The sequence below is a fragment of the Tursiops truncatus genome, chromosome 11 (assembly GCF_011762595.2).
Source record: "Tursiops truncatus isolate mTurTru1 chromosome 11, mTurTru1.mat.Y, whole genome shotgun sequence".
Taxonomy (NCBI): Eukaryota; Metazoa; Chordata; class Mammalia; order Artiodactyla; family Delphinidae; genus Tursiops; species Tursiops truncatus.
Window position 1 is genome coordinate 51678911 of NC_047044.1, and position 237678 is coordinate 51916588.

Sequence of the window (237678 nt, forward strand, 5' to 3'; positions counted from 1 at the left end):
GAAGGAGAAGAGAGAGAGAAAGGACCCGAGAAAATATTTGAAGAGATTATAGTCGAAAACTTCCCTAACATGGGAAAGGAAATAGCCATGCAAGTCCAAGAAGCACAGAGAGTCCCATACAAGATAAACCCAAGGAGAAACATGCTGAGACACACAGTAATCAAACTGGCAAAAATTGGGGCTTCCCTGGTGGTGCAGTGATTGAGAGTCCACCTGCTGAAGCACAGGACACAGGTTCGTGCCCCGGTCCAGGAGGATCCCACATGGGGTGGAGCGGCTGGGCCCGTGGGCCATGGCCGCTGGGCTTGTGCGTTTGGAGCCTGTGCTCCGCAGCGGTAGAGGCTGCAATGGTGAGAGAGCTGTGTACTGCAAAAAAAAAAAAAAAAACCTGGCAAAAATTAAAGACAAGCAGCTGAAAGCAGCAAGGGAAAAATGACAAATAACATACAAGGGAACTCCCATAAGGTTAACAGCTGATTTCTCAGCAGAAACTCTATGAGCCAGAAGGGAGTGGCACAATATATTTAAAGTGATGAAAGGGAAGAACCTACAACCAAGATTACTCTACCCAGCAAGGATCTCATTCAGATTCAATGGAGAAATCAAAAGCTTTACAGACAAGCAAAAGCTAAGAGAATCAGCACCACCAAACCAGCTCTACAACAAATGCTAAACGAACTTCTCTAAGTGGGAAACACAAGAGAAGAAAAGGACCTACAAAAACAAACCCAAAACAATTAGGAAAATGGTAATAGGAACATACATATCGATAATTACCTTAAACGTGAATGGATTAAATGCTCCAACCAAAAGACACAGGCTCGCTGAATGGATACAAAAACAAGACCTATATATATGCTGTCTACAAGAGACCCACTTCAGACCTAGGGACACATACAGACTGAAAGTGAGGGGATGGAAAAAAGATATTCCATGCAAATGGAAATCAAAAGAAAGCTGGAGTAGCAATACTCATATCAGATAAAATAGACTTTAAAATAAAGAATGTTACAAGAGACAAGGAAGGACACTACATAATGATCAAGGGATCAGTCCATGAAGAAGATATAACAATTATAAATATATATGCACGCAACATAGGAGTACCTCAATACATAAGGCAACTGCTAACAGCTATAAAAGAGGAAATCAACCGTAACACAATAATAGTGGGGGACTTTAACACCTCACTTACACCAATGGACAGATCATCCAGACAAAAAATTAATAAGAAAACACAAGCTTTAAATGACACAATGGACCAGATAGATTTAATTGATATTCATAGGACATTCCATCCAAAAACAGAAGATTACATTTTCTTCTCAAGTGCACATGGAACATTCTCCAGGATAGATCACATCTTGGGTCACAAATCAAGCCTCAGTATAATTATGAAAATTGAAATCATACCAAGCATCTTTTCTGACCACAATGCTATGGGAGTAGAAATCAATTACAGGGGAAAAAAATGTAAAAAACACAAACACATGGAGGCTAAACAATACATTACTAAATAACCAAGAGATCACTGAAGAAATCAAAGACGAAATCAAAAAATACCTAGAGACAAATGACAATGAAAACACGACAATCCAAAACCTATGCGACGCAGCAAAAGCAGTTCTAAGAGGGAAGTTTATAGCAATACAAGCCTACCTCAAGAAACAAGAAAAATCTCAAATGAACAATCTAACCTTACACCTAAAGGAACTAGAGAAAGAAGAATAAACAAAACTCAAAGTTAGTAGAAGGAAAGAAATCATAAAGATCAGAGCAGAAATAAATGAAATAGAAACAAAGAAAACAATAGCAAAGATCAATAAAACTAAAAGCTGGTACTTTGAGAAGATAAGCAAAATTGATAAACCACTGGCCAGACTCATCAAGAAAAAGAGGGAGAGGGCTCAAATCAATAAAATTAGAAATGAAGGGCTTCCCTGGTGGGGCAGTGGTTGAGAGTCCGCCTGCTGATGCAGGGGACACGGGTTCGTGCCCTGGTTCGGGAAGATCCCACATGACACGAAGCGGCTGGACCTGTGAGCCATGGTCACTGAGCCTGTGCGTCCAGAGTCTGTGCTCTGCAATGGGAGAGGCCACAACAGTGAGAGACCCGCATACCGCAAAAAAAAAAAAAAAAAAATTAGAAATGAAAAAGGAGAAGTTAAAATGGACACTGCAGAAATACAAAGCATCCTAAGAGACTACCAAATGCAAATTTATGCCAATAAAATGGACAACCTGGAAGAAATGGACAAATTCTTAGAAAGGTATAAACTTCCAAGATTGAACCAGGAAGAAATAGAAAATATGAACAGACCAATCACAAGTAATGAAATTGAAACTGTGATTAAAAATCTTCCAACAAACAAAAGTCCAGGACCAGATGGCTTCACAGGTGAATTCTATCAAACATTTAGAGAAGAGCTACCACCAATCCTTCTCAAACCCTTCCAAAATATTGCAGAGGAAGGAACACTCCCAAACTCATTCTATGAGGCCACCATCACCCTGATACCAAAACCAGACAAAGATACTACAAAAAAAGAAAATTACAGACCAATATCACTGATAAATATAGATGCAAAAATCCTCAAGAAAATACTACAAACAGAATCCAACAATACATTAAAGGGATCATACACAATGATCAAGTGGGATTTACCCCAGGGACAAGGATTCTTCAATATAGGCAAATCAATCAATGTGATACACCATATTAACAAAGTGAAGAATAAAAACCATATGATCATCTCAATAGATGCAGAGAAAGCTTTTGACAAAATTCAACACCCATTTATGATAAAAACTCTCCAGAAAGTGGGCATAGGGGGAACCTACCTCATCATAATAAAGGCCATGTATGACAAACCCACAGTAAACATCATTCTCAATGGTGAAAAACTGAAAGCATTTCCTCTAAGATCGGGAATAAGGCAAGGATGTCCACTCTTGCCACTATTATTCAACATGGTTTTGGAAGTCCTGGCCATGGCAATCAGAGAAGAAAAAGAAATAAAAGGAATACAAATTGGAAAAGAAGAAGTAAAACTATCACTGTTTGCAGATGACATGATACTATACATAGAGAATCCTAAAGATGCCACCAGGAAACTACTCAAGCTAATCAATGAATTTGGTAAAGTTGCAGTATACAAAATTAATGCACCGAAATCTCTTGCGTTCCTATACACTAAGAACAAAAGATCAGAAAGGGAAATTAAGGAAACAATCCCGTTCACCAGTGCAACAAAAAGAATAAAATACCTAGGAATAAACCTACCTAAGGAGGTAAAAGACCTGTACTCAGAAAACTATAAGACGCTGATGAAGGAAATCAAAGATGACACAAACAGATGGAGAGATATACCATGTTCTTGGATTGGAAGAATCAATACTGTGAAAATGACTACACTACCCAAAGTAATCTACAGATTCAGCGCAATCCCTATCAAATTACCAATGGCATTTTTTACAAAACTAGAAAAAAAATATTAAAATTTGTATAGAGGCACAAAAGACCCCGAATATCCAAAGCAGTCTTGAGGGAAAAAAAATGGAGGTGGAGGAGTCAGACTCCCTGACTTCAGACTATACTACAAAGCTACAGTCATCAAGACAATATGGTACTAGCACAAAAACAGAAATATAGATCAATGGAACAGGATAGAAAGCCCAGAGATAAACCCACGCACCTATGGTCAGCTAATCTATGACAAAGGAGGCAAGGATATACAGTGGAGAAAAGACAGTCTCTTCAATAAGTGGTGCTGGGAAAACTGGCCAGCTACATGTAAAAGAATGAAATTAGAACACTCCCTAACACCATACACAAAAATAAACTCAAAATGGATTAGAGATCTAAATGTAAGACTGGATACTATAAAACTCTTAGAGGAAACCATAGGAAGAACACTCTTTGACATAAATCACAGCAAGATCTTTTTTGATCCACCTCCTAGAGTAATGGAAATAAAAACAAAAATAAACAAATGGGACCTAATAAAACTTCAAAGCTTTTGCAAAGCAAAGGAAATCATAAACAAGATGAAAAGACAACCCTCAGAATGGGAGAAAATATTTGCAAACAAATCAATGGACAAAGGGTTAATCTCCAAAATATATAAACAGCTCATGCAGCTCAATACTAAAAAAACAAACAACCCAATCCAAAAATGGGCAGAAGACCTAAATAGACATTTCTCCAAAGAAGACATACAGATGGCCAAGAAGCACATGAAAAGCTGCTCAACATCACTAATTATTAGAGAAATGCAAATCAAAACTACAATGAGGTATCACCTCACACCAGTTAGAATGGGAATCATCAGAAAATCTACAAACAACAAATGCTGGAGAGGGTGTGGAGAAAAGGGAACCCTCTTGCACTGTTGGTAGGAATGTAAATTGATACAGCCACTATGGAGAACAGTATGGAGGTTCCTTAGAAAACTAAAAATAGAACTCCCATATGACCCCGCAATCCCACTACTGGGCATATACCCAGAGAAAACCATAATTCAAAAAGACACGTGCACCCCAATGTTCATTGCTGCACTATTTACAACAGCCAGGTCATGGAAGCAACTTAAATGCCCATCGACAGACGAATGGATAAAGAAGATGTGGTACATATATACAATGGAATATTACTCAGTCATAAAAGGGAACAAAATTGGGTAATTTGTAGAGACATGGATGGATCTAGAGACGGTCATACAGAGTGAAGTAAGTCAGAAAGAGAAAAAGAAATATCATATATTAACACATATATGTGGAACCCAGAAAAATGGTACAGATGAACCGGTTTACAGGGCAGAAATAGAGACACAGATGTAGAGAACAAACGTATGGACACCACGTGGGGAAAGCAGCGGGGGTAGATGAATTGGGCTATTGGGATTGACATGTATACACTGATGTGTATAAAATTGATGACTAATAAGAATCTGCTTATTAAAAAGTAAATAAAATAAAATTCAAAAAAAAGAAGTGCTGGCAGGAGTACAAATTCAAACAGGCTCTTTTGCAAGGCAATTTGTGAACGTGAACATATATCAAAAATGTTCAGACTGTACTAACACTTTGACCCAATAACACTGCTCCTAAGAACTTACCCTAAGGAAATAATCATGACATGAGGAAAGACTTATGAACAGGGGTCTTCACTGTAATGGTGAAAACTCGGAAGCAAATCAAATGTACAACAGTAGGAAGGCAGTTAATATGGTGCATGCATGTGATGCAATAACTGTGACATGATCAATAAATGATTTTGCAGAATAATATTCAATGGCATGAGAAATTGTTAAAGGAGACATTCAAATTATAAAGGAGAATATATGATATGATTCGGTGTTTAAAAATATATACATAGAAAAAGTAAGGATATATGTCAGTTCTCGATTTTAGGAATTTTATTTTTTTATTTGTGCTTTTCTGTGTTTTATACAGAGCTCATACAATTCTGTTGTAAGTGGAAATAAATTACTTACAATATTCATAATGGTGAGAGTAACTTAATGGTGAGAAGTGGCATAGTCCTCAACTAAAAGGCTGGTATGAATGATGGAAAGTCAAATTTGAGAGATGCCTAAAAGCTAGTCATGGGGTAAATTGTGTCCTCCCCAAATTCATTTATTGAAGACTTAACCCCCAGTAGTTCAGAATATGATCGTATTTGGAGATAGTGCCTTTAAAGAAGTAATTAAGATAAAATGAGGTCATATGGGTGGACTCTAATGCAGTATGACTGGTGTGCTTATAAGAAGAGGATATTAGGACACAGACTAAGGGGCAACCACGTGAGGACACAGTGAGCAGGCAGCCACCTGCAAGTCAAGAAGAGACGCCTCAAAAGAAACTAAACCTGCCAACACCTTGAACTTGGCCTTTTAGCCTCCAGAACTGGGAGACACTAAAGTTCTGCTGTGTAAGCCACCCAATCTGTGCTGTTTTGTTACGGCAGCCCTAGCAAACTAGGCTTGTCAGGATTTTGATACGGGGAGAGAGGACCCTAAGATGACTCCCAGGGGATGCCTTTCGGATGGTAAGGACACCAGTAGAAAAGATGAATGGGTGTGCTCTGGGCAGTCTGAGGTTCCGGTGCCAGTGGAATATGAGGGAAGATGTCCAGTAAGTAGCTGGGTATGTGAGTCTGCAGTTCAGGAAGGAGAGCTGAGATGGGGTTGGAGATGGGGAGTCATTTAGCTTATCAAGTTGTATGGGAAGATCTGGGTGTGACTGAGAGCTGCCTCAGAAGGAGAGTGGCCTACTGGAAAGAGTGCGGTTTGTTGGTCAGACCGTTTGGATTTGAACTCTGCCCCCACCTCTTACTAGCTGTGAGGCTTTGCACGAGTTACTAGGCCACTCTGAAGCTCAAGTTACCCTCTGTGAGCAGAGGGCATAATGGAGTCTCACCATGCTCCTGCCAGCCTTAAAATGATGTAACGTGTTAAGTCCTAGAATGTTCTAGAATAGGAGCTCACACAAAGTGGCAGCTATTCCTACTATAGTGAGAACTAGGATAAGGAAAGGTCACTGATATTGAAGGGATGCTTTGAAGAAGACTGAGAAGTAAAATATAGAGACGCAAGAGGAGAAAGGAGCAAGAGCATGGGGAAGGAAGTCGAGATAGGAGAAAGTTTCAAGAAAACAACTGCATCAGCCCTGGCACAGGGTATAGAAAAGCCAAGTAAGACAAGCGTGGAGCAAAGTGCAGGGATGCATCCCAATCCCTTATTCCATTGTTTTCCCTTCAAGGTTGTGCACCATCCTTTTTTTTTGAAAGCTCCACAGCTCTCCCTTATCTGAGAACTAGATTGACATAAATAATAACAATTATTTACATGTGTCTATGTGGTAATAAACCCAACACAGGCAAATCAAATTAGAGAGCCGTGTGCTAGTCAGCTATTCTATGAGCCATTCTAGGAGAAAATTCACTAATGACATTAGGAAACATTTTCCCTTTTGACGTAGTTTTGTTTCTCATTCATAATTAATTTTATTCTCTATCACTATAATGTCAGGCCTACTGCAGGCCCACTGTTTCCTTTTATGAAAAGCATACTTGAAAAAAGGGAAAGCAAAACCCAAGCATCAGGAAAGCTTTATCCACTTCTTGTAAATGGAGTTTTAATGGGATGGAAATACTCTTATGAGGAAGCACTGATTGACAAGCCTAGAAGGAACTTTGGTAGGCTATCTACCAAATTTCATCTATACTGAAAGACACTTTTTTTTTAACATGTAAACATCTGTGAAATGAGCATCTGTCTTACAATGAAAGGCATATCATAAAATTGACAGCATTCTCCTTTCTTAGTGGTTCATAAAACATCACGATTGATGGTGTCTTAGATATGATCAAACATGGCAAGACTTTGCCTGAGGACCAGGCAAGCTATTCTAGAAATACAACCGCTTATTGGTTTTGTAAGAACCTCTAGACAATAGTAATCAAACGGTCACGTGGCAGACACACAACCCCGGCAATGTTTTCCATAGCTTAGCACAAAGACTGGCATCTTGCTGCTCACGGCAAGAAACAGGACAGCTCATGGCTTAAAACCAGCTAGAGAATTCCCCTCTGGGTACACACACACACAGACACACAGACACACACACAGACACACACACACACACACTGTGAGCCACCTCCTGCTCTCCCTTAACCTTGCAGAGGTCTTTACTAGCCTCAGGATGGGTAATCTCTCAGTCACTGGCAAGAGAAAAGTGGGAGATACCCCTCTTTTACTTATTATTTAATTTCTGTTGAACCCTCATTTAGATTTTGTTGCTAATAAAGATCTACCAACTTTTGAAGCTATTGGAAACTCCTCTGATTATACAGGTGCCCCCCATCACCAGACATTTCCCACCATTCCCCATCTACACTGCAAGCCGGAATGCAATTTCTTTCGCTTCTCAAGAAAGACTTAGGAACTGAGGACTAATGCCTGGAGGTCCTTGAATCCTTTTAGGAAGAATCTGGCCAGCAAGACACATGTCTTTGATATTTATAACTGGTCAAAATAATGCTGGAGTTACTGTTCCATCTGGTATGGAAAATTAAACCTCCTGAACTGTCCTGTAACAGAAAGAAGCTGCAGGGGTTCGCTGTCACCACTCTTTGTTTAACTCATGCAACATTAAAGCACATTGGCCTACAAGAAATAAAGCTGGCTTATAAATGAACTCAGATGACAAGAACCCCACACAACAGGCCCCGCTGAAGCTATTATCCTCAGCCCTAAAGGCCAGCTGGGTCCTCCTGTAACATCAAAGGCACAAACAACTGAACCAATGTGGAGACAATCCTCCTGGCATCCTGCGTGCTGTCAGACTGTCAGAAGCAAGAGGAACCTACCGGGTATGTGGGTTTTCTTCACCTGAAAGTTGACTTTGCCCCAGAGCTTATAAATCGCAGTTCCCATCTCTGAGCCCCGGCTCCGTGTGCAGCACAGAGAGACAGCTGAGGGTGACAGGCTGAGCGGGCCAGCCCTCCCTGACCTGTGTGACTCAGAGCCCACCAGGAGGCCAAGCCTCCCTCCACGCCCTTTTTCAACCGGCCACCAGCGTGCTCAGCGGCTCTGCTCATCAGGGCTGTCAAACTTTCACAACCAGGTCCATAAATCAGGTTAGAAGAGGTCAAGGGAGCATCTCTCAGACGACAGTCTTGATCAGAGATGACTGTATTGCAGTTGTGAAGGCCTCCGGACACAGACGGTCTAGGCGAGCTGTGTGGCCTCTGGCCACTTATTTAACCTCTCTGTGCCTCCAGTTCTTCTTCTGTAAGATAGTTCCCATTGCACTGACTTGATAAGTATGAAAAGTGCTTGGAATGATGCCCAGCATCACAGTAGGTCTCTGCAGAGAGTTAGCCATTGCTATTATAATTGTTGATGAAGAAAGCCCTGTGCTTTTCCCGTTAAGAAAATTTGCATTTATGAGCAGGGCTGGTGATTGATTGGGTAATGGTTTCTAACTACTTCCAAGAATACTAGGAAACCCCACTTCATACAATAAATCCCAGTGTTTGGGGGATTCCCAGTGTTTGGGGGAAAGGAACCCCCTACAACAATAGTCAAGAATTAGGAGAAGTGAGGCTGCCTTCGTCAACCAGGTCCGTTAGTGGGACAGTTTTCTATTTGCACTGAAAATCCACGGTTCCTGAGAGCACGAATTGCTTCAGGGTCGTCCTTGCCACCCATGAGAAATCTTTCTAAGCATTCTCTTCCCAGTGGCCGCCTTTCTTGGGGTTAGAAATCCCGAGTAGCGCTTTTCTGTCCCTGGTCGCCCCCTGTTGTCGACTTTGAAGTATTTTTATCCCTTGGTTAAACTCTCAGGTCAGATCTCTGAGGAAGGTGGCCTTGCTTCAGTTTTCTGCCCCGAGGCAGAGAGGAGAGTTCATTTCACCAAAGCCGGATCGCATAGAGGGAGGTGGTCAGGATTTGGTACAAAACCCTCAGCAGCACAAAAATAGCCTTTCTTATTTCTCAGCTGGCTCTGTCATTTACCAGCGTGTGATCTGGGTTCTCAGTTTTCGCATCTGTAAAACGAAGGGGCGCGTCTAGGTGACCTCGGAGGTCTCTGTAAATTCTGATTTCCTCTGAGATTCTCGAATTGGAGTTTGCACAACCTAGGGAGGGAGGGATGCCGTGAAATTCACACAAAGCTACAGGCTAAATATGGTTTATTTTTCTGAAGCATCAACATTATATTAAAACAAATCTGGGAGTGTGATGAAGTGCAATTCAAAATTTCCAAGTTTTTTTCCAAGAAGAAAGTGAGATTTTTTAAATGTTCATCTTGGAAAAAATAGTGATGATGGTTGAACATTGTGAATGTAATGCCACTTAACTGTATATGTAAAAATGGTTAAAAGAGCAACTTTTCTGTATTATACATTTTACCACAATACAAAAATTTAAAAAGAGTATTTCTGCATCCAGAAACAAACCCACATATACTTGGTCAACTGATTTGCGACAAAGGTACAAAATTCAGTGGAGAAAGGATAATCTTTTTTTTTTTTTTGCGGTATGTGGGCCTCTCACTGTTGTGGCCTCTCCCGTTGTGGAGCACAGGCTCCGGACGCACAGGCTCAGCGGCCATGGCTCACGGGCCCAGCCGCTCTGTGGCACGTGGGATCTTCCCGGACCGGGGCATGAACCCGTGTCCCGTGCATCGGCAGGCGGACTCTCAACCACTGCGCCACCAGGGAAGCCCAGGATAATCTTTTTAATAAATGGTGCTGGGACAATTGGACATTCATACGCTTTTTTGCATATTTTAAAATAAACCTCAATTCATACCTCTCACCATATACAAGAGTTAATTCCAAATGGATCATAGATCTAAAACTGTGAAACCTAAAGCCACAAAATTTCTAGAAGAAAACATAGGAGGAAATCTTTATGACATCGGGTTAGCAACGATTTCCTAGATAAGACACCAAAAGCGTAATTAATAAAAGAAAAAATTGTAAGTAAGATTTCATCAGAATTAAGAGCCTCTTCTCTTCAAAAGACACTGTCAAGAGAATGAAAAGACACACCTCAGACTGAGAGTAAATATTTGCAAATCACATATCTGACAACAGGAAAATATAAAAAAATCTCAAAGCTTAATAACTAGAAAGTAAAAAGTCAATTTAAAAAATGGGCCGGGCTTCCCTGGTGGCGCAGTGGTTGAGAGTCCGCCTGCCGATGCAGGGGACACGGGTTCGTGCCCCGGTCCGGGAAGATCCCACATGCCGCGGAGCGGCTGGGCCCGTGAGCCATGGCCGCTGAGCCTGCGCGTCCGGAGCCTGTGATCCGCAACGGGAGAGGCCACAACAGTGAGAGGCCCGCGTACCGCAAAAAAAAAAAAAAAAAAAAAAGGGCCAAAGATTTGAACAGACTTCACCAAAAAAAGATATACAGATGGCAAATAAGTACATCAAAAGATGCTTGACATTATTAGTCATTAGAGAAATGCGAGTGAAATACAACCACAGTGCAATACTGCTGCACACCTTTTAGAACGGCTAAAATGAAAGAGTGACCATAGCACGTGCTGGGGAGGAGGAGTTACTGGAACGCTTTCTCACTCCCTGCTGATCGGATGTAAAGTGGTAGGACTATTTGGGAAGAATAGTTGGACAGTGTCTTAAAAAATTAACTATACAGCTACCATATGACCCAGCCATTCCATTCCTAAGTCTGCACCCAAGAGAAAGGGAAGACTTTGTCCATACACAGACTTGTCCACAAATATTCACAGCAGCTTTACTTTTTAGTAGCCCCGAACCAGAAACAACTCAAATGTCCATCAGCAGATGAATGATAAACAAATGATGGTACAATGAAATACCATTCAGCAGATTTAAAAAAAGGAACTATATTGATACACACAATACAGATGAATTTCAAAATAATTATACTGAAAGAAGCCAGACAAAAAGAGTACATGTTTGTAAGATTCCATTTACATAACTTTCCAGAAAATGCAAACTAATCTACAGCCACAGAAAGCAGATTAGGGGTTACATGGTGGAGGCAAGAGGGGTTAAAGGAAGGATTATAAAGGGGCACAGGGAAGTTTTGGGGAGTGATGGATGTGTTCATTATCTTGACTGTGGTGGCTCCCAAGGTTATGGGGTTAAGCTCTTCTTAGATGGGAGTAGCTTGGTAGAAGAGGGTACAGTATAGAGTCTCAGGTAGCAGGGCATATGCATAGTACTTGAGAGGAAACCTCTCACTAAGCTGGATTGCCGTAAGATATGAAGATCGAGTCCCTTGAGATTTATCTCTTCTCTTTGCTTGTCATAGCAATAATTTGGGAGAACACTCTGTTGGTTAGGCTTCCCTGTATTTTTGCAAACCAGTGATATTGCCTGTAAGTGCAAGCATATATTACATTCAGGTATGGCTGGATCTAGGAGCTCAAACCAGCTCATTGGCTCTTGATCTATCTCCATCTCTCTGCTCTCCTTCCCTCTGGGATGGCTTCATCTTCAGGAAGTTCTTCTCTCAGGGTGGTTAGATGACTGTCAGCAACTCCTGGCCTACATCTAGCAGAAAGAGTGATTCTTGATTTCTTAAGTTCTGTCAAAAGATCCAGGACTGACTCTGGCTGGATGGACTTACATGTCTATGTCTAGATGTTAGAAATTGCTGACTGGCCAGGCTTGAGTCATGTATCCACCCATGGATCAACTGCAAGTAGGGAATGAATGGTTTCTCAAAGAAAATCAGAGACCTACTGTACCTTCAACATGAACCCCTGCAAAGAACTACCAATTAGCCTAACATGGTGCTTAATTGTACTTCCTGAACACCTGACTTTGGGGAAGTAATTGCATTTTGTATTAAAGATACATAGAATTATGAACTCACTTGATTAGGAAGGACATTAAAGTTCTAATCCCTCAGTGTGGCAGGTTTTCTATGCCTTATTCCTTTTTTTTTTTTTTTGCGGTACGCGGGCCTCTCACTGTTGTGGCCTCTCCCATTGCGGAACACAGGCTCCGGATGCGCAGGCTCAGCGGCCATGGCTCACGGGCCCAGCTGCTCCGCAGCACACGGGATCTTCCTGGACCGGGGCATGAACCCATGTCCCCTGCATCGGCAGGTGGACTCTCAACCACTGCGCCACCAGGGAAGCCCCTGCCTTATTCCTTTTAAGCTCTGGCTTCAAAGCTAATTGTATTTCCTTGCATATGATCATTCAATCTCTAAAAACACACAGCTAAGTAAAAGAAAACCACCCCACTCCTGCTGTACTAAGCATTTTCTCTAGATGGTACTTAACTTTTCCAACAACCCTTACAGACAAGGAGGCTGATGTTCAGAAAGGTTAAGTAACTTACCTGAAGTCGAGCTTGTGAGGGGGGTTAGAACCTGCCCTCAGCTGTCCCTACACAGGTAGAGGCCTGTCTGCAGCATTACCAGGAGTCCCAGCTGAACAGAATCAGTCCCACAGCTTAGCTTCTCAGGGGGCTCAGTTCTCAGCCTCACCTGTCCTGTGTGCTGTTATCCAGCGCCCGCTTAGGGCCTGTTAGGGATGAAATGTCTTTCAATGTCTTCTTCTGCTTAAGGCTAAAGTGAGCGTTCCTTTGTAGTCAATTTAATGAATAAGGGTTCTTTCTGTGTACTAACATCAGAGGCACGAAGGAATGTTCTCTTTTCAATACATTTCAATGTGTCTTTTAAGAACACTCTAGAACCAGCAGATTGATGTGGAGGAAGGAGCACTGCCCTAGTTAGAAGGAGACCTGAATTCCTCTAGTTCTGGCTTTGCCCACAGCTCACTGTATGACCTTGGAAAATCCACTTAACCTGAGTCTCAGTTTCCTGAACTGAAGTTGAATTCAATCAGTGCTTCCTGCTGGCAGTAGACTTACCATGGTGGTAACTAAAATCAATGCTTTAAATTTTCCATGATTATGTACTAATTTTAATGTGTAAAAAAATATAATAGTACATCAAGTCAATTATTTTCCAGGTATTATTTCTTAGGATGACGCTAAGTAAAACAGGCGTGTTATTTAGTAGAAAATATTAAGTGAATTCTAGTAGAGGTCTATGCAAGTATGGCAAAAATTGCAACGATGGCCTGTGAATGACTGATGTTTGGAAAACCCTGGACTGGGAAATGAGAGCTACCATTTACTGAGCCAGGAACCTGGCACTTTATAAGCATTCGCTTATATAATTCTTAAAACAATCCTAAGCAATAAGTACAGTCATTATCACTCTATTTTATCAAAGAAGATGCTGGGGCAGAGAGAGGTGAAGTTTCTTTCTTACCAATATGTGGCCAAGCCAGGGTCTGACCTCAAGCCATGTTCTTGGTCCTTGTGCTCTGCTGGGGGTGGAGTGTGGAAGACGTACCGAGACACCCCGAGGGCAGGGGTGTGTAATTCAGCGGGTCTCGGACCAGGACAGCATGAGCATCACCTGGGGAGCTTGTTAAAGCTGCAGATTCATAGCTCCTCCTCCAGAAATCCTGGTCCTTAGGTTGGAGGGGTTCAGGAGGCAAAGTCTGAACGATCACCCCAGGAAGTTCTGAAGCAGGAGGACCTGTGCTCTCACGTTGAGAAGTGGCTGCAGTCCTCGGAATAATTAGAATAATGAGTAGCTGCTGGGAGATGAGCTCACTACAGACTTTTCTCCCTTGTTCACCTGGCTTGTTACTCACGCTTGCGGCTGTTTGCAGCCTATGGGGCAGAAGTAATGAGCTGAGTTCATGTCTCTTTCAACTGTTCCTTTTACACACATCACAGTGGCAGTGAGGAATTGATTGATCTTTATTTTCAAGTTGGTTCTGACAGCAGATCTCTATGTTCCTGATCACCCTACCAGGAAGGGAAGAAACTCCAGAGCAGAGAACAGTAGAAAAGTAGACTTTGAAAAAATTCAGTGCAGAGCGAAATCAATTCTGGGTCTGCAGAATCTCGCCCACACTCACCACTGCCACCTGCCAGCCCGTTTCCCCTTTCCACAGCTGAGGCTCATTATGATCACAAGTAGGCTGAGTTTTGGGGACTTAAAAAGGCTGAAAAAGAAGAAGTGGAAGGATGTGTATGTCTCTTCCAAAAAGGGCAATGAGGACAAGAGACGTCCGTGCCCCAGGAATGGCTTCGCTAGTCAGGCCTGCCAAAAAGTGAAAGAGAAAAAAGGAGGAAAAAGAAGAGGGGATGCTTTCAGAGCTTCTGAAAAGAAGGAAGTGACCTTCTGGTCATAGTCCCTTTCAGATGCACAATCGAGAAAATAGGTAAGAAATGTACACAAATAACTGCAATTCAAAGTACGAGATGGGAACAAGTGCCATGAGAGAAGTGCAAATATTTTGAAACAGGTGTGGAGCAAGTTTGATGAGCAGATGAATGAAAAGATTTTCAAAACTCTAAGACCTATACAAATGTCAAATCACTATGTTGTGCACCTGAAACTAATATAATGTTAGTGTCAATTATACCGTAGTTAAAAAAAAAAAAGAATTGTACTGAAAAAAAAAAAACTTCTAAGACCTGATGCCCAGCAATCGGACGAAGAGGATGAAGGTGGAACATGAGCTCTTCAGGTTGCCAGAGTTCCCCCATTTCCCATTTTTCTTACACTTGACCCCTTTCCTTTTTAAGTCACGCCTGGGTTCCTACAGGCATATGAGTTTGCATATCAGCACGATATGGATGCTGATGTAGTTATTGCAGGGGATGCGATGCAGGAAGTGTGTGGAGATGGGACTGGCCATGTGGGCTGGATTGACGTGGGCCTTGAATGCCATACAAAGGAGTCGGCACCATAAAAATTCAGTGGTTCTCAAATAAAGCGTTGGCGCCCTCTTCAGACCCTGAACCTTAACATCATGGAGCGCCATGTCAGGTGTTCTGGGGGTGAGTGGTGCAGGAGAAGGCGAGAAGCAGAACAACATCTCAGAAACAAAGCTGTAAGCACCAGGGAGCCCCAGAACAGTGTGTGACTCGGGAGTGATGGGAGCACACTTGTGCTTTAGAAACATCACTCTGGGGGAAGCTGGGAACATGAAGGAAGGTAGAATGACTGAAGCCAGAACAGCTAGCAAGTGACAACAGTAATCTGGTGGCACTGGGGACCTCCCTTCCACCACCAGCTTTCCAGTTCCTCCCTGAACTGGTCACCCGACCAGCTGAGGAACTGGGTTGTGGGCGTATCAGCCTGAGGCGAAGGCCACTTTGTTAAAAACATCTGTGCTTCTTGGAGTTTGTTTCTTCCATCCCCGAATTCAGGGTCTTTGGTCTTGGTCTATAAGCGACTCTGGATCATATGCAAATTTGGGAACTCCTGCTGAAGGCTGGCAAACTTGTGGGGCAAGGAGGGAGTTTTTTGGAACCAGAGGGTACATCTTTATCTACATGGCAGTACCTGAAGAAGGAAGCCCATTCTTTCAAGCAACTGAACAGAGAAGGAACTTCAGAGGAAAAACAGGGCAATGGTTTAAAAAATGCAGGCATCTTCCTTTTCTTCGGAATGAATCATCACTCTACCCCACATCCCCGTGCCTGACACCCTGGGTTTGGAGAATGTAGCTGGTCTAGAAGCAACACTATTCTGGATTCCCAGAGAGGCTCAGCAGCCCAAAGCCGTGGGAGGGGAATGGAAGTGAGGATATCCTTTCTCTCCTTTCTTCCCCAGGGAACCAGATTATCAGGATTAGTTCTGTAAATGTTTTGTTGCATCTTAACTCCTACTGGGACAGAGAAATTGCTATATCCCCAATGTCTTTAGCTGAAACCAAGTAGGTGGATGGCTGTGGAAATCACAGCCCAAGAGGATAGTTTTGGGGGTGAGAGTGTGGGAGACTTCCAGTCTCTTAATTTCTTGGGTTGGCACTCCTGGGACACAACTTTCACAGTCATTATCACGAATGAGTTGTCAATTCTCTTGGCCAATCATCCAAACCATGCGATGGTGTCCAATCCTACAAATGGTCTTAACAAAAGACTTGATTAGATGCTGTGTGTATGTGTGCATACAAGTTTACATTCTTTTGTGTGCCTGCTGGGCCAGGTGAGAGGGTGGGATGAGGGGTTAAAACATTTTAACCACATATTTCATCAAAAGCACTAAGCATGGGACTTCCCTGGTGGTGCAGTGGTTAAGAATCCGCCTGCCAATGCAGGGGACACGGGTTCGATCCCTGGTCTGGGAAGATCCCACATGCCGCGGAGCAACTAAGCCCGTGCGCCACAACTACTGAGCCTGTGCTCTAGAGCCCTCGAGCCACAACTACTGAGCCCGTGTGCCACAACTACTGAAGCCCGTGTGCCTAGAGCCCGTGCTCTGCAACAAGAGAAGCCACAGCAGGGAGAAGTCCATGCACCGCAACAGAGTGGCCCCTACTTGCCGCAACTAGAGAAAGCCCGCACACAGCAATGAAGACCCAACGCGGCCAAAAAATTAAATAAAATTAAAAATAAAATAAAATAAAATGTCATCAGCATAAAAAAAAAAAAAAGCACTGAGCACATCCTACCATGGGTCTATCACTGTGCTGGGGCCTTGGTGACTAAAAGAGGCTGAAGGCGGGTCCCTGCCAATTTCTCCCTATGTCCCCCAGCAGGAGCTGAGATGAAAATAATAGATTTGACATCTGGAGAACAGAAGCTGTGTTGCAATTTCTGTTTTTATTTTATATGCTCTCAAAAAAAGAGAAAGAAAGAAAGAATAGTTTTGAGCCTGGAGAAGATTCATCTTGTAACATAGGATTTTTGGTATTTTCAAAGGTGCTCTACTTTGACTGAACTTTCCAGATCTGTCTAGAAAACCATGTCACAGGAAACACGGTGCATTCCCAAAGGCATTTGTTTTCATGCCTCCTGGTGTTCCAAAAAAAGTTTGCTGTTTCTAAAGAACTTATAAGTATGAAATTAAAACTTTGAAGCTTCGGAAGTTGAGCTTTCCGTAATTTCACAGACCTCTCCTCTCTTCTGGAGATGAATCAACCCAGCAAATAGAAAGGGCTGTGCTCCCACTATTTGGGGGAAGAGACCCAGGAGGGCACACTCAGGCATAGATGAAACCAAAATGCACTCCCCCTGGGCTTCCCTGGTGGCGCAGTGGTTGAGAGTCCGCCTGCCGATGCAGGGGACACGGGTTCATGCCCCGGTCTGGGAAGATCCCACATCCCACATGCCGCAGAGCGGCTAGGCCCGTGAGCCATGGCCGCTGAGCCTGCGGGTGCAGAGCCTGTGCTCCGCAACGGGAGAGGCCACAACACTGAGAGGCCCGCGTACCGAAAAAAAAAAAAAAAGCAATGTATCAAAATGCACTTCCCCTGACTACGTCACTTTTCAGCTGTGTGACCTGGGCAAGTTATTAAGCCTCTTTGAAAATTCCCACTTGTTTAATTTTGCATTTGTTCCTGGGCTCATAGACATTTAAGGTCCATCTATTCTAAGACTTTAATGTAGACTCTCCAGAGACTACACCAACACCCCCAATTTCACTCAGTCCTTTTGGTTTCTCTTTTCTTTCCGTGTCCTCTTTTCAGTAATGGCCTCAATACTTTTTAGCTAGCAGGAATAGTAACAGCAATCCAGAGGCGTGAAACACTACATTCATATTTAACACACATATCTAGGCTCCCAGCTGGAGAACATACAACACTTTTTTTTTTTTTCCTTTAAAGGATCAAAAATTAGCAGCCTTCTTGAACACACCATTATGACTAGAAATAGAAGCTAACATCTAGTCAGTACTAGTGTGCCAGGTTTTGATCTAAATGTGTTATTCCTATCAACACACTTAATCCTCATCAATAATGCTGCAAAGGAGGTCCTGTTATTATCCTCATTTCACAAAGGGAATGAGGAACTTGACGGGGGTCACACACAGAAGGTGGTGGGGCTGGGATTATGAACCTAGGCAGTTTGGTTCCAACACTAGTGCTTTTTACCACAATGCTGCTTTGATCTTAAACCTCTTCAGTTAATCTATATGTAAACAAATTTCCTTGCAGGATAGTTTACGTAGAATAAAACGCACAGATTTTCAGCTGGATGAGTTTTGACACACACCCCCAGGTAGCCGCCGCCCCAATGAAAATATAACACATTTCCATCAACTCTCATGGTCCTTTGCAATCAGTCTCCCTGACCTCTTGTGAAGTAAACACTCATCTGATTCTTTTGCCCTAATAGCTAATATATTTTTGAAAATAATATGAGGGAGGTGGAAGAAAGGGCTTCAAATCATATACGCATGTACAGTCAATCTTGTGACTTCTTGGGCTTTCAAGCTTCTAGCTATAGAATAAAAGTAATGAGTTGGCAAGTACTTCCCAAATTATGTTCCCTCTAGATGGTATGTTTGGTGATAAAAGTATCTCCATCATACTATGGCATTTCTGTTATCTTTCATCATCCTCCTCCCTGGACCACATCTCCTCTTGAATATGTCCTTGGTGTCTAGCAGGGGTACTAATGAGACAAAGGCAATAAAAGTAAAGACGCTGAGGCCAAAATTAAATTCAAATAAGTTTGGAAACAATGGTTCAATAAAGTTAACCAGTTTTCTTTGCTGTGGGAATTTAAAGTGCTAATTTATGTTGGGTGTCCCAGAGAAGGAGATAAGCTATCAAACTCAGAATCTTTTATGATGTATACACCAAAGACCAGTGAACGTTCTGCCAACCATAGAATGTGCTGAACTGAAATCGATCCTGTGAAAATTTTGACTTACTAGTTTTTTTTTTTTTGGTTCTCATTAGCTATGGCTAATTAATCTTTTAAATAAAACCATAAAAACAGTAGAGAGTAAAAGGGAAAGTTCTCCATTTTTCCCTGTCCAAACTTCCAATCTCACATTCCAGAGTAACCAATATTTAGAAGTCTGATATAAATTTTATAGCTATGTTATATATGTGTGTGATATGTCTGAATGTACATCTACACACTTTTTTTTTGTGCACAAATGGCATTATACCTGCATTTTGCCCTGCAACCTGGTTCCCTCTTATCTTTCTGTGTCAATACAACAATACCTCCAGATCCATTTTCACTGTACCAGTTTTCTAGTATCTTTTAATATCTGGTAGGGTATTTTCTTTTTCATATCCTCTTGGATATTTGTCCATGTTCAATCTTCCAGATAAGATTCAGAATCATTTTATTTTACTCCTCCCCCATTTTTTTTTTAAAAACTTTGTCATCACAATAAGATTATAACTTAGTTCAGGGGAAATGTCTATAAATATTGAATCCTTTCATTGAGAGTAAGGGATACCTTTCCATTTACTCAAGTCATCTTTTATGTGTCTAAGTAAAACGTGTAAGTTTTCTTCTTGTAGGTCTTACATGTCTTGTTAGGTTTATTTTTTAGATATTTTGTCCCTTTATTGCCAATAGAAAATTTTTTCTTATTTTTCTCGGTTATTATTTTTATAAAGCAAAATTTAATTTTGGAATTATAGATTTGCAAATAGATTAAGATAAGATCACTTACTGTTTCTAAAATTATTTTCAATTAATTAACTCTCTTGAGTTTTCCTGATATAAATAAGCACATGGGGAGCAAATAATGACAATGGTGCTTTTTCCTTTCCAAAAATATTAGGTCACATTATGTTCTCTTGTTTTTTTTTATATTTTTTGCATTTTATGGTACATTTAAAACAATACTATTATAATAGTGATAGTGAAATCCTTGTCTTATTTCTGACTTTAATGGGAATATATCGTCATTGACGTTGAGAATTCGTTTGAGGGATGACCGTGTCAAGGAAATGTATTTCCACCTGTTTTTATTTTACTAAGATTAAAAAAATCAGGAATAGATGTGAATTTTATTGTATGGCTTTGCAGCATATACGGAAAAGATAACGGGCTTTTTCCATTTTTTTAACCTACTGATATGGTGAATTACATCAACAGTTTAATACTGAACCACATTTGCATTCTGGAATTAACACTGAAGATAATTTAGCTAACCTAAGTTATTACCAATGCATTTAGGTAGATTAGAAAAACATCGGTCTGAATAAATTTTAAAAATCTGAATTATTTCAATTTAATAAATTTCATTTACTTTTATACACATTTACATACAAAATTAGAATCAATTTTCTGATGGCCAGCTTTATGTAATAGGTAAGATTTCAGTCCCCTTTAATGAAATTGACAAGCATCATTTTTATAATATTTTTAATCCTAGTTAAAAATAATGTAAAAATAATATAATGAAGTAATACTTAGAAGAAGTTTGTTCTCTTAACCAGCTTAACATCCTTCCTTCCTACATTCTTCTCAAGTAATTTGTCTAGAAAACTTTCTTCACAGAACGTACCAAAGCAAATAACAGCCCAGCTCAGATACTGAGTCAGAAGAGTTTACAATGAATTGTGTTTTAATGTTTATACTTTTCAGTCCTTTTATTTCCTGATATTTCTGTTTTTCTAAACTAATTATACAATTAAGAGTTTTGCAAAACAGAAAAGAAAGAATTCTGGTCTCCCTGGAGTTTCTTAGTTAGGTTCATAGATAACTGCCCAGGACTTGTTTGGTCCTGGGAAGAGGCCAGATATCCCTAAAGAGAACAGAAGAATCAGAAGAGGGTAGGGAATTATCAAAGGAATAATGCAAGGAAATTTCCCAGAACCGAGAGACATTCATTTCCAGTTTGAAAGGGCGCAGTGGGTGCCTAGTTAAATAAAGAATTTTTTAAAGGCCTTCTCTAAAGCATTTCATTAGGGATTTTCTGAATACAAAATCTGAAATGCCTTTCACGAAGCCTTTTTACAGAAAGCTACTAGATGTTCTCCACTAAAGTGAGGGAGTAAACAAAGAGTGAAGAAGAAATAGGATATGAGAAGTGGGTGATCCAACTCAAGAAAGAGGTAAAGGGAATTCCCAGGATAAAGGCTCAGCCGGGTCTTGAATAAACAACCTGCCCACACTGGCACAAGAGTGCTCTGGGGTAGGGGGTGCTTTGGGGATGTGGAGGTGACAGGCTGTCTAAACTGTCTCATTATATGTAAAATTGTGTTGAAAGGCTGTTGAAAAACATGGGAAGAATTAGAGATAGGTACCAACAAAAAACAGAAAGCAAAAACCCAACCCAAGTAAATTAAAAAACAAAACCAAACCAAACAGCAATTACTAATGAGATAGTGCAAATTAGCTAGGACTGAGGAAGTTAAACTCTCTCCCTATTATTCATCAGTCTGGGAAGATAAACAGATAATGTTAATGTTTCTCCCATACTGCAGCTGTAACAGGTCATAAAGACCCCCAAGAAATCCCCCAAGCCATGCCTATGAAAAGCTTTGCTGATTGAAATATCAGGAAGAATGAAACATCACACTCTTGCTTAGAGAATCTAAGTCACTTTGACCCAGAAAGACAGCTTTGGTTTCTCATCTAGGTGCACAACTTCAGAGAAGGCTTTTCTGAACATGACATTCCACATTCACCTTAATTTTGTGGTTTCCCAGGAAACAGGAGCCTAGGTCCTCTCTGCAGTCCAGACCTGATGCTGATCCCTTTATACACAGTCTTGCTCTGCACTTACCAAAACACTGCTTGGTTCACATTTGTCCTGAAATCCACCCTTCCCTCCAGTTCTATACCACCTCTATCATTTCTTTGGTGAGACACTCATGATTGCTCTGGTGTGAGGTCTCCCTTGTTGTGGGATTTACAGGTTTGTCTCCAGGAGGCTAAGGCTGATCAATCTAGAACAACCTGGAGGTTTCTGAGATTTGCTAAGACCATTGCTGCTTCGACTGAGAATAACACGCACCCCTGAGACCCTGGCCGTCTTGTCTGCTGAAGGTCTCTCTTTCTCTGATGCATTGGTTTTTCACTGAATCTGCACTCTGATCAGTGTTAGGTTTGTCATTTGTCTCCCGAGATTTGAGGGTTCTAACCAGACCTTGTCATCTTCTGGTGAAACCTGGCTATTAATGCCCTCTTGTCTTCTGTCTGCTTGTCCAACGTCTTAAACATCGTGTGTCTCTGAGAATGTTCCTTAGCCTCATCTGTGTCTGAGAAATTTGCTTTGGGAGAGAGCTTCTCTTTACGCAGTCCACCTGCCAGGAGGCTACTGATTCTTGGGTCAGCAGTTGGGGCAGCTTCTTAAGGCTGAGGGCTGAGCCACGCAGAAGCAGTATCTTTACCTTTGACCAACAATCAGCCAGTTTCTCATGGGCTTATCTTTCAATAATATAACACAACCTCCTGATATAACTCCACTGAGGACAATTTGGAATTATGGGCCACTTTGAGGAAACTGGACATGAATCATTGTTCATTTGAGAGACTTTTTTTGTTAAATGAATTTATCTATCTATTTATGGCTGTGTTGGGTTTTCGTTGCTGTGTGCGGGCTTTTCTCTGGTTGTGGTGAGCGGGGGCTACTCTTCGTTGTGGTGTGCAGGCCTCTCATTGCGGTGGCCGCTCGTTGCAGAGCACGGGCTCTAGGCGCGTGGGCTTCAGTAGTTGTGGCTCGCGGGCTCTAGAGCACAGGCTCAGTAGTTGTGGCACACAGGCTTAGTTGCTCCGCGGCATGTTGGATCTTCCCGGGCCAGGACTTGAACCCGTGTCCCCTGCATTGGCAGGCAGATTCTTAACAACTGTGCCACCACGGAAGTCATGAGAGACGCTTTAGAACACAAGGGGGAGAGTGTTTCATCTGTCTAAAGGAGAGAAAACTTCACTGAATGTGGGAGACTCCCATTCTTTGCTTCCATTTCTCAGAGATGAACAAGTATTGACTTCTCTTTATTAGCGTGGCTTGATAATATTGTTAAGGGCCTGAGTTACTATTTAAACCATCTGTAAAAACTCTTCTTCTGTGTGTGTGCAAATATATTTTGTTCTGCATCTAAACTTTCTCCTCTCTCCTGGCAGAGGGAAGATAAGCAGCTTAATATTTGTGTCAAGCTTCTCCCTCTCGCATATAGTCAGAGAAGAGTTCGCTGTTAGAGTCCACCAAGCACAGACAGGCCTTAGCGATTCTGTGAAGTTGTCTAGTCCATTAGCCTGCCTGTTGCCCTATTGATAGAGAATACATTCTACTAGAAGGTTATACCCTACCCTCTATTCTCCCACCTCCAAGGGGGAGCGTCCTTATCAGGACTCCTCCTCTAACGAGCTATCCTTGAAAGAGCCCTGCAATATTGGGAACAAATGGGATGCTGTCTGGTGAGCAGCTGCCCCTTTTGTCTTCTTCTCCATGGGAGGGAGGTGGTTTTATGTGTATCCCAGTTGTGCTCACATCTGCCTTCTTATATGAAGCAACAGACTTTCACTGGGTCATCAAGTCTCATTGAGCTAACTGCTAAAATCTGGGGTAAAAAGGGGGCAAGAGGGAGAACCCACCTTCAGTGTAAAAAAGTCCCCCCTGGTATTTCCTCTCCCCCAGACACCCACCTAAAAATAGTTAGGTCTTCTAGATCTGATTTTCTGACCATCCTGAGGGAGAGTTTGGTTGTCTCATGAGACATGATGAAAAGGAATTAAAGAGAAAAAAAAATTTTTTTCCAGCCACGCTGTGCAGCTTGTGCGATCTTAGTTCACTGACCAGGGATTGAACCCACGCCCTTGTCAGCGAAAGCATGGAGTCCTTACCACTGGACCACCAGGGAATTCCCAAGAGAAAATATTTTAAAAAATTAATTAATAGAACAGGCTTTTGTCTCCAAAGAGGTGTCCGGGAAGCAATGTTCAATTGGAGATTTGTAATGATTTGGAAAATGGAATGAAGAGCTGGGCTGTGAAAGCGATTGCTTTGCCATCAAAATTAAATGACCAGGTTTCCTAATGGGAACACCAAAGTGCCCTGGAGAAAGTTACACATAAAACAAGGTCAATTTCGATGTGTGGGAGCCTAAAATTTAAGGCTCATCCCTACACACGGAGAGTCTAGATATTTAGTTTTAAAAAGAGCATGCATACATTTGGTATGTAAGTTCCTTAAACAGGATTTAACACAAGGTCTCAGATATAATGAAAATTAACAATGCCAGTCCCGTTCCTGCAGATGAATAACACGGTGACCTGCTATTCAACTTCAAGAAAACTCCCACCTCTCTGCTCTTGTCAGCAACCATGTAGCTGATTTTGTCTATATCGCTCCATCTTAGGTTCATGATATTCATGGAACTGGAAGGAAACTTTAAGATCAAGTCTAATCCATACATTTTACAGATGAGAAAGCTCAAGTCAGGGAGATTTAAGTTACTTGCTTAGAGTCACGCAGCTCTTGGTAGCAAAAGCAAGGCCTGACGCCAAAGGCCTGTGCTCTTGCCACTGGACTACCATACACTAGAGCTCTGGATTTTTTCATACACAGCTGCGGTTCTTCAATTCAATTAGAAATGGTTCCAGACCACCGAATGTGGATTTTCTCATACACCTCTCCCCATTTTTTCCCTTCAAGACCACAGATTAGTGACATGCTTAAAATATGTATTGAATTCAGATTTGTTGACTTTCTATATTTCTTCCTAATTCATGCCTTGGTGTAACTTACTGCTTTCTAAGGTGGAGATGGGGAGATAAGAGAAGAAATGAAGGGGAGTGAGCTAAGCTGTGTTAAATTACATGGTGATAGAGCTATTTGGGAGCCTTCACTTCATTAGTGGTGTTAAAGTATCAATCACTGGTCTTGTCTTGAGACCACTGAAGTTTTCAAGTGGGATTCATTGGGATAGAAGTACTTAGGGAACCCTTGGCACATTTTTGTGGGAACTTTAGATAACTGTAGGATACTGATGAATGACAGAAAGTTTAATTCCGAAGAGGTGACCAGATGTTGAGCTATCTTTTGTAGATGGCCGCAATCCATCAATCTACACAGAAGGTTGGAGCAAGGGTCTCCAGGGATTAGCAGATTTCTAAAAGTAAATTCATTCTTTTAGCTCATTCAACTCAAATCCAATACGGCTGTCCTCATAAATCAATTCAGTAAGACAAATAGTTACTAACTGCCCACTATACACAACACTGTATTAAATATTGGAGAAAGAATGATAGTTCTTGCTCTTGAGGAGCTATAATTCTGTAAGTCATGTATTTTAATAATCTCATTAGAATGGGGTATTCTAATTCTCATTAGAATATCTCAACAAAAGACTTTACTTCATCAGACGGTAAGTAAAAAGATTGTAGGAAACAGGCTCCAAACTAGTAAGAATACCAGCAAGCATTGCTTTGGAAAAATAAATGACCAGACTTTCTAGGTACAGATTATCCACCAATGAAGGCTATCTGTAAAATACAGTAGACCCCCTTATCAGGGAGCAGAGGGGAGATATGTTCCAAGAGCCCCAGTGGATGCCTGAAACCACAGATAGCATGGAACGCTATGTTTTTTCCTATATGTACACACATATGATAAAGTTTAATTTATAAATTAGACATAGTAAGAGGTTAACAATAACTAATAATAAAATAGAACAATTATACTGTAATCAAAATTATGTGAATGGGGTCTCTCTCAAAATATCTTACTGTACCAATTCTTTTTTTTTTTTTTTTTTGCGATACACAGGCCTCTCACTGTTGTGGCCTCTCCCGTTGCGGAGCACAGGCTCCGGACACGCAGGCTCAGCGGCCAGGGTTCACGGGCCCAGCCGCTCCGCAGCATGTGGGATCTTCCCGGACCAGGGCACGAACCCGTGTCCCCTGCATCGGCAGGTGGACTCCCAACCACTGTGCCACCAGGGAAGCCCCAGTGGCTTATCTTGTTGCAGAGCACAGGCTCTAGGCGCGTGGGCTTCAGTAGTTGCAGCACGCGGGCTTAGTTGCTCCGCGGCATGTGGGATCTTCCTGGACCAGGGATCGAACCTGTCTCCCCTGCATTGGCAGGCGGATTCTTAACCACTGCACCACCAGGGAAGCCCCTTACTGTACAAATTTAATACCTTTTTTATCTTAACTAAGCACTTATACACTGTGGCTGTAACTTTCGCAGTTTGAGGTGTGACAGCAAAACTAGCATAAATTTTTTTCCTTCTTCACAATTTCAGGGATAGATTTGTTCTTACTGTAGATCTTAGCAACCTCAGCATGTATTTTTTCTTATTGAGAACTTCCACTTTTCACTTAAAGGAAGCACTTTACAGCTTCTCTTTGGCATATTCGAATTGTTATCATCACTATTCTTGCACTTTGGGGCTGTTATTAAGTAAAGTAAGAGTGACTTGAACACAAACACTGTGATACTGTGATAGTTGATCTGATAACGCAGATGGCTACTGAGTGACTAACAGGTGGGATACACCTGACAAAGGAACGATTCACATCCCAGGTGGAAGGAGCGGGACACTGCAAGATTTCATCATGCTACTCAGAATGGCGCACAATTTAAAACTTATGGATTGTTGGTTTCTGGAATGTTCCATTTAATATTTTTTGACTGAGGTTGACTGCGGGTAACTGAAACCAGAGAAAGCGAAACTGAGGATATGGTGGTGTGTGGGGGGGAAACTACTGAGTTCAGTGAGGGTTTATATATTCACATCCTCTGATGTTTACAAACCACAGCACTGTGGAGTGGTAAAAATAGCACTGGACAAATAATCAGATGATTCAGGATAAAGTTCTAGTTCTTCCCATGTAATAGTGTTGGAAGTTAAGATATTTAACCTTTTGGGGGCAGTTTCTCATCTTTAAAATGAACGGATCAGAGAAGATGATTTTTCTAAGTTCCCTTGAAGCTCTAACATCCCAAATTATGCTATTCCATATATGAGGGATCACACACACACACACACACAACCCCTGAGGGAGTTTTAAACTATTAAGTTAGATAATACATATTTTGATAGTCAAAAAGAAATGAAAGAAAATATCAGTTTAAGGAAAAAGAGATGATTGAAATGTACTAGGCCCTACATTTTGTAGTTTTTAATCAGATACCTTCCTTGGTGAACACAGATCACAGTCATTTCTGTGTTAATTAAAGGAGGCTCTGGTGCTGAGTCATCTATCAAATCATCAGATTATGTTTGATTATCTATCAGACAAGGGATAAATGTTAAGCACTTATATAAGATGCAGAGCTACATGGGTATCAAAAAGCCATAACTATAATTTTAAGTCAGTTGCAAGATGAAACTTGTGAGGGAAGAGAAGGTGCTTACCTTGGTCCAAGGTGGCGTGTCCAGCCCTCCTCCCACGTGCAAAGTAGGAAGGTGAGAGCTGGGCTCTGCAGAAGGTGCATCAGGTACCTTCTTCCCTCAACCCCCTCTCCCCTGACCCTCTCACATTCCAGCCAGGCAGGAATGGACAGAAATGCAGAGCTTTACGCAGCAGCATATTTAAGGTGCTTTAAAATCTTACATTAATGCTTGACTAAGATATGCCGTAGAGACTGACCCAAAGAAATATGAGGTCCATTAACATTTTTAGTTTTCTAGGAAAAGGGGGGGGAATGCACTTGATTATTCTTTTCTTGTTTATTCTAAGGTATTTTAATTCCACAAGCAAACTGAGATTCATTGAAAATAAGAGCTATTTTTTAATTTGCTTTTTAAAGCTAAACATTCTCCATCTCTCTCTAGAAAACTTCTTCGAACCCAAATGCCTAAAAAGCATAAATTGGATTATAAAATGTTCACGGCTTTTAATGTCTCACCTTCAAATTGCTTTCTCTTAATTTTCTCTCAGATAACCATGTTAAATAACACGTTTTAAAGGCTTTAAGAGCTTTATTTCTTCCCCCCCTACTTGAGGGAGGCTCCATTTTAGTAACAAAAAAATGTATCTCAAATGAAGCATCAGCCTCAGATAACTTACCTCCACCTTGGCTCCAGAGCAACTTGGATTTCCGATTCTTCGAGCAGGCCAGTGACTTGGGGAACCAGTAAAAGAGCTGGGCTATTCTTCTGAATGTCTTGTTAAAGTCACTTCTTATGGCCATAGCTAGAACTGTTAAGTGTTCCAGAACAACACTTCACAGAGAGCACGGATGGGGAAAACACAGTAATACCCACATATGACACTTTAGCTGTGAACTCTCTTTCAGCCAATATGTCTGGGGACCACCTGTTAGCCCTAAATCCCCTTCCCCTGTCATTCCTTTGGTGTCCTTAGCCCTCATAACTAGAAACTGTATTAATAGATGTTCTTTCTAAAGAAAGAGTTTTAAGCTTCACAAACTCTAACCTAAGGCAACACTTGATAATTTTTAAGTACAGACCCCACCCCTGCCCCACCTCCTCTATAGAAATACAATTACTTTCACAGAGGAGCAAAGTAACCAGTATCCACTAACTCAGCACCCAACAGAACTGTCAATGGCAATTCGTAGGACTTGCTGGTGATTAACACGCTGCCTCCTAAAGCCAGAGCCTTGATTCCATTTGTTTTGTACATCTTTTACTGGAAAAATGATATGTATTTTAAACCTTGTCAGGAATCTATCCCAGAAAAAAAGAATTTGACTGATTCTTACAAGTCAAGAAATGTATAAAATATTATTTCCAGGATACTTTTTGGTTTTTGACCCTTTGAACACTTCTCCAGACCCTTCTTTAACTTTAGTGTGTGATTTCAGCAGACACCAGCATTTGGCTGCCTGCTCTGCCAGTGGGACTGGGGTTCCCATCATCACCCCTGGAACTACATCTAACAACTGGTCTTTGTGCATTCTGTTTATGTCAAAAGAAATAAACTTACTCAGAGACTAGTCCTTATAAGAGCCTGACGTGATAGTTGGACAGTGCTTTTTTATATGATACACTAAATTTCTGGGGCTGATTTATAGACACACATAAAAGGATATTATCATATTACCAGTTTCCGTTTCCAGGTCAGATGTTTTTGATTTCTGTTCCATTTTCATGAGTTCTTAGAAATATGCCTAGGAGTCTGCTTATAAATGACAAGTGGGGAGAAAGTTGAACTAAAACAATAGTGTAAGACTTTCTGACACTTTCATCTTCCTAAAAATAGGATGTGGGCTGGTGGATCCTGCCCAAAACAATAGGGTTAAGACTTCTTTATGTTTTCCTTTCAACAGTGTCTGTCCCAGCACTTCTCAGTTTTGAAAGTTTGAGTAACTATAAATTTTCTGCAGCACTTCCTCAAAGACAAAGCACAATGCGAAAAATGCCCTTCTGAGTGGACTGAAGTCAGAGATAAAAGCTCTGGTTGTGGCTGTGATTCTGAAGGGACAATAAAGTTTAGACATTTCAGTCAAGATTGTCAAGATTGCTTATTCCTACTGATAGTCCCTTTCTTAATTCCAAACAACAAACCTCTTATTTTTAGCACAGAACACCACAAAATGCAAACTTCATCGCTTAAAAAAATAACAGAAAAACAAACTAAAACACGTTCTGGATAACTTTTTTTTTTGGATAACTTATTGATGCAGGTATTATATTTTTAAGGAGATATTTTGAGGAAAAGATCTTTTTTTTTTAAATAGAGACTTCTTTGTTTTGTTTATGTATTTGGTTGCACCAGGTATTAGTTGTGGCAGGTGGCCTCCTTAGTTGTGGCTCACCGGCTCCTTAGTTGTGGCTCCAGGGGTCCTTAGTTGCGGCTTCATGGGTCCTTAGTTGCGGCTTGCCGGCTCCTTAGTTGTGGCATGCATGTGGGATCTAGTTCCCTGACCAGGGATCGAACCCAGGCCCCCTGCATTGGGAGCGTAGAGTCTTATGCACTGCGCCACCAGGGAAGTCCCTGAGGAAAAGATCTTTACATCTAAGAAGAGACACTCTGCTTCGACACAGTGCAACGAGGTCTATAAGCCACTTACACAGTATTTGTTAATTTCCAAAATAATCAAAATGGGACATTTAGAAGATGTGATGGGATTATTTTCCACATTTCTTCCCTAACCTCTAATTCCTTTTTTATTTACTCAAAGATATCCCTTTTTTTCACATAATTTACATTCACTTATTTCATTTTTGATTATTCCTTCTGCTGTTAGACCTATAATCTCTTTTTTACATTAAGAGTTAAATCCTACCTCACACCTGTCAGAATGGCTATCATCAAAAAGAACACAAATAACAAATGTTGGTGAGGATGCAGAGAAAAGGGAACCCTTGTACACTGTTGGTGGGAGTGCAAATTGATGCAGCCACTTTGGAAAACTAAAAACAGAACTAAAAGTGGAAGTACCATATGACCCAGCAACCCACTCCTGGGTATATATCCGAAAAAAACGAAAACACTAATTTGAAAAGATACATGCACCCCAATGCTCAGAGCAGCATTATTTACAATTGCCAAGATACAGAAGCAACCTAAGTGTCAACTGACAGATGAATGGATAAAGAAGATATGGTATGTGTGTGTGTGTATATATATATATATATAATGGAATAGTACTCGGCCATAAAAAAAAACCACAAAATTTTACCATTTGCAACAATGTGGATGGACTTAGAGGGTATCATGCTAACTGAAAGAAGTCAGACAGAGAAAGACAAATACAGTATGATATCACTTTTATGTGGAATCTAAAAAATACAACAAATTAGTAAATACAGTAAAAAAGAAACAGACTCACAGATAGAACAAACTAGTGATTACCAGTGGGGAAAGGGAAGCAGGGAGGGGCAAGATAGGGGTGGGGGATTAAGAGGTATAAACTACTATGTATCAAATAAGCTACAAGGATATACTGTATAACACAAGGAATATACAATATTTTATAACAACTGTAAATGGAGTATAACCTTTAAAAATTGTGAATCACTGTATCGTACACCTGTAACTTATATAATATTTTACATCAACTTTATATCAATTAAAAAAGAAGAGACAGTATCAAAAAAAAGAGTTAAATCCATTAACTCTTCTACTTGTTACATATAATATTTTTAATCCCTGTCTTTTGGAAATATATCCCAATATTGAAAAAAAAAGCTAGTAAACTAGAGATGCAACTTATTTTAAAGCTAATTTCACTTACATAGTAACTCTGAAAATTTGGTTAGCAGGCCAATGTCACCATGTATTTACTGACATAAGGTGTTTTGAATGAGGATGCATACTTCAGGGTAAAATATTGAAAGCAAGAGTGCTTGATTTACATGTTGCTGTAATGGGGAATAGAACAGTTAGTCTTAATTAATACTAGTGTGGAACAGAATTGTTCTTACCAGTATAACTTACACATATACAATCCCCACAGCAAGGGTCCGTTTACTGGTATTCTTTTCTAGAGGTGCTTAAATAAAAACGAAATCTGCAAATATATTAACTGATTACATAATTTAAGTAAAATTTTACCTAGTGTTCAGTGATATAAACATTTAAACTACACAATTAGACACTGATGTTAGATGGTCAAATAGAAAATTAAAATTAAAAGGGATTAAATACCCCCTTGCCCCATACCCTCTCAGACTAAACAGTTTTTGATAGGGGATAACTGTATTTATAAAAGTAACGTCATTGACCCATGCATTTATTTTTATAATGTATACATGTGACACTTAAAATTCCCTACTACAATGATGCATCAATTTGAGATTTCAAATGACATCCTAATCCGTTTTCAGTTTTGCAATGTTCATGACAGCCAAATTTATTTACTACTTAGGACATGATCTCTTTATGATATACAGGTTGTACATGATCATACTTCAGTCATCTAAGTCAGAAACCAAACTAAAACCAAATCCTTCTTGGGCAAAATAATTTCTCATTGAGCACAATCCTTTAGTCTAGAACTCTGTGTATATTTTTCAAAGAGAAGGCTCCTTCTGGATTTGTATAGCATACATTTATGAATTTACGAAAGAACTTCTACTAAACTTGGAATCAGTGGGTTTAGAAGAGTCACAAAATTGCCCCTCGTGTAATTTCTGAGGATAATTTACCATTACCACCCATTATTTTTCAAAAGATAACTTTTGTTTCTCAAACTGTTGTACACAGAAAAATACAAACTCTTTACATTACAACTGAGAAATTTATTGATACTTCTTCATAAAGTAGTAAGCAGAATTAAAGTAAAGAAAAAATATACAGCTTAAAACAGTTGAAATGATCCTAAAATTTTTATGACAATTATACATTTATGGCCAAAATAAAAATGAACAGTTTTTAATAAATCACTTTAAAAATTTTGCTCAATAATTTACCTGAAATTAAACAGATACAAGGATAACTAGGATAATGCCACTTTATCCTTCTCAAAAAAACTGTGATCCTAGTAAAACAGTGGTTCGGTTCTGCTCCCCACTCACAAAAGCTACCTCTCCATTCTATCACTTATAAACGTGTTAACAATCAGCCTTTACTGATTTGTAAGGATGCCAATTTTGGTTCCACTTAAAAATGTTTCCAGTAGGCAGTCAGAGATATATGACTTAGCTGGTCTTACTCAGAAGAGTCGAGGATCAGTAAGTATCTCAACGTATCGGTCATGGCTTTCTTCTCAGTGCTCACTGAGGTCAAATGTCCTCATATAATTATAAATGTTAAAAAGTAAAATTACATCTTAGCAGCCAAAAATTTATATATTTTTTATATATTTACAGTATTGTACATATTTACAAGACCACATCCAATAGTGAAATGTAAAAACAAGAGACCACCTACAGAGGCATTCATTTAATGCCCCAACATTATTTTCTTGTGCAAACTGAAACTTGCCTCAAACTTCTTATAAAGCTATAGACAGTCAACATTGCGAAGGCCACCATCCATGGTTAAAGAGCCAAACCTAAAACACAAAAGAAAAAAGGCGATCTCAAAAGATTCATTTATTTGGCCTCCAACATTTTAAAGAAGAATATCAAATACTTTTCAGAGGAATAAACTATTATTTTTAAAGAGTTAACCAACTATAATTTGCTCTATTTCTTACTGAAACACAGTGCCACTATCATAAATATGTGAAAAAATACAACTCAGTGGCTTGGGAAGACTTCTTAAGAGAAAATGGGGGAGTAATGTAATCTAGAAAGTGTTAGAAAGAGCTGGATAATTTCTTTTGGTGGGGTGGGATTTATAAGCAAAGATGTGGAGTTGGGAGTCAGGGACAGTAAGGAATGGAATCTTGCTAAAACAGAATGTTACTTGGAGGAACAGTATAAAATAAAGTTGGGTGATTAGGCTGGGGCCAGACTATTATATTCTTTCAATTCAAGTATGAATTTAGACTTGACTTTTTAGGTAATAGGAATTTAGAAATTTTTGAGCCAAGGGAGTGGTATGATTAGATCAGTATTTGGGAATATTACTTTGGCTGTAAAACCCATGACAGATGGGAAGAACTGGTTAGGGAAATAGGTAGTAGATTATTATCATGGCTCACAAGGTAGGGGGAAAGGAGATCTAAATGAGGTTGATGAGGGGGAACACAGAAACGTTTGAAGGAAGATTACCAAACTTGATGAAAGGGAGTAAATAAGAGTGAGTGTCTAAAATAATTTATGGGGACTTCCCTGGTGGCACAGTGGTTAAGAATCTGCCTGCCAACGCACGGGTTTGATCCTGGTCTGGGAAGATCCTACATGCTGCAGAGCAACTAAGCCCATGCGTCACAACTACTGAGCCTGTGCTCTAAAGTCTGCGAGCCACAACTATAGAGCCCGCATGCCTAGAGCCTGTGCTCTGCAACAGGAGAAGCCACGGCAATGAGAAGCCTGCACACCGCAATGAAGAGTAGCCCCCATTCGCTGCAACTAGAGACAGCCCATGCAGCAATGAAGACCCAACGCAGCCAAAAATAAATAAATAAATTCATTAAAAAAATAAATAATAAAATAATTTATGTTCATGGTAGGAGGAGAAAGGGGAAGAAGATGAGTAAATTACAGGGGAGACTGAGTTGGGAAGGATGATGTTAAGTGATTTTAGATACAAAAAAATCTGAAGTGATAGATATCCATATGGAGACAGAGCACAAGACCTGGCTAGTTCTGGCACAAATCCTTAAGTGGTCATTTAACATTTAAGTTATGATTCTGCCATGTCTGATTACCCATGTATTGTCAAGCCTGCAAATAAAACATGACTTATTGGACATGCTTTGGGAAGTGGGGATTTTATTCCACAAAACATGTGATTCAATATAAAATTTTGTTAAAACATATTTTAATAGTCTTTTCTACTTGCTAATCTTTAGCCTTTCAGAATAAATTTAGGATTTAGCTAAAGTTGTGAAGAAACTATAAACTGCATAAATTTATAAAAAGTTATAAAGAGTTAGATAATTACTATGTAGATGCTATAAACCAATAGGAAACCAATAGAAAACCAATAGGAAAAATACTTTAAAACCTAATAGGCAATTCACAGAAAAAAAATTGAATAAACCTATAAAAAGATGTTTGACATCACTATTAACCAAAGATATGCAAATTAAAACAAGATTAAAACAAGATGTTGGTTTCTACTAAACAAATTGGCAAACATCTAAAAAACTGGTAACATTCAGTGTTGACAATGGGACTGTAACAAGCCTTTTAGAGAACAAACTAACAACGCCTATCAAAATTCAAATGTGCAGGGTCTTCCGTGGTGGCAGAGTGGTTAAGAATCCGCCTGCCAATGCAGGGAACACAGGTTTGAGCCCTGGTCTGGGAAGATCCCACGTGCTGCGGAGCAACTAAGTCCATGCACCACAACTACTGAGACTGCATGCCACAACTACTGAGGCCCATGTGCCTAGAGCCTGTGCTCCAAAAGAGAAGCCATCACAATGAGAAGCCTGTGCACCGCAATGAAGAGTAGCCCCCACCCACTGAAACTAGAGAAAGCCCGCGAGCAGCAACAAAGATCCAATGCAGCCATAAATAAATAAATAAATTTATATATATATAAAAAAATTTCAAATGTGCATACCCTTTGACCCAACAACTCCACATCTAGAAACATCAAGAAGTCAACCTTTCAAATATTCTTACACAAGCACATGAAGGTATATATACAAGTATGTTCACTGAAGCATGTTTTGTAACTGAAAAATTAGAAACAACTTAAATGCCCAACAAATAGGGATGCACAAATTGATATGGCAGATCCATAAACTAGGATATCAGGCAGCTGCTGAAAATGAGAAAAATAGAGCTATATGTATGGATATGAAAAAGTACCCTTGATATACAGCCTTAAGTGAAAAAAGTGAGACTAAACTAGTATGAACAGAATGATTCCATTCTTATAAAACACACATGCACAACAAACTATTAATACTGATCACTTCTGTGGGAGTGGGGAGGTATGAGAAAGAGGAGGTGGGGTCTTTTATTTCAATTTTTACAATTATATATTGTTTAAACATTTTTTTACCAATTCATTAAATTCATTTAAAAAAATCGACAATACTATAGAAACACCTGATAACTTTCTGCATGTAGCTCAAATATCATGTGATTTCCTGACATTTAATCTTTCCAAGCCTTATGAACATGTTTGGTCGTTTATTTGAGAGAACAGGGCTAGTGGGGAGATAGGAGGCTGGGTTCCAGCTCCAGTTCATCTTTTCAGCTATGAACGTCAACACCTGTGGAACATGGACAAGGACTATCTGCTGTGCCCTGGAATGCAAGGCTGGAATGCACGCTTAGTGAGGCCATGCAGCATGAAAGTGCCCTGCAAGTGTACAAAACACCACATAAATGTGAAATCCTTGTGTTAATATCTTGCGGGTGAGAGGACCTGTGGAGAAGCACCTAAGGGCTGGAAAGAGAGGCTTCTATTCATGGGCCAAATAGGACTTAACTTCTCTGAGGAACCCAGACAAGGAAACAGCCACCAAAGTGGCTTTATTGGCTCTGTACATTTTCCAACTCTCTTTCTCCTTGATCTATTAGGACTCTGGAGATAAGCAGACACTCAGCTCCTCAAAGAACTCCATGAACAGATGGCGCTCACGTGCAAGGAGGGGTTCAGAGGGCTCTGAGTTACATAGCACTGATCAGAGTGCTGGCATCTCCTAAGCAACTCTGAATCCAGAATTGAAAATGATAATTCTTATGAGAAAATGTTTTGAAAAATGTGCAAAAGATTTTCGTTTTCACAGACTGATTCAAAGAATTCTATTAACCAGTGTTTCTATAAAATGGAATCAATCACAGTTGACTTGTCTTTATCAAAAGAACCCCAAACACATTAAAAGGCACCATGAAATTCACAAAACCTAAGGGTTCTGACTTAATATTCCTTTCCCACTGCTTAACCTATTGATACAGGAAGACAAACAGATACAAGTATAGATGTATGTTTATGTACTCAATTGCATATATAATTACAGGGCAGAATGATCTTTGTATTACTCACCTTTCTAAAATATGATTATTTTCAGCAAGTTCTTTAACTACCCCTTCCATTTCTTCCTTTAATTTCTTCATACTATATTCAAAATAAAGATAAAATACCTGTGCTCAAAAAAAGTATTCAAGTGTTTTACAGTTTATATTTATATATAGTATGTTTAGTTCTCTAGATTGATCTAAGTCATTAAATATTAGCAAATGTATTCATAACAAATATAAAACATTTCAAAATAAAAGAGCAAGATCACAAAATGAAATAAAAACAAATGGAAACACTACAGTTACCAAATAATAAATTTCTTACCCAAGAGTCATTTCTACTAATGTGTTAGAACATGGATAAATTGGGGTCATGGTATGTTTGATTCCACTGGAGGCTGCAAACATTTTCTGTGGCAAAGTTTCTTGTAACTAAAACATCAAAAACAAATAAACAAAAAACCATATCAATCACAGAACAGAATACTTACTACAGATCTTATATCAAATGTTACAGGTTTAGTAAGTCCTTTAAAGCTTTAAGTTTTAATTTCAAAACCATCAGTGATATAATACTTAAAACTTTTTAAGAAAAACTTTACTTATAGATGATTTTAAAAAATGGTCTATCAGATGTTTTTCACTGTAAAACATCTTAAAACTTGGCTCAAAATACATACCACAAGTGGGCAAGCAGAGCTGGATATAGGCATATTATACCCTATTTCTCTCTTCTCAATCATTATCAGATATAAACTTAGAAGAATTTTATTTTAATTTTTCCTAGTAGGAAAAAGCCTTTTTTTCTAGATAATTTTGAAGCTATACCTCATTAGTATAGTCTTGATACTTTGATACTTCTTCTTCAATATCAAAACACTGATTAGTTAGCGATAATAACTGTTTCCTAAGATGAAGCATCTTTCTGAAAACCAAAAAGAACCAATTAATAAGCAGTCTAATATTATTTTTACTTAAAATATATAATATACATTAAATTATATATTGTGCAGACAATCACTAATCACCCCCCAGAAAGTTTACTTACCTCATCCATTCTTCTGACTTATCCAAAAAAGCCTCGTACTTTTTAACACATTCATCTGTAAAGTGGGTCATAGCTTTTGTTGCATGATAATACAGTTTTTGCCTGTAATTTAGAAATAATCAGAGGCTTAAACCAATGTCACTGTTTCTATTTCCAATATTAAAGAATTTTCAAATATATGAAATTTATTTCCTGTAATGACCGTTGTGGGTTTAGAATATTTACGGTAAAAAGCCTAAGGTTTCTAAGACAGACATTATAGCAGTAAGAGGAGAAAAAGAAAGTTGATAGTGGAGAATGGTCAAAAACTATTTATCGAATGAGGTTAAGGTTAAGGAGGTGGTTAAGTCTGCCCTTGCCTATGTTCTCCATTATCTGTCCTTCTGCAATCAGAGCACAGGAGGCAGAAGAAGACTGCCCCCTTATTCTCCCGTCTCAGTAACCTCTCAACCAGGGGCCAGATGAGTGGGCCTCAAATATGTGCACATACAGTAACAATTCTGTAAAGCCAAGACTAAAATGTATTTTTTATTATGATTAATTCCAATGTTAAGAAGAAACATAACCAAAAATAATTATTAAACATAATCTGGACACTTACTTATCAAATTTGTGGATTTGTTCTTCATTATAAGCTAGTCCTAAAAATAAGAATATGTATTACTCTTGTAAATGTAGAATCATAAAATCACATGCAATTTTTTTTGAGATTATTACTTCATAAAGGCTAAGAGTTTAAAGCAGATGTCACAAACTTCTGACCCATGGGTAGATACTGCCCACAAATGCTTTTATTTGGTCTGTACAGTGCTAACGTTAAAAAAAAAATTAACTGCCAACATTTAAAAATCAGGATATTTCTAATAAAGTCTATTTCTAGCTTCTCTTGAGGCCTAGGAACACTGGAAAAACAATCAGGTGAATGTGACTAGTGGCTCTTCCCTTCACATGGGGGTGGGGGTCCTCCTCTCTAGTCCCCCTCAGTTTCCACGGGCCAATCTCATCCCTTTCCATTACGTGCATGTACTCTAGAGGTTTCAGAGCTCTGATCCCTGATTTGAAATACTCAAAAGGTTGGTTTTAAGGATAATTTTTAATACATTCAACCTCTTCCCTGACAGAACCAAGTCTCTGAAATAAATAACTTATGCAGACACCCTTACAAATATACCAAATTAATTCAACCAAATTACAACTAGTAGGGCTGACTCAGATTAACAAATGGAAAATTTTACTTACTACGTTCTGCTTTGTCTTTTTTGAACTGATAGTAAATCTCTGTAATGCAATTTAACAGGACTTGTAGCTTTTCTACACTATTTAAGAAAGAAAAATCCAAATAAATTAATTGAGTCAATGTGAAAAAGGACATTTAATAATAAGAGCAGAAACTGCCAATGCAGTTATAACCTACTGTCTATCTTTTGGATGAGTGCCTTCTTGATGGGTCCATGTATCTGCCAGCAATCCACCTGGAGATAATTTGCTTTCAATATCCTGAAGACTGGTTTCTATTGTTCCCTGAGAACTGGAAAGCTAAATAAAACCAATGTGTTCAGATCCAGATTACCAAAAATCAGAAATGATCATCACAACGCCAATGGAGCCTAAAGTTTGAATAACATTTCTTTTGTAGATTACTTCAGTTCAAAGTCAGAATAATTATTTTTATCTTTAAATGCAAGGACAGTTTCTTAGGTTATATTCCACCAAGAGTACAATATGATAATAAAACATGAATATTAATATATTTTATAGAGCTTCCCTGGTGGCACAGTGGTTAAGAATCTGCCTGCCAATGCAGGGGACATGGGTTCATGCCCTGGTCTGGGAAGATCCCACATGCTGTGGAGCAACTAAGCCCGTGCGCCACAACTACCAAGCCTGCGCGCTAGAGCCCACGAGCCATAACTACTGAGTCCGCATGCCACAACTACTGACGCACGCGCACCTAGAGCCTGGGATCTGCAACAAGAGAAGCCAATGCAATGAGAAGCCCGTGCACTGCAGTGAAGAGTGGCCCCCACTTGCCGCAACTAGAGAAAGCCCGCACACAGCAATGAAGACCCAACGCAGCCAAAAATAAATTAATAAAAAATCTTATATAAAATATATTTTATAAAACATTGCTTACATCTAATATTCTTTTTTAAAAAACATAGAAAATACCTTTTTTTTTTGCAGTACGCGGGCCTCTCACTGTTGTGGCCTCTCCCGTTGCGGAGCACAGGCTCCAGATGCGCAGGCTCAGTGGCCATGGCTCATGGGCCCAGCTCTCCGCGGCATGTGGGATCTTCCCGGACCGGGGCATGAACCTGTGTCCCCTGCATCGGCAGGCGGACTCTCAACCACTGCGCCACCAGGGAAGCCCTCAAATTAAGTTTTATGTGGTGGTTTATACTGCTACTAGCAACAAACAAGCGTGCCCTTTGCATTCTGCTCGTGTTAGCATTGGCATTATATATAATTCTTAAAGCCTTGCTAATTTGAAAGACAAAATGGTATCTTACTGTTATAATACGCAATTTTCTATTACTCTTGTGGTTGGACTTTTTTTTCCAAGAGTTTCACTTAGATCTATTCATTTTTAAATCATTTCTAAATGTTCTCTATTTACTGCAGATTTAATGTTTTCCTTATGCATTTGTATGAGCTATTTTCATATATATAAAAAAACCCTTTATCTCATTTTCTCAATCTATTTGTTTTTTAATATTATTTTTTTTAACATAAGACATCTTGGGAATTCCCTGGCGGTCCAGTGGTTAGGACTCCGCACTTTCACTGCCGAGGACCCAGGTTCAATCCCTGGCTGGGGAACTCAGATCCTACAAGCCGCGTGGTGTGGCCAAAAAGGAAAAAAAAAAAAAGAAAAAACCAAACCAAAAAACATATAGAGATCTTAAATTCTTTCTTTTTTTAATTTTTTTTTAAAATTTATTTTATTTATTTATTTTTGGCTGCATTGGATCTTCGTTGCTGCACGCGGGCTTTCTCTAGTTGCGGCGAGCGGGGGCTAATCTTCGTTGCAGTACGTGGACTTCTTATTGTGGTGGAGCACAGGCTCTAGGTGCACGGGCTTCAGTAGCTGTGGCATGCAGGCTCAGCAGTTGTGGCTGGCGGGCTCTAGAGCACAGGCTCAGTAGCTGTGTGCACGGGCTTAGCTGTTCCACAGCATGTGGGATCTTCTTGGACCAGGCCTCAAACCCGTGTCCCCTGCATTGGCAGGTGGATTCTTAACCACTGTGTCACCAAGGAAGCCCCTTAAATTCTTATATAGTCAAATACATATCTTGCTTTTCATGCTTTATGTCTTCTTTAACATTAATGTTAAGAATGTATTACCTTATATTTCTAAAATATGGAAAATATTTTATGGACAAAGTTATTTTTTACAGCATTACATAAAAGTGTGAGAAGTAGCAAGCAACCTGAAGGACCAACATTAAGGGGGTAATAAGTAAAACTATTAATAAATCAATTGGCTGCAATATCATGTCTATTTAAAAAGTAGTGTTCCTTAAGTTGGGAAAAGGCTGTTCTTTCTCTGGAGATCTTTAGGTACATCATGTTTCTAGGAAAGTTCGGATCTAATCTTGCCAGCAAAGGAACAGATTATGAGCTCACGATTGTCAAAATTTTGTAAATACTTACTCTCAACAGTTTGGTGTGTATGTCTGAAATTTCACCTAACTCTGCTGCTTCTAGGTTGATCTTCATCAACTTTTCATATCTGTATGAAAAACAAGTACAGAAAAATTAAATGAGCATAAAATTTTACATGAGCATAGATTTTAAAAGATGTTTTATAAATTATGAGTTTTTATTATCATAACTATTTAACAATAGAATATTGAATGCAAAGCGTATAAGCAACAGATCCCAAGAAAACTTGATGTCTCCGTAAAGAAGGAATTTTATATACTTCTGCTTATAAATTTGCAGATTAAGAGATAAACTATAAAAGACAACTTTATTTCAGTCTTATGTCAGGATAATAGTCGAAATACTAGATTTCGGAAATAATGGAGGTCAAGAGTATATACTAGTTTCACTTATTATATTTCCTGTGCAGTACAAATAGTATAGCCTAGGAACAAGGCAGTTTAAAATATCATTGTTTCAAAAAGGCATTCTCAGGGGTAAGATTAATAAGGAAGAGTAAACTAAAAGTAATCTCCAAATTCTAAAAATACTACCCAAATAGGGTTCTAGAATACCTCTTCCTACTTCCTTTGATCACAGGTTTTATATTTTCCTATGCAGAGTTGTCTGCTTTGCAAGGTAAAAAAAATGAGATGTTTCTATTTCAGATTCCTTTTCCTTTTCAAAGGGAAGGAGAAAATGCCACCAAAAAGATGGTACTCATTTCTTACTGAAATGACTGAGTATTTTTGCCCTTAGGAGGAAATGACTTAATCTAAGGTTGTCCCTTAATAGAAAGACTTGCAGAGCATGCTATATCATGCCAAGGATAACTAAACAAACTAAACAGAAATGGAAAATCATTGACATTTTAACCACTATTAGTAAGGAAGTAGTCTACTTACACTTTCACAGTCTTTTCAATGTTTCTGATGCAGAAATCTAATGTGATCACAACTTCCGTCTTTTTGTGAACAGTTTCATTATAATCATCTTTAACTAATTCTCTAAAAAATAATAATATTCCCATTAGTTTATCTAAAGAATTATTTGTTTTCTCTTGCCTTTCACTAATTACACTGCTGTACTACTTTCTGTTCAGACAAACTTCTTAACAGTCTTGAAACATTATGAAAGCCAATTCACTTTTTACTACTGAAAGCATCTCTGTAACGCTTTATACCTATCCAGGGTACAAAACCATTACCACTTATCAGGTTAACAGTTTAGAAATCTAAGGCATTAAAATTATATTAAGGAACAAAACTAATCTACAATTACACAAATAAGCTGAACAGCATTACATTTTATACCACTAGAATTAATTTTTAATGCTCAGAGTAGACTATTGTCTGATTTATTAAGCAGGATGACACAGTATATAATATAAATGAAGACCTTCTGATCTATATCAAGGGCCAACAAACTAAGGACTGATGCCTGTTTCTGCTAAGAAACGTATTTACATTTTTAAAGGTTGTAAAAACAAAATGAAAACAGAATTTGCAGTCCACAAAGTCTAAAATATTTACTAACTAAAAAAGTTTGCCAACAGTGGTCTACGTGAAAAACTATTTTCTCATGACTTATTGAACTAAAAGCTAATAAGTAAAAGAAACAAAAGCTTCATGGAGCAGCGACTGGAGTAGATAGCAGCAGCAAGAGAAAACAAGAGCTGTTAGCAACAATGCTATGAAAATAAATGGAGTCAACACTTAGGTTTTTCCAAAAACCATTTAGTAAAAACAAAAAGGCTTCTTAATGGAAAGAGAAAAGCATAGGCTTACAAACTGGATATGTGAACACATAAAAAAAAATTATAAGCATAACTTTATGGGTTTAACATAAAGGTGACAGGAAAAAAAAGAGCCTTATACTTTTTTCTTCTTAGAAACAGCAGCAGAAGAACAAGAATGATGAAATGCTTCATATCTGTTTTTTCGAGAACGGAAGGACAGGTGTGAGGTGGGTAAACGTAAACTGTCACAAGCATTAAAGCCTAAGGGCACTGTTGAGTCCATTATTATGTGTGTATAAAACTGAAACACTTCAAATGACGTTGTATAGAACTAGAGGCACGATTCTTAAGAGACTATTCATTCTCCATTTCTATCAGATGGAAAGATGACATATCATATATTCATCCACAAAACGTTTCTTAGGGCCACGGGGCCACGGCAGTGAAAGCGCCGAGTGCTAACCACTGGACAACCCGGGAAATCCTATATTTTTCTCATTTTTTTTTCTTAATTTTAAAATTCAGATACTATTTGTTCCTATCTGTCTCATAAGATTTTTGTAGGAATCAAATGAAAAAAAAAAAAAAACAGCTGCTAAATGTTTTGTAAACTGTGAAACAAATGTATTATAAAAAAATCATACACGTGACCCTACCTAGTCTGAAGAGGTAAAGCATCAATGATGGGATGATTACCAGGTATTTAATGAGGCCTATGCGAAGATCAATTTTCAAATTTCAATCCATTACTTACATCAACCATCGTATCCCCTTTCGCATTAATTCCTGATAAAGCAGCAAGGTACTGGCAATTCTACAGGCATAACACACAACTCCTGTTACTGCCTAATGAAGAAATACAAAGTGTCAATATTTGGTGCGAACTGTGGTACAGGGTAAGAAAAACTTTCACATAAAAATTTGCAAGCTTTTGTGTTTTTATCATTAAAAACACAGTAAGCTACTAATTTCTAAAAGCTAAGGACAGATATAACTGCAATAAAAATTTTAAATAAACATAATGATGGTAAAAATGCACTGTCTCAATGGAGAAAATTTTCCTATGAGTTCAAGAAAGGATACGAAGAAGAAAGAACACAAAAATTTGTCATGGGTAACAATCTAAATGAGTAATTTCCTAAATTACATAGGTGTATATAAAGATACACTTTTTATTGCTTCCACTATTAATAAGATAATTTTAATTCAGATGTTTATACAGTCATTTAATTAAATACGAACCTTAGCCATGCTGGCATCCCCATCTAAATCATAACGTGGATGTACTTTAGGGAGGGAAACTGAAATAATTAAAATCAGAAATAAAAAATTATGAATTATTTCATCCTTCATACATCAACCTCCAAATTAAACATTAACCTCTAAATTACCTCTAAATTAAATGTTAGTGGTAAAACTCTTTAATGTTCTTTTCCTGGTTAAAGAAAACCACTTGAACAAAATGCTCATTCCTTAACAAATTTCCTGCACTATTTCTAAGGAGTTTCATTTCTTTTTCTTAAATATATTCCAACATAACAAGCTCAATGCTTTCCTTTAAATCTAAATCAAATCCCAAGATCTAAACAGAAATATAAAAATCCAGGTAATTTTTTTTCACCACTAGAATTAATAATTTAAAAGATTCCAAAATGCAGATCTAATTTTTCTTAAACTTCAAAGCCTGGAAAAGTGTCCTATTCACCCTGGAAACAATAAATATTTGCTGAGATTTATGATACAAAAGGTTATTTTGAGTGTTAGTAAAATAGTAAAAGCAGAGAGCTACAATAAAACATATATGACAAACTATTTTTACCATTTTATAAACAAAATATTTAACGTCAAATTTTGTTGCACACAGGGTTTTAAATTTTACTACTACTCTAATTAACTTACAAAATTTTAATATTTATAAAAGTTCTACATTAATGTCATCATCAGTCGACTTTATGAAGATGACAATCATTTTTATAGTTTTTTTTTTCTTTTTTCTTTTGGCCGTGCCGCATGGCTTGTGGGATCTTAGTTCCCTGACCAGGGATTGAACCTGGGCCCTCAGCAGTGAGAGTGTGGAATCCTACCCACTGTACCGCCAGGGAATTCTCAGGGTTTTTTTTTTTTAAATGGCTAGTAAGAACAATAAGAAAAATCCCAACTTACTTTTTTCATATATCAATCCTATTGTACTCAGAGGTTCCCGGCTTACTACAAAGATGGGATTTTCATCAGCAGTTTTAGGGAAATGTTGTGCCAGTCTTCCAGGTTCTAGAACTAAACGTCGTCCTTCATATATAAGTTCTTGATTTGAAGAAATAATTTTGGTTTGTTTATACACCAGTTCATGAAATACAGTAGCACTGTGTGAGAAAAATCCAAAAGGACAACATAATTGGGATAAAAAAAGAGGTAAAAAAATTTTTTTTAACGAGGGCCACAACATCTATTTCTCAGTGATACTTCAGATCATGACCAGTCCACAGAAATGCTGCTCTGTTGATGTGGATACCATAAAGTCTATTAAATTGAAAATTCCACATAATCTGCCTATACAGCAATCAATTCTAAAGTATTTTTATGTTTGATACCTATATTGGATATGTGCAATACACAGGAGTTTTAATATTTAATAACAGGGAGCCAATATGGCAGAGAGTTTAAGGGCACAGACTCTGGAATCAGAACAGCTGGATTCAAATTCCAGTTCTTCCACTTACCACTTAATTGTTGTATTACCTTCAGTTACTTAACTCCTCTGTGCTGAGGTTCTTCATCTATAAAATGGGAATAACAGTCTCCACCTCACAGAATTGCTGTGAGGACTAAATGATTTAAATATATAAAGAACTGAGAACAATACTTACAATATGACTATGTAATGTTTGTTAAATGAATTAATAAAATCAGGCATTTTCAAAATGATGTTTTGGGGAAAAAGGTAGATTCTCCCTAAACAGATTCATGAAATCAAATAAACGTTCCAGCAGCAATGTTGTGATTCCAAACAAAAAAAAAGCCACTTTCAAAAAGCCTCTGCTGTGATTTTTGGCTCAGGCTTGGGTGGGCTTTTTATGTTCATGCACTCTTAAGATGAAATAGTGGCCAACACCTATGGTACATATCTATTCAGGCTATTAAGCACCAAAATAAAAATGAATAATATATTTTAACCAACGTTATATGAATATTATTTTATTCATTATATTTACATTATATTTAATGTTTATAATATTGTTAGATATAGATTAGACAAAAATGTCTAAAATATTATTCCATCTAATTGATTTTATTCCTTAATAAATTATCAGTGAAAGTCTCTTTTTGAGTTTTATGAGGCATCAAAACTGCTGAGTCTTGTCAAACAGCAATTAAGGCATATAGAAAGGGTGTAATGTTTTTTTCCCTTTCATTTTAAAAAACATTTTTTTTGAGATCTTTGTGGATTCATGTGCAGTTGAAAGAAATTATATGGAGAGACACTATATACCTTTTACTCAGTTTCCCCCAATGGTAACATCTTGCATAAGTATAGTACAATATTACAATCAGGATCTTGACACTGGTATAATCCACCTATTTTATTCAGATTTCCCTAGTTCCACATGTAAGGATGTGTATGATTTAGTTATGTAGTTTTATCACATAGGTAGATTTTTATCACATGGGTGTAATGTGTTTTTTTAAGATAAAACAAATGGTTATTTCCCTAGTACTCAATAAGGGCTTTATGCCACATATGCAAATAATAACTACACTAACTATCTTTAAGACTTACACTTTAATATTTTTTAAGTGACAAGACAATATTCTTAATAAAACATGGCCCATTTACTAGTAAATGCTATTTGTAGTTATGTGATTATGTAATTTAAGAGAAAGCACAGAAAGGAAAATAGTCCTGTAAAACTTGCAATGTAAGAACAAGCTAATTTACCTGTAAATTTTAGAAAATTAGAAAACTAATCCTTTTACTCCAAAGATAAGTGAAAAGGAATTTACTCAGCACTCAAACGTTTTCTAAGCAGAAAGTGGGCACCTCTGGTGAAGCTGGGACATCCTTTCTACTTCCTCTCCTGATTTATGAAGATACGTAATTATTATATAACAAGACATTACAGTACAGGAAAAAAATATAAAGAGGTACTTACGTATTATAGCTATGAATATAAATTTTATGAGCTGTCATTTGTTGTAGCGAAAAAACATGAATTATCATCCGGTGAAGTATATCACTTGTTTCTGCAAAAAACTGGTCAAAACCCCAACACTTTTCCTGATCTGCCTCAAGGATGTTTGCAAGAACAGGGGTAAGTAGAACTTGAAGACCCCTAAAATAGTATTGAAAAAAGTTACATGAAGAGTGAATGTGTTATATTCTGTCTAGGTACAAAATCATAATATTTACCAACAAATCAAAGGAACTATTATTAGATTAGATTAATTTAAAATTGTAAAAAATCTGCCAACTTTTCAGAAAGCCAGGTAACCTTGATTTAATATTGCCTGTCAATGAACCAGGGGTTACGGTATTTTTATGTTAGCTTTTACAGATTATTTTCTTTGATTCTCTCCTTCCCAAGTTTCCTCACTTTTCCAAACATATTCTAACATTGTATATACATGCTATCCAGGTGAGATAAGTTGATTGGAACCCTGTGGTCATGAGGATAAGATAATGGTTTAATTTCAGGGTCATTAATGTCCTTTTAATACGTCACTCCAATACGTAATTTTTTATGTTGAATTCATATGCCTTTTGTAGTACACTTCTTTAGAAAGAAAAATTACTATAATCATTTAGCAATCAATGAATGCCAATTCAACTAGGAATAATCTTTGACTAATAAACTTAAACATTAAAAAAAAAAGAGTGGAAGGACCTTTATTCTTTCTCATGCTTTCACTGAATTTTAAAATCTGCTTAAATAGACTCAATTATGGAATTTCAAGTAGTCTTAAAAATATATTCTTGACTACACGACAGACACTGGAATAATTCCGTGCCTGTTAACAGTTTTTAAGGTATGCAGTGGACATTAAAATTTTTGCCTAATAAGTATCTATTCTCCCTCATTTTGTAAGAGAATCCACACCTCTCTACTCTCTAACTCTACTCCCTGTGCATAGATGGGCATGACAGTCAGGTTTGGTGATTATGATTGGTCAGAAGTGGCCAGGTGGTAGCATGTAAGTTGTTAAATAAGAATCAACCCAGAACTCTTTGCTAAACTATCGAGAAAGAAAGTCTGTCTTTCCACTGAGCTTCCAAAGCTGTGAGAATGTGAATCTGGGAATGCCAGCAGCCATCTTGTGGCTGCCAGGAAAGAGCCTGGCTGAAAGTAAACAAATCAGAGAAAAGCAGAACTGAATGATTTGAAGAGACCAAGTCTTCATGACAGTCTGAATCTGAGGATTCCACTGGGCTCCGAGTTACATACACATGTGAACTTTGAATTATAATGTCTATCTATTTTTCACTTAAATCTTGTTTCACTTTAACGAACTGGGTTAGGTTTTTCTCATTGGCTATCCAGTCTTGACTAATTAATACATACAAGAAAGAGGATGGTTATCTTTTTTCTGTGGTTGTTACATTTTTGGTAGTTGATTTTATTGCTGATTGGTAGTACTTAAAGTCCTTACTATTAAAAAAAAAATCATATAATATACTTTCTGATACCTGAGCAATTTTTATCAAAAAATTTATAACTTGGTGTACTAAAGAATAATTAGATAAATAAGGCCTGTTACCCTCCTGAAATATGCAATATATAGTTCAGATTGTCAAATTATTGAGTCTGCGTGTCAGCAATATAGTTATTAAACAGCAGGTGCTCATTTCCTGACCCCTTTAAATGTTATCAGTTTTGCCTGAGATCTCCAAAATGAGTATTTTCCAAATCAAAATTTAACACAGATCACTATTATAATATTAAATTTCTGCTCTCCAATAAAGTGACCTTCTCTTGATAATTCTAGTTGCATGACACAATTTTATTTTGGAGACTTTTTTTTTTTTTAATTTATTTTATTTATTTTTGGCTGCACTGGGTCTTCTTTGCTGCGCACAGGCTTTCGCTAGTCATGGCAAGCCGGGGCTACTATTTGTTGCAGCTGTGTGGGCTTCTCATTGCAGTGGTTTTGCTTGTTGTGGAGCACGGGGTCTAGGCGTTTGGGCTTCAGTAGTTGTGACTCGTGGGCTCTAGAGCACAGGTTCAGTAGTTGAAGTGTACGGGCTTAGTTGTTCCGTGGCATGTGGGATCTTCCAGGACCAGGGATCGAAGTGTCCCCTACATTGGCAGGCAGATTCTTAACCACAGCGCCACCAGGGAAGCCCTGGAGACTTTTCTTTAAGTAACACAGAAAAATGAAACTGTCAGGGTAGTGGTTTTCAAAAATGATTTCAGCACTGGAACTACCAGTTTAAATGAGTTTTCACAGCAATATATAAAATAATAGGACATATTTTATTAGCTTGTGATATATATATAGTTTAAATAAATATTCTGAATAAATATATTTATTTACTTATATGTTGAAAGTAATACAAAGAGCACCCACAGATTATAAAAGGCATTAAGCCAGTAAATCATAACCTGTGTGTGTTCACTTGTGGATTATACAATTCCTACACTCAGGAAAAATAGAAGTTAATTCAGTAATTACAAATTCTAAATATTGATGAGTGTCTTGGTTTTATTTCTAGAGTAAAATCTAATAATTTACTCTCAAATTAACACAACTTTGTAAATCAAATATACTTCAAAAAAAAAAAAGATATAGCAACAGAAAAAAAATTTACCCTCTACTTTTAATTTCTTTTACCTTAAATCTCTCTTTGTGATAACAGGATTCATATATAATTTGAGTTCTGGCTGCCATAATAAGTAAGACCTATATGAACATTTGAAATGCTGGAAAAAGTAGTAGAAAACTGTTTTTCTTTCTTTTTTAAAAATTTAATTAATTAATCAATTAATTTATGGCTGCATTGGGTCTTTGTTGCTGTGTGCGGGCTTTCTCTAACTGCGGCTCGTGGGGGCTACTCTTCGTTGCAGTGCATGGGCTTCTCATTGCGGTGGCTTCTCTTGTTGTGGAGCATGGGCTGGCTCTAGGTGCGCGGGCTTCAGTAGTTGTGGTGCATGGGCTTAGTTGCTCCACAGCATGTGGGATCTTCCCAGACCAGGGCTCAAACCCGTGTCCCCTGCATTGGTAGGTGGATTCTTAACCACTGTGCCGCTAGGGAAGTCCCGAAAACTGTTATTTCTCACCTTTTGAACAATATGATTACTTTTTGAAAATGAGGAAAATATCAAACTTCTTGAGTGTTTGTTTTTTAGAACTCTAGTTATTCCTATCTGTGCCACTATTTGTGCTATGTCATTATGAAGGTCAGCACAAGAGATACCAAGGTCCTTAGCTGGATCCCCACATAGCACACAATTCCAAGACCAGTGATTAGCAATCTCAAAGATGTATGTACACTCTATGTCCTAAAAGAGATCTGGCAAAATTATTTACATAGACCCAAATCGATCTTTATATTGCCAAAGATGAAAATCACGAATCAAGGCATATGGTTTAATAATATCTACTGAAACATTAAACAAAACAAAACAAAACTACGCTTAAGTATTTGTGACTTTAGTCAACAAAGATTCCAAACACCAAAGTGCAGAAGAGAACTGGGTACACTATACTTACCGAGAAAGACTACAAGAAACGGGCATGTCTCCACTCCAGTCAATTGGTCCATTTTCTGCTTTCTGTACTCCAGATATTGCACCAGAAGGCTTTCCAGTAATTATTTTATACCTTGGGGGGAATAAAAGCAGATTAAAATAAGTAGTTTGTTACTGCATAGCCTATCAATGGGCTTTGCAAAAATATTTCCTCAGTTGCACCTACAATTATCTACTAGACGAAACTTTGTGATTGATGTTCACAGGATCCATAAAACAATCAAAATACTTTGAATCTGACTGACTGAAGTGGAATAGTGGCTGTACGATTACTTTACTTATGCCATAATTAATTTTCATTTGGGTTCTCACAGTGCCATAAAACAGCATCTTGATGTTCACAACAAAAATATTAATTTTTCCATCTGAAAAAATTGAGCAAACACAAAAAAAGTTATGTTACAGAATATCTCTAGACCATAAAAAAAGCATCTAATCCCTCTTACCCAGATTATCCAAAGGCACAGTCAACTGGACCATGAAATTACTGGAGAATGAACAATAGCTTTCTTTAAAAAAAAAAAGATAAAACTACACATAGCACAGTAACAGAAAATTTTTGCATATTGAAAACATATACACACATATAGGAATAGATGTGTGTACCAAAATTAAAAGTCAAAACTTAATCTGCTTCTCGAGGAAGGTGACAAAAATAAAGATGACTTAAAGAAAGAGATGGATGGGAAGCTAGAGAATACTAATAATGATAGAGGCAAGGCAGCCTTTCAGGTGTCAGCACTTTCCAAAACAAAACCATAAAGTAGGAGAGGAAAACAAGGTTCATGCCTTCCAGATGAAAATGTAAATCATAACACAGCAGAATCTTACATAAGTTTATAAATATTATTTCTGGCATAATTTTTTTGGTTTGTTTAATGTCTACATAAATGTGCTCTGAGCAAATTAATATATTCTTTAAAAGAGCAGAAGAAACCAGTACAACTGATTTGGACCGCTTGCTGCTTCTTCAGTAGAGGCAGCCAGGATTTCTGCCTTAAGAGATTTTTCAGAGAAGATGGAAATTAATGTGAAAAATAAGTTGCATTCATGTGAGAACCATTTGATTGTGGAGAAATAAGCAGAGATATGTGAGATTAATGCAAGAAAAGAGAAGTGAATAGAATGAATGACAATTCTTAATCAAGGTAACGCTTATAAATTCTTGAAAAAAACTTAACTAATTTTGTTAAGATCCATACAAATACATTTATTAACATGTAAATGAGATGCTGAGGGATCATCATGGCTATAATGTGAGATGAATACATCACTCAATAGTAAAGTAAAACAGTCATTATTACTTCTTTAAGCGCTTCTGAACAATCATTAGCATCAGTATTCATAAACAGTTGAGTTTCTGTGCAAATAAAGAAAAAAATTCTTCTAATGGTATTATCTGCCCACATGGTGGTCAGATAAAATCATCAGGTATTCCTAGTTGCTTATAAGTCATGTTTCCTTTATTAGGGAGCATCACACTTTTATTTAATCTATTTTTAGGGGAGCAAGACATGCTGATACTGTTTTAAAACACCTATGACAATAAAAACATGATTAATTGTTGGACACACTTTATGTTTAATGAGGAAAAACAGAAATTGACTCTTAGCCTTCATTAATGAGGAGATTTTATAAAAAGGACACTGCTGTAAAGCAGTCTCAAGATGATGCTATACCAAAATCATCAGTACAGTAATGGATAACTTCTTCCCATGAATTTGTACACTGTCCTTGCTGGAAAACATTTAGATACCCAGGTTTTAGCAAAAGTCATCGTTACCAGTTGAACTGGTTTACTTCCGCAAACAAAAGAGAAAATATGCTTCTACTAATTTTCTGAGATGAGATTAGATAAAAGATTGTATATTTACAGTTGTGATTATTACTTTATTATGTTTGCTTATAAAGGGCAGGGTCAAACATATATATAAAGTTCTGAGAGAAATGTTAAGATCTAAAAGAATGGTTGAACATGTTAGGCTGTCAAATGAGTTACTTCACTAAACCAAACAATCATAACCTCATAGTTTTATGTGTACATAGGTTGGCTGTTTCTCATAAGGCAAGGTCATTCACTAATTTCTTTTAACATAAAAAGTGTGGCCAATGTATGGATGAATTTTATAATAGATTTCACATCTAAAAATCCATCCCTCTTTTCTTCCATTATTTGGTTTACAGTAGTGACTCTGTACACAGTAATTATTTCCTAATAATTATGTCAGTACATAAACGTATAATGTACTAGTAAAATGCATTCAGGCTTTGGACTGAAACTGCAACACGAAAAAAATGTAATATTACATTAAACGTTATTTTTGAAATGGTTAAAGAAATCAGGTCAGTTCAGGGTAAGAACCGTATTTTTTTTTTTTTTTTTTTTTGCGGTATGCGGGCCCCTCACTGCTGCGTCCCCTCCCGCCGCGGAGCACAGGCTCCGGACGCGCAGGCCCAGTGGCCATGGCCCACGGGCCCAGCCGCTCCGCGGGCATGCGGGACCCCCAGGACCGGGGCACGAACCCACGCTCCCCGCATCGGCAGGTGGACTCCCAACCACTACGCCACCAGGGAAGCCCCTGTATTTCTTTTTGATCCAGTAATGGTTCTAGTACTCCACAGAAGTTCTATTTTTTTTTTTGGTTACATGGAGGAAAAAACCTGATAAGGACACAGAAAACTAAATATACAGTGCACTGAAATAAACTCCAGAAAGCAGTATATTTTTAATATGGATCAAAGACTGGATGCCATTTATGCTTTGTACATAAGATAGTTAAACATGGTATGAAACAGTATGCCTATATACACTCTGATAAGGCTGCATTCTTATTAAAAAACCAAATAGCTTAAAATATCAGAAATGATGGCTAGATCAATTTTCAGTAGCGTACCCCTCTAACATGATGAAACAAAATAAGATAGAGATACATTTAAAAAATTATTTCTAATTTTAGATGGAGAAACCACTTACATCACTTCCTTATTCCTACGCGGCCCTTCAAACGGTCTAAATGGCAGTGATCCAGTAGCTGCATGGTAAAATGTTACTCCAATGCTCCAAAGATCAACAGTCGCTCCATATTTCTTCTGATGATCTTTTCTCAGCACTGCTCTCTCATACATATCAGGATGCTTTAAAAAGAAAAGAAAAAGCTACTAACTTGTGTTCTATAATACATTACACAAAAATGGGTATTCAATGATGCCTGGAAATTCTATTATATTTTCCTAATTATTTCACTTTCCCAATCTGAAGAGGCTATTTCACATCTTGCCCGTTCTCCTCAAACCTCCAACACCGTCTCCTTCGACCCTCAATTTTCATGACCTCACTTCATAATTCAACGAGGAAATGGAAGAAATCAGAGATCAACTCTCCCTTATGTCTGTTACCAAATACCAACCTACCTGAATCTGTGTCCAGAGCTAAGCCTACTTTCCAGTTATAATGGAACTGCTCCTATCAAAGGCTAACTTTTCCATCTGTGTTGTGGGGCCCATCATATCATCTCACCAATTCTAGAAATCAATTCCTGTAACTACCACTTTTATTGTATGCATCAATTTCCCTTTGTATGGATCATTCCTTTCAGCGTACACACATGCTTTAATATCTCCCATTTAAAAAAAAAAACCGTAAATAGACCCTACATCCCCTTGTAGCTATCACCCAAATCTCTGCTTCCCTCCATAGCAAAACTCAAAATAGCTGTCCACACTTACAACTGCCTTATTTCCTCATCTCCCATTCAAGCCTATGGCATTAAATATTACCTATATCCTTTAACTCCCCAAACTATCTCTTGTCCTGGGCTCTGGATTCATATATCCTACTGTTTTCTTGAATGTCTAAAAGGTAGCTTAAATTTAAGGTATCCAAAATAGATCCTTGGTCTTCTGACTCAAACCTGTTTCCTTCTAATCTTTATCCTTTAAGTAAATGGTACCATCATCTACCCAGTCGCTCATACCCAAAACATATCAGGCAGCCTTGACTCCTCTCCCTCATCTCTCACACGCAATCCAGCTGAGCAAGTCATATAGGCTCTGAGATGAAAATTTAATTTTCTAGAATTAATTCGGAGGACTAGCCTGACTAGGTACACTGGGGGATACAGCAACTGAGACAAGTAGCTGGTCTGATGTTAAACACACATCCTTAAGCACAGAATACACTATGATACAGTTGTGGAGAACAGGTGGAACTTATAGGGCATGGCTTAGGAGCTTACAGATCCAGACAGAGACTGTGATGGACATTAAGCTCTGCAGAGGACAACCAGAGGTCATACATGCTTAGCCTCGTGACATTTGTCTTTATGTTAGTTATGCGCTGGAACTTAAAAGATTTTTCGAAGATAAAGCTACAAGAGTGTACTCTCGATCAAAGTAGAGTCATCTCCCAAATGATGCCAAACGAAAACAATGCCTTACGACATTGTGGTATTTGGCAGTGACCCAAGGGACTGGGAACCCATGCAGATAACAGTGATGGGAGGGTGTTTCTAAATGATGCAGTTTATGAATCTGACTCTCAAAGGGTCACAAGCCCTGGATTATTATTTTTTGGGGGGATGGGTGGGACTCTTTTGGGAAATACATTTTAATGAGAAATCAGAAGAGGTGATAAGCATGAGGAGCTTAAGTGAGTGTCCCAACATGCCTACCAGACACATGGGGGCTGAGTGGTCTTGCTGGTTCTGTGGCAGAGCACCTAAAGCAACTACTGGCCAAAGAAGCGCTGGCCAGACCTTTGACCCAGCAGCCAGTACTTAGTGTATCAAGGTGCTGTGAAGAGGCCAAGAGTACCTGGACATGCCTGATATCTTCTGGAACATGAGGCCGCCAACCTGGGAAGAGGAGATACAGCGATTCTAGAAGGAGACAAAGGGGGACCTCCTCAAACGGTGCAATAATACACTGCCTAATTGGTACAGCTGGAAGGCCTTCCCTGGGCAGTGACGGACTGATTGTGGCCTGACACATGCTGGTCTGACGTATCTGTGCCCAGTGGCACTGTCTCAAATGTGCTACTTGTACTTGTGTAGGGATCAGTATTACTGGGCCTGGGCGTCTGCATCTGAGATAGGAGCATAAGGACAAACCTACTGCAAGTTCTCAGATATTATTAAGATAGCCATCATATTAAAAATGGCAGAAGAAAAAATGCTGGTGTTTCCTTTGGTCTTTAACACACAAAAAGGAGAAGATTCAACATCTGGTCTGGGAATTCCAAAATGAGAAAAGTTTTCATTTAAATACATAAATATTTCTAGATTGCTGAGCTTCAGGCCATTATGTGTCTCATTTTATAAATGTGGTGTACTGTATTAGAAAACAGGGCTGGGCATAATCTGAAATAGGAAAAACAGATCCGAGTAAAATTTTAGCCAACAGAACAGCATGGACTTGGAGTAAATTTATTTAATAATTTAAATAATGTTTAAATGTTTCGTTCTTTCCATTTTAAAAGTCTGTTAGAGGCAAAAGCTAACCTGTGGTCCTAGGAGAGTATGTGAAAGACTGACAGTTGGTAATAGGGATCAACCTCATGAACGCTAGTACTGTACTGCGGTTTGGTTTTTTTGGTTATCACAGTAACTGGGAAGGGCTACTGGTATTTAGTGGGCAGAGACCAGAGATGAGAGACATCCTGTCAAATATGAAACAGTTCTGAAAAATAAGCTTCTGACATCCTGCATGACTTTTGAATATCTTGCCAGATATTTGTGCAGGAAAGAGGTTTATAATGATCTCAGTTTGTTTTATATATAAACAATGTATTTTTGTACATAAAGTAAACAACGTATTTTTGCAGCTACAGGAATGCAGTACATGTAAATCTACTTTGTTTAGTTAGAAACTTTATCAAGAATTATTCACTGCTTTGGAAAATCATGTCAGTGACAACACAACACCTGTGATATGTGACTCACCAATACAACATACAAGTTATCACTGCACGTGCACTGGAGGTGTTATTACATACAGGTGAAAGCGTCTGATTACTTACGTTTTCTGCCAGTGAAGGTGTTCCTAAACTTTTACATATTAACTATCTATGATTTTTATTATATTTTCCTTTATATTATTATTAAGATACTATGCTATTCTTTTAATTAGATATGCAGGTGATTATATTATCTAAGAATTTCTTTTTAAGATACTGAAAAGAACATTGTAAAACATTTATTATAAAAAGGGGGCGATCATACACGGTAGAAACCACTAGCCTGTATGCTCCGGCTGCCTTCTGCTTACTTCTCCAATTCCAACTCCTACCACCTGCCTCTTCACTCACTAAATTGCAGCTATTCTGTCATCCTCCCTGTTTCTCAAACATCCAAGGTCATTCTTATTTCTAGGCCTTTGCAGTTGCTTGTAATGCTTTTCCCCCAAATCTCTGCATGGCTTGCTTCTTTTTATCATTTAAGTGTCAGTTCACTTAGGACTGAAAGGAGGCTTCCCCCAGCTATCTTCCTCCTGCTAGTCACTATTTTATTACCTAATATTGTCTTTCCAACACTTTAATTATCTGAATTTATCTTATTTACTTGTCTGTTGTCCTCACTAGATTGTGGGTTCCATAAGAGCAGAAATCATGTACATTTGGTTCATCGCAGAAGTCCCAGTTCCTAGAACAGTGCCTGGTACCTAAATAACTGTTGGATGAATGTAATCCATTTTTAGGTATTCTTAATAAAGACTATCAAAATATAATAGATTAATTTGGGGAGATATATTGATAGAACAAGACATCTTAATTCATGCCAGACTTAGTATAATCTGAATAAAGCTATGGGGCCAGGTAGACTTTATTCATGTTATAAGATTACAATGGCAGAATCCAGTTGGGAAAAAAGTCACAGATTCTAAGACTTTTAAAACAAAACCCAGAGCCATGAGCAATTAGTGATAGCTGTATATTATAAACTTCCTGATTACAAGTTAAATATACTTATTTTTCAGTGTCTTTTCTTAAGTGTTTCAAATGTTTACTAACTTCACACAAACACATCTACATAATCTGTTTCAACCACAGAGCTTTTCTAGTTTTCTAGCATTTCAAATTAGATCTTTTAGAGGCATTCAATTTTATGTGTGTTTCTAACAACTATTCTTTTCGTCTTTCAATAACCAACCTCCCTGAAGAGAATCTTCTGCTTCAGAACTATAATGAAGTTTCCTCTACAGGGAAGAGTACTATAACAAGCTTGTAATGTATTAACTGCTCTGTTCCAAGTAAGGAAGCCTTTACTAGTTAGATGTTTCTGGAGTGTACAGACAGTTCTTTCTTTTAATATAGATGAATAACATTAGTAAAATTATTTAAGATTATTATAAAACTTGTAAGAATTTTTAACAGAAATAACCCCCGAGAAACCGATATTTAATACCTCATTACAAACCATATTCATTAGAATAGAAAATTTAATTTTTGCCATAAAAGTTGACATTTCATAGTGAACTGGTTGACCAATTATCCATATTTACAATATATCCAACTTCTTTAAATAAAATTATTAGTGATACATGACTTACCAAATATTCTTCTGTGCCATACAGAGAAACAAACTGCTCATCATCTTCTAATTCTCTAGCTGCACCAAAATCTGTGAGTTTGTACACAGACTGTCCGTCTTCCCCTATTACACGCATGATATTTCCTGGCTTAATATCACGGTGAACTATGCCATTTTCTCGGAGATGATTCATTCCACCCACTTCAACAATAAATATAAAACACAGGAAATCATAATGTAGGTATCTATGCATATGTATGTGTGCATCAGACTCACTAATTAACATTAATTCATTTTCACTCAGTGTAAGTTTTTACATAAGTTGGTCCAAAGTCATTTTAATCAAAGAAGTAACAGATTATACTTACATTTTGTACTCCATGTTTGAGTAATGAGGAGTTTTAGAATGATAAGGACCAATATGGTCTAAGGAAGAGTCCAATCTCTCTTAAACACTATCAAGAAAATGGAACACAACAGTCTTAAGCCTATGACCTCCAGAATTACTTTTGGTTATACACCTGTGGGCCATCTGCTTAAACTTAAGAATGAAGATTCCCAAGAAAGATAATCTTTCACCACAATTTTACATTTTTACCTTGGGAAAAAAATTCCACAAAAGAGTAAACTGGACTCAATACATAACATAGTAAAAAAAAAAAGTAATAGAAGAAGGCAAAGTGTCAGACTTGTTTCCACAAAAATATATTTCTCATATGCTTAGTGCTCTTCTAAAAATGCCATTTTCTTTTCTTTCTTTTTTTTTTTTTAAGGACAAAGGTGGCAAAACTGCTGAAATTAAGCTGTTTGGGCTAACTGACATGCAATGTCACAGAGTGATAGTCTGAAACATTTGTTTGACAGCTGACAGATGAATGTCCAAGTATGACATATAAAAATAAGTTTAGGGGTATCAACAATCAATTACTAAAGCTCAGAACTACCAGTATACTTAGGAAGGCATCAATCATCTATAACTTCTATTTGATTTACTAGGCTGTAGCATATATTGCTTCTTTTTCATTTTACCCTCACCTAAGTAGTCTCTACTGCTTCCAGTGTCAAGTTCAAGAATTCCCACTAACCTCATACTTTATCACTGGGCTTTTCCTATTCTTCGAATATTGATTCATTTCTTTCCAAGAAGATATTATTCCCTTTGGTTGCCATATATTTTTTAATAACAGCTTTGTTGAGATAAAATTTACATACCATAAAATTCATTTTTTAAAGTAGTTAAGAGTCACAGCGTGTACAACCGTCACCACCAATTTCAGAACACTTCCATTACGCCAAAAAGAACCCCACGTCTATTAGCAGTCACTCCTCGACTCCACCCTCCCCTCAAGGCCCTGACCATTACTCTGCTTTCTCTCTCTATGGATCTGCCTATTCCGGACATTTCACGTAAACGGAATCATACAAATATTGTGGCCTTTTGTGTCTGGCATTTTTCACTAAGCATTTTTCAGGTTATATCCATATTATAGCATGTATCACTACTTCACTCTTGTAATGAACAAATAATATTCCATTGTATGGACATACCACATTTTGTTTACCTATTCATCAGTTGATGGATACTGGGCTACTTCCTTTTTTTTTTTGGTTATTATAAATACTGGTACAAGTTTTTGTGTGGATTTTAAATTCTTTTAGATAAACACCTACTAGCGGAATTGCTAAGTCATATGGTAATTCTGTTTAACCTTTTGAGGAACTGTCAGACTGTTGTGCAAAGAGGCTGCACATTTTTACACCACCACCAACAGTATATGAGGGGTTCAATTTCTCCACAGCCTCGTCAACACTTGGTTCTGTTTTGTCTTCTTGATTTTAGCCATCCTAGTGGGTGTGTAGTGGCAGCTCTTAATTGTTTTGACTGGTATTTCTCTAACAACTAATGACCTTTCTATATACTTGCTGGCCATTTGTATATCTTGTTTGGAGAAATGTCTATCAAATCCTTTGCCCATTTTTAAATTGGGTTGTCTTTTTATTGTTTTGTTGGGATAAAAATTCCTCATCAGATGTACGGTTTGCAAATATTTTCTCTCATTTTATGGGTTGTCTTTTTACTTGATGTTGTCCTTTGAAACACAAAAGTTTTTAATGTTGATGAAACTTATCTTTTTTCTTTTTGTACTTGCGCTTTTGGTGTCATATCTAAGAAAGCACTCCATAAAGGTCTTTGGCTTTGAATGTAAGAAATTTATTTTTTAAAATTCTTATGTCATTAAGTTATATATACACACATATATAATCATATAAATAAACAAACATACCCACATCTCGCAAAACAATTAAAAATTCAGACTCTGGTAGTCCATAGGCATTACATGGTTCTTCTAAAACAGTGTATAAACTTCCACATGGACAAAATTCCATAATAAGTACTTTATGTCTCGTTGTTACCTGAAAAAAAAAAATCACTGATTGGGGCTCAATATAAAAAATAAATTTTTATTATATGCCAATACTTACCTGATTTCATTTAAAAGCTGGATTTACTACAATAATGAAGGCACTTTAAATTGCTTTTTACCTGGGGTTTGTTAAATATTTGTTGACTGTACAGATGAGAATTAACATCTTCTAAATTCATATTAAAATTGGATTTGTCAGGCTTCCCTGGTGGTGCAGTGGTTAAGAATCTGCCAATGCAGGGGACACGGGTTCGAGCCCTGGTCCGGGAAGATCCCACATGCCACAGAGCAACTAAGACCGTGCACCACAACTACTGAGACTGTGCTCTACAGCCCACAAGCCACAACTGCTGAGGCTGCATGCCGCAACTACTGAAGCCCATGCTCCTAGAGCCTGTGCTCTGCAACAAGAAAAGCCACCGCAATGAGAAGCCCACACACCGCAACAAAAGGTAGCCCCTGATCGCCGCAACTAGAGAAAGCCCGCACACAGCAACAAAGACCCAACGCAGCCAAAAATAAATAAATTTAAAAAAAAACAACTGGGTTTGTCTTTGAAGACAAACCACAGCAAGTCTAATTAGAAAATCACTGCTACAATGTTATAATGATTCTTTCAAAATTATGTTTAATTTCTAATTCATAACGTACATTTATTTAGGATATTAGTTCTTCTAACAAATCTCTTAAACTTGAAATTCTTCCTGTGACAAGCACTTTTACTTCAAAGAATGGAGTTCTAGACTTTTTTTTGGCCACGCCTTGCAGCCTGCGGGATCTTAGTTCCCCGACCAGAGATCGAACCCGTGCCCCCTACAGGGGAAGCGTGAAGCCCTAACCACTGGACTGCCAAGGAGTTCCCAGAGTTCTAGCCTTAAAAATAAATAGGTGGCAGAATAGTTGAGTCGTCCTCTTGCAGCAAAGTTCTAGTCTGCTCATATGAATCTGAGCTGCTGATTTGTTTTAAACCTTAATTTTAATGTACCACTGAATATAAGACACATCATCAATTTAATAACAGCTTTATAGAGAAAAAGAAGTATTACCAAATTACAATACACATTGATTCTAAGATACGTGCTCATTTCAGAAACTCAAAAATATGAATGAGACTTAAATCCAGTATTCATATCCAACTTTTAATTCTTCCTTCCTTTTATAATTCTTTCTACATATCCCCAATATATACCCATAAAATATTTTAAATTTCTCTACGATTGAGTAGTATAAAAGAAATGTTTAAAAAAACTGTTGTTTTGAAAAAATGAAATAATTGAATGCTGATGAATTGAAAATTTGAGAAATACCCATAATCCCAGCACCCAGAGATAATTATGTTAATATTTTGGTGTGTTTCCTTTCAGTCTTTTTTCTATGTATAAAATCTTATTACAGACACATTAACACTTTGTATACCGTACTGTATATATCAAGATCACACTGCAGGGCTTCCGTGGTGGTGCAGTGGTTGAGAATCTGCCTGCTAATGCAAGGGACACGGGTTCGAGCCCTGGTCTGGGAAGATCCCACATGCCGCGGAGCAACTGGGCCCGTGAGCCACAACTACTGAGCCTGCGCGTCTGGAGCCTATGCTCCACAACAAGAGAGGCCCCGATAGTGAGAGGCCTGCACACCGCGATGAAGAGTGGCCCCCGCTTGCCACAACTAGAGAAAGCCCTTGCACAGAAATGAAGACCCAACACAGCCCAAGATAAATAAATAAATAAATAAATAAATTTAAAAAATTAAAAAAAGAAAAAGATCACACTGCATATATATTTTTAATACTGATTTTCTCACAGAACATTATACACGAGCATGCTCCCAGGTGATTGAAATTTGTTAAATATCTCTCTTTATTACTGCTTAACCACTGTGTAGTAAAGAATTAATTTTAGCCAGAGAGGTCCGGTCATTGCCCTTGGCTACTGGGAGGTGATATGCTAGGCTTCTAGAATGTCCTATCTGCTAGAAGTGTCTCTGTCTGTGGGTTTTGGCCATGTGACAGTCTAACAATGTGATTTATGATGGGGATTTTGGACATGCACATCCGTTCCAACTTCCAGAGGAAATGGAGGCTAAAAGTATTATCAGAACCTATGGGAAGGGCTGACTACAGGTCAGCCATGCAGGCAGTATGTGATTGAGCCCCAATAAAAACTTTGCACACCAAAGGCTCAGGTGAGCTTCCAGGGTTGGCAATACTCTGTGCGTATTGCCGTGCATCAATGCCAAGAGGATAATGTATCCCTGAGGACAAGGAAGATTCATGTTTGGAACCCTCCTATATTCTGCCCTATGGCCCTATGGATCTCTTCCTTTGGCTAGTTCTGATTTATATCTTTTTGCTATACTAAAATATAAATTATAATGTAAGTACAGTTGACCCTTGAACAAAGCAGGGGTTGGGGCGCTGACCCTCTGCACAGTCGAAAATCTACGCATAACTTTACTGTATCTGTGGTTCCGTACCTACAGATTCAATCAACCTCGGATTGTGTAGTACTGTAGTACATATTTAGTGGAAAAAACGCACATTTTTAAGTGGACCCAGGCAGCTCAAACCTGTGCTGTTCAAGAATCAACTGTACAGTGCTTACCTGAGTTCCGTGAGTCATTCAACATTCTAGCAAATTATCAAATCTGAGGGCAGTCATGGGAAGCCCCGAATGGGCAGCCAGTTGGTCTTAAGGGAAGATAGCCCTGGTGACTCCTGAACCTGCAGCTCGTGTCTCAATGTGCAGTCTGGTGGGGACTTCTGTATCTACCTGCATGGTTTGCCAAACTCCTCTGCAGCTTGCATCAGAAGTTTCGAATAGACTTGGCAGTCTGGAGGGCTATGCTCTTAACCTCGAGTGTAGCTAACTCTGGGTGACTAGCCAAACATTCTAACTTATTTAACCATTCTTTATTATAAACAGGGCAGCAATGAACATTTTTGTGCATAAAATTATAATTTACACTTCTGATTACTTCCTAAGAAGTAATCACTAAAAATGAAATCACTGGGGCTTCCCTGGTGGCGCAGTGGTCGAGAGTCCGCCTGCTGATGCAGGGGACACGGGTTCGTGACCCGGTCCAGGAAGATCCCACATGCCGCGGAGCGGCTGGGCCCGTGAGCCATGGCCGCTGAGCCTGCGTGTTCTGAGCCTGTGCTCCGCAATGGGAGAGGCCACAACAGAGAGAGGCCCGCATACCACAAAAAAAAAAAAAAAAAGAAAGAAATCACTGGTATGAGGAGTATAAGCTGCCAAACTGTTTTTCAAAAGGTGTAATTTTATTGATTACCCACACTAACAGGATTTATATTTTTCTAATGACATTTTTATTTTCACTGTTCCCCACTAAAATCAATTCTGTCTTTTACAACTGGACTTCATATATCACTCTCTGGATTCCAAGGATTTTTATTTTTTATAAAGCCTTCTTTGAATTGTTTGACTTTCTCCTTGATCCTTATATAATTATGTCAATTTAACTTTAGCTTTTGTTTTCAGTAATAATACCAGTAACCATATTCTATATTCTTTTATTTCTTATATACTTTTTCTGATTCCATGAGACTTCATTTCCATTGTTATAGCTGCTCAAGAATCTTTGAGAATAAATATTTGGTGGTATGAGCCCTAATTTTCACCATTAAAAAGCCCACTGTTTATAAAACGATTTTTATATTAGATTATTTCTCCCGAATCATAATAACTACAATAAACATGACACCGTTAATTAAAGCTTGACTACTTACCTCCTCTTCAATAGCAAATAATTTGACAATATTTTTGTGATTGAGTTTTTTTAACACTTCAAATTCTCTCATTTGAACATCCACTGGACGAAGAAAGCTTATGTTATTAAATACTTTGATAGCAAATAAGTCACCAGTTTTCTAAGAAAAAGAGAGAAAGGTTTTATTTATTTATAATATTATAAAGAAGATACAAAAGGTACCATTAGCACTAGATACAGCAATTTATCTTTTTTATAGAACACCCTGAATATTTTTAAGCATTAGGTAATTTGTACTACGACTCCTGACCTTTTTATTTTAAGCTGAAATAAATCAATCAACTGTTCAGTATTTCTTTCAAATTGAATGCTTTGGAATGTAGAAAAGGCTATTTTTTTTCATTTTATAAAATAAAGCTTCCTCTCTCTCTATATATTTATATATATATAAATAAAGCTTCCCTTATTTATATATTTTATATCATAAAGCTTCCTTATGATACACGTGGCAAAGATAGTCATTTACATATCAGAAGAGCTCTAACAGTACCAAATGTGAATGTGTATTTTGAATAAGAAATAGAAAGTGAAACTCACAAGGGTTTCTCCAGGGCCTAACAATTTTAAACTAATCAAAGTAGGAAATGAAAGATTAAAAATTATATTCCACATATGCAATTTTTAGTAAGAATCTCAAAGTAAGGCAACTAACTTTAAGATTCCCTAGCTGGGGGCTTCCCTGGTGGCGCAGTGGTTGAGAGTCTGCCTGCCGATGCAGGGGACACGGGTTCATGCCCCGGTCCGGGAAGATCCCACATGCCGCAGAGCAGCTGGGCCCGTGAGCCATGGCCGCTGAGCCTGTGCGTCTGGAGCCTGTGCTCCGCAACGGGAGAGGCCACAACAGTGAGAGGCCCGCGTACCTCAAAAAAAAAGATTCCCTAGCTGGACAGAATGTGTATGTATGTGGGGGGGGGCGCTGGGATTTGAGAATAAGGTTAAAGCAGACCATCCTCATTGGACTGCACCACTGCTGCCTCGGGTAACCTTCTGCAACTTCACCTAGAGGACTAGGGCAGATTGTTGCTTAGCAGATCATTTCTAAAGGATCAAAGACACTTCCTTTCCTCTACCAAAGCTCCGGCAGCACCCCAACTCTCACTCTCTCATGGCATACTGAAGTAGATTAAACACAGAATTACAATGCAGCCATAGTTGGGAGGGAATCCTAGAGGTACAAAATACATGCTAAATTTCAGGTAAACATTACATTGTCATGGTCTTCATTTAATTAACCTTTCTTTGAGGCTCTCTTCCAGACCCTCCCACCTCTTTCCAGCCACTCAGGCCAGATTCTCTGAATTTAAGCTTACTTTTCCCACAATCCAAGGTTGAACTTGCCTGGAGTTAGTGGAGAGACTATTCGTTTCTCCTGTGAGCTCGGGTTCAAGCATGCCCTGCCTAAAGATGTTTCATGGGTCTCTGTCTTTTAGGACCTCTGTGCTCTTCCTGCTTTGAAGCCCTCTCTACAGCTTCTCACACAGATTCACCACCTACAGCCATCACCTCAGATTTCCATAATCTTCTTCTTAAAACCATTTAGCTGCATCACAGTCTCACTCTTCAAGATCCCTCTTTGGAGACCACCACCTGTGTTATGTGATCACTCCCCACTCTCTCCCCCGCTCCCCCCACACCAAATATCCATATATTCTTTCCAGAGGAGAAGACCCGTTGACTGTTTTCAGACAGTATGAAAATGGAACAACTTAACTAGAGCTCAACTACACTGTTTTCCCATTTGATCAGCCAGGGTAAGGACACTGCCAAATCTATACCACGCAACAGAGAGATTTTTCTTGAGGACAACTGTCTCAAACTTAGTCTGAAATCAGAAGAATCCTAACAGAGGAGCAAGCAGGGAAAAGAACACAATGTTGCAATGTACCCACTATGACCCAGGCCAGTATTTTCCCGCCTTTTGTAGTCTACATCATACCTGTGAGATCACTGGGATATGTGTGGGAATGTCCCATTGTCCCTCTATTCAACTGCACAGTCACCTATCGGTCACTGTCTCTAAGTCAAAGCATGATGAATAATATTTAGAGATGCACGTGTACATATATATACAACGTGCAGGTCAACATGTCCTTCCTACAGCTCTCTCCCCTTTAACTTCACCTCAGTTATCACACACATATACACCCGTCCAGACACAGTAGCAGCTCAAGGCAAATTAATGAAAAAGAGACAGATTAAGTAAGTAATATACTTTGAATAACAAATAGTAAACTTAGGGACCGGATCACTCTGAGCAGTAACATAAAAGGGTTTAGCTAATATAGTTAAAGATGCTTGAACAAACAGTTATTAAGGGCAAGCAGGATTTGGGGGGTATAGTCCTAAACCCTTGAAATTGATGTCACTGAGAACAAACATGGTTTCTCAAAACACATCCCAGGGAAGACTGCTAGGGACTGAATACTAAACTGGGTGTTAGCAATATTTTAAGTCAGTTCTTATGCCTCTCAAATCCTTATTTGAAGCTTTCAAACTATAGTGGATAAAGAACAGTTTTACTTCCTTTGAAGAAGAACTTCAGGACAGTAGTCTACTCTGTCCTCATTCATTCATTTATTCTTTCAGTCAACAAGCATTTACAGAGTGCCTGCTAAGTGTAGGCACTTACATGAAGGACACTGGATAGCTACGTAAGGAAAGAGGATCAGAAAATGTGAGATATTTACTAGTGCCAGGCACTTTATGCCTCCCTCAATTCCTATCACTACTGACTACCTGTCACTCCATAAGTTTCTAATTTACGTTCCTTCCAATACCACCTTGCTACTAAACCCAACACGCTTCGTGGGCAGGTACAGCACATTATCTGTAGCTCAAATCACTAGGTCCATCATAGTGTCTGACACATACCAAGTGATTACTAAAGTCTGTTAAGTTAACCAGGGTCACAGGAACACAGACGGTCAGGTGCGTCTCACTGCTAAACCCAGAGGTGCCACGCCACCCATTTTCTCTTCTTGGCACCGTGCACAAAACAAAAACAATTTCTAGGACAGGAATATCCAAGGCTGATCACTATGAATCTGACCAAGGACTGGAAGCTGCGGACAATGCTAGAATTGGAGGTGAAAAAAAGCTAAAAACTGTACGACACTACTTCCGATTCACTCTCTAAGAGCCAGCGGAAACAGCATGCATCTATGAATGTTCATCTCATTGCCACAGACAGAACTGACTGGTGGTCTCAAGGTTACAGAAAAATATAAGGAAACTCCTCCTTCCTAAAATGTTTAGAGCTCCTGTGCTGAATTCACAGTGCTGAAAAACTAGTGAATGATTATTTGCATTATAAAAGGATGTTTTTATTCCATTACTTTTCCAGCTTCCTTCCCAGAATAGAAACTTAAATGATCTTAAATCTCTTCATTTTAAATGACTTTAATTACCTTTTACTTCATCCTCCAATATAGAATCTGACACAAAGTCCTTTTGGTTCTTGAAATGCCTCTGGGATTAGCCCTTTTATTTTATTCTCACTTGCACTAACAAGTTCTGATTACCGGGATATATAGTCTTTTAAACCTGGGCTCCTTGATGATAACCTCACTTTACTCCAATCTACTTTGTATTTACTCTGGGGGCATGAAGCCTTACTACAGCACAGCAGAATCATCTGTGGGTTTCCCTCAAAAATACCCATCTGCTCCTCACCATGCCTCCCTCTATTACCTCCTAACCCAAATCACTGCTGCACTGAACTCGGTCAGTGAGATCACTCACTCACGTAGGAGGATTAGGTCGAGGAAAAAACCAAACGGCACAACACTAATCTTCCCCAGTTCCTTTTCTCAAACAACCTTCTGTTTTTCTCCATTCCCCAACACATGACCTCTGCCACCACTGGGTAGATATTACTGCCTCTGACACAAGCTATACCTTAAGCAACCACAAAAACAGATACTCTCTCTAGACAAATTAATCAAAACCACCAAGTCTCACTTTAGTACAAGTGTGCGTCTCAGAAAACTACATATATGGTGCTTTCACAGTATTCTCTGTACCAACCTTATGTCTTCCACGAAAGACATTTGCAGTAGCTCCTTGGCCTAAAATATCAGATAAAAGCCACAGATGATTAGAAGTGCTCTGCATCTCGGCGTGGTTAGGTGATCCTCTTGTTATACTAAGAGAAAAGAAAAAAAAATTGCATGTTTGTTTTCAGGGAATAATACATTTAAGAAACAAATGTTAGCTATTTTTACTCTCAAGAAAGATCACCTATTATTTATTACTAAATCAAAGTGCATAAACAGTCCAAAAAAATCTAACTTTCCAGCAATATTAAAGACTAAAATGCTGCATGAGCTCTGAAAAAACATCAACCAATAACATCTTATATATTCAATTTAATTCACTTATTCACAGGGCTGAAAAAACATCAACTTCCCTTCTAATTTTGTCTGTCAATGAGAGTGATATTGGCCATTTACCTCCTTAAAATGTTTTGAAAGATTAATCAATGATAAATCATATTATAAAGTGTTTTAAAATAAAGTAATAAGGTAAAATACAACAGAAATATAGAAAAAAATTACTTTGTTTCCTTCCAGGGCAGGGCAACACTAATGAAAACAACTGTTGCCATGGCCTAACACTTCTATAACTTAAAACTTCACCTACACAAAGCATGACAATCAGGAAGCAAAGGTGACCTTTCAGCAATAAATTTTGAAATTAACTTAAGGATAGTTTCTTCGACCTCCAAGTATATAAATATACACATACTGAATGTGTATTAGCAAGTGTTAAAAAATAAGCAAGGGGAGGCTCAGCATGTATGGGGGCAGGAGGTATATGGAAAACCTCTGCACCTTCTGCTCAATTTTGCTGTGAACTTGAAACTGCTCTAAAAAATAAAGTCTATTAAAAAAAAAAGCACCACCCCAGCCTTGTCCTTCAATATTGAAAAGCTGTAAAAGTATATTGTAAATATTTGAGCTCCATGTTGGAATAAAAATGAGGTATGCTAAATAGCATAAACACTTGTCCCACCATGCCACCTTAAACCTGATGTAATGTCAGGCTGAATCAAAACAGATCTTGCTCTCCCTTCATAGTAAGTTAGAATGGACTAGGTATTCAGTGATGAATTAACGACTGCCAATATTCCAAGTAGGGTTAAGTACACAAAGAATGGCCAGGGGTCCAAATTTCACCAATCTTTGATATACTCAGAGAGATGTATATAATTTTACCACCCATCTAATTCAGATAAGGGAATTTTACATACAGCAACTTATTGGAAATAAGCAATAAAAATACGATTCCTTTTTCAAAATATGAAATACACATTTGTCAGCTACTGAGATAATAATAAACTTCTCAAATATCTTTTCAATAATATTTTCAAATACTTCTCAATATGAAAAGCTTTGCTCATTAATGTAACTGTTGCTTGAGATAACTATAATTGGCAAATAATATCATTAAGTATCTATCTATACCTAGTGGGTAATATAAAACACATTTATCAGCTAAGATATCTGCTCTCTATATGCAGAAATTAAACTATGGTGTCACAATGATCTGGGAAATGTCTTTTGAAATTATCTTCCAATAACCCCACAATAACCGCATACTAAAACGTGACTCAGCACACCCAGAAGGTACTTGCTATATAAATCATTCCAAAATTTGGACACAATATAGGCAGGCACTCAACAAGTATGAGACTGGTAATCCTGCCTTAAGTCTACTTCCTTATGCTGTCCAAAATGAAAGTTACCATCTGTCCATAGATGAAAACAGGCTTGGTGACGCTGCATATGGACAAAGTTCCAGGATTTCCAAACCCTACCACTAAGTGAATCATTTATTAAACAGATATTATATTCAGCGTTCTTCAGGAAAAAAAGTCGGTCTTTGGTTATGCATTTGACAATTACTGGGTAGAACTTGTTCTGAGGCCACCTACTAAAAATGCCTGGGAAACGGATTGGAAATTACACTCATAAGCTACGTCCCAAAGGAAAGGTTTGGGCATTTGCATTATACGTGTGTACATTAAAAACGTCTTTGGCTTCTGGCTTCCGGCGAGTCAACCCCCGCTTCACTAAAACACGTCTCTTTTTAATCGTCTGAAAAAAAATCAAACGATTTAAACACTGCCAATAGCGTCCACGCTCGGAAAGAGGGGTAGAAAGCGGCCAGCCTAACTCCAAGGGAGAGGGACATCCGCCTGTCCCGGCGGCCAGGGCCCAACCCCGGTAACAGACACATCCTCTTTCTCGGTTGCCCAGAGCCACCAGACCAGGGAGGGTCCGAGTCAGACAGCCGGCCGTAGGACGAGGAGTCCAGACGCAGGGGACGGGCCCGCGCGACCATTCCGGCCGGCTTCGCACGCCCCGGACACCCGGGAGGCGGTGTCAGCCCAACCAGACTCGGGGAGGGCTCGGCCTGGGGTCCCGCTGTGCTCCTCCGGTTGCCCGCCCCGCCCCCGCCCTGACTCAGCATCCCAGTTTCCCACTGGGGGTGGGAGCGCTCCGTGAGGGCCGTGCCCGGCTCAGCAGCCCGTGCCCCACGCGCCTTCGGCCTCTCCGCCCCCGCCCGCCCTGCTTACCTCGCCCGGTCTCCGCCGCGCCACCGCCAGCGGGCTCCCGCGGCCTCCTTGTGCCTCAGGCCACTTCCGGCTTCGCGAGCACGGGCCGGGGGTCACGTGACCGACGGCCGGCGTGCGGGTGCGGATGCGCGTGCGCACTTCCGGCGCACCGATCTGGGCCTCGGCCTCTGCTGCCAAGGCTCCTCCCTCGCCCGGCTCTCCGAGGCTTCTGTGGCGAGGGGCCGAGAGGCTGTGGGGCGTTTGGACCTCGTCCACACCCTCTGCCTGTCCCCTCTTACTCTGAGGGTGAAGCCGGACAGCCCTGCCCAGTGAGCGCAAGGATTCAGATTCCAACTGCGAATCCCGCCCCGTCCCCGACAGCCAAAGGCGGAGTGAGGTGATAGTGGGACAGACGGTGGACGGGTGATTACAAACATGCAAATAATCACGGGTGTGCAGAATGCTGGACACATGAGGGGACATCGCTGGAGGATCATACTCTGCAGGGATAGATTCGTATGTATCTTAAAGACCACATTGGCTGCAGGGGAGCCAGATTATCGGCTGCGAGTAATTCGGACGTGAGATTCTTAATGTAAATAAGCTCATTTAATTCCCTCTTTTTATACGGTATTTTGGAAAATGGCAATACTGGAGAATCTAGGGACTAAAATCAGGTCCCCTGCAGTATTCGTGCCGCTAGGATTTCAAGCAGCTATTCCCGAGTGATCCTTGTTGCCCACTGACAGAACTGCAGCCTTTCTCAGCGTAACGAGAGGCGGAGAGGCCGAAGAGACCTCTGCAGATAAGGGCTAAATTTCTGAGTGAGGGAGGCGGAAGGAGGGAGTTCTTCCCAGATGAGAACTGTAGGAGCCAGCAGTGAAATAGGAAGCTATGGCAGAGTGGTTAAGAGCAGAGGCTTTTGAATGGAATAGACCTAGGGTTGCAGTCCCAGCTCTCCCTGCCAAATACTGACTTTAAGTCATTTTAAAAAAAAACTCTGTAAGCCTGTTTAATCACGTATCTTATATACAGTGGAGATAAGACCACTGTAATGCTTGTTACAAAGGAATTCATTAAACCTTTAAACAATGTTTAAGTGATGGAATCATTCTACTGTAACAACAATCTATTCACTGCTTACATTCCCACCAATTTTAGTTGTCCCCTATCTAATGCCAAGAAGAGAACCTGTCCAAGTTCCTTATAACTCACATTTCAAAGGTGAATGGGAGAAAATGTGATTAGCTGAAGGCCTTGATTCACATGTTTACCACATGAGTGAGGAACATTGAAATACATTTTCTTAAAGATCAAGCCATTTGTGAACCAATTAATATTAGTATTTAAGATTTAAATAAACTGTTAGGCACAGAACTATACCAGGCCTCATAAAACTCTTGTAGTTCCATAGTTAAGTCATACAAATCGCGCAGTCTTACTGCCTCAATGAGGCTGTTAACAGATGAGATTCACCCTTGAGACGATTATTTGGGTGTTTGCTTTTGGAGACTAAGAACAATACAGAAAAGGTAATTCATGGTGGAACAGTTTCCTAATTGCTATGGTACTCCCTAAGTAAAGTGCACTAGGCAACTTCAGGGAAGGAAGGTGGGAATTATTACACATGATTAGATAACATGAAGTTTTAATTTCTGTTACAGACTCTTAATTCCCACGTTTTGATTTCTCTTAGCTCTGAAAACTTGTTAATCTCCTGAAGGGCTTTAAAGAACCAGGGGAAAAGGAGGTGTTGCCTTTACATACACGGAATAAACAGTACAATAACAATAGCTATTATCAAGCCTTCATTTGCAGATGCTGTGGTAAGCTCTTTTCATGTTCAACTTACTGAATTCTTAGTTATGAGGTAGTTATCATTATTTCCCCCACTTTACAGATGGGGAAACTGGGGCAGGGAGAAGTTATTTAACCTGCTCAAGGTTCTGAAACCAATTACTGGCAGCACTGCTATTTGAACCTACTTAATCTGGATCCTGAGCCTGTCTAAGCTCTTAACTACTATGCTATGCAATTCAGTATACTTTGGACAATTAGTTCAAAGATCACTGCAATAGATGCAATGATCTCTCCCACTGTAAAAGAAACAATTAGCTCTCACTCATCTATTTTTAAAACCATTTTTATTTAAGTACAGTCATCCCTCAGTATCCACAGGGAACTGGTTCCAGGACCTCCACAGATACCAAAATCCTTGGATGCTCATTTCTTATGTAAAATAGCATAGTATTTGCATGTAATCCACGCACATCCTCCCATATACTTTAAATTATCTCTAGAATACTTACAATACCTAACACGACGTAAATGCTACGTAAATGGTTCCCAAGTGCAACAAATTCAAGTTTTGCTTTTTGGAGCTTTCTGGAAGTTTTTTTTCCCAAGTATTTTTGATCTAAGGTTGGTTGAAACTATGGATGTGGAACCTGCACCTACAGAGGGCTGACTGTATAATATACATTCCACTGATCTATTTTTATAATTAACTGTCAACTTAGTTTAGTACCTTTATTCTATGATGTAAGGAAAATATTTATAATCTCTTCTGGAATTAACACCAGGAAAAGATTTATGTGCAAAATTTTGAATACAATTTTAGGGAATTTAGAAGACCACTGAAGCCCATCCATGAAACCTCTAGGGACCACATGGGCCAAAGGTTAAAAAAAACCCTCAACCACCCTAAAACCTTACTTGGGCTTTTAAAATTTAAACTTAAATGATGGCTATAGTAAGTGTGCTGCTCAGTTTTGTCCACCGTTTCTTAATTTTCCAATACTACTACTGATATTATTTGTCTTCTTGGTTTCCTGCATAGTCATGAATAAAAATGGGGGAAGGCAGGGGAACTAAACGGGCAGCTACTACTTACAAGCATCATAAACACATAGGTATATTGTGCCCTAAGTAAATCTAGTAAGATGGAAAATATTAGATTTTTAATTCTATCAACATACTGACACAGGCTTTTTCTAGTTCACTTAAAAAAAGGATTCTGAATTATTTAATAGAACTAAGTCACATGTAATCTTTTAGGAGCATAATTAAATAAATCATCCATACACTTATATGTGCAATCCTTTAAATGGGAAATCAGGGAGAGATGAGAAAATAAGACTCCAGTATTTATAATAATTCCAAAGAAGACTCAGTAGATTTCACTACGTAAAATTTATTTCCTTTTTTTTTATAAAAAATGTATAACACCAGCACCTACTCTTCAATCAGTTAATTTATGAAACCATTCTCTTTTGTAGAATACACATTGGCATTGAAACGGTTTAAAGAAATGTAATGGCTATCTACAAAAAATTAGTTTTGATTTGTTGTATTTCCCCCATATTTGATGAGTCTGCACACATAAAAGAAAATTAAAATTTTCAAACATTTTATATTCAGCAATTAAAAAAAAAGTACACTGTTTTCCTGCTATGGTCTTTATAAAGGACTTAAATTTTCAAGTTAAAAAAAAAGGTACTAGGATAACTGCTGTATCTTATAACAGCATTTTTATATAGAACGATTTGAATTGGCATGCAAGCAACTTCTCTAGTTGTCACATACCAGTAATTTAGGGAAAATTACACCCATTTTACAGAAAAATCCCAATGCATATACTGCAATAAGCTCAAAGCAGTGTTAAAAAGACCAGTGTGAATGGCACACAACAACTGTTTCTTTATAAATTATTAACTGGAATTCCTGATCATGAAGTAGGCACAGGGAGATCCAGTCCTTAGGGCTTTGCTCTCTGGAAAAACACCTGTAAATAAAGTATTAGTACAATTAGTACTGATGTCAGAAGATTATCACCTTTACCTGAAGAATGGCTCCAGGTTACTGGGTGCTAGTCACTCTTTTGTAAAATACAATAGATTATGTAAAACATTTAATATATTCCATAAATCCACACATAATGCAAGTCAGGAACATTCTCTTCTGGACAACTTGATAAGGTCTAGAGATAACTTATGTTGCCATTTACTAGTGAAAATATGGTATCACCTCCAATGCTGTGAGATTCAAGCAGTCAGAGGAAAAGATGCTCTTGACACCTTTTTGCTGATTGGCACTACTGTCAAAGTTAATGCTAGGAAATTAAATTTTGAGGAAGAAACAAACAAGTCAAAGCTAAAGACAGCAGCTGCTATCTCTTAACTATTTATTTATTTGATTATGAAAAAATACTTCCAATTCAACACTTGAGACTATGAACGAGTAGGCTAGAGGCTGTGCTAGGCACTGGCTCAGTATTACTACGTTCCATAGTTGGGTACATGTTAAGTGAGTATTCGAAAGAATAAATAGCAGGCAGTAAGCTCATTATGGATAAGGACCACATTCGTCATTATATCGCTAACACCTAGTAGGTCAGACATTCACTTAACAATTATTAACTGTCTATTGACTAAGTGGAGAGAAAAGAATCATCAATATAGAGCAAAAAATAGCCCTACAAAGAGGCCATGCTTGAGATAAGCCTAGAAGAATGGGTAGAATTCATAAAGGCGAAGCATGCTAATAAGGCAGAATTCTTGAAGAACAGCAAGAATAGTAAAGACTGTTCCTGCAAGAGAAACCGGAAAGGTAGTCTGAGATCAGAATCTGAAAAAAAAACACACCTAAATGCCAAACTAAGAAATATGTACTTTTTAGTCAATAAGTTATGAAGATTATGAGGAAGAGGAAGGAATTTCAGAGGACTGTTCAATGTTTTCAAACAGATCAGCTTGGATAGAACAATGGAAGGGAAATCAGAGTGAGATAAGAAGCCTACACCAGAGTGGCAGCAGTAGAGACAGAAAGGAAGTTAGCAAGGAGGAAACAATCAGCAAGACCTAAGGATCAATCAGATAGGAACAGAGTAGGCACAAAAGAAGGAACTTCCTTTTTTCCAACTAGAAGAATAACGCTATCACTGAAGAGAAGCTGGGCTGGGGAGGAAGACTTTATAAATGCTGTTTGGATGAATATGTTTGGGGCACAAGCCTGCTACAGTGTACGCACATCTGCTATAACAGATACCTCTAACAGAGAGTTACAATGTTTTTAGTCCTTTAATCCAGTGTGATTGATCTCTTACTTAACAGAGGTTACCTCCACAGGCACTTTGCTTTTATGGGGAAATGGGAGAGGGGAGGGTTCTCAATGGCAGACAGTAACTCTATCTTCTCACAAACTCTTTTGTCAGTTTAAGCTGACAAACTTAGCACCAAAGTCAAAGGATAGCACATTTATTTATCAGCAAAGCCCCTTGACTTGAATGCCATGGGCAAAAGAACGAGGGAGCCATTAAGTTACCTGCCCCTAAGAAATTTAACACAGTGCTTTACCCTCAAATTTGCTGAATGAAGATAATAAATAAAAATAAAGAATAGTTCCTCATCCTGTCACACTGTAACTTTATTTCCAGACCATGAGCTCCTTGAGGGCAAGGAAAGTCACTCATTGGTATTTGCAGCAGTTAGCATAGTATGTGTTACATAAAAAGCAGTCATGGAGTACTGAATGACTGACTACCCAGGTGAAAGCAAGATACCTGCTTCATGGATTTAACTGTAAAAATGAATACCAAATACATATTTGGTACTTCTTGCCAACTTGGAGGTTGATTGGTTGGTTTGTTTTAATTTGGTGATTTTATGAATGTAAAAAGAGCCTTAATGGCCAAATCTGAGGATTCTACTTTTTGTCCATTTTGCAATTCAAAAGTTTCAAGATAGGATATAACCAAGTAATTCATACTTGTTTCTTTATTTTTAGCTCCTTCCTTTCAACTCAATAAAGGGCAGCTGTTCATAAACATTACTTGTTCTCCCAGTCCTCTAGTTCCTGTTTAATTACATCACAAAACTTAAAGGAAACTTACATTTTCATACCAACATGCTCAGGCACATACACATTCAGTGTGCTTATCTGACTTTCTATAATCTTTTGTAGGAGCTCAGTTGAAAGGGGCTTTACAGAAAACTCTGAAGTGTAACATCTATTAACCATGGATTCTTAGAAGCAGGTTTTAGAGCAAAGAGATCCCCAAATATGTAACTGTTGATCAAACTACAGTATGACACAGTATCCTGTAATATATATTCTCTCTTGGCTCTGAAACATCACCTAATTGTATGAAGATATATAAGTTTTTCCAAATACCTACCTTTAAGTAGTTTTTAAAAACTTTAGCATCAGGCTGCTGAAGCGCTTGGCAAAACTCCTGGGGGGGCCAGGAGGGGAGGAGAGAGAAAAGAATGAGTCTATTTGTATTAAATTCATCATAATTCAAAACCACAGTATTCTTTTTAAATTATGATTAAAAAAATAAAATCGACCATCTTAACCATTTTTATGTGTATAGTACCAGCAGTGTTAACTATAGACAACTGTCATGCAATAGATCTCTAGAATTTTTTCATCTTGCAAAACTGAAACTCTATACCTATTGAACAACTCCCCCTTTTCCCCTTTTTCCAGCCCCCATCCCCTGGCCACCACCATTCTGCTTTCTGTTTCTATGAGTGTGACCACTTTAGATACTTCATAATAAGTGGAATCATGCAGCATCTCTTTTTGTGACTGGCTTATTTCATTTAGCATAACATCCTCAAGGTTCATCCACGTTATAGCATATGACAGAATTTCCTTTTTTTTTTTTAAGACCCAATTGTATTCCATTGTATGTATATACCACATTTTACTCATCCATTCACCCATCAATGAGCATTTAGGCTGCTTCAAATCTCTAGGATTCATATTATAATTTATCAATTAATTAACCTGAACAGTTCCTCACCAAAAAGGTTATATGGCATTTTCAAATGTAATACTTGTCAGAGAGGCTGCTTTCACTTTTGAGAACATGGCCTCCTGGGCAAGATTGACTCTTGCCTCAGAAGGGTGGGTGGGACAAAAACCACATGGCTATGGCTGTTTTCATCTAGTAAGAGGGTAACTGAGCGGAGCCAGACTGAGAGAAAAAGAGAAAATTCTCTTCAATAAAATTGTGCAGGGACTTCCCTGGTGGTCCAGTGGCCAAGACTCCCTCCTCCCAATGCAGGGGGCCTGGGTTCGATCCCTGGTCAGGGAACTAGATTCCACATGCTGCAACTAAGAGTTTGCATGCTGCAACCAAAGATCCCACAGGCGGCAGCTAAAAGATCCTGCATGCCACAACTAAGACCTGGCACGGCCAAAAAAAAAAAAAAGGATTGTGCAAAAAGTGCTGTCAGAAGGCATATGAAAAAGGGAAAACTGGGAACCATTATCTTTTATAAGCAAATTATTAGATAGAAATATAATACACAGAAAGACAAATATCATATATTGCTTACATGTGGAGTCTGAAAAAGAGGGTACAAATGAACATATTTACAAAACAGAAACAGACTCCAAAAACAAACTTATGGTTACCAAAGGGGAAATGTGTATGTGTGTGGGAGGGATAAATTGGGAGATTGGGACTGACATATACACACTACTATATATAAAATAGATAACTCATAAGAACCTACTGTATAGCACAGGGAACTCTACTCAATACTTTATAATAGCCTATATGGGAAAAGAATCTAAAAAAGAGTGGATATACGTATATGTATAACTGATTCACTTTGCTGTACATCTGAAACTAACACAACACTGTAGTCAACTAAACTCCAATAAAAAGAAAAAAAGAAAAAATAATTTTGCTTCATTTAGCAATCTGGGAAACTACTGATATTATTCAAAATTGAATGGTATATTTCTATTTTTGAGGTGCACTAAGATCATATGAGTAATTAGTAATGTATTGTTTTCATAAAATACTAATTTACTTGTGTAACAAATGATAACTGAGAAAATTAATTTCAAGTTAAAGATATGTCATAAAATAAGAGATCATAAATTCACTAAAAATGAGTTTTATGATCACTCTTATGTGAGATCTGTTTCTACCTCATTAGAATTATGTGCTATTGGACAACAGGTCTGGATAACTATGCATCCAGAAAACAATCGAATGCCATCATAAAAATCACTCTGAAAGAGTGTAAAAATGTAAGATAGCTTTCCAGGCACTTACCTCAAAATACGGTTTCAGATTCACAAATTAAGCACTGGTGAGCTTGGCCTGTGTAAAATGAACTACCTGGCACAAACTTTCAGAGCAGAGGTTCGTGTGCCACAGCCCCCTCTGGCAGTCTGGGGGAGCCTGCTGGACTTCTTGCAGAATGTTTTAAAAAACATACTTGTGACACACGGGGTTACAAAGGAAGCTAATTCAATGAATTATGGTTATCAAATGTATTTGTGACATGTGGTAGAAGAATAAGACTTATTGATTTAGATAACAAGGTCTAGTGGCATATTCTAATAACTCAAAATTTCAAAAAGATGAATATAAATAATATTTCGAGATCTGTGGAACAACTAATGCGATATAAAAATATCTGTGATTTCTACGGGTGACAACATCACAGGCAATGCAAATACTACTGTGATTTGTCCCCTACACAATGGTAGGAAATTAAATTTCTGTTAAAGGTAGTGAAAATAAAAACAGTTTTTTTCTCATTCAATTTCATAGGCCCCCTGACATTTGGACTTTTGCTATCCTATACATAGTAAATCAAGGAGAATGTAGTTTGGCTTCCTTGAATCAAAATTTAGATTGAATTACATAGCTCTATTTCTTTAATTAAGAGGAAAATCCACTAGGACAGAGCTTACCTGAATTATCTCTGGAGCTACTTGCAAGGAAGGCAGGTATTCTTGTTGAAGATACTGAACACATTCTGGGCCCTGAAAATTAAATTGGAACAACATATGTATACTTTAAACACAAAATGGTATTGTGATTAAGAACACAGACTCGGGAGCCAGATTGCTTTGGTTTGAATCCTGGCTCTGGCAAATTTCTAGTAACCTGTGCAAGTTATGTAACCTCTCTGAGCCTCAGTTTCCCCACCTGAAAAATGGAGTTATTGTGAGGCTTGGATGAGTTAAGAAACGTAAAGCTGTTAGAATAGCACTTAGCACTGAGGACACGTTCACATTACTTAGTGCTAGTTACGCAGTGCTAAAGATTAAACAAATACTCTTCTAAATGCAGGAAGTCACAACGCCAAAGCCTGGTTCCATGCACTGAAAGGAGAAAGCAAAGAGAGGGGCTTCTGGTTCAATCTACCATTGGGTGGACTATAGGGTGTCTATGGGTGTGCAAGGGGAAGCCTGTGGGTAGTGCCAGGATAATGAACATCTTTAGAAACTAAAATACAAGCAAGAAAGAACAAAATGCTATGTCGGGAGATAACAGCAATAAAAGTACACCCCCTCTCCCTTCCAGTTCAATAAACTAGGAAACAGGAATTTAGTAGCCAGGTAAGGAAACCAATACCCAGAAAGATAGGGTGATTTGGCTAATTTGCTGTTAATTAAGTCTGTACTAAGTAAAAAGCAGGTCACCTGACTTCTAAAACCATTGCTCTTCATTGCCAACTGCTGGTACTGCTAGATGCTAAAACTCGAATAGTTTTGTGGGTTTTTAAGGGTAAACTTGGTAGAGGGAAGGGAGAATTCCACAAACTAACCCCTAAGCCCTACACCTTCTCAACAGCTACAAAGGAACTTAAGATACAATTTGAAAACGGTTTTCCTATAGCAATTTGTTTCTGAGACGGTGGCCTCGACCAAATGCAATAAATCCAATACTTAAAAAAAAAAAAAAGAAAGAAAAACAAAAAACCCAGCTAATTTCACTTTCAAACTTGAATCTGACTTAAAGGCTTTAATATGTTAATGACTCCAATCTAGTCCAAATGAAAGTAACAGTTATCAAAATGAAATCAATCCAACTCTCCTCAATGTACTTCCCCCTGCATTAATATCTCAACTTTTCCTTTAGTCTACTCTCCCTATACTTACTGCCCACTCACTGCTCATCATTGCATATAACCCCACTGTTACCACTTAAAAATGGAGTATACTTTTTTTTTTTAATGAGGAAAAGTAAACTTAAACCTCAAGAGGAAGTCAGTCAGGTAGATAAATGAGAAAACAGAACAAGGAAGCAAAACGTTTTCTAATATGTTCCATTTGATTCAATTCTCTGTGTATCTAAATAACAGCTCTAAGGACAAGATAAATACTTCTGCATTGTAAACATCATTCTTACTGTTTGTTATTCCTCATCCTCCTTGACTCTCTAGCATCCAACAATGTCAACTAGTCTCCTCTTTCATGACTCTCTTCCCTTAACTTTCATTCCTTTGGTTCTACTTCTAGCTTTCTCTTGACTCTTGCTTTAGCCAAAGTTCTTTCTATCCTGGTCTTAGAAAGTCTCATTCATTCCTACTACTTCATCTTAGCAAACTACAACCTGAGGACTCCAAAATCAGTATTTAGTTCTAACTGCTCTAGACCCGTATATCAAAGTGCCCTGTGAACATTTTTTCCACTTAGCTCTCCTAAATTCAACCCCACTGACTACTGACTTACCAACTTTTCACATGTAACACACACCTAGTTCCGTTTTGGTTTTTAGCTATTCTACCTCCATGCTTTAGCTAAACGGGATAACACTATTTTCTACCAAGTCTACCATGTGACATCTGATCTGTCTTCATACACCCACCGCATAACTTTGCCCAGAGTGCCAGCTCCTCCTGGTCAGCCCGATGAATGTACATTTGTTTCAAGGTCTATCAGAAAAACAGAAAAATACCCCCTCTTTTCAACGGCTGTCTTAGACTGCCCTCATAGGCAAAGCTGCTCATTCATCTTTAGTCCCACCATGTTACATTTAATACAAATGTATTAGTTTAATATACCTCTGTTAAAGTACTTACTTAATCCATCCAATTGAGTTTTTAGGTACTGGTCTCCCCTGATTCTAAGCTCCACAAATATTGGGGCACTTTTTATTCATCTTTATACAGGTCTCCTGCAGCCCCAAAACACATACCCCTCACCCTAGCACACAGAGAAAATGTTTGATTGAAAACCCTTCAAATCTCTTTTGGAATCAAAAATTCAAGTTCAAACAAAGAGGGGGCTATACAGAGACTCTGAACAAGACGTCATGCTTTTATTTTAGGCAACTGAGGGAAGACTCATTAGATGACTGCAACTATGTGGGAATGCTAGTCCTGTGTTGGCATCCTAGCTTTGCGAAGTTGGAGACAGAAATTTTTGTTTAAAAAAAAAAAAAAAGCTACCTGATTTTCAAATATTGGTAGTCAACTCATTATTATTTAAAATACTGTATAAAGCAAACAACACACCAGATAGATTCAGCCCAGAATCACTTATAATTTATACAAATGGTTAAACTGACAAGGACAGTACAACATTCTGAAGTAGTAAAGTGTTCTAACCAATCTGTAATACTAAGAAGTTGGACAAATCTGTGAAGAACCACGAGGTAGTGAAATCTAGATCGTGAAATTCTGATTAAAATTTTTCTCACTCTTTGTCAAACCAAACAAACATACATTTTAACCTTCCTGTTACCCCAAATATGAAAGACAATAAAGGATACTACTATTTTCATTCGACCCACCCCTCACATCCAAAAAAGTCAGAACTGAAGTTAACTTTTATAAAAGATATAGCTTTCAAGAACAAGACATACTCAAAACTACAACAAATAAGGGACTTCCCTGGTGGCGCAGTGGTTAAGAATCCGGCTGCCAATGCAGGGGACACGGGTTTGAGACCGGGTCTAGGAAGATCCCACATGCTGCAGAACAACAAAGCCCGTGTGCCACAACTACTGAAGCCCATGCGCCTAGAGCCTGTGCTCCACAACAAGAGAAGCCACCGCAATGAGAAGCCCACCAAAATAAATAAATAAATTAATTAATTAAGAAAAAAAAACTATAACAATAAGCATGTGAGCTGAAAACGAAGGGGCAGGGAGTACAAAGCTTACCCGTTTGAGATGAATTGTTTTCAGCGTCACTGCACACTCAGATAAAGCCTGTGAGAAACAAGTTTAAGAATTTTAATATAGTCAATTCTTGGTTACTGTTACAACTTTTCTTTTTATTTCCCTGGCCACTGCTCATTAACATTTACCTCCAAAGAAGGGATGGAATGATTTCCTGGGTGGCTCAGTGGTTAAGTATCCACCTGCCAATACAGGGGACATGGGTTCAATCCCTGGTCCAGAAGATCCCACATGCCACAGAGCAACTAAGCCTATATGCCACAACTACTGAGCCTGCGCTCTAGAGCCCGCAAGCTGCAACTACAGAGCCAGTGTGCCACAACTACTGAAGCTTGCACGCCTAGAGCCTGTGCTCTGCAATGAGAAGCCACCACAATAAGAAGCCCACCCACTGCAACAAAGAGTAGCCCCCACTCGCCCCAACTAGAAAAAGCCTGTGTGCAGCAACAAAGACCCAATGCAGCCAAAAATAAATTAAAAAAATAAAATAAATAAATTTACAAAAAAAAAAAGTGATGGAGAAAGGAAAGGTAACAGGCAGGCAGATGGAACAAATGGGTTAGATAGAAAATTTTAAAAATAGAAAAATACAAAAATGCTGTCTTAATGCAGTACATGATAATTAAGAAATCTAGCTTTTACTAGGTCCTGGGTAAGTGAGTAAAGGGCAACTGCTTGACATTAAGCATTCTGAAGATGAGATTTGGGGAAACTATCAAATGAGGAAGAGAAAGTTACTTTTTTTTTTTTTTTTTTTTTTTTTTTTTGCGGTACACGAGCCTCTCACTGCTGTGGCCTCTCCCGTTGCGGAGCACAGGCTCCGGACGCACAGGCCCAGCGACCACGGCTCACGAGCCCAGCCACTCCGCGGCATGTGGGATCTTCCCGGACCGGGGCACGAACCCGTGTCCTCTGCATTGGCAGGCGGACTCCCAACCACTACGCCACCGGGGAAGCCCGAAAGTTACTCTTAATAATTAGGAAAAAACCATTAAGCCAAGTTTTAGAATGAAAGTAGAGGCAGGAAACTAATAACTCAATCAAGCTTTAAAAAAATGTTTGTATCATGTACCCTTTCATGGTCCTAGAAAAAGAGTCTTGGCTGTTAAAAGTTGGAGGAGTTGGATTTTATACATTCAACTTTAACATCAAGATTTAGTTAAGAATCAAAAGGTCCAAAAGGTATCAATTTTTAAAAAATGAATTCTAATTTGAAATTTTTTTTGTTTTAAAAAGGCATTGAAATCTAATATAACCAACCTGGCATTAAAAAAGAAATTGTGAGTTAGAACACATGAGATGTACATAAAGTAAACAGAGACTCCTAGGTGCTTACCAATACTGTTTGTGCATCTGCCAGGTCAAAGGTTTGTTTTAAAGGTGCTAAGAAACATGCGGGAACAATGTGCTTATAAACAAAATCAGCAAATCCCACTGGTCCGTCTTTACCTCCTGTCAAGAGAATTCAGATTTTCATTTTGTATAAAAAGAAAGTCATTTAATTTATCACTGGTGAAAATCAACTCCCAGCTCCTGTCTATGTTAGGGCCAGGATCCCATTTCATCTCTCTTGTCTTAGGAAACAGGTTGGGGAATGAAGTTTTTTTTTTTTCTAAATCATCTTACCCCAGAGTTCTACCAACTTGGAAAGGATGATAAAACACGTTTTCTGGGCAATTGGATCTGGATATTCGACTGCTCCTTGAATAACAGTTACCAACACTCGTTCTACATTCTCTGCACCTGAAAAGAAAAAAAAACTGAGTTCAATCTCATAAAGAACTAGAAAGGCAACCTGAAGCTCTCACTTCATATATAGTAACATAACAAAAACAATTACAGAGTTGCTAAGATCCTCAGTTTTTATTAACGTGCCTCCTAAATTTTAAGCATAAAACATTGAAAAATTACTATTCTCTTATTATCTTGCCCTCTGGATTTCCATATAGCAAAATATTCTATGTTGATCTATATAGTCTCATTTATTTTAAATTTCAAAACAGCTAAGTGGCCAGTAAGATTTAATTGTCAGGTCAATTCTGGCAAGTAGCTATCACACTATTTATACTATGAAAGAACCAATTAATACAGCTTTAGGCACGCATGGATCATTCTCTGGGATAGACCACATACTAGAACACAAAACAAGCCTCAACAAATTTAAGAGGATAGAAATTATTTCAAGCATCTTTTCTGACCACAATGGCATGAAACTAGAAATCAACCACAGAAGAAAAACAAAAAAAACTCCAACTACATGCAGACTAAACAACATGCTACTAAAAAAAAGGAGGAAATCAAAAAATACCAAAATGCTAATGAAAACACAACCATATGAAAATCTATAGAATGCAGCAAAAGCAGTCATAGGAGGGAAGTTTATAGAGATTCAGGCCTTCCTCAAAAAACAACTTAACCTACCAGCTAAAAGAATTAGAAAAAGAACACGCAAAATCTGAAGTCAACAGAAGGAAGGAAATAAAGATCAGAGAGGAACTAAACAGAGATTTAAAAAAAAACAGAAAAAGTCAATAAAACCAAGAGCTGGGGGACTTCCCTGGTGGCACAGTGGTTAAGAAACCGCCTGCCAATGCAGGGGACATGGGTTCAATCCCTAGTCTAGGAAGATCCCACATACTGCAGAGCAACAAAGCCTGCGCACCACAACTACTGAGCCTGTGCTCTAGAGCCTGTGAGCCACAACTACTGAGCCCGTGGGCCACAACCACTGAAGCCTGTGTGCCCTAGAGCCTGTGTGCTGCAACTACTGAGCCCATGCACTCTAGGGCACACATGCTGCAACTACTGAAGCCCGTGTGCCTAGAGCCCGTGCTCCGCAAGAGAAGCCACTGCAATGAGAAGTTTGTGTACTACAACGAAGAGTAGCCCCCACTCACCACAACTAGAGAAAGCCTGTGCGCAGCAACAAAGCAGCCAAAAAAAAAGCGCTTTACTTAAATAAATGAACAAACAAGTAAGTAAATCATAGCAATATTTTCTTAGATCAGTCTCCCAAGGCAAAAGAAATAAAAGCAAAAATAAACAAATGGGACCTAGTCAAACTTATAAGCTTTTGCACCGCAAAGGAAACCATAAACGAAATGAAAAGACCACCTATGGACTGGAAGAAAATATTTGCAAGTGATGAGACCGACAAGGGCTTAATTTCCAAAATATACAAATAGCTCATACTACTCAATAACAACAACAAAAAAGCCAACCCTGTCAAAAAACGGGCAGAAAACCTAAACAGACATTTCTCCAAAGACAAACAGACATGCAAATTGAAAGATGCTCAACATTGCTAATTATTAGAGAAATGCAAATCAAAACTACGATGAGGTATCACCTCACACTGGTCAGAATGGCCCTCATCAAAAAGTATCCAAATAATAAATGCTGGAGAGGGTGTAGAGAAAAGGGAACCCTCTTGCACTGTTGGTGGCAATGTAGATTGGTGCACCCGCTATGAAGGACAGTTCCTTAAAAAACTGGCGGTTCCTTAAAAAAACTAAAAGTGGAGTTACCATATGATCCAGCAATCCCACTCCTGGGTATATACCCGGAAAACATGAAAACTCTAATTAGAAAAGATACATGCACACCAATGTTCACAGCAGCACTATTTACAACAGCCGAAACATGGAAGCAACCTAAATGTCCATCAGCAAATGAATGGATAAAGAAGACGTGGGGTATATATACAATGGAATATTACTCAGCTATAAAAAAGAATGAAATATTTCAATTTGCAGCAACTTGGATGGACCTAGAAATTATCATACTAAGTGAAGTAAGTCAGACAGAGAAAGACAAATATTGTATGATATCATTTATACGTGGAATCTAAAACATGACACAAGTGAACTTATTTATAAAACAGAAACAGACTCACAGACATAGAAAACAAACTTATGGTTTCAAAGGGGAAGGTAGGGAGGGATAAATTAGGAGTATGAGATTAACACATACACACTACTATATATAAAACAGATAAACAACAAGGATTTACTTATAACACAGGGAACTGTATTCAATATGCTGTAATAACCTATAACGGAAAAGAATCTGAAAAAGGATATGTATATACGTGTATAACTGAATCACTTCACTGTATACCTGAAACTAACACAACATTGTAAATCAACTTAAAAAAAAAAAAAGGAATACTGCTTTAGGAAAATGGGAACTGAATACAAGTTAATTTTAAGGTCCTCTATGTGCAAATGATTCCCACCCTGATGGTAATAAAATGTCATCTTTGGGGCCAACATATAACTACTTCAAAAGTTTAGTGTTTACTCCAACTAGCTCTTGCTCATATAGATATACAACCGTGACAAGTACTTAGACGATTTAGGCACTGCATGCATCCCCACCTTGATTTGCTATGACTTCGCTCATTCCACTGCCTGTGACTGTTTGCAGGAAAGCAAAGTAACTCCTGCGCAACATCTGCTTCTCTAAAGCAGCAGACTGGTCGTTTTCTTCTGCTGGTCGGAGCAAAACTTCAAAAATTGCATGAAGAAGAGGCATAAACATTTGTTGTAAAAATGGGGATACCTGTATCTGAAGAGATGAAGCAACTATTACTATTTCAGAAATAAGAAAATTAGTAATACGAAACTTAGAAAAAACGTGTTTTACATAAAGCCTTCTTCTAGAGATTCTAGTTAGGACACATATTTACATAATTTTGTTAGCAAATATCAATGTTAAGACAAAAATCTATAGAGCATAACAGTATTGAAAGCCTCAAGATCGTTAAGTTCAACCCATTTCCTGCAGTTCAAGATTCAGGTTCAAATAACATGGAGTCAGACATATTTCACAATCAAATATTGCCATGGATTATTTTCAAATTTAAATTCTCAATAAATGAATTCTACTGCTAAATTATAAATGAATTTATACGATTGACTCTCAGGCTTTACATGCCCTTGAGCAAATTGCTTGACTTCTGTGTCTCAGTCTCTTCATCCTTAAAACAACAATACTTAACTTCTAGGGTTGTTACAAAGATCAAATGAATGTATAAGAAAATGCTCTGAACAGATTCTGAACACAGAAAACACTATGTAAGTGTTAGTAATTTATATTAGCCAACTTATGCTTAGGTTACATTTCCTTGTACATAAAACTGACACTGAATTATTTTTAAACTACTTGGGCACCCAAATTACAGGGCTTAAAATTTATTCTTTAGGCATTTATTATTCAATGCTGTTTTATTTGCTTTTCTAAAATACCAGATTAATAGCTTTCTTCTGCTGCATAGAACAGAAAAGGTCTGTTCTTATTAAAACATCTTTTAAGCATTTCCTATGTGTCAGGCAGTGTTGCAGACATTGGGGATGATAAAAATACCTATGATCCATGCCCCCAAGAAACTCATAAAAAAAAAAAAAAAAGCAAGGGTCAAATGCTAAAATATACCTAAAGATGAATACATCTAATCTTGAAGTCAGGAGATCTTAAAGTCAGGAAATTCTCTGAGCTCTGAAGGTTTGTGGTACCTTAAATTTGGCTGTAATCTGGTTGATAAGAGGAATGAATTCCTGGAGGTCTTTTGCTTCACAATCTTTGAGCATGTGTTCTGAAGCAGATGGAATGAACGGAAGGACTTCTTCCTCCAGGCAAATAATCATGCGATGAAGGAACGTGCGAACCCCACTTCTGAGAATATCCTTTTGTAAGGGACAACTGAGGGCTGGCAAGAACGTCTGTAAACAGTCCAGATAAACTTCGGAACAGCCACACTGTTTCACAGTCTGCTTGTTGCTGAAAGCTTTGCTGGTTCGACTATATAAACAATTATCAGGTAACTAGTTTTAAGTTTATTCTTCAAATGTTTTATGGAGTAGTCAAAAACAACACACAACAAATTACAAAACTGACAAAACAAAGAAGCCATTTCTTTATTTTCCATGTCACAGCTACGTCTAGCTTTAGCTGATATGGTTATTTGTAAACTATTGCTTCCAGTTACCATTCCAGAAAGAGCTCAAGTTAAAATTAAATGAATGAATGAAATGTAATTAATACAATCTCTCAAATGTGAGTCCACCTAAATGTTTTACTAAAATCCTGCTGACAACTTATGAAGAAAAGAGAAAAAAAATCTATTTGTTATGAATAGGCTATACTACACAATCTGTAAACTACCAATTTATATTTAAAACAATCTTAGAATCAAGTTATTTATACAACATCTTTAACATAAGCTTTTGCACTGAAGTCTTCTGCAGAGCAATTTCTCTGTGTAGCTTCTAATTAGCAATCACTATAACTTTCATGCTGTTATTATTTGCCAATAAACAGAGAGAAAGGGCAGCTTGGGTGGTCTTCAGGACACAATGTAACAACTAAAAAGAAGCCTCAGCACCTTCTCTTTAAGGTTCCAAAACTGATCCCCTGATGTCATTGGTATATAAATACTTAGACTAACCTCCTTAAATAAGTAAGCAATTTATAACAAAGAAATCAGAGGAGTTAAGGATTTAGATAACTGTCAAGTCAGAAATGCAGAATGTTACATGACCTAATTCCTTCTTCAGTTAAATCTAATTCAATTAATTTAGAAAAGAAACAATTTAGACAATTCTCTGGACAATCTAGTTTTGGAAACATAGATATGCATGCCCAATTAGAAAAATCCAAGCAAATGATTCTGTGTATGTTGAAAAAATCACTTCACAAATTTAAATGCAATCACTCACCTGGCAAATCCAACAGCGTGGTTGAGACAGTCTGCAAGAGATGCCTGCCTTTCTTCGTCCTGCGCCAGCATCAATTTTTCTAACAGAATTTTAAACTTCTCCATGAGTGGAGTCAACAGATTCCTCATTAATGCCTGCTTCCGTTCTGCTGGGTACTCGCTATTAACAATCAGCACTCCAGCTGTCTCATAAATAAACAATTGATCATCGCTGCTCAACAAAGACTGGTAACCATTCTCCTAAAATGAAATTTAGTCTTATTGAAGTTTTTCTTTGTTCAGTTCCTCTCATTTAAATGAGAATAAGTACAAGAGGGACAGGAGATTTAATCTATCACATCAACTCATTATTAAAAAGAAGACTGAGTACTTATAAAATTTTTCCCAGGATCATATAATGGAAAACAAGTGGAATTAGAGGTCAAAAGATCATGGGTCTAATTCTACCCCTAACAAGACTTCATAAATGGTCATATAATGTAACTGTTAGTTTTCTAACTTGTTTTCTTTTGTAAAACCTATTTATTATTAGGAGGCTAACAATCAGGTATACAACGTGCTTTGAACGTTAGGAAAAAGGCCACACAAGTTAATACTTTCAAGAGTGTTTAAGAGTTAAATAACAATAAACACCACACAATAAACACACACATACACAACAGTTACTTTAGAACATCTGAAAATAAGACTGCAAGTGAAAAAAAAAGATCTCATTCAAGCATAAGCAAACATCTATATATTGATCCATTTTTATTAATGAGTTTGTTATTTTTTAATTAAATTATTTATTTTTATTTATTTATTTTTTTTGCGGTACATGGGCCTCTCACTGTTGTGGCCTCTCCCGTTGCGGAGCACAGGCTCCAGACGCGCAGGCTCAGCAGCCACGGCTCACGGGCCCAGCTGCTCCGAGGCCTGTGGGATCTTCCCAGACTGGGGCATGAACCCGTGTCCCCTGCATCGGCAGGCGGACTCTCAACCACTGCGCCACCAGGGAAGCCCGAGTTTGTTATTTTTCACATTTATGCAGTCTGAGAGGCCAGGAGGAGGGGGAAAATATCAGAGGCCCCTCTAGCTCTAACATTAAAGCTCCCTGTTCAGAAATTATTTAAAAGCCTTGTCTTAAAACAGATAAATTATGTGGCAGTCTTATTATTAAAAAAAAAGACCTCATCTTTTAAAAGAGAATGTCCCTATTTATTTATTTATTTATTTATTTTTGCATATGCAGGCCTCTCATTGTTGTGGCCTCTCCTGTTGTGGAGCACAGGCTCCGGACGCGCAGGGTCAGCAGCCATGGCTCATGGGCCCAGCCGCTCCACGGCACGTGGGATCCTCCCGGACCCGGGGCACGAACCTGTGTCCCCTGCATCAGCAGGTGGACTCTCAACCACCGCGCCACCAGGGAAGCCCCCTATTTATTTTTTATATAAATTTATTTATTTAGGCTGCACTGGGTCTTAGTTGTGGCACACAGGATCTTTTAGTTGTGGCATGCGGACTTGTAGTTGCAGCATGCATGCAGGATCTAGTTCCCCAACCAGGGATTGAACCTGGGCCCCCTGCAATGGGAGTGTGGAGTCTTACGTACTGGACCACAGGGGAAGTCCCATGAAGTATTTTAATATATATGTTTCTTTAATATGTAGGCAAAGATAATTTAACCATATAATGTACTAGTAACCTTTCAAGCAATGAAATTATATACCTTTGTACCCTGAATACTGGTATTTATTTTTTAAAAACCCAAAATATTATTTTATGTTTAACACTTTTCAAGTGGCAGCTCTAGTAATAACTTTCATCAAAATGAAAAAAAAATGTCAAGGTCAGTATTTTGCTTTACACAAAAACATGTATCAGTCAAAATGTGCTTACAAAGTATCTCAACTTAAATCTGTCTAGTGAAATAAACACCGAAATATACAGATCAACCAGCATTTAAATTTTACCCCAAGCCAGAAGTTTCACAGAAAAACTTCAGTCTACCAGTAGCAGTCACTGAGAATGGCTAATGTGATCATAGTACTAAACAAAGAGAATAATTTAGAAACCGAATTTTCCTTCTCCAAAAAACACTTCACTGGCATTTAACAGTACAGAGAGCAGACCATATCTCACGCTGCTAAATCTATCAGTCAAATTTTGATTCCTTTCTATTTCTATGTTTTGTTTACTGTATCTCAACAGAGTTTTGGTAAACAAAACTAACCCTTGCACACCCTCCATCCACACTTTAAAAAACAAAAACAAAACAAACAAAAAAAACACCCAAAGGCATTAACACTAAAGGCTAAAGGGATATGTAGCCTCAATATTGGGGAAAACTTATCACTCAGAAGGATAGATACTTACAGGTGGAGAAAGTTCTAATAAATCTTGTATTCTATTCAGAATATCCTCAATGAAAGGATTCATTTGTTTACTGAATAAAGGCAAAAAGGAAAACCACAATTACATAAATAACAGTGCTTGGCAAAGTGCGGAAATGCCAAATCCCTCTTTAAGGCAGAACTAAAAAAAAAAGTTCAGTGCTAAGGTAGTCACATGTGATCATTCAGACTAGCTATGATTTTTTTAAACTACGATTTTATAAGCCTAAGAATAAGTAGTTTTCATACCAAAAGCTGGTACTAGTAAAGAATAATACAATATAAAACAGATTAAGTTCAAAATGTATTTCCAAGGAGTATCATCTTTAGAATTTCACAGAAGCCATAGAGTTATCTACAGCAGTAAGACCGTTAAGTAACTAATGTCATTAGTGATGACAGGTGTTACATACAAAAATATTCAAACAAATCACTGTTTAATGATGAACAAAGTACCTGGCTAAAGAGAAGGAAAAGAAATCGTAACATCATGATACAAAAAGGAACACCAAAATTTTACAAAAGCCTTAGGACGAAAAGACCAAATCTACCACAGGCTCTTAGAAAATAATTTACATCTTACTTAACAATCTTAAAAACAAGAATTAAACATTATAGATGAAATTTTGTACTTACTTCAGAGATTTGACAAATCTAGAAAACAGGTAAGCAGTTCTGCTCCGTACTTTTGCACTAGAGTGCCGCAGACCCCTGTGATCTAAGAAAGCCATCTAAAGAAACAGAGACACTTTTACTATTTCTGTACTTATTTAAGGCTTTTATTGCTATTGTCATGACACATTTTTGTTCATACCAAATTCTACTTTTTAGCTCTAGAAGGGAAGAACTAGGTACATATAAAAAGTAAGCCTACACTACACACAAACAGGCCTTTGAGTATTTGTTTTAAATAACTGACTAGACACTCCATTTTAAAGGAATGGAGGAGGGGTTAGTGTCAGTGTGTTGAAGAGTTTTTGAGAGCTTCTGGCTCTGGAAAAAGTAATAAAAGAAAGATAGAATACTATCTGCTCATTAGCTGAAACACACGGAAAATAAAAGTTGAGAGTAAAGTGTATACTTACTAGTACACATGGAATGTGTTGAGGTTCAACTGTGAAAAACTTTTCATATCTAACAACAGTTTCGAAGAACTCCAATGTCACAGATGTGTGCTGGTAGGAACTAACTCCTGATGTTACCAACTGGAGCAGGAAAAAGTTAAGAAATCTATCCTTATTTACTGCAACATCAAAATGTCCCAGTATTAACATATATTAAGCTCTAACAATTAAGGAACTCACATTAGCTTATATGAAAACAGAAAATTATGTTCAAAATAAATTATCTTTAGTATACTTACAGTTCGCATCATATCCTGCAAAGCACTAGCTTTTGAAACATCACCTGAGAAGTGAGCACCATGAGATACTGGAAGAGCTTCTGCCAACATATACAGCAATCTTATTGCCACTTCAACTTCCATAAACCTTGTAGTCTGCCAATTCCTACCAAGGTATATAATATGTCGGTGAAATCTGAATATAAACTTTCTATACAACTAGTGATGCACGAGATAAAAAGACACCAACCGAAGCCTCTTGAATTATTAAACAGTCACAGCAATTGTTAATTTTGCCAGGCAACATAATTCATATCACAAAAGTATACAAAACTAATGAAATCCATTTTATTGACATTCCAAAGAGCAGTATTTCCCCCCAAGGATCAAGATAAATCAGAGGCAAGTGCATTGTTTCAGAGATACACGTAAGATCTTCATAAGTAACATAAATTAATAAGTCACGTGAATCACTTATGGTAGACCATCATCAGGGAGAAAAGGAAAGAGGTGACTTGTTAGAAACAGCGTAACAAACTTACTGCAGGGTAGAACTAAAAACTCTGCGAACAGAAGCCAGCAGTAACTCGGGTGAAACTTGAGCAAGCCTGTCCAACAATAACTTCAGTTGTTTTCTGTATTCTACAAACATGGCTTCGTCTTCACCCTATGATATTTTAAAAATTCCATTAAAAAACATAAAAGATCTTAAAACACATAAAATGGTGAGTTCTCACTAGTTTTTGTATTTACAAATTTAATACACTTTTATTTTTTCATTAATATTTATTTATGTAGGAAAATGTACTATGCTCAGTAGCCTTTCCCCTCCTGCTCACAAATAATTATTTCTGAACACAGCCCTAGACCATGAAAGCCTAGAGCCAGAAATAGCATAGGGAGGATGTTAAAAACAAAAGTCTAACAGGAAAGAGTTATTGAGGGACAATTAAGCAAAGGACAGATAATGCAAGGCTTTGGGGAAAAAACAAAAACAAGAGTCTAAGCCAGGATGGGTTCATGTAGGGCTCTGTGAGAACTCTGGCATCTTATTTATACTCCTTGTATCTCACTGTCCACTTTAAGAACTGCAATAATATCACATGATTTAAGATATTATATGTAATGAGCCTAGCACTTCATAAGTGCATGGTGTGTTGGTGATCATCACCATTGTTCTTTTACAGTTAGAAGTTTTTGAATGCCTGAAGTGGGTAACAGAACACGTTAGCACACAACTAGACAGTACACGCCATCACTGAGTTGCTAGAAAGCACCGATGACCCTTGTGATTGATGAGAAGCTGACTCACTGACAACCCTGGACAAGTCTTTAACCAGAATAAGTCCAGAGACGGTTAAGTACCTCATTCCTACTCTCCCACAGACAATTATGATCTGAGGTCCATCAACTGGGCTTCAACTGATCACTCTTACTAAATATAAAGTGAAATATGATCACCAATAATACTGTCAATATTTATGAAGTTCAATGCTACAAAGTGTTTTTAAAAGGGTCATTTTAAAGAGGGACAAAATACAAAAAAATGAAGGATTATGAAAGTTTCCATTAATTTCACCTAAGTAGAGGTCAATATAAACAAGACTAGGGACTTCCCTAGTGGTGCGGTGGTTAAGAATCCACCTGCCAATGCAGGGGACACGGGTTTAAGCCCTGGTCCGGGAAGATCCCACATGCCGTGGAGCAACTAAGCCCATGTGCCACAGCTACTGAGCCTGCGCTCTAGAGCTCGTGAACCACAAGTACTGAGCCTGTGTGCTGCAACTACTGAAGTCTGCATGCCTAGAGCCTGTGCTCCGCAACAAGAGAAGCCACTGCAACGAGAAGCCCATGCACTGCAAAGAAGAGTAGCCCCCACTTGCCACAACTAGAGAGAAAGCCCGTGAGCAGCAATGAAGACCCAATGCAGTCAAAAAACAAAAACAAAACCCCAAGACTAATTTTTTAAGATAATCAAAACTTGGAATATTAATTTGATGTAAGTAAACAAAATTAAAACTGATTTCTCCTCAATGCAAAATTCTTACCTCATTTTCAAAGTTATATTCTTCATCATAGGTTAATTTTTTCATAACGGCCAACATGATTGCCTAAAATTAAGAACAAAATACCTTTTGTCAGTCTCCTTTAATTTCATATAATTTGAAATTAAGCTACATTTCAAGGCAGACTGCAGACGTAGATTCTATTATTGGTTTAAAAGAAACAAAAAGAAGTCAATTACCTCTACATTAGCTTTTTGCTGATCAGAGAGCACTGTAAGCTGTTGAAAGAAAGCAATCATTTATTAGCTTTCCTAAAGTTATACTTGCTTATCAGAATATTTTTCTGATCAGTTAAGATCTTTTCAAACATGCACACAGCTTTTCTGGAGGACAGTTTGACAGTACATTTCTATATATGAAATGTACCTAACCTAAGATCTATCAATTTCACTTCTAGTAAGTAACTTGACATGTAGGCAAAGACATGTAGATGAATTTGATTTTAAAAGGCACTTATAAATGTATTCAGCAAAGAAGTAGATTATAGAACAGCAAAGTATGATCTCACTTTGTTTTTAAACAAGGCCAAAGAAGCCTAGAAATCCATTATGAGATACACAGTGGGACTATCAATACTGATACCAATTTTAACTTTCTTCATACCTTTCCACATTGCCTAAAATTTCTTAAAATATGCATGCAGAAACATATTAGGTTTATAACAGAAGCTAAACTCAGTTTGGAAAAAAATTATTTTAAGCTTGACTCAATTCAACTAATTCTATGTAAATATCAATAAAATAGGAATGGCTCTCACCTAATGTCATAATGAGAAATCACTAATTCTTTAAAAGGCTACATGCTATCAATATAATATGGGAGGTTCATACCTTCTACATTTTAAGGTCTATTATTGGAAGCAACTCTCTAGGGGGAAACTTTTAATTGTAAAAAAAAAATTGTTTATAAGAAATGATGCATATGTAATTAAAATAACGAACCACGGGGACTTCCCTGGTGGTGCAGTGGTTAAGAATCCGCCTGCCAATGAAGGGGACACGAGTGTGAACCCTGGTCCGGGAAGATCCCACATGCCATGGAGCAACTAAGCCCGGGCACCACAACTACTGAGCCTGTGCTCTGGAGCCCGCTCGCCACAACTACTGAGCCCGCATGCTGCAACTACTGAAGCCTGCATGCCTAGAGCCTGGGCTCCACAACAAGAGAAGCCACCAGAATGAGAAGCCCATGCACTGCAATGAAGAGTAGCCCCCGCTCGCCACAACTAAAGAAAGCCCGTATGCAGCAACGAAGACCCAACGCAGCCAAAAATAAATAAATTAAAAAAAAAAAAAAAAAAAATGAACCATGTTTAACAAAATTTCTACTGTATTTAGAAATAAACAGAGGGGGCTTCCCTGGCGGTCCAGTGGTTAAGACTCTGCGCTCCCAATGCAGGGGGCACGGATTCAACCCCTGGTCGGGGAACTGAGACCCTACATGCCACACAGCCAAAAAAATAAATAAATAAAAATAAACAGATTCATGGAGTTCCCTGGTGGTCTAGTGATTAGGATTTGGTGCTTTCACTGCTGGGGCCCAGGTTCAACCCCTGGTCGGGGAACTGAGATCCCGTAAGCCGTGCAAAGCAGCCAAGATTTAAAAAAAGAAAAAGAAATAAACACAGATTCAAAATAAAAAAAACCCCTAAACCTATAACTAATTCTGAAGCTTTTTAGTCTAGTGAATTTTAGAACCTGGCCATTTCTGTTTTTTGGCTAAGAAGTTTAAAGAAAAAAAAAAGATGAAAATACATTAATAATTAACAGTAAATGTCATTAGAGTGTAGAATTATGAGTATTTTCTTGTTTTCATTTTTCCTGTATTTTCCAATTCTCTATTGCTTTTCTATATTATCTACTGGACAAAAAGATTAAAATAAGGACTTACCTGTTTCAAAATATGAAGATAATCATAACAAAATCCAATAATGTTAGAAGAGATGTCATCATCCTCATGAACTAGGAGCTGCAACATCAGTGCCACCTTTGTTTCAATAGCTTGTAGTGCCTCTTGAGCATTCTTGATATCCCCATTCTTAATTAATTTAGTCCAGCTAACTATCAATGACTGTCCCATTCCATTTACCAGTTTAGAAAATCTGGCCAGGAAGTCAACATCTTCTTCCTACAAATGATCAATACTTCAATTTAAAACCAACCACCTAAGAGGGAAAACTCTAAACTTAGGTATGGGTCAAAGACCAATCATAGGAGTCATTTTTATTTTATTTATTTATTTTTTATTTTTTGCTGCATTGAGTCTTCATTGCCACGCACCAGCTTTCTCTAGCTGCAGCGAGCTGGGGCTACTCTTCGTTGCGGTGCGTGGGCTTCTCATTGCAGTGCTCTAGGCACGCGGGCTTCAGCAGTTGTGGCATTGGGGCTCAGTAGTTGTGGCTCATGGGCTCTAGAGCACAGGCTCAGTAGTTGTGGCACATGGGCTTAGCTGCTCTGCAGCATGTGGGATCTTCCCGGACCATGGCTTGAACCCATGTCCCCTGCATTGGCAGGCGGATTCTTAACCACTGTGCCATCAGGGAAGTCCCAGGAGTCATTTTTAAACTAACATTAGACACTAACAATTCTACCATTTTGACTGGGAAATCTTAAGAGTTTGAATTCTTCTACTATTATTATCCATTAGTACTAACTCTTCAAAGCAACTTTTTTTAATGATTATAGTCATGTAGACATTGCCAACTTATAAAAGCTTAAAAAAAAGAGATCTGGGCTTCCCTGGTGGTGCAGTGGTTGAGAGTCCGCCTGCCGTTGCAGGGGACACGGGTTCGTGCCCCGATCCGGGAGGATCCCACATGCCGTGGAGTGGCTAGGCCCGTGAGCCATGGCCGCTGAGCCTGCGCGTCTGGAGCCTGTGCTCCGCAACGGGAGACGCCACAACAGTGAGAGGCCCGCGTACCACAAAAAGAAAAAAAAAAAAAAAAAGAGATCTGTGGTTTCAAAACCTTCTCTCTAAACCGCTGAATTTAGTAAATATGCTCTAATAAATTTAATGCTGCCATATTATGCTATGTATAAGAATTTACAACAGCCCTTTCTGATACTATTTAATTTGAACCTCAACTGCACTACAAAGAGATAAAACTGCTATTATAATAATCTGCCTAAGGTCACATCAGCACTAATTCTAGAACTTAAAATTAGGTTATTTTCATTAATTATCCTTATGATGTTTCCTACAGAAAGAGATTTTCACCTTCACCATTTTAAATCTTTTACCAGGGACTAAATAAGACAATTATCAGCAGTGTAAGAAAACACTACTATTTGTCAGCTAGGAAAATACCAGAGGTGTTGTACTCCGGACATATCAACAATACAAAGACTTCTCAGTAATTCTTTACCAATATCACAGGTAAAATTAAAAATAAAAACCTTCAAATTCAGTTTCTAAATTACTAATTTACCACATTCAGCCCTAATTCTGCTGACGCTAAACTTTAACAGCTCAAATGAATGTGATGAAAATATAACATTTATAATTAAGTCTAATTTAGGTCAAAATGCATTGCCATGCTTCTTAAAGTGTGGTCCATGAATCAGCAGTATCACAGAGAGTTTGTTAGAAACGCACAATTGTAAGTACCATCCCAGATCTTCAAGTTTAAGTCTGGTATAATCTATTGTTCAAGGCAAATGTTACAGATAACGTATGGCTTTCTAGATACAATGTTTCATTATTATAACGTCAAGGAAGTTTCCAGCATTTAAAAACAAAACAAAAAGAAAAAGAAAAGGAAAGCATATTTAAATTACTGCCTATCCTAATTTGTTCTAACATTTTCAAAACCTTATACATAAATTTACTGACCTGGTCAATGCTGAAAAACCCAGCAGACTGTAATACTCGACACAAAGATTCTACTAGTTTCATTTTATCAACAGGATCCATTCCTTTATTTACAATTTCAAATAAACAATCACATGCTTCTTCCCGTAGAACTTCTATTGACATATGACCTAGCAGCATATTTATAAACCTGGCAATGGTGAAATAAAATTGTTACAATATTTTCAAATTCATGAGTTTTACATACTGTATTTTGTAGGTTTACATTTTTAAAATATAGGTTAACTTACCTATCATTGGCTATAAGGGATAAGTCTATCCAAGAGACATAAGCCCCAACTACTTCAAGGCACTGACATGTTACTTCTGAATTAGTATACTGATAGTTTTGTAGAATTTGGTACCATGATTCCACCAAGTTTGGAATGCACTGTTCCCTCATGGTATCTTTTATGAGAGTATTCCTACGAGCCTCCTAAAAGACAAAACAAAGTACCATATACACAATTAAAGTAGACTACCTCCCAAAATAATGTTTAACATCTGAATAATAGTCGCACACAGTAATTTCCTCACCACTAAACTTCCAGACTTGTTAACACATTCACTGCCGCTATTTCCTATTTATCTGCTCTAAAATCATAACCTGTGATTCTAATTCCTCCTTCCATTCTACTCATTTCCTCAGACACAATTTCTTATTAAACACAAACTATAAATAAACATTGCTTAGAAATCTTAACCATGTGATAAAAGTTATTTCTCAATATTATACAAATACTTAAAATTACTTAAGAGAATAGCAATTACTTAAATGTTACAAACATATTTGACATACAATGACCTCAAATTATCATACACATTTGAATTAAGCTATTTCCATTGTATTCTTTAAGAAAAAGGAGAAAGTTATATTGGGTAATACAGAAATAGAGAAAGACTAAGGTGATGGGCTATGTGACTAACTGAGAATACAGAAGAACCCAGCACTGATTCATAAGCAATGCTTTTTCCTCACTCGTTGACTATAAAGCAGTAGTAAATATAGGCCACATTTGTCTATAGATTCATAGGAAAAAGTCAATTTGTGTATTTCTCTAGAGAAAGTTCTTGCCTGGTTAAAAAAAAAATCTGAATACTCTAATTTCACCCTACACCTGGAAAAAAAACCCAAGTTTAAATTCCTTTGTAAAACAAAATTCAAAACGTTGAGTAAATTTATAAGTATTCTTAATAAAGTTTTATCTCAAAAAAAAACAATAAAAAACTCTTCTTGATCCTTTTATTATATGCCCACCACCTCCTACAATATCTACATTAAAAACTTAAAATTAATAGGAAGTTACTTGCCTCTGATGTATGCACCACATCACGATCCACCAACTCTGAATCAATAGCCATGAGAATTCGGAGGTACAGATCTACTCCCCTTGGATTTAGGTCCACTACTGAGAGAATGTCAAAAAAAAACTTGGGCCATTTAGTGAGATATTCTGTAACAAAAAGCAAGGCGAAGACTTGGGCTGCTTTATTTCGTATAAAGGTCTTCTCTGGTTGGGGATTCAGCATCTGACAAACAGGGAAATAGTTCATAAAATCAAATGTAAATGGAAAAGACTCAAACGTTGTTTTCCTATTTATCATTAATAGGCAAAACTCCACCAAACTTCACTAGGCTCTAGAACAGCTGTGCAACAAATATGCTTGAGAATTACCAAAGTTCTGAGGTGACTAGCCAGATGGAGAACAATCAAATGAACAAAGGTGCTAACCGTTACACCTCTCTCACACTTTCAGAGAAAAGTTTCACGGGCAGAGCGTTAGTAGTTCCTATAATTTTTTCTAAGAAGAAAAAAAATTCAATGATTTTTCTTCTACCTGCTTGCTCTTTAAGGAAAATAAACATCCTAGCTACACAACTGCTTTAATACGTTAAGATTAGCTAAAATTAATGAAAAAGAATGTACTGAATAAAGAACTCTATTGGCTCCTCTGAAAAGGGCTCTTTCTTAAGAGGCTGTCCAGGAGAGCTCACCTTAAGTGTGAACAGAAAAGCCACTCTTGTCAAGTAGTTAAAAACATATTACATTTTAAAACCAAAGTTTCCACCATGTGTCATGGACAGAATGACAGCTTCAATTATCAATATAATTTAAAGTTATTGCTAAGTTTTCATCTACCCATGATCTTCAAAAACAGCACTTTCTAAAAGAGCTACATGATGAAATGGAGGATAAATGAGTGACATTTTTGAGGTGAAGTTGCAAACTCTTGCAAAAATAAAAATTTAAATATCTGGCAATTTGAGGCACTAAATGTAAAAACTACTATTTTACCTGAGCTTGAAGCCAAGATATGAGTGTCTCCCTAATCAGTTGTTGTTGAACAGTAGTTAGTTCTGAATATCTGTTCAAAATAGGGAAGAAAAATAACAATGATAATGTTTAGTGTCTGTGGTTTTAAAAAAGTAACAGCCTCTTATAAATTTGAATGAGAAAATTTGTACAGCACTCGACTATCTAAAATTCCCTAAAACAAATTGATAATACCTCTCATTACTGCTTTAAAGACAAGGGTGGGAGAGGCAGGTGGGGTATCAATACTGATCTTTGTTTTGTGGTTCAGTTCATGTTAAAACAAAATGGCAGCTACACAATTTTTCAGACGAAAATACACCCATGGTCTCAGGTCTGTGGTTTACAGAATAAATCATTAGGCAAACTAAGGATCCCCAGAGCAGCAATTGACTGTTTTTACTTAAATTAGGCAGGGGTTCTAAATACAAGTGCCCACACTGCCACTCAACTCTAACAGAGAGTCATTGTTCAGAGAAACAGGCTCAGTATTGCTAGATCTTCTAATTTCTTCCAGAGAAGCTGGAAATCTACTTTTTTCCTGTGAAATGACTGGATTTTTATATGTAACCAATGAACTCAGTATTTTTAAAACACTTTTTGGGATAAATCAAAATACATCTATGAGCTGGATATGACATATACCATCAATTTACAACCTATGTTATGGTGTCCCCAAAGACGGAAAAACTAATTTAAAAAATGGCCTCTCGGGACTGCCCTGGTGGCGCAGCGGTTAAGAATCCGCCTGCCAATGCAGGGGTCACGGGTTCAATCTCTGGTGCAGGAAGATCCCACAAGTCACAGAGCAACTAAGCCCATACACAACTACTGAAGCCCGTGCGCCTAGAGCCTGTGCTCTGCAACGAGAAGCCACCACAATGAAAAGCCTGGGCACCACAACGAAGAGTAGCCCCTGCTCGCTGCAACTAGAGAAAGCCTGACTGCAGCAACAGAGACCCAACATCGTCAAAAAGAAATTAATTAATTAATTATTTTAAAAGTTAAAAAAAAAAAGCCCTCTCCCCACAAATCTCAGGGAGAAAAGCCTTACTTGTATTTAACTTGATGTTCTAGTACTTGAAAGCAGAAAAATTTAATGTGATCATCACTGAAAAAGAAAAAAAAAGAAAAATTAGATAAGCAGAATATGAATTAGGGAAAACAAATCAAAGTTAAAATAGTAATGAATAAACTACAGTTGAAAAGTTTCTCAAACTAAACCTTTGGCTTATTGATCTCAAGTTTTACATTCACATCCATTTGTTTAAAAAGCTAAGAGAACTTTTTATGTTATACAATATTCAATGGAAATCTGGCAAATGGAATAACCAAAAAAATTTGAGCTGCATTTTAAGTACATACAGTGCTTTTGCAAACAGAAGGCGTTCCCCCTAAATTCTAGACGTTAGGATTCCCAGAACAACTTCTACGTTTTACAATAGAAAGGCTAGATGTAAAATTACAAATGGTAGGACAGCCAGAGACTGAGTCAAACCAGAAATGGTCATCAAAGTCATACTTAAAAGTTCTACTGCAGTCAAATCCAAAGCAAGCAGAGTCACCCGGACTGGCAGTCCAGCCCCCAAAATTCATACAGAAAACCAAGTTACCAATATATTGCCCTTATAAAAGGGGAGTAAAAACCAACACCCACCCATCATCCACTTCCAACTGTGTCTCTAGGGGTGACGGCAGAGCTGCAGTGAGCCAGCTACAAACTCTGACCAAGTCCCGTTAGTGAACAACAATCTGTTCATCTTAATACAGTTGGTCTAGGCCAGGCTTAGTCATGGAACAATTTTTCATATACAAAGCTAACTAGTCAATACAAGAATGGAGGTGTTATCTTCATTTAGACTACATCAATTAACCAAAAAATAATAATAATTTCACACTTAAGAAAATGAAACTTAATTTTTTAAAGTTTTTTAAAAAGTTACATTTAATTTGCATCTCTTCTAAGACCCTAGGGTTTCTAATCTTATCATGGATGGCACTGAAGCTTTAACTAATTATGTGACTTAGATCTTCCACTCAAAATATAAACTATAGGGAGCCTTTAATTAAAAGCCAGCCCTTATTTACTCTAAGACATATAGATATTCTCAAAACCAACTTTCACTAAACTGGAGCACTTCCTTTTGGCTATAAAATGTAGTGACTGATATCCACAGCATGCCAAGAACTCTAGCTAGGAGTCATCACTGACCTCTATAAACTTCTACTCCCACTAGTAGAGTTGTTTATTTACAACTAGTCAGCTGTGTTTCCCCAAGCCTCACTATGTGTGTTGTACTTCTTTTGTATGTAAGTAACTTAATTATCATATAAACTAATGAAATGAGTATGATGACAGTTTATATTTTCATAAAAATTAAGTTGAATGCTTTAGAAAGAGTTCATAGGAAGTCACACTGCAGGGGGAAAACCTTGGACCTATGTGATGTGAGACAGATAACTTGGAGAGATAGGAACAAATAAATAAAAAGTTTAGAAATCTGTACTCACTGTTCCTCAATCCACTACAGGGACCCAAAGTGGAAATTACAGAGGATCAATTATGGGTGTGATCAACGTTGAGAATGATGAAGTGAATGTTAGTGGCATATATGCAAAGAAAAGTCCTTGGTCCAATATCAAAAGATTAGTAACTAAGTGTTTATATACTTTAAATTAAAATTAAAAATTAAGATATATAAAATTTTTGATTACCTCCTTTACCAACTTTTTAGAAAACCAACTACCCCTCCCCATCATAAGAAGATAAGGAAGTTTCTACTGTATAGAAACTATATGCCACTTGGGATCTACTGCCAGGTACTCAGAATAAGGCAAAGGATATTTTAATGAGAAGTCAATTCTGGAATGGCCAAATTATTAGTTTACTATTTTTCTCATTTCTACACTGAATAGTTTTCCAAAATATAAGTCATAAAATGTTTTTATGAAAACATTTTCCAAACAGGTAAATGTAACAATCCTGTCGAGTTCACAAAAATTTAAATTCTCCTACAAATCACGCAAATTTTGTTTTAGTCACCTGTACGTCCTCTGGGCCAGAGCTTCTGCACACACTTGCCAGGCATCTGGGGAAATCTTTAACTGCTCAAAATAGGCCAGGGCCTGTAAGATTGCAAAGCAGAAAATGCATTTGGAATAGTCAATCTCAATTCTCTGCCAATACTCGATAAAGTTTTCTGGGAGTAGCAAAATAACAACAAAAAAGTGACTAAATAAAAAATAGCTAAACATTGAATTCAGGCTTCTGAGTATGTGCAACTTAGTGATCATTCCTAGGAAAAAAGGTTAAGTAAAAAACAAATTCCATCAGTTGGATACTCCAACCTGTTTCTTTACAGGAAAGGAGACAACACAAAAATGCCCTGCAGGTATCTATGAATTATTAGGAAGATCAAAGAGAAAACACTCAAGTGCTGTGTCAAGTGCTATACTACTGAGGTATATGCAATTATAAAATGGTATATAAACAATATTTTTCCTATTTAATAGCAAACATACTATTAAAGAGGTGATTATAAAAGATGAAACATACTCTGTAGGTCATTTGATCTACTGTTTAACAGAAAAGGAGAGTTATTTAAAATCTTCAGCTATATCATGTAAGTTTCCTAAAAAGTGAGATTAAAGTCGGAGTTCAAGTGCTTGATATGAAGTTTGCAGAAGTACCAAATAACTGAAATGGTCAAAGGTGACACATATACTGTCAAGATATAAAATTATTTTTTCCTTTCAGTTAGAGGTTAAAAAAAAATAAGAAGCAAAAAATCCACTGTATTTAGGTGATAGTTTCCTGTGTTATGTAACTGTATGAATGAGGGAATGGGTTTTCAGACGTGGTCTCAGTGGCTGCTCCCACTGACAGAGGACCAGATAAATGAACGTGAGCAGATGAAGAAGATCACCAAATACTATCTTAAGTGTAAGTAACAGCTATCTTTAGAAATTAAGAATATAGGAACCCAAGCAGCTGCAAAACAATCTAGTTCAGGTGTCTAACAATATCTATTCCATGAAACCTAGAGTTTCCTTTAGGAATACCCCAGGGGCCAGGGCAGGGGACAATGCTGAAGTCAATCGTATACTGCATTACCACCTAATATTTCACTTACCAAAAGAGGAGGGGGAGGTGTGATTCAGCTGCTAGAATTGTCACTGACATACCATTTTCTTTCTTTCTTTTTTTTTTTTTGTGGTACGAGGGCCTCTCACTGTTGTGGCCTCTCCCGTTGCGGAGCACAGGCTCCGGACGCGCAGGCTCAGCGGCCATGGCTCACAGGCCCAGCCACTCCGCAGCATGTGGGATCTTCCCGGACCGGGGCACGAACCCGTGTCCCCTGCATCGGCAGGCGGACTCTCAACCACTGCGCCACCAGGGAAGCCTCATTTTCTTTAAATAATAGCAAGTTTTAAACCAAAGACAGATATTCTATTTTTTTAAGTGATAATAACTTGAAAAATTTCAGTTTTAGCTAGTCTTTGCACTCTGAATCCATGTGATACTAGCATCAAAAAAAACCTGTGGCAATGACGAACAAGTCAAAGCTTTTATCACCCAGTTCTCTCTCGTACCTTCTTTGTAATGCTCCACTGTCTCTAAGTGGCAACAGAGTCAGTTCAGCTACTTACTGCCCATGTAGAAAACAGAGAACTACAGACAGACAATTGGGAACCAGGGTTGGTAGTCATTTATCTTACTACGAAACTGAATTAAGTTCCCACTACTCCTGAATTCCAATATCAGGACTATCAGAACTCACTTTTCCTTAAGATTCCTTGTTTTTCATCCTAATTGTTATGCAGGCTGGCCTAATGGGATATCAAATTAAGCCTGCACCAGGATGCCTAACATAAGCCTGTGACTGATAGAACCCATTTTTATTGATTAAAAACCTAACTTCTATATTAAAACCACTGCCAGTGTACTAGTTTTACTTTTCTGAAAAAGAAAATCATGGCACATTTAAAAAAAAAACCTGGGCTTCCCTGGTGGCGCGGTGGTTGAGAGTCCGCCTGCCGATGCAGGGGATGCGGGTTCGTGCCCTGGTCTGGGAGGATCCCACGTGCCGCGGAGCGGCTGGGCCCGTGAGCCATGGCTGCTGAGCCTGCGCGTCCGGAGCCTGTGCCCCGCAACGGGAGAGGCCACAACAGTGAGAGGCCCGCGTAACGCAAAAAAAAAAAAAAAAAAAAAAAAAAAAAAAAAACCTGTCGGATGGTGGAATTTAATTATAAAACAAAGGATTTCAAAAAAGGAACGTAAAAAATAACAGAAGTTTATTTAATAACTAAACAAATAGTCAAAGATTTTAGTCATAATAACTATGAAGTACCAAGCCAGACTAAAGGTACAGGTCTGTGATGCTTCGACTATGTGACTAAGGGTTTGAAGGCAGGTAGCTTACACTCCCATGAAAAGAAATATTTGTCCATACACAGAAGACATGGACTTTTAATGACTTTTCATGTCCTAACCAGTTTGATAGGTATCTTGTAATTAGCTATTTAAATCTCAATTCTTACTATTTACCTCCATCTGGAGGGCTGGTTACTTCTTTTAACATACTATGCTGGAAACCCCTGGAAATTTTTTACTACTTAAAAAAATCTCTGCTTAAAAGCAGAAAAATTGCTATTTTTTGTGAAATTGTTAAATTGCTATTTTTTGTGAAACTGTTAACCTCGTTTAGCTCATTTATAAAAAATATTCTTTGGGGCTTCCCTGGTGGCGCAGTGGTTGAGAGTCCGCCTGCCGATGCGGGGGACACGGGTTCGTGCCCCGGTCCGGGAAGATCCCGCATGCCATGGAGCAGCTGGGCCCGTGAGCCATGGCCTCTGAGCCTGCGCATCCAGAGCCTGTGCTCTGCAGCGGGAGAGGCCACAACAGTGAGAGGTCTGCGTACCGCTAAAAAATGAAAAAATAAAAAAAAAATAAAAAAAATTCTTTGTTATGAGAAGTAGAAAGAAGAAAATGACTCTCCATCCACTTACCTTATACTTCAAACCACCCACGCATCTTTAAAAAATTTAATTATAGGCTTGCTCTCTAGATTCTTCTATCATTCAGCCATAGTCATGATTACAGGTGTAGGCTAAATTATGTTTAATTGTTTATACTTACCCAAATATCCCAGCACCTCATAATGGATTCTTTGTCATGTGATCATTTTACATAACCTGATGGCATATCATAACTGCTTACTTACATGTCTAAATAACAAGGATGTTAACTATCACTAACATGAGGGTTAAGCAACTTGTTTAGACCAAACCAAGCAATGGGAAAATATAATATGTACACCGGCTACTATGGAAAGTCCCTTGAACAATCCTTTGCATTACAACTTTTAAATAATTAGAAATAGTGATGTGACATAAAGACCTGCCTTGAATTACATGAGATTTTAATACTTTTAAGCCAACTTAAGAGAAAATAAATCACAATCACTCACTGTTTCTGTATTCAGAATATAGTCAAATACCTCAAATTTGTTTCTCTATTCATTTCCACCCAAATTAGACCTTTATCAGATGTATATTTTTGATTCAAGTCCTCTAATGCAAATCTTTCCGTAACATGCTTTAAAAAATGATTAAGCCGACTTAACTTACCCTTTGCCTGAAGTCTGAATCAGCATTTGGATTTAGCCCTAAAAGAGCCTGTTCATCCATCCCTGCTGCTATACTTGGAGTTTTCTGATTACAATAGGCGTGCCCTCTGATCCCACAGAAGAATCCACAAACATCTGCACACACACACACACAAAGTTGAAAGAAAACAATACTTGATAAACAAAATAGATGCTTATCCAGAATATCATAACAAGTGGTAACATTATGCAAAGAAGTTTAAGAGTTAAAAGAACTTCTTTTGAACCTATCCAAATTACAACTAAAGGAGCCTAAGTCTCAGAAGATTGGGTCTGCTAAATACTCCGCTAATGTGTAATTTCTAAAAATCTAAGGTATGCCATTAAGGTTCTCAAATGTTTTTCTTCAAGATCATCAATAAAGTACAGAAAGTCATTCTTTTTCTTGAAATAGAAGTATCTAATTTATGTTATTACCATCTCCAGTAAAATGCAATTGTGCAACTACATTAAGTTTAAAAAAAGACAAATCCAGATCATCTTATTACACTAATTATAATACTTGCTTACTGCCATTTATCAATATCACAATCCTTTAAAAAAAATTAGAATGGCTGACTAAATACAGATCTCAGAGTGCCTTTCTGGAGAGTCTACCAAGTACTTCAGGAGAAGTCAAATGAAAAAGGAGCTAAAGAGTGAAAACAAGTCATTTAGCTTTTGAAAAATGGGCTAGCTCTGCCTTTTACAGATCTCTGCTCTTGCCAGCCCAATTCCAGAAATGTATTTCAAAAACAGTTTTCTAACAGTAGCTATAAAAATTGACAACACTGATTTTTCTTATTTAAGAACTTTTTTTAGTCTCCGGAAAATACTGCATTTTTTCACAATATAGGGTCTAACATTCTCAAGTAAGAACATGACCAGCCCTAAAGGCAACTTGGTTTCTGATAAACTGTTTATTTATCTGCAGAAACAAAAAACAAACTCTACCTGAGGTAGGGAGACCAGATCTTACTACTCCTATTAAAAGGTTGTAAGGCTTTTTTAAAAAAAAAATTATCATAACCAATTAGACCATAACTGATCTAACCAAAGAGAAGATCAGAGCCTAAAGGGGTCAAGTACCTAAATGGGGGATGTGGTGTGGAAGGGGTCACAGCCTTTCGGGAATGGTAAGACCAGGATCAGATCCAGGTTAGAAGACTCCTACTACAACATGCTTTTCTGTCTCCCTGGCTCTGCCTGAGTCAAATGATAAATCAGGATATATGCTGAGAGCCTTGGAGAAGAAAGCTTGACCCCTTCTCTTACGATTACCATCATACTTGCAGACTACAGAGGGGCAGTGTAACTCCCCACTGCCCTCAGGATTAAGATCCAAACACTTTTCAACGACTCCTCACCATTCTGCACCCTAGCCCAGCAAGGCCAGTGGTATTCTGCCTTTCATCTTCTTTGGACACATTGCTCTTTCCTTGTTACTTAGTTAACCTCTGCTTGTTCTTCAGAATTCAGCCTAGAGGTCACCTCTTTCAAAAACGCTACTTTGACCTCTATTGTTCAACTCTCCCAAACTGGATTAGATGCCCCACCTAAATGCTGATACATTGTCACTGTCTGCTTACTACTTTTCTCTCATTAACCTTAAAGGGAAGGAGGGACTGTCTATTTGTCACTGTGTCCCTAGGACATAATATAACATACATTTTGGATTTGGAAAGACCTGTATTGGTACTCTGATCTTGTCATTTTCAAACTAGGGCCACAAAGACAACTACCAAACCTGAGAGAGAGAGCCCTTTCTATGAAACGGGGAAAAAGAGCATCTGACTCATAAAGTTGCAAAGACTTCAATGAGATAAGGTATGTAAAAGCATGCCTGGCACCTAGTGGGTCCTCAATAGCTTATCTATCATTCAGAGCTAGGCACACGGGGGAATGGGAACTACTTGGAGTAATCTAGATTTCTTTCTTTTTTTTTTTTTTTTTTTTTTTTTTTTTGCGGTACGCGGGCCTCTCACTGCTGTGGCCTCTCCCGCTGCGGAGCACAGGCTCCGGACGCACAGGCTCAGCGGCCATGGCTCACGGGCCCAGCCGCTCCGCGGCATGTGGGATCTTCCCGGACCGGGGCACGAACTTGTGTCCCCTGTATCGGCAGGCGAACTCCCAACCACTGCGCCACCAGGGAAGCCCTAGATTTCTTATACTAGTAAACTGGCATTTTGAACAGATGGAAAACCAAAAAGGTACTGTTGAAAATTTGATGACAATTCCCCTGAAAAATGCACACACAGAAAGAAAAGACAATCTGAATTTCTATGAATCCCAGATTAAGTCCTATAAAAGATTCCTTGAATTTGGCATGGCTTTAGGGAAAATTGCGTAAACTTGGTCACTCCGATTCTACCAAGGGAAACAGCAAGTGGTCCTAAGTAAAAACATCGCAAACAAAACAACTTAAGGAAACAAAATTTGTTACAGTTGTCAGCACAGAAAGAATCCCCCACGGAGAAGGCACTTGGATAATAATCAACATGCAATGGTAAATTACTTACATGTATGCAAAAAACGGAAAAGTTACAACCTCTGCAAAAAGGTGACAATGTTCCCAGTAAAAGGTTGTGCATAATGTTCTAACACCGCATAGCGGTGCAGGCTTAAACATTTGTTACAATGTGATAAACACTTCAATTACGCATCTAGCAAATGTTCCGGGGGAAGGCGAGCAACATACTCGAAATATCAAGCCCTAACTCTCCCATGTATAGCCATTAAATCAAGAATCAAAACAATCTGGAAAAATTCCTCTATACCTACTGAAGACTGATCAAAGACCAGGACTGAATCTTTCCAGCCTTTTAACACCACTCTGACAAGTCGCTTTAATAAAACGTAACTTCCCTCAGTAACAACTAGCACTTTCAAACAGTGCTAGTCGTTACAATTAGCACTTTCAAAAGGTACTCCTTTTTTCGGGTTACAGGGAAACATCACGCTTCTCTACTCCTGCAGAATTGTGAGGAAGGGAAAAGCAAAAATGGCGTGCCGTGCTGGCAAATTACTACACAGAAATAATACTTTTTTTTGTCCTGGGACGGGGGTCGGGGGTGGGGTGGGAGGAATCAAGTCTGAGGTCTCTGCAGTTGAAACTGGTGGGACACGCTACAAGTATTACAAACGGGCTCGGCCACTTTTACTATATCGGGGGCCACAGGCAATGGGGGCCCTCCTCGGCCGGCCTTGGCCCCTTCCTTCCCCCGGATCCCTCCCCTAAAGGGAGCCTCGTGGCAACTCGGGTGATGAAACACCCGGCAACGAGCGGCCACGCACTGGGGACGCGCTCAGCCTCGGCGGCCGCAGCTTGTACCCACCCCCACCCAGTCCGCCCAGCCTCTGGGAGCATCGCCATGCAGGGCCCGACCCGCACCACTCCCCGACATGGGGGATCCCCGGGCCAGTCCTCCCGGCCAACTTCCCCGCAGCCTCGCGTGGACCGAGTCGGGTCCGAGTCCCGCCCCGAGCCCCGAGTCACCTTCCCTATCACTCCATCCCGCCTCCCAGCCTGCACTCCCGAGGGCCGGTCAGCAGAGCGGAGCGGCGCCGCAAGCAGGGAGCAGGGAGAGCGGCCCTCGTCCTTGTCACCGTAGTCCTCCGCCACGGCCGCAGCGCTAACCCCGGAGACAGAGCTGGCCGGGGCCGCGCGCCTCTCGCCGCTCCGCGTCCCCCGGCGCCTTCTATTGCGTGGCGTCGGGCAGGCAAGCTAGCAAGCTGGCAGGCGGGATCGGCGCCCCAGGAAGGGAAAGAGCGCGAGGGCCAGCTAACGCTGCTGCCGCCGCCGTCGCCGCTGAGTCAGCGCGAAGCGCGCTCCCCGCGTCGGAGCCGCGCGAACCAAAGCCAGCAGCCTCCTGGAGAGTGCGGACTACGGCCCGCGAACCCGGACCGAGAGCCTACAACTCCCAGCATGCAATGTGCAGGCGACACTTCCGGGCGATGGGGCGCACGCGCTCGCCGGGCGCTCGCCAGGAGACGTGGTCGCCGGGGTCTCTGGTGCATGCTGGGATGGGGGTTCGTGGGAATCTCTCCCGGCTGTAGAGTCCCTTGCTGTTACTGCGCCGGTACAGAGACCCAGGGTTGGGTTTGCTTAGCACGTTCCGTAAAGGCTTAGGTAGGTAGTTGGCACGTTAGAGTATGGAGCTACGGAGAGCCTCACCACGTGGTCCAAACCACGTGTGAGTCAGTTGTTTAATTATTCTCTTTCGCGGTCCCACGTGTTCCCCCGCGTGAGGATCCTCCGAGGAGCGATGAAAATTTTTAATTTTCTTTTTAAACGTACCAGTATTTGTCATTCGTGAAAAGAAGGAGCACTTTCTTAGGAAGTCCTATTCGTAGGTTCCTTCTGTGATACTGTTACTTCGTTTATTCATTCACCGATTAGCTTATTAATACTGAGTAGAGGTAGTGTGGGCACAAGCTGTGTAGATTTGGATAACAGCTCGCCCCACTCCCGTCACCTACCACCCCGCTCACTAGTTGTTAACCTCAGTTTCAGGCGCGTTACATAATCTATCTGTACTTAAGTTTACTCATCAGTGAAACGGTGGATGATAATCATATTGACCTCAAAGTGTTGTTGGCAGGATTAAATTAATACATGTGTTTGGCATACAATAAGTGCTCGTTATTTAGGTTTCATTGTTGATTGTTAAGTATGTACTGAATACAGACTAGGTTGCCCTCACTGGAACTACAGTGAAAAACAAAACTTGGGGGAGGGGAATGGAAGGAAAAGTAGAATAAAATTAATGTTACCATTTAACAGCTACATTTATTTAGTGACCGGCCATGTGCGAGACACTGCACCAGGCATTTCATATATAAAGTATCTCGAATCACTTTTGCATCACGCTTGTAATTTACTCGTTTAAAATGTCAGGCTAGGATTCCTGTGCTATTACAGTGTATCCCCAGCGTCTAGTACCATGCCAGCCTGTAGTTACAACTCAATAAGTGAACAATATGGAGGCCTAATGCTAATCGTGGTCTAAGTGGCTCCAAAGTCTGTCATATGTTCGGTGTATTCCACTGTATCATCCTAAAGACCCTCAAAATACAGTCTATTGTATTGTTACCATCTATATTTGCCTTTTTCATTTGTAAATTTATTTTGTGGATACTTCATATGGGGAAGTTTATCTACAGCTTATCTAGTATCTATAGCTTATCTACAGTTTATCTAATAACACTGGCCCTTTATGGTAGTTCAAATACCTAGGATTGTAAAAAACCTCTGAATTTTGTAAATTCATGTTATTTCGTAACAAATAAAGAAACTACTTGGAATCTACCTGAAGAGGATCTGAGAGGGATATTAAATTTGACCATTCTGTATTCTGGTTCCCCCATCCATAAAGGAATGGACAGTTTCCCATCTCAGACTAACATAAAATGCCAGTTATCAAAATGTTGACAAAGAGCTGTGATTATTTTAACTTAAAGCATGTGTGCTTGCACATGGCAATGCTTGTATGTACTAATTGGCAACATTTTGGAGCATTTATTATGTGCCAGAAACAGTCCTGAATGTTCAGATGTTAATCCTCACAACAAGGTACTATCATTACGCCCATTTTATAGATGAGGAAACAGCAGTGCATAAAAGTTAAGTAGCAGAACTGGGATTCAAATGCGCATAGTCTGGCCCTAGAGTCTGTGCTTCTAACCCCTGTCTCTCAAATGAAGGTCCACTAAACGGTGATGACGCTGTAGAACTATTGTGCTAAGTCAATTTTTCTTCCTATAAATATGGTGAGGCACCTCTCTTATAAAAATAAAACATTGTTCCTGTCCCATATTTCCCTTTTTTTTCAATTGCCAGAAAGAATTAGGGTAGATAACATTTATATATTTCATTATGGTTTACAATATGTCTCCATATAACTTTTCTAATTTGTTCCTCTTAACCTTGTAGGGATGGAGCAGATATCATGATCATGATCATGATCATCATTTTTAATTTATGGAAAAGGAAACAGGGGCTTCCTTGGTGGTGCAGTGGTTAAGAATCCGCCTGTCAATGCAGGGGACATGGGTCTGAGCCCTGGTCTCGGAAAATCCCACATGCCGCGGAGCAACTAAGCCCGTGCGCCACAACTACTGAGCTTGTGCTCTAGAGCCAATGAGCCACAACTACTGAGCTCGCGCGGCATAACTACTGAAGCCCGTGCACCTAGAGCCCGTGCTCTGCAACAAGAGAAGCCACTGGAATGAGAAGCCCGCGCACCACAACAGAGTAGCCCCCACTCGCCGCAACGAGAGAAAGCCCATGCGCAGCAACGAAGACCCAATGCAGCCAAAAATAAATAAATAAATAAATAAATAAATAAACAGGTGGCTCTATTTTAAGTAACTTATCCACATAGCTAGTAAATGGTGGGCTAGAACCCTAGATTCTTGATTCTAGATTTCCTGTCTTCAGGACACCATATATGTTGCCTACACTTAATCTTCCAGTCTCTCACTTATTGTAATCTGTTTTCTGTTCCCAAATCACTCTACTAAAACTCTTACAAATGATCCAACCCTGTGACCATTTTTATTAATTTATTTCAACTTTTCTGTTGACTATTTCCTTCCTCCTTGAAATTCCTCTCTTGACTCTGACCCTGTGTTATCCTCAAAATCCTTTTATTTTTTTTGATGACTACTCTGTCTTCACTGCACTCCTACTTTTGTTCTCTTTACCATGTCTTCCCCAAGGCTGCCTTCTTAGCCATCTGGCTTTCTGTTTTCTGCACTTGCTCTCAGTAATTATTTCCATGGCTTCAACACTCATTTCTATGAAGATAATCTCCCATTCTCTACTTTGGGTTCTAAGATTCTGTACTCCTAACTTGTGTTACAAGACACCTACACATCTCACCAGCATGTCAACTCTTAACATGTCCAGAACCAAAGTCGTGATCTTACCCACAAAATACACCTCCCTCCTGATGTGGCTATTTCTACCAATGCATTCAACTCCTCAACATAACTCAGTGCTCTTAGGGTCAGTTTGTTGCTTTCATGTTCAGTGATCCAGTTCAATTTCAGCATAGTGCTGTCACATCTATCTTTTCTGTTCCTTTCCTTATTTCCTCTACCTTACATTAGGCTTCCAAAGCTTCTCTCATGAACTTACTGAAGGAAACTTATCCATTACTTGAAAGTTATCTTTAGGTTGTGAGACTGCAGGTGATTTTTGTTATCTTCCTTGTACCTTTTTGGATTTAAAAAAAAATTCACAGTGAACATGTAGTCCATTCATTAAAACAAATTTTTAAAACTGACTATAATAAAAGGAAAAAAAGAAACAGTTTCATTCACTCTTTGAGAATTTGTTGAATGCTACCTCCCTCAAGAAGTGTTTCCACATTTCCATAACCAGGCTTATTTGATCATTTCTTTGATGTTGTGCTTTTTTTTTCATACCTCTCATGTCATTAATATATTTTAATATGTTTTTGTTTTGTATTAAATTTGTGTGGTTGTCTTACTCACCTATTAGTCAATTCTTGAAGACTGAAAATAAGTTTTATCCTGATTCTGTTTATGGGTAATAATTTCTCTGTAAATATCCGTGAAATGTATTGAATTGAGCCCAAATAATATAATATGAGCTGATAACCACTGAGTTCTGTGTCAGATTCTCTTATTTGTCTCAAAGCTTATTAAGCCTAGTGTCATTGTCACCAAAAGCTCATTCATGATGGGTTTCCTGGCCGAGAAAGAAGTCGGAAAATAGGTCAGGTGAGCTGTGTTTATTGGGTTCTAGTCCAATCATCGGTTTCTTTTAGAGTAAGTGGGTGTGAAGCAGGAAGCCTGAGGCAGAACAGAGCACTGGGGCATTATTTAGTAAAAGAAAAAGTTGTTTGTTTTAATCCAAGGCATTTACATGTTTCCTTAGACTTTATCATAATGATACCTCCTCTTCTCTATATGCCAGTTGACTGCTAATGTTGTAGATATTTAAATGGTCAGTATCCATTAATACTAAGTAGAAATACCAAGGGATTCCTAATTCAGACACCTTTAAAAGTGCAGGTTCTATTTACCTACTACAGGCTTCAAGTATCTCTCTATACATATTGTCTTTAGTTTCACGCTGGGAGATGGGAACACTTGGGATCCCTAGACCCACTGAAGGGTACTTCTAGTTTGAAATCCTTACAGGATTCTTATGACCTATGGCCCACTGCTCATTTCTCCACCAAAAATGCAACTAAAAAAAAAAAAGGTAAAAATGCCATTCTTTTGTTTGTATATTTGTGCATGTAGATTAGGTGTTGTCTTGAGCCTTAATCTGAAGTTTAAAGAGTTAGGCTGCACCCAACAAGGAAGAGTTTAATATTACTACTTTGTATATGGGGAACTAAATGACCATATATGTACCAGGAAATCACACACTTGTTCAATTTATTTTTAAAACACTTACACATTGTCGCTCTGTTCTAGGTACCTGTTCTAAGTACTTAGAAACATTGCTAATCCTCATAATAACTCTATGGGGTTGGTACTATTACCCCCATTTCACAGATCAGGAAACTGGGGCACTGAGCAATTAAGGTAAGTTGTCCAGGAACTCCCTGGCAGTCCAGTGGTTAAGACTCCGTACTCTCCCTGCCAAGGGCCCAGGTTTGATCCCTGGTTGGGGAACTAGGATCCTGCATGCCGTGCAGTGTGGCCAAATAAATAAATAAATAAAGTTGTACAAGGTAATTTTTTAAACTACTGAGTGAGACCTGGAATTTGAACCACGGCATCTGGCTCTGCAGACCTATGCTCAACACTACTGTCCTCTCATCCTTAGACCTAAGGCTATTCTGTTCTTCTGGTTAAGGAGAGTGCCTTTGGGTATTAGTTCCAGGTAAGTCATGTTCCATTCCTTTGGATAGTTTTATCAAGAAACATCTCTTAAGTGCTTGATTGCACAGGATCTGTACCAAATTCTCCCTGAGTTTGGATGGATTTAGAAGATAAGGAACAAATGCTTATGTAGGGTGTATTTATGTTAACTATCCTCATAAAGCTTACCCAAAGATAAGGGAATATGGATACTTTGCATGTCTGTAGTGCTTTCAGAACTCATAAGTCATTGCCTTTGCTCCTCACATCAGCTCTTTGGTTAGCAGGGCATAAATTAGTACTAGTTTCATTTTACAAATGGTCAAATGAGGCTCAAAAAGGTGAAGTGACTTTCCAAAAATCTCAGGTACTGAGCAACAGGATTAGTGCTCTAATCCAGTTCTCCTGACTCCAAATCCAGGGATCTTTCTCCTATATTAAACCCCTTTCCTGTGATCCGAACTTTGCTGTTACACTGGCAACAGTATAGAACAACAAGTGACTGGAAACCAAGATACTGCCTTCTCTGTGTGCCACAAAGTTAAAAATTTAACTGAGCTCACCTTAACCACCAGACCCTTTGTTAAATTCCCTTCTTCATGTGCAACATTTGTTAAGCCTAGTACCCTTATCACCAAAAGCTCATTTATGATGGGATTCCTGACAGAGCAGATATGCTGTCTTTTCCGGTCCTGATCCAGTAATTCTGTTTCTTAGTCCCAGGAAGTGGGTGTGGAACAGTGAGCCCAAGAGACACAAAATAGCAGTCTGGACTGATGCCTTTCCCCACTTTCCTCACATTCCACCTCTGCAGTAGCCATTTACTTTTCTTTTCTTTTTCTTTTTTTCTTTTTTTTAACATCTTTATTGGGGTAAAATTGCTTTACAATGGTGTGTTAGTTTCTGCCGTATAACAAAGTCAATCAGTTATACATATACATATGTTCCCATATCTCTTCCCTCTTGCGTCTCCCTCCCTCCCACCCTCCCTATCCCACCCCTCCAGGCGGTCACAAAGCACCAAGCCGATATCCCTGTGCCATGCGGCTGCTTCCCACTAGCTATCTACCTTACGTTTGGTAGCGTATATATGTCCATGCCTCTCTCTCGCTTTGTCACAGCTTACCCTTCCCCCTCCCCATATCCTCAAGTCCGTTCTCCAGTAGGTCTGTGTCTTTATTCCTGTCTTACCCCTAGGTTCTTTTCAACCACTCTTGTGAGGTGTGGCTATTTGGCAAAGCTGAAGGGCCTTTGCCTTCTGTTGGTTTGAGGCAACAAATTCTAGAATGGGTTACATAGCGAATAGTCTTTATTTCAGAGGAAATAGCCATGCCTCTGGGGCTCCAGGTATGAAGTTATGAAGAGTCAGATGATCAGATTCTAAGAAAACTTTAAATGCTAGGTCATTTAAAATTTTGTCAGCAGGTGGCTCTTCTCTCCTTATTCACCAAATACATTCTCGCCAAAAAAAGAAATATTGTTTCTACTTCTTTGCTGCTATCGAGTTCCTCAGACTTCTTTAGTCACATCCAAACATTTCTCCTCAGTTCCCTTTTGCAGCGATTTAGTTTACAATAAGTTTATGCATTTTAATTTATTTATACTCTCCACAAAGGATTTGAAATTGCTTACAACATACAGTATGCCATAGTAAAATATGACGAAAAGGAGAATATAAAATGCAATAAAGAATATGTAATTCGATTCTGGGTTGCAGGTAGCTGGAGCAAATCAAACAAAATATAAATATATGGTTTGCATTACCAGGTCTCTGGGTGAGTGAGCAGGAAGAGAGAATGACTTTTCTAGGATTTGAAATTAAAATGAAAGTTCTCACCTAGAGTTATTGGAGGCAAGTTTCTGTTGCTGTGTCCTTCTCATCTCTCTAACCTAATTTATAATAAGTTATTCATGGTCTGTAAAAACTAAGCAGTACTTTTACTACCCTGCAGTCTCAAGGCTGCATGATCAGCATTTCTCAACCTCTAAGCTTCAATTTGTTCAAGATGCAGGCTTCACCCATTCATTCATCCTACACAGATTGAGTTCCGACTGCCTACAGGGCGTTGTCCTGGGCACTGGGAACAGAAACATATCCATTAGGTAGGCTTGGGTGTGCTCAAAACAATTTATAAGATATTCTTCTGTCTGATTTTATGTAGTTGGAGAAAGAAAAGTTACGTTTCTACTCATAAAAATTAGAGAGCTATGCCATGCAGTGTTATAATCGAATGATAAATAAACCTGTGATTCATCTTAATAGGGCTCTAGGATTGTTCTATTTAAAAATAAATCGGTAAATTACATGTCATTCAAGTTTCTAATAGAAAACCCGACTAAAACCGAGGCTTCCACACAGTTTGTAAGAAATGGCTTGGTCTGCAACAGCTGGAGTAGGCGAGGGTAGCGGGCCGGGGTGAGAGGAGGGCCCAGGATGCTTGCCAGCAAGGAACCTGGGGGACCGGCGTCGCGGCCCGCCCACTGTTGTCTGGGGTTGAGACCAGGATTGGGGGGGAGCGGGGGCGGGGCCGGGAGGGGGGTGGTGATGTTCCAAGGAGACGGACCCAGGATTTGGTCTCCGAATCCCGGGGCCCGGCCCCCAGTGCCCGGGGTTAGCGACGGCTTTGTGGCGCGCGTGGGTTCTACCGCGGGCGGCGCGGAGGCGGGGCTGCGCGGAGGCGTCCACCACTCTCAGCCCTCGGCCCTGCAGCGGGCGCCCCGCATGGCCAGCCCCGCGCGGGCCGGTTTCCCCGCGCGTAAGAACAGCCGCCTGGACGCGTTCCTGCGGAGGCGTCTGCCGGCCCGAGATCTACAACGCCATCCGCGCCTACGAGCCGTGCATCGTGGTGTCCGACACGGGGAAACACACCTTAAAGTACGTGCTGCTCAGTGACCGGCTCATCTACCTGACCGAGAACCCGCTCCAGTCCATCCGGCGAGTCGTGGCGCTCCGGAACATCGCGGCCATTGACCTGGTGAGGCGCGCGGGCGGGCTCGCGAGAACCCCCCTTCTTGGGGGGGTTCTGTATGCACTCCGAATAAAGATGCTTTTACCGTTCTCATCTTGTGTACCGGTCATCCCCTGTCCCCTCAAATACAGATTTGGAGAACATAGCCCCCTATCAGAAGTACGCTTTGAGGTCATTCCTAAGTTCATTAAGCATCTAGCCTTGCCAAGCACTGTCTAGACACTGAGGATACAAAAATGAAATAGGGCGCCATCCCAGAAGCTGCTGTGGGAGAGACAGAAAGCCAACACCAGGACAAATAAATGCCATGTGATAAATGCTATTATGCCTTGTTTATTTTTTTATTTTTAGGGCTTAGAGCGTGTTAGGTGCTCAATATGAGTTAAGTGAATAAATGAATTAATGAATGCATGCATGCATTAATGAGATGCGCATGGGACGCCTGGCACTCTCAGGCGGATCATTCATCCAAACTGGGCTCAGGCCATGCTGGGAAAACTTCCTGGAAGGAGTGTCATAGCGGAGCCTTGAAGGAGATACAATCTGTCCCAGTTTTTAGTGTGCTGCTACTGTATCCCTTTCGTCCAGGAATAGATTTACCTTATAAACCAGCAACAGCTTGAAGCAGTCTCTCTCCAATTACTGTTTTTCCCCCTTGGCTCTCTTTGTCTGAGCTGCTCTTCAGGTGTGTTCTTCCTTTTTCCATTGGGGACAGGTGTCTAGCCTCGTTTTTCTTTCCTTTGCCCTAGTCTCTGTGTCCCTCAAGGGAGAGGTTGGCGAGACTCTTGATAGAGCTGTTTTTTAATTTTTATTTATTTATTTATTTATTTATTTTTGCGGTACGCGGACCTCTGACTGCTGTGGCCTCTCCCGTTGCGGAGCACAGGCTCCGGACGCGCAGGCTCAGCGGCCATGGCTCACGGGCCCAGCCGCTCCGCGGCATGTGGGATCTTCCCGGACCGGGGCACAAACCCGTGTCCCCTCCGTCGGCAGGCGGACTCTCAACCACTGCGCCACCAGGGAAGCCCTGATAGAGCTGTTTTGCCAAGGAAATCATAGCTTGTTTGGAACATGTCTGTAAGAAAATAATAAAATTAAATGAAAAAAGTAGGGCTTCCCTGGTGGCACAGTGGTTAAGAATCCGCCTGCTAATGCAGGGGACATGGGTTTGAGCCCTGGTCCGGAAAGATCCCACATGTCGCGGAGCAGCTAAGCCCGTGCACCACAACTACGGAGCCTGCGCTCTAGAACCTGCGAGCCACAACTACTGAAACTCGCGTGCCTAGAGCCCGTGCTCCGCAACAAGCCACTGCAATGAGAAGCCCATGCACTGCACCGCGGCTAGAGAAAGCCTGCACGCAGCAATGAAGACCCAATGTAGAGAAAAATAAAAGAATGAATAAAATAAATAAATTAAAAATAAATAAATAAATGAAAAAAGTAAATGCTTTCTTTTTCTACTTAAAATACCACCGTGGGCTGATATCACTATGCTAATTCCTTTGCTTTATTTGAGCCAAAGCTGCAAGTAAAACTGCCTTTTCCTCACTGCTACTGTTTGCGTTCTCTTGAACTAAAATTTCTAAAAAATTAAACTTCTGACCAAATGTTTTAGAAAACATTAAACACTCAACTTCTTCTAGTGTCTGCAGTGTAAACATGTATTCTTTTAACAGAAAATAGTGATTTTAGGATATTGTTACTCTCCCCAAAAAGAGACAGTATACATATTTCAGTAGTTGTTATATGTATTTCTTTTTAAGCTGTCAGAATCTGAAAAGTACAGTAAAGCTCCCTAGGCCTCCCAAGCCAAGAATATTACAAAAAGGCATACCAATTTATTTATTTATATGAAATACTACATATTTCAGTAGTTGTTATATATATTGCTTTCTAAGCTGTCAGAATCTGCAAAGTACAGTAACGCTCCCTAGGCCTCCCAAGCCAAGAATATTACAAAAAGGCATACCAATTTATTTAGTTTACAAGGTAAACTCTGTACTCGATTTACAGAGTTTACCTTTCAGGCATATAGAAGAATGTGTAATGTCTATAAAGGTGCCGAACAAATCTAAGATTTCAGCATTGTTGATAGATTTAATGTCCATCTTACACAATATAGTTTAACTTTGTTTAAAGTTGTGGTAGGCAGAATAACGGCTCCCAAAAGATATCTCCAGAACCTGTTTTACGTTACATGGCAAAGGGGAATTACAGTTGCAGATAGAATTAAGGTTGCTAGCTAATCAGCTGACCTTAAAATAGGGAGATTATCTTGGATTATCTGCATAGGGCGAATGTAATCACAAAATCCTTAAGAGTGGAAAAGGGAGACAGAAGAAGAGTCAGCAGCAGAGTGATGCAGCATAAGAAAGACTACTGGTTTTGAAGTTGGAAGGGGGCCACGAACCAAGGAATGTGGGTAGCCTCTAAAAGCTGGAAAAGGCACAGAAACAGGTTTTTCCCTAGAGCCTCCAGAAAGAATGCAGTCTTGCTGATACCTTGGTTTTAGACCAGTGAGACCCATATCAGATTTCTGACCCCAGAACTGTAAGAAAATAAGTTTGCGTTGTTTAATACCACAAGTTTATGGTAATGTGTTACAACAGCAATAGGAATTCAATAAAGAAGTGTTTTCTCTTATGTTGTTTTAAAATGGGTAATTGTTAAAATGTATTGTTTCAGTGAGAAATAAGTATAAACACGCCAAGCACAAATGCCTTAATCTCTTTTTCTGGGTTTTTATTATAGTTATTGTTACATTTCAGTGGCTTGTACTAAGCTCCATAGGCTGTGTGAAAAATGGGTGTCCCCAAATTGCTTTATCTAGTGTCAATTAATAACGAATTAATAACACTATGTCTGTCCTTGGTACCACATAGAGAATTTTGCTGATTTCTATGTTATGTCATATATAGTTGTCCTGCTATCTATTACATTGGATTATATTATCTCAGTGCCAGGCAGCTTTGTTTTTTAGAACTGGTTCCTCCTTTCTTGAAAGATAAACTGTTTAATCTCCTTTTCTACTAGGGTGCTGTCCTCTTTCTAAGGCTACCTCTTTAGACATACTTTTCCGTTCTCAAAGGTCTTCTCATTTTACTGTGCAAGTTTGTCTCTTGTTATTTAACTTTCAGTTGGCTCAGGTTCCCACTTGGCCTTTGTTTTTACTGTCCTGTCAATAAAGCCCCTAAGCAAACCAGTCCTTTATGCCTCTGGGCCTCTACCCTTCTTGTTCCACATTTGGCCAGATTTCTCCACATAGTTCATGTCTCATATTCCAGTTACACTTAGGATAAAATTTGCAAATATACAGATAAAATTCTGTTCTCTTCCCTAAGGAAAAAAATTGAAAGAACAGCAACAAAATGTTAGACCCAGAGTATAGATGTGAGATTTCTGTTCTAGCAAAGACAAGTTCCACATGCACTTGGAGGTCTCAGTAGGTGATTTGTTTTTGTTTTTTCAAAACAAATTAATGTCAGTTTTATTTAAATAATTTTTTTTTTTTTTTTTTTTTTTGCGGTACGCGGGCCTCTCACTGTTGTGGCCTCTCCCGTTGAGGAGCACAGGGTCCGGACGCACAGGCTCGGCGGCCATGGCTCACGGGCCCAGCCGCTCCGCGGCATGTGGGATCTTCCTGGACCGGGGCACGAACCCATGTCCCCTGCATCGGCAGGCGGACTCTCAACCACTGTGCCACCAGGGAAGCCCTAAATAATTTTATGTAGGTTTTTTAATCATTTATATTTAAAAATTAATTATTTTAAAAGTTGATATATAATTGACTTATAACACTATGTTAGTTTCCGGCGTACAACATAGTGGTTTGATATTTCAATACATTACAAAATGATCACCACTCAGTAGGTGTTTGTTATGGTTCATATACTAAAAGAAAGGGTTTCCAAGGTTGTTCGGGCAGAGCTTTTGTGAAAGGCAGATGTTTTCTTTCAAAGTTGCTTTTGAAAGCTCTAGAGTTCTGCCCTTGTCATGTGCATCACAGTACTATTCTTTAAGCCCTTCTAAGATTAGACACATTTTTCAAGTGTGAGAACCAACTCTCCTGAACAGTGATTTCCTATGGATTCACTCTCCTTCAATGCCATCCCATCACCTACAAAGAAAAAAAACCTGTCAACGTCAGCAGCCCTTGTTTCTACTTCTTGCCTTTCTTTGTCCTTGTCCTTTCACCACTTTCCTCAGTGAATATCTCCTCTCCAGCCATCCTGGGGTCCATGTGGCTTCTTGAACAGGCAGCAAATGCACCTTTATAGCCGGGCCTGTTTGCTTGCAGTGTTTGCTTCCTCCTCCTTCAAGGATGTTCAGACGTCGTATCTATAATCTTCCTCCTTCTCTTTCTCCTTTTAAAAATGTAAAAAATATTCTCGGCTCGGACAGAAACAGGTCACAGGCTGTGCCGAAGGGGCCACTGTAGTTTGCTAACGGATTCCTGCTTTCCCCTTCCCGTATTCAAATCCTACACAGTTTCCAGGCTAAGCCCAAGTTGTTCCTTCTCCAAATCACTTTTTCTTGACTGAGACCATGTCTTTTGGTCTGTTTTGCTCATTGCTCTATGTGGTTCCTAGAACATTGCCTGATACAGGTGAGATGGCCAATAAATATTTGTTAAATATTCAACATAATCTGTCTCTTTGTTTCTCAGTTTATTATCTGCAATATACATCGGGGCATTTAGTAATATATTTTTGTTCAGCTTTTGCTTTCTACCTGTGTGGACTTGGTCAAGTATATTCAACCTCTACTTTGTGCCTCCATTTCTTCATCTGTGAAATGGAGATAACAGCACCTTCCTTATAGAGCTGTTGGGAGGATTAACTTCATTAATAGATGAAACACACTTAAAATAGTACTTGGCACATGGGAAGAGCTACATACATGTTTCATTTTTATCAATAACCTTTATTCACATATATTAAGTCAACTAAGGTTCCTGAATCTGTAAGATTGATATTATCTCTTTAGGAGATTTAGTAAATTTGGGGAAAAAATAACTGGTTTTTGAGCATTGATTATGTATTAGGTGTTTTATTTATTTATTTAGGCTGCGCCAGGTCTTATTTGCGGCATGAGGACTCTTAGTTGCAGCATACATGCGGGATCTAGTTGCCCCACCAGGGATTGAACCCAGGCCCCCTGCATTGGCAGTGTGGAGTCTTACCCACTGGACCACCAGGGAAGTCCCTATATATTAGGTGTTTTAAAATCTCATTTATTCTTTTTGAAAATTTGTGCACTGGGTTTGTCAAGTTTAATATGTTCAAAAACAGAATTCCTGATCTCCAGCCCCAAACGTGTTCCTCTCTTAGCTTTTCCTATTTTAGGAAGTAACATCATCTTCCATTATCTTTAATTCTATCTTTCACTCTCCTCATCCTACACATCAGTATGTCATCTTGACTTGTGTAGAAGAGGAAAACGTTTTCCTCAGCCCTCTTAGGGACCCTGGCTAGGTCTGAAAATTTTATATGACATGGGAGCCTTTATAAGGAAATGAAATCTCAAAGAAGAAACAGTTAAACCTATGTGTGTTTAGTACTAGGTTTAATGAAGAATGGAGAGTCATAGAAAAATGTGATAGTTCAAAAAAAGTTCAAAAAAGCTAAGGGTAATAGACTGGGGAAATTTTAGAAAGGCCTGCTTGTTTGGATTTGTCTTAACATCCCTGTCTTGGAGATAAGGATGTTCCTTTCCTCTGGGTATAGGGAGGGCACCTCTCTCATGAGGGCCTTAAGACCTGATTCAGGGGAGGAGGGCTAGGGAAGGTCAGAAGGACTTTCCTGCATCTGTGTTTTCTTCAATTCCTTCCGCCCAAAGTATTCAGTATGCCAAGGCACCATATTTTGGGGTAGTGTGTTCTGAACCCCATCACTTGTCTTCCAAAATATATCTAACTATGACCTTTCCCATTTTTCTTATTCCTTTTTCTAGCACCACTTGTCCAGTCCCTTATCTAGACTACTGAAATTGCCTCCAAATTGATTCCTCTCCACATAGCAGTTGGGATGATCCTTTTAAATAATAATTATAAATTAAATTATATCACTCTTCTGTTTCAAAGTCTGCATGAACTTGCAAACTCCTTATTGCCTATAGGAGCCTCCATGGTTTGACCCCTCCATCTCTGACTTACCTCCTACCACTCTTCCCAGAGCTTTTTCTGCTCTTCTTCCTGCCTCAGGGCCTTTGCACCTGCCATCCTATCTGGAACACGTTTCCTCAGATCTTCAGAGGGTTGATCCCTTCTTGTCAGTCATGTTTCTGAATTCAGCATCACCTCCACAGGGATGCCTTCTGTGTTCACCCAATCTAAAGTACCATTCCCCCAACACACTTAGCACATCTCTTTGTTTCAAAACACTTACCACTATTTGCAGTATAAGATTAATGTGTTTAGTGATTTATAATTGTCTATGTCCCATAGTAAATGTAGGCTCCATGACAGCAGGACCTTGTTTGTCTTTTCATCCCTGTATCACTGTGCGTTATATTCCCGGACACATAGCAGATAGTCAATAACTACTTGTAAAACTGGAAGAATGAATAAGTGAATCAATGGATGCTCAGATCCATCATACAGTTTACCTCTTAGAAAGGGACATATTTCCTTATTTCCAAATATTGAGGGACTTGGGAGACTGACAACTCATCACACTGGCCAGAGTTAACATAGCCAGTTAGTGGCAGAGTCAAGAGTAAATTCCCACGGGTCTCCTGCTGCTCAGATTCAGCTCTCTTAATGCTTCTTTTGTGTTGGTATGGGATGATCCCTGTGTTGTTTATCTGTATCATGCATTTTGAGAGATAGTGAGAGTTATATGAGACCATGTTATGCATACTTCTTTTTATCATGAGCTTTTTTTCCCTCTATTTTGACTCACTTGTTGCATTTCAAAGATCTCACTGTGGGAGGAAGAAAGAAGTGGTAAACTCTTTATCAGTCATTGTGGCTGTTTCTTTTTTTTTTAAATTTTTAAAAAAATTAATTAATTTTATTTATTTTTGGCTGCATTGGGTCTTTGTTGCTTCGAGCGGGCTTTCTCTAGTTGCGGTGAGCCGGGGCTACTCCTCATTGTGATGCACAGGCTTCTCATTGCGGTGGCTTCTCTTGTTGCAGAGCCCGGGCTCTAGGCGTGCGGGCTTCAGTGGTTGTGGCATGTGGGCTCAGTAGTTGCAGCATGCAGTCTCAGTAGTTGTGGCTCATGGGCTCTAGAGCACAGGCTCAGTAGCTGTGGTGCACGGGCTTAGCTACACTGTGGCATGTGGGATCTTTCTGGACCAGGGCTTGAACCCATGTTCCCTGCATTGGCAGGTGGATTCTTAACCACTGCGCCACCAGGGAAGCCCAGGTCAGTGCTTGTTTGATTTTATTTATTTATTTTTTGGTTGTGTCGGGTCTTCATTGTGGCATGCAGGCTTTTCGTTGCAGCGCATGGGATTTTCTCTAGTTGTGGCGTGCAGGTTTTTCTCTCTCTAGTTGTGGCGCGGGCTCCAGAGCACGTGGGCTCTGTAGTTTGCAGTACGTGGACTCTCTAGTTGAGGCTCACCAGCTCAGTAGTTGTGGCGTGCGGGTTTAGTTGCTCCATGGCATGTGGGATCTTAGTTCCCTGACCAGGGATCGAACCTGTGTCCCTGGCATTGGAAGGCAGATTCTTTACCACTGGACCACCAGGGAAGTCCCAGTGCTTGTTTGATTTTAATAACCTTATTAACAGCCAGAGATTTTAATGAAAACCCTCGTGAAGAAGTGCAGGGGGGTAACTGGAAAGATTGTGAACACTTGGCTTTAGGAAAATTCCTGGTAGTCATCTCTGTGAAACTTGGGCCTCCCACTACAGAGGGAACCACAAGTCCTGCCCTGATAATTGTGGTTTTATTATGGCTATTAACAGCATTCACTCTCCATTCAAAAATATTGGCTGGGGGGCTTCCCTGGTGGTGCAGTGGTAAAAAGAACTTTGGCTCTTTGCCTAGTTTATAATTTTGAATTTGCAAGTTTTTGTGAGGATTTATAGAGTCATCAATTCAGAACAGTAACTCTATCTTCTTCATAAACTCAATCAAATCATGTAACTAATGACCAACTAACTTTTTTTTTTTAAGTCAAAGAAGAGAATAATGGCCCTGCCTTTTGGAGAGGCAAAAAGCCTAAAAGTTTGAATGAATCCCTTTTCAGGTGAGATTGTTGTTTTATGTTTTTAACTTGCTGTCCAAAACTTATTTTACATTTCAATTGGCTTTTTAAAAAAATTATTTATTTTATTTATTTATTTTTGGCTGCTTTGGTTCTTTGTTGCCGTGCGTGTCTTTCTCTAGTTGTGGCGAGCAGGGACTACTCTTCATTGCAGTGCACGGGCTTCTCATTGCGGTGGCTTCTCTTGTTGCAGAGCACAGGCTCTAGGTGTGTGGGCTTCAGTAGTTGTGGCACGTGGGCTCAGTAGTTGTGGCACGTGGGCCTAGTTGCTCCACAGCATGTGGGATTTTCCCGGACCAGGGGTCAAACTCGTGTCCCCTGAATTGGCAGGCGGATTCTTAACCACTGCGCCACCAGGGAAACCCTCAACTGGCTTTTTAAAATGCTTTTTCTCTACTAATGTCTTTGAACTGAATTCTGTTTATCTCATGTACGTAATAATGAAGAAGGTATTTTGTGAGATTTTCTTCTAAATTCAAATCCAGTTAGTTATAAACTATAATTTTTCTCATTTCAATTGAATATACAGATGTCTCAGTATAAATAAATGATTAAAATCAAATTCAAATCATTTATTGAACTCTGGTTCTGTGTAGTGGTATGCTGGGCCCTGTAATAGATACAAAGATGAGTAAGACATAGTTCCTATCCTTGAGAGGCTGATTCTCACCAGGACATATGACATTTGCGTAAATAAAGATACTGCAAAGTATGCATGCTAAGTGTTATGACTGAGTTTGAGCAAATTGTCAAAGAGATTTAATGAGGGGAAAGGTCTTATTTGGTTGTGGGGAGAAGTCAAGGTGCCAGATGAGAGTCGGTGAAGGAATGGTGCACATGGTGATAGAGATATTGCAGTTGGAGGGAACAGTAGAAGCTACGGTAGAGGCAGGAAAAAATGGAACATGTATAAATTGAAAAAGGAGTTTCCTAAGCTGCATAACTCAAAGTCTGATTCTATTATACACTTTAAGTATCTAGACATTAGGAGGAAGGGAGCATAGGATTCTAAGAGCTCTGAGTCAGGGGATTATAGGCATGGGGAAAATTAAGGTGCATTGGGGCCCTGAAAGTCAGGTCATGACATGGGGGAAACAGCCCCCAGGAAAACATTGCAAAATGTGGAAAGAAAAGTGAACGCCTACTTGGAGAGTATTCACCCCCAAGACCTGTGGTGTACCATGCTGTGCAATGGGTTACTGGGGAGGGGCCTTTTCCCACTGTACTTATTCTCATACCTTCTCTCACTGAACAGTGACATACAAAGGTCTTTTAAACTAAATTTTATTAACTTTTTTTGTCACCAAAAAAAAAAAAAAATTGTTTTAGGAAGCCTGGCTTGTATCATTAGGCTTAGAGGGTCATGATTTGTTCTCAATCCATGTAATAACAAGCTATGTTTTAAGGGGTTGATACACTTCCATTGTTACCCTGAGCGCCATAAATTACCAGCTTCTGGGAGGAGGGCCTCTGCCTTCTTGTCTCGGGGCACTAAGTGAAGTTCCCAACGTGGCCCTCGTAACTGGAAGTACTGAGGGAGAGGCACTGCCAGTGGGTAGCCATCCACATGCTCTGAGATTCAACATTCATTTCACATTTGGCATATAATGCCCCAATTTTTCTAGACCACTCTGATAGCCTCATTGTTTTCTTCCAGTTTAGAAAAATAAAAGAGATTTCTAAGTAATGTACGCAGTAGCTGTTTTAGGTTATTGTGGAGATCAGAACTCTTTTAAAAGTGGCAGAAGTCCAACTTAGGTTAAAAGGGGAATTTATTGGAATTACAGGGCAATATTGGAATTAGAGGGCAACTCATGTTATTCAACATTCATTCAGCAGATATGTATAGATACAGACATAAATATAGATACAAATGTAGATCTATCTATTTTACCTGTTAAATCTGACATATTCTATTTGCTGGGCTCTTCAATTTTAGATGTACAGTGGTGAGCAAAATTAGCAAAAGTTAGAAACCACAACTTAGGAAAGTAGGAATGCTAAGAATGAAGTTGGACTTAGGCATAGCTGGCACTTGGGACCTGAATGCCATAGAACTTTGTCTCTGTTTCCTCTGATGTGTGTGGATCAGCTTCATTTTCTCTCACTGAATGCCACGTCTTCTGTGGGACAGCAAAGTCACCAACTGTCTTAAATTCACTTTTTGCTTCTCCCTCCACCACACAAAGGCTAACTCACACACTTTCTCGTACCAAATTAAAAAATCCTGGGAAGGTCTCTGATGCCTAACTTGAATAAACGATTGACTGCTAAAAAAATATCCACCATAGCCAAGAGGTTTAAAAACATGGCAGCTTCTGTGTGCTCCATGTGTGGAGAGGAGGACTGATTTCCAAATAAAGTGGGGGTGGTGGAGTTAGGTCTGCTATCCCATAGTTTTCTAGTATTGTCGTGTTCATAATTAAACATCTGAGTCAAAAGTGTAAACAAAAGGCAGGCTACCATAAACACTAATTAGAGGGCTAAAGAATGTTATCATGTACAGAGCTTTGTGACACCTCTGAGGTGTAAAGTTTTAGGCCTAATTATGAGAAGCTGCAGGTCATAAGAAGGATGCAGTTATCTTGGGACATCACACTTACATAAATATGATTATTTTTCAAGGTAATAGTGAACAACAGGCCTTTTAACACCTGAGGGACAGAAAACAGACTGGTGATGATCTCTGATAATGAGATTCAGTACTTTGGTTTCTCTGTCTTTAGTATAGCTCTTCATTAGTGCATAGTTCCATGTAGTCATGCATTTTACAGAAGAAAACCCAAGCAGATATCTAACCAAAATGTTCTCTAAGGAAAAGTTTATTGTGACTTACTTAAGAATCCCCTAAAGCTGGGAGGAAAAAGACTGCCTATTGCTTGCACGTATAAAAAAAACATACAGATCAATAGAACATTTTTACAGTGCTGGCATAGAGTAAGATTTATGTAAATTTAATTGCATTCACCTTGAATAATCCAAAGGAAAAGAGTGAAAATGCTTAGCCCTCAGTCCAGATCTGCTAAGCTCATACCCACCAGGGTGGATTTCAATCTGAGTTTACATCTATTTATAGCCTCTACTGATATTTAGCTAATGAAAACTTAAGCAGATTTTCTAACCATAGTGCATGGCAAGTAGTGGGATGAACTTTTGGAGAAACCGATCTGTTTAATTAACAGAATCAGAGCTGACCACCTTGGCATCCTTATGAAATGAGAATGTATTGCATTTAATTGTATATCATTAGCAAAATAGAAGGGAAAAAAAAAACAACAAAGAAGGTGAACCTTATATTTTTCTCTAAGAAGAAGCACTTCGCAGAAAGTAGAAAAAGGGAGCTGTTTTGTTCTTCTCTGCATAGTAGATAAAAACATAAAGGCTCTGTAGCCACACTGGCTGACTTCAAATCTGGACTCTACCTTGGACTATTTAACCTTCCCAGGCTTCACTCCTCATGGGTAGGATGGGGCTCACAATGGTACATATCCCACAGGGATGATATGTAAAGGGCTAAGTCATGTACAGTTGACCCTTGAACAACACAGGTTTGGACTTTGAGGGTCCACTTCTATGCAGACTTTCTTCAATAGATACATACGACAGTCCTACACAATCCTTGGAAACGGAACCTTGGATACAGAGGGGTGAACTGTAAAGTGTTATATGCTGATTTTCAACTGTGCAGAGGATCAGTACCCCTAACCCCACATTGTTCAAGGGTCAACTGTACATGTAAAGTGCTTAAACTGTGTGTGGCACTTAGTGAGTCCCTATTAAACTTAGCTCTTTCGTTTTTGCAAAGTCAGTCACTGAGCAATAATCTATTTAGCATCCTCAGAATCCTTGATCAAGCCTTGAAACAGAATAACTTTCCTCTTTTCTCTTCTCCCTAATAAATACTACGGTATGTAAAAAATAAAAATGCTATTGTGCAATAATTTGGCACGAGGCACCATCTGTATTAATTTCCTAAGGATTTCTTATGCGGTAGGTTGCTGTACTTCTATTAGAGGACCAAGTCCTGTGTTTATGTAAATATACTTTGTGTGTAAGTATATGAATTCAGAATGTTTAGAAACTCAAGAGAAGGATTCAAGGCCTCCAGTAGCTGTTCTTATAATAAGCCCTTATTTCTTGATATTTCTCAAAATTGACACTGCAATTATTATTATATGCAATTATTATTAGATCATAGTTTATAATTATTAACAAATATTCATTGATCAGTTACAGATTTATAAAAATACAAAAAATATTGAGGGTTGGGGTAGAATCAGTATTCCTTTTTCTCCCCCTTACTCTCTTCCATCCTGTTTGAAAACTTTCCTGGGACATATACTCAGGAGCAGAATTGCTTTGTACATTCTACTAATATACATTATACGAATCAGCTTATTGGTTTTAGAGATTAAAAATACCTCATCCCATATTGTCAACTACCTATTAGCTTATTCTATGTGGTGTCTTCTACTGAGTAGAATTTTAATTTTGATGTAATAAAATTAATTAAGTTTTTAATTCTGGTCGAGGTGGAGTAAGCACACTCTGCCCTACCTCTCCCTCTGAATGGAAGTAAAAATCCTGAACAGAATGCACACAGCAGTTGATTGCCTGATTAAAAAAAAAATAATAATAACATTCTACATAGAATTTAAATAAGACCCAGAGTCAACAACAGCTATAAACTAAAATCTGTTTTAGCTGAGTCACATGTATTTGATGTATATTGCCATTCAGTTCTAAATATCTCTTAATTTCCTTTATCACTTACAGCAGTTTGATTATGATATGTCTGGTGTGGAATTCTTTGAGTTTATCTTACTTGGGATTCACTCAGTTTCTTGAATCTATAAGTTTGTGTCTTTTGCCTAACTTGGAGAGTTTTCAACCATTATTCCTTCAAATATTTTTTCTGTACCACTCTTTCCTCTCCTTCTGGGACTCTGAAGACATGAATATTAGGTCTTTTTCATACTGTCACACAGTCCCTTGAGAATGTGTTCATTTTTTTCTTCAATCTCTATTCTCTCTGGATTGTTCAAACTGGATAATTTCTATTCCTCTATCTTCAAAATTCAATGACTCTTTTCTCTGTCATCTCTACTCTGCTCACTGAGTCCATTCAGAGAATTTTAAAATTTTTAGTTATTGTAGTGTATTTTTTCCTCCTAAAATTTCCATTTGGTTCCTTTTTATATTTGCTATTTCTCTGCTAGACTTTCTATCTTTCCATTTGTTTCAAAGGGGTTCACTCTCATCTATTGGAGCATGGTTATGATGGTTACCTTAAAGCTTTTGTCTGATAATTCCAACATCTTTTTCATCTCAAGATTGATATCTGTTAATTTTCTTTTTCCTCATAAGGTATTGAGATTTTCCTGGCTTTTCAAATGTCAAGTAATTTTGGATTGTGTCTGGGACATTTTGAATATTATGTGACTCTGGGTCACATGAAGAGTTTGGTACTGGTCTCTGCCAGCCTCTTGATTACACTTAAATATCTGAGAATTATTTTCTAGCTTTGAATTATTTTACATAGAATTGCTTATATTTCACCAATTCTGCTTTAGTAGAGTCTTCATGGGGAATTTTTTATTCAGGAGAGCTCAAATTCTACATCTTGAGATCTAGGTCTATATGATTTTTTTTTATGGAAGAATCATTGTTCCTTATTGTTCTGCTTGTTTCTTATATTTTAGCACATTAATCTGACAATTTCGGTCTGATAGGTGTTTTACTTTCCATGAACACTAAACTCCCTGTTTTCATATTTACTTAACTTCTTTCTCATCCTTTTTAAGAGTTTTAAAAATCAATGATTTTTTTCTATTCCATTTTAAAACTCTTAAAAAGGATGAGAAAGAAGTTAAGTAAATTCTATTTACCATTTTTCTTCATTTCTTGATAGAGTCAATATGCTAGTATATGTGTACTTTGCATTCTTAGCTGACTTTGCATCTAACAGATTTTTCTGAAGCTGTTTAATGTTGCCTGCTGCTTTTTGGACTCTGGCTTTTAACCTGACAGTTTCAGCCTCAAGGAGTTTATCTGTGTTTGATGCAGAGGGAGAAAGGAGAAAAAACGATTTGTGCATACTTTTGATTCTGGAGTTCTCTTTCCCAGTTCTCCCATTGCTTTCTCCTTTGCGGTGGCTCTCTCTAGAGATACGTAATCAGCTCATTAGAAAAACACTTGACTTTTAGCAACTTAGTTGTGTAAATGTGGAGTTGACACATGTTGAAACTCAAGGTTCTAGAACTCTTGCTTAGTAATGAACTACTCTTTAATCAGACTACTAAAAGTGGGTATTATTGAATTTCATGTGAAAAATACAGTTCAACTTTATGAGTTGGTTTGCTTCACTGGTGAAACTATAATGTCCATGACATTTTAACTTATGCTGTCAAAAAGGTAATCCTTTTTAGAAACTCTTTTAGCTCTTTAAAATAATTTTTCATACAACTGAGTAAATAACAGTCACTTCAAGTGTGCCTTTCTGTAACTACCTGAAATCATTTTGCTGACCTTTCACATGAAACATATGTTGTGCCTAAAATGAACATTGTAACATAATTTCATAACATTACCTAACATAATCTGTGCACTGGTTATTTAACTCTCTTAATTTCCATAGAGAAAATTTTAGAAAATATCATCTACAAGAATAAAGAAACGCTATCACTTTCAAGAGGATTGGAGTATGTATCATCCATTTCTGGGCTACACATATTCATTGACCTGAAAATCCTATATGAGCACCTTATATTCTTAGATACTTCGATATCATTGTTACATAGTACTAGAATCCTATAAAGAAATAGGGCAAGGTAAGATAATCAGTAAGTGGCATTTAGAGATTATGGGTCATATACATTAATTTGTTTAGTTGTGTGTTTAAAATCTGGCCATGTCATGTGCCACTCCCCAGGGCAAGAAGAGTGCAGGAAGGAGGGGGTGCTCGTACACTCTCTTTCCTGATCATGCTCTGGGACCACAGTGCCAGTGTGCACATCCTTAAGCCTGAGGGTTTGGCAAGGATGGCTGTTTAAGGGGGATGGAACTTGGATAAATGAACTGAGGTGAGCACTTGTGTATGTGTGTGTGTGTGCATGCATGCGTGTACACGTATGTAAGGTCAGTGGAAGAGGGAGCTGAGGGCTGGAACTCAGCACAGTTCATAGCATTGTACAGATGATGAATGAATTTTATACCTGTTTAAAGTTAAGAACTAATAAAAGCAAAGTGGTTTTCCACTTTCACGGAGGTGCCAGTCTCATAAGGAAGATAAGATATCTTAATGTAAAATGATAAACCAGCAATTCAAGGCAATATAGGATAATATTAATCCCTAGCACCTACTGAGTGTTTCCAGTGTTAAAAAACACTGCATGTATTTTCTTACTTAATCCTCACACAAACTCAATGAAATTGGTTCTATTATTGTTCCTATTTTAAAATTAGGAAATTGAGGCTTAGGTCAATCTAAGTCACATAACCACTGAGTGGCAGAGCCTGGATTAGAACTTAGATCTCATACTCTGCAACTTCTTAGCCTCCACCACTTGCTTCCTTGTGTTGCAGAGAAAAGAAATGAGTCATGGTGAGCTGGAGAGAACAGAGAAGGTAAAAGATGGGACCCAGAATTGGTTCTGAAAAAAGTGCTGATGCTATTGGGATGATATTGGAAAAATCAGAGAGTGTTAGCAAAATATGAATCAAAGAAAACACTATTTTAAAAAAATCTCTCTCCCCCCCAAAAAATAAAAAAATAAATAAAAATAAAAAAATCTCTCTTCATCTCTCCATATGAATAGTTCTTTTTGCTTTATAGGATCCATTAGAAATGCAAGATGAAAGAACAATCAAGTTTCAAAACTAGAATGAAAAGTCCTTTCACTGGGAATGTTGGGCTCTGTGAAGGACAGGCATAAGGCTTTAGATATAAAAAATGCTTCTTTAAATGACATAGCATAGAGTTTTATTTCTGAAAGCAGGAGTATATACTGAAGAATTGTGCCATACCTCCTCTAGGTCAATGGTCAACAGCAGGTGAGAGTAAATCACTCCTTTCTCTTACAAGCATTTCTTTTATGTGAAGACTTTTACTTTCAGACTCTTAAACTGCTGCAGTGGGGCCATTGGGTTCTCTTTGTTCCTTACTGTTAAATTCTGAATATTATGTTTAACTCTAAATTCTACCTGACAGGTACCACCAAGTGAGCAGCACACCACCATCCAAGGACTCAACTCTTGGCCCTCCTTCAGACCTCAAGAAGCTGTCCCTTCATGGCCAAAGTGCCTGTCGACCCTTACCTACCCCTTCCAGGAGGAGCTGTCAGCCCACATCAGCCACTAGCAAGGCTGTCGGTGTGCCATTTTGCACCACAAACACAAAAGAACCCCAGGGACTTTCAGATCACAAAGACTCTCTAAGTGAAATCCCTTTCAAGTCAGTGGGAACGGAAATGAGTTTTACTTAGGAAATTCCTCCCTGGCCTCCCCTTTACAGAGTAACCCAAACCTAGAGAAAAAGGAGTCAAAACTTCATTAGTACATTATTTCCACAACTTCATCAATATTTCTGCACTTAGAAAGTTCATGGAACAATTATGTTATAGTAAATGTCCTCCTAAGTTAACCTTGACTTGAATATTGGTTTTTTTTGCGGTACGCGGGCCTCTCACTGCTGCGGCCTCTCCCGTTGCGGAGCACAGGCTCCGGACGCGCAGGCTCAGCGGCCATGGCTCACGGGCCCAGCCGCTCCGCGGCATGTGGGATCTTCCCGGACCGGGGCACAAACCCGCGTCCCCTGCATCGGCAGGCGGACTCTCAACCACTGCACCACCAGGAAAGCCCTTGAGTATTGTTTTTTAGGGTAGGCTTCCCTGCTCTTCCTCCCCATTTTGGAAGTTTAACCTTCGAATTTAGTAATATTGTGCAAGACATAATGCACTGGACAATTAAGGATATGATTTTACCAGGCTATTGCAATAGGGAAAATGCTCATTAATGAGACATGTCTTCAAGAAAAGGAGATGGATCTGAGGTTTTATAGAGGCAGGTAATAAACAAGGGAGTCAGCAGTGAGTCTCATGGGAATCAATGAGGAAGGTTGGAGACAAGTCTTATCTTGGAATATTTGTGACCAGGGTGGTCTTTCGCAGTTAGCTGGGGTGATTTCTCAACCATTCTGCTTTCAGAGACCAGGGAGCTCAGATGAAGTTCAACAATATCAATATGTTTCTGTATTTCTTAGCTGTGCTATTGAAAGTAGGTTAGTGGGAGTTTTTGACTTAAAAAAAAAAAGAACAACATGAGATTTGTGAGTTAAGTTTTATTTGGGCAAAATGATGACTATAGCTCGGGAGACAGCATCTCAAATAGCTCTGAAAGGGCTTCCCTGGTGGCGCAGTGGTTGAGAGTCCGCCTGCCGATGCAGGGGACGCGGGTTTGTGCCCCGGTCCGGGAAGATCCCACATGCTGCGGAGCGGCTGGGCCCGTGAGCCATGGCCGCCGAGCCTGCGCGTCCGGAGCCTGTGCTCCGCAACGGGAGAGGCCACAACAGTGAGAGGCCCGCGTACCGCAAAAAAAAAAAACCCCCAAACAAAACAAATAGCTCTGAGAAACTGCTCCAAACAGGTAGGGGGGAAGGTCAGTATATATATGATTTTGGTGAAAGGGGAGTACATGCAATCAAGCACATATTTTTTGCAGAAGGTTTCTGCTAGTCTTGTGAAGGTTACTGCTAGTCACGAGGAGCATACGTCATGAAGGATTTTAGTAGTGCTTTTCTAGATACGAGGAGATACAAGAACTGGGCTCATAAAATTGGCTCCTGAAAATATCTAACTATCTGAAGACCTGTTCTGCCAGTTTTTCCCAGAGCACAGCGTGCCTCATTTCTGCTCTCCACCCTGAACTCCTTTCAGGGGGTGTTGAAAAGTTAGCAGCTGCAGCAGCACATGATTTAATCCTTGTAGAGGCAGATGGCAAGTGCCGACGGCAGGTGCCAATTTGTAGTTGACAGACTCATTGTCATAAGATCAGATAATTTTATAGAGATCACCTGGTCTATGTCCCTTATTTTATAAACGAGGAGACTGAAGCACAAAAATTCTACGTGACTTACTCAACATTATATAATAAGTGTAGGGGCCGAGTCAAAACTCCCATTTAGGGATCTTCTTCTAACACCAGAATCAGTTTTAAAATAAGCAATTTATTAAAAGAATAGTATGACCCTTTTTACTTATCTTCAGTGATACATAATTTTTATTATGGATCTTCAACATAATAATGTTAAGAAGTATGAAAGACTCTTTTCACTCAGAAGAAGCTAGGAAGGAGGGGGTTTTATAAGTGGCCAAAAATTGTGAAAGGTTGCAAGACAACTCTCATTTTTTTCTCATAGCACAGTTTAGAATGTTATTGTTTAAATTAAATGTTAAATGTTTAAAATTCCTCTCTAAAATTTTAAACCGCTTTCTCCAAATTAAGAATGTAAGTGAATCATGAATAGAGGGAAAATCCTGATCTATTAAAAGAAGGCTTCATATGTTCTAATAGAAAAACCACAATTTAATTGACTTCTAAAAATCTACCTAAATATTTCAAAATAACTGTTTAACTAACTCCCAGTTTTAAGTACTACTTTTAAATTCTGCAGCAAAGGCATGGATGGGGTAAGTCAGATAGGCCAACTCATAGTCCTTCTGATACTATAAGCAATAACAAACAATTAATGTGTAGTGTTATTATTGGTAGGAACTGTTCTGATGCTTTCTGTATATTAACTCATTTAATCTGTACAACAGTCCTACGAGGTAGGACTGTTATTCTCATCTCATAGATGAGGAAATTGAGGCACAGGGAAATTAAATGATATATTCAAGGTTGTACAACTAATATAGAGCTGGGATTTGAACCCAGACAGTCTGCTTTTTTTTTTTTCTATGACCACTGAAATAATGTGGATGGAGGGGGGTTATCTTTATGAGTTGTCAGATATTATCATTGAAAACAATGTTCTGGGAATTCCCTGGCGGTCCAGCAGTTAAGACTCCGCGCTTCCACTGCAGGGGGTGTGGGTTCTATCCCTGGTCAGGGAACTAAGATACTGCATGCCTCGCGGTGCAGACAAAAAAAAAAAACCAATGTTCTATCCCTTGAAGGATGAAAAATGAGTAAGCAAATATTTCATATATAAATGATGAATCTATCAGGTTAGCATTCATTCTAGTGAGAATAAGATATTAACAATTAAACATTTTAAAAGTTGTGACTTTTTTGTGACATTGTTGAAGTCTTTCATTAGGTTGGTCACCTTTGGTTAGTCTTGGCTATCTTCATAAGTTTTAGGAAATGGACAAAAATAATCTCCTAAATCTGTCAGAATTATCTTGGGTAATTGCTCTCTTGTGCCTTGAGATTTCTTTCATGTTGAGGTATGGATAAATGCTCCTGGGAAAAGGAATTAGACATCTTAACTCTCTGTATACTTTCAGGTAAAATTAACCTAAACCATCCAGTTAGAAATTAGCACTCATTCTGATTTTAAAGGTTTCCAAAGAGTTGTCCTTGTCAGTAACCCATTTTATCTGTAACTTTCACCAAAAGTAATTACATCTGCGTTGTTTAGCATCTCAAATTCTACAAAGACAAAACATGGCAATTCTTTGCCCTTCATACATTGTGGAATAACTGCTAGAAAGCTAAATAACGAATATCCTCAAATTAAAATTCTAGATTTAAGGCAAGCATAAACATTTGGAGAGAAAAGAAAAGGCAGCTTTTTTTTTTAAACATAAAGCAATGACAAAAATAGTAAGAAAAAGTACATAATTCCCCCCTACACACCCACCCACCACCCTACTCTTATTAAGGAATAAGACAGGAGTTGTTTGGAGTTGTAAATCAGCAACATTTCAGAAATTCCTTCTGACCTGTTAAGCCTCAACATTAATAAAAAATTATTACACTACATGCCAATTTGTTTCAAGACCCAGTGGGAAGTGGGAGCACTAAAGATTTAAGGAAAAAATAACCCCATTAATGGGGGAATAGTTAACAAAATTATTGTATATCTCGGCTATGTAATACTGGGTAATCATTATTAAAAAGACTGAAGTAAATCTATATACGTAGACATGAAAAACTGTCCACCATATATTAAGTGAAAAAAAATCCAGATTAATATGTGATATAATGTAGTATTTAAATACATATTATAAAAATATATCATCTAACATGTAAATATTATAAATGTATATGTTATAATTAACATGTTTTTATATGCCTGAAAGAATATAAACCAAACTAACAACAGTAAGGTGTTTTGAATATTGAGACAGAAAGGGTAGGGAGAGATAGGGAACTTTTATCATTTACTTTTCTTTTCTGTACTGTTTTATTTTGATAGATTATTCTATTTTATAATGAACAAATGCTATGTATAAAACTTTAAAAAAACTATATAAGGAAAAAATTCCCTGTAGTATTATCAAATACTGGAATGAGTTACAAATCATGTACTGTAGAAGGGATTAAAGAATAGATATATGATATTGACTAAAAGTAGTGGGAATTGATTTTTCAGTAAACAAAAATTCTAACTATTCCCACTTTTTTTCCTCTTTCAGAAAGTTACTCTTTTACAAGATCCCCTGTATGTTAGTGAGCTCAGTCCTGCTACTGGAAGTCAAAAGCCATATAGGTGGGCTTCCCTGGTGGCGCAGTGTTTGAGGGTCCGCCTGCCGACCCGGTCTGGGAAGATCCCATATGCCGTGGAGCGGCTGGGCCTGTGGGGCATGGCCTCTGGGCCTGCGCGTCCGGAGCCTGTGCTCCGCAGGGGGAGAGGCCACAGCGATGAGAGGCCCGCGTACCGCAAAAACAAAAACAAAAACAAAAAAAAACCAACCCCCCCCCCCCCCAAAAAAAAAAGCCATATAGGTAAGGAGTGATGACAGAACCGAGTTGCACGGCAGGGTGTTCGCCCTCTTTGCCTCTCCTAACTCTATGTGATGCTGACCATCACATTTATATCTACATCTCTTCTCGCCCTGAATTGCAAAGACAATTAAGCACTGGATATCACTTCTTGTATGTTTCACAGGAGCCATAACGTCAGCATATTCAAAACAGAACTCAGCCTCTTCCTTCTGTGACCTGACCTTCCATCTGTGTTTCCTAAACAGGGCATGATGTCATTATCTCTAGACAGCCTAAGCCAGAGTCCTGGATCCCGAGATCCCCATCCCCTAATCCAGTCATCACCACATGATTTACTGTACTTATTGAATATATCTGGATAACACCCACTTCTTTCTACTGCCACATGCTCAGATCCAATTATCTGTTCTGGGCTCTGACAGTATTTTCCTGGCTGGCCTCTGCCTTCACTCTTGCCCCTCTCTAGACCATTCTTCAATACAACAGAGGAACCTTTCAGAAGTACAAACGTGATCATGGAACTCCTCCCTTAAAGCCTTTCCATAGCTCCCCATTGCCCTTAGAAGGTCTACACTCTATAACAGCTTTTTACAAATCTTCCTGATGTCTCTATTGTGTCCTCCACACTCCTGCCCTAAGCTCCTGATCCAAATGAACTCATAGCTCTCAAAGAGCTCCCTGTTAATCTGGGCCCTAACGTGATGGCCTCTATTCTAGAACCCTACTCTCTTCTCTTCTTCCCCTTCATAGAAACTTCAGCTCCTCAAGTCTTAGCTCACTATCCCTTTGTCTAAAAATCAGTTCTCAAGACTAAGTTGAGAGGGTCCCTCCATAACGTCCTGTGCTTACATATCTGTAGCACTGTCCACTCTGTATTACGGATTGCTTGTTTATGTGCTGCCCTATTATGCAATATGCTCCTTAAGGGCAGGGACTGTTCCTCGGTCACTGGCACATAGTAGGCTGCCAATAAACCTTTATACAATGAATGAATGAATGAAATAAGATAGAGGCTGGGACCTTATATGCAAGGCAAAGGAGTTTGGATTTTATCCAGACTTCATACTTCTATTATGTTCTTACCATAGTCAGCCTTACATTGAAGTAGTTACTTGTGATGTGACGATTACTTCCAATAGACTGTGAGCCCCTGGAAGGCAAGGAGTATGTCTTATTAATGTTCGTATTTTTCTTACTTAAAACAGTGCTTTGTACTTAGAGAGCACTCTGTCAATTGATGGTGCCAATAATTTTGATATTAAGTAAGTCATGAGTGACTTTTGAGAGGTTTACGATAGTGACGTATATTGGAGGTGATGTAAGTGAACTAAGGGAAAGTTTAATTTTAAAAGATACAATTCATTCCCCATTAAAGGGAACCAAAGTTCCTTGGAAGAATGACTGATTCTAGGTCTGGGGTAGGAAATATACAAATGAGTCTGAAACAGCTTGTGGCAGAATGCAAAGAGTAACAGGGCTCAAACTAAAGGACACAGGAGCCCACATGAAGGGCCTCCTGATAGCCAAAGATGGAACAAATCAAGAATCAGAAAAAATAATGAATGAGATAGTTAAAACATAACGAATATATAAAAATTCCAAAGTGTATAATGATGCATCATAGAGAGAAAGTCCTCCCTCCTACCCTCCCCCACCCGGTTAAGAAATAAAAATGTACTGAACTCCGTTAGAAGTAAATAGGGCACTAATTCATTTTTCTGCAAATCAGCAAACAAATGGAAAGAAAGAATTAAGCATTTATCCTGCCTTTCCTGCATAAACTGTAATTAGGTCAGGGTAACCAAGTAGCCCAAGTTGATGAGAGCAAATTCCATTTTACAGAATTCCAGCTAATGAATGTGGGAGGTTTAACAGAATTAGAAAGCTACCATTTTTTAACCTCTGATGAAATAATAGATTCATGCAAAGATCCTCAGTGGATGGAACCATCAGACAGAAAGGTGAAGTGGAATTTCAAAATGGAGGGTTCATGTAAATAACTAAACACTGATCAGTCTTAGAATCACTTAAGTGGGATGCTATAATGGAGCACTTAAAAATTATAAAATGCCTCATTATTTGATGTAACATGAAACACATAGCACCACCTATGACATATCTTTGTTCAAACAATTAAACTGGAATCTGACTTAAAAGTGTGGGTGTGTCAGCCTTGAGAAGGAATGAAATTCTGATACATGTGACAACATGGATGAGGCTTGAAGAAATTATGCTAAGTTAAATAAGCCAGTAGTAAAAGGACAAATATTATATGGTTCCACTTATATGAGGCACCTAGAATAGGCAAATTCACAGAAACAGAAAGCAGAATATAGGTTACCAGGAGCCATGGAGAGACAGGAATGGAGACATTGTTTAATGGATGCAGAGTTTCTGTTTGGGAAGATGAAAAAGTTCTGGAAATGGATAGTAGTGATGATTGCACAACACTGTGAATGCACTTAATGCCGTTGAATTGTACACCTGAAAATGGTTAAAATGGTAAATTTTAGGTTATGTATATTTTATCTCAAAATTTTAAAAGGTGTGTGTGTGTGTGTGTGTGTGTGTGTGTGTGTGTGTGTAAGGGAATAGATAAAACAAGACTGGCAAAATGTTGAAAATTACTGAAGCTAATTGATGGGTATGTGAGGGTTTCTCATAAGACTTTCTCCATTTTTGTGTATGTTTGAAAATTTCCATAGTAGAAGTTTTTAAAAGATCTAAGAAACATAGCAAACAAATATAGCAATTATCTTATTTAGATCTTGGTTTTAATGAACCAAATATAAAAAGGCATTTTTAAGACAAGAGAGAACATTTGAATATGGACTAGGTATTAGACAATACCATAGAATTATTGATAGGTTTGTTGGTGTGATAATGATGATTTTGCAAGGAAATGTTCCAGTTATTTCGAGATACGTTCTGAGTTATGTAGGGGTTAAATAGCATAATGTTTGGGATTTCCTTTTTTAAAATTAATTAATTTGGCTGTGCTGGGTCTTAGCTGCGGCACTCGGGATCTTCGTTGCATCATGCAGGCTCTAGTTCCCCAACCAGGGATGGAACCCGGGCCCCCTGCATTGGGAGTGTGGAGTCTTAACCACTGGACCACCAGGGAAGTCCTGGGATTTCTTTTTTTTTCTTTCTTTTTTTAAAATTTATTTTATTTTTGGCTGCGTTGGGTCTTCGTTGCCGCATGTGGGCTTTCTCTAGATGCGGTGAGTTGGGGCTACTCTTTGTTGCGATGCACGAGCTTCTCATTGCAGTGGCTTCTCTTGTTGCGGAGCACAGGGTCTAGGTGCACAGGCTTCAGTAGTTGAGGCTCGCGGGTTCTAGAGCGCAGGCTCAGTAGTTGTGGCGCACAGGCTTAGTTGCTCCGCGGCATGTGGGATCTTCCCGGACCAGGGCTTGAACCTGTGTCCCTTGCATTGGCAGGCAGATTCTTAATCACTGCACCACCAGGGAAGCCCAGTCCCGGGATTTCTTTTTTTAAAAGATGATTATACAGATAGCTTAGAATTTCTACATGTTTTCTTATGTTTATTCTAAAAAAAAAGTATCAGTTTTAATTTTGGTACTATATTATGTAAAGTGATTTTAAAGCTAATTGTATAATAAAAACAGGCTTTTACTTTGTGTGGCTTGAAATTTATCCCTGAAGGCAAGGAGGGTTCTGCCACTATCCTGACTCAGGAAAAGCATATTTCTTGTAAAGTTAATTTCTGAAGGCAACATGTTTAAAGTGTAGTAATTTAATGCACCATGAAGGATGCAAATATATGCACAAGATACATAGGAAATAGTCTGTGCCTACAAGGCACCTTCAGTTTATTAATTAATTAATTTATTTATTTTTGCTGTGTTGTGTCTTCGTTTCTGTGCGAGGGCTTTCTCTAGTTGTGGCAAGCGGGGGCCACTCTTCATCGCAGTGCCCGGGCCTCTCACTATCGCGGCCTTTCTTGTTGCAGAGCACAGGCTCCAGACGCGCGGGCTCAGTAGTTGTGGCTCACGGGCCCAGCTGCTCTGCGGCATGTGGGATCCTCCCAGACCAGGGCTCGAACCCGTGTCCCCTGCATCAGCAGGCAGATTCTCAAGCACTGTGCCACCAGGGAAGTCCTTCAGTTTAAAAGAAGTAAATATTCTTTGGGTTTTCAAATTAGGATTTTGTCACAGTTGTGAGTTCTGTAATCTGACCATTGTGAACATATACACAGAGCTTCTGAGATAATGTACGAAAAACCATACCAGCTGTAAAGCATTATTCAAATGTAAGGTATTACTGATATTAAATGTCTGGAAAAATGAAAAAAATAGTAAAAATAGAGCTTATCATTAAATCAGTAATCCTCCTGCTACATTATTTGCGTGAATTTATGTTTTCTAGCTCATGAAAATACAGAATATCTGTTAACATTAATGTAAAATTTCCTCTTATTCCTAAGTTGAATAATGGATTCTTCTGGCCTAGACTTTTTCTTTTCTTCTTTCTTTTTTTTTTTTTTTTTTATGCGGTACGCGGGCCTCTCACTGTTGTGGCCTTTCCCGTTGCGGAGCACAGGCTCTGGACGCGCAGGCTCAGCGGCCATGGATCACGGGCCCAGCCGCACCGCGGCATGTGGGATCTTCCCGGACCGAGGCACGAACCCGTGTCCCCTGCATCGGCAGGCGGACTCTCAACCACTGCACCACCAGGGAAGCCCTAGACTTTTTCTTATTTAAATTAGTCAAAGAAAGTTTGTCATCTGTGTAAAACCAAATATTCTCTGAATGTTCAGAGAAACTGTGATTATCCATAACTTCTCTGTAGAAATATAGGCTACTGAATCTAACTTGAATTTATGAGGTATATGAGACCTCAATTTATATATTAATTGATTTTTAGTATGAAGAGATTAGTGTGCTTTTTCTTATGAAATTTGTTTTGACCTTTTTGAAAAAAATATAGTTCGATATTATTATAATCTTTTGGCACCTATGATAGCATAGGTGCCAAAAGATAAAAACAGTTCCTTTCTACATGGGTCTTAGCAAATTGCTGACTCCTAACGGAAAAAACTGGAAAATCAATTTCAAAATAATTGTGCTGATATTGTATTTTTTCTGGGCTTTTGCTTTTCTAAGCTCATTTCTTTGTGAAAACTACATTTCTGCTGTTTTTTGGAATTCTCAGAGAATAGAGGGATTTTATGGGTTTTTTTTTTAACATCTCTATTGGAGTATGATTGCTTTACAATAGTGTGTTAGTTTCTGCTTTATAACAAAGCGAATCAGCTATACATATACATATATTCCCATTTCTCCTCCCTCTTGCATCTCCCTCCCACCCTCCCTATCCCACCCCTCTAGGTGGTCACAAAGCACCGAGCTGATCTCCCTGTGCTATGCGGCTGCTTCCCACTAGCTATCTATTTTACATTTGGTAGTGTATATATGTCCATGCCACTCTCTCACTTAGTCCCAGCTTACCCTTCCCACTCCCCTATGGTTATTTTTCAAATGAAATGTGGCAGTAGTTAGAAATGGATGTATAGGGAAGCAAGATCTCAAAGCTTACTCCTCTGTTATTTAGATAACATTTATTAAACACTTACTGTGTGCTAAGCGCATGAAGTAACTAAAGTATCAAAAGAGCACAATGGGATAGGTACTATCATCATCCCCATTTTACATATGAGGAAACTGAGGCACAGAAAGACTAAGAAACTTGCCCATGGTAGTTACTTAGAGGAACAGGGGCAGATCTAGGATATTGATAGCCTGTCTGACACTGCCCCTATGCTCATAATCATGTTCTTCTGCCTTCATGACTGTTATCACTGAATTCTTTCATTTTTTTAACTCAAGTTCAGCTGATTTACAATATTATATGTTTCAGGTGTACAACATAGTGATTCATAATTTTTAATGATTATACTCCATTTATAGTTATTATAAAAATTGGCTATATTCCCTGTGCTGTACAATATATCCTTGTAGCTTATTTATTTTTATTTTTAATTATTTATTTATTTATCTATTTATTTATTTTGGCTGCACCAGGTCTTAGTTGAGGCACGTGGGATCTTTTAGTTGCAGCATGCAGACTTCTTAGTCGTGGCATGCGGACTCTTAGTTGCGGCATGAGAACTCTTAGTTGCGGCATGCATGCGGGATCTAGTTCCCCGACCAGGGATCGAGCCCAGGCCCCCTGCATTGGGAGCATGGAGTCTTACCCACTGGACCACCAGGGAAGTCCCTATTTATTTTATTTTATTTTTTATAAATTTATTTATTGATTGATTGATTTTTGGCTGCGTTGGGTCTTTGTTGCTGTGTGCGGGCTTTCTCTAGTTGCGGCGAGCGGGGGCTACTCTTTGTTGCGGTGTGCGGGCTTCTCATTGCAGTGGCTTCTCTTGTTGCAGAGCACGGGCTCCAGGCGCACAGGCTTCAGTAGCTGTGGCACTTGGGCTCAGCAGTTGTGGCTCGCAGGCTCTAGAGTGCAGGTTCAGTAGTTGTGGCACATGGGCTTAGCTGCTCCGTGGCATGTGGGATCTTCCCAGGCCAGTGCTTGAACCCATGTCCTCTGCATTGGCAGGTGGATTCTTAACCACTGCACCACCAGGGAAGTCCCTGCTATTTATTTTATATATAGTAGTTTGTACCTCTTAATGCCCTACCTCCAGCTTGCCCCTCTCCCCTTCCCTCTCTTCACTGGTAACCACTAGTTTGTTTTCTAGATCTGTGAGTCTGTTTCTTTTTTGTTATATTCACTAGTTTGTTGTATTTTTTAGATTCCACATATATGTGATATCATACAGTATTTGCCTTTTTCTATCTGACTTATTTCAATTAGCATAATGCCCTCCAAGTCCATCCATGTTGTTGCAAATGGCAAAATTTCATTCTTTTTTATGGCTGAGTAGTATTCCATTGTGTATGTATACCACACCTTCTTTATCCATTCATCTGCTGATGGGTACTTAGGTTGCTTACATATGTTGGCCATTGTAAATAATGCTGCTATGTACATTGGGGTGCATGTCTCTTTTCGAATTAGTATTTTCATTTTTTTTCAGATAAGTACCCAGGAGTGGAATTGCTGGGTCATATGGTAGTTCTGTTTTTAGTTTTTTGAGAAACCTCTATACTGTTTTCCATAATGGCTGTCCTAATTTACAGTCCCACTAACAGTGTACAGAGGTTCCCTTTTTTTCCACATCCTTGCCAACATTTGTTATTTGTGGTCTTTTTGATGGCTAAGACTGAAGTGTTAACGATCATCTCCTCCAGTATCTCCACTAGAAAAGAGACTTTTTTTCAGGAAGTTTTAATTTTTGCGTTAATAAGAGAGGTTCATTGATTGCATAGAGGAGAGCATCTTAGAATTTTTTTAAATAAAGGGGGAAGGAGTGGGCAAGAACCAAGATTTCATGTAGCATTACTGGAATAAATGGCTGGTATCAAGATTTGTGGAATAAGTGGTAAAAATATTTTTACTTTAAGTCAGAAATTCTAAGACATTTCCATCAACCTACATATGTTCTGTTACTGTTACTTTGCACCCTGCTTCTCTGAATCACTGGTTGTGTTAGCTTGGACAGGCTACTTAACCTAACATCCTATAAATGCGATAGTAATTCCCAGCTCAGCCCTCCTAGTGACGCTGAATGAGCTAGCCCATGAAGAGAACCCAGGCCAGACCCCGCCATAGAGTCAGTGCTCAATTAAGTACAGGTTGTTATTATTGAGCACAGTGGGAGATGGAAACAATATCTAGCCTGATAATGTGTTTTCAAGTTGCTGCAAAGCCGAGGGGCCAGGACAAGTACACAAATAACTGCAATGGAGTGAAGTAGGATTAGTGTGGTGTAAGAAGTATGGAAAGAGTGCTATGGGAGAGGGTTCCCCATCATTGGTGGAATTAGGGAAAGCTCTGAGAAGAAGGTGTTAACTCGTTTCAGCTAAGCCAGCTTTTCCTGAAGTGTGGAACGCACATGGGGCAGTAATGGAAGATGACTTCATGTGGTATTCTGACATGGCATGAAATAACTTTGAATTCCATGGTAAAAAATGATTCCCTTTTCCAATTCGTCTGACCTCATTAGGGAGAACCTCTTGGCTTGGTGCCGGTAGTGGCAGCTCTCAAACACATGCTCATATGCCTTTTTGTCAAAGGGAGAGCAGACTTCAGCCTCAAAATAGGGAGCATCTACTTAGAATTTTGTTGCTATTTTTAGTTACGTGCTATTTATAGCAAATGGTACTGGTTTTCCCATGTGAAGTAGTGATACAAAATTTTCTGTATAAAAAAATTTCTCTAAGAAAAAATGAGTTGATTTAAAGAAAAAATACTAAGCAAATAATATTACATATGACTCGTGGGTTATGGTAAATGGTATGTGAAGAAACTCTGTGCTGGACTATGAAAGAGGGACGGAAGTTTACCAGGAACAATGAGAGTATTCATGATATGTACAGCTTGAGTAAAGGGGCATGGCAAAAAAGTATGTTTGGAGATTAATAAATAGTTCAATTTGGGAGGAGCAAGTTTCATTACTGATAAGTAACAAAGCTAGAAGTACAAAACTATATTAAAATTCAGTTAGTAACGAAGTTTTACAGACCTAGCAATAATCGTTGATATTCCTCAACTGCTGTTTATCATTTTTTCCATGGAAAATTTTCTTTTCTTTCTGTATATCTGAGGAGAAAATTAAGCACTTCAGTCAACTTAAATCTGAACTTTTTCTTAAAGACAATACTTTGAGGAAGATACTTTGTTTAATTACAGAACTTAAAGTAGCAGCCCCGAAAAACTTCATTCTGAAAAGGCTTTTCTGGAAAGTAGTTGTTTTGTCTTATTTTTAATCTTTAAAGCTTGTTTTACCTGTTTATCAAATGCAGCATATTCAATCTTAAAGTAAAATATAAATAAATGTTGTATACTGATGCTGCATTTTAAAATGTTGATTAAATTTAATGCAATCATCTTGATGCCTGAAATGTTGTGATGGAATCATTGTATATGGTGTGTTGGGGCCAGGGAGACAGAAGAGGGGAGAGCAGTAGGGAAAAGATAGTAGCTCACATGGATTGGGTTAGCAGACACAAAAAAAGAGAGATCGAGGGGAAGTTCCTGGCATGCAAGAAGTATGAGTATAGACAGTGAGATGAGAAAGTACATTTCAAGAAGTCTTATGTGTATGTTCCCCTACAATAAAAATATAATTAAAAAGTTACTTTTGAATGTAGGATTGTTATTTTTTAAAAGGTGACTCCTGGGAAGTCAAAGCAGTCTAGCTCCCATTTGGCAAGTTACACACTTACTCTGTAAGACTGACTTGTAGTCTCAGGTTTAGGTGAAGGTATTGAGAAGCCCAGGTGAGTACTGGTGCTGTGCTAATGAGACTCATTCTGGTTAGTGATCTTATACATAGTTGCCACCTTTTTATTGCACAGTTGGGAAGTGCACAGCTTCCCCAGCCATACCTGACAGTCTTGGCCATTTCTTAGATTCTAAGTGCTTGACACATCTGATGACCAACCATCCTGGTTTACCTAGACTAGGATAACAAACTCTCCCAGTTTGCCTGGGACCGAGGAGGTTCATGGCACTTGGGACTTTTAGTGCAAAAGGTAGACCAGTCCCAAGCAAATTGGGATGGTTGATCACCCTAATTAGAGGGCAGAGTAGCTACAGAGAATAGAGTATCAAGTGTCCCCAACATTGAGGCAGGTAAGGATGATGTAGTGCTGTATAATCAAAAATGCTTGAGCTAGATAGACACTGTTAGGAATACAGCATCCAAGTTTTAACTAAAAAACTTCAGAGAATTATGGAAAATACAGGGACAGGCATCAACATGACTTACATACGGTTATGAAGAGTCCACATGGAAAGGCTAAAGAAATTGGTATTATCTCCCACCCAAATAAACCTCTCCAGTCGAACCTACATGGTGTCTACTCATCTATAACACTGATTGTGAGGACTTTGCTTCCTAAAAAACTTCTTGAGGTTCTCCTTATTAAGTACAAGCACTTTGGCTTTGGCATTTAAGGCTCTCCACTACTGACCTCTTGTCACAGATTCCAAGTTTGGACAGGCATGGCCTTTATTTTAGCAGGGTGGGTTATCAGGAAGGGGCCAACATCTGCATAGGGCAGCCACTGGGAAAACGAATCCAGCTGTAGATGCTAAGGGAGAAGGCACAGTGCCCAAGGACGAGAGTGATCTCTACAATGTGCAAAATGAGAAATATCAGGGCATTATAGCATGTGGGTGGATTACACCCAGATGTCTGCATAAACATTTGGCACCAGGAAGATCTGCATGTTCAGGATTTGGGAACAGGGCCTTCATGGAATGTGGGGTTGGGGGGAGTAGCAACGATACAAAGTCAAGAGTAAAGTCAGTAGCTGGGAAAGGACTGGCAAAGGACTTAGCTCAGGGCCCAAAGGAGAGGGCCACCTAGACAACCTGGACACAATCAGGGGATTGATTTAAAGCAGATGTCTAGGCAGGAGAACGGAGCTACCACCTAAGGGTTAGACTCGCAAGAAGGGTGTTGATGCTGAATACCAGCATGTTGGTCTTAAGCGTCTCCAATCTTAAAACAGGCCTGAAGCAGGTGGCCTCGGCTGTGGAGTAAAAGAGGGATGCAGAGAAAGGGAATAAAACCAGGTCTAGCCCACTCAACCCACCACTTCACCACTCTCACCTCTTTTCTGTAAAAGCTTGAACCATGTGAAATGATTGGAACACCCTGCCCTTCCCAGCCCCTCCACGTTTTCCCCTACTATTGCTTTCTCTAGGATACTCTTTCCATTTTCTCCTGTTAAAATCCTACCCATTCATTCTCCAAGGCTCATCTCAAATGCTGTTCGTCTGCCTTTCCTCAATGGAGAACTTTGGTACCTTCCTCTTTTTGATCTGTTATGGCAGTTCTGTGCCTTAGAACTCTCCTTGATATTTTATAATCTGCACTGTTCAATAAAGTAGCCACCTAGCCATACGCGGCTATTAAGCACTTGAACGTGGCTAGTGACCAAGGAAGTGAAACATTAATTTTATTCAGTTTTAGTCCATTTAAATGTAAATAACCACATGTGGCTAGCGGCTTCTGTATGGACAATGCAGCTCTACAGCATCTCTCATAGTACTTTCTCTTTAACGATTCAATAAACATTTATGGCATGCCTATTCTGTGCTTGTAGCAATAGGCACTAGAAATGCAACCATGGCTAAGACACAGTCCCTACCCTCAGGAATTAGCACAGACATTCTCCCTTTTGCTTGGTATATATTTGTTATTTACCATAGTATTCTATAAGCTTCTTCAGGACAGGCATGTGTCATACTCATCTTTGTATTCTCCCTAAGGCCTAACATAATGCCTGCCTATATCAGGTTGCACAATCAATTCATAATAAATTGAAATTTTATTCTCTTGTGAAAAATTAACCTGATTGGAAGTCTAGGAGTAAAGCATTCATGTTCTGCTTCTTACTTGAAAATTCTGCAGCCATTCTTTAATGTAATATCCTTAGATGGACTACAATAGAAGATCTTCTAATTTAGTTGTCAAGAATGAAAGGTCAAAGTGAATAGAGAGGGAAATAAAAGGCACATGGGTAGTCTTCCTGTTTGGGGTCTTTCCCTACTTCAGTGGAGTACGTTGTGTCCCTCAGAGCTGGTAGCCTTATGTTCTCTCTCTAACCTGCAACCAAAATCTAGTCTCATATTCATTTACACAGAGTTAACAAATATGACTAGTAAAACTCAACATTTTAATCTTCTTTTAGGAGCTCTTTTATTTAAATGGTTATCATAGCCTTAAGCTAAAGCAGTGTTTTTTTCCAACTTTGTGCTGGGCTCCCTGCAGAATGTAAGTTTATGTGAAGCTCCCTTAAGAACCCACACTGGGGTGGGGAAATTAGAGGCAGCTTTAATTTTTGGTTCTTGGGTAAGAGGATGGGAAATTATACATATATATTTAAAAATTATAATAGGGGCTTCCCTGGTGGCACAGTGGTTGAGAGTCCGCCTGCCGATGCAGGGGATGTGGGTTCGTGCCCCGGTCCGGGAGAATCCCACATGCCGCGGAGCGGCTGGGTCCGTGAGCCATGGCCGCTGAGCCTGCGCGTCCGGAGCCTGTGCTCCGCAATGGGAGAGGCCACAACAGTGAGAGGCCCGCGTACCGCAAAAATAAATAAATAAATAAATAAAGTTAATATAATGAATAACTATAGGCATATTCTTATAATTAATAATACAATTATTATAATCATATAATAAACAATATAATATTATATAATCATAATATATACAGTTGACCCTTGAACAACATTAGTTTGAACTGCTTGGGTCCACTTACATGTTGATTTTTTCAATAGTAAATACTAAACTACTACACGATCATGGTTAGTTAAATCCAAGGTGTGGAACCGCAGATATGGAGGGCTGACTGTAAGTTATACTCACATCTCGTGTTGTTCAAGGGTCAAATGTTTATCATTTTCCCTTTTAAAAATCAACTTCATTGGGGTATAATTTTCCTCTGTAGGTAATTTTTATTCTTCAATTTTAATACAAGAAAAATTTTAAATTACGAGAACACTTTTGTACAGGTTGACTAAACTGCAAGCTTTAGGAGTACAGACACCATGTCCAGTTTGTCAGTTTTGCTTAAGGTGTTATTCTCATTACTTAGCATAGTACCTGCCACATGGCTGCAATCAATAGTTACATGTTCAATGAATGAATGAAAGAGTTCTCTAGACATGTTGTTTCCCAACCATTCTTTTTTTCTTCATGAAGTTTTTTTTTCCTTCAGTTTTTAAAAACTATGGTGAAATACATATAACATAAAATTTACCATCTTAACCATTTTTAAGTGTCTAGTTCAGTGTTAGGCACTCATGTTGTATATCTATCACCACCATCCTTCTGCAGAACTCTTTCCATCTTACAAAACTGAAACTATATTCATTAAACAACAACACCCCATTTCCCCTTCCCCCCAGCCCCTGGCAACCACCATTCCTCTTTGCGCCTCTATGAGTTTGACTATTCTAAATATCTCATGTAAGAGGAATTATACAGCATTTGTCATTTTGTGACTGGCTTATCTCACTTGGCATGATGTCTTCCAGATTCATTGATGTTAGAGTGTACGTCAGAATTTCCTTCATTTTAAGGTTGAATAATATTCCAGGTATGTAATACCACATGTTATTTATCCATTCATCCATTGATTAGCACTTGGGTTGCTTCCACATTTTAGCTACTGTGAATAATGCTGTTATGAACATGGGTGTGTAAGTATCTCTTTGAGACCCTGCTTTCAATTCTTTTGGGAGTATAGTTGGAAGCAGAATTGCTAAATCATATGGTAATTCTATTTTTAATTTTTTGAGGCACCGCCATACTGCTTTTCACAGCAGCTATACCATTTTACATTCCCACCAACGGTGCATAAGGGCTCCAGTCTCCAGTTTTTCCACATCCTTGTTATTTACTGATTTTTTTTTTTTTTTTTTTGCGGTACGCAGGCCTCTCACTGTTGTGGCCTCCCCCGTTGCAGCGCACAGGCTCCAGACGCGCAGGCTCAGCGGCCATGGCTCACGGGCCCAGCTGCTCCGCAGCATGCGGGATCTTCCCGGACCGGGGCAGGAACCCGTGTCCCCTGCATCGGCAGGCGGACTCTCAACCACTGCGCCACCAGGGAAGCCCTTTACTGATTTTTTGATAGTAGCCATTCTAATGGGTGTTGGGGGTACCTAATAGTTTTGATTTGCATTTCCCTAATGATTAGTGATGTTGAGCATTTTTTCCCATGCTTATTGGCAATTTGTATATCTTCTTTGCAGAAATACTGGCGTCCAATTTACATATAATAAAGTGCACATATTTTTGAGTGCATTGTAAAGAGTTTTAACAAATGTATATATCTGTATAAACACCACCCCAGTCAAGACTGAGAACATTTCTATCACCCCTTAGGGCTACCTCGTGCCCTCTGGCAGTCAGTTTCCTCTGACCCCTGGCCTCAGGCAACTATTGTACTTTCTGTCATCATAGATTAGTTTTGCCTGTCCTAGAATTCCACTTACATGGAATTGTACACTATGTACACTTTTCTGTTTGGCTTCTTTTGACATAATATTTTTGAGACTCTTTCATGTTGTTGCTGGTAGGCAGAAGATATTTTATAAGTGAAAATTCCTGAACCACTGAGCGGTGGGAGATCACAATAATAACTGACATTTATTAAGCACATACAATACGTTGAGTACTGTTCAGGCTTTACAAATAATATCTTACTTAATCCTAACATCAACCTCATGAGGTGATTCTATTAATCCCATTTTAGAGATGAAAAGTCACAGAATGTATAAGTAATCTGCCAAATGTCCTACAGCTACCCAGTGGCCGAGCTGGTATTTGAACTCAAAGAACCTGGCTCCAGAGTCAGCGTGTAAAGTTACCACCCTCTGCAGCCCCAGCACTCCTGAGAGGGCCAAGGTGTACGTCCTGCTCCTTTTGTCCTTCCCTCTTTCCACTTGCCGTCCTCAGCCTCTTCTGAGCACACATATACCTGTCTAAACGAAGAGTCTAAGTTGCCACTAGTAAACGAAAGTGTAAGGCCAACTGGCCCGAGGCAGGGGAACACAATCAGATTCACAGGTTGCATCAGACCGAAATTCTCCGGACCACCCAGTTCCAGAAACTGACCTGGAGACATTCCGGACCACCCAGTTCCAGAAACTGACCTGGGGACTTTGCACCCGGCCCAGCCTTCCCGCCTTTCGAGGGGCGGGACTAACGGTCCCCAGGATACCCGAAAAGACCACCAAATAAGGAATACCCTGCGCCCTCCCAGATTCACCACACCCCTTTCCCTTCTTCCCCTATAAAATCTTGCCCAACCCGTGCGACTTCTCTGGCCCCTTTCTCTCGGACCAGTGAACCTCGCCCGGGAGCGCTCCCTAATAAAGCTCACTTGAAGCTTTCCTCTGTTTCCCGGTGCCGTTTGTTAAGATCCGACCTTACAGAAAGTGCTGGGGAAAAAATGAACAGTAGAGGAATAGAAAAGAGAAGCAATTATATCCAATTCTCATTAGTACCAACTTGCCTTATTTCATGGGCCTGTGCTTATTTTCATGCTCAATTATCTCATGAGACTGGATAGGAACACAAAAAAAACTGGTTCCCACACTCTTAAGTCAGTGTTTATTTTGGCAGAAGTGGCAATCTACATTTCCACTGTATTAACAGAAGTATTAAAATCATTCTGCACCATCTTCATGGGCTATACCACTGCTGTACATTTGTTTCTGAATTAGTAAACAGTTTTAAGTGAGTGCTTTTCTAGCCATTATTTCATTATGTCCTCACAAAGGCCAAATTACTTTGGAAAGGCAGGAAATATAGCGGCCCCCATTTAATATTATTATTCCAAGGTGACTGAATGACTGGCCTAACGTTATACACCTACTTCTGGATGATCTTCACTATTAATGGTGAAGCTGGGCCTAGAAGGCATCTCTCAGCGTCACCCGCTAGGTTTTAGCTCTGGCTCTGTTCACCAGGACAATGGTCTTCTGGTTGTAAGATAAAAGTATATTTTCAATTTGGGTTATGCTAGTGTTAATGAGAGAGAATGTAAATCACTTTCTCCCTAATTGAAGAACAAATCATTTCTTCTTATTTTTATTATGTAAGAATTGAGAGTTTTGCCAACAGATACCTTAATTACCGTCTTCTTTCCTGCTTGCTTTCACAGACCAGTGACCTTTTTTATTTCCTAGTAAACAAACTTCATGAGTACTTGCCAGAGTCTAGGGATAAGAATGCACATCAAAATAAAAGCCAAAGTGTTGGTGAGCTGGTGTAAGTACTAACTGGATAATCATAGATATTTTTCCCTACGATGTTCAAGATAAATGGAAGGCATTGGGCAAAATATATACTGTATTAATGATTAATAGGGCAGCAAGTTTTGCTTCACATAGATTTTTTAAAAACAGCATTTATTTTGTTCTAATTGTATAGTTAAAGAAAAACTACACAAGAAACTAGTAATACTGGCTGTCCCAAAAGGGAAAAAAATGAGTGTCTGAATAAAAGACACCTTTCACTGTATTCCCTTTTTTACCTTTGAAATTTTGAGCCAGAAATGACTACTTGAAACAGTTAAAATTATTAAATGTAGTTTAAAAATAGTGTGATTATCATTAAAACTTTGCAAAAAATAAGTGCAAAAATCAATATGTAAATGACTTTTAATCCTGACATGCACCTATTAATTCATTCATTCAACAAATATTTTTGAGTGCTTACTATGTAGCAGTCACAGAGTAGACACTCAACCAATGTTGGCAATTTAACATACAGAATTTCCTTCCTATACTTTTTTCTACATGGCTATCTGAATGCAGTTCTATTGAGCATTACTGATTTTGTGGAATTCTTAACTTACAATGAAATCATGCCATTTCTGTGATTTTTTTTTCTCTTTGTTTTCTAGGGCATGCATTGAAATTATACAGACTTTGGGACTGATGTTCAGAGAAACAGAAACTGAGGCATCACCCCTGAACACATTGGCAGCTAAGAAGTAAGGCCTTTTAAAAATTGAGACCTTGTAGTTGCAACCCATTAACTATTCTGCTGAGTGTCTTCTAGAACTCAACTCTCTTGACTTCTCTGTTCAATCCCCTTGTAAATATATTAAACTCTTTTGTCTCACTTCCTTCTTTGATGAATAGATTAATTAACATACTGAGTTCTCTCTGATTATTGGGGGCACAAAGATTTTGTTAGCATAAGTTTATCTTTTGTCATTGCCTGAAAAAGACCAAATGAACCATCATACGTTAAAAACGAGGGGGTCTCTATTAGAATTTTCTAGAGTACACTTTTATCCACATTGCAAAGGCAGGAACTATAGTAGCTCCCTTTAGTATATAATTGTGTGACCTTGGAGTGAATGACATTGGAGGGAAAGCTGTTGTAAGATACTCCAAGATATGTGGCCCAAAGAAGATAGAAATTTACATCATTCTTACATAACAGTCCCGAGTTAATAGCCATGCTTTTCCTCTACAAGATCAGCCAGAGACTTAGGTTCCCTCCTTTTTGTTGCTCTGCTATCTTCTATCATGCTATCTTTGTCCTCATGGTTAGCTGGCTAAATTGCTTGCTTTTATAACTCCCTGTGGGAATCAGGAAGAGAAGTAAAGGGCAAGCAACTTTCCTTTTTAAGCAAGGCGTATAAGACTTTTGCTTACCTTCTGTTGGTGAGAACTTTAGGCACATGGTGTTTCTAGCTGCAGAAGAGGCTGCAAAATGCGTCTGTAGTTGGACAGCTGTGTGCCTAGCTAAACTATAGATGGCAATGGGACATCTGTAATTTAAAGGAAGAATGGAAGAACGTATAGTGAGGGACAACAGCATTCTTTGCCACAGAAAGTATGTGTTTGCATGTCTTCCATATTATCTGCTTGACCTTTTTGTGAGATTTATAGGCTATGAATTACACCCTCGGGCAATGGTCTGACTAAAATCTTAATTTTTTTCTATCCATATCAATTGTTTATCTACATTTCTTGTACTAGAAGGTGGAAGAAGGAAGAGAGCCATGGACTCTGAAACATTTAAACCAGAGGGAAGAATAAGAACTTTTAGTAATATTTGTCCAGTCTATTTATTAGAGACCTTTACAAATAAATTTTAATGATAATACTCATTAACATACCTTAAGCAACTTGCTATGTGCCAGGGACTATGGGCATACTGTGCATTATAGCAGGGATGGTCAAACATTTCTGTAAAAGGCCATATAGTATGGGCTTCCCTGGTGGCTCAATGGTTAAGAATCCACCTGCCAATGCAGTGGACACGGTTTGAGCCCTGGTCCGGGAAGATCCCACATGCCACAGAATAACTGAGCCTGTGCGCCACAACTACTGAGCCTGCGCTGTAGAGCCCGCAAGCCACAACTACTGAAGCCTGTGCACCTGGAGCCCGTGCTCCGCAACAAGAGAAGCCACTGCAATGAGAAGCCCGCGCACTGCAACAAAGAGTAGCCCCCGGAGGGCCCCCACAAGCTTCTGGGATCTGCAGGGAGCAGGTGTCTCAGTGACAACTATACTCTGGACTAAATCCTGAATTTGTCTTGTTGGTCAAATGATTAACATCAAAAGCAGCTCCAAGAGATTGTCTCAAGATGGCGGAGTAGAAGGACATGCCCTCATTCCCTCTTGCGAGAGCACCGGAATCACAACTAACTGCTGAACAATCATTGACAAGAAGACACTGGAACTCACCAAAAAAGATACCCCACATCCAAAGACAAAGGAGAAGCCGCAATGAGATAGTAGGAGGGGCGCAATCACAATAAAATCAAATCCCATAACTGCTGGGTGGGTGACTCACAAACTGGAGAACACTTATACCACCCACTGGAGTGAAGGTTGTGAGCTCCACGTCGGGCACCCAAACACGGAGGTCCGGCAACGGGAGGAGAAATTCGTAGAGAATCAGACTTTGAAGGCTAGCGGGATTTGATTGCAGGACTTCGACAGGACTGTGGGAAACAGAGCCTCCACTCTTGGAGGGCACACACAAAGTAGTGTGCGTATCAGGACCCAGGGGAAGGAGCAGTGACCCCGTAGGAGACTTAACCACACCTACCTGTTAGTGTTGGAGGGTCTCCTACAGAGGTGGGGGTGGCTGTGTCTCACCGTGAGGACAAGGACACTGGCAGCAGAAGTTCTGGGAAGTGCTCCTTGGTGTGAGGCCTCCCAGAGTCCGCCATTAGCCCCACCAAAAAGCTGGGTAGGCTCCAGTGCTGGGTCGCCTCAGGCCAAACAACCAACAGGGAGAGAACCCAGCCCCACCCATGAGCAGACAAGCAGATTAAAGTTTTACTGAGCTCTGCCCACCAGAGCAACACCCAGCTCTACCCACCACTAGTCCCTCCCATCAAAGCTTGCACAAGCCTCTTAGATAGCCTCATCCATGAGAGGGCAGACAGCAGAAGCAAGAAGAACTACAATTCTGCAGCCTGTTGAAGTAAAACCACATTCACAGAAATATAGACAAAATGAAAAGGCAGGGCTTCCCTGGTGGCGCAGTGGTTGAGAATCTGCCTGCCAATGCAGGGGACACGGGTTCGAGCCCTGGTCTGGGAAAACCCAACATGCCACGCAGCAACTAGGCCCGTGAGCCACAACTACTGAGCCTGCACGTCTGGAGCCTGTGCTCCACAGCAAGAGAGGCCGCGACAGTGAGAGGCCTGCACACCGCAATGAAGAGTGGCCCCCGCTCGCTGCAACTAGAGGAAGCCCACGCACAGAAACGAAGACCCAACATAGCCAAAAATAAATTAATTTAAAAAAAAAAAAAAGGCAAAGGACTTTGTACCAGATGAAGGAACAAGATAAAACCCCAGAAAAACAAAATGAAGTGGAGATAGGCAACCTTCCAGAAAAAGAATTCAGAATAATGATAGTGAAGATGATCTAGAACCTCGGAAAAAGAATGAAGGCAAAGATGCAAGAAATGTTTAACAAACACCTAGAAGAATTAAAGAACAAACAAACAGAGATGAACAATACAATAACTGAAATGAAAAATACACTAGAAGGAATCAATAGCAGAATAACTGAGGCAGAAGAATGGATAAGTGACCTGGAAGACAGAATGGTGGAATTCGCTGCCATGGAACAAAATAAAGAAAAAAGAATGAAAAGAAATGAAGACAGCCCAAGAGACCTCTGGGACAACATTAAACGCAACAATATTCACATTATAGGGGTTCCAGAAGGAGAAAAGAGAAAGGACGCAAGAAAATATTTGAAGAGATTATAGCCGAAAACTTCCCTAACATGGGAAAGGCAATAGCCATCCAAGTCCCAGAAGTGCAGAGAGTCCCAGGCAGTATAAACCCAAGGAGAAACATGCCAAGACACATAGTAATCAAAATTGCAAAAATTAAAGACAAAGAAAAATTATTGAAAGCAGCAAGGGAAAAATGACAAATAACATACAAGGAACTCCCATAAGGTTAACAGCTGATTTCCCAGCAGAAATTCTACGAGCCAGAAGGGAGTGGCACAATATATTTAAAGTGATGAAAGGGAAGAACCTACAACAAATATTACTCTACCCAGCAAGGATCTCATTCAGATTCAACAGAGAAATCAAAAACTTTAAGACAAGCAAAAGCTAAGAGAATTCAGCACCACCAAACCAGCTCTACAACAAATGCTAAAGGAACCTCTCTAACTGAGAAACACAAGAGAAGAAAAGGACCTACAAAAACAAACCCATAACAATTAAGAAAATGGTAGTAGGAACATACATATCAATAATTACCTTAAACGTGAATGGATTAAATGCTCCAAACAAAAGACACAGGCTCGCTGAATGGATACAAAAACGAGACCTATATATATGCTGTCTACAAGAGACCCACTTCAGACCTAGGGACACATACAGACTGAAACTGAGGGGATGGAAAAAGATATTCCATGCAAATGGAAATCAAAAGAAAGCTGGAGTAGCAATACTCATATCGGATAAAATAGACTTTAAAATAAAGAATGTTACAAGAGACAAGGAAGGACACTACATAATGATCAAGGGATCAAACCAAGAAGAAGATATAACAATTATAAATATATATGCATCCAACATAGGAGCACCTCAATACATAAGGCAACTGGTAACAGCTATAAAAGAGGAAATTGACAATAACACAATAATAGTGGGGGATTTTAACACCTCATTTACACCAATGGACAGATCATCCAAACAGAAAATTAATAAGGAAACACAAGCTTTAAATGACACAATAGACCAGATAGATTTAATTGATATTTATAGGACATTCCATCTAAAAACAGCAGATTACACTTTCTTCTCAACTGTGCATGGAACATTCTCCAGGATAGATCATATCTTGGGTCACAAATCAAGCCTCAGTAAATTTAAGAAAATCGAAATCATATCAAGCATCTTTTCCGACCACAACGCTATGAGATTAGAAATCAGTTACAGGGAAAAAAACGTAAAAAACACAAACACATGGAGGCTAAACAATATGTTATAAATAACCAAGAGATCACTGAGGAAATCAAAAAATACCTAGAGAAAAATTATAACAAAAACACGACAATCCAAAACCTATGGGATGCAGCAAAAGCAGTTCTAAAAGGGAAGTTTATAGCAATACAAGCCTACCTCAAGAAGCAAGAAAAATCTCAAATAAACAATCTAACCTTACACCTGAAAGAACTAGAAAAAGAAAAAACAAAACCCAAAGTTAGTAGAATGAAAGAAATCATAAAGATCAGAGCAGAAATAAATGAAATAGAAACAAAGAAAACAATAGCAAAGATCAATAAAACTAAAAGCTGGTTCTTTGAGAAGATAAACAAAATTGATAAACCTTTAGCCAGACTCATCAAGAAAAAGAGGGAGAGGACTCAAATCAATAAAGTTAGAAATGAAAAAGGAGAAGTTACAACGGACACCACAGAAATACAAAGCATCCTAAGAGAACAATACAAGCAACTCTATGCCAATAAAATGGACAACCTGGAAGAAATGGACACATTCTTAGAAAGGTATAACCTTCCAAGACTGAACCAGGAAGAAATAGAAAATATGAACAGACCAATCACAAGTAATGAAATTGAAACTGTGATTAAAAATCTTCCAACAAATAAAAGTCCGGGACCAGATGGATTCACAGGCGAATTTTATCAAACATTTAGAGAAGAGCTAACACCCATCCTTCTCAAACTCTTCCCAAAAATTGCAGAGGCAGGAACACTGCCAAACTCATTCTATGAGACCACCATCACGCTGATACCAAAACCAGATAAAGATACTACAAAAAAAGAAAATTACAGACCAATATCACCAATATCAGATAAATATAGATGCAAAAATACTAGCAAACAGAATCCAACAACACATTAAAAGGATCATACAACATGATCAAGTGGAATTTATCCCAGGGATGCAAGGATTCTTCAATATATGCAAATCCATCAATGTGATACAGCATATTAACAAAGTGAAGAATAAAAACCATATGATCATCTCAATAGATGCAGAGAAAGCTTTTGACAAAATTCAACACCCATTTATGATAAAAACTCTCCGGAAAGTGGGCATAGAGGGAATCTACCTCATCATAATAAAGGCCATATACAACAAACCCACAGCAGACATCATTCTCAATGGTGAAAAACTGAAAGCATTTCTTCTAAGATCAGGAAGAAGACAAGGATGTCCACTCTCGCCACTATTATTCAACATAGTTTTGGAAGTCCTGGCCATGGCAATCAGAAAAGAAAAAGAAACACAAGGAATACAAATTGGAAAAGAAAAAGCAAAACTGTCAGTTTGCAGATGACATGATACTATACATAGAGAATCCTAAAGATGCCACCAGAAAGCTACTCGAGCTAATCAATGAATTTGGTAAAGTTGCAGGATACAAAATTAATGCACAGAAATCTCTTGCATTCTCATACACTAACAACGAAAGATCAGAAAGGGAAATTAAGGAAACACTCCCATTCACCACTGCAACAAAAAGAATAAAATACCTAGGATAAAACCTACCTAAGGAGGTAAAAGACCTGTACTCAGAAAACTATAAGATGCTGATGAAAGAAATCAAAGATGTCATAAACAGATGGAGAGATATACCATGTTCTTGGATTGGAAGAATCAATACTGTGAAAATGACTCTACTACCCAAAGCAATCTACAGATTCAATGCAATCCCTATCAAACTACCAATGGCGTTTTTTATGGAACTAGAACAAAAAATCTTAAAATTTGTATGGAGACACAAAAGACCCTGAATAGTCAAAGCAGTCTTGAGGGAAAAAAAATGGAGGTGGAGGAATCAGACTCTCTGACTTCAGACTATACTAAAAAGCTACAGTAATCAAGACAATATGGTACTGGCACAAAAACAGAAATATAGATCAATGGAACAGGATAGAAAGCCCAGAGATAAACCCACGCACCTATGGTCAACTAATCTATGACAAAGGAGGCGAGGATATACAATGAAGAAAAGACAGTCTCTTCAATGAGTGGTGCTGGGTCAATATTTAAAAAACAAACAACCCAAGCAAAAAATGGGCAGAAGACCTAAATAGACATTTCTCCAAAGAAGACATACAGATGGCCAAGAAGTACATGAAAAGCTTCTCAACATCACCAGTTATTAGAGAAATGCAAATCAAAACTACCATGAGGTATCACCTCAAACCAGTTAGAATGGGCATCATTAGAAAACCTATAAACAACAAATGCTGGAGAGGGTGTGGAGAAAAGGGAACTCTCTTGCACCGTTGGTGGGAATGTAAATTGATACAGCCACTATGGAGAACAGTGTGGAGGTTCCTTAAAAAACTAAAAATAGAACTACCATATGACCCAGCAATCCCACTACTGGGCATATGCCCAGAGATATCCATAATTCAAAAAGACACATGCACCCCAATGTTCATTGCAGCACTATTTACAATAGCCAGGTCATGGAAGCAACCTAAATGCACATCAACAAATGAATGGATAAAGAAGGTGTGCTACATATATACAATGGAATAGAACTCGGCCATAAAAAGGAACAAAATTGGGTCATTTGTAGAGACGTGGATGGATCTAGAGACTGTTATACAGAGTAAAGTAAGTCAGAAAGAGAAAAACAAATATTGTATGTTAACACATATATGTGAAACCTAGAAAAATGGTACAGATGAACTGGTTTGCAAGGCAGAAATAGACACAGATGTAGAGAACAAACGTATGGACACCAAAGGGGAAAGTGTCAGGTGCAGTGGTGGCTGTGGAATAAATTGGGACATTGGAATTGACATATATACGCTAATATGTATAAAATATATAACTAATAAGAACCTGCTTTATAAAAAATAAATAAAATAAAATTCAAAAAAAAAAAAAAAAAAAGAGTAGCCGCCACTCGCCACAACTAGAGAAAGCCCGCACACAGCAACAGAAACCCAATGCAGCCAAAAATTTAAAAAAAAAAGGCCATATAGTAAATTATTTTGGCTTTTCAGGCCATATAGTCTCTGTTGAAACTACTTAATGCTGCCATTGTCACAAAAGCACCCACAGACAATATGCAAAGGAATGGGCACAGCTGTGTTACAATAAAGCTTTATTTACAAAAACAGGTTCTAGGCTATTTGGACTGCAGGCCATAGTTTGTTGACCCCTGCTTTACAGCATACAAGGAAAATATACTCTTATTTTCTCTGCATACTTCTTTATGCAGTTGATGGTACTGCCATTTTCCCAATCTCCAAGAGGGAGATTGAAAATTATGAATGATATTTACATCTTCTCCCACACTGAAAGTATTGCTAAGTCATGTTACCCTTTTTGTCCACCTTTTGGTCCTTATGTTTCTTTATCCAAGATGGAGAAAATCATTCTTACCAATCTCTGTTGTAAAGTGTCGCATTTTAATTGTTCTGTCTTAACTTGGTTCAACCACATCAGCCCTACTACATCAAGCCTCTTTCCTGATATGTCTAATTCTTTTCATGCCCTTTGATATATATATTATATTGCTATAGTAGAGTCTGGTTGTAACACTAACTTTTCAGTCAATTTTGATATTCATAGGGGTCAAATCATGTTACCTATACCATTAACTACCACCATAAATGTTTAATACAATTAATAATATTCTATTGCCATGTAACAAATTACCACAAAGTTAGTGGCTTCAAACAACATACACTTATTATGTCACAGTTTCTGTAGATCAGGAAATTTGGGCACAGCTTAGCTGGATCCTCTGCTCAGGGTCTCATAAGGCTTCAAACAAGGTGTTGGCTGGGGCTGCAGTCTCATCAGAGGCTTGGGGCCCTCTTCCAAGCTCATCTGGGTAGTTGTTAGCAGAATTAATTTCCTTATAGCTGTAAAACTCATGACAGCTTGCTTCTTGGCAGGAATATCTCTGAGCTCAGGAAACGCCTAAACTCTCCTTTAAAGGGCTCGCCTCATTAGATCAGGCCCACTCAGGATAATCTCTCTTTGATTAACTCAAAAGTCAACTAATTGGGGATCTTAATTATATTCGCAAAATCTCTTCACCTTTCTCATCTAACATAACATAATGACAAGAGTGATAGCCTAATAGATTCACAGGTCCTGACCATACTTTAGGGGAAGGGATCATATAGTGTATATACCATGGGATGAAAATCTTGGAAGCCATATTAAAATTCTGCCTACCACAATAACATAAGATGACTTATGAGACCATGAGTTTGCCCTTCAAAGTCTGTATTTTAAGATACTTTAATACATTAAAAATTCTTATATTAGAAATAATAACAATCTAAACAATGAAAGTATCAAACTGTTGGTACCATTTTTAAGGGTGTGATGTCAACCCTATAATAAGTCTATTATAATAAGTCAGGATGAAACTACCATTTTAGATTAAAATTCTTTTATCTATTATTGGCTTAATGGATTTTAAATTGAGTTGGCAGAAGGGATAGATTTCAAGTTAAATTCCATTTGAGCAAATAAAAAAGCATTTATTCATTTCAGCATTTTTCTCTTTATTTTTTTCATAAGTAGAAATTTTATTTGTTCAACCCACTTCATTGTATTCTTGAAATATGCCATAATCCTTTCTTTTTTTTCAGTATCCTTATGGTTGAATTCATGTATTACCACAGCAAGTGACTCAGAATTTGAGAGTTCCTTCCCGTAGCCTAGGGTATACGATACTTTGAAATGAAGCCGTTGCTGAAAATAAAGGACTATAATTAAATATAACAGTGAATGGAATGTCAATTCAAACTTAATATCAGGAAAAGCTTCTAAATGGAGTGCTTTGTTGATTTTGGAAGTGTCTTCTGAAAATAGACTGGCTGTTTTATAAAACAGCCTGAATCAAACATTAGCAAATATCCTGTAGGACATATCCTGCTTTTTTGAGCGATGTGCTAACTGACAATGTTCTAACTTCTTTTGCAGATATGAGAACTAGACTTGTTTTTTTTTTTTTTAATTAATTAATTTATTTAGTTAGTTATTTTTGGCTGCGTTGGATCTTTGTTGCTGCACACAGGCTTTCTTTTTTCTGGTTGCAGTGAGCGGGGGCTACTCTTCCTTGCAGTGCACAGGCCTCTCATTATGGTGGCTTCTCTTGTTGCAGAGCACGGGCTCTAGGCGTGCGGGCTTCATTAGTTGTGGCACATGGGCTCAGTAGTTGTGGCTCACGGACTCTAGAGCGCAGGCTCAGTAGTTGTGGTGCACGGGCTTAGTTGCTCTGCGGCATGTGGGATCTTCCTGGACCAGGGCTTGAACCCGTGTCCCTGAATTGGCAGGCGGATTCTTAACCACTGAGCCACCAGGGAAGCCCTAGACTTGTTTTTTGAGTTGGAGAAACGAGGGGAATTATATTTCTAGTAGAATTTTGGTAAACTTCTAATCATGGTAATGATTTAAATGACTGTAAAAAGATTAGGAAGCCTCAAATATTACTAAACAAGGATTGTTTATATTCTTCTTTATTCCATTATGAAAGGAATGCTTAAGGTTATAGAGAATTTTTATACAGTCCTGTATGTAAATTCTTTTATTGCTCCTATCTGTCAAAGCTACTCTGATACTGACTTCAGTTAGGCAACTGATATTTTCAGTGGTCTGCCTTCAGCTCCTTTTCAACCATACATGGGTTGTACTATACACATGAAAATAGGGTTACTAACCCAGCTTCTCAGGATGCACATTTTGAATTGTGATTTTGTGTGTGTGTGCCTTTTTATTTTCAAATACTATGATATATTATTCAAATATATAGTAACATTTAAGTGAGTTATTAGTGTACGTTAGTGGACTGTACTAACAGTCCACATTTTTGTTTGAAATCAAAAGGCTTCAAGTTTAATACTAGTTTTATTCACTAATAGCTAGTGATCTTTAGTGGAACAGTAAACCTCTGAAATTCTTTGTTAAAAAAAGGTTTCTCGAGTCAAAAAACTTAAGAGATAAGCGTTTTAAGAAATGCTTCATACTGTTTCTTTGTCCCAGAGATAAACAGATATAAAATCTCTGAGAAGTCCTGTAGTAAAACTATCCAGTGAACTTGGCTTACCCAAGTATTTCCCATACTTCCTTTGACCACAGAACCTATTTTGACTATAATATTGCCTGGAATTAGTAATCCATAAAAAGCCCTTTGGGAAATACTGCTATAATTTAAATCACTCAAATTTCCCTTAAATCCAGATTCCCTAAGCTTTCCAAGCTAAGTGAACTTCTAGAACTGTATTTTTTCTGAACCAAAAGACCAAGAAATTATATTTTCACTTAAATGTTTCCTCACTAGACATTTGTCTGCACGTCTAGGGATACAAAAGCTCAGTCAAGAATGATCTGCAATCGCCACTAAAAACTACTAGAGCTCATCAATGAATTTGGTAAAGTTGCAGGATTCAAAGTTAATACACAGAAATCTGTTGCATTTCTATACACTAACAATGAACTATCAGAAAGAGAAATTAAGAAAACAATCCTGGGAGGGGCAATATAGGGGTAGGGATTAAGAGGTACAAACTATTATGTATAAAATAAGCTACAAGGATATATTATACAACATGGGGAATATGGCCAATATTTTATAATAACTATAAATGGAGTAGAACCTTTAAACATTGTGAATCAGTATACTGTACACCTGTAACTTATATAATATTGTACATCAACTATACATCAATTTAAAAAACCATGATGAATTACCACTTCATAAAAAACAAAACAAAACAATCTCATTTACAATCGCATCAAGAAGATAAAATACCTAGGAATAAACTTACCTAAGGAGGAATAAACCTACCTAAGGGAGGTAAATCTACCTTATAGTTTTCTGAGGTGAAACCTACCTCAGAAAACTGTAAGACACTGATGAAAGAAATTGAAGATGATGCAAACAGATGGAAAGATATACTATGTTCGTGGATTGGAAGAATTAATATCCTTAAAATGACCATATTACCCAAGACAATCTACAGATTCAATATAATCCCTATCAAAATACCAATGGCATTTTTCACAGAACTAGAGCAAACAATTTAAAAACTTGTACGGAAACACAAAAGACCCTATATAGCCAAAACAATCTTGAGAAAAAACAGCTAGAGGTATCGTGCTCCCTGACTTCACACTATACTACAAAGCTACAATAATCAAAACAATATGGTACTGGCACAAAAACAGACACATAGATCAATGGAACAGAATAGAGAGCTCAGAAATAAACCCATGCACTTATGGTCAGTTAATCTACAACAAAGGACGCAAGAATATACAATGGAGAAAAGACAGCCTCTTCAGTAAGTGGGGCCAGGAAAACTGGACAGCTATATGTAAAAGAATGAAATTAGAACATTTTCTCATACCATATACAAAAATAAACTCAAAATGGATTAGAGACCTAAATGTAAGACCATAAATCATAAAACTCCTAGAAGAAAACATAGGCAGAACACTCTTTGACATGAATTGTAGCAATGCTGTTCTGAATCTGTCTCCTAAGGCAAAGGAAACAAAAGCAAAAATGAACAAATGGGACCTAATTAAACTTAAAAGCTTTTGCACAGCAAAGGAAACCATTGACAAGACGAAAAGACAACCTACTGAATGGGAGAAAATATTTGCAAATGATATGACTGATAAAAGATTAATATCCAAAATATATAACAACTCATACAACTCAGTGCAAAAAAACCCCCAAACAACCCGATTAAAAAATGGGCAGAAGACCTGAAAAGACATTTATTCGAAGAAGATATACAGATGGCAAACAGGCACATGAAACAGGCTCGACATCACTAGTCATCAGAGAAATGCAAATCAAAACCACAATGAGATAGCACCTCACATCTGCCAGAATGACTATCATCAAAAAGACCACAAATACAAATGTTGGTGAGGATGTGGAAAAAAGGGAACTCTTGTACACTGTTGGTAGGAATGTAAATTGGTGCAGCCACTATGGAAAACAGTATGGAGGTTTCTCAAAAAATTAAAAATAGAATTACAATATGATCCAGCAATTCTAACTGGAATTGCCCAACTCCTGGGTATATATCTAAACAAAATGAGAAACACTAATTCGAAAAGATACATGCACTCCAATGTTCATAGCAGCATTATTTATAATTGCCAAAATATGGATGCAACCTTGGTGTCCATTAACAGATGAATGGATAAAGAAGATGTAGTGTGTGTGTATATACACACACACACACACACACATACACACACACACAATGGAATAGTACTCAGCTCTAAAAAAGAATAAAATTTTGCCATTTGCAACAACATGAATGGACCTGGAGGGTGTTACACTTAGTGAAATAAGTCAAACAGTGAAAGACAAACACTGTGATATCACTTATATGTGGAATCTAAAAAATAAAACTAATGAATCTGACAAAAAAGAAACAGACTCACAGATATAGAGAACAAACTAGTGCTTACCAGTGGGCAGAGGGAAGGGAAAGGGGCAAGACAGACATAGGGAATTAAGAGGGCAAACTACTACATATAAAACAAATAAGCAGGCTTCCCTGGTGGCGCAGTGGTTGAGAGTCCACCTGCCGATGCAGGGGACATGGGTTCGTGCCCCGGTCCGGGAAGATCCCACATGCCGCGGAGCGGCTGGGCCCGTGAGCCATGGCCGCTGAGCCTGCGCGTCCGGAGCCTGTGCTCCGCAACGGGAGAGGCCACAGCAGTGAGAGGCCCGCGTACCGCAAAATAAATAAATAAATAAATAAATAAATAAATAAGCTATAAGGATATATTGTACAAAATGGGGAATATAGCCAATATTTTATAATAACTATAAATGGAGTATAATCTATAAAAGTTTTGAATCACTATATTGTATACCTGAAACAAATATAATATTGTAAATCAACTATACCTCAATTAAAAAAAAGAATGGTCTGCAATGCTTCATACCTGTAAGTATAATTACACTCAGTTTCTGCAAACTTAGTGTCACTGCTATTTTTTTTTTAACTTTTCTCATTAACAGCCTTTATTTTTTTTTCAGGGGAACACTATTTAACCTCTTGGTAATTTTAATTAGCGAGCCTCAGATTCCAAAATCTTGTCCTGTGTTTGACATCCAGTTGGTGGCTGATTCAGCTTTAGTTGAGATGTCTTTTGATGCTGAGGTGAGAGGAGAATTTTGGAATAGACTAACTACAATACATAGGGGTCCTGGGTTCTTCTATGTGGACCTTGACATCGTAGAGTATAGAAAGATAATTAAATCAAAGAGTAAATACGTTGTTATTAATCTCAAAATTTAGATAGCTATTCTGTCAATATTACTATTATATCCATTTTATATGTTTTAGAGTATACATACTAAGAAAAATTATTATTCTTTATACATTAGATAAATCTGTTTATATTTGTCTCTATATAAAATATTTACATATATAATTCCACAGCAAGGGTCTAACGGGTAAAAAAGCACTGTCTTAGAGATTTTAGGATTAACGTTCTTGCCTTAGTTTACCATTTCCTTACCTATCTAAGTAGTGCAAACTTAGTTACTTATTTTTCTAAAGTTTTACTAAAACATTAGACATATCAAAGTGCCTATAATGCACTTATTCTGAGAGAATAAATCAGGTTATTATTAGTTTTTTTTGAGTAGGCCAACACAGAATTTCTTTAAAGGATGGGACATGATTTCATAGTTGTTGAACATACAATCAGAGTTATGTTTTAGCAAACTCTTAAATTCACTCATTCATTCAATAAATATTTATTGAGCATCTGTTATGAGCTAAACAGTGTGCTAGGCAGTGGGGTCCAAACGAGAAGCAAAATAGACACAATCTCTGCCCTCATTAGTTTAGAGTTGAGTTGGATAGACAGACGTTAGTCAAATATAACATCAATGTGTTATAGCAGACTGTATACAGAGCGTCTATGATACCAATATCAACAGTGGAGTGAGGGAATTAGGGATGAAAGAGGAGGATGGAAGCAAGACTGACAGACAGAGGTGTTAAGAAGCTAGTGCTGTAGTTCAGGTGAGGGATGATATGGGCAAGAAGGAAGCCTTCCTTGACCCCTAAACAAAACTAGGCTTTCTTTTTAGAGCTCTCCTACCTTCTTGTGTTTTTCTTTCAGAGCCCTTGTCTCAGTTTGTAACTATGCAATTTATGTGATTATTAGACTGATGTCTGTTCCCTACTAGATTGTATGTTCCATGAGGGCAGGAACCATGTCTCTTGTTACTCTCCATTAGTACAGTACAGTACTCCAACTAGTACAGTGTCTGATGCATGTTTGTTGAATAAATAAATGAAAAAAAGGGATAGTAGTTGTGAAGAGGGAAGATTCCAGAAATTTTTAGGAAACTGAGTTGATAAGTTGATGGGAAGATAAAGAGTTAAGATTAGATGACTTCTAGATTCTGGCCTGGGTGACAGATAAGAATTACAACAAGAAGAGTAGGTTTAAAGGGGAAATAATGAGCTTGGTTTTGGATTAGTTTATTTGATTTGCCTTTGATATTTCCATATGAAAATATTTAGTGGGCAGTATAGATAGGTCTGAATTTCCTGTTTTTGGATCTGCTGACCTTTTGCACCTGGGCTATTAGTGAAGCCATGAGCAAATCATATAAATTCTGGTTCCAAGGTCTAATAGAGTGGGAGATTTCAAAATAGAGCTCTTCCTTGCAAAGAATACCGCCAGGGAAAATGTGTTGGCCTGTAGCATGCCTGCAGACACAGTTCTTTCTCATGCACCAAGTGGCCAATGGGCTAGAAGACAGCTTCACCAACTGTTTGGATTTCTTGAGAACAACAGCAACAAAATGTCTCTAACCCTATACTTACCCATACCACAGAAGGAGTTATCCTTCAAGATGGGCATAAGACTAAATTCCCCAGAGGATCTCCCACTTTAATTCTGGGGAGCAAATTTCTACATTCTTGAAAGGAAGCAGGGTTGCTGATCTGAATGATTTTGCAAATTAAGTGTGCAATTTTTTTTGTGTTAGTATTCTGTAGGACCTTGTATCTTCTTTCCCTGACCTACTTTCTTAGCCATTATTAAATGTGCACTCATTTTATGAGAGCCACTTTTTTGAGAATGACTGAATCAAACAGAACAAGAAAATTAACCACACTAATATTTTTTGTTGATCATAAATTCTTTTATAAATACTTAAAGAGAACCAGGAGAAATGATCATTTTCTGGCTCTGCCAATGATATTGCATTGATTACTATTTAAAATTCTAGTTACAGAAGCTTATCCTGGAATACACAGATACAGCTACAGCACTTTTATATGAGATACTTCTTGTCTTTCAGCAGGTACGTTTTTATTATACATACTATATTGTGTGATTATTATATATGTCATGACTATCATATGATATATATATTGTATGATTAATAATATACCTTAAAAATGTTTGTATTAGAGATAATCTCCAAAATTGGTTGATTTAAATGATAGTACTGGTTTTGCTCTTAAGTGTTCATCTAGCTTATTTTCCTAAATACTGATTTTAAAGATTTGATTAATCAGGATAAAATGTATTTGAGAATGAATATCTTTTTAGGTATCTTTTTAAAACTTGAACTTCATGAATATAACTTGTTTATTTCCTTGAATCTTTTAGGGAAATCTTGGATGGGGGTCATCAAAGTTTGCTATTAGCTGGATGATGTCCTTTCTACAAAGTCGTCCTCCCATAGTAAGTACGTAGAAGCAGAAACAAAACTACCACTCAAGGCTAATGAAACAGATGCTCTTGTGCTTAATTAATAAAACAAAATTTCTCTGTAAGTAGTCAAGTTTATAAAACAGAAGAAAATGTAAATTTGATGATTTTATTAACCAAAATAAAATGTTTTTATATTTGGGGCCTGAATGTTTAAGGTACTGAAATGACATCTTAAACGTGATCTTTATTTAATGAAAAGCCCTAAGATATATGCAGAAAACAGAGTATTAAAATACTGGCTGTATAATTAAGTGAAAAAAATGAACATTTATCTTAAACACTGAGTGTGAGTTGGCAAGTACGAATATAACACTTTTAATACTCGGGCCACTCTGCCCTGGCAGCCACCATCCTGGTCTGTAATATCACCATCTCTCTCCTTGGCACTATAATTGCATCTACATGGTCTGTCCTATCTTCTCACCGGACTACAGTCAGAGGAACCAATGCAAAATAAAAATCTGATTATGTCATCCCTTGCTTTAAATCTCTCGTAATAAAGAAAGATATAACAAATAAAGACTAAACTTCCTAATATGGCCGACAAGGCTGTACATATTATGACCCTACAGCCTCATCAGTTGCCTCACTCTTCCATGTCGGTCTTATACCCACTGCTCACCCCCAACACCCCCAACTCCGTCACAGGATCTTTACCATTCCCTCGGTCTGCCCTCCTCAAATGCTTTCCCCTCCCTTTTCCACCTAGTTAACCCCTACTTGTCCTTCAGGCCTCAGTGCCCCTTCCTGGTGCAGGGTGGGGGGGATGATTCTCTCACCTCTGACTAGGTAAGATCCCCCCATTATGGGCACACAATCATAGCATGGTGTCTTCTTCCTTTTCTTCATAGAACTTGTCACTGTTGCAGTCACATGTGTTTGTGTTATTATTTGGTTCTTTCTTGTGGTAGCCATTAGTGTCCACACATATTCTGGCTCTCTCTCCTTCCAGGCACGTAGTAGGAGCGTACATCCTTCCCCACTTGAAATTAGGTAGCTCTCTGTTTTTGCTTTGGCCAATGGAATCTGAGCAGAAGTAACCTACGCCACTTCTTGCGCAAAGGTTTAGGAGCCAGTGCATGCTTCCCTGGCTTCCTTTTTCCTTCTGGCATGGTGACTGGCAACACTCCATATGGTCCTGAGTGACTACAATGAGCAGAACTCCCTACTGACCCTTAAGGGACATACAGTGTGAGCAAATAATAAACCTTCGTTGTATTAAGCAAAGCATTGACGTTTTGTGAGATTTGTTACCACAGCATAACTTAGTCTATCATGATTGATACAATGTCTTTCTCCCCAAACAGACTCCAGGTGCCAGTAAGGGTAGGAGCTATGTCTGTTGTGCTAGGCACACAATAGATGCTAAATAAAATATCTGCTGAATTAATTCTAATAAAGGCTTTATCCCCTAATCTCTTTTCATGTCCCCAAACTTCCTTTCACTTTATTCATTCATGTATTTGTCTATTCAATCAACATAGATTTAAATGGAAAACTTTTCAAAAGGTAGTAACCCAAACTAAATTTTCATTGCTAATGGAGGATTGGACACGTGGTATTATGTTCTCTTTCCATATATGAAGATGCCTCTCTTAACCATCAGTGATTTTCTGCTTTGAGGTATTTTTCTAGAGTGATGTTGAGTCTGTCCTAGGGAATCTAGATTATCTTGCCAGATCTCTGTGACATATGTTTCCAAAAACTTGGCTGGAGGCAGAGGGTACACTTGTCAGTAGTACAGCCAATTACCTTATACAGAGACTGAACCCAAGAACTTGGCTCCTTCAGCAGCACATAGACCCCAACCAATCTCGGGCCCACTTCAGAGTGCTGTACAGTTATAGTCCTTCCCAGCCCAGAAGCTCTTATGTGTAAGATGCAAAACCCTTCCTTTTTCTGTGCAGTGGTTCCAGACGGGGTCCTAAAAACTACAAGCAACAGGAAAGTTTCCTTATCAACCTCTAGGGTTGGTTCACCAAAGGAACTGAGTTGGTTATGAGCCCAGACTGTGACCATAAAGCATGTCAGGATGAAAGATGGCAAACGACCACTAACACTGTTTAAAGCTTTGGTATTAACCCATTTCTAAAGAGTCTGGATAGAAATAGACCACTTTAGAGAAACTTGCAAGCAAGGAACCTGTTGGGATCATTGAATACACCATCCCAGTCAGTGCTGGCTGATTCTCTTACTTGGTCGGAGCAAGATGCTAAAGAAATTAAAAATTTAATCCCCATATGGCCATTGCTTTGTTTCCCTGCTCCAGACTCTCTGACCTCAATCTGCGTTTGCCCGACACAATACCTAGTCAATATGTGTAAATGGATCTGAATTGCGGAAACCTCACTTCAAATCACCTGCCCTACTTAGGAATGGTCTGTAGCAACATCAATAGAAAAGGCCACATTTATTGGTACTAATTTAAGGGGCATCCAGAATGACCTGCTTACTAGAGCCTGAAAGAGCACTAGCTTTCCTTTCTGTTTTTTTACAGTAGCCTAAATTTATACTTCCAATGCTCTCCTTCCACTTTGGAGCCAAACTTCTTTGACAGTCAGTACTAGTTCTGACCCTGCCTGTAGGGGGGCAATTGGTAAGCCCAGTTGGTCTATGGTCTGGTGCTCTCTGAGTACCATTTCAATAAGAAATAGCACAATGCAAGGGCATTGGTGTAAGGGTGGTGAGGACCTCAGCCTAAATTTATAGTTGAGATTCCAGCTGAAGTAAGTGCTCTTACAGGTGTCATGCAGCCTACGTGTAACTGCATTCTCCTTGTCTAGATTACTTTTGTGGCCAGAATTGTGAAACGAGTGGTGAAGGGGCTTTCAGCTTCATTTCAGCTGCTAAGTCCTGGCCAAGCAGTTCTGTTACACCAGCAGTTTTACATCCTCAAGAGCTGCCTGCAGTACAGCAAGACTTTAGCTGAGTATATTAGGAATGACTACAGAGAAGAATTCAGGTAAGAAAAAGTCGGAATCTTATCTGCAGTAAAATCCACTCATTTCTGATTTTCATGCAAAACTACAACACTGCCCAATATTTAGAAGATTAAGTGACAAAGGGAAATTCTAATTTTTGTTTTTAATAATATCTTACTTTGATAAAATAGTTACCTTACTGTGGTAAGGTAGGATTTGGGGGAGGGGGGCGGGTGGTGCTCTAAGAACCATCGCCACTTGAAGCACATTCCCAGGCCAAAAAAGGCTAGTTCACTAGTCTTTTCATCAAACCTCTCTCTGAAGAACTGTTTCTCCCTCATTGTCTTGATTTCAACCAGCATCTATCTCACAGAATCATGTTAATGATTTTAACATGCTGTGAGTAATGGAAAGTAACCAACCCTACTGAAGGAGGCAATAAATTATGGGTTGTGAATTAACTGAGTCACTGGGAGAGAAAAACTATTGATAAAGGAGGAATGATGAATGCAGTTATTAGGGATTTTTTGGTTTGTTTGTTTCATTTACCCCTCTCTTACTCTCCATAACAAAATAGTAAGAAAGAACATCAGCAAGCCTTTGTTTCATTAGTCAGCTTGTCCTGCACCTCGGGGGTTCCTACTTCTATTTATATGCTGCCAAAACCAAATGCACTTAGCCATACACCCCTGCCTTAGCACCTATCAAGGAAAAAAACCCTAGGTTGTGTCTAACTTAAGGTGAAAAGGGTGCAGCAGGCATAGCTTTGCTACCAGTTTGGATGGAGACATACAAGGATGTGGAGGCATATATTATGGCCTAAAGATTTGCTTTAAAAAATGTTACCGTCCAACTGTGGATCCTGTTTTTCCTCCATGTGGTTTTATACCATAGGTTCCACTCTGGCTCCCATAAAAGAGTTTTGTTGGGCCCACTCTGAGGTGGTGCACGCAACCCCATTTTTTCCTCACTTTTTTTGAGGTAAAATTCATATAGCATGAAATTCACCATTTTCAACATTTTAAAGTGTGCAACTCAGTGGCTTTTAATACATTTCACAATGTTGTGCAACCATCACCCCTATCTAATTGCCAAACATTTTCATCACTCTCAAAGAAAGCTGTTACCCATGAAGCAGTCACACCCCAGGCCCTGGCAACCACTAATCTACTTTCTGTCTCTGTGGATTTGCCTATTCTAGACATTTCATACAAATATTATATACATGTAAATATTATATACAAATCATGTATATATATCATGTAAATATTATATACAAATATAATCATACAACATATGGCCTCTGTGTCTGGCTTCTTTCACTTAGCATGATGTTTTCAAGGTTCATCCATGTTGTAGCATGGATCACACAAACGAATTTTTAAAAAATAGTTATGCACATTTAAAAATCAGAACAATGGCGAAAATAGTGTCACATGCCTACATGACAATAGTTGGTCAGGGCTCAAAAGCAGCTACCTTCTTAGGTAGATCATGCCCTGTTTGGTTTGCCACTGTCTCCTCTCTCTGTCCTTACTCTTACCGTTCCTCCTACTATGTTATCTGTGGGCATTTAGGTTTGTGATCCTTGTTTTTACACAAGTGACTTTCAACCTGCCCTGCATAGAATCAGTAGAGAGACTATTAAAAAATACTGATACCCAGGTCTCACATGGAGAAGTTCTGTTCAGTTTGTCTGGGGTTGCACCTCGGCATTGACATTTAAAATGAACTGTCCGGGTGATTCCAATGTGTATCCAGGGTTGACAACTAATCTTTTAAGCCATCCGAGAGGCTGGCTAAAGATTTTCTTACTTTTGTCTCTTCCCTGGCCTTTGCTATACAGTTGCCCCTTGAACAATGTTGTGGTTAGGGGCGCCAACCCCCATGCAGTTGAAAATCCACATATAACTTTTGACTCCACCCAAATTTAACTACTAATAGCCTATTGCTGACCAGAAGCCATTCCGATAATATAAAGTTTATTAACACATATTTTATTAACACATATTACTAACACATATTAACACATATTTCTATAAGTCTTGCTCACGATGTTCTAGACATATATTTTTGTATACATTGAAAAAAATCCAAGTATAAGTGGACCCATGCAGATCAAACCCATGTTGTTCAAGGGTCAACTGTACTCTTACTGAGGCTGTGGGGACGAACTCTCCTCTTCCCTCTTGATTTGGCCCTAGTGGTCACCCCAGCTTGACTCATTTCAACTCCCTGCTATGTACAGCCTGAGAAAACAAGAGGCAGGAGCCTCAGCTCACCCTGTGGTGAGGACAGTCCTGGCTTCCTTATTAATGCTTTGATAACTGATACATTATTAATGCAATTCGCTTTGCTGAAGCAAAGTGCTTCAATGAGCTGAAAGGTATACATATCAGAGGTCTTCTAGGTCACAAATGGGGGAGATTGGAGGGCTAAAAATGCTGCAGGTTAGACTCCCACACCCAACAATGCTACGCCAGTAAGTGTGTACGTACTGTGACCAGTGTGAAAAGTCTTGCTTTTAAAGCTCTCTATTTTGTTTCGTTTTATGATTTGCAGGTACTTTATTCACATGCCAGCCTTGGAAAAAAGGCTCCCATTATGTTACCCTATTACCCAACCTACCACTCAACTTTTTCATGAAGTTCTGAAATTGGTTGAACAGAAACAATGTGTGAAATGTTAATAAGAGTGTAAAATGTGAATTGGGAGTCAACTTAATATTTATGAGAAACATTTTTTGATTTAATATCCAGCTATTCCTGTGTCCTATAAACAAAGATTTTATTTGAAGGTTCCATCAATACCTCTCTAAGAGAAGTGTTTAAAGTTTTTAATCTGCTACAAAAAAGAAACTGTTTAAATACACTGACATACATAAAGTGGGGTGAAAGACTAGCGTTCTTCTAAAAGAAAAAGTTTCTAAAGACATAAAGGAAACAGAAACCCAGGAAGAGCAAATGTAGAAAGTGCAGGCTGATGAGTTTTGTTGTCTAATAACGGTGAGTGGCATGAAGCCACTGAAATATCCAAAGATAAATTGTTGTGGGGAGTATAAATTACAAAGTGATCACATTAGAGAAATGCTGGGCAATAGGATGCTACCCTCCTTTTCCACCTGTAAAAATTCTAGTGACATAAGTATTCATGGAAGAACAAGCAGAAGAATACAGGCATAGCTATAAGGAAGGTCAGTTCCTCATTTATCATGGGGAAAGAAGCTTGGATTTTCTTCAACAGCACTGAATGCATTCTGCCACTCTGTTTCAGGCACCTGGGGGCGAATGTGAACAGTGTTGTACAGTTTCTATGAAAGAGAAACTGTCTATTAGCAGTTAAGGCTCTTCCAGTTGTTTAAAAAATGTCTTCACTATATCTTATGGTAATAAGCTAATTTAATCCAACAAAAACCTTAACTTTGGCATCCCTGTGGAGCTACTGAATTTGGGCTTTTAAGAACTTAGGAACTGGGTCCTCCATTCAACTTACAACTTAAGGGAGGATCAGAGAAAAATCCACCACCAAAGAAAGAGCTCCCAAGCCAGAACTGCCTGTGCTGTTCAGTGGAGAGAGAATTAAACTCACTCAGGACATCTTATTTCTGGTTCTGGCTAAGCCACTAATCTGCTGTTTGACCTGGAAAAAGTCAGGTCTCCTTTCGGGGCCTCCTCTGCTATGTGGAAGGGTAAGGCTAGATGTTCTCCAAGTTCTCTTCCAACTCTAACATTCTCTGCCTGTGATGAGACACTTCTTAACACTCTGTAATGGGGTAGTGTATTCCTGTGCACCCTGGCTCAGTGGATGATTTCACATTGATTTCAACAATCCTGCTTTCTTTGGACTAAACATTTCCCTTCTGGCTGTCATCAGCATTGCTCTAGAAAGTGTCCAAGGCTTCTGCACTGTTACCCATCCAGGACTATAAGTCTTCTACTTTCTAATCTGGGGACAGAAAGGGGAGCAAAATGGTGTTTATGAGTGTCCTGGGCTGTTAGACGAGGGATTATTCCCAAGGGATGGTTAATCAGAAGAAGATTCTCAAGACAAAGGCAAGCAGCACTTGAAACTGGACAAACGATGGACAGTGGGCTGACTACTGGTGAATGTGGAGCCTGCAGAATGACGAGAGGACCAACTGAGCTCTGCCTCAGCTTCTAGGCAGTGCCCTGGCTCTGAGCAAGTAGCAGTGAGGCTCTGGAGAGAACTTGGGGTCTCTTTCCCATGGGCCTTCTTGTCCACGTTGCTTCTCCTCTCCCACTGTTCCCTTCACTCTGAAAGCATACTTTATCTCATCTCTGGGAGCAAAAACTCTATCCGAATGTACCTCAATCTTTCCACGTAGGGCTTAGTCAGTAGCTTTTTTGAAAGCTAATGGTTGAATATTTGTTGTCTTGATTTTCTTATGACACATGGCTAATCATTTACACAGTCTGGGAGAAGAGGGAAAACCCAGAAATTAATACTTTGAAGGGGTATCCTGCCACAATTCTTTCCTACTATGTGTTTTTTGCATTATTGCCAAAGCCAAGAAAATTACTAAATAATCCATCTCTATTAGTGATCAGACACATTTGATTGACTAAATATTGATTTAGACCACCAAATAATTATTTTTCAGGGAAACTAATTGTAGAAAAACTTTGAATATGAAAATCACATATGTAACTTTTTTTTTTTTTGCGGTACGCGGGCCTCTCACTGTTGTGGCCTCTCCCGTTGCGGAGCACAGGCTCCAGACGTGCAGGCTCAGCGGCCATGGCTCACGGGCCTAGCTGCTCCGCGGCATGTGGGATCTTCCTGGACCGGGGCATGAAGCCGTGTCTCCTGCATTGGCAGGCGGACTCTCAACCACGGTGCTACCAGGGAAGCCCACATATGTAACTTCTGAAGAATAAAAAGGATCACCAAAAGGACCACCACACACAGCCAGTTCTCAGGTTGGGTTCAAGATCCTGGACTCTCTGGCCACCTTTATAATACAAGGATTGCCATTGACCACTCCCACTAAGAGTGAAGTCATAGTAATTAGCTCTACCATTATATATACAGGGGTTTTGAGGTCAAAGAGCTGAGTTTAAATCCCAACTCTGCACTACTGGACCTTGGGAAGTTACTTAACATCTCTAAGTTTTGGTCAAAACAAGGGTATAACCTATCTCATAGGGTTGTTAGATTTAAATGAAAAGATGTTGATAAAGCACATAGCATGGCATGTGGAAGTAGTAAGGATGCAGTACTTATTATTATTAAAATACTATCAAAGCTGGCTGAGAACTTAGAGATTTATAAGTACTACCCTTATTTTTTGGACCAATTTGGGGAATAGCTACTATACTCAGCCCCTAATCCATACATTACTGAAGAACAGATTCATTTCACTATTAAACTGAAAATTCAATTTTATATTAGCAGGAGTGTGATTTAATTAAGTGACTATTTCTACTGCTCACCACCAAGGACCACTGACTCTAACTGACATTCTCAATGCAAGAGCTATGTGGGAAATATTCTTCCCACGAGTGGACAGAAAACTTTTCAGTCCTGTAAACTTTTTTTTCACCTTAGATTTAAATAGTTAATTACTAACTAATCAAACAGACATAGCCATTCTGTCCTTATAGAGTTCCTAATTGATTCACAGGTACTGTTAGAATAAATATATGAAGAGTTTCTTCATTTTACTGAAATATAGATAATCTAGAAACTATGTAAAGAGGGAAAAGCTTGAAGTCCCTATAATTGATAACATATTTTACTTATTTCCATACTGACTCTCCCTCACTGGTAGTACCACTTTTCATACTGTACAGAGATGCTTGAGAGTATGGTATTAAATGTGCTATAAGGCAGTTGATAAAAGTGGTCACAGCTTGTTGACTGGTAATATGCTCCAGCTAGCGGCATTATATTTTTTCTGAGGTTAGAATCACTTGTTTTATATTTAATGTTTTTGTATAGTAGAGACATTAGGTGATAAATGTGGAAGAGAAGCTGGAAATTTCTTGAAGAAATGAATTTGATGGGAATTTTTGAGCAACCTTTAATAGTGTTAACTCACTGTCTGATTTCTCTTTGTTCATTGTATTTACTTCTAAAATGCAATACTGACTTGTAAGGTCCACTTGGATTTGGCTCTCTATAGGAGGGCGACAGTCAGCAATTTTTCATGCCATCAGACCAAGCACTCTGTGTCTGTATATCTGTCTTTTGGATCTGAAGCTTTTCACATTTAGGGGAAGGCAGCATGCCTCTGGCTGAAAATCTGGGTGGTGTAACTTTGTGACCAAGAGTCCAGATGCTATGTCAGAAAGACCTTGTTTTGATTCTTGCCTGCCTACTTACTTGTCATCAGACTTTTGGCAGGTTATGTAACTCAGAACTTCCATTTTATCAATCATATGTTAATGAAAGCCTATCTTAAGGGTTTTGTGAATATTCATTCACTTATATATAAATAAATAGTTCTATGGCCAGTAAATACAGAGACAAACCATATGGCATTGCCATTTTCAAGTTCAAAATTGTCAATATCTGTAATTTCATATGGTTCAAACAAATAAAATCCCCTCAATAAATGGTAGCAATTATCCTAACAGAAACACTAACTTGCTTTAAGAACTTATACTTTAAATACACGTCATTAATTCTAATTTCCCAGATAGCATGGCACTTTGTTATAATGTGGCTTATTCTTGCACAGATTTGGGTGAACCTTAAATCATATAGTTCGATTACAAATTATTGAGTGGGCATAATATAATTAAACATGCTCAAATGTAATTTAAAATTTTCTTCCTTGCCTTCCCCCAAAATAAAGAAATCTGTTCTTCCACCGGTCTCCTCCTCCTCAGTGAATTGTACTTCATTCACGCTACTACTCAAAAGAGACAGTTGGGAGACCTCTGTGTTTTCTCCATTCTCTTCATTCTCCAAACGCAATCCGTCGACAGTGCTTATTGGAAATTCCTTCAAAATATATGAGTAATCTACTGACTTCCCATAGTTACTACTACTCATGTCCACACCTCCATCACCTACTACAATAAACTATTTAGTCACCCTGCTTTCACCCTTGACCCCTACAATCGCTTCTCAAAAAGGAGAGTGGACTGTTCTTTTGAACAAGGAAATCAATACAACTGATGACTTAAAACCTTCCCTTTTCTTCCCATTACCCAAGATGAAATCCAAAGTCCTTACCATGGCTTTCAGGGACCTTCATGACCTGGCCTCTGACTACCTCTGTGACCTAATCCAATCACTCTTCTCACTCGCTGCTCCCTAAACAAACCGGCCTTTGTGGTTTTCCTTCAAATCTCCAAGTTGTTCAAGTCCTGGACATTTGACTAGCAAATGCTTTTCTCTCACAATTTCAAATGTCACTTCAGGGCTTCCCTGGTGGCGCAGTGATTGAGAGTCCACCTGCCGATGCAGGGGACACGGGTTCGTGCCCCGATCCGGGAAGATTCCCGCATGCCGCAGAGCGGCTGGGCCTGTGAGCCATGGCCGCTGAGCCCGCGCTTCCGGAGCCTGTGCTCCGCAACGGGAGAGGTCACAACAGTGAGAGGTCCACATACCGCAAAAAAAAAAAAAAAAAAAAAATCACTTCAAAGAGGGCTTCTCTGATCACTCCCAAGTAGCATCCCACCCACCTACATCACCTTATAGTGTATTTGTTACGTATTCTTTGCAATGTAACAATTTAAGAATGTAAGCTCTATGAGGGTCTGGCCCTCATTTGTCTTATTGAGTACTATATCCCAACGCCTGGAATAGTGCCTGGCGCAAAGTGCCTCTTCTGTGTTGGGTGAAGGATGTGCTAAAGAAACATGCAGAAGGAGCCCACAGACAGGAGCACCAGCTCCAGTCGCCACATCACAGCAGACTCATGAAAGACCCCAAGTGAGACCTGTAGAAGAACTGCCCAGCCAATCCATAGAATTGTGAGATACAGTAAAGGGTTGGATTTTTTTCAGCATCACCGAGGTATAATTGACAAATAAAATTGTAAGATATTTAAAGTATACAATGTGATGATTTGGGGCTTCCCTGGTGGCGCAGTGGTTGAGAGTCCGCCTGCCGATGCAGGGGACTCGGGTTCGTGCCCTGGTCCGGGAAGATCCCACATGCCGCGGAGCGGCTGGGCCCGTGAGCCATGGCCGCTGAGCTTGCGCGTTCGGAGCCTGTGCTCTGCAACGGGAGAGGCCACAACAGTGAGAGGCCCGCGTACCGCAAAACAAACAAACAAACAAAAACCATGTGATGATTTGATATTCTTATACTCTGTGAAAGGATTCCCCCCCTCAAGTAAATCCATCCCTCACATCACATATTTATCTTTTTTTTGGGGGGGGGACCATTTAAGTTCAACTCTCTGAGCAAATTTCAATTATATAATACAGTGCTATCAACTATGGTCACCATGTTATACATTAGATCCTCAGACCTTATTCACCTTATAATTGAAAGTCTGTACCCTTCAAAGTTTGGAGAAGTACCAACCTCTCCCTATTTCCCCTACCCCACAGCCCCTGGCAACTACTTTCTATTCTCTGTTTCTATGAGCTTGACTTTTTAAGAAATAAAGTGTTGTTTTAAGCCTCTTAATTTTGGAGTGGTTTATTATGTAGCAACAGATAAAACAAGAACACTTTCATTTATTTTAAATAAAATTTTACAACATTATATCAATGTTAAGGTAATTCCAAATTAAATAATTCACCACAATCAGGCACTTTAACCAGCATAAGTATTTTACTTGTCTATATGTTCTTCTAGCTTTTTTCTACATTGTTAAAATCATATAAATTTTCCCTTTTGTCACTGTAAATGGATTCGATAGCATCTACAGAGTTCTACCAGTCTCTTTAAAATGGGATTTATATCTGTATAGACACAACAGGGTCCACACTGTCACTGTCCCTTACTGGGAAGGGGCCTTTGGAATCACACAGCGCAAATAACGGCTGAGCGCTTAAGTGCTGATAGTGTATGATGAACACCAAGCAGACTCAGCTTGCTTCTGCCCTCAACCCTTCCCCTTTCAGTCGGTCCCTAGTTACAAAGCGAAAGTTACAAAGATCGGAAGAGATAAGGCTTTGAAAGTGTATTCATTACATATCTGAGAAAGTTCTGGCTTCTGGGTTTGGAGAAACCATGGGGCAAAGGGTTTTCTTCCATTATTTTTCTGGTCTTCTTTTCTTTCTTGTTGTCTTCTACTTGAAAGGTGACTTTGACCCTGAAGAACTAAGAGGGGCTACAGATGGGACAAAAGAAAAGGAAGCAAGATTAATATTTGCCCCAAGATTCTGAGAGGCAAAGAAACCTTTAAGTTTCCTTCTAGGTGGTCCACTCCTTTGAAGATCCCAGGAGGGGTGTAGGATTTCAGGGCGTAAGTTGTCGCCTATAAATAAAGATGATGGATTTGATCAAGGCACTAACCCCCTCCTCTTTCTACTTTTGGTGGTGATGGGGACAGAGTAGTTAGTGGTGGTGGCAGTGATGACAGATATGGTGATTTGTATGTTTTGCCAGCAAGGAGGTCAGTGGAGGAGGGTAGAGGGTGTAGATAAAGTGGCATAGGGCCACTGTGGGTTTTTGTGGGCTATCCTGCAATAGTGGCCATTATTTATAACACTGTTGCTACAGGGAAATTATTCTGTCTTCTGCACAGCTGACCGACAAATGAATTTGGAAAGGACACATTTATAAAGGAAGTATTCTACTTCTAGTAGCAACTATAACCACCAGGGGGCATAATTGGACTAGGAAGACAGAAAGAAAAGCAAAACTTTGCTCTAGGAGTATTGATTCTTAAACTTCTAAAATTCCTGCTGACCTTCAAAATTAAATTAATTCTTGTTGTCAGGTGTCTTTAATATGTACTAACATAAATCTAGGTGTGAGAAAGCTCCATATGCTCTTAAAAGATCAACACAAATATATAATTTAAAAGTTTACAAAATTAAATGCAAATTAATATCATTAACATAATGCGTGATATTTTGCTCAAACTCTATCTCCTCTGCCAAATGAAGACAGTAGAATGTACCACACAGGCTCTTGAGTTCAGTATGCTGCTATCACATTTCACTCTTCTCTTTCAGAACTACTACACATCTTTATGTACGGGCCATGCTGACATCTGACTGTCCCTTAGCTTGTACATTTCACTATGTATGAAGTCTGTTTCTGTTCTCTTTTTTGGCCAAGGACAATTAAAGTTCTCCCACTCACGGACAAACAATGGATCAACATAGACAACGCAAACATGGGCATTTTGTTGAAATGAAAACAAAACTTTAGATTTCCTAAGAAACCCCACAGACTTTCAAGCTGAAAATCTAGACCCCAATTTGAGAGGCTCTGCTACAGAGGATAAGGGGCTCAAAATGTTGTCAGTATGATGACTTGTCCTCACTATTTCCCTGGGTGGTTTATGCCTTTATTTCCCCAGCACCCTCTGCTTTATTTTCAATAGTGTCCTCATTTGGATGATAAAGTAATAAGGTTATATCTGCTTAGAAACCAGTCCCAGCATGGAGTTTTAAGATCAGGAAAGACCTGTGCCTTAGCAGTGGGAGTTAGGAAACAAAAGTTAAAGCCACTTACAGAAGCTTCTTAGGTTTCTTTGAGAAGCATATCTAGTCCAATATGAGTCAAGCTTTGGGGGTTAAACCCAAACTTTTGACATGTTCTGATCTTCTTTTTTGAAGAAGAGGCCTCAGGGATTCCCCTGACTCCCCATATTCCCAAAACACCACCTCAAAACACAGGCTATATAAGAAAGGAAATACATAAAGTGAAAGATTTCATCATAATGAGGATTCTCTGATATCTGAGAGCATATAAGGTCATTTTAGGTTAAGAGAAGCGAAACTTCTGAAAGGGCCACATTTACTCAGAAAAGCTGGAAGACAGGACAGCAGTTTTGTAACTGTATGACATAATTTGGCTAATATCATGCTTTGGGCTTGCTACACAACAACATGATTCCTTGCTGCCAAGTCTCAAGACCAAATTCAGTTGCCAATGTGACTTCAGATGGTTCAATGTTAATAATAATGAAAAGATGCCATAAAATATGGTTTTTAAGGAGACTGAGAAATATTTCTCTAAGAATGTCCCCAAAACAGATATTTGCTGAGATTGGTCTGTTGAAGTGATACTAATGAGAGCATTCTAGCAACTTTGAGTCCTCTTTCCTTCAGATGATGAATATTATTAGCATTATTTCATATTTACCAAGTCCCAACTGGGGCAACTTGTCATAATGGGCAGTGAAGGGAGAGGGAAAAAAGCACCACCTGTCCCTGGCATATGTGCCGAGGACACTCAATGTGCGGACAATGTCTTAAACGTGGTCTGCCGTTTAGGAGGTTTCATATGATTTTCAAGGATCTCACTGTGCCAGAGACAATTCAATTCAACTCAGTAAGCGTCTATTCGGAGCTAGTTGGGTACTTACGGTATACAAAAATAATAAAACTGGGTTCTTGTTCTAATAAGCTAAATTCTCTAAGCTGAATTATTTGAGTAGAACCTACAAAATTTTTGCCATATCATCTGTATTTTTATTTACTCCATATTTTCCTAACATCATTATTTATTCAATACTTTTCTAGTATCTCTACCTACTTTAGCCATGTCTTAAAGAATATCTTGGGAAATCATGGAGTTGATGTTCCAGATATATATTTTTAAATACTTGTGTTTACATATTTCTTTTTTTTTACATATTTCTAATAGAGTGCACTTAAAAATGTGCATTGAAAAATAAACACAATTAAAAAAATTTTAATTGTGGGACTTCCCTGGTGGTCCAGTGGTTAAGACATTGCCTTCCAATGCAGGGGGTGCGGGTTCGGCCCCTGGTCAGGGAGCTAAGATTCCACATGCCTTAGGGCCAAAAAAAAAAAAAAAAACCCAAAACATAAAACAGAAGCAATATTGTAACAAATTCAGTAAAGATTAAAAAAAATTTTTTTTAATTAATTAATTTATTTTTGGCTGCGTTGGGTCTTAGTTGCTGCTCACGGGCTTTCTCTAGTTGCGGCTAGTGGGGGCTACTCCTCTTTGCGGTGCGAGGGCTTCTCATTGCGGTGGCTTCTCTTGTTGTGGAGCACGGGCTCTAGGCGCGCGGGCTTCAGTAGTTGTGGCTCGTGGGCTCTAGAGCCCAGGCTCAGTAGTTGTGGCGCACGGGCTTAGTTGCTCCGCAGCATGTGGGATCTTCCCAGACCAGGGCTTGAACCCGTGTCCCCTACATTGGCAGGCGGGTTCTTAACCACTGCGCCACCAGGGAAGCCCTAAAAAAATTTTTTTAAATCTCTTTTCCTTGGACTAACTAAAACCATCTTTGTACTACTCTATGGGAATGATAATAATAAGGAATACTTAAAATATTTTACAAGGGTAGAATAAGTCAGATGATAGAGGTATAAAGAAAGGGTTATGGGAAATCACAGAAAGAAGAGTTTAATTCTGTTTGGGTCCATCAAGGAGGCCTAACTTAGAAGATGTTGTATTTGAGGAGGTTTTAAAAATATCTAAGCATGTAATATTTTTTTCAAACTAAAGAACATGGCAAAATGGTAAGATTTGACAAAGCTTGGTGGTGAGTGCACAGATATTCCTATATTATGCTCTTCTCTGTATGCTTGAAATATTTCATGATAACAATAATAAAATGTGTCTAAGGTTTGGAGAAGAGAAAAGCATTCCAAGCAGAAAAGAAAGTATGAGTGAAAGCACAGAATCCTGAAATTCAGGCTAGGTGTCTTCGATAGAAGGTGAGCACCGGAAGATTAGGATGTGGCAGATCATGCAGGACCTTGGCTAAGTAGTCCTGAATAAGAGGTCTAGGGGAGTGTGGGAAATCCCTGGAGGTTTCTGATGAACAATATATAACCAGAGCAGTAGATTAGGAATGGAACTCTGGGAGAGAACTGCAAGAAGGGGAGAGCCCAGATTTGGAAGGATCTTATAATAATGATTCGAGTGACAATACTGTAGTCTCCCTAAGCTCCATAACATGCTGATTTGCTCCCTTGTTCTGCCCACTTGCATCCTGTTTTTATTTTTAAAAAATCCATTTCTAGGACTTCCCTGGTGGCACAGTGGTTAAGAATCCACCTGCCAATGCAGGGGACACAGGTTCGAGCCCTGGTCCGGGAAGATCCCACATGCCACAGAGCAACTAAGCCCATGCGCCACAACTACTGAGCCTGCGCTCTAGAGCCTGTGAGCCACAACTACTGAGCCCGCGTGCCACAACTAGGGGAGGCCGTGCACTAGAGCCCATGCTCCGCAACAACAGAAGCCACTGCAATGAGAAGCCCACGCATTGCAAAGAACAGTAGCCCCCACTCGCCGCAACTAGAGAAAGCCCGTGTGCAGCAATGAAGACCAAGTGCAGCCAAAAAAAATTAAAAAATCCATTTCTATTGGGTAGTCATATTTCCTCCTTCCTACCCTAGATCCTTTGCAGTCTCGTCCAACTATATTATAGACAAGGGTCTGCTAAACTTTTCCTGTAAATGGCCAGATAGTAAATATTTTAGGCCTTGTAGGCCATACAGTCTCTGTTGCAACTATTCAACTCTGTTGTAGGGAGAAAAGCAGCCACAGACAATACATAATGAATGGGTGTGGCTGTGTTCCCCTAAAACTTTATTTATAGACCCTGAAATTGAAATTTCAGATAAGTACCCTTCTTTTGAATTTTTCAACATTAAAAGCGTAAAAACCATTCTTAGTTTTCAGGCTGTATAAAAATAGGCTGCAGATTACAGAAATGCAAAACAAAACCATAATGAGATACCATTCCTCACCCCCTGATGGCTGTAATCAAAAAGACAAATAATAACAAGTGTTGGCGAGAACATGGAGAAATTGGAACCCTCTTACATTACTGTGGGAATGTAAAATGTCACAGTAGCCTTGGAAAACCCTTTGGCAGTTTCTCAAATGGCTAAGCATAGAGTTACATATGATCCAGCAATTCCACTCCTAGGTATATACCCAAGAGAAATGAAAATATATGTCCACACAAAACATAATACACAAATGCTCATGGCAGCATTATTCATCATAACCAAAATGTGGGAACAGTGATACAATGGATCATTTGGCAGTAAAAAAGAATGAAGTGTTACTGTGCTCAACCTGGATAAATCCTGAAAATATGCTAAGTGAAGGAAGCCAGTCACAAAAGACCACCTACTGTATGATTCCACTTATAAGAAATGTCCAGAATAGGCAGATCTATAGACAAAAAGTAGATTAGTGGTTACCTAGGGCTGGGCGCGTTTTGGAGACAGGGGGATTAACTTGCTCATGAGTGACAGTTTTTTGGGGGGTGTGATGAAAATGTTATAAAAGTGACTGGGGTGATGATAGCACAACTCAATAAATATACCAGACAACCACTGAACTGTACACTTTAAAAGGGTAACTGTATGGTATGTAAATTATATCTCAATAAAGCTGTTAAAAAATAAATAACGGGCTGCAGGCTAACTGGTCACGCAGGTGGCAGTTTGCCAGCTTCTGCTGTAGGCACCAAATGAACTGGCTCCTTTCAGAAGCTTACTAGTAGATTCAGCTATTTAAACTTGGAAAATTCAATTTAGAAGAGCTGCAAGATAACTGTAGTCAGACAGGCCTTTGTTCTTGGGTGTTGCTGGTGAGGGGATCTGTACGTCTCATAGATGTACAATCTAAGCAATGATGAATTCCTGTTTGTAATTAAAGCCAGGAATTCAGCCCCCATACTCAGATATACTCAGACTCACAGTAGTTTCCAGCAGTGAGGTCTTGCAGAGCCACTAGGCTGCAAGGACCTTCACTTTGTCCCAGCCAAGCTTCCCAGGCAAGCAATCATTTTGTCCATCTTTCTTCTTCTAGACCAGCTGGCTGGTTACCTCAGATTCCTCAACTTCCCATGATTAAAAAACAAAGCTTTGGGGACTTCCCTGGTGGCGCAGTGGTTAAGAATCCACCTCCCAATGCAGGCGACATGGGTTCGAGCCCTGGTCTGGGAAGATCCCACATGCCGCGGAGCAACTAAGCCCCTGCGCCACAACTACTGAAGCCCGGGTGCCTAGAGCCCGTGCTCTGCAACAAGAAAGCCCGTGCAGCACAACAACGAAGACCCAATGCAGCCAAAAATAAATTAAAAAAAAAAAAAGCTTTATCTCATTGCCTCTTTGGAGAGGTAATGCAAGGGGGTGATGGTAAAACTTAACCTAAATTTTTCTTCTTGTAATCAGTCTTGGCCAAGGCAAGACTACCTCCAGTAGACTACAAGCTCCATGAAGTCAGGGCCTTATATGATTTGTTTATGACTATATCTCCTTACCTAGCCCAGGATCTGGCTGATCATAGATGCTCAACAGATGTTTTCAATAAGAAGCAGATGTTTTGAAAAACATCAATTACGACAGGAAGACTATGAAATTACCTTAAAAATGTAAAAGTAGTTTATGACCAATATTATGATATAAATTAGAATAAAGAGAATGAAAAGAAGGACAGAAATATGATTAGAAAAGTAGGAAAGGAGATGAGGAGAGAGTGTTAAAGAGAGAGGACACAGAGTCACCATTATAAGCAAGAGAAGGAGCATGGTAAAAAGAGAATTTTATTTAAAATAAAAACTGGTGAGGGTTTGACTGAAGGAGCATTTATTTTGGGAATAATCCTTTTAGGAGACTTGGTGAGTTGTAAGCCAGGACTGCTACCCATACACTGGTCAAAATAAAGACCATCCCAAATTTTGAAAAGGACAGTTTTGTCCACCACTTCATACCTTTTGTCTTAAATCCTTAGAATCTCCTGAATGAGATATTACATACCTTCCCCAGGAGGACTAGAAGTTTTAGGAAATAAAGCACATAGCAGTGTTTTTGCTTTTAAGAGGGAAGCTTTTCAGTTCACTTCCAGCCTTAATTCTTAGATAATTTGTGCCTCATCTCCTCTCTCTTTAGGCTTTGCATGTGGTGATAGCTAATTTTTAAAAATTGGAAGAGAATCTTTGGTTTTATCATTAAGTGTCAAGAAGAGGTCATGTGTAGAAAAAAATGTTTAATAAGATGCAGAAAGCACAGCCCCAAGGGTCTCCATGAAGACCTTTGCCTTACATGTAAATGGATAAATGGATGGATAGTAACGTGGGTGAGAACGACAGGAATGAATGATCAGAGGAGTTAAGAATTCAATGATACATAAATACTTAATACATAAATACTTAAGAAAAAATACTCAAACGACCTGCTCCGAGGAACACAAGATATGAATTTTAATGATGTCACTAAAAGACCCAAACAAGTCCATGATCATTTAAAACACAAAGGGAGGATCCCTTTGTCTTAATGAGTGTTCCAATCTCCTAGAATTAACTAGAAAGAACATGTTGACAAAGATACAACTCCAATCTATTTGGGAGTTTAAATAGTGTCGATTTATGAGAACATTTATATTTTATTAAGAAAAATGATTAAAAAATTTGCTGGGGTTCATAGTACAGCATTAGTAAAATTGAATACCATAATTATTTCAACAACTAATTATTGAGTATCAACTATGTGCTAGTCACTGTAAAGATTAATAAGACCCAGTGTGCCTATCTTCAAGAAGCTTACTATACAGCAAGCTTATAGTAAGTTAACTACAGAAATAATTATACGATAAAGTAGTTGATAATAAATAAACAGGAGGTACAGAGCTTTATGAGTTACAAGGCAAAAAGGCTTGTATATTATTGAGATAATCAGTAAAATTTTTCATGAAGGAAGTAGCATTTGAGATGAGGCTTGGAAAACAGCAACTTTTTCATAGTCTTGAGAGATGAGCATTCCAGATAGTGGGTACAGTAACAGCAAAGGTACAGAAGTGGGAAAGCAGGAGAGATTTTTAGGAAACTCAACAGCTATTTTGCCAAAGTGTAAACTATATGTTTTGGGGAGGGGGCAGTAGGAAATACCACAACTGGACAGTTATGTAGGAGTCCAATTGTGGGGAGCTTTTCAAATTCATTCCCTCACTCATTCAACATTCACTGAGCCCCCGTGCCTGCCACTGTGCTGAACACAGCAGCAAAAAAATAGATAGGAGACGTGAGTACTGTAACCACATCAGCTGTGTCTCCACAGACGTTCACAACTAGAGGCCTAAACATTCTTTTCATAAAACGAAGTCACACTATTTGTCTGCTCCCTAAATTTCATATTGAATTAGTCAAGCTTATTAACGGCCGTGACCTGAGTCCAGGCGATTGCTGTCTCACAGGGGTTCAAAAGTAATTTTGAGGAAGAGAGAAACACATTTGCAACCAATTATACTTTCCAGTTACACTCTAATTTCAAGGAACTAGGTCAAATTCCTTAGCAGGTTCGGAAGGATTTAACCTGTTCCTTTCTGGGAACAGTGACCTCTGCAGCTTGTTCCTTAAGAGGCTGGTGCCACTCAGTTTGTCCCAGTGGGGTGATATCATGATGATAATCACACCCCAGTAGCTGATCCACCAGACTGGCCACATTTGGGATTTATCAAGGTACTGCTAAAGAATTCTAAGGACAAATTCTTGCAGCTGTTTTCAGCCTTGAACATGACTGGAATATCAATCTATAAGCTGGAGGTGGCACATGTTGGAGATTTATTGAAACTACAGGAACCCAGATTTTACTGTGGCAAATTTGGGCACCCTGGCTATTAAAATAAAGAGATTATGCCTACGTTTAAACCTTTTAAAAAGGAAATGTGAAATAACCAAACATTAAAAATAGAAATGAAAGTCATTGAAATGCAGAGCAATTATATAGATGACAAATTGAAATGTAAAAATGTATTCACGAAAAGGCTATGATAAAAGATTATCATTCACTCAAGGTGTTATAATAAGGAGGCTTCCCAGGCTGAGTGTTAATTGAATATAAGGTGGGGGGAGGGGCCTAAAAAGCTTTCTCAGTTTGAAGTTCAAATCTGTGGAACTCCCTGTCCTGCCGGCTTTAACTCAGACCTGACCTTACTCACTTGAGGAACTGCTGTCAAGCTTGTGTTTGCATCCAGGCAGAAAACAGCACTGCAAGTCTTTACAAAAAGCCGCTGGGCCTTGAGTGGCCTCACTGATGAAAGTTAATTTACTAGTCTACTTGCCACTTACATGTTAGTCTTCTAATAAGATAGTGTTTCTCAGAGTACCTAAACTCTGTCCCTTCACCCCCTCAACCTGAAATCCATGTTGGACCAGCCCAGTCAGGAAAATGGCCTAGTTTTGATCCCCTAGGTAATTATATGAGTCTTTTTTCTTTTTGGCTCTGTTGCGTGGCTTATGGGATCTAAGTTCCCCGACCAGGGACTGAACCTGGCAGTGAAAGCGCAGAGTCCTAACCACTGGACCAACCGGGAATTCCCAGGGGTCATTTTTTAAACCAAATTTCTGCTGGGTGACTCTCTCTACAGCTTAGAAAGGAAGACATAGCAGAAATATTTATTCAATTCAGTCAATCAGTATATATGTTTTAGTGCCTAATATATTCCTAGCACTGTGCATGATGCGACTAGGGAGAGAAGTGTCAGAGGCTAACAGTCAGAGATATAGGATCAACACAAATAAAGAAGGTATAAGACAGTACTCCTTTGTATGGACTGTGCTAAGAAGGCACCCTGTCCACCTGCCTTGCTACCATGGTGACAGTTACTAAGAAATGCACAGATCCACATACGAACAGGTTACAGAGTTCTGTTTTGTTGTTATTGTTTTTAAATATGCAGTTTCTCCAGTGAGATGAATGGTTCTTTTTTTTTTTTTTTTTTTTAGATGCATGGTTCTTAATATCAGTCTCCAATTTTCTCTATGAACTCTGTATTCAAGTCCTTAAAGAGCATGTCGACCAATCCATGCAGACCCTGCACAATTTGGGGGTTTTCCTGTTGCTTGGGGATCAGGCTTTAACCCTTCATGTGTAGTGTGGAATAACCACAAGTGTTCCAGGCATCTAAGTTTACCTGACTCTAATATGCAGGCATGATTTCCCAAGGATACCCCAAGGTTAAGAAGGAATTCTTTTTTTTTTTGCAATAATAACTAAAGATGTTTATTATAGCATTATTTATACCATATTTTATCCAACTATAAGAAGGAATTCTTGATCATCCCTAAATTCCTGCTTTTTAGTGGCTGCTATCTCCTCTTTGCCCCACCTCATCCTAGCTGTGACCACTGTCCCCTCCTCATTTATTCCCCAAGCACCATTACATACAAGTGGTTCTTTATAAAAGACTTTGACTGAAAGTCTGGGAATTATAAGAGTAAGTAGTATTCTATATCACAGGATAGGAAATATAAGTATCCAAAAGTTCTATGGCCATTTTCAACACAGGGAATTTCTCCCTATATTTTCCTCTCAGGCTCTGCCTGCTGCCACTTTACTCAGATTTCCTTCTCCTTCATCTCTTTTCTGAGTTCTCTTTTCTGAGTTCTGCAGGTCCAAATCGCTGTAATTTCATTACTCCAAGCAATGTAATTCTCATAGTCAAACCGTCCCCCATATAGACTAACTCACAATCCCCAAAGGCCCATCTTTTTTTTTCTCTCCTCAAACAAAATCTCTTTTGCTGTTCCCCTGGAATGTAAAATAGCAGCTAAACATAACTGTTTTTAAAAGGTACTTATTTTCTTTCCCTGCTTACACACTTTTTGGCTGAATTCTTCCGTTTACTCTGTACTCATGGTAACTTTTTTCTTGAGACTGTCTGAACTACAGATGTAAAGTCAAAGTGTCAGAAACATTATGCATCGTGCATAGGTCATTCATATGTTTAGAGAGAAGTTTAGTTCCTTTTTTTCTTTTTAAAATTCATTTTCTAAAAAAGTGATTCCTCAAAGATTGAGAAAAACTATGGAATGATTTGTGATTTTCTGATTGCCCTATAGGAGATACATAGGGAGCAGAATAAAAACTGGTCCCCTGTAGAAAACTCCCTACTGTATCTGGCATTATCCACAGGCCAAGACCCCTTTATATGCATGCAACACAATTTTCATAAAAGAAACCTTTTCACATTCAGTCACAGGAGTAGACGCTTGGGCGGTGACCACAGCTCTGCTTTAAGGATAAGAATCTTAACTTTGACTACAGAAATGTTTCCGGAAGTGCTGAGTACTGATTTCTTGGAGGCAGCCCTCAATTACATTTGAATGTCATCCCCAAAAGAAAGTAACATATGACAGTAAGTACAGCCTCTTGTGAAGATGGATATTTCCCCTTAGAAAGATCTCAATCTTTCTATCTATATATACACCCCTGGACTAGGTACCATGGAAGATGTGAGAAAACAATAAAAGAAAATTGAAATCCCATAGGAGCTTAGAATTCAGAGGGTGAGAAAAGTTTCACTATACAGAAGTAATAATTATTGAATGAAAAACAAAGTAGAATTTATTCACAGAGTTCTGGAATTTTAGAACTAGAAGTATTTTAAAGATTATTCACTGATATACAGAGGAGAAAACTGGAGCCCAGAAGGGTTACCTGAGGTCACACAGTGCATTAGTGGCAGAGCCAGGAAGAGACCACAGATATCAAGAGCTTTGTCTACTTTACCACACTGTAACAACTATTAAGCATCAATTCTATGCAAGGAAATATACAGCTTGAGATAGTAAATGCAAAATGCCTAGCACAATGTGTGGGACCATCAGCTGTCATCATTATCATAATCATCATCACAATCATAATGGTTAAGAGTACAAATTTTGTGGGCAGAAGACCTAAATAGATATTTCTCCAAAGAAGACATATAGATGGCCAAGAGGCACATGAAAAGATGCTCAACATGGCTAATTATTACAGAAATGCAAATCAAAACTACAATGAGGTATCATCTCACACCAGTCAGAACGGCTATCATTTAAAAAGTCTACAAATAACAAATGCTGGAGAGGGTGTGGAGAAAAGAGAACCCTCCTGTTGGTGGGAATGTAAATTGGTGCAGCCACTGTGGAAAACAGTATGGAGGTTCCTCAAAAAACTAAAAATAGAGTTGCCATATGATCCTGCAATCCCATTCCTGGGCATATATCCAGAGAAAACTATAATTCAAAATGATACGTGCACCCCAATGTTCATTACAGCACTATTTACAATAGCCAAGACATGGAAGCAACCTAAGTATCCACTGACAGATGAATAGATAAAGAAGATGTGGTACATATATACTGTGGAATACTACTCAGCCATAAAAAAGAATGAAATAATGCCATTTGCAGCAACATGGATGGAACCAGAGATTAGCACACTAAATGAAGTCAGAAGGAGAAAGACAAATACCATATGATATCACTTACATGTGGAATCTAAAATACAACACAAATGAACTTATCTACAAAACAGAAACAGACTCACAAACATAGAGAAAAGACTTGTGGTTGCCAAGGGGGAGGGGGCTGGAGGAGGGATGGATTGGGAGTTTAGGATTAGCAGATGCAAACTAGTATATACAGAATGGATAAACAACAAGGTCCTACTGTGTAGCAGCACAGGAAACTATATTCAGTATCCGGTGATAAACCATAATGAAAAAGAATGCATATATATGTATAACTTAATCACTTTGCTGTAGAGTAGAAATTAACACAACATTGTAAATCAACTATACTTCAATAAAATTAAGTTTTTTAGTACAAATTTTGGTATAGGAACTGGAGGGTTGCAGTTCTACCACTTATTGTGTAACTGTAGATGAGCTACTTATCTTCTCCAAACCCTAGCTTCTTCATCTATAGAATGGGAATAAAAATAATATCTACCTAATAGGATGGTTATGAGGATTATATATACTTCTCACTTGAGTATGTTCAAACATTAGCTGTTCCATTTATTAACCTATATAGGTATACAGAGAGACAGACAAAGATACACACATACAGAGTATTGGTGGAACTTCTCTTTGCTCTGCCAAAAAGAAAGCCAAAAAGTTAACACTTTTTTAGCTTTTACTATATAGATATCAGTACACAAAAGTATGGAGCAAAGAAAATAGGAAAAGAAATGCTATTTGGGATATTACAATATAGAAACTGCTTACTATTCTCAACAAATATACGCCAAGTTTCTGTTTTCAAGGAGCTTGTAACCTAGTGGAGGAAGAAACCAGGCTGTTAGGATATGGAGTGATATACACGTTGCAAAGCCAGAGTTAAGAGCTGTGAAAGCTCACAAAAGGGCATCCTATTCAGTAAGAGTGGAGGCAGAGAAGTGAGTCTCAGAGAGGTTTCTCAAATAAAGGAATAAAGAGCTGGCCAAAGATGAGAAGAGTTGGAAAGTGCCTAAAGCTACAATCCAGGTGGGTCCTCAGGATCCATGCCAAACCCCTAGTGTGCCTTCTTACACTGCAGGTGTTAAAGAAGGAAAAACCACACCTCCCCCATCTCCCTGCAGTTAGGGTTCTGCTCCTGCCAATTAGAAGGTGGATCACAGGCTGAAGCCACCTGCTTTGTTTCTGCTGGCGAACTCAGCTGTGAACACGTTGGGCTTTTCTGCTACATTATTTCAGTGTCTAGGTACTAACTTCACAGGCGTTGAGAGGTAGTCACAGGAGCAGCAGTGGCTTCCTGATCCTTGGATTAACAGCTACAGTGGTATGTCTTTGAACTCAACAGTTCCAATGGAGTCCCCTGATTCCCCGTCTCTCTGATTATTGCAGAGGTAGCAGCTACCCTGGTAAACCAGCCCAGCAGTCTTGTCCTAGTAATCATTCCTGGAGGCCCCACTTTATCCCTTCACGCTTTCCAATAACTTTGTAAGCTCCTGATTCCCTGAATTAAATCCTTCTTGCTTAAAATGATGTGAATGGTTCCCATTGCTTGAATCAAATACACCAAAAGAATACAAAAATGCAAAATGTGCCATGAATAATATTATTTGCAGGGGTCAGCAAATAATGGGCTGAAAATGGGTGTGTAAATATCTCTTTGAGATCCTTTCTTTTGGATATATACCTAGAAGAGGGATTACTGGATCATACGGTATTTCTGTTTTTAGTTTTTTGAGGAACCACCACACTGTTTTCCATAGGGGCTGCACCATTTTATGTTCTTAACAACAGGGGACAAGGGTTCCAATTTCTCCACATCCTCGCCAACAATTGTGATTTTCTGTTTTGTTTTTTTGATGGTAGCCATTCTAATGAGCATGAGTGATATGTCACTGTGGTCTTGATTTGCATTTTCCTAATCATTAGTGATGCTGAGCATCTTTTTATATGCTTTTTGGCCATTTGTATATCTTCTTTGCCCATTTTTAAATTGGATTCTATTTGTTGTTGTTGTTGAATTGTAAGAGTTCCTTATATATTCTGAATATTATCCCCTTATCAGACACATGATTTCCTTGGGTTGCTTTTTCACTCTGTTGCTTCTGCCAGTCCAGTTTTAGTCCATGCTCACGAATGGAAGTCTAGTCTGGAGCAACTTGCTGGCAGTCTGGCCAGATCTGGAGCCATCTTCCATCCTAAAGACACCAGTGGGAATAAGCCAGAGCATCCCTATCTTGGACACTTCAGGTCTTAGCTACTCTGATTCCCTGTGATATCGAAAGGTACCTCCATGCTTTACTTTGAACCAGAACAAGCCAACCTAAGGTTTCTGGGGCTGCCAAATTAGAAGGAGCCTCAAGACTGGGTATGGGAGTCATGGAGGTAGACTCACCAGATTCAGGTTTTCCACTGTCAAGTACCTGCCACTAGAAAGCTGAAATCAAACACAATTTTCACATCTGTTTTGTAATTTAGCGCTGCTCCTTTTACTTCAAAGAGTAGTTCAGTTCATCTTCTTTGATTCTCTCTGTTTATCCTGAGGGGATAAAATATCCCAACCCTAGAGACCTTAACGATTTCCAGTAGAATACATAGAGAGTTAATGCATGACTTAGTCTAAAATACAACCCAGTTCACACAGTACTTGCTCCAAAAAATCCTTGCTGATTCTGTATTAGTGGGTATGAACTCCAAGGCATGCTACGTTTGCTAAAATATCCTATTTGAAGAGAGACGATTCTGATTTATAGAAGGTCTATTTCCTTTTCTAACTACTACTGCCTTTTGGAAGACTTTAGGAAGCCTTAATGTGCATTATTTTTATGGTCCCCACAAGAAAAGGAAAATGGGATGGTTAAGAGAGCTGCATAAGGTCAAGAAGAAGAAACACTGGAAATGAAAGATCCTAATTCTCTTCCTCCCTGACTTTTATGTTAAGTTGTTGCTATTCAAGGGCCTACATTCAAGTGTTTATCACTGCATTACCTTTCATCATGAGTATCAGGGATAGTGACATTTATAAATGATTTCAGCTGTAAGTAACAGAAAACCCAAACATAAGTAGGTTAAAAAAATAGTTTTTTCCTCATCATAACAAGAAATCCAGAGATAGGCAGTTGCTGGCACTGGTTTAAATGTTCAGCGATCTCAAGGCTAAAAGTCGTTCATTTTCTCAACTTTTCGCTCACGGATGAGCTCCAGACATCCTATTCTTTACAAAGTAGAGAGAACAGAGAAGAGATGATACCAGTTCTGGCTGTGCCATTTTATTTGGAAGGCATAAGGTTTCCTGGAACTTCCCCCTCAACCTCAGAAATCTTCAGCTTACTTCTCGAAGGCTGAAACACCACTCCCAGGTGTAAGCAAGGCTAGGAAAACAAAATACATGGGAATATTTGGTTTTCCCACCCCAGAAGCAGGCAAGTGAGAGGGAAGTTGGCAATGAGTGTTGGTCTGCCAAGTTTTAAGGTTTGCCACAGTGAAAACCAGGAAACACCAAAATATTCAAGAATGCGAGACTGACTAAGTGTAACGTGCCATATGAATCCCAGGTAGCTGTTAAAAATTGTGGTACAGAAAAATACTTAGTGGCATCATGCAAAATTATTCATAAAGCATTATCAACTAAAAAATTAACATATAAAACAATAGATGAGAAAACATCAAATTTGTTGGGGTGACCTAAGTTTAGATAGATTTTTAAAAATAAATTTATTTATTTATTCATTTATTTATTTATGGCTGGGTTGGGTCTTCCTTGCTGCGCGCGGGCTTTCTCTAGTTGCGGCGGGTGGGGGCTACTCTTCATTGCGGTGCGTGGGCTCTAGGCACGCGGGCTTCAGTAGTTGTGGCATGCAGGCTCAGTAGTTGTGGCTCGTGGGCTCTAGAGAGCAGGCTCAGTAGTTGTGGCACATGGCCTTAGTTGCTCCGTGGCACGTGGGATCTTCCCGGACCAGGGCTTGAACCTGTGTCCCCTGCATTGGCAGGCAGATTCTTAACCACTGCGCCACCAGGGAAGCCCTAGATAGATTTTTAGAAGTTAAATATATATATGCAAAAAGAAAAAAACTGGAACTTATACTCTGAAAATGTTGACTTAGGTTGGGTTTTCCAGGAAACAGACTCCGAGGCAGAGATTTGCTTGCAGCTGATTTAGTGGAGAGTGCTCTGAGGAGCAGCACCTGTTGTGGGGGCAGGACTGGGCAGAGGGAGAAGCTGAACTGCAGGGCAGATGCCACAGAGGCTTTAATTGGTTCCATTGGAAGTTCTGAAGCTGAAGTCCCAGACTGTCACAACTGAGGGACTGTGCCTTGTACCTCCACAAGTGACCAGTCGTGGGATTTGGACTGTCCCCAGGGACGGGATATAACCTAGCGTGAGGCAGTTTCCTTCACAGAGGCAATTTTGGAGAAGAATTCAACTGTGAGTCATCAGCAGCCAACATTCTTGGCAGCTGTATCTTGAGATCCGGGCAGCACACGGCAGCGTCCACCAGAAATGTCAACAGTGATTATCACTGGGTTTGGGGATTAAGGTTGGTTTTCTCTCTTTTTAAAAATATTTTCCAAATTTTCCATAATGAATATAACATTGTTCTAAGCATTAAATGAGTTAATTCATAGAAGGCAGTTAGCACAGTTCCTGGAATTTATTAAACACTCAATAAATTTAGCTATAATTATTTTGTATTTATATATATATATGTATATACGTGTTCATGTAACATTTTAAAGGGAAAACATAAATATGGATATTGTCAAGAAGAACGTATGAAATAGGATTAAAATAATAACAGAACTTGCTGTTCCTTTTGGCTTATTTTTTAAAATATTTATTTATTTATTTGGCTGCACTGGGTCTTAGCTGCAGCATGAGGGATCTTTGTTGCTGTGTGCGGGATCTTCGTTGCAGTGTGTGGGATCTTTAGTTGCGGCATGCGGGATCCTTAGTTGCGGCATGCAGGATCTAGTTCGCTGACCAGGGATCGAACCTGGGCCCCCCGCATTGGGAGCTTGGAGTTTTAACTGCTGGACCACCAGGGAAGCCCCTGGCTTATTATTTTTTTAATCTGTGTTTTAATCTGTGAAATTCTTTCTTATGACATTGTTTCTTTCCGGCATGTCCAATAGAACTTTATGTAATGACAGAAATTTCAGGGACTTCCGTGGCAGTCCAGTGGTTAACACCCCACGCCCCCAATGCAGGGGGCATGGGTTCGACCCCTGGTCAGGGAACTAAGATTCTGTATGCCGCACGGTCAGTGTCTGTGCTGCCCAATATGGTAGCCATTAGGCACAGGTGGCCGCTAGGCACTGGAAATGTAGTAGAGCAAATGAAAAGCCAAGTTTTAAATTTTATTTAGTTCCAATTCATTCAAATGTAAATAGCCACATATTGCTAGTGGCTACCATATTGGACAATGCAGCTCTATACCAATATTAGACAATGGTTATGTAGAGAACAGACCTAAAATATTCTTTCTCTAAGTTTGGATTCGTTCCTCAACTCACTACCCTGTATAATCTCCTACTTGTGATTTCAAAATCACATTTTATTTACATGTGTAGAAAAACAAAATGCAAAGAGTTAATTAAGTGTACAAAAAAGGGTTGTTGTTGGTGGTGGTGGTCAGACTTTTAAAATATACAACAGGGAAAGTAATTTAGTTGAAAGGTGCTAAAGAGCTACACAATGTATTGCTAACTGTATGGTATCTTTTAGTAAATAATCCAAAGAGAAAATGAAAGAGGTTGTTCCATATCATATATCTGGTTCCTCTTCGTAAGCTAAAAGAGACTTCTCACCAAAATCATACTTTTCAACCATACTGTCCATATAAAAAGGGAGATAACTGCAGAAACAATTTGAAAATGCCTAAATAACAATGTAGAAGTCTCTTACCTCTTAGATGGGAGGCATATGTATATGGTAGGAGACATATGTATATGGGGATAACTCACTAACAGCAGCCAAGTTTGTGGAGAAAAGAGACACAGATCTTGGTTTGCATCTCACCCTGCGAGTTAATGGCTGTACGTACTTTGAACAAATTACTTAACTTCTCCATAATCAAATGGTGATAGCTACACCTGCCTTGAAGATGAGTTGAAAGATTAGTGATATGTAAAGCACCTGGCATATAGTAAGCGCTAAATCAATGACAGTTTTATTATGATGTTAGTATAATGTGAAGAAAACAGATCAGCAAAAAGGAAGTAAGCCCAAATACTTAAAAACTGGAGTAGGAATTAACTGGAATAATCATTAAATTGTAAAATTATTGTTGGTATATTTTGTTTTATGTGTATTTCAACCACACAAAATTTAGTCAACTGTTTATCAAATGAATGAAAAAAATGGATGCTTGAATAAATGAATAAATGCCTTGCCTGTTTTTAATATCATTTTGCCTCCCAAATGGGTTGTTATCACTAAAATGGTTTTGTCACTGGCATTGTCACTAGGGATATTTTCAAAGACTCTGTAAAGAGCAGTATCAAATCAATGGTCTTTTCTAGACTTAACAGGAGGGATTAGGGCTGATATTAAGAAACAACTTCTTGGGCAATATTACTAATGGAGCAGTTAAGAGCTTCCATCCTTAGATATTTTTAAGAAGACAGATAATACTCCATGCTGGATATGTCATCATCTTCTGTGGTAGTTAGCTTCCAGGGTAGCCTCCATTGAACCTTACTTCCTAAGTCAATCAAGGATGGTCCTGAATATGGCTGAGGTGATGTGTGACTTCCAAGGCTATGTCGTAAAAAGCATTGCAGCTTCGGCTCCGGTAGATCAGATTGATCACATGCTCCATGATAAGCCAGTAGCCATGCTGTGAGGAGGACACTCAAGCCATCCCATGGAGAGGCCCATGTGGCCAACAGCCTGTGCCAATCCACTGGACATGTAAGAGAGCCACCTTGAAAGCAGACTCTCCAGCTTCAAACAAGTCTTCAGATGACCACAGCCCTAGCCAACATCTGACTGCAACCTTATGAAACACTGAAACAGAAATGCCCAGTTGAGCCACTCTTGAATTCCTGACTCACAGAAATTGTGAGAGGGAATATATGACTTTTATTGTTTTAAGTCACTAAGTTTTGGGGTTATTTGATATGCAGCCAACATATCATCAATGGCAAACATTTACTGCTACTGTCCAAAATGTCCTGCTAATGGGCTGAACCAGATGACCATTTTTTTTTTGAACCAGATAACCATTTAAGGTAACTTCTATCTTTGTAACATCAACCTTTTAACAGCTTATCATGTAATGAACTCAGTATCTTTTTCCTATAAAATTCCTATGAGACAAGGAGAATCAGCCAATCAAATATTTAACAAACATCCATTAAGTCTGTGGAATTAAACAACATCAGCTAAAATTGGAGTCAGGACACACCTGTAGGGAGAGCTGTCACAGCTGTGCATCATCAATTACTCCAAATTGGAAGAGACATACCCCTACATCTCTCCCACAGGAAGGTACTGCCTACTTTACTATCCAGAAGGAAGAAGAAAACCATCTTTCTGGCCAACCACAGCCCAGCCAATCAGAGACTGTAGCACCCTGGCCAATGAGAAGCCTCTATACTTTGGACTGCCAGCTTCCTCCGGTGAACTCTTTAGTTATGATAGCCCCTACCAAGGCCCCCCTTTTCCCTATAAAAGCAAGCTCCCCTTCCATGTTCTCTGGATTTGCCTGTGGTCCACCACAGTTCCCATAACCTGAATTGCAATTCCTCTGGCTATTCCCAAATAAACTTGTTTTGCTGGTAAAATAACTGGCTATTATTAAAGATGATAAATTCAAGGTATTACTCTAGGTGCTCTGCTGATTAAAAGGTATGATGATGCTAATGACAAAAATAACAATAATAGTAACAATAATAAGTATTACTAATATTTATTAAGCATCTACTTCAGACACTGTGCATATACTCTCATTTAACCTTAATATACATGGCCAAATGTTTTCCAGGAAGGTCATACCAAATTACACGCCCATCTGCAGTGTATAAGAACAGAGTCACTGTATGTTTACCAGCACTTAAAAACAATTTTTTTTAATCTGATAGGTGAAAAATACAATAGTTTAATCTGCATTTCTATGATTACTAGGTCTTGACATGTTAAGCACATCAAACCTTTATCTGACATACATTACAAATATTTTCCCCCCAGGTTGGTATTGTGTTTTTTTGAAATTTTTACAGTCAAGCCAATCTCTTCCTTTGTAATTTCTTCCAATTCTTTTGTAATTAGGTTCTTCTCTATTTCTAGATCAATTAAATTTTCACTTGTATTTCTTTCTAGTTTGTTTACATTTTTTTGTTTTTGACTTTGAGTTTACACAGTAATTTACTTTGTTAGACTTTTGTTTTCTTCTCTATTCTCTTTTTTTTTAAGTGGAGTATAGTTGCTTTACATGGCTGTGTCAGTTTTATGTGTTTTTTTTTTTTTTTTTTTTGCAGTACGCGGGCCTCTCACTGTTGTGGCCTCTCCCGTTGCGGACAACAGGCTCCGGACGCGCAGGCTCAGTGGCCGTGGCTCACGGGCCCAGCCCCTCCACGGCATGTGGGATCTTCCCAGACTGGGGCACGAACCCGTGTCCCCTGCATCGGCAGGCAGACTCTCAACCACTGTGCCACCAGGGAAGCCCTATGTTTTGTTTTTTACACATGTAATTATTTTTTGTTGCAGGATACAGGGCAAAAGTCTTTCTTCCCCCATAATCATGTCTCCTTCACTTATAAATTGAATAAGTTTTCCTTTCCCCACTGATTTATGATGCCACCTTTACTGTCTAAGGAATTCTTATATTACTGGAGTATGTTTACAGTCTTTATAATCCTCTTTCACTGTCTGTCGGTTTTGGTGCTAGTACTGCACTTTTCTGATTACTTACATCTACTCATTCACTAAGGACCACCACATTCTCTTCCAGGAAGCCTCCCTGATTCTCCCAAAGAGATACCATTGCTGCCTCCTTTGTCACCTTTATAACATATAAAATTTCACCTTTACATATAAAATTTCACAGTTAACAAAGTTGATCTTACCCAATTATATTCTTGAGAGCAAGCAACAGGTATACTATATATTCATTAAAATCAAATTATGGGATTTGCATTAAAAGGTAACGATGGCAGAACCGATCTTGTTTGACAAAAAAATGAAAACAGGCAATTCCCTCATTTGTCTAACAAAAATCATTGTGCCATCCATGATGAAAAAATTATAAAGGTGAATGAAACCTAGATTGTGCTTTAGGGAGTTCACTTAGTAGGGGAAAGACAGATGAAAATATACGTGTTTAAATACATTATGACTAAAGTGTATAAAATAAAAATAACAAAGAGAAAGGTAAAAACTAAGTGAGCAGTGGGGTAGTGTTTCAAGCAGTGGACATACCTATGAGCTGGGTTTATGGTGTTTCTTAAATGTTTGAGGATTTGTAATTAATCCGAATGACAAAGTACATCAATTCAGATTCTTTAGCAGAACTTGCATTAACGTAGCCTTCATTCTGATAACGTTTTAAGGAAGCCTAATATAGTGTGGGTAGTACGGCCAAGCCTAGGAGCAGCTCTGGTCGGAAGCCCTTTCGTTAGCACGAACCCGAGATGACTAGAACCTGACAGAGGCGTGAATTAACCCACCACGGGTGAACATCAGACATGGGGGTGAGAGATAAACCTTTACCCACCTGAGGCTTCTACTCTATAAACCACTTACTGGATTTGGTTTAAAAGCAATGAGGACCACAGACTCCTTGTTGTGAGAGCCAGCACAGTTCCAGGCCCAAGGCTCACCTCGCCGCGCGCCTCAGGCCCCAGCCGAGCCCCGGCCAGATGTTAGGACAAGAACTACTGACGTCACGGAAACGTGACGTCTCCAGCACTGACGCAGTCTAACAGGGAGGGGCCTCTCAGCTCACCTCAGAACGCCGTCAGCTCCACGGAGCAGCGAGCGGGCCGCCTCGCGCTCTGCCCTGAGGGTCCGAATAGTCAGAGCTGCGGGAACCGAAGCGCCGGAGTCGCTCAGGAGCTAAGGAGCGGCCATCCGTCTCCCGCCTTGACCCTTAACCGCGTCCCCTCTAAGGCCCAGGCGCGGTCCAGGCGGCCGCGCGCTCACGAGCCCGCCGCTTGCGGCGGTCACGCGCACGCACGCTCGTGCGCCCGTTCCCTGAGAACCCGGAAGTGCGAGGGAGAGGCGAGCCACGTGGGTGGAGCTGGAGCGCAGCTCGCATGGGGGAGTCTATCCCGCTGGCAGCCCCGGTCCCGGTGGAACAGGCGGTGCTGGAGACGTTCTTCTCTCACCTGGGTATCTTCTCTTACGACAAGGCCAAGGACAATGTGGAGAAGGAACGAGAGGCCAACAAGAGCGCGGGGGGCAGCTGGCTGTCGCTGCTGGCGGCCTTGGCCCACCTGGCCGCGGCAGAGAAGGTCTATCACAGCCTCACCTACCTGGGGCAGAAACTAGGTACCTCCGCCCCGCCCCCCGTGCCCCTTGAGGAAGGAAAGGGAGTATATTCCCCCATCGGCAATGGCTTGGGTTCCCTGTCTCTGTCACTCTTAGCCGCAGGCTCAACTCCGCACTCCCAGGTCTCCTCCCACCGATCCCGTCCTTCCCTCGGCTTCCACAAACCCCGCCCACCGGCCTCCGCGGCAGATAGATTGGCCGTCCGGGTGGATGTTGTTAGCAGGGCTGTGCTTCAAACCGATGGCAGTATCCATTTTGCTCATGCATGGATTGGTGCCATAAATGAGAAGTTAAACTCTATGTCCTCGCTCTCTAACCAGTGACACTGCGGCGAGAGGAGCAAAACTTGGCAATACAACCTAGTTAGAATTCATGAACACTATTGTCTGGCTTCTTAAGGCCCCGGAGAGTTACAGATGGAGTCCTACCCCCTCTTCGTAGACCCACAATAAATATCTAATGAATGAAGAGAAAAATGAATGCTGGACAGGAAAGGCAAGAAATATGCCTAACACTAACAAGAGGGGCCTTACAGGGAAAATGGTAAACACTCTTATCATCCCATGATAAATCTTGCCCCTGAAAATAAGATGCAGGAGCTGATTAAGCTGATTTTCACTAGTAGAAACAATTAGTATGAGTAAATCAGAAGGAAATAATATATGTGAAAGCCAAGGGCTATACATACGAAGTATTACTACTTAAAATTACCAATATTATGAATCCCAGAGCTTTTAGAGTTGTTTTAGTACTTTGGCGTATTTTAGACCCTTTAATATCAGAGGCACAGGGTCTGGTATGAATGAAGGACACATAACAGTATAAAATAGAAGTGTACAATTGAGTGCAGATTCCAGTTTGAGTTTCTCCCCCCCCCCCCCCCCCCCAGTTTCCTTATATTGCCTGAAGGTGACCATGTACATCTTGCTTTCAGTAAACACTCAAGAGGCAGGGCTTTCTGAGATCTTAACTGTGCTTTAGCTTTTCAAACAATAACTTGTTATTTAGTGTGTTGACTTATTGGCAACAACTAGTCAGGTAGTTTCACCTTGTGTAATTTTTCCTCCCTTTCTTACAGTGGCACTTCTCAGAAATTTACAGTTGCTCTTGCAGTGTTATAAATCCCCTTTCTACAGATTGGCAAATTGTGTGCATGCAGTTGTGCGGGTAGGTGACAGAGCCTCTACCAGAATACCTACCTTTGAACTGTCAGATTGTGTTTGTGTCCAAATGATTTATAAAAATTGTAGATGTAGTATAATTTACAGTTATATATTAAATAATTTACATATTATTATGTATATATGAAAATGGGGAGGATTCTGCCTGTAAAATTGAAGGTGGGTAATTTTCTTGCAGTTTTAGTGTTTTTAGATTCCCCCGCCTCATGAAGAATGGTGATTGATCCCAGTGCCATGTTTTTATGTTTTTTTCTTTTAGTTAACCTATGAGGATTTGATAACCTGTGGCCTCACTCCCCAGAAAAATATATATGTAATACAATTTTGCATGTAATCTGAAAGGGTTCACTTGGATTTCCTAAAGCCTATGTATAGACCTCAGTTAAGAAATCTACTCTAGTTTAAGTTGTATGTGCCTGGTTTTAGGTGCCTGGCCGTGCCTAAGAACATGCACAAGCCCATCACTGTCTCTGACTTGGGTTCTCTGAAGTGGCTCTTATTATGTAAAGCGATTAGTTCTGCACAGACCCCAGCTTGCATGGGTGAGCCTGAGGGCTGTGCTTTGAAATTGATCCACAGAGCAATTTACACTGTGAAACATGCTCAGGCGCTGTTTAGGCTCCCAGCTGATCTGTCACTTCGGTGTAAATGTTCTGAAAATGGCATGTTTAATGTCACATAGCTTACTCTCGTGTACAGTAAATGTAGGTTCCAGATGTAAATTTTTAGCTTTGCAATTACCTTACCGTTTTTTGATACTGGAATGTTTGTGATATCAACGTGCTTACAATATGACTTCATGATTATTGAGTTGACTCTCCATTTTCTTAAAAACTTGGGAAAATTTTTATGTTGCTACTTAAAACAGTCCCATGTTCGTCAACTACTTTGCTATTTAGAACATTTATATGGTTTTCTTTAAAAAAGCAAAACAAAAAGTTTATGTGTATTTTTTAAACATGTAGAAAGCACGGTTTTAAAAAGTGAGTCTTTTTGACTTCACTTTTGTGACTGGTGTTTATTGGAGACCTTGGCAGTGAATCCTGATTATAGATGCAAGTGTGGGACTTTAGACAAAGAACAGACCTGACAGGGAGCCTTCTGTTCCTGTCTTGGCTCAGCTGAAAAACTTTGGGGTCAACCCTTATCTTGGAGCCCTCTGTTTACTTTGAGGGGAGAATATATCTATTTGGGGAAAGATCAGTGATTAAAGTATGCTGACTCAATACCTGCAGAGGACTTTAGAAGGTCATACTTTTCTCCCCTTTGTTTCATTGCTGGAGAGTTTCCTCAACATCTGGTGGCTGGAAGATACCATGGTAGAAAATGACTTAACTTGAGAACTGATGTTTAAAGAGTATCATTAGCAAGAAGTTGTGGAATAAAATATTCAATTAGAAGTGCAAAACTTTAATATACTCATTGCTTGAAATTTCATGATGTGAGATAGACTGTTGAAATCTTGAAAAATAATGAGCATTCATAAAACGAGACTTCCATGGAAACAATTCAAAATAATCATATTTTGTAAATTCAAAAAGCTGAGACAAGAAGTCTGGTGTCTCTGATTCCTTATTTCCCAGCATGAAGGAAGGCCACTCCCCATTGGATGTTCCTAACCAGGGTAGTCACCAAGTAGGCTTGTGCTCCTGAGAGCTTTGAGAAGAGAGACATGTTTAAAACAAATGCGTTGGTGGTCTCTCCCTTCCTTAAAGTGTCAGGTAACTTGGTTTCACATAGTAGTAATGGATGTTTATTGATAAGCTTTAAAAGGTATTCTTTATATTTATATGGTGTTTCCACACCCCCAGGTAAGGGTAATCTAATGAAGGAAGGTATCCCTTTTTCACTCAGAGTTAAAATTTTCACCAAGTTCACCTTGTTTAACAGCAGAAGTGAGTACACAGTTAAGGTCACCTAGCTATCTATCAAATAGCTAGCTATTCTTTTTACAGTACTTGAAGCTCCCAATTTACCACAGAGTTGCAGAAGCCCAACTCTGTAGTATTGAGAGCTTCTTTTATCAGTTATAAACGGAAGGGGAAGGGATTAGCAGTATTGATTACGTGCTTTGCTCCAGGTGTGTTACATACCAAATGTTATTTCATTGTGTCTTTTTAGTTTCATGTTAAAACAACAACTAAGGCTCAAAGTGGCTAAGGTTAAGTCCCGTGCACATCACACAGCTTGTAAATTTGGAAGCTGGGATTTGGAACCAAGTCTTTCAGACTCCCAGAGCTTTTAAATTTTACTTGGTACTCTTGCTACCTTCGTAACCTAAGAGATTTTGTCTTAGACCTGGGCGCAGAGGTCCATTTATTTCATACCATCACTTTACAAAATCTGCAAAGCTAGACTTAATATGGGTGGAGAGGAAAGGCAAACCTTCCTGGATACAGTCCTGTATGGGATGTTGGTGTCAGGGTCAATCCACCTTCATATGGTTTTTGCTGCTATTAGTAGGAGAAATGATGTGAATGCTAGTCAATCTGGGCAGTATATTGGAGAAAACACTTTTTCAGTATCAGCAATTTGCCTGTGAAATCAGTAGTAGTAGGGTGACCAACCCTATAGGTTTGCCTGGAGTTGAGGGGGTTTTCAGGACATGGGACTAAGGGTTTCCTGAGAAGCTAGACTTTCAGTACTAAAACCTGGAAAGTCATGGGTAAACTGGGACAAGGTGGTTGCCATAGTGGTAAGGGATATAAGATTCATTTCTTGAAATACAAACTGGTCAATGAATTGTGAAATGTTTCATTCATTAAGAGGACATTTTACAAATGCCTTGATAAGTAATTTATACTCCTAATTGGTATGTTTAGAATAGTAACTCATTCATTAAAGCATTCTATGAATATCAACAGAAAATTGTAAATGTCATTCATCTCTGAGAGTTTTATATATTCCTAAGAATTACTGTTTTAAACCTGCCCTGTTTCTTTTTGTTCTCCTAATGTTTTACCTCTGACCTTTGGTGGGGTACAGAATTGCTTAAGAAAACATCTATGAAACTGGCCCCATAATTATTAGAAGCATAGTTGATCATGTATTACTACAGAAGTAAAGAAATAATGTCTATGCCATTTGAACCTTTTTGGTTGTTGAAAAGAATGTATGTGGCCTTACTTTTTGGCTGATTTCCTTTGGAACCCCTGAGTTACAACATGAGTTACAGCAGCAGTTATTTATAATTGCTTCCTACTGTTTTTGTTTTTTTTTTCTATTTTCTTTTCTTTCTTTATTTTTGGCTGCTTTGGGTCTTCATTGCTGCGCATGGGCTTTCTCTAGTTGCGGCGAGCTGGGGCTATTCTTCGATGCGGTGTGCGGGCTTCTCATTGCAGTGGCTTCTCTTGTTGTGGAGTATGGGCTCTAGGCGCGTGGGCTTCAGTAGTTGTGGCCCGCGGGCTCTAGAGCGCAGGCTCAGTAGCTGTGGCACACGGGCTTAGTTGGTCCGCGGCATGTGGGATCTTCCTGGACCAGGGATCAAACCCATGTTCCCTGCATTAGCAGGCGTATTCTTAACCACTGTGCAACCAGAGAAGTCCCACTTCCTATTCTTAATAATTCACAATATGGTGCTTATTATGACAAAGACTGTACTGTCAACCTTGTTAAGAGCACTAAGAGTCCCTTTGTTCCCCTGGGATCCCAGTAGTCTGTGTTTTCCATTTTCTCATACAGCTTGAAAGGAAAACGCAACTCCAAAGCAGAAATAACATTTTCTGGTTTACCAGGAATAACAACAGTGTTTCATAATTGGGTGTTCTCTTTTGTTTTAAATATCTTTATGTGGAAGGAGGACTTTTTAGATCCAGGTTGATGTCACTTGCAAGGTTAATCATCCCCTGAATTAGATCTGAATCCTCATTGAAGTGGGCTGGGGGAATATTGGTGCATGAATAAGGAAATTTTTTTTGAATTTTATTTGTTTTTTTATATAGCAGGTTCTTATTAGTTATCCATTTTATACATATTGTGTATATATGTCAATCCCAATCTCCCAATTCATCACACCACCCCCCGCCACCTTCCTCCCTTGGTGTCCATACGTTTGTTCTCTACATCTGTGACTCAATTCCTGCCCTGCAAACCGGTTCATCTGTACCATTTTTCTAGGTTCCACATATATGCGTTAATATACGATATTTGTTTTTCTCTTTCTGACTTACTTCACTCTGTATGACAGTCTCTAGATCCGTCCACATCTCTACAAATGACCCAATTTTGTTCCTTTTTATGGCCGAGTAATATTCCATCATATATATGTACCACATCTTCTTTATCCATTTGTCTGTTGATGGGCATTTAGGTTGCTTCCATGTCCTGGCTATTGTAAGTAGTGCTGCAATGAACATTGGGGTGCGTGTATGTTTTTGAATTATGGTTTTCTCTGGGTATATGCCCAGTAGTGGGATTGCTGGGTCATATGGTAGTTCTATTTGTAGTTTTTTAAGGAACCTCCATACTGTTCTCCGTAGTGGCTGTATCAGTTTACATTCCCACCAGCAGTGCAAGAGGGTTCCCTTTTCTCCACACCCTCTCCAGCATTTGTTGTTTGTAGATTTACTGATGATGCCCATTCTAACTGGTGTGAGGTGATACCTCACGGTAGTTTTGATTTGCATTTCTCTAATAATTAGTGATGTTGAGCAGCTTTTCATGTGCTTCTTGCCCATCTGTATGTCTTCTTTGGAGAAATGTCTATTTAGGTCTTCTGCCCATTTTTGGATTGGGTTGTTTGTTTTTTTCATATTGAGCTGCGTGAGCTGTTTATATATTTTGGAGATTAATCCTTTGTCCATTGATTCATTTGCAAATATTTTCTCCCATTCTGAGGGTTGTCTTTTCATCTTGTTTGTAGTTTCCTTTGCTTTGCAGAAGCTTTTAAGTTTCATTAGGTCCCATTTGTTATTTTTGTTTTTATTTCCATTACTCTAGGAGGTGGATCAAAGCAGATCTTGCTGTGATTTATGTCAAAGAGTGTTTTTCCTATGTTTTCCTCTAAGAGTTTTATAGTGTCCGGTCTTACATTTAGTTCTCAGATCCATTTTGAGTTTATTTTTTATTTATTTATTTATTTTGCAGTATGCGGGCCTCTCAAGGCCGTGGCCTCCCCCACTGCGGAGCACAGGTTCCGGACGCGCAGGCTCAGCGGCCATGGCTCATGTGCCCAGCCGCTTCGCGGCATGTGGGATCCTCCCAGACCGGGGCACGAACCCGTGTCCCCTGCATCGGCAGGCGTTCCCTCAACCACTGCGCCACCAGGGAAGCCCTGAGTTTATTTTTGTGTATGGTGTTAAGGAGTGTTCTAATTTCATTCTTTTACATGTAGCTGTTCAGTTTCCCAGCACCACTTATTGAAGAGACTGTCATTTCTCCATTGTATATCCTTGCCTCCTTTGTCATAGATTAGTTGACCATAGGTGCATGGATTTATCTCTGTACTTTCTATCCTGTTCCATTGATCTATATTTCTGTTTTTGTGCCAGTACCATGTTGTCTTGATTACTGTAGCTTTGTAGTATAGTCTGAAGTTAGGGAGTCTGATTCCTCCAGCTCTGTTTTTTTTCCCTCAATACTGCTTTAGCTATTTGGGGTCTTTTGTGTCTCCATACAAATTTTAAGAATTTTTCTTGTAGTGCTGTAAAATATGCCATTGGTAAGTTGATAAGGATTGCATTGATCTGTAGATTGCTTTGGGTAGTATAGTCATTTTCACAATATTGATTCTTCCAATCCAAGAACATGGTATATCTCTCCATCTGTTTGTATAATCTTTAATTTCTTTTATCAGTGTCTTATAGTTTTCTGCATACAGGTCTTTTGTCTCCCTAGGTAGGTTTATTCCTAGGTATTTTATTCTTTTTGTTGCAGTGGTAAATGGGAGTGTTTCCTTAATTTCTCTTTCAGATTTTTCATCATTAGTATATAGGAATGCAAGAGATTTCTGTGCATGAATTTTGTATCCTGCAACTTTACAAAATTCATTGATTAGCTCGAGTAGCTTTCTGGTGGCATCTTTAGAATTCTCTCTATATAGTTTCATGTCATCTGCAAACAGTGACAGTTTTACTTCTTCTTTTCCGATTTGCATTACTTTTATTTCTTTTTCTTCTCTGAATGCCATGGCCAGGACTTCCAAAACTATGTTGAATAATAGTGGCAAGAGTGGGCATCCTTGTCTTCTTCCTGATCTTAGAGGAAATGCTTTCAGTTTTTCACCATTGAGAATGATGTTTACTGTGGGTTTGTCGTATATGGCCTTTATTATGTTGAGGTAGGTTCCCTCTATGCCCACTTTCTGGAGAGTTTTTATCATAAATCGGTGTTGAATTTTGTCAAAAGCTTTTTCTGCATCTATTCAGATGATCATATGGTTTTTATTCTTCAGTTTGTTAATATGGTGTATCACATTGATTGATTTGCGTATATTGAAGAATCCTTGCATCCTTGGGATAAATCCCAGTTGATCATGGTGTATGATCCTTTAAATGTGTTGTTGGATTCTGTTTGCTAGTATTTTGTTGAGGATTTCTACGTCTATATTCATCAGTGATATTGGTCTGTAATTTTCTTTTTTTGTAGTATCTTTGTCTAGTTTTGGTATCAGGGTGATGGTGGCCTCACAGAATGAGTTTGGGAGTGTTCCTTCCTCTGCAATGTTTTGGAAGAGTTTGAGAAGGATGGGTGTTAGCTCTTCTCTAAATGTTTGATAGAATTCACCTGTGAAGCCATCTGGTCCTGGACTTTTGTTTGTTGGAAGATTTTTAATCACAGTTTCAATTTCATTTTTAATCACAGTTTCAATTTCATTACTTGTGATTGGTCTGTTCATATTTTCTATTTCTTCCTGGTTCAGTCTTGGAAGGTTATACCTTTCTAAGAATTTGTCCATTTCTTCCAGGTTGTCCATTTTATTGGCATAGAGTTTCTTTTAGTAGTCTCTTAGGATGCTTTGTATTTCTGCAGTGTCTGTTGTAACTTCTCCATTTTCATTTCTAATTTTATTGATTTGAGTCCTCTCCCTCTTTTTCTTGATGAGTCTGGCTAATGGTTTATCAATTTTGTTTATCTTCTTAAAGAACCAGCTTTTAGTTTTATTGATCTTTGATATTGTTTTCTTTGTTTCTATTTCATTTATTCCTGCTCTGATCTTTATGATTTCTTTCATTCTACTAACTTTGGGTTTTGTTTGTTCTTCTTTGTCCAGTTCCTTTAGGTGTAAGGTTAGATTGTTTATTTCAGATGTTTGTTGTTTCTTGAGGTAGGATTGTATTGCTATAAACTTCCCTCTTAGAACTGCTTTTGCTGCATCCCATAGGTTTTGGATTGTCATGTTTTCATTGTCATTTGTCTCTAGGTATTTTTTCATTTCGTCTTTGATTTCTTCAGTGATCTCTTTGTTATTCAGTAACATATCATTTAGCTTCCATGTGTTTGTGTTTTTTACGTTTTTTTCCCTGTAATTGATTTCTAATCTCATAGAATTGGGGTCAGAAAAGATGCTTGATATGATTTCAATTTTCTTAAATTTACTGAGGCTTGATTTGTGACCCAAGATGTGATCTATCCTGGAGCATGTTCCGTGCGCACTTGAGAAGAAAGTGTAGTCTGCTATATTTGGATGGAATGTCCTTTAAATATCAATTAAGTCTGTTTGGTCTGTTGTGTCATTTACAGCTTGTGTTTCCCTTATTAATTTTCTGTTTGGATGATCTGTCCGTTGGTGTAAGTGAGGTGTTAAAGTCCCCCACTATTATTGTGTTACTGTCCATTTCCTCTTTTATAGCTGTTAGCAGTTGCCTTATGTATTGAGGTGCTCCTATGTTGGATGCATATATATTTATAACTGTTATATCTTCTTGTTGCATTGATCCCTTGATCATTATGTAGTGTCCTTCCTTGTCTCTTGTAATATTCTTTATTTTAAAGTCTATTTTATCTGATATGAGTATTGCTACTCCAGCTTTCTTTTGATTTCCATTTGCATGGAATATTTTTTTCCATCCCCTCACTTTCAGTCTGTATGTGTCCCTAGGTGTGAAGTGGGTCTCTTGTAGACAGCATATATATGGGTATTGTTTTTGTATCCATTCAGCGAGCCTGTGTCTGTTGGTTGGACAGGCTCCAACCAAATGGTTAATCCATTCATGTTTAAGGTAATTGTCGATATGTATGTTCCTATGACCATTTTCTTAATTGTTTTGGGTTTGTTTTTGTAGCTCCTTTTCTTCTCTTGTGTTTCCTACTTAGAGAAGTTCTTTTAGCATTTGTTATAGAGCTGGTTTGGTGGTACTGAATTCTCTTAGCTTTTGCTTGTCTGTAAAGCTTTTGATTTCTCCATCGAATCTGAATGAGATCCTTGCCAGGTAGAGTAATCTTGGTTGTAGGTTCTTCCCTTTCATCACTTTAAGTATATCATGCCACTCCCTTCTGGCTTGTAGAGTTTCTGCTGAGAAATCAGCTGTTAACCTTAATGGGAGTTCACTTGTGTGTTATTTGTCGTTTTCCCCTTGCTGCTTTCAGTAATTTTTGCCAATTTGATTACTCTGTGTCTTGGTGTGTTTCTCCTTGGATTTATCCTGTATGGGACTCCCTGCCCTTCCCAGACTTGGGTGGCTATTTCCTTTCCCATGTTAGGGAAGTTTTCGACTATAATCTCTTCAAATATTTTCTCGGGTTGTTTCTTTCTCTCTCCTCCTTCTGGGACCCCTGTAATGCAAATGTTGTTACACTTAACGTTGTCCCAGAGGTCTCTTAGGCTGTCTTCACTTCTTTTCATTCTTTTGTCTTTAGTCTGTTCCGTAGCAGTGAATTCCACCATTCTGTCTTCCAGGTCACTTATCTGTTCTTCTGCCTCAGTTGTTCTGCTATTGATTCCTTCTAGTGTATTTTTCATTTCAGTTATTTTATTGTTCATCTCTGTTTGTTTGTTCTTTAATTCCTCTAGGTCTTTGTTAAACATTTCTTGCATCTTCTCGATCTTTGCCTCCATTCTTTTCCAAGGTCCTGGATCATCTTCACTATCATTATTCTGAATTCTTTTTTCTGGAAGGTTGCCTATCTGTACTTCATTTAGTTGTTTTTCTAGGGTTTTATCTTGTTCCTTCATCTGGTACATAGCCCTCTGCTTTTTCATCTTGTCTATCTTTCTGTGAATGTGGTTTTTGTTCCACAGGCTGCAGGATTGTAGTTCTTGTAGTAGTTCTTCTGCTGTCTGCCCTCTGGTGGATGAGGCTATCTGGGAGGGACTGGTGGTGGGTAGAGCTGGCTGTTGCTCTGGTGGGCAGAACTCAGTAAAACTTTAATCCGCTTGTCTGCTGATGGGTGGGGCTGGGTTCCCTCCCTGTTTGTTGTTTGGCCTGAGGCGACCCAACACTGGAGCCTATCCGGGCTCTTTGGTGGGGCTAATGGCAGACTTTGGGAGTGCTCACCCCAAGGAGTACTTACCAGAACTTCTGCTGCCAGTGTCCTTGTCCTCACGGTGAGACACAGCCACCCCCACCTCTGCAGGAGACCCTCCAACACTAACAGGTAGGTGTGGTTAAGTCTCCTACGGGGTCACTGCTCCTTCCCCTGGGTGCCGATGCGTACACTACTTTGTGTGTGCCCTCCAAGAGTGGAGGCTCTGTTTCCTCAGTCCTGTCGAAGTCCTGCAATCAAATCCCACCAGCTTTCAAAGTCTGATTCTCTAGGAATTCCTCCTCCTGTTGCCAGATCCCCAGGTTGGGAAGCCTGACGTGGGGCTCAGAACCTTCACTGCAGTAGGTGGACTTCTGTGGTATGTGTTCTCCAGTTTGTGAGTCACCCACCCAGCGGTTATGGGGTTTGATTTTATTGTGATTGCGCTCCTCCTACCATCTCACTGTGGCTTCTCCTTTGTCTTGGGATGTGGGGTATCTTTTTTGGTGAGTTCCAGTGTCTTCCTGTCGATGATTGTTCAGCAGTTAATTGTGATCCTGGTGCTCTCACAAGAGGGAGTGAGAGCATATCCTTCTAGTCCACCATCTTGAACCAATCTCCTGGGTAAGGAAATTATACACAGGTCCACCACTACACTGAGTTGTACCAGCGTTAATTTACTCTACAGTGAAATTATGAATCACAAGATATTTAAATCCAAATCATAGAAGTCAGAGAACATGGTAGATGAAAACTCATTGAGCTCAGCAGTTTAGATTCTTTCCTTTTGGATGCTGAGAGGTGTTTTGTACTTGCAGTTTCTCTACCTTACCTGTCATGTGCTTATGTCATTTGTCTACCAGGGGGCCAGTCTTTCTTCAGCAGGAAGGACTCCATCCGCACCATCTACACTTCCCTGCATAATGAGCTAAAGAAGGTGGTGACTGGCCGTGGTGCCCTAGGGGGGACTGCACCTCACGTGGAAGAGCTCCTTTCCCACCTGTCCGAGCAGCTCTGCTTCTTTGTTCAGGCTCGGATGGAGATCGCAGACTTCTATGAGAAGATGTACACCCTCAGCACACAGAAGTTCATCAATGCCGAAGAGCTCGTTGGCCTTTTAGACACCATCCTCAAGAAATACAGCTCCAGGTCAGTGTAGGGGAGGAGGGAGGGAGGAGTGTGGCAGCCTCACAATCCCACACAGAGTCTCCGTCTTCCCCACACCCCTGCGGAAATCTGTGATGGAATAACTGTGAAGGAGAAATAGTTGTATTACTTTTTATACACGTTAATTAATCAACAGGTATGCATTAGACATCTTCTTTGGGCTTAGTTAACACCATACTGGATGGATGCTTCTCTGAGCAGTAGCAAAAGGTCGAAAATGAAGTAATCCTTAAAAGTTGTATTGTAACTGTTTTTTCTGCTTATGAAAGAATTCACACAACAACAAAAGAATTGTATATCACGTAGTGTGACTTTTTAATAAACCACTATTCAAATAAATGTCCCTTTCAAAGTCATCACCTTGGTGAGTTATCCACTTGATTCCTCTGATGGAGCCATTACTTAACATGCGTAGGGAACTCCTTTATAATTGCTCTCAGCACCTGTCGCATAGTTTTGATTTTGTCTTAAACTTCTTTGGTGGAGGCAGGCATCTGTGCTTTAGAGCAGGGCATGTTTTTTTGTTAGTCAAAAAGATATTTGTAGCCAGTTTAATTTTTTTTAAAAAGATGTTGATCAACTGGAAAAAATTTTTTGAAGGAAATTGCTGCTTATAAAGTGAGACTCGTTATAATGTATTGCTCACTGCCTGGCCCAAAAAGCAGTTCCAAAAGAATTTGAGTAGTGTTGTGAACATCACTGACTGTGAATGACTCAGGTTTATTTTTGGGTCCCTGGAGCCTGGCTTAGAGCCTTGCACATAGTAGGTGCTCAGTAATTTTATGATGAATTAAATGGAAAGTGATGCTAATCATTAGAGAAATGCAAATCAAAACTGCAATGAGGTATCACCTCACACCAGTCAGAATGGCCATCATCAAAAAATCTACAAACAATAAATGCTGGAGAGGGTGTGGAGAAAAGGGAACCCTCTTGCACTGTTGGTGGGAATGTCAATTGATACAGCCACTATGGAGAACAGTATAGAGGTTCCTTAGAAAACTAAAAATAGAACTCCCATATGACCCAGCAATCCCACTACTGGGCATATACCCTGAGAAAACCATAGTTCAAAAAGAGTCATGTACCAAAATGTTCACTGCAGCTCTATTTACAATAGCCCAGAGATGGAAACAACCTAAGTGTCCATCGACAGATGAATGGATAAAGAAGATGTGGCACATATATACAATGGAATATTACTCAGCCATAAAAAGAAATGAAATTGAGTTATTTGTAGTGAGGTGGATGGACCTAGAGTCTGTCATACAAAGTGAAGTAAGTCAGAAAGAGAAAAACAAATACTGTATGCTAACACATGTATATGGAATCTAAAAAAAAAGAAAAAAAAAGGTCCCATCCTGCCTTAAGGCAGGATGGGAATAAAGATGCAGACCTACTAGAGGATGGACTTGAGGACACGGAGAGGGGGAAGGGTAAGCTGGGACGAAGTGAGAGAGTGGCATGGACATATATACACTACCAAATGTAAAATAGATAGTTAGTGGGAAGCAGCCGCATAGCACAGGGAGATCAGCTAGGTGCTTTGTGGCCACCTAGAGGGGTGGGATAGGGAGGGTGGGAAGGAGATGCAAGAGGGAAGAGATATGGGGATTTGTGTATATGTATAGCTGATTCACTTTGTTATACAGCAGAAACTAACACACCATTGTAAAGCAATTATACTGCAATAAAGATGTTAAAAACAAAAAAACCCAAAAAAGAGTCATGTACCACAATGTTCATTGTAACACTGTTTACAATAACCAGGACATGGAAGCAACCTAAGTGTCCATCGACAGATGAATGGATAAAGAAGATGTGGCACATATATACAATGGAGTATTACTCAGCCATAAAACGAAACGAAATTGAGTTATTTGTGGTGAGGTAGATGGACCTAGAGTCTGTCGTACAGAGTGAAGTAAGTCAGAAAGAGAAAAAGAAATACTGTATGCTAACACATATGTATGGAATCTAAAAAAACAAATAGTTCTGATGAACCTAGGGCAGGACAGGAATAATGACACAGATGTAGAGAATGGACTGGAGGACACAGGGAGGAAGAAGGGTAAGCTGGGACGAAGTGAGAGAGTAACATTTACATGTATACACTACCAAATGTAAAATAGATGGCTAGTGGGAAGCAGGTGCGTAGCACAAGGAGATCAGCTCGGTGCTTTATGACCACCTAGAGGGGTGGGATAGGGAGCGTGGGAGGGAGACACAAGAGGGAGGAGATATGGGGACATATGTATATGTATAGCTGATTCACTTTGTTATACAGCAGAAACTAACACAACATTGTAAAGCAATTAAACTCCAATAAAGACGTTTAAAAAAATTAAAATAAATAAATGGAAAGTGATGACTTTGAAAGATACCACTCCTTTGGATATATGAGTTCAGATATGTTTGCTTAAAAAAGAAAGGCAGATATATTCATTTATATTCCCAAATTAAGCCTACTACTCATCTGATTAATGGACTGGGGGAAGTAGGCTAAGTGGAGAGATTAAAAGAGACTTCACAGAGGGAGGTGGAATCTGAGAAGACTTTTAAGGGCCGGTAGGATTTTGAAAGAAAAGGCAGGTAGAAAGCATAGGTTCTTCCATATCTGTGACTCCACATCCAGAGATTCAAAGTACTGAATATACTACCTACTAAAATATGTTACCTCCTAAAATACATACATTTTGTAATATATTTTACATGTGTATATAAGTGGACCTGTGCAGTTCAAACCCATGTATGTCATTCAAGGGTCAGCTGTATTCTAAATTTTTATTTATTTTTAGTAGGCAATATATTAACATGGCTCAAAATTTATGAAGTACAAAAAAATGCAGTAGTGAAAAGTCTACCTTCTGCCCCTGTTCCTTAGCTACTTAATTTCTTTCCTAGGAGTTAATGAATGTTAACAAGTTCTGTCATTCTCAAGAGATAGTTTATGCATATAAATACACACATTTCCTTTTTTTAAACAAATTTTACATGTTTACAGATTTCTTTTTATCTTTGGAAATTTTCTTTTATTTCTCCCTCAAATCTGATTAGTATATGTTTTCTTTTAATAAAATAATTTTTTTTAAACCAAAAACTACAGTACAATTGGAGCTGTGATTCTCAAGAGGAAGAGATCTTATGTGGTGATTCCCAAATGCTAACGTGAAAGTGTTTTGCTGAACCATTTTGGGAGCTTAAGAAAAATACCGTTACCTGAGCCCTTCTTCTTTCCCAAGAGAGTAACATTCAGTGATTTGGGGTTGGGTGCCTAGAAACCTGTCTGTTTTAAAAGTTCCCTGTGATACTGATACATAAGTCTGCAAGAAAAATTGGATAAATAAGGAAAAGATGCCAACGTTAGGATATACTGGTTATTGAACCTTACCAATGTGTGTGCAAGTGCTTGTGTGTATGTTGTGTCATAGTAAAGAATGGTTATTACTATATAATTGTTTTTATTTTATTAGATTTGTGACCTATCATCTTTGAACCTTCTTTGAAACATCCCACTTCTCAGAGGCCTGGGAATTTCTTCCATTGCAGTAGCAAAAGCCCAGGTTTCATTCTTGAAGATCTTAGGGCAGTACTTAGCAGTACCTCTTATCCTGCTGAGTGGATACTGATGGAGCTGACTGTAAATCACATATGGTCAATAGGTGTTTTCAGCTATTGTCTCCATCCTCCACCAATGCTACCTTTGTCTACTTAATAGGGAATTAATGATCACAGATACATCCTAGCCTAAAAATTATCTACAGTAGAGGCTTTGGGTTAATTTGAACAACATAAATTCTTTAGTTTAGAATTTCTGAAAAGTTGAAATTCTGTATACTATATTCATTTTCTTTGGGAAGTGAAATTATTTTAGATATAAATTAACATGATTTGCCCTTTGCTTTCAGAGATGAAGGGGATTCGTATTTTGTTTTTCTCCTCTGGAAGCCAGGTGTGCTCAGAGTAGAATGGTGTTAAAGGTTTCCTCTTTTGGCAAACTTATTACATTATTAAGCAAATGTAAATTGGTTAAGAATCACAGTCATTTGTGATGCTGCATTTCAAATTGAATAATTAACATTAATCATTTGAGTTTTCATTGTGTGCCCTTTAGAAGAAAAAACATGGATTAACTCATGCAGGGTCAGGGTGTCTACTATTCCTTGAATACTTTTGAGGAGAAGTAGAACTTGGGTTTTTATTTCCAAGGAATTATCAGTGGAACATTTTTTGATTCAGTAGAATTTGTTTTGAATTTATTTACCTGTTTGGTACAGTGGACATAAAAGAAAATTCTGGCTTATCTTTCTATTTCATGGTTAAAACAATTATAAATGCAATTTAATATATACTCTCCTAAATCAAGAACTTTTAATTGAAGTATAGTTGATACACAGTATTATATAAGTTTCAGGTGTACCGTATAGTGATTCACAATTTTTAAATGTTATACTCCATTTATAGTTATTATGAAATATTGGCTGTATTCCCTGTGTTGTATCATATATCCCTTTTTTTTTTTTTTTTGGCCATGCCGTGCAGCACACAGGATCCTAGTTCCTTGACCAGGGATCAAACCCGTGCCCCCTGCAGTAGAAGCACAGAGTCTTAACCACTGGACTGCCAGGGAAGTCCCATATATCCTTGTAGCTTATTTTAAATATAATAGTTTGTACCTCTTAATCCTCTCCCCCTATATTGCCCCTCCCCCTTCCCTCTCCCCACTGGAAACCACTAGCTTTACAACATGATTTTTAAGAAATAATTATTTTAGAGAAGTCAGCAATTATTCATTCTAGACAGCTTTTAAAAATCCATCTGGTGTGGCAATAATATTCTATTAAATGATTTTTATTCTTTAATCATAATTTTATAGCTAGGATTTAAAGAGCATTTTTTTAAAAACTGAGTTACATAAATTTCTGTTTGCATTTTAGGAAGCACATTTTTTTTTGATCTGAATGCTTCAAATGACAGAATTCTCACCAAGGGCAGAACAGTGATTTATTTAGTCTTTATGCCCTTTTTCCTTCAAAAAAAAAGATTCATGATGATAAGACTGTTAATGAAACAGTTAGTTGCATGTGTGTAGTTCAACAAGGTTAACTGTTGCCCACTGAAAATTTCGTAAGCAAAACCAGCAATAGTACGATTTCTGTAGGACGCGTTTTACTCTAGGTATTTGACTCGCCTAGATCTTAACAGTGGAGACTCAAGGGTTTCTGTGATCTTGCCCCAGCCCAACTTTTCGAATTACCTAAGGCCCATCAAATGCCTTAAATTGCACTAAAACTCCTAGTAAAAAGGAAGCAGCTTCAAAGAGAAAACTTTGAGGATTTTAAGCAGAAGCCAAAAAAAACAGTCCATAATCTAATGTATTCCCCATAAGGAAATTTGCCATTTCCTACCTTGGTTCCTGTTACTTAGTTTGCTTAGAATGTCCTCCAATTTGTAGGGGAGGAAAAAATATCTTTTTCCTTTACTCTTCTAAGTATCTCAGCTGAGGACCCTTTAACAAAAGACAGATTAACAAGAGAAAAGCATACAAATGTATTTTAATATAGGTTTTATGTGGCATGGAGCCTTCTAAGGAAATGAAGACCCAAAGGAGTTGTTAAACCTGTGTTTTTATGCTAGATGTGATGAAGAGTGAGAGTTGTGGAAAAATGTGCTAGGATGAAAAAAGGTATGAGCTAAATGTACTAAACTGGGGGAAACAGCAAGGCCCGGTTCAGATTTCTCTCTGTGACCTTATGTCTTTGGAGATAAGGATGCTCATTTCCTCAGGGTACAGGGAGGGAACCTCTTACATGAGGGTTTTATGATCTGCTTCAGGAGAGGGTCAGAAAGTCCTTCCTGCATATGTCATTTCTCAATGTTACCTGCATATGTCATTTGTCAAATTCATTCAGCTTAAAATAGTCAATATACCAAGATGCCATATTTTGGGGTAGCGTGTTCTGAACCTCGTCAAGTTCTATCATGTGTCAATTAGCTGTTGCCACAATTATTTTGTATAACAGGCTACCCCCAAAATCACACTTTCGGGCTTGCAGGTCAATTGGGAGTTGTCTGACGTAGGCTGGGCTTAACTGGGTAGCTCTGCTGAACACTGTTGGTCTCACTGGGCTTGGCTTACTGCTGTGAGTTTTGGGCTTGGTCAGCTACACGTGTGTTCGTTCTGAGCCCAAGGTTAGAGGGGAAGCAGCTACCCGGTGATGACGCCCAAGTGCCAAAGAACAAGCCCAATTAAGCTCATTTCAAGCCTTTGCTTGCATCAGATCTGTTAACATCCCTTTGGCCAAAGCAAGTCACATAGCCCGATCCATGGTCCAGGGGTGGGAAAGTACACTCTACCTCTGGTGGGAGAGGCCGCAAAATCACACAGCAAAGGGTGTGGAATCAGGGGTGGTTAAGAACTGGGGCCAGAAATTTAAGCTCTCATCTTCACGTGGCTAAATCCTACCTGTTCTTTAAGCTTTATGACTCAATTGAAATCCTGTCTCCTCTATGACCTGCACAATCTTTCAACCAAAAGGAATTGCTCCTTTTTCTAAACTGTTAGTTGATTTGTACCCCTCGTAAGAGATGTATTACTTCCTGCTTGTAGCCATTATAAATACCTCCTTCTACCAGGGGAGGTCCTGTAGGGCAAACCTTTGTCTAATTCATCTTTATATCTTCAATGTAATTATATCTAAAAACTAGTAAAGTGATTGTTTTAAATGAGATTATGGATTTTTTAAATGTGGTGAAATATACGTAACATTTACTTCTCTAACCATTTTTAAGTGTAAGTTTTTGTGTGTTTTTTGGGATTTTTTTGATTTTTTTAAATTTTATTGTTTTGTTGTAATAAAACATAATATAAAATTTATCACCTTAACCATTGTAAGTGTGCAGTTGAGTGGCATTAAGTACATTCACAATGTTGTGCAACCATCACCACCATCCATTTCCAGAATTTTTTTTTAATCATCCAAACAGAAACTCTGTACCCATTCAGCAATCACGGCCTATTCTCCCCTCAGCCTCTGGTAACCTCCATTCTAATTTCTGCCCCTGTGAAATTGCCTCTTCGGTGTCTCTCATACAAGTGGAATCACGTGACATCAGTCCTCTTGTGTCAGGCTGATTTCACTTAGCATAATGTTTCCAAGGTTCATCCATGTTGTAGCGCGCATCAGTACTTTGTGTTTTTTTTAATGGCTGCATAACGTTTTGTTGCTTAAGTGTACAGTTTTGTGACATTCATATATTCACATTGTACTACAGTTTTATTTTTAATTGGTCTTCTGACTTCTCACATGCATGGGACCTGCATACTTCTTTTGGAAGGAACTCCTTGATGGGGATTTGTGAAGGAGGGAGTGCGTGCTGGAGCTCCCTTCCTCTCTCTCTCTTTTTCTGTCTTTTTGGCTTTTTTTGGAGCAGATGTTCTCTGCAAATAGTTGTCAATTTATTCTGTATTCAGGCTCTTTCAAGCTGTATGTTTTTGGATTACAACAATTTAACAGATCCCACTACGGGGTGAGATGTGAATAGGTATGAGGCACAGAGTGGGAATGGGAAAATGATACAACATAATGCTAATCTCAGGGTCTTGGCAGAATAACATCAGCATGAATTTTTAGCTCTTCTTACGGATGAAAAGTAGCTTCGGCATTCACATTCATCCTAATAAATGTTGAACATTTAAACACTTTTCCGTATATGTATACAGAAGAGCTTGTGCAGAATTCTTTCTAAAGGTTTGTACAGAGAAGAGAATTCATATTCTTTCAAGAGAACATTGGATATAAATGATGATTTCCAGCTGGAAGCAGAAACATCACTTTGAGTATTGTTATTTGTGGTAGAATGAAACCATTTTCCTCTTATTAACAGTCTTACTGTGTTCATAGCTCCTCGGCAGATTTTTGTGATATCCATGATTGTAGAATCTGGTGATACTTAAGGCTCATTAAGTGTCAAGTTGCCTAAAGGATAAGGTGGTAGGAGCATTTCTCAGAATGCAAAGATTCTGAGACATGCTATAGTGTGTGTGTGTGTGTGTGTGTGTGTGTGTGTGTGTGTGTGTGTGTGTGTGTGTGTGTGTGTGTGTGTGTGAGAGAGATAGGCTTTCTTTTTCTTTTTTTACAGATTGATTTATTTTTGGCTATGCTGGGTCCTTGCCACTGTGCGGGCCCTCTCCAGCTGTGACGAGTGGGGCGCCACTCCTCGCTGCGGTGCGCGGGCCTCCCATCGTGGCGCCTCCCCCCACCGCGGAGCAGGGGCTCCAGGCGCACGGGCCTCCGTAGTTGTGGCTCCCGGGCTCCAGGGCGCAGGCTCATTAGCTGTGGCGCACGGGCTCAGCCGCCCCGCGGCATGTGGGATCCTCCCAAACCAGGGCTTGAACCCATGTCCCCCGCATTGGCAGGCGGACCCCCAACCACTGTGCCACCAGGGAAGTCCCATGTTAGGCTTTCTTAACGTTTACTTCAAAGCATGTAATGTTTGAAGAGTCCAAATTAGTTAATTAATTGAGTACATGAGCTAGAGGATTTGAGATCTGGTTTATCTTTCTGATTCTTTGAGTGTATTATTAGACTACACCTCTCACCCATGTTTTAGCTTCCGTATCTTGAAGGACGTTGATTGTAAAATACCAGTAATAGAAAAAAAATGTGTTATTGTTATGTGACTAGCTACATCCTATTTATCACATGATAATCAGTTTCTATCATATAATATCCAACCTAGTTTGGGCTCTCTTAATCATAATCCCATTTGTTTAAATAGATTTTTTAAAACTCTAGACATACTTGTGATGATTTTTTTTTCCTAATTCTTTAATTGATAACCAGGATTTTCCTCTTCAACCAGGGCCAAAACAGATGTGTAAGAATCTTCTGTCTCATTGACAGTGAAGCAATTAAATTACATGGGCTCAGGCCTGTAAATCATCTTCCATGGTGCCTGGGGCATATGATATGCTTGAGAAATGCTAGATCTTGCCCACACCTTCAAAATGGGATCACTTGCTAAGATAATTCCTGAAACCTCTGCAGATGCTTTGGAACTTGAGGAAGAGTGTAAGGGCTTCATGTAGGCTCCTTGAGAAGGAGGTGCCTCAGGCCAGGCAGACACTGAAACTCCCTGGGCATTTCTCAGAAGAAAAAGATGAGCAAGAAAGTTCTAAGTGGTCCATACAGAAAGGACTCTCCTCATCCAGTCCTTTGCCACACTTGATATTAGCCAAAAGGCTGAGAAGCGATAACCATTCCATCTCATTGTTACAGAACTTCATTTAGGTCATAAACAAGAGAGTCAATGAGGCAGAAACTAGGATTCAAATCTTAACATAGTTACCACATTTACCGAGTTTCTACTACGTGCTGCATGTTTGAGAGATGGAGTGAAGGAAGAACGTAGCTTTTACTTCCCCTCAGAAGGGGCTCAAAGCAAGGGTGACCCTGTGTCCCAGTTTGTCTGATAAGTTATACGGTTAAGCTACAAAGGGGAAGACAGGTATTAAGAAACTAGAGGATATAATTAGAGGGCCTGACCTAGTCTGGGGGAGGACAAAGAAGACATTTTGAAGGAAGTGACTCTGAAGAGGAGACCTGAAGTAGAAGTGTTGATGGAAAGGCTCAGGCTGTCACTGGCCTCAGGGTCTTTGCACGTGCCCGTTATCACCTCTGCCTGGGAGAGAGGACCTTCCCACAGCCTGTCCCCTTCCCCCTCAATTTACTAGACAAGTGAAGTAAAAAATGTTTTACAAACAGCAGGTAGCAGTCCATGAGTCATAAAATTAAGTTAGTGAGTAGTAATCTAATTAAAAAATATATATTGGGCTTCCCTGGTGGCGCAGTAGTTGAGAGTCTGCCTGCTGATGCAGGGGACATGGGTTCGTGCCCCAGTCCGGGAAGATCCCACATGCCCCGGAGCAGCTGGGCTCGTGAGCCATGGCCGCTGAACCTGCGCATCCGGAGCCTGTGCTCTGCCAACGGGAGAGGCCACAACAGTGAGAGGCCCGCGTACCGCAAAAAAAAAAAAAAAAAAAAAAAAAAAAAAAAAAAAATATATATATATATATATATATAGTTAAATATCAAGAGTACATTGTGCATAGTAAGGGTAAATGTGAAATTTTAAAACCTTTTATCTATCGATGTATGCACTTCATCACAATATAAAGTATTTCTTACTGTAGATCATGGTCAAAATTTTTTTAAAAAATTTTGTCTAGAACAAATAGAAATGAAATCATGCTATTACCCTAACCTTCTCTGGTATACCATTGCATTTCTAGTTATTTAATGTATGGAGAAAGTGAGAAGAATGAGAATGTGGCTCAAGCTGAGGAGGGACCAGGGTTTTCGAGGCCTCGTAAGCCTTTTTAAGGATTTTAGATTTTATCCTGAGATAAATGGAAAGTGGTTGAAGTATAAGATTTTTTAAATTAGCCACGATTTTTTTTTTTCTTTTTTTTGCGGTACGCGGGCCTCTCACTGTTGTGGCCTCTCCCGTTGCGGAGCACAGGCTCCGGACGCGCAGGCTCAGCGGCCATGGCTCACGGGCCCAGCTGCTCCGCGGCATGTGGGATCTTCCCGGACCGGGGCACGAACCCGTGTCCCCTGCATCGGCAGGCAGACTCTCAACCACTGTGCCACCAGGGAAGCCCCACGATTTTGTTTTTAACTGTGATTAAATATGAAGGGAATTTGAGAACTAGAAGTAAGGGCTTTCTGATAAATGTTCTATTCCTTTATTTTTTGGCTGTTTTGTTGCTGTGTGCGGGCTTTCTTTAGTTGGGGCGAGCCGGGGCTACTCTTTGTTGTGGGGCGTGGGCTTCTCACTGCGGTGGCTTCTCTTGTTGTGGAGCACGGGCTGTAAGCGCGTGGGCTTCAGTAGTTGTGGCACGCAGGCTCAGTAGTTCTGGCTCTTGGGCTCTAGAGCGCAGGCTCAGTAGTTGTGGTGCACGGGCTTAGTTGCTCCGCGGCATGTGGGATCTTCCCGGACCAGGGCTCGAACCTGTGTCCCCTGCATTGGCAGGTGGATTCTTAACTACTGTGCCACCAGGGAAGCCCTATTCCTTTAATAAACATTTATGGATTGTATACTGTTTCAGTTGGTTTATAGTCTCTACTCTCATCTGCAAAATAGGTTTCGTAATACCTTTTGGAGTTACTGTGAACATTAAATAAGTTGATATGTGTTATGTACACATTTAAGAGATGTTTTAGTGACCTTTTATTTGCCTCTTTAGGACCACACCCTGAAAATAGGTTGCCTTGTTTTGTCATACAATTCCCAGAATAAATAAAATAAGTTAAGAAAGACCTATAGTGGGAATTCTCTGGTGGTCCAGTGGCTAAGACTCGGTGCTTTCACTGCCGTGGGCCCGGGTTTGAACACTGGTCAGGGAACTAAGATCCCACGAGCCGTGAGGCGTGGCCAAAAACAAACAAACAAAACAAAACAAAACACCTTGGGGTTTTTTGTAAGCTGTAAGAAAGACTTACAGCTAATTCAGTTTCTCTGTATTTGAACAGAAGGTAGTGGCTATTCTCATTTTTTGTTTTTTTTTAATGTCAGGCTATTTCCACAGGAGACTATGGTGCTGACATAATTCTGAGATGGCGAAGTTATATCAGAATGACCTTTTAAATAAATCAACATGGAATCTTTCCATCTTTCCTTCCCCCGCCCCCAAACATAGTATTAGTCTGACCACACTGTGTTTTTTTGAGGATAGAAAGTGTCACTGTGGGGTCACATTTCCACTCATTTCTGTTAATTCCCCTTCCCCCTTTAGATTTCACCACCCCATCCTCAGTCCTCTGGAAAGCAGTTTCCAGCTGGAGGTCGACGTACTGAGTCATCTCCTGAAGGCCCAGGCTCAGGTCTCCGAGTGGAAGTTCCTCCCGTCTCTGGTTAACTTACACAGCGCTCACACCAAGCTGCAGACTTGGGGCCAGATCTTTGAAAAGCAACGGGAGACCAAGAAACATCTGTTTGGAGGGCAGTCCCAGAAGGCCATTCAGCCCCCACACCTTTTCCTTTGGCTGCTGAAACTCAAAAACATGCTTCTTGCCAAATTTAGCTTCTACTTTCACGAGGCACTGAGCCGACAAACGACTGCTTCAGAAATGAAAACGCTGACTGCAAAAGCCAACCCAGACCTCTTTGGAAAGATTTCCAGCTTCATCAGGAAATACGACGCTGCCAACGTGTCCTTAATCTTTGACAACCAGGGTTCCGAGAGCTTTCAGGGTCATGGCTACCACCACCCCCATTCCTACAGAGAGGCCCCAAAGGGCGTGGATCAGTATCCAGCCGTGGTATCTCTGCCCAGCGACAGGCCTGTCCTGCACTGGCCCAATGTCATCATGATCATGACAGACCGCACGTCCGACCTGAACAGCTTGGAGAAAGTGGTCCACTTCTATGATGACAAAGTTCAGAGCACCTACTTCCTTACCCGCCCAGAACCCCACTTTACCATTGTTGTCATTTTCGAGTCAAAGAAATCTGAAAGAGACTCCCACTTTATTTCCTTCCTTAGTGAGATCTCACTTGCCCTTAAGAACCCCAAGGTTTTTGCTAGTCTGAAACCTGGATCCAAAGGTTAGCAGGTGATTTGTGTGAAAGGCTTTCAAGACTGGAAATTGTGTTCTTAATTGCTCTAACGATCTACAGTGGTCTGTGATTAGAGTTTCCATCCACCTGTGCTGCTTTCAGATCTAAATTAAAGACACATTCTCCCTAATTGTGTTGCACCCTTTATAAGCAGTTAAGGCCAGCTCAGTTACATATCCAAAGAGTAAGCGAGGTGGACGTGGCTGCCGGTCTCCGTGGTACAGCAAGGTATTTTCGGCGTTTTCTCCTGTATTTCATGTAGATTAATATTTATTGGCCTTTGATTTTTCTTTCTAGATGTTTTATATTATTCTAAACGTTGTGTTTCAGTGCAATTTCAAATGCCCTCTCCTTTCTCCCTCTTTCTGGATGAGTAATTGGGATACGATATTAAACAGCTTTTTTAGAATCAAGGACTGTTTTCTAGCTCATAAATTAGCAAATTAACATGAAACTAAGTTTTGTGATCAACAAATTAATATTTTTGATGCCAAAATTAGGGTCTTGGTGAGAAATTTCTATCAGTTTGTGAAATTGTAGGTGAATCAGAGTGGTAGCCTAGCATTTGTTTTTTAACAATTCCGAAGATACTCATGGCAACTTTAATAGCAGTGGTTTCTTTTGAGGTGATCTACACACCTAGCTTCGTTTGCTTTTCCCCTTATAAAGTTTCAATTTTTCACTGTTTTAAAGTTAGCGTAATCCATTAAGTGGGGTTTCTTCCTTCTTCAAAGTATAATCTGCTTGGCTCTCTATCACCTTTCTGCTGAAATGTATGTTCATGTTTGGCTCTAGTCCCTGTTTATTTTTAGGCTGAAAAATCAGGCCGTCTTGGTTTTTCAGCCACTTTTATGCAACTTAGCCTACTTTTATAAAATCAAAATGGAGGTCTTGATACCTTTTACTTATTAAAAATCAATTGTGCATTCAAAAGACCTCTTGGTAGTTGAGTCATCAACCCCGCAATTAAGCACATCTGAACTTGGGTTTCATGCCTGTCTCCTCCACGTTATTTTTAGAAGCAGTGATACATCTTAACACATGCTTCCTTAACACTTTCCTTCAGTAGGTGTTCATGGGGAAGGAGACAGGTCAGTAAAGCCATAATGGGCTGTGGAGACCTTCACTTCTAGGTTATTGATTCAGAATAAAAATAAGCCACAAAGACTAATTGAGTTGTAACTCTCTGATAGTTCCTTCAAAGCTTGTGTGCAGTGTAATGATCAGAGCAGTCCTGTTTTTCATGATTGCACGGAGCCACTGTTTTTACTGGGCGGCCATAGCAGGCAAGCTGGCAGCATTGGCAGAGACCGGAGAGCCCCTTTGAGCCCATGTAGGAGGCCTGCCCACCTCAGCCTGGACTCCCTGGTGGAAGAGCCCACTGGCCTATTTTCTGGGGAGAACATGTGTTTTTCTTTTCTTTTTTCTTTTTTTTTTTTTTTTAAAGGCATATGATTTGTAAAAAGCCAGTTTGCTTTAAATAGAAAGTAGTATTTACCTCTGCATTTTATTCACTCAGGTTCGATGAAAATCTGGACCGATTTTACAACATAGAACTTACATAAAAAATTGAAAACAATTGGAACTAAAAAGTCAAGTCATTTTTCCTCCCTTTTGTGTTTTGCTGAGAAGCTGAAAAATATTCCTTGGTGTTCATGTATTTTTCCCTAGGTAAAACCACCATTAGCCTTAATGATACGGTCTCCTGTACCTAAAAGAAATATGCTTCAGTGGAACGTGGAGGCGAGTGTAAATAAAACATATATACGATATTTAAATAATTAGCCCTCGCCTAGAACATATTTGAATTGTATATTTATTTTTAAACATACTTTGGTTCAAGCCAAGAAACAAAGTCATTTTACTCTGAGATTTGTCCTTTAAAATCAGTAATGGGGCTTCCCTGGTGGCTCAGTGGTTGAGAGTCCGCCTGCCGATGCAGGGGACACGGTTCGTGCCCCGGTCCAGGAAGATCCCACATGCCGCGGAGCGGCTGGGCCCGTGAGCCATGGCTGCTGAGCCTGCGCGTCTGGAGCCTGTCCTCCGCAACGGGAGAGGCCACAATAGTGAGAGGCCCACGTACCAAAAAAAAAAAAAATCAGTAATGAAATGATCTATAAAGTCTGTGCTTTGCTAATTGGAAGAGTACATCCTCATATTTTCTGCAGACTGCTTGCTTTGAAATATATTTCTAAACCACAACTTGATCGATGTTTATGGGTAACCAGGAGTGTAGTGAACACTTATTTGTTTGCCAACAAGGCCATCAAGGAGTGTTCATTTCAGGATGCTGTTTGGACACTGGGTAAATTTTACGACTTTGTCCTTTGGGTCCAACCTTTGGGTCTGACTATGTCATTTTAGGGAGTGTGTGACAATAAAGCTGAATTCTTAACTGAGGAGCCAATACCCTTTATATAATTGCTTTGTATGTTTGGACATACTGGAGAAAATTTACTTTCAAGAAAGAAAATAGTTGGTATTTTCAACCTCGCTCCCAGTAGTCAGTCAGGTGATCGTCAAAATAAGTTCACCCTTTGATCTAACAGCAAACTTGCAATTTTCTTTGGCAAGTCAGCCTCTGAGCTTGACTTCCTTATCTGTAAAATGGGGATAAGGAAATGTGGGCTTTTTCAAAGGATGTGTAAGAATGGAGTGACATCACGCATGTAAAAAAAAAAAAAAACTTTGCAAACTTACTTGAGTTTGAATGTTTAAATAAAAGATGGACCACTCTTTCTTTAAACTCAGCACCTCTCCTGTTCTTGTCTTTCTCTTCAGATTGGTGAGAAACCTGTGCTTAGTCGTTAACTTTGAACGGTACTTAAAGAACTAGTTTAGCAGAGGAGGCAGATAAATGTCTAACCAACCCACCCACTCTACTTATTTTAGAATCTTTGTGGGTCTTCGTTCCCAAACTTTTATGATTGATGGTAGCATCATTTCACTTCTTCTGTTTTCCTACTGATATTTTTTTTGTCTGATTGCTCTATCAATTACTGAGAGGGGTGTATTAAAATCTCCAATTGCGACTGTGGATTTCTTTGTCAGTTTTTTGCATTTTGTATGTTGAAGCCCTTTTATTAGGCCCATATACATTTATAGTTTTTCTGTCTTTCTCATGTATTAACCATTTTATCATTATGAAGTTTCCCACTTTATTTCCATTACTACTCCTTGCTTTGAAGTCCTTTTTGCCTCATTTTTTTTTTTTTTTGCGGTACGCGGGCCTGTCACTGCCGTGGCCTCGCCCGTTGTGGAGCACAGGCTCCGGACGCACAGGCTCAGCGGCCATGGCTCACGGGCCCAGCCGCTCCGCGGCATGTGGGATCTTCCCAGACCAGGGCACGAACCTGTGTCCCCTGCATCGGCAGGCGGACTCTCAACCACTGCGCCACCAGGGAAGCCCTTGCCTTATATTTTTATGACCATTCCAGCTTGCTTATGTTTCCTGTTTGCATGGCATGTTGTTTTCCATCCTCTCACTTTTCATTTATTTGTATCTTTGTTTTTAAACTGTCTGTAGTGAGAACTAAAGAGAGAAGACTGATTAAAAAGAGCAGTTACCAACTCTGTGCTCGCCAATCTGACAATCTCTGCCTTTTGATTGAAATGTTTAGTTCATTTCTCCTATGAAGTTTTCACAGTCAGGGTTTTGCTGATGGTATCCTCAAACCATCATTTAACATGTTTTCTATTCTCTTTTTTCCCCTTTATATTGGGAGTTAGATCAAGATGTTTGGTCAGCTTCAATATTGTATTTTCTTCCCTCCCTCCCTCCTTCCCTTCCTTCCTTCCTTCCTTTTTGGTAGCAAGTGTTGTATGTTTTATTAGGCAGCTAATACCTGGCATTACTAAATCGGTTTTATCACTAGAGGTTACAAAACGGTGATATTCTAATTATATCATTCCATTTTCATTTATTAGACAGAAACATTCTACAAAGAGGAACTTCACCTCCAATTGTTTGGTTACCTTGAAGAACAGTTCATATAGGAATGGCTGGATAAATGCTTTATTCTTTTGCCAGTTTTTAAAATAATGAGTTAGTTGTATAGTATCTTCCAGAGACACTGGGGAGTTTTTAAAGAAATGTATAAGAATTTATAAGGATTTCTGCCTTCTCCGAACTCTTAGGTTTAACCCCAAATTTGAAACAAAGCAGCCATTTTTTCCCCTTATCATAGACACTTTTATATAAATATTATGACCTTCCCTTATTTCTTCCTCATGGTTGATTTTCTCTCTCGATTACTGTTAACTCTTTTCCTCTACTTTTTTCCCTCCCTCCCTCCCTTCTTTAACTTCCAGTACCTTCCAGCAAT

General features: G+C 39.1%; 4 protein-coding genes and 2 long non-coding RNA genes across 13 annotated transcripts; 3 read left to right on the forward strand and 3 right to left on the reverse strand.

The window, feature by feature from the left end:
* Positions 1-32391: 32391 nt before the first annotated feature.
* Positions 32392-71315, reverse strand: TBK1 (TANK binding kinase 1). Its single transcript, XM_019952261.3, has 21 exons — positions 71197-71315; positions 68643-68760; positions 64576-64716; positions 60690-60819; positions 58424-58605; positions 53853-54013; positions 50841-50951; positions 47285-47464; positions 45300-45496; positions 44379-44437; positions 43891-43982; positions 42304-42405; positions 41408-41486; positions 39168-39289; positions 38993-39069; positions 38355-38394; positions 37754-37855; positions 37534-37630; positions 37031-37137; positions 36731-36802; positions 32392-33167 (listed from the first exon to the last, which is right to left on the reverse strand). Exons 2-21 carry the CDS (start codon positions 68727-68729, stop codon positions 33116-33118), a joined length of 2190 nt encoding a protein of 729 aa, XP_019807820.1. The 5' UTR covers positions 68730-68760; positions 71197-71315; the 3' UTR covers positions 32392-33115.
* A 159-nt stretch (positions 71316-71474) lies between these two features.
* Positions 71475-110341, forward strand: LOC117314198 (uncharacterized). Its single transcript, XR_004528903.2, has 3 exons — positions 71475-71691; positions 72872-73001; positions 110153-110341. It is a non-coding gene; the product is annotated as an uncharacterized lncRNA (long non-coding RNA).
* Positions 74349-112153, reverse strand: XPOT (exportin for tRNA). 8 transcript variants are annotated; one of them, XM_019952250.3, is made up of 26 exons: positions 111925-112153; positions 108412-108545; positions 104825-104907; positions 102836-102892; positions 101764-101833; positions 100778-100996; positions 99718-99902; positions 99449-99617; positions 97508-97744; positions 95797-95835; positions 95600-95662; positions 94094-94218; positions 93573-93717; positions 93295-93414; positions 92846-92940; positions 92193-92262; positions 89839-90077; positions 88636-88921; positions 87499-87688; positions 84746-84862; positions 84456-84571; positions 83102-83149; positions 81803-81869; positions 79900-79971; positions 77351-77407; positions 74349-74959 (listed from the first exon to the last, which is right to left on the reverse strand). In XM_019952250.3, the coding sequence occupies exons 2-25, from the start codon at positions 108469-108471 to the stop codon at positions 77379-77381; spliced, it is 2901 nt and encodes a 966-aa protein (XP_019807809.1). In that variant the 5' UTR covers positions 108472-108545; positions 111925-112153; the 3' UTR covers positions 74349-74959; positions 77351-77378. The 8 variants fall into 8 exon arrangements, 7 of the variants coding, with proteins under 7 accessions (XP_019807809.1, XP_019807811.1, XP_019807814.1 ...); XM_019952252.3 differs by lacking the exon at positions 111925-112153 and adding an exon at positions 111210-111398; XM_019952255.3 differs by lacking the exon at positions 111925-112153 and adding an exon at positions 110948-111188.
* Positions 112154-119876: 7723 nt separating this feature from the next.
* C11H12orf56 (chromosome 11 C12orf56 homolog) lies at positions 119877-180477 on the forward strand. Its single transcript, XM_019952038.2, is given in 14 exon segments — positions 119877-120072; positions 120074-120449; positions 128366-128438; positions 136666-136907; positions 136910-137076; positions 141098-141171; positions 150092-150236; positions 157181-157287; positions 157925-158014; positions 171545-171668; positions 173762-173836; positions 174148-174222; positions 177036-177214; positions 179736-180477. Coding segments are annotated over 14 exon segments (1932 nt in total). The 5' UTR covers positions 119877-119994; the 3' UTR covers positions 179863-180477.
* Positions 180478-185779: 5302 nt separating this feature from the next.
* LOC141275851 (uncharacterized) lies at positions 185780-208574 on the reverse strand. Its single transcript, XR_012324306.1, has 2 exons — positions 208435-208574; positions 185780-186432 (listed from the first exon to the last, which is right to left on the reverse strand). It is a non-coding gene; the product is annotated as an uncharacterized lncRNA (long non-coding RNA).
* Positions 208575-208744: 170 nt separating this feature from the next.
* Positions 208745-236385, forward strand: KICS2 (KICSTOR subunit 2). The gene is made up of 3 exons (XM_019952263.3): positions 208745-208979; positions 220426-220711; positions 232530-236385. Exons 1-3 carry the CDS (start codon positions 208745-208747, stop codon positions 233344-233346), a joined length of 1338 nt encoding a protein of 445 aa, XP_019807822.1. The 3' UTR covers positions 233347-236385.
* The last annotated feature ends 1293 nt before the right edge of the window (positions 236386-237678 follow it).

What these genes read in the sequence shown, in the direction of transcription:
- TBK1 (XM_019952261.3), bottom strand. Translation starts at nt 68,729, where the DNA reads ATGCAGAGCACTTCTAATCATCTGTGGCTTTTATCTGATATTTTAGGC. An exon ending in GTTTCTTGTAGTCTTTCTCG is followed by an intron (nt 47,465 to 50,840) that starts GTAAGTATAGTG and finishes ATACTATTTTAG; the next exon opens with GGGTCTTCAAGTTCTACTTA. An exon ending in AAAAGACAAAGCAGAACGTA is followed by an intron (nt 38,395 to 38,992) that starts GTAAGTAAAATT and finishes TCTTATTTTTAG; the next exon opens with GACTAGCTTATAATGAAGAA.
- XPOT (XM_019952250.3), bottom strand. Translation starts at nt 108,471, where the DNA reads ATGGATGAACAGGCTCTTTTAGGGCTAAATCCAAATGCTGATTCAGAC. An exon ending in TATCTTGGCTTCAAGCTCAG is followed by an intron (nt 100,997 to 101,763) that starts GTAAAATAGTAG and finishes CCTGTTTGTCAG; the next exon opens with ATGCTGAATCCCCAACCAGA. An exon ending in TGCAGGATATGATGCGAACT is followed by an intron (nt 93,415 to 93,572) that starts GTAAGTATACTA and finishes TTCCTGCTCCAG; the next exon opens with TTGGTAACATCAGGAGTTAG.
- KICS2 (XM_019952263.3), top strand. Translation starts at nt 208,745, where the DNA reads ATGGGGGAGTCTATCCCGCTGGCAGCCCCGGTCCCGGTGGAACAGGCG. An exon ending in CTACCTGGGGCAGAAACTAG is followed by an intron (nt 208,980 to 220,425) that starts GTACCTCCGCCC and finishes TTTGTCTACCAG; the next exon opens with GGGGCCAGTCTTTCTTCAGC. An exon ending in CTCAAGAAATACAGCTCCAG is followed by an intron (nt 220,712 to 232,529) that starts GTCAGTGTAGGG and finishes TTCCCCCTTTAG; the next exon opens with ATTTCACCACCCCATCCTCA.